The sequence below is a fragment of the Aythya fuligula genome, chromosome 12 (assembly GCF_009819795.1).
Source record: "Aythya fuligula isolate bAytFul2 chromosome 12, bAytFul2.pri, whole genome shotgun sequence".
NCBI classification, from domain to species: domain Eukaryota; kingdom Metazoa; phylum Chordata; class Aves; order Anseriformes; family Anatidae; genus Aythya; species Aythya fuligula.
The window spans coordinates 10,522,047-10,810,404 of record NC_045570.1 but is presented as its reverse complement, the minus strand read 5'-3'; the positions used below and the strand labels follow the sequence as shown (position 1 = coordinate 10,810,404).

Genomic DNA, 288,358 nt, shown 5'->3' with positions numbered 1-288,358 from the left:
TAGGAGTACGTTGTAGCAGGGTAAGATCAGCGTGTTATATAGCTACTTGAACACACACTCTGTGAGACATCCCGAAGAGGGATGTCAGAGTCACAGCAGCTCTGCTCCCAACTGCATCACACAGTTGCTGCATGGCAGATACCTGAGGCTCATATTTATGATTCTCCCCTACCTTAGGGGACACAGGGTAAGAGATACAAAGCCCTGTTTTCAGAGTTGGTAGGCAATGCCAGCCACGAGCAGAGCTTTGGAAAACAAGCTCAGCATGTTCCAGGAGTACTCACAGATGCTAAAAAGGAGTTGTCACTTTCTAAAATGCTACCCTGAACCATACCCAGTATGTACAAGTTCATGGGTATGTGAATGATACATTTAAGCCTCTAATATGTGATTTAAAGTGGACTTTAAGGGGCTTTGGGGATGAGCACACCGTCAACACAGAATTTACACTGAAAAAGAAAAAAATACATAAGGTTCAATAACGACCACTTCTGCTCACTGGAAAAGGATTGCAGCTGACTGCAAGAAGACTTGAGTGATGGAGACCAGCACAGTTCCTCAGTGAGATAATCCTCAGCACTCTGGGTGAGATGTGCCAAGGCCAGAGGCTAACAATAAGCAGAACTGACACAGGAATATTGAGAACTAACTTGCCATATTTGAGACCCATTGAACAAGCAATGCTGACCATCAGAGACCTCAAATATTACTGAAGAAATGTATTTGGAACCAGTTGTCGAAGGGGTCCCAGATATAGCAATATAACACAGCAGTATTTTAAGCCAACATGAAGCAATAGGCATCCAGGAGGATAGCTGCATCTGAAGAATACAACTGGCAAGACTGAAGATACAACCTTCCACCGAGCTTCCACTACAAGATACATAGTGCTGTCCATGATGGTTCAGCAAAACACTTTCTGACTCCTGAAGCCTTCGAGTCAGCAGTATTTATTGGAAAGGATGCAAAAACAGATGCCTTGGGTAGAAGCAAATCTACAAACCATCCTTTCAGTTCGTGAAAAAGGGCACTGATTAATGAGCTGGCATACACAGGCACACTTTTCATTCCATCAACTTTACAGGTTGGCTGAAAGCCCCCAGAATTTTGCAAATCATGATTGTTCCTAGGGGGATATCTCTGTCTGGTTAGTTTATTTGTTTGTGTGTACATTCGGTAACTAAGGTCAAAAGTTTTATAGCAGCAACTGTCTCTGAACTGTTACTTGGCTTTGATTTTTCAGCTATGGCACTGAGACTTTTATGCAATATTGTTAATAATAGAAATGCACTTTGTTTTAGTTTTAACTAATTATAGATTTGCCTGATGCAGTATTTCATGTGCATGGGTAAAAGGTAATTGTTATACCCTTAAAAAATCTAAAGATTAAATTCTGCGTTTAACTGCATACATTTCACTGGTGCCGCAGAGGGTTTAGTGAGGTCAGAATTCATCTACAGTGACGGGTTAGCCATGAGACTGGCAAAATACGTATTATTTGTGGATTCACAGTGGCACAAACGTGTTCTACAGCCTTTAGAAATGATTGCCTGCATCTGAGCTGGGTAAGTATGAGAGCACCTTGGCAGAGTTTGCACGAAGACAACCAAGTTGCAGAATTCACATCACTAACTTTGATCAGTGCAAGTACTGTGGAACCCAGCATCCACAGCTGTATTTACTAATTCAAAGTCATTCTTCTTCCATCCAGTTTCAAGACTCCTGCATGGAGTTTGACACAGCTTGCACAAGAGTTCTGTTCACCTGAGTTTTGGAGAACCACCTAACCATGACATTTTTGCCTCCCTTAGTTTTCTAAAGCAGGGTCTGCAGGCCAATAAAATTACTTGATGCTGCCATTCACTTTAGACTTAGTATGCACAGACAGGACAAATACTGTTTATCAAAACAGGGAACAGAAACGATGCCATCCACTTAGGTGACCCTTCCTTTACAAATACTTACCAGAAGAAGCGAAAGTCTGACAACTGTCCACTGGGTGTTTTGTGGCAAATGTTCACAAATAACCTAAACACGCAATATCTGCAGAAACAGAGAGTCATGAGCAGGAAAACAGCTAAACTTACTTTGCAAGTGATTTGCAGTTAACAACACTGCAGAAGTAACAATGTGTAGCTTTATTTAAAAGGGGGAAAGGAGTCTTAAACACTGAAGAAAAGAGAGGTTTTCACCTTAAATATAAACCGAGAAAAGAAGCAACAACACAAGCATCTACAACAAAGGGCCCCTCTGGGCACTATGCCATCATCACCCCTGCTTTCCATTATCAGTGTACATTAAGAAGAATTACGATGTTCAGGTTCCATTTTGAACTCCTGTTCATCAGAGTGTATAAACTTGTCCTTTTTCGTTTTCTTCAAACTGAAATTTGGCAGAGGAGTGCTAGTGGGTGGGGAGTTTTTGGAAAGACTATTATTTTTAAAATTTGGTCTTTTCAAACTGTTCTAAATACAGCAGTGGGGAATATGCCCTGAGGAGCAACTCTGTTGCATGTCTCTCAAGGGAGGGGTATTGACGATTAGATATTGTCAGTCTCTTATTCAGTGCAAGAGGAAAACAAGCATACGCACTTCAGGCTAACTCATAGAAGGCCTCTGGCCCAGCAGAAATGATGAGTTCAGGGTGACGCTGTGGGGCCAGGAGGCTGGGAAGCTGTCCATCAAGGGTTCCCAAGGGTGGTCTGTAGTCCTCTTGCAACACACAGAGCTTTTGTATGTGGCCTGAAAAGGATCTGGGAGTTGTGGCTGTTCTCCACAGAACCAGCTGATTGTCAAGGCTGTAGCAACCGTAGGGTCTCCTCCAGTGACTCTGGGATGGGGTGAAAGTCTGGGCACTCGGGATCTGTCAGCCATTGAAAGCCAGGACCAGACTGCCCCTCCAGAGTAGTCGGGCTTTTGGGCAAGTCTCACAGCTGTGTATTTCAGACCTTTGGCTGTTCATCCAACCCTTCCCATTACTGCACATGACAGCAAGAACCCTCTGTAAGAGCTAGCCCACAAGTGCAATGTTGCCAGGATCAAGACAAATTTCTGTTTACAAGAGCAGCAGAAGCAGTGTATAATCCAATGCACAGTTGAATGCAGATGGGGATAGCAAATTCCCCCTCCAGCCAGGAACCAAACTGATGGGCAGTCTCTGTCCCTAAGAGATGTGCTCCAGAGGGAATACCAGAAGCTAAATCTGGGAGAGGAAGAGGGAGATAAAGCAGGAGAATGAACAGAAGAGTTGAGGCAGCCCAAACACCAATTTGCAACAGTAATCGCTTGTTAGCATTTTTGTGTGAGAGCTATACTGCCTGCAGCTGCCTGTCCTCACACACTAGGACATCACCTGCCTCATTCACCACTGAATCCCATCAACCCCAAACACAGTCTGCTTAAAAGGAACTCAGGGATGTGGTTCAGAAACAACAGACCTTCATCCCACCTGTATAGATCCCAGCAAATCAAATTTCTTCTCTTTTTATCATTTTACTCCTGCCTCCTCTGTCGTTACCTAAAGCATCTAAAGGATGCTTTAGGTAATGACAAAAGCAATGGAAGTGTTCGCCAGGTGGCTAACACAGGGCAAAATGTGCTGCTGGGAACTGCTGCTTATGCTTAGTTGCACAGTGTAAGATCTCAGCATTGCCTGGACGTTGAAGGGTGGTACAATGTCCTTAATTAGTTTGGACTAATGAGCTAAAGCCCAGGCCAACTGGAGAAAATGGCCTTTGGATCAAGCCCTTATCCCTGAAGTTGCCACATTTGCCTGCTTGCAAAACTCCAAAATATTAATTCATCTCCAGACTGGAAAGATGCCAGAGACCTAGAGCCAACCATAAAGGAGTAGGGCATGGAATTCAGGACAGAAATTTTGACAAACTTCTTCATTTCCAATTATTGTAAAGAATGATGCATAAATGGACCTTACTGTATATCCGTGCTCATTTGGGATGGATTATGGGGGAATTCCTGATGCATACAAGTCACTAGACACTGTGAGGCACTTTCCATCCACCCTGTTCTGAAAAAAGATTCAAATCATGCACACACAGAAAAGCTGGCAGCTGATCCTTTCAGCCCTGAGAAAAAAGTGACTATCTTCACACCTGCAGTAGCTCACTGTATTCACTACGTTTGCTCATACATGTTTGCAGGACTTTGATTTATTTGTTTGCCATTTCACAGTCCACTTAATTTATCTCCTACACCGCAAATATGATACAACTACCTAACAAAACATGTAAAAAAGTAGGATATGACATGCAACTGCATCTACATTTCCTCCTGTGCTTCTGAGGAACTAATGCAATTACAAAGCCATTTTGATGGAGACACTTTTGCTGACTCCTTCAAACAAGAGAAGTTACTGGCAGGCTCTTATCTCCTCCATCAGAAGAGTGTTCCTGGAAACAGGACAGTCCGTGGCTAGAGATAACACATCGTGGAATCTTCTGCACCTGCTGGGCGGCAGCATCCGCCCTCTTGGTCACGTGTAAGTCATGGTGATAACAGATAGTCATTTCTGTCCCTGTGCAGATCAACACGCTCCATCCCACAGAGCAGAAGTGGTGGCAGTGGCGGTTTCCATCTGCTCAAACAATGTGAAAAGTCTCTAAAAGCCTGCTTTGGAGCTAGGTGCTTTTCAGTCCCTTGCCTTGGGACTGTGTTCTTATAAACCCCACAAGGCGGAGATAACCTGCCCGTTTCTGGAAGTGTACTTTCAACAGGAAAAAGTAAGTGCCCGCAGTGTAAGATATCATCCTGTGGAGACAGGTTCTGTGGTGGGGCCAGGAGCTAATTAGTGACAATCATTCCTATTTCAGATTAGTGACAACCATGCGCTGTACTACTTTCTAATTACAGCACGAGAAACGTGATTTATTTCATAGCACCCAAAGAGGAGCTCGTTTAGTCCTGGGAAAAATGTACCTTTTATGTCCCTCCCCACCGCCCATTTCTCCTTCCCCTACTTCCAGCACACGGCTGGCAGAAGTCTTTCATAGCAGCTGCTTGGACCACCTAACTCTAGCTGATGAGATCTGTGCTTTGAGGATGCAATTGTCCAGGATGGCATTTGTCACATAAAGCACGCCATCATACAGATAAAGACATGCCTCATCACCAGTTGCTCTTAACCACTCTGCTCCCCTTTAATCACAGTGAGCTTGGTACCCCTGCCCTGCGACAGATGATGCCCGGTGACACAGCACCCACTGGGAGCTCTGCCCACAGCCTGACCGACTTGAGCATGACCAGAGCAAAGTGGGGAAGGCTGGGGGTACACTGAGTTACACTGCAAAGTGGGTAAGATATGAGACTACTTTGTTCTTCTTCTTTTAATGTGTGAAACAAGTAGATGTGTAAACGAATACCCTTGAGAGCTTAATGCTAGGGCAGGGTATTTCAAAAGTCAGGTGGTAAACAAGACAGAGAAGCCAAGCAGATGTAGTTTTGTATAGCTGCTTCTTAGTCAGATGTCAGCATCCAAAACAATGTTCAGAGTGAGGCTGATTTTAAAAATAATTTAAAAAAACAGGTAGGGAAATTGTGTGCAGTTTTCATTAACTCTGAGCAAAAAGAAATAACTCTCTGGAACATAATTTTGTTCTGCTTCAAGGGCTGCCACCCTGCTGCCTTAGCTATGTGGAAAGTCAGGGTGCTCCTTCTGTTCTAACATTTATTTTCTGCATCCTTGTTTTATTTTTAACAGCTTACAACAGAAAGAAATGCGTTATCGCATGACTGTCTAGAGCAAATAGTACATTGTGGTTTTGGGCTTGGACACTTGAATGTGTAACTTCCCAGCAACAAGTCCTGTTCTCTCTGTAGGGCACTTCTGGTAACTCATCTCTCCTACTGAGAAGTAAGGAAAACTGTCACCTAGCAAGTGAGACAGCTATTTCTTACAGCCCTCGCACTGGACAAAAAGCAAAAAGATGACAACTGACTGCAATTACTATACAAGACATATTATGCATATTATGCTGTACACAAAGCAGCAGGCCTTACTGATTAACACCAGCACTGGGTCTTGGACAACTGGGATATGGTCCTGACCTGCTAGAGGCTACTGTGCTTCTATGAGCCAAGTCATTTCACTTTTCTGCACTTCGATTTCCCAGTCTGTGAAAATGAGTGTGCTGTGGTTTATTTTTAAGCATTTCAGCAACTGACATACTGTACCTCAAACTCCTTAAATGGTTACATCATTTTTGCTGCTACAAAAAGTTCACTAAAACAGCATTTCAAAATCCCTCTCTATGTATTGTACTTTCTGTTCTCTAGCCTGACTGTGGTTTGACTTCTGGTGTCTGAAGTTTGGGCTACGGTGGTTGTTTGGCTTCAGATGTCAATTGCTAGTGAGCACCAATCTTCTACAGATTTGAATGGGCTGCAATCAGTGGAAACACAGCCAATGCAGCGTTAAGCACTGCTCTACACCTCATTTGTGTAGGTCCTGTGGCTATTTCCTTGATAAGATTATTAATAGCATGTAAAAAGTTAGCAAGTGCCTTTTTCAGATGCATCACTCTTGTGGAACACTTAACAGAGAATTCTAGGCTGAGATCGATGAAGAAAATGTGTAAATTGTTTTGTTTTTTTTTTAAAGAAGAAGAAGAAAAAAGGAAAGGAAAGGAAAGGAAAGGAAAGGAAAGGAAAGGAAAGGAAAGGAAAGGAAAGGAAAGGAAAGGAAAGGAAAGGAAAGGAAAGGAAAGGAAAGGAAAGGAAAGGAAAGGAAAGGAAAGGAAAGGAAAGGAAAGGAAAGGAAAGGAAAGGAAAGGAAAGGAAAGGAAAGGAAAGGAAAGGAAAGGAAAGGAAAGGAAAGGAAAGGAAAGGAAAGGAAAGGAAAGGAAAGGAAAGGACCTGCCAATATGTTTAGTTACTAAAACATTTTTAAGAAAAACTGTACTTTCCATCCCTGTGAAAGACACAATATGTCCATCTTCAGCACGTGTGTCATTTATTGTCTATTGCCAGGTTAGTCAGCAGCTGATAGATACTGGTTTGTTGCCAAAAATAACCAGAACCTTGCAAAATAGTATGGTGACAATCATATCTTCTGCATGGACTGTCCTGCCAGTGGCTTGGGTTTTCTTAGATATATTAATGCTATTAAAAAAGAAACACAGCAAATAAACATGGTTCCTCTCTTCTGAGGTCTGCCTCATTTTTGCAGTCAGCTGCTGCACCCAAGCCATCAGTGAGCTGCGAAACTGTGCTAAATGGGCCGGAGAGCAGCTGAGGCCAGCGGTGTCAGACTGTGGGGAGACCCAAAGACAAAGGAAGGGATCATTACAATACAGAGAGGAAATATGGCCAGGATTCGATTTAGCTTAAATCTAGCAAAGCTACCCCAGAATTACCAGCAGCTGAGAAACAGCACAATTATGGTGCATATATTTTAACAGGCAGAAGTCAATGGGATGTTCAATAGGCACAATACTGAGACAGCCCCCATAGGCAGGTACTTTCACCGTGCATGGGAAGAACAATTTGTATCACTCTGAGAGCTGATAAAGGCAATATAAAATCGCTTTGCCATGCTAATAAGGAATCATTACACTGCTGGAGCAAAAAAAAAAAATGTAATCCTTCAGCATCTGTTCACATGATTAACATCACTGATTATTCATGCGATCACCTGAGGAAAGACCAGATGGTTTATTTCCTGGGTTTGAACCTCTGCTTTTTAGCTTAAGAAATCTGCCCCTCTGAAATTAGCTGAAGGAGTCATGCTGTTAGCAACACAGTAATGCTACTGGGAGGTAAGCAGTACATCTTGTCTTCTGCAACTGGATGCCACAGGAAAGTCCAACACGTTGCAAAGATGTCACATACTTTCCCTCAAAGGAAACGTGCTAATGCAGCTGAATTCAGTGAATTCAAGCCAAGCATCGGTCATTTTTTCATGACCTCACTTCCCCTTCTCCTGCCTGGGACCTTTGACTTTAAATGAAGGGTCACTGGCCTGCAGCCTAAAGGGAGGCTGCTCTTCAGTACCGGCAGTACAGGAGAAACACCCATCACAGGGATCAGTCACAGATCTGAACACACCCTATCCTGTGCAAAAGCCTTTCACATCTAGGAGTCCATCACATGAGTTCTAAAGTCACACATGAAGTGAGAGAGATTAAATTGCTGAATAAATCTTTTCTAACCATTATTTTCAACTGTTCTATAATAAGCAGTTTTCTTGCTGCCCCCGCTGCGGAGCAGCTTATCTTTCAGCACTATTTCCTACTCTACCCATCAGCACTGCTGCTAGAGTCAGGACTTTCTCTGCTTTAATTGATGCAATCCTACCATTGTCTAACACGCTTCTTTCAAATGTAATCGTATCCAACCTATAGCAACAAATCTGCAGTGAAATGTGAAAATTAAGGAACTGCAAAGAATTACTTGAAAGTAATATCAAAAAATGGATTCTGCTGTTAAGCAAAGTAAAACAGGAACATTTCCAATGTGTATGACTTCCATTATTTGCATACTTCTGTTACTGAAAACAGGAGAGTGTCTTCCAGTAAATCTGGTCAACTAAATGACTCATATGACTTCTGAAGTGACCATGGATTGCTTCTGGGCTGCATGCGCTCGCAGGAGTTCTCGTGTCCAGGGTGGATCAGACAAAAAGGAGAACTGAAAATGGCTGACTGTAAAGATGGCTGCACACTGCACTTCCTTGTTTGTATCAAAATTAAATAGAAAACATTATTAACCATTTTAAACTTTAAATGATGCGACCCCTGGTGCCAGGACACCAGCAGACATTCATACAAGTACATGCACTTCATTCATGCCCATCCTGCACGGTAGCCAGGCATTGCACAAACAGACTAAAGGACTTTTGCGTTCATGTCCTCAACCTGCACACGTCTCCCCCAGCAGGCACAGACAGGCTATGTGCCCTTTGCACAGGCAGTCTGAGGCTTCCCACCATCCTGTTTACATTCAATTACTCTTTCTGCAATATTTCCAGTTCCAAGTCTAGGAAAAATGGAAGCTAATAGAAAAACATATGTACACAGTGGAAAATCCAGGCCGGCACTTTAAGTTGATTACTGCAGTGCCGGTGCTCAGCCTATAACACCTGACCTAAGCCTGCTTTGGGGCCACGAGTGAGCCCAGCAACTGCAAGGTCTGGCAGGCAGAGCCATCAGAAAAGCAGTCAGCTCATCTGCTCTCTGTTTCTAAGGATCTTGGAGGTCACTGGCTCTTAGCAATGGTCACCACTTGGAGCCATCTTACAGGTCTAACACTCCAGCTCCAAAAATAGAAGAAAGTAAGAATAGCATTGATTGAGCAATGCATAAGTGAAACTATTTTTCAAGACAGAAATCAACTGTGAGAGAAATTCTGAGTTTAGAAATGGTGAAGGTTTCACAGAGGAAAATGTACAGAAATTGCAGTGGAAGAGGAAAGCTTAGAAGTACAGGTATACGCACCGGCCTCCAAGAGGAAGAAGGACATTTCTTCTAGGGCAAAAGCTATTTGAAGAGTGGTGTGAGTTCCTCCTGAATTTGACACAGAGAGAAATCACTGTGGTCCCTAATATTAAGCGTGAATGTTAAGCATGTTAAGCATTACCATAGTGTAGGTACTGAATGGAATTCTGCACAAGTCCCAAATCTCTGTGCACTATTTCCTGTGGGGTAAAATCTACCAATTTCACCAGAACTGCTGTGTTATGAATATGAGTAGATCTAAACCCAACAAAGAGAAATGTGGTGTTCAGATTTTTTGTCTCTGCCTTTTCAATACAGATTTAAATCCTCACTCTTTTGAATGCCAATGGACATAATAAGGAACAGCTTTAAAGAGCAGGAGTTTGCTTGTGTGTGGTACATAGCCAAAGTTCACTTCCTGCAGCGTCTGAGCAATGAATACCATCAGCACAGTTCTCTGTGGGAGCTGAGGGTCACCACGAAACCTGAAAAATCAGGTTACCATTGAGACCTGAAAATAATTTCCTGAAAAACAATGTTCTCCCTCTACAATTCTGGAAGAAAATTTCTGAAAAAAAATCTGGGCTGTGCCATGAATCCTGCAGAGGAAGAATGGCCCCCAGGACTAGTTTGCCTTTCTCCCAAGAGATAACCTGGAGTCTCAAGGATTTCTTAGACATGCACACCAGGGGATTCAGCTGTCAGAAGACAGTATCACCACAAATTGAGGTAGTAATGCAGATGTTACTTTCACTGCATCCCTCAGAGGCTTCCTGAAGCCTGTCCTACAGCTGGAGCTTTTTTCATGCCATTCTATGCTCACAAGAGAGAGCAACCAGCAGCTGAAAATAATGCACCTGGGCTGGTGTAGAAAAAAAATGGAGGTGTTCTGTGAATGGGAAGTCTTAAGCCATGGGGAAAGCAGTATTTACTTCCAAAGAAGCAGAATTTCTCTTCCAGAGAAGGAAAAAGGTATTTAAAATTCACCTGCTAAGCACACTTAGGGCCACATGGCTTTCTCTTCCTGACCTTACTTAACCTTGAAGTTTTCATCATCTTGCTCAACCCTGCAATCATCTATTGTAATAAGGGGCATAACAAACTCCTCTTCACAGCTAATGTCAAGCAGAGGGAAATTATAGCTTCATTTCTTTGGAAAAACACTAGCAGATTGTTATCTTGGCACTGATTATGAACAACACCGTGAGCATGAAGGATAGGACTGAACTGTTTCCGCTCCAACCTTCCCATAAGCCTCACAGCGTTACATGGGACGTGACATCCAGCCACATCTTTAGAGAAGGACAAACGAGCATGGCTAAAGCAAGGTCAGGGCCGAAGCACAGAACCACAGCACTGCTGGGACCAAAATACATCGACCCCTCACAACGATACACTGGTCTAATTAAAAGGAGTTTAAAGCTGATTCAGTGAGTGCTTTTTAGCCTAACTAAAATTCACCTAGCGTATTTCACTGTGGTACCCAACTAGATTAAGATTTACTGATACAGGCTGTTTTAAATTGCATGCAGAATATCTATTCTGGGAAAGGGAAAAGAGAAGGAAAAGAAAGGGAAAAGAGAAGGGTGTTGGATCCTTTCAACAAACAGGGCTTTCAAGTTTAGCTAGGAAAAAGCTGTACTGAATGAGGGACCCATGCAGTCGAAGAGCTCACCTTCCCCCTCTCAGCCAGCTTCCTCTGCCTCACCTGTTGTGCATCTCTGTGCACAATTCAGGATGGCCAAATGGGGACTGGGATTTGGGAGTACAGGGTGTTCTCCCACATAGCTGGGTGCAGATGCTGGCATACTTCTTTGGAGCGGGTGGGGGAAAGGAGATGTATGCAGTTCTCCCTGAGTTAGCCTCAGGTTATAAAATTACATTCAACTTCCTTAAGCTGTCTGGAAGGAACATTTGGGGCTGCAATGCATTTGGCAGAGTATGGGGGGGGGGAGGGGGGGGCTGGGGTTACTGACCCAGGTTTCAGAGCTCTGCAGAGCATGGGAAGGGACATCTTACCTGTGCATGCCTACATCCTGACAGTAGAGGAGGAGGGAGGCGGGCTCTGTGTAACCTGAGTGCCCGAGGGGTACTGGGATGTTCGGAGGGCACAAGGACATGAGGCACTGTTCTGCTGCTGAGTGGCCTGGGCAGCAGCATCTAGCCGAAGGCCAGAGGGCAAGAAAACATCACAGCTGAGAGACGTGAAATCCTGGATCAGTATCCAAGAGGGTGGTGCACTCTTGGGTGTTGGGAGGAAAGCAGCCCAAGGCTAGCTCACCACCAGCCTCTGGGCTCTGAGGTCTAATCTGATGCTTAAAGACAGAGCAGCGGCAGCCCTGCCACAGTCGGACACCCCAGGCTCAAGCTCAACTGTACTGCACAACACACAGCAGCCATATGCTTAGGGCAGCTGCGTGTGGGAGGAGAGCAGTGAGATCCAAACATTTTCTCTCTCTGTCCTCTCCTTCCCCTCTGCCCCCAGAAACTGTGCCACTTTTGGCATGCTAGATGTAGCAAGACAGCAGCTGGCAGTGCTGTCCCCAGACTTGGCCACTGCCATGGAGAATCTGCTTCTGAAAGCAGTCAGGACTGGAGCCCCTCAGGGGTGCTCAGAGCACGCACAGCCTCTGCGGCATCATCAGACCCTGTGCCACGGAGCAGCAGAGTCAGGCTCCTACCCTGCACCCCAAAAGCCGCAGACAGACCTGGCCACCACCGCTAGCAAAGCAGCAACATCACGCAGAACCAAACCTGCCTGTCAAAATAGATTAAGCCTATCTTTCCCTCAATGCAGAATGAAAGCAGCAGTAAGCCCTGCTTTGTCAAGAAATCAGCTGGGGTCAATGTAAGCAGCAAAAGAGCTTTTGTAGCTGGCTTGTATGGCCCTCCTCCAGGAGCTCTGGCCGCCTTTAAAAGGCATCTGTAGAGGGCTACCAGAAGAGTTGAGTGAATCACCTCTCTGCTGGCTCCCACCATAAGGGAACAGAGAGCCCAACCCTTCTTCTCTGCACCTCCCTATAAATCTCTTCTTAAGGATTAAACTCTTTCCCAACCATTGGAAAATCCAGCTCCAGATGCCTGACCTACACTCGTGGGCCCAGTCGATAGGGAGTGGAGGGAGATATCACATTTGTTTCTCAATTGATTGAAAGACCAAAAGAAGCTGAGTCAGACAAATCCCTTGGTTTCCTCACACTCCACTCCCTTTGCTTTGGGGAGCTCCAACGTGCTGGGAGGGGAGATAATGTTTGGCAAGAGCAAAAAGGAGCTTGCAGGAGAAGAAATAGGGAAGTCCACCTCCCAGAAATTACTGTAAAATCTGACTCTCAAAGATAGGCTGGTGAGACTGGGAGGAAGTGGAAAATCGTCAGGCCAGGAAGGCTCCATTTGCTACTCAGAGAGCAGAAAGGCTGGTCACTACCAGCGGATGTCTCCCGTTTTGTTATCACTTCCTGCTGGGCTGCCCAATGGGAGGGTGAAGATTTAGTCAGCCCATGGCTCCCCCACTTCCACATGCTGTGTCCTTTGAAAGATCTCCTTCGTTTTCAGCCCAGATATTTTATCATGCCAGAGAGTTGGTGCAACCAGTTCCCGCAGTCCCCTGCAAGTCCACAGCAAGGGCACAGAGGGGTGCAGCCATGCCCTGGTGGGCCATGATGGCCACCAGCAGCTGGTCCTGATTAGAGCAGCCCCAGGATGCTGCAATCTCTTCTCTGATATTGCTCTCGGCAGTGCTGGGGTCAGCTTGCAACCTGTCCTCAGATCAGGGAGTTATAATTGGCTATGGCTCCCTGTAGGATCTGGGCACAGCTCAGATCCCAGCCTTCCCATTTTAACTTGAGGCTAACACTTATCTCAGTCCTACATTGCTGTAATTAGTTTTTCCCCAGTACAAACCAGGACTGTTAGTGCGGCATGTGAAATGGAAAAGATAGAGGGACAAAAGTATGTGAATTTCTGTGAGTTTTGACTACCGTTCAGGCAAGTTTCTGCTGTTTACTTTGCTGTGGTATGAAGGCCCTACCTCAGTGAGGAACCTATAGAACCGAGGCCATACATAAATCAACCCTGAGCAATGCAGGAAAAGTACAGTATGCATTTCTCCCATAAAGGTAACAGTAAATAATCTACTAAGTTAATGGTTCACTGATGCAACTCAGTTTAAGAGGTAGAAAAAAAAAAAACAGGGATGTTTTATCTATGACCCTTGGCTTAGGTCTGAGATACAGCTTTAACTGAAGAGCAAAGGTTAACTGTAATAGAAGATGTTGGCATTACTATAGCTTAAAAGCAACATTCTGACTTTTTCTGTCAGAATGAAGACAACTTCTCTAATGATGGCAACAGAGCCATAAAAAGGCAATTGCAGAGAATTATTTGGCAATGTTTCTTCGAAGAAGACAACAGGAGTAGGTGGAAAGAAAAGACCTGGGGAAGAGAGGAGACTTCGTATTAACTTGAAAAGCACAGAGAGAAGCAATACAGTCAAGAGAGCTCTCTGATGGGAGAAACATCTTTTTAGACAGAGAAAATCTGAGTAAAATTCATGCCTTAAAAGCTGTGCCCAGGCAGAGCTTTCACTGTGCGCTCAGTATTATCCTACCAGACAGAGAATAAGCAAAGAAGCAAGATGAAAAAATAATTAGGCAAATAGTAGGAACTCTTTGAACAAATGTTGCCTTTGGGTAGTACATACATGTAAAGGAGAGCAGAACACACTGCCTCAGCCAGGGGCCAGCCTTCCAAAATGCAGCTGGGGGGAAATACATACATTTTTCTAGCTGAAAATCTAACAAGCAGCGTAAGACTGGAGGGTACTGCCATCGCTTTGTTTGGCTGACAACTGGTAATACCCTGGGGCATGATGAGGGGAGGGAAATTCACCCCTGGCAAATAGGAACAGCAAGTCCCTGTTCTTGACTGGTAGTACAGCGCATTGGTACTGAACCGGTTAGCTTGCACAGGAATAGCATGAAGCAAAATGACAGTGAGGGCAGCATGAGAAACTGACAAGCACCAAAAAAATAAAAAAATAAAAATTAATTGAAAGCAGTCAGTCTCCACTGAGGGGAATTTTCATGTGGCTTTTCTGGCACTGTCTTTTTGAAAACACTAGGGTTTTGCTACCCTTTTAACTTCTGGAGTTCTCACAAAACCTCTAAACCAGGTCTTTATTTATAATAGGAATTTTGAAACTATTTTTTGCATTCTTTTAGACTCGTTCAATTCTTGACCCCAATTACATTGAATAATGTGGTTGCGACTAACATAAATATAGTTCCGTTATAAATCAGGACATGTTTGCCTGGAGACAGCCCTTTTTCTTCCCCTTGCTCATGTTCTGCAGCTGTCCAAATACATCCTCACACTCCCTGGAACCTGCAGCACAGTCCTACTGCCACAGCTGGTGGGGGCAGAGGTAATGGACTGCAGGCTTCCCTCCCTTCATGCCCAGCCAGCAAGCCAAAGCATGTTCCAGTTTACACTGTGACACTGAAACGCTGAAAGAAAATCCTGTTCCTGTGAGGGGTGTTCGCTCTGCCTGCCAGGGATGAGTGCCGTCCGTGTCAGTTTGATCAAGATGCTGTAGCTGGCTGGTTGGCTCCCTCGGGCACTGTTCGGTCTTGGCTTATGTGGAGCAAACATCTCTAAGCAAAGACTAAATGATTCCAGGAGTGCAACCAAAACTGAGTATTCAAGGCTTTCCAGAGTGGGGATTATTAAAAAGACAGCAATTGTCATCAGATATTAGTGATATCACTTTTGATTGGAATAGGAAATAACATCTTTACTAGGGTTTTCTGCTGGTGAATGCTGATCTTTACTGTCATGCTGCTGTGATACGTCAGGTGCTGTATCAACACCAGGACAACTAGGGGAATCAGGAATCCAGAACAGCATTTTATTCATCCTGTCTTCCCCACCAAACAGAACATGTCAGGAATGTTTTGTATTAAATGATACAAGGGGCAGGACACTGATGAGAAAAACAGGACCACATATCTAACCAGAACTAAGTTTTCACCATGTTCCTTGCAATTCTCTTCTTCTTCACTTCCTTCTGTCAGCTTGCCAAAACAAAACCTGAATTGTCCCAAGACAGGAGAGTCAGCTGTGCTTCTAACAGTTTCAGACTCCACTGAAATCCAAAAGACCAAAAGAACTCCTGGGAACCTTTTGGGTTCCCACCCCATTTCCCAGTTCAGTAGGCCTGTACAAAGAGGTCACACTGGATAAGCCTTGACAGGTTTAATGAGAGAGCAGGGCTCAGCATCTTCCTGCAAATTCATCCCAGCTCAGAACCTGCTCCTTCAAAAGCCTATTCATGCATAAACTCCTGCTGAAGTCAGTGACATGGTAAAACACCCCTAAATGAGGGTCTCTGACATCTTGTGTGAGAGTTTTAACCGTAGAAATGTGTTTTCAAATGATACTTAAACAACACCAAGTCTCTGAACTGCCATTAGCAAACACCAAGCAGGTCAAAAAGAAGAGAACTTAATTTTCTGCCTACAAGAGGACCTAAAACTCAAATTCTATCATTCGTACTAATGTCTCAGGCTTACACCATGTTTTGTCACTGTCTGAGATGTTTGCTTGTGCAGTAAGTTGAAGGTATATCTGTTTAAGTGCTGAGTTTAATGCATTTTTACTCCCTTAAACCTCCAAAGCTCCAGCTGCTGCTCAGTAGCTTCTGGTCTGAATGTCCCATGCTAACACACCCGGCCGGGGCACAGGCATGTCAGCCCCAGCTCTGCCCAGCAAACTCGCTGGATGCAAGAACTGCCTGCATCTCCCTACACTACTCAGGCAAGTGAGCAAGCTGAGTGTTCCCCGTGGAACGTGGTCACCTTCCTCTTACAAGACTATTGCCTTCATCCCCCACCTTCACCAGCAGTTCAGTGGCTAGAGGTTTCCCATAAAATGGGAGCCTGGAAGGGAATCAGGTTTAATTCCTTTTTGTGAGTAGCACAGCTGCTACCCACAGGTATTGTAGGAAGGGAGGAAGGGCTTTCTCAGCCCTGGCAGGAGCCACTGTTCAACTTTGCATTGAGTCATTAAACAGTGACTGAGCCAGAAAGAGGGGCAGGAACAGTGAACGAGACTAATTCTCAGCCTAAAGCTAAAACTACTGAGGTGACCTACAGAATACGTGAACTCCTGCCCCTGCTGCATCCACCAGCTTAGGACTTTAGGTACAATTCAATAATTATGAAGTGCACCACCACAAAGTGTCCACTTGCCTTGACCTATGACTGTGTAGTATTTATGACTCTTTTCCATACAAACCATGGTCACAGATGTTGAACTTAGAGAATACTCACTCAAGGGCAGATTCTGATTCATTAACACAGAAGAGGAGCTATTCCACAAATAATCCCATTGAGACTAACTGGACTTTCAAGCCTTACTGCCCAACTCCGTACTCTCTTCCATCAAAAGGTTAATTGGAAGTAAAATACTACAGGATTATTTTTATCCACTGGGGTTTTATTTCAAAATACCTCCGTGCTTTCAGAACACTGAGTTTAGAAAGTTCACCCATTAGAGTGCAGTACTTCGGCATGAAGTGAAAGTTTGCAGCTACACGTGATCCCGGAAACTCTGCAATACATGCTGAAGTGCAGTATCATAGTTTTGCAATTAGATTCATATTCTAAAAAAGAACAGAGATAAACCAAGAAATAGTTCTCCTATAATATGGCAAAGAGCTACAAGAGTTTAAATGAAATTTGCAGACAGCTGCTTCCTTGCGTCTTTGCGTTACCCTGGGCTAAGCAATGGGGAAAAGTTAGTGTGGAGTAAGAAAGCCCTCATGCCCTCTTTGGACACACTGCAGCAAGTTACGCTGCTGAAGTTCTCATCATGAGAGGAGAGGCCACCTCTTGGTACCTCAGGAAGCCTGCTTGCAGCTGCGGTGCTAAAGCCCAGTTCCACGCTCTGTATCGGAGTGTTACCTGCACAGACACTGAGCCAGCATTGTGGTAGCTCCGAGCTGCTCTAAGTGAGGGCTGCTGCTGTGAGGGGCAGGGCTGATCATGTCATCTCTTTCCTTATGCAAGCACTGACCCTTGTGTGACTGCACAGGGAACCAGACCTGACCCACATGAGAAGCAACCCGACAAAAAAACTATTCACACATCAGCCAGGCCGTGTACTCCACATGCACTGGAACTCGGCCGGGGCAGTGCAGGCAGTGAGGCGCTTTCTGAGGAGCAGCCTGCACCTGGGCTAGCACAAGGCGGTCAGGATGCTGCAGGCTATGAGGCTCTGCTGTCACGCTAACCTCGTGAAGTCAGTGGGAAGGAGATGGCAGGACAGGTGCTGAGTGGATATCCGCACTGCAGATATCTGATGTACACGGGTTCAAATGGAAAATTAGGTTGCTTTTATAGGCTGTTGTGAAACTCTCTGGAGTGTTTCATAAACAAACATTTGCATCTTGGACACCTTTTAACATTTCTTCAGACACCGATGTTGAGCAAACGAGATACATATGTTTTCTTTGTAAAGTTTCCAAACACAGTTGCCTCAACTCTTATTTAAATGTCAGTGGGAATCTAAGCTAGGTAAAAGAGCTCAAGACAGGGCCTTTGGGTGAAAGAATATTGAAAATTATTTATCCAAAAGATTAGAGAAGATCTAGTATACTGCAATGTAATGTTTTGCAACGGCAGGCATTTCACACGCATCAATACTTCTATTTGATCATGCACATGCCAGGGAAGAACGCAGCCTGTGCAACCTGCTGCCGCCAGATGCGTGAAGGAGCTGCCATGCCCAACGCCTACCCTGTAATGCACAGCACAAGGGGTGATGGGAGGCAGCAGCACCCAAAGCTGCCCATCTAAGCACCCAGAGTTTCACTCACGCACTGCCTCCCCCAAACAGAAGCTTGCAAAGGGCCTCACTGATACCTGTCATGCAAGCATCGCAGGAACAACCAGGCTTTTTGGTTTGCAGAGTTAACTTCAGCTCAGTGCAGGACTGTATTCAATACATATGTTTTCTGCAGGGTTCTTTACTAGAAATAGGTGGGACCTCATATAGTTCATGCTGAAAGATTGTCTCCTTACAGACTTTTTAGTTGTTTTCACCCAAGGAGCATTTGAGTGGGGGACAGAGCATTTGTACGAAGCTAGGCCATTGCAATCCATACATGTTGTGTTTCAGGTTATCCAGAACAGTATGTGTCTCACAATGGCTGTTCAAGTCATGGCAAACTTGTGCATAAACCCACGCCGGAAAATAATGAGGAGGTTACTCAGGGTTTGGTGCTGGGAACAGAAGCGTTGGATCAGCTACAGAGGTGTAAATCTTGCCTCAGTGGGCTTAAAGAGAATCATAAAGGAAGATTTATTCCCAACACTCTCTCTTGCAGGACATGCCTTGCACAAGCAGATTAAACCTGCAAGCACAAACAGCACCTTGCTTCTCCCTGGAATAATACATCTCCAAAACCTCTTTTCATTGTACAGCAGTGTACTTCTGGGACTACTGATTTGAAATCAGCAGTTAGCTATGGCCTTACACCCACCTAACAGAGCAGAGTTTGCTCTGTTGTCTGTTTTGTTGAAATGTGACTACCCTTCCTTCGTACCCCTTCCCTCTCTCGTGCAGATGCTGACCACAAGGAAAACCACAATGATAAAGCTGTTTTCTCTTATTAGTCCATTTTTGTAAACAGTTTTGAATGCATGAGCATAGCTGCTTGGTGTAAGCTAAGGAATGGAAATCTCCACTGTGACCTGAAATGCTAATGAACAAACTTGTGTTTCTTTAGCTTGAAAGGAGAATGTTACCTGGGTAAAGCTGTATCCAAAAAATGTATATAAAAATAAAGGTGAATATAGGTGCAAAAATAATGCAGAATCAGCTCCTAATTGCTCCCATACTTACACTATTCTGATAATTTTTTTTCAGCTCTGCTGGAGCATTTTTTGTTTTCATCTCCCTTTTCTTTCTTTTATTGAGTTATTGACAGTCGGAGAAAATATTACAATATACTCAATGTATCTAAAAAAATGGGCCTGACTCATTAGGCTGAGTCAATCTAACATATTTTTCAAATTATACTCGTATAGTCTAATTTTAAACCATTTTAATGTAATTTAAAAATGTTTCAGATTTTGGCAGAAAAAAAAGGCAGCTAGCAGTGGTAGAATAAAGATCCAGCTGGCAGGGAGATAGAAAGGAGAAAACAATTTTGAGAAATACATTGTAAATGGTAAGGAACTAAATATCTACTATAATGAAAGCAAATGGATTTTAAATAACCCAGCTAAATTGTTTATGTATTTTTTAAATAAAAATAATTAACCATCTTACAAAAACAAAACCTTCTTAAATACAATGTACTTACAGAGGCTCTTGAGTGGAAAAAGCTTTCTACTGCTCTGGCTTATAGAAAAAGCACACGAAAAAAACTCTTGCCTCTAAAACCACGTACTAACAAATGCTGTGTTTTGTTCTCACATTGCTCTGCAAGAAAATATTATCTAGTAGCTTTCTGAAATACAGATAATTAATTATTAGCTGTCTCAAACATAGATATGCAAAAAAAAAAATCAAACCAAAGCTAGCTTTTTCACCTGCCATTCTCACAGGCAGTAGTCTGTACTGATTATCAGATGAGCTGTCTTTACTGAAAAGTGTGGATGCTTCTAGATAGACTTCTAACAGAACAAATCCTCAGAAAAATGGGCACTATTTTTTTCTCAAAAGAAAATGAAAATATTGAAAACAAGTATGATCTCTCTACTTGGCCTTTTCATAGTAATGTACAGTAATTGAGACAAAAAGAAGCAAGGTTGAAAAGCACCACATGTTCAACTGAAAATGAGATGTATTTAATTTTTTTTTTTTTTTTTTTTTTTTTTTTTTTTTTTTTGAAACTGCTTAAAGCAGGTCTCAAAAGTAGGCAAGATTGTCTGAGGTAAGGTACATCTCCTATCATTTACCTGTTTGTCCTCCCAGCATAGATGGGAAATTTTGTCACAGGAAAACCCTGCCACAGCGTGTTAGATGTATGGCCCAGCTGGGAACATCACCCAGCTGAGGCCACCGGGTAGCACAGCCCTTTCCTCAGGTCCTGCTCTTAAAACTCATAGGTTTGATTTGGGGCTTTAGGTGCTCGCTGCACCTTGTTCACTGGGGGGAGATCTCTCTGGTGTGAAGTGCGAATTGACCAGCAACAGGCAGCCGGGGTTGAACACTGAGCTGCGACTGCTCTGGTTAAAGCCACCAACAAAACTGGCAACAACTTTGAGGAGCGTTATCCCAAGAATAAAGAAAATCACCTAGCTGCATCACCTTGCAAAACCTCATTGTTGGAGGTTTCTGAAGTCTGTCTGCTGGCCATTCTCACCACCAGAGCCTCCCCCTCTGTTCATGACTTAGCATCCCATCAGGCAGGTACACTCATAGCCACCCTGCTCCCAACTGAGGGCTGAACAGCCACAGCTGTGCTCAGCGGCCTCCTGATCCTATGATGCTAGTTGGGTGGTGTGGAACCGGTCTAGGAGGTGCCTCTCACCAGATACTGCTTAGATTAGTTGCTAATGACAAGTGTCTCGCTCTCCTTTTCTTTCCTCAAGGCTGTTTGCTCCAGCCACCAGGAGGCTTAGGGTGGGTGCACTGAGCTGGGAAGGATCCTGCCAGACTCAGTCCTACATGCACAACCCCTGCCCAGCCCGCAGCGCAGCGGGGCTCCCCATGGTGCCTCCAGCATTGCAAACGGCAAACTGCTTCTGGGGTGAGCATAGGCACAGCTTCAGCGGCACAAAGGTGAAACAGTATCAGGAGATACTCTGATTAAAATATATCACTCATAAAATTACTGTGGTACACACAATAAAAATAAAACTATATAAAAAAAAAAAGAATCAAAGGGTTAAAGAGATACAGCACTACAATTAACTAGACATTCATATTCTTTGATTTTTTTTTCTTCGCGATTCTGCCAAAACCAACCTATAACCACAGCGTTCAATTTTTCAAGTATATTTGCCCGAGGCAAGGCAAATTTTTGCACCTACACACGTGGGCTTTTTCCAGGCATGTATGTGGCTGTTGTGAGTGCTATTATCCTTCATTAAAAGTGATAGATCTTCAAGATAAACAAGCACGGATTACCATTCCCCAGCTGAGTCGGGATCTATTACGTAAGTAGTCACTCAGTTTCTATAGTTCAGCTTTACAAACATGAAGTTATATATGCTTTCTCAGTGTCTCTCATCACATTATAATTTATTTTCTCTTTACCTGGAAACTTATAATTTTTCAGAAACCAAAACAGTTTCTGTTACTAAATATTAACCAAGTACTGCAAATACGTACATTACACTGGGGAGTGTTAGCTCAGCAAAAACTAGCTTAGTTCCAAAACAGAAAGTTTTTTATAAAATACTCATTAAAAATCTCCAGGTGAAATTACACGCTCATGCAAGTTTGTTTTCCAATAACTAGAATGTAGTAGATTTTTTTCATTCGTTGTGAAAAAATAAAATAAAATAAAAATCAGTAATCATATTCTGTGAGAAAGCTTGTCTGAAGTGATAAGAGGTTTCCTAGATCAGTACACAACGATACCTGGATACATCAGGATGAAACAAAATTTTAAAAGAAGAGAAAAGATAGAAGAGAAAGAAGAGAAAGAAAGGAACATATTATCTGACATTAAACTGACAGCCAAAGATCAAATTTTCATAGTAGTGTTAATTTTAGTAGGCTTTTTCAAGGAGGTTGCTTTTAGCCCCCATACACAGCTAACCTCTCAATCAACTCCTTACGTTAGTTGTTGGCTAGCCCGAAAGCTCCAAGCTAAGCTACTCAAATGGCCAGTAAGCATGCTTGTGTCTCAAAGCACTGCAAATAGTTTCCGTTTCCATGAATGAAATCAATGCACAGAAGGAGGATGGCAGGAGCTCGCAAGAAATTGTGCCTTCATATTATCTGTAGTGTAGGCAAACGGCCCTAGTTGTTCTTTATGTCCATACACTAAGTGCTCTGGGGGCAGCCTCTGGTCCACAAATGTCTGCATTTGGTAGGAGCAATGTCTATGTGCAATAGGCAAGAGGCTGATTGCTTTTGCTTTCACACCCATCCACGCAGTCCAAAATGGATCCTTCTAATGTACAATGGCTCAGACATGGCTCTGCCTCCAGGTGTTCATTTCCAAAGTGACGGCAAACGTCTGCTTCTCAGACGCTGGCCAAGTTCACCATGTAGGGAATTCGGGCTAGCTGGAAAAGAGCTATTCCATTTCATGCAAAATAATGTTGGTGTTTGAAATTTGTCTTCAACAGAGTACAAAATAAAACCAAAACCTCTCAAATATCCTGGGAGACAAAGCCTTTCACCCCCAACTCCATGGTCAGCAGTAAGAGCATTCATTGATCTGGGGAAGACTCAAGGTTCAAGTCCCTGCTCTGAACCAGGAAAACATTGACTTGAATCTGGATCTCCCACATCTCGGATGAGTGTCCTAACCACTAAGTTTGGGTGGAGCTCTTCCTCTTGCTTTACCCCACCCTGGATCTGATGACATTTTTACTGGAACAGATACATTTGTGAATAAGGGGGAGAAAAAAAAAAAAAAAAGAAAAAAGAAAAAAAAAAAGAAAGAAAGAAAGAAAGAAAGAAAGAAAGAAAGAAAGAAAGAAAGAAGAAAGAAAGAAAGAAGAAAGAAAGAAAGAAAGAAAGAAAGAAAGAAAGAAAGAAAGAAAGAAAGAAAGAAAGAAAGAAAGAAAGAAAGAAAGAAAGAAAGAAAGAAAGAAAGAAAGAAAAGGCCAAAAACTCAGGAACAAGTCTGATATGAAAAAATCACGTCTGGATGTTCAGAATCCGTCAGAATCTGGATTTATTCATCCATTTTGAAAATGGGTAAGAACGTGATGCTTTCACCATCTGAAGGACCCCATTAGCAAATACAAGGCAGGCCTGTTCGGCAGTAGGGGAATGGGACTTGTTGAGTGAAACAGAGGGAAATGCATCCACTGCACATTTCAGAGTGCTCCGCAGGACTTACTCAGCAGCAGCCAGAGCATGGGGACAAAGGAAGAGATGATGCCAAAGGTTTCAACAGAATATAGGTCGTCCCACCACTCTCCCAGTCATGGAAAACATACTGTAGGAGCAGGGAGAATGCATGTGGAGGCTCCCTTGAGCGTCCCTGAGGCACGGAGAGTGGGGTAAAGGGTGAATTTAATCTCCTCCCTCTCCTGCCAACTCCTTGAAATGCAAGACTGACTGGGCACTGTGAGGTAGGTCTGGGGCTTTTCAGAGGAAAATGCCAAGCACTTCAGCCGGTGAATTTGCCTGGAAGCCTCATGCCCCAGCTAGCTCCTGTTTTCAAATCAGGGCTCAGGCCTGCTGAGTATGCTCCCACTCCCATTTCTGTGCCATGAAAAGGTTGCTGTAAAAAAAATGGCATCAGTTCCAACAAGGCTGCCTGCTTTTCTGTTTAACAAGTGTGAAATGTAATAGAGTTATACTGTTTTTTTGAGGGAGCAAACTACAAAACTGCCCAACAAAGTCCCTGAATTTCATCAGGGGCTGCCTGGCCTTCTCTTGGTGGAACCCCCCTGAACTGTTCTGCTTAGGGCTCAGCCACACAGCATACTCTTACTCTGCTCATTATTTCCTTTTCCTGATGGGTCTCTTCACTGTTATAAAGATTGTCTACGTATGAAATCATAGGTTCATCGTTTCATGCACTCACAGGTCAAAGAAAAAGACACACTAATTTCCCCAGAAATTGTTTCTACTTCTTCTTTCTTTTTATTTAATAATGAAGCCTTTTGCTATGAAATATGGGAATCTCTTCAATTATTAACTGCTATCTGGTAACTTATTACACAAGATAAAATTAAATGACTGTTTAACCTTGGGCCATTCACCAGCAATAGTCATTTTGTGTGCCACAGATTCACACTGAGTTCTCTCAGTACCAGGGGAAATCTTTGGGGTTTAGATTTTTATTTTTAAAAAGTTTTGTTGTATTTACAGTTAGGAAAAAGATGCTCAAATGCAAGATGCATCTCTCTGGCTCAACTGGAGCTTGAATCAGATCCTAACACTACTGAAGTTCTCAAGCCCTATGCCAATTTTGTGAACGTCAAGAACATGGGAAACACAGCAGGTGTGCATTAATAATTGTTTGAGGGAACTATTTTCAGATGTTATAATCTCAAAGCAATAGATGTAATGAAAGATAAAATAACTAAAAATCTTGTCTGAGATTCTTGTCTTTTCAGAGTCCTGATTTTTATATATTTTTAAATGACATGGAAATTAACAATCTCATTGAAGAGAGAAATACGTAAAATGAAAAACAAAAACTAACAAACAAAAATCTGACATACAGGTATTTGGAGAAATTTGTAAAATTGATTATTCCATGAATAGTAAAGAATACAGGCAAGCAATCATTCAGTGCTCCCAAGCAGCATATCAACTTTTGCTGACCACATCATCCTCCTTTTTGGCTGCAATCTTTTTCTTTTTTTTTTTTTTTTTTTCAATATATCAAATTAACACCTGACATTTGCTCTTGAAAAATCCATCTCTAGTCAGCTCATCTCCACTATCAGCAGATAAACATTATTTGTTTTAAATATGATAGGAAAGACCGTAGTCTAACAGACAACAGCAAGGGTGTTTACTTGCTATAGGATTTATTTTTTTTAAGCAGTAACTGCTTCCACCTAGCTTCAATATCAATACAGGCTTATCAATGCTCCCTATCTGCACAGTACCGTTGGCTAGTTCAGCAGTGACATATGGGAAGTAGACCTGGAACCAGTCCTTCCATCAGAGACATAGGAACAACATCACTGGGTCAAACCAAAGGCCCATTCTGCCCTGCACGTGGGCTCTGGCAGTGGTCAGTGCCACACAGTGGTGTTTCCCCAGTACAAGTCTCTCAACCTACAGCAATCCCTCCAACTTCTAACCACAAGCAGTGTCCTTCTGCTTACTAGTCCTTGATGGATTTTCCCTCCATAGATTCCTCTCATCACCTTTTAAGCCTGTCAGCTTTTGGCACTCACCACAACTCATTCCAATGACTTTCAGACTGTGTTAAACCTCTTTCTGTTTCCCTTGAATGTGCCTGATGTCATATTCGGCATCACCTCCCCTGCCACTCAGGATGCCAACTCCTCTCACTCTGCCAGGCTGCTAAATCCTTCCCTCCTGGATGGAAATGGTTCCACCTGCAGCTCTTCTGCCCTTCCTGGGGTAAAAGTGAACACTGCACAATGTTCAAAACGCAGGTGCATCAAGGATTTACACAGTGACATAACAGTACATTCTGATATGTTCTCTATTCCTCTCCACTAAATTTGAATGGTTCATTTCATTTGTAACCGCTTCTGAACCCTGAGGATGACATTTTTACAGAACTAGCTAACAAAGCCTTCGAGTCGCTACCTGAGTAGTTGTAGCATGTTCAGAAGCAAAGAATTTGATGCGTTTTTCCAATGCATATTGCTACATGCTGAGGTCAAAAGGCTCTGCTAGCACAGTGTAGTACAGCATGCATCACTTGAAGATCTGGCATCAGATATTTTAAGTATTTCAAAGTCTCTGTGTGATCCAGTTTGGTTTGTTAATCTGAAACTTTAATTCAAGCCCTCTCTCAGCTTCTAGGGTTCCTCCCTGAGGGCTGTTCAACCCTCACACAAGATTGTCCTACATACTTTGTAAAAGGCTTGGGAATCTAGATTAATAGTCAAGCTGTTGCAGCAGGCAACAGGTCTCTTCTTCCTTAGTGCTTCCTTAGCTCTTTGGGAGTTGTGTGGGAAGCAGCCACCCACCTCCCAAAAGATGTTTAACTGCTAACACATCCGCATTTCCCAGTGGTCTTGAGAGAACCCAGCATATAGCAACTATGATACTCATTTGTATATCTAAAATTGAAGTAAGACCACTTCCAAATAGCTACCTTTACTTTCTGTAATAGCAACTTTTTTCTATACCTTTCAACTCAGTCACTTCACAGAAGAAAGGTATGACTATTATTTAAAAATGTGCAGCGTACAATAGCACCAGAAAAACTATTCAACAGGAACAAACATGGCAGAGATCTTACAATGTGCACCCTTTCGTTTTACCTACCTCTGACCCAACTATTTAACTGGGGGATTATAATCAGATTCACAGTGTCACAACCTTTTTGCTCAGCTGTATTCCCAATGCAAAGCATCGTCCTTTACCCTACATTTAATACAGGTGATGGAAAAGGATTCTAGGTAGTTCTATTCCCTAAACCACAGAAGCTGTCCTTCCACAATAATCTCTTTATCAAACCACCAGATTGTTTTCTTGCTAAATATGACAGGCATAATATAAAACACTGGGGGCTTCGAGTTTCTTTCCAAAGTTCACAAGGTATGTTGGCTTGTACATACACGCTGCAATGACGAGAGCTAAAAACACTGAAAAAATATGCAGCAGCATTGAAAGTGATCCAGGATGAGCAATATGATATGCAGCCTTACTAATTAGTGCAGAACATAGTTACTAAATTACCAATATCATTAACACATTGCATGCAACTTTGCATAATAGACTGTAAACTAACCACATTGTAATTCCTGAGAAGATAAGCACGTTTGGTAGATGAGGCTCCCAAAGAAAATTTCCTTAGTCATAAGAGGATCCAACTCTTATATTTCCCCTCCCCTACCCCATAATTTTTTGAAGCTGATAAACTACTGGACATAGATTTTAAAGGTTTTTTCTCCAAATGATTAAAGAATCTGCTATGACTCTGTGCAAAGATGAGTGAACTTTCTGGACAAAGCTTTAAAATCCAGGCCACGCTGGGTCACTAATCATCTCTGTACACATAAAACTCCAAATCACAGATAAGTGAAAATAAAAGCCTAACAGTCTCTCATTTACTTACCATTTGTATCATATTGCTTACATTAACCAAACTTGACAAGAAAGGGTATATGACCAAAAGAAAGACACTGTCACAAATAAGAGAAAGATTTATATATTTCTAAAATTCAAGAATACCAAGAGTTCTTTAGATGACAGGAAACCAAAGCTCTGCCTGGCTTAGCCTCCTAAGTGGTGGCCACACCACCAAAGTAGGCACAATAACTCTGAACGTGCAAGTAGCCAAAAATCTCCCAAGAGCTCCCATGCACCATCACTTCCACAGCAGACCTACCTCCGCGTTTAACCTACGTGAACAACACTGCCAAGCCTAGCTGCAAGTCCCTCCTCTCCAAAACCATATGCACTTTACACTTTTGGTTTCACAGCTACCTGTGTCCGAGCTCATGCCTTAGAGCACTCAGGACTCCTTCTCAGCCACCTGGCCCAGCTGCAGGAGAACTCACCGCCTGTTTTCCAAGAACACTGTGGCTAAGGCACTGCAGGACTAACAGCCCCTTGAATGATTTAGTAAGGTACACCAGTGCCAGCCCATGTTACAGGCAAATCCAGGCTAAAGTAGCCACACATTTCAGCAAAATTTGTGCTGGAACTACCTCCATATCTAAATAAAAAAAAATATATAGGGATTCTAAAGGGACTAAGCCACAAATCCAGCTAAGACCTGGGAAGGCAGTGAGGTCCTGATGTACTCTGACTAAACTGCACCGTGTGCGAAGTGCCCCTTCTTCTTACATTTGGCAAATATGGTGCATCAAGAAGACATTTCACATCAGTGCATACAACCTGAGGCAAAAGCCAGGAGTCATCCACTTTCTCAGTTCTAATCAGATGTCAGAAAGCACTGGCTGAAAGCATTTTTTGTCTCTTCCTACCTCCTTTCTCTCTCTCTCACGCGTGCCCTATCTCCCTCTCCCCCACCCACGCACTTTGTTTAGGACAGTTCTTTGTGATTTGCCTGCAGCAAGGTCTATTCCTAACCAACCTAAGATAATGGAGACTCTTTAGTGTGGTGCCCTTTTCCAAATCCTCTTGCACATAATTAGTTGATATTTAAATACAGTCAGTTGGAGCTGAGTATGTTGTCTGTAAACAATGTGAAGGGAGTGAAAGAGAGAGACAGTCAAGCCAAACAACTTGACATCCTGCCAGCCCAGCAGGCATCTGAAAGGAGTTTTCAATTTCACATCAACATTTTTGTTCCAAGAAAAAAAGAGAACTTGCACTCTATTTAAAAGCTGTTGCAATTCTATACACTGCCTGAAAATGAGTGTACTTTACCTAAACTCCTCACTTTTTATAAGAGAAGCAACCTATTGACACAAGTCAGGAGATATGATGCTCTTCCATCTTCACCCATCTCTTCTTTCTGCCAGAAGGTTTTGTATTATTAAGTGTACTGGAAGCGATTCAAACCCAGCCCTTTAACCTGGTGTATGATGTGCTTCTAAGTTATAGCCTACAGTCCAGCATTTAATATGATACCAAACTCTCCTCACTTTTTATCTTTGACCATGTACTCTCATCTCTGTAAGTGATGCCTGTAAAAGATTCATTTGTTAAATTCAATAACTAACCAAGGATGAATTTTGTCTATACTGATAGATTGAAAACACACATTTTGTTATTAAGTAACCATATCTCAATTTCATTTCCTCCACTGAAAATGTTCAGGTTTGTGTTAAGCTAGGTAAAATTACTGGGTTCCTGAGGACATCCATGCAAGACAGTTACATATGTCTCTTCAAAGTTTAAAATTCACAAACACCTGACAAATCTTTTGTTACTGTCTTCCACCTCCACATTTTCCTTTTTATCAGTTCTTGCAGCCAAGTTTAGCAAATACGCTAAAACATATTCTTATATTGTAAATAAAATAATTAGAACTTAAATAAAAAAGGCTCCCAAATATTGTCTAAATAACACTACTCCAAACTCTCAGTATGCTTTATCCACAGGAGATGTCTTCATAGATTAATAGGCACAAGAGTTTTCTGCCAGCTCTCCTGGCTGGCCAGCCATTATCTGAACATTAGATGTCACATAGGTTTCAGCACAGTGCTGAAGGTGAGTTGATAAGCCTTGCTAATGAGGCAGGTATATTAGTTTGGGCTTAGTACAGTGCTAATGTGTTTGTACTCACACCCAGGCAGCTCAGAGTACAAGCTGAAGAGTGTGTGAGCCTTTCTTCTCTGGTAGACATATCCATTGCATTCTACAATAACAGTACCTGTAACCTGCAGGCAACTATGCAATGAGATATAAGCAATACCTGTCAAAACACAGACTGAACATTCAGCATCCACAAATATTCCTACTGAAATAAGCTGGGCTATGAGCACATGAGATTGGCTCATCTTCAAGAGTACAGTTAATCCATGCACTATGTGCAACACTACTCCACAGTCCTTACAGAGTTCAGTTAAAGCATTTTCTTAGATGGCTTTTAGGGACTTTGAAAGTGCTCCAGGTACTCCACTCAACCTTGCAGTTTAGAAATGTTATGATCTGAGTGTGGCATAAAATGTATAGAAAGCAGCTGCTTTTTTCAAAAGGGATCTCCTTATCTTTCATTCTCCCTTTCAAAGCCTCCTTTCCCAGGAACTACCAAACACTTCTGCACGACAGAACTTCCCCCATCTCAGGCAGACACACGGCCCACCTGGAAAGAAACACACCTCACACAGTCTGTGGACTATGGTCACAGAACCACAGAATATCCTGAGCTGGAAGGGTCACACAAGGACCATCGAGTCCAACTCCTGGCTTCACACAGGGCTACCTAAAAACGAAACCATATGTCTGAGAGCATTGTCCAAATGCTTTCTGAACTACAACAGGCTGAGTGCCATGGCCACTTCCCTGGGGAGTCTGTGCCAGTGTCCGACCACCCTCTTGGTGAAGAAACTTTTCCTGATATCCAGCCTGAACCTCCCCTGACGTAGTTTCATGCCATTCATACCATTCCTTTGGGTCCTAAAGTCTTTGCATAGTCTATCCTAAGGTTTCCTTTAAACTGAAAATGCAATTTCTCAGGCACCATGAATTATGGTGAATTCCTTGCCATTCTCACATGTAATGTACTAAATTAAGATGCCAGAGAATCTAGAACCTACATACTTTATCCTTGTAAGGTTTCGCTCCAGAGTGAGCAAGTCACCAAAGCAGGCTGGAAGTCACTCCGAGATGATCTGCAAGCACTTGATGATTTTAATGTTTCTGCAAATACCATCCTAGCACAGATAGATTTTTTCATTTAAAAAAAGTGATCAGGAAAAACATTGCTGCTTTAAAATGATGCTAGCACAGGGAAAGTTTAGCAGCAGCAACATCATACTGCAGTTGGTTAGTATTAATAGGAAGAGTACCATCCTTCTAGCCACCAGGTCACAGCAAGTAGATGAACTGTGGCTGCAGGAGTTACAACAAAATGTGCACCAAGCTGTCATAATGGAGGGCAGGGAATACTCCAATGTTTTTCATAAAAGGCAACAGGTTGCACTGAGGGGCTGCAGAGTCTCCCTACTTGGAGATATTCAAAGGATGTCTGGACATGGTCCTAGGCAATCTGTTCGGGGTGACCCTGCCTGAGCAGAGGTGACCTCCACGAGCCCTGACCTCAAGCACTCAGTGATTCCGTAACGACATGGCTTCTTTCCAGGGACATGCAGATAACATCCACTGCTACCCACCGACACCACTTCAGAACATCAAGTGACGTATAATGAAGATGAACACACAGTGCTGATTGTATCACATTTCAGAAGTGAAATCAGGAAAATTACTGAAGAACAACCTCTGCACCTAAGTCATGGGCTACAACAGCATCAGTACAGCAACACATCCCCAGCTGTGGTTCATCCCCCCCAGACATCCCACATGGTGCAGGGTATCTGTCACTTTAATGCCAGAATACAGTTCCTGAAAATAAAGCCTGCTCCTTTTATTGACTCAGGTTATTTACTAAAAATAAAGACTCATCATCATGAGATTACAGACAGGTATTTATTTGAAATAGGATGAGGTCTAGAGCATTTTAAGATTTTGTCTCTTTGACTGAAGCTTGTCTCCACAGGAACACTTTCCCTGTTACATGGTACAATTACACTGCAGTACTTAAACCCTTGTAGTTATACCAGAATTACCTCTTCCTCCCTGTGGTCACTCTTATTCCAGAATAAGGATGGGGTTTCATTTTTTTTTTTATTTTAACTATTTCCAACTGCATGGGATAAATAAACAGACAAACAAACAGAGGCATTCAGGTAACAGTGCCCAGACACGGGGCAAAATCCACACCACTCCCTTGATTTCTTTGCACTCTAGCTTCCACCTGAACACTGCTCCTTTACAGACAATCCCTTTGCTGCTGTTGCGTTGCAGTTTTTCCCTAGCTGCTGGAGGAACCTGCTTTGGCAGGGGGGTTGGACCCGATGATCTTTCAAGGTCTCTTCCAACCCCTACAATTCTGTGATTCTGTGAAATCCTGCACAGGAGCTAAGGGCCTGCTGTGTGTACATAGCCAGGGCCCTGTGCTTGCTTCTGAGGGTGTTTTATCCCCTCAGCAGCCCTCCTCACATCACGAAGTGTCTTATTCCAGAAGCTGTCCACTCAGAGTCACAGTAAGGGGAGCATTTTCTATAAAGAGCAAGCATATACCCGTTCTCCAGATGGAGCTAATTCTTCACCCATCCAGACCACGGCTGGAGTTGATCTGCACTTGCCAAAGCTATGCAAGGTTTTAGTATATCCTGTATAGTATATTTAGGATATTTATGTACTAATATATATACTATATTAGTATAAGGGCATTCTGTTTGCTGCCTGCCACCCCTGCTGCACCGTGTTGGACAGCAGCAGCAATGTACAACTCGGAAGAGGTGACCATCTTCAGGACACCAGACTTAGGGAGCTTTGTCTCCCACCATAGCGGGGCAGTAACGCAAAGGCAGTTTTATGGCTACAGTATCTTATGAACCAAATCCACAAGTGTATTTCCATATCATCATGACTGTCCACATCCAGGGAGGACATAGCCCACTATTGGTCAAGTACTACAACAACAGCTCTGAGTCAGCTTCAGCCAGCTATCTCCAAACTCATTTTACAAACTGCCCTCTGAAGGCACTGTCATCACCTTCCCGCCACCACCACGGAAGGCACCGGGGTCACAGCCACTACATGAAAATAGGAGCAGCTGCAATCAAACCTGAGCTCAAGCAACTGAACCACAACTTCCCCTCACAGTATCATGGAGAAGATGAAGGTCCTAAAGGTAGCTCAGATGCCTTGCCATAACCTGGGAAGGGCTGGGATAGTTGCAGAGGTGGTGCGCTCAGCTCCCCGGAGGGAAGGTGCGCCTGGAATCACTCATCAAGAGGTTCCAAACCAATTAAGAAGAGACGCTCACAGGCTATGTTGTACTTTTTTTTTTTTTCCTCAAAGAAAATTGCTGGGACACAGTACCAATGAACTCGTACCTCTTTTCCAGAATTATACGTGGAAGATTTGTTGGCAAAAAAAAAAAATCCCTCATAGATCTTCTGTGAATTTTTATCACTGGCAAAAGCCCATCCTATGATTCTTGTTCATAAATGCCTCCAAAATTATCAGATCTGAGTAAAACTTGTCAAGCAAAACCATTTTCCCAGTAGAAAGCAGTGTTCCATTGTGAAGAGTAGTTTTCTCTACCAGCATATCCTATTTGTTAACGTTCAGAGGTGGAAACTCTCAAAGCAAATTTTTCTGCATAATTTTCCGATTTCACTTAAACAAAACTTCTTATGCATAAATTTCCTCGCATTTTTTTCCAGGAAGGACAACCCAAAAAACCCCAACTTTCTAATAGCTCTTAAAAGTATCAGTTACTTGTCTGAACTTGTTATAGGAAAAACACTAGGAAAAAGACAACACTGTGACTGTGCTTGGTTTATGTTACAAGTTAATATGCTATTAAAATGTTTAGGTCTTATTATGCACTTTAAAAATGTTAGCGCTTAATGTGCTCTGATTAGAGCTTAACAAGCCCTTTAAAATGTTACAATGTTAAACCACCAAATCACATTGTGTCTACGGAGTAAGAGGCTTAAAAAATCTTCTGTTCTTCACAACCTAACCCTTACATTAATAAAAACAAAATCCAGTCATAATGAGTTTATATCATATATCAGAATGTTTTGACATCCTTAATGACTGGGAGTTAAAAAGTTGGCTTAACTCTATGTGCTAGTGTGTGCTTGTTTGAGTGTAGGAGTTAAGGTTAGTGGTTTTCTGAAAGCCTTAAATAACAGAGATAATGGAGATGAACATCGTGCGTTTTTGCCATAACTGGTGTCTGGAATCCTATTGCCTAATTTAAAGGGCCAGTTATGTGACTGTGAATAATTGAGAAAATATCCATTTAGCCTCACAGATGCGATGCAGTGGGCAGGATAGCTATGTAGTGACACGGCCAGAGAAATCTGGTAAATTCTGGTTAGCGCCCACATCTAAGCGCTAAGGCCCAGATTTTCAAAACAGGTAGGGAAGCGTATGCATGGTACTGGGGTTGTCAACTGCAAAGACACACAGATCAGGGCCAGACCCTGACACCACTCAGACCAGTCAGTATGACATGCCACCAGCAGTCCCACGCTGACGCTGGTAGCCAAGCACTTCCAGCACTCCACAGTTCTTGCGGTCACTCTTGCACAGCACACAGTTCTTGTTATCCCTCGCTTGGAAAGAAGCTCTGAACAAAGGACACCTTCACAACCTCCAGCAGAGCTCGAGAAACATTAAATGGTGTAACAACAGCGGCTGTACAAAACAGACGCTTGAGAAAAAATCATTTCAACGTACAAATTTCTAGTGCCAGGAACAATTGCTATGGTATGTAAAACAATGGATACCTACAGTGGTGGCCAGCAGATGTCCTGTATCTGTAGCTATGCAAAAAAACACTAGGACAATAAAAACAATAGGCTTATTTCTGTGTTTTGCTCTTTTAGTTTAGGAGCATGTTACTCTCTTGAACTTGAACGATCACTTGGACAAAATGTATTCACTTCAGTATAAGCCTAGCTTTCTTGAAAACTGTAAATTTGGGAGACATCCAATCACAGCAAAACAAAACCACATGACTTATCTAGCTAATTACAGAGTGTGAACAGTGAATTCTAAAGTAATAGCCATGACAGATAGTTCTCGAGGTTGAAATATGCTTGCACGCCCTATTCATCAAATAATTCCAAATAAATAATTCAGCAAAATGCTCAATCTTCATGGATAATTAACAGAAAAAGTGGGCTAATTAGCCCAATAAACTGTTTGCTGCAATTAACTCTTCTAAGCTTTAAAGGGCCATTCTTCATGGATACAATTTTCAGGAGGACTATTAAAGTATTACTGAGTATTTTCCACTGGCGTGGGATGTGTTTTTGAGCTGACTGTCCCAAGTCAGACCATTTCAAGACATCAAGAGCATGTATGGCTCCCCGTGTTACTTTCTCATTGCAGACAGCTCGAGCCTATATTATCAACTCAACTTATACACACCTCTGTGCTAATACACAAGCCTACTATACTCGAACCCACATTGTTGATTTACTCCTTGTTAAATTGGATCTCAATTTCTTGCTAGATAACATGCTGTAGAGCATTTCTCTTGCCTTTGGTTTTACTTGTTTACTAACAGAGTATTGAGAAACAACATGACAAATGTTTAAAGGCTTAAAAATTTCTTTCCCTTTCTCTTGAACTTTCATGTTCTGTTCATTTTAAATATGTGGCAAATTGATTTTGTATTTTCCATATTAATTTTCCTATATTCCTGTGTATTAAAATAACTAACAAAGAAAAATGATTCCATCTGCTCTGCCCTTGGTTGTTTATGCCTTCAGAGATGCTGGGCTCTATGCAGAGAGCAAAGGAGTGCCTCAGAGCCACTCTTCACAGTAAAATTTTCTCCAACCTCAAGCACCCAAAATCACAAGGTTTGATTAAAACGAATTCAACATTAGATTAAAACTAATTATTATTAATCAAATTCATCAAGTAACCCAAACACACTCACACAGAAACAGAACTTTAATTTTCTTTCCATTTTCTTGCTGGTGTCTGCACTTCTCTGTTATACACGTGGCAGTTTTTCAAAGCCTTCTGCTTAACAATTACAGCTTAAAATTAGAGAGAGTTCAACAGGGGGGGAAGAGAGGGAGAGAAAAGAAAAAAAAGAGAGGGAAAGAGAGAAGACCGCCCTGGGATTGCTGACTCAGCAGGGATTCCTTGCCTGGGAGGGGACCGGGGTGCCAGGGTGGAGATGGGGTCAGTGCCAGTGACTGCCAGAGCACTCCAACAGGCCAAGGAAGCAAAGGTCAGCCTCATGCTTTCCAATCTTTTGGGGACATGTGGCTCTAGGAGGTGCATGAGCACACCACATGCACCCAGGGCCAACAATTCACCAGGACAGGCCACGGGCAGATGTTCTGCACAATTGCCTGCGCATTTCCCCTCTGTGGGCCCATAAAACACCCCAGCCCATCTCCCTTCTTTCTTTTGTGCTCCTCTCTAGCTCATTAACTTACTTCAGCAAATAGGGTTTGGTTATTTCTCTGTCCTGCATCTCCCCAGCCCAGGCGACAACAGAGGCGGAAGCTTTGTGGGGAGGGGTTTGTAAGGAGGCACTGGGCAGGAGGGCCCAGCAGCGTGGACACGCTCCTCTAGCTGGGCTCCACACACCGCTTCCTTGCTCCCTTCGCACGCAGGGTGCTGCCGTGGGCACACTTTGCTTCACACACGTTTCGCCCTGCGCCTAGTCACTAACTGAGGCTGGCAGCAAGCTGCAGGCACGGAGCTTGCTGACATGCACACTGCTGCGCTGTGTGGGGGGCGTTGCTGCCCATAATGCCACAGAGAGCAGGGGTTACTGCAGCGGGGAAACCTAAATTCAGAGCCTGTTAATATTCCTTAATAGGCGAAAGGCAGAAGAGTGAGGGAACAGAGCAAACAATACGTAACAGCATTTAAATTAAGTACATTAACAATAAATACTCCCCTGTCAAGAATATGTCATGTAATTATATTTACTGCACTGAACAGAGGTAACCAATGTTTTGAGAGGGTGGTTTTGCACTCCCAAGATGACTCTCCTTTGGGGACAGCATATGTGAATAATCAGTCAGACATGGGATATCAGCGGTGAAAAATCCTCCTCCAGCACAGTGTGCCAGTTGTGATGGCTAGAAAGTTAGCACCCTCTCCTGGATTAGACCAGAAACGTAATGTACATTGCATTGATCTAAACCACGGCTCGGGCATTCTTTGGCATTTTTATATTTTTTCTCCATAATCCTGAAGCCTCAGTCCAGGTAAATCTATGCTTCCTAAAGAACTGGAGTGGGTGTATGAAGGCACAGCATATCACCTAAGCAATGACAATAATCTCACCCCAAACACACGGAAACCTCTGCTAAATTGCCATATAACTTCAGGATGTGCAGGGGGTCCCCACAGAACTCACATCCGCAGAGCTGAGTGGTGTAAACTGCAGTCACAAAATGCCAGGATCCACAAAAAGTCACTGCAAAGCAGCCCTCTCTCATGGCCTTGACACTTTGTCCCTCAGGCTTTATGCAAGCAAAGGGCTGTTGCTGTGAGTAGGAATTTGGCCCAGCCAGGGTGCACGTAAGGACAGCAGGACTTACTGCCTGAGCCGAGAATTCGAGAACGAAGGCTGCAATGGAGACAGAGAGCAGATCATAACAAGAAATTTTACTAGGGTTTCTAGTGTGTTTACTAAGTGTCCTTTGCAAAAAGGTTAAGATATTGCACAGTTTTCACACAGTTTCCAGACCACAAGGGAACACAAAGCAGTTCCATTTAGAGAATTACAACTTCAGTTTGCTGTTCAGAGAAGCTCAAAAAGCTGAGATTAAACTAGGAAAAGAATGAAAATGTAAGTCTCCATAGCTCATACACCACTGGGGATTTGATCAAATTCAGGTAAAATCAGTGGCAAAAGAATTAAGATGTCCCTTTGTTTTAAAAGTAGAGCTTAAAATGGCTATGTAAGTATGCACATACAAAAGTTTAAATAAATTTGTTTTCCTGTCTAACTGTAGGCTTTAGTAACTCCCAAATATAATCCTTTAAGATTATATAAGACCTTTCACCTGAGAAACTGAAATTTCTTCAGGCTTTGAACAATAACCTTTGGAGATAAGCATGCACTACTTGTAAATGAGAAAACAAGGCAGAAAACCAAAAAGCAAAATGAAATGCACACAGGGCAAGTGAGTTGTCCAAACAGGAAACCATTAGGATTAAAGCCCAGATTTTTCAACTCCTATATCTCTGCTTTTGCTACAAAAAGAGCCATTCTAAAATGGAGATGTTTAAAAGCCAATGACAAGAAAGAGACATATCTACAGGACAATCCAACCTCCTTAAATTGGAATCAACCCGCACAAGAAGTTTGCTCTTTCTACGAGGAGTCAACTGCGCTCCAGATCAGACACTTCAATTAGGTAGTCAGAGCCATCTAAGAGCAGTATTGCCAAAGAGCTTTAAGAGCAAGCATGGGAATCCATGCCATAATAGGAGAGATTATCCACTACTGTATCTCACTAGCTGGTAAGAAAAACAATCTTGTTATCCAAACTCCAAAGCTTTGGACTTTATATTACTATTATAAGTAGATATTCATAGATACACACAGAGCTGTCTCCAGGGGTGTTGGTGCTGTATAAACAGAGAGCAAGCAAAGGTTACTCTAGTTCAATTGCTCAGATAGGACTGACTCCTTAACAAAGCTGTTAACATCTCCGAGCTTCGATCTGCCTGAGCACCTCTCTCACAAACCCACTGTCCAGTCACAGACTTTGAGGCCAGCTCAAATAAATTCCATTACTCTGAGGTTTCCAAGGGTGTGGGAGTCCCTCACTGACTGGCAGCCTTTCTCAGAATTGTGAGGTATGCATGGGATGGCAGCATTGTGGACGGTGCCTGCATTGCCCTGCTCTCCAGATCTGTCAGCCTATGGAGAATTTCACAAGAGCCAAGACATATACAAACAACTTTAATAAATGTAAATAACAATCCTATTTTACACAAAGGCATCTAACCAAAGAATTCCACTGCCAAAATTATGCCTTGCTATTTAGTTAAAAAATGCTTCTTTTACACTAAGCAAGGCAACACTAAATGCCCCTAACAATCAAACATAAAATACACTTCAGATATTATTTTCAGGACAGCAAATTGAAAGACTCTTATAAAACACTCTGCCCTAACGCCACTCAAATTAGTAGTTAGGTTAGTGCTAGTCAGCTAATGCTAGTGTTAGATGAGATGTTATAAAAATATGCTTTCTCTGAAACAGCAAAACATCACACACACAACAGCCATGTTGCCCAGGAAAAGGTGCCGAATCTTCTACCTCCTGAGAAAAGGGACGGGAAGGGCGAGCAGCAACCCTGATCCTTACATAGGAATTCAGTCAAGAAAGGAAGAATAATGCCTGAATTATGAAGTACAGAGATACAGAAAAGATATACACATACTGGAAATGTTCAAAGGGACCTGCAAACTAAACCACTATTCAGACTAAGAACAGAGGCAGTTCTTTGGCATTCTCTAGGGAACACATTTAACCCTTCTAGAGAGTTCATAATTGCTATGAGCAGTAACGATTTATTTCTCTTCTGGATTATGTCAATTTTATACTATCCATCGCAGTAACAATTGAGTGGCTCTCCAGAATCTTTCTCATAGACTTTTTGCATTAAGAATCTTGATTAACATCTGTGACATGTTTCTATGTCTCCAGACAGACATATATTTTGAGACAAAAGAAGGACTTGGGTTGTTTTAAACCATGTTTTCCTGACTCTGCTCAACTGGTATCTGTAAAGGAATCTCAGGGATAAGAGAGCACGGAGCACAGAACCTCTCCCAGGACTCAAGCTAATGACATCATTTCTATGTCAGGATGAATCAAAGTTGCCAGAAATTATTTTGGCTCCTTTGACTTCTACAGACCTCCATGAGAATTAATATTCCTAATTCTTAGTTTTGAAAAAGCTGTACCTTAAATTTGGCCCTATGTATGTCACAGCACTGTACAATCTGGCAGGATTTAAACCCAGCTAGTTTGTGCTGAGTGCACAGTAGTAACTAACGATACAACTGGCCTTTTATTCTGAGTATTGGGTATAAGAATTTACAAGCTTGTATAATGTTCCAGAGTTGTAATATTACACATCTTGGAGATTTACTGTAATTCCTATTGATATGAACAACAAAAAAATTCTTTCTGAATGAAATGTTGCAAGTTAGTGAAGACTTTTATTCTCTGCTGCATAATCTGATTCATGTTTACCCTCAACATTAATATTAGCTGTGACAGCTGTATTAAGAAATGCCTACAAAAAAGTAGCGGCTCTACAAACTCTCAAGTTCCTGCAGTGACTGCTGAGCTCTTTTTATTCAAATAACATAACTTAAAATAAATACAAACTGTTTCTTTTATTTTTCACGCATGGAATGCGATTTTTTATGTTTGGCTTTTGCAATTCTAAAAAAAAAAAAAAAAAAAAAAAAGAAAGAAAGAAAGAAAAAAAGAAAGGAAATCATCTCCCTTATATCAAGCATTTCCCATAAACTCCCCCGATAGGTTCATTGCCAATATTTTTGCTGCTAGTCTCCATGGATACCAATACAATGGCTTTCAAATCTGTTTCTTAGAAAGGACGATTCCAGTCCCATACTTCAGCCTCTGGAGATTGTTAGTAATTGCTGAGATGTTCTGATGGTCAATGAGGCTATCCAAATAAGTGTAAAATTTTATTACAGTGCTACATTAAAATACTTGTTCTAAAATACTATACCCACATTAGCAAGAACTTGTCAAAAAAAATGACCGAAAAATTATCTAGAAATTTTGGTAATTTAAATATAGTATTTTTCTTTAATTATATTAAAGTTACAATATAAATTATCTACAGTTAAACATGTTAAAGCCAACCAATCATTTTGGTATTCTCAAATTTTCCACTGCTTTATTTCTTAACCCTTTTATCCCTTTTGATGGTATAATAGTGGCATGATGGGGAAAAAAAAAAAAAAAAAAAAAAAAAAAAAAAAGATGAAAAAGATTTAGAAGATCATAACTTAAAATACTGGGTTTTGTATTAAGAAGTATTAATTTTTAATCTATTTCAACTAATTCACAAATATCCTTTTAGAAAAATGCAGGCTTACGCACGCATGCAAATGAAGGTCTTTGTTGCTGGGTCACAGTCTGTGTTTCTTCTCAGTAGCATCCATGCAGATGGCCAGCACATGCAACGAGATGTAAGTCAAGCACTCAGCAAGTGGGGCTAGTTAAATGCTAACCGCTACAGAAATAGTAAAGTAGTAAGCTATAGAACCTGATTTTTTTTTCAGAATAAGGGAGAGGTAGATGAACAGACTTTTGGCAAGACTTTAAGACTCTTTTCTAACTTACCAGAAAATTTGAATACAATAAGAAAAATTTTCAGTCATGTCTTTTAAGAACTTGTGTTCCAAATAAAGAATGGGAAGTTTAACAACTGGTTTTTAACTAATTATTACTGCCATGATCCATTTGTGAAAATAGCCCTGACTTTCCATGGAAAAAGTAGTGAATCGTTGAGCTGAAGCTCAAATATTAATGACAGCCAGTAATCATTTTGGTGCCACATTTGGCTTGATTGGATGTCAGCCCCGTTTTTCTGGTCTTTTTGGCTGGAAGCAGACTTCCCCAATGTCCTCCGGAGCACTTTGGTGAGAGCCCATCCTGCCACTCTTCCCTCACTCCCCCTGTGCTACAGAAAGTCCCATGCACCTGTCCTGCTGTGGAAATGTGTAAGAGACAGAAGACACATCAAGGGCCAGGATCGAGGTCTGTGGCCTTTCTCACCTCACAAAACCATTGTGGAAAAGCCAAAGGACTACCCAGTGACTCAGGAAACCACACTGTGCCATTAATCCTAGGCTCTATATATGGGATCTGTGCAAAATAACAGCTATTATTATGAGCTCATGCTCTGGCAGCTATGGAAGAGCAGCAAAGCACCTCCATGACTTAAATACTACTTAAATGAGCGTGTGAAACACAGAAGTTGATCAAGAGAGCCTCTACACAACAAGAGAAGGCTTACTCCCAGGAAATCTGACAGGTACTTTGTCCTGCTTGGAGACAACCAAGAGTTAACAGGATTTTTACGTTTAATTTCAACCAGGGCAAATCACAATGTATGTGACTGCATTTTCTTCCAAACTGTACACATTGAATAGTCAATTAATTTTACTTAAAAGCTCATATACCATCTTGGCTTCTTTAGGTAGGTCAGATATGTGTTTTTTTTTCCTAATTATCGTCAGTATTATGAAACTTGACAGTGAAAATATCTGAAGTTCCTCTTTTACAGTGAGTATATCTTGTACAGAAAGTATTGCCTTCCGTACATCCTGAAGTCTCCTTTTGTGACCCGTCTCCTTAGGCTAAAAGTTCAAAGGTTGGCTAGCCATTGTTTTTCTGAAGGACTCAAGAGCTAACTTATAAAGGCCATGCCATCCCTCTGCTCACAGTGGTGGTGTTCAATTTACCTAACTAATAGGTTATTTCAGTTAAACATTCACATCCTGCACAGAGTGATTTTCTGACCTACAAATGGTATTGGTGCTATTGTTGATACACCCTTTCAGAATCTGTGGTGCATCAGTAAATTTGTTTTTTCTGCACAAGCATCCTTGAATAACACAAGTCTATTTGTACAAAGAGTACGACAGGAAGGGAAGCTAAAAACTGAAACCTAAGATGAAATTTGAAGAGATAATTACAGTTAAAAGAATTTCTGTTTGATTACTGGGCTTTACAACTGGGAGTGTCCTATTGCACTCATATTAATATAATCTGGGCAATCTGAGAACAACTGTGCAAAAGAAAGAAAACTATCATTCTGCACAGATGTGAATCAGCAGAATTGTGTTTTCTCAACTGGGAAGTGGTTTAAACTTCCTCTTTCATCTCCTATTGTTTTTAGAAAATTGTCTTGTGATTGTTCTTCAGCTACACAAACTAAACCACTCCCTGGATAGGCCCAGGATATGCTTTGATTTCATTAACAATCTGAAACAAAAACCAAAGGACCTAGGAATAGGATTAGATACATACCAGAAGACATGACACCATCTCTATGGCACCAAGGTTTCTGGAGTTTGGTTTGGTGGTGCTTTTTGTTTTGTTGGTTTTGGTTTTGGTTTGGTTTGTGGGTTTTTTTGTTTTTGTTTTTTTTTCTCCCATTTCAAGCAATGCTGAACTTTCATTAAACATAGGTAGCCAGGTAACAATCTCTTGGTTTAAAAAGAGAGATGATACCCTCCATTCTTCCCTTAGCAGCACGTACTTAGTACAAGACTAACCCACCCTCTGCTACTTCCCTTGTAAATCCCATTGTAGTGAACAGAAGATTGTTTCTGAAAGCTACAAGTCTCTATGCATGTTCTGGGATTCACTGTGGCTCGTATCTATGTACACTGAAAACTACAGGAGCTCAAATCTGGGCATAACAAAGATGCTCTTACAAAGAGCTCCCTTCACTCTGAGGCACCCTTTGCCTAGACTGCAACTCCTGCTCTAAAGTATCACGCACAATATTGGCTGAGTGTCTTCCAGCTGCAGCAAGGCTGATGCTGCATCTATTGAAATGCCCAAACCCTCCACTTTCTTTCACTGACAGGTGGAACTAACACGGAGAAACAGGAAAAAAGGTTAGAGGAAGAAGACTCTAATATCATCTGCTGCCAGCACTGGTTTACAGACACAAGCTGCCTGAAATTTCTTTGCCTTCATTTGCTTGCAGGGAATTGTTACATTTTCACTTTCCTTCAGCGGTAGAATTGAGAGGGTGAGAAAGTTTTAACAGAAATGAGCACCTAGCTGGTATCATTGTCTTTTCCATGTCTGATGGCTCTGTCCATGCCTCACGCTCTCCTCTTAATAGTCATTGGGTTACACCAGGATACCAGAAACATCCCAGGAGTGAGTCCATGAATGCTAACCAGATAAAGCTCATTAAAATTACACTTTCCTTATTCTGAGTCACTAATATGTGAAAATTGCCCAACTATGAATTTCAGTTTATACATATCAGAACTTGTGGGTGCCTCAGATTTGATGGAAAGGGACAGAGCCTACATTCTGTGGCCTTAATTCTGTGGGAGTGTTCTCAAGGGGGAAATGATGGAAGCTGCTGAGCTGCAAACAGACGGAGGTGGGATGGGATCCATGGGGTACCACGTGTTTGCCTGCACTTTCTCTCTCCTCTCAGCATCTGCCTCTGACCATTGACAGAGACAAGCACAGGGAAGAGGAAGCTTTGGTCCCACTCCGAATGGCTCCTGTGACAGCCCTTTTCATGAGGGACGTCAACACAAGTGTGGTTACTGCTCTGCTCCTGTTCCACTTCAAGAAGGAAGTGAGATATGCTGAGGGTGTGAACAGGGAGACTTTCTTTCCCCGCTGATTTCCCATGAGCATTTGGCCCTCGGAGCACAATGCTACCAAAGCCCCTACACCAAAACCTTACCCCTGACAGGAGGTTCCTGTACTTGCACCAACAGATAGTGACCAAAAGAAGGGCTCCAGGGCTTTTGGAGACCTAGCATCTTAGATGTGAGGAAAGGGTCTGAGGCAGAATCTTCAGGGACTGTAGTAGTGACTAAAAATCACACAAATTCCTTCTGTATTTTTGTTCATATTGAATTAAAAACCATTAACTGGTCATAAATCTCATCAGAGAGATTTACAATTTTTAAACTGGAAAAAAAGCTGGAATTTTAAACTAGAAAAATTTCACTTAGTCAGTAAAACACTTGAACAGACTAAGGGAGAATTGATTTCACGGCTATTAACATCAGAGTAGTCAGCTGCATAGCATTCACATTTCATTGCAGAAGCAAGCGGATAAACAATCTCCTTCCATTGTTTGTAGTAATCGCAGGCTGCTAAATAATTTCATGTCGTTATTTCAGTTGTGCAACAAATAAGGGAAACAGCAAATAAAGTCTAAAACTCCTTCTTTGGTTTTGTTCTGGTATTTAAAATCTGACAATTTTTAAAACCTGTTAAAGTCAAAACTATGATTTGTGCATCATACACCTGAAAAATAAAAAAAGGATTGTCATGCTTCTGCCAGAACAAAAGTGCATCCCAAATCCGTTTTCCCCAGAAACTGTGTTTATTTATATATGGGTTTTAAGATTCCACTCCTCTCATCGCCATATAGGAGTGAGGCCACGTAAAACACATCAAATCTAATGGCATTCTGACAGCCAGTAAAATTTAAGTTTTTAAATCCATATGGCACAAAAAGATTGGAAACTTGTGAAGATAACACCAAGGGGAAAACGGAAAGCCGTATTATTCAGTAAAATTCTTGTCTCAAGCCTTGTAATCTCCTTTAAAATAGATTGGTTGTGGGGGTACCTAGAAAGCTAAGAAAGTCAATCAAGTTCTTAATTCCATTCATTCATGTTTGTATTCTGATAGCACATATTATGAAACAGACCCTATTGTTTCAGGCTCTGTTCAAATACAAAAGAAAAATAATCCCAACCTACAGGAGTTAAGTAATGAAATGGATAGAATAATTCCAGCAGACTGGAGCTCTGCTCATTTACCTTTAACATCTCCAACATGCGCTGCAGGTGGGAGGGTATCACTGCAAGATCAGTTTACACATCAGTTGCCTGATGCTTGTTGCGCTTTGCCTGGTACAACTCAGTATTGAACCCTTGCTGCTGGCACAGATTAAAGGAAAAAGCTTTCAAAGAGATTCTCTGGTTTTGTTTTGTTTTCCAAAAACACATAGTAGCTGTGAGCTTAAAACAGAGATGTTTTATCCCTGATCTCCAAAGTCCAAATCTAGACCCAATTTTAAAAAAACATTTTAAAGACAACTCAGAGAACAATTGGAAAGTCTCACATGGGTTTTATGCCAGCTTTGTTTTGCCAACTGGTGTTAAGTAACTCATTGTTCACAAGGCAACACCTGAGAACACTGAAATGCGGAGTGACTGTTGTGATCTGCACGTTTCTCTGAGTGTGCAGAGGAAAAAGAGGAATTATACCTTTTAGAACTATGTTGGGCTAACTAGCCTACTCAGAATGCTTCCTATCACTAAAGGAGCTTATTTGGAGATGTCAGGTATTTTGGCCCAACCCTGAAGAATTTGTGTTCTAGTGACTTGAGCCATGAAAGTGGGAACTTCAAAGAAAAGAGCAGAGTCACATTGAACAAGGTGGATGGACAACTCAGAAGGGCTCATAAATGGGGAAGAAGGTAACCAGGAAAAGGAAATATAAAAAGGAGGAAGAAAAAATTGAGAGACATGTTAAAGAAACAAGAATTCCAGTGAAGGAGCATGGTCAGCAGTAGAGTGGAGGAGGGTGAATTTACTGGCAAATGCTGCTTTAGTCATCCTGAAACTGTTAAGTGGTCAACTAGTTTCATCTGGAGAGAATTATCAGGGGCAGAGGGGGAGCAGACTCAGAAAACTGCCTGAGGAAGTGTTAGTGTTAACCCCCCATACCCAGAAGCTCAGCTGTCAGCACGCTCATTCAGGTTGTGTGGGATCAGTTGCATTTTCTGGCTGATGGCATCTGAACCAACATTTCTGGAAGTGCCTTGCCCTTGGGCATTCAGAAGGCTGCACTGTGCCGAGAAGGAGGGAAGGAGCAGTCCCTCACATTAACACTATTTCACTCTGTATGAAAGACTTTTACTCAGCATGTGTGAAGGATAAGGGAGCAAGGAGAAAATTACTCCATTACCTGACTGTGACAAGATGGGATGAAAAGGTTGAAGTTGCTGAAGAGTGGGTATTTAAGATTTTCTGCAAAGTGAAACAAGAAAAGGATAGACTGAGAGCAACTGAGGGAGCCCAGACCACACGCCAGTGATGGCAGCTGTGTGCTCTCTTAGACCATGCTGCCTCCAATCCTGGCAGTCAGAATAGGAACAAGACATCTGTAATCCAGAGCAACTGCCTTAACTGCTGGGCAACTGGATAAAAACAAACTTACCAAAAAATGTTTGAAATGTTTGGTACAAAAGGAGAATTTCACCTGACAAGCAGCAGCATTCACATGTTTTTAAATTTGGTGAAGAGAAACTAACTTGGTGATTTGCAGATTATTATTATTTTTTTTTTTATCTTGGAGATAAAGATAAAAATTGTTTTATTGTGCAGATCGCAGAAGAGACAGGAACAGAAACAGTGGTCTTTTGGCTGTCAGACACAGGAAGTTTCAGGAGAATTCAGGCATCAGCAGTGGGGAAGATGCAAAGAGAAGCCAAAATCAAAGGCAAGAAAGCTGAAATGGGAAAAATAAGATACAAAGAGGAAGAGCTAACCCCACCCTATTCTTTCTGGCACCACAGGCATCCAGAGTACATGACACATGATTTCTTCCACTGTATTACGGGAGTAGGAGGACTCGCTTGATTTCTACCACGCCTTCTTATCTACCATCTTCCACCTACATTTAAGATTTGCCAGAATTTAGATTTTCTCTCTTGGCAATATTCTCTTGTCCCTCCCTCATTTCAGTCTGAATGTGCTGGGGTTACCAAGGTTTGCTTTGATCCTCAACCAGATCTGAAGATACCTGCACAAGCCCCGCTCAAGCTGTGAGCACACCCTTAGGTTAAGCAGGTTCTTCAGCACCGCTCTTCTATTCCCTCACAACTGTGTATAAAAAATGTTGTTGTCTTAAAAAAATAAAAAAATCTAGTTAGGCTACAGAAAGCAATGATTTCATTCATTCACCTCATTCTTCATCCATAGACATGTTCAAAATCATTCAATATAAGTAAATGTAATAGTGAAGCTGTTCAGAGACTTTGCTGTGAAGTATCACTCAGAAAAGACTACAGTTGGCTAACTTCATGATCTTGCCTGCATTTGTGGCCCACTTTTTCAGTTCCTAATGTGGATTAAAAATAGCACAGCTAATATTCCTAACCATAGTTCAATCCTGAGCCACACTGGCTTACAGGAGGAGTTTTTTTGATTATTTTTTTGGATGCACTTTAGCTTATATGAACAGTACTCAAAGGTTACACAGAGCCAGTCATGGCTCTCAGTGTCAAAGTGCAGTTCTCTACCTAGTAATTAACAGCACTTCAACTGAGGGATGGAGGAACGTGCTGAGCCCCAACCCCATTCAGCCTGATGCACATGAGCAGCCTAGGTAGTTCAAGGGGACCGGCTGTGTGAGAGCGTGGATCTTTGTATCTTTAATAGTGAGGGGCTCCTGTATGTAAACAGAAGTCTTCAGGACTTCAAGTTACCCATGCTAGAGACTACAGAAGGTATAAAATACAGCTCACGTGTTGTTTTAAACCATCTCTTGGTTTCTTTTACACCACCAGTAGAAAAATGGGATTTTTCCAATTATTTATCCTTACTGTGTTTTAATGTCCTCTCTTGAAATATAGCACAGAGTGGTAATGGCACTTCAGGAGTGTGATCAGGAACAACCACACAACTGTGGAGTGGTTTGAGCCCTCTGTAGTACACCATATCCCTGTTACTTCTGTAGTGACCCGTGAAAAGGGCAACCTTATGAAACACAAGATTGCTGTTGAGTTTTCATGACTGGTTAAATAAGCCAAAAGTCCTTGTGATTCATGAAATCACTTTTATGCATATCAATAGGATTGCCTATCCTGTGATAATTGCATAGTTATGGTTATGAATCTCATAATTAACCTGTCTTTAAAAAAAAAAAAAAAAAAGGCAACAGACCAGTCAGCCCAAAAGAGGAATTCCTGTGGTGCACTACATTATGCACAATTACTGCAAATCAACACAATCTTAATTATTAATCTTTTGTATTTGCATAGTACTTTTCATCCAAAAACACTCTGAAAGCTGTGTACAAAGAATACCAAAGAAATGCTGCAAGCTCTGGAATCCTGGAGCAACACTCCCCTGTCCAAGGGAGCATTCAGTAAGTGGGAATAAAAGTCCTTGGCCCCTCACACCAAGACAAACCCTGCCACAATTCAGAAGTACCACAGGACTTCTGAAATTCTTACAAACGCAGAAAGGAGCTCTGCTTTGATGTAAAAGAGCTGAAACTTTTGCATTTTTCTTATTTGGAAAAAATCAATCTTGAGATATCTTACAAGCATTTCAGTACAAAACGCTAGACATCACAGTTCATGCATCAGTGCTGCTGAAGAACCCACAAACTTCTGAATCGACCAAATCAATCACACACGTTTCCCAGTCTTTACCTTGTCACTTCTATGCTGCCCATTTATGCTATGAACACTTTTATTTTCCCTCTTCTTGCTTATCTGTGCTGTTCAGCCATCTTCTGCTCATTCAAATCCTTCCTCACAGAGGCTTGAGCAACACAACTCAAGGAGGAAGTTAATTTTAAAAACAATAGTTAAAATATATATGGCTCACTATCTAATTATGCATGAGATCTCTCTCATACAGATAATAAACTCTGTAGAACAAGTATTGTTCCTTTTTTTTTTTCACTCTTATATGCCAAGTAGTTTGTCATCTTCTAATAAATTTATTGCTAGGCTTATGTAACAGCTAAAATACACCTCTCTACTTGGTATTCATAAAGCAACGCATGTTGGTCAATTAAATCACAACAACATTATGTGGCCTCTCCATTGTCACAGGTTCTTTAAAAGATTGTTGCAGATACCCCAAGAACAGAACAGTTCTGGTTTAAATACAGATAAATATCAGAGTCAGAAAACAGGTCCTGCTCACGCAGACGCTGGGATGTGCCACACCACATCCGTGCACCGAGGTGTCACTGAAGCAGTGTTACATGCTGCTGTTATTTACCTCCTTCCAGGGGGTCAGCAGAAAAACTTCTGCCAAAACCAACTCCAACTTTCACACCATAGCCATGACATTGCTGTATAATCAGACAATAGCAAAAATAAATAAACAAACATTGTCAGTGCTGTCTCCTCACTCCTGTTTACATTTTAATGAACTACTCTAGTAATAACTTCCAGTTTCCCCATTTCCAGAAAGCCAGCACTCCATAAATATTGAGTTGTACTATTATCTGCTGACGTACCAGTTTTCTATAAACAGAGAAAATCCAGACTTATCACTGGGCCTAGCTGTTGAAAAAGGTTAGTACAGCTAAATAACAAAACAGGAATGTTGTTTACTTGTTAATGTTCTACTAATGAAAAAAAGCTGTTATAGCTTTGATTAATCTAGACCATACTGGACAATTCTGGCATAACTTTCCTCGAGGAGTGACTATTGATTTCCTTTTCATTCTACACTTTGATACAACATATCTGGAATCTAGCCCAGGTTTCATAACTGCTACTATCTCCACATTAACAGCCTGTGCAAGATTAGAAATAGCTTTTGAAGACAGATGCAAGGGTGAGGCAATCCAAGAATTTTCTCCATTTCCACAGGTTGAGCTTTTACATCTGTCTGTGTAACAGCTTTTAAGGAATTAAAGGTGTTTGTAGGCATGATCAAATTCATCAATTGCAACTAATTAATTCTGCCATTGTTTAATCTTTTAGCACAGCATTGTTTTTTCTCTTCCTTTCTCTGTCTGTATTTATAATACCTGGTGTAGACACAGTAATTACCAGATACTATGGGATGGTGACTGCGTTATCAGCATGAGCTTGGGAGAGCCACACAGTCTCATAAAACGGTGAAGTCAAGGGAGTAATACCAACAGTCTCAAGTAAGTGCCAGTAAAATCTTTGTACTACTCCCCTCCATCTCATATCTCATATTCGGTCTAATGATACTCTGTATATAAGTCTCTATTCTGTACCAACTCGCTCCTTCTGTTGATTTATACACACACAAGGCATGGGCATTGCATGTCTGAAAAGCAGTAAGCAGTTTTCACCTACAAAGAGCACCGTAATCAAAAGTCCATGGTAATTTCCAGACACAAAAAAATGTAAAGAATATTTTTAAAATACTGAATGTAGTGTGTTAATTGCCTGGCACACGTGAAACATCATCAAAATGCATTCAAGTCATTTCTAGGAACACATAGCAGAATCAGTGACATAGTATTCATGTCTCATATAAGTCTTCTTTAAGCATTGGTATATTCTATTTTTCTGTTTTACTTCCTCAACAATCACATAATAGTTATGCTAAAAAATTTGCATCTGAAAGTCATAAAAGGCCCATCCATGTAGTGCTGGGTTAATGACAAAAACACTGCAATAAATTAGGAGTTTTGTCATTGAAATAACACAGATTAGGACCTGGCCTATGGAATGGTTATGAAGCAATGAGACAACACCGAAACCAAAGTCAACTGCAGTTTCAGAATGGATTGAAAAAGGCTTTTCCAGCAGTTAGGGAAACAGCAGTGCCATGTAAAAAATAATATAAATAAAATAAATAAATAAATCCAGTCACTCCTTTTTGATACATCCTTTGAAACTGGTATATCTGTGTAAAGAAGGTCACAGAATAAGAGTGGCAAAGAGAAAACCTCATGGAAAGGAAATCCAGAGAGCTCAAAGAGCAGGCTTGGTTAGCAAATGCCAAGAAGAGACGAGATCATTGTTTATGAGTACAGCTACAGGAATAAGCACTAAAGAAGGAAAACCAATTTAAACTCATAAACAGTATTTGCTCATTGACAAATTAATATAAGCTGGCCTGGAATAATGTCAGTTGATAATCGAAAGAACATTTCTAAGTATCAGAGCAATCAGACTTCGGAAAAGCCTTCAAATCAGAGAAGAAAAAAAAATGACTTTCGGTACATTTATAAAGAGAAGCATACCCTGTGAGGTCTGTATACAAAGGTCTCGGTGGTCTTAAAAGCTTGCCAGTCTTGGGTACACACATATGATGCAAAACAAGGGACATACTTACCAAAGGAAGAGGTCTATCTGACCCTAACTACATTTCTCAGTTAAATTAAGCTCTCTCCAGATCTCTTTTGCAGGCCAAAGAGTGGATAGGAATGGTTAAGGAAGGAATAGGCAATGGAAACCCACCCTCAGTGTAGCAGAGGTTTGAGAGATGCCGGACAAGGTAAGGTGTGCCACAGCTCCCATACTTCATGGCTGGCATGGATGAAGTGCCGACACAGGCACCTGGACTCCTCGGCCAGCTGCAATTCACCTTCAACAACTGGTAAGTGGCACTGCAGCCCAGTGGTTCAGAGAAGAGAAGAAAAAGAGAAAAAAAATAAAGCTGTCCAAACAACAGAAAAACAAATACTAGGTAAACAGTTTTCAGCTCTGTAAAAGGTTTCTTCTAGGACATGAGCTGTTATCAAGGGATGTTGCAACTCCCTGTTAGGAAGAGCTCTCCACCACTGAGAATGGCTGGGGAACAGAGCAACCTCTGGGCACTGAAGGTCTTTAAAGACCAGTTGCAGAAGTCTCTGGCTGAAAGTTCTAGGAAGAGTTGATTTTATCTTGGAGGAGGAATAGTGACAAAACGACCTTTGCACCCTATCTATTTATTTATCATCTTGAGCGGTGGGTGCAGGTTTTCTACTTTTTCATTCAAACCACAGAAATAAGAGACAAAGAGAAGCAAGTGCCCAAATTCAGCTTCACGTGACCCTGGACAAAACCAGTAGCAGGATTTGCTCCATAACCCTGAAAAGAGCAAGCCACGCTTTGGATTTGGTTTCTGCCAAAGCTCATTTCAGAAAAGCTATAGGCCTAATGGGAGCACAGAATGGGCTTTCCTATCCATAATCTAGTATCCTGAAAAGCCAAAAACCCATGCTGAACTGAGCTACTGAGAAGTTTTCTAGCATGGAGATCAAGGGTCATGGGAATGGGCCGTATTTCAATGACTATGCTCCCTCTTCCTAGCAGTGAGATCCAATCTCATGTGCACCAAGTAGATTATTACCCCCTTGGTGTCCAGTTGCATTCACATGCAGAGTCATTTGGAAAAGTGAAAAATCTGCTTCTTATATTTAAACTAGATATTACAGTTACAAAAGAAAAATTATTTCCCACTTTACTGTTTCATGCTGGTTTCATCACTTCTGTAGACTCTCTTAACCTCTTCTCCACAGTAGTTTAGTCCATGACTACTGCTCCAGCCTCTAATATCCAGGGCTTTTCCCATTTCAGCACTGGCACATACTCAGCAGGATACATAGACATACCACAGCACTGAAAAACACTGCATTTTCTCTAAAGGAATTATCACAACCACGAATTTGAGGCCTCAGCTCTCAAAGCCCAGCATGTTTTTCAGCTTCTCCCTCTATGTAGCACTAATTATTATAACATTGTTCTAATCACTATAAATATGATACAGAGTCTACTAGACAAGAAAATCCATGGCTCCATTTTTCGCATGCAGTTAACATGGAATGCTGCTGTAATGCAACAGTAAAGAAAGCATGAGTACTCCTTGCACATATGAATGGAAGAACGTCAGTAGAGCAAAAAGATGGCATTAGCACTGTGACAAAACATAGTGCCATGAGTTTTATACCCAAGCTTCAAAGGGATTTGACAGAGTTCCGAAGAAAACAAGAAAAATAATTTGAGCTCTGGAAAATCCACCTTTTAATCACTCTTGAGGAGCTCAATCTATTTACAGGAGAAAAGATTAGGAAGGGATCTGTCCATGGGGAATGTCTACACAGAAATCTGAAAAGTCACAACGGATAGCACAATAAAGTGATAGTTTTCAAGAACATGGTTTGTGTAGGGGAAATAGTCTAGCTGAATTAGCACACAGATTCACCAGGATAATTTCCCCCCCACACACACACCTCAAGCAGCAGTAGCTCATCTGGGCTCCACTGTTGCTGTAGCCAGGCTGCTGCCAGGACCCAGGAGGCCCAGGATGTCGGTACTACCAGCGCTCCACTTTGGCATGTCCACTGTAAAGACAGACAGTTGGCCTGCTCAGTGTCCCATGTTAGGGGAAAAAAATGATAGCCTTTGATTTACAGACAAATGCATAACAGGACACAAAGGAAGCAGAAGTTTTAGATGAGCAAAATACATGTCATGTATTTTTAATAGTGCAAGTTGTTAGGATTGTGGGATTGAAGCCTTTACATCAAGGTCAGATGTCTTGGTACCTTACTAGAAGATAATGGTTCCTGCAGGTATCACTTGATGAAAATCTGTGGCCTTTGCCACACAGGTCAAAGCATTCCCTTCCAGACCAAAGAACATAATTAATAAGGGCAGTAACACAGTAGGTAAGGGATGGAACAAAGAAGGCCACAGGCAAAAGCAACAATTAATAAATAATGGTCTGCAACACTCTCATACAGAACTTCACATGTTCAATGTGATAACTAATTAATCATAGCAACAACTTTGTACTCTACGCTGCCTTTCATCCAGCACCTCAAAGTGCTTTACAAATGTTAATTAATATGTAGGCTGTACTTTAAGGGAAGATATGGCATTGGCCTCAGTGAATGTTAATTTGTTCTTCAACAGCATGGCTTGTTGACTTACCCATTGAAACACAAAATGTGCAGATCTTCCTGGCAACAAATCTGAAAATGTGTTTCTCCATTCAAATATAAGCTATTCCATTGTATTGCTGACAATATGGCATGATCCATCCCTTCACATTGTACTCCAGTATAACCTCACATAACACAGCATGGTTGAAATGTAAGAGGAGATTAACTTTTCACAAGAAAATTGGATAACTGGTATTTTAGTCTGAACATCTGGCACATTTTTAGCTAAACTGTTTCCTTCAAAAGCTATTTTTTTGTTGGTGTTTTGCATTCACATACAAATGTTTCACTAACTTTAGTTCAACAGCCGAGACAGAAAGCTAATTTATTTGCTATGGTAACCAGACCAGGGATACCCAACATGACTGGATGTCTGCATGTTTTACAGTTATTCAAATTCCTCTATCTAGCACTGTAAATTTACACAATATTTTGTATACATTCAATCAGTGTCTGGTCATACAATCAATCTTTTGGCTTCAAAGGGAACGCGTGCATGAATGAGATGCAGGACTTACACACCATTCCCATTTAAAAAAATCATTATGGATTGTGCTTTAAGTTCTTTGAGTGGTCACATTGTGCTCACATCCCTGATTGCAGAGTTTCTGAAACAAAACTTTTGGGGGCCCAAATGATCAGAGCTTGGAAAGGTATTATCAGATATAATTCCCCTCTGTTACACAGGGTAAGTACAAGATGGCTAAGAGTTGGAAAGCTATTACAAACCCTCACAACTTCTCTTTTTCTGTCTTCTTGAATAAAATCAGAAAAGTACATCCAGACAACCTCAAATTTACACTGTTAGAAAGCCCTGTATATCCTCCATAATAATAACTGAAGAATGTCTTCTTATGTCATTCAAGTTTTGTATCAAAAATATCCTTGAAAACATACATTTTACAAATGTACACACACACACACACACACTTAAGATGTTGGAAGGAAATGCTAAAGAAAGGCAATACCAAGCTAATCTAATCACTAAAATCACAGAAGCTCTGTAATATTCTGCAATAAGCATTTATCATTTATTTTGGGAAACACTTCCCATCTTCATGCCCTTGAAAAATACCAGCAGTACAGGCTAGAAACAAAATTCCTAACTTTTGAAATGAAAAGAAACCACAGAGGACCCAAGCCTCACCTTAAATAAGGGTTGGAGAAAGAGAATCGAGAGAAGAAAAAAAAAAAAAAGAAAAAAAAAAGACTACAAGGACTACATTGAACAGGTGTCTGCATAATGACAACATGAGTAGAACTAATAAGCTTAATTTCAGCAAGCTTTGAAGTCAGGTGCAGGCTAATAAGAGAAACAGTGGGTTAGCATTCCTGGGAGCACATCTACTAATAGTATTACACAAATAAGAAGCCATTTCTTCATAAATAAGCACCTATTTCTTTGCTACTTGGATGGTCATAACAAGCTAGGAGTTGGAGCTTTCTTTTATCAATAACTCTCCTAACATAATGCAAAACATATTGGAATTGGACACACTTTACTGTGTTTGTTACATGGCTTTGTGTAGGTGTGTGCACACATGTAGAGCAACTGCTTCTAAATTATGCAAAACATCTACCCATGTTACCTTTCCCCTAACTTGCTTATAATTTAAAATACAGATAATGTAGCTGGAAAAAGATGAAAAACTTCTGCCTACTGGCCAGTATCACATTTCAATAAGTCTGAAATGTTCTATGTGTACACTTAGAAATTGTAGTAAAGAACTGGAAAGAGTCAGCCTGTTGCTTGGATCATGAAGCAAGTAGTCTTCTGCTGCTATGAAACCAAGACATATTTCAGCTTCTCATCCTTTCTCCCATTCAGGGACATGATGAGCACGGTGCCATGGAGAACCTTCTGACATTGTTGTCTTTTGGGGGCTTACATGTGCTTTTTAATAAGAACAATCTTTTTTAACGTTAGATAAAAAAGGAACATAAAAATGAATGTAACTCCCATTTAAACACAGCTTAAATGTGTTGATACAATATTTGTTTGAATTCTTAAGGGTGCACGAACAGCAGCCTTCTGACTTCAACAAAACACTGCTGTCACTTCATTGAATCTAACATCATCTTCCATTATTATATCATTTAAATTCTTTTAGACTAAACATAAAGACTGTGCTCTTCAAAACCTAGCATATATGGCATAGCTCAAGATAGTAGATATCTCTATTAAAACCACCTATTCTTCCATGCACCTTTCATTTCACTAGGAATGCTGAAACTTAAAGAACTATGATTACATCAGTTTGTGACCCACTGTTTTTCTGGTTAGAGTTTTTCTTTTAAACCCATAGTAGATACACATTGTCAAGGTCAGGGATATTAAAAGTGATTTGTTAGATGTAAAATACTGTTTATTATAGTCTAAAGAGCAAGCCAGCTTGAAATAATAAATTAGTGCCAGATGAAAAACTGCCAGAATTCTCTATTATACATGCCTTTCCCTGGAAAGGATCCCAGATTTTTTTTCTTGATAGGCTCTTTTACTGAAGACTGCCTGACTTATGGAGTGTGAGCAAAAGTTATAGCTTATAAAAGGGTCAGTGAGGAGCATTAAGGGGCTCTGAAAACAACAACAACAAACAAAACTTGTGTATAAACTGAGCTGTGTCTGCAGCCTAAATGCTACAAAGCTGATGAACTGCAACAAATGGTAAGAAAAACTTACTGAGTTCACCCATGTAATTGAACTGGGTTGGATACTTGTAGCATCATCAGAAATCTGAAAACTGCACAAAGGAAGAAAGCTCAGTTATTCCTCTCTTCCCCACTGCTCTGCTTTGCACTGTATAGTTTCACAGACAGCATGCATCTAAAAGAAATAACTTTTCTGAATTACATGTATGCATTTCATCATTAATGTGAACTGCTGATTTTGGAGGAGCATATATTGATACCATGAAAGACCAAAGCACTACTGATGCCAGTAGGAAGGATGGACTTTGCTGCAAGACTGCTTCTTGACCTAACATAAATGTTGCCAGGTATATTGCAAATTGTTATCTGTAGGTATTCTGAGATGGAAAATTACATCTTTGGAATCAATATCCTTTTTTTTTTAAACGTGAGACTAAGGAGAAATGGAAAAGTCAGCCTCTTTCTCTCATCTATGATTACTGATTTCACCACTACATGCTGAGAAAGCAGGGTGGGACCATCGGTCACTGCAAGTCAACATTAACAGTAGGGGCATAAGGAAGCGCTTAAACCCAAGCAGCTGGCTGTTGCTGGGAACCTGGAAAGAGAAAAGGATGACCAGAAATTTTAATTGTACATGTTGCAAATATCATGTAGTTCCAGGTCTGTTGGACTGCTGCTTCCTCACAGATAAGCCAAAAAGTGCCATCAAAAGCAGTCTGCCAGCAATAAAGCAACAAAGAGGCCCCCACCAGAATGGTCAATGCTGAAAATAAAAGTCATGTTATAAATGTTTACATGATGTAAGTTTGGAGTGTAGAGTCCAATAATTCTCACTGGCTCTTCTCTCTCACTTCCGTTCTTGGCAGCTAGATAACAAGTTCAGCCAAGCAACTTACTTAAAATGTACTGACATGAATCCCCATAGTGTAAATAACATATCTTACCTATGAAGGGTGATTATGTTCCCTTTATTCTTGAAAATAACATCTTCCTAGGCTTTTCACGAAAATCAACTGTTTGCATTCTTCATACAGTTTACAGTATAGTCTATAAACACAATACTGAGTATAGCTGTTAATAACTAGACGTTTGAAATGGGCCCAAAACTAAACCATGGAGCTGACACCCCAGAGCACAGAGGAAGTTTGAATCTGAACATTGCATCTCCAGTCTGTCTCTGTGGGAAATGAATTCACAAAGCAATAATAATATCATAAACAGCACTTAACGTGTTAGGGCTGATCCTGCCAACCCGTACTCCTCCAGCACAAAAACTCTTGGCAGTGCTGAAGTCTCACTGAAACTCTCTAAATGGGCCTTATGTGGGATTTAAGAACAATACCTTTGCCAAAGGGTGACATTAACCCTTCTTGCCTGTACCACTGAAATCAGTCATCATGCTGGTGTAAGCAATACATGATATACACAAGTAGGTCAGCCTATACATCACCTCTGAAAAAACACCAGCCATCTGATTTTTGTCATCCTGTCTTCTGGGATTTTATTGCTAGTGATTTGTAAATAAGGGCAGATAAATCTCCTGAGCATAGAAGTCATGAAGCACATTTGGGGCACCTTCTGCAACATTATAATTGCTGTCATCTGCTCCACAGAATCAGAACCTTTTTGTTGACACTTTCTGCAGCTGACAGTCCAGCTCAGTCCAGCTGTATGTTTGTCAGGGACTGGCCTGGAGGGTATCGTACAAGCTGAGAAGGAAGCCAGAGAAAGCAAGTGCTGTGTTACTGGAGGAGGTGCAGACAAGCTGAACATGTTGGAACAGTACATCTCTGCTAGCTGAGATTTGTCCCCTGTCCTCACACTACTGGCACTGGCTACAGTTTCATTCTCCAGCTGGCTAGATGTGTATCTTCCACCGGAGACCAGTGTTATCCTCCTGAATACCCATGCTTCTTGCCCAGAGACTCTCACAGTTGAGATTTTCTTTTCTCCCGTGACACATCCACAAACGTTCAAGTTTTGTCTGCATCTTAATGCATTTTCTGAATATGAATTCCTTGAGTAATTCTTTACCTTTCATTCTTCTACAGTTTCTAATGAAAGCATTACAAGTGAAAGTACAATTTAGGCAAAAATTCCAGACAGTGAAGAATGTCTTCTGTGCAAAAAAGAAATACGCATATGCAAATACTGCTTATTGATAAGGCTACTTGCATGGACAGGTACCATAGGGGTACTTGCATAGACAGGTACACAAAGGTATATGCACTACCCAGTTTGCGTGCTGTCACCTAATGTTTGCCTATGAAATTCAGAGGTATATCTGCACCAGTTTATTGCACGTTCTATTTAACTACTGAATTTTTAATGTGTTTCTTCGCTCTAATCTCAAACTGAACTTCCAGGGATTTACTGTGAAAGATGAAAGTGAGTATTTAAAACAAGGGAAATTGCCTTAGCAACACTTAAGTTATTATCACCTTTCAATCTAGACAAGTCTCAAAAGCTAAAAATAAAAAAATAAAAAAATAATAAAAAAACACTGACGTATACTCTTTTCAAGTTGGAGGCGTAGGATGCCAAGAAGTAATACTAAACTGCAGCTGCTCTAGGAAACCTAGTTCAAGACAAGCCAGACTAACAGTGTAGATTCTTTATGCTGGGGCAAAGGAAAAATCAGCAGTACAGTTTGGGATGAACAGAGATGCAGTGGTGTGATTCTCAGATGATGTCGTCTTACCTTGGCCCTCAGTTTCACTCTCAAAAGGTTTGTGTACTGTCGGAAGTGATGGGAAACCCTCACAGCAAAAGAAAAAGCAGTGCTCATACAGTATGTGATGTGCTAGAACCAGAGCTCAAGAACCTCCTTTTTGACACCAGCAATCACAGGAGTGCCTTGACACAGCAGCTCTGAACGCTGGCAGCAAGGAGCCTGAGAAGCTCTGCTGCCTTAGCAACATCATAATTCACCCCCACAGCAAGAGTGGGGCTCCATGAGTGGGACCATTAAACAGTGGGGCTTAAACTTGTCCTAGGATGTCATGTATTGTCATCATCAGTGATAGCTCTTCTGCTGTACAGCAGAATGAGCATGATTCAAGATTCCAACCTGCTTAGGAGTTTCTTGTTTGTTTCAACTATTCCCATGAGTTGAGTCCTGCAGAACCACCATCTTCTTAGCTTCCACAAAAACAAAGTTCCTGCTCTCTTTGTCATACCTAGCCCTTTATCTGCTGTAGTATACCAAGCACAAAACCTTTAACTGGAACACAATAAGGTCAACTGGAGAGACACATTTTATTTTTTTTGTTTGATTGCCCATATACATGTACTAATGACTGACCCCTTCCTTCTGATACGTTCCCATCTGGGATTTGGAGAACATGTCACAGAATTCATATCATTTGAGATTTATTTACTTGCTGTTTTGCAGCTTTCCTTACGGCAACTGGAGCGTAAAAGATTTCAAAGATAACTGAAAGTAAACAATGAAAAAAATACATCTCCAACTGAATTGCCCATGTCAGCAAACATGGCTAACACCTGACTGTCAAGTCAAAAAAAAAAAAAAATCTTTGTGGTTAAATAAAGAGAAGATGAGCTTACTAAAATGTAACTTCATGCTATATATATATATTTGAGCAGAGTTGGAACCCTCTCCTAGCAGAACTTTAGCAGATGTCTATTAAAACTGCTGCTGGAACACAGCAATACTGCAGGCTGGCTTGGAACTCATCCTCTGGCACACTGGGTGTTACACATGGATTTTGCTTCCACTACAAGACAAAATTCTCAGAAAAGCACCTTTTTAACTAGCTGCTGAGCCATTATACCTTCCCTTACCACCCCTCAGCAAAAAGAAAAAAAAAAAGACACAACTTGGGGTAAATACATAAATACTAGTTGTACAATCATATTGCCCATTATTTTTAATAACGTTACCTCTGCTAATTGTAATAATGTTTTCACTTGTTTCTGCTGTCTGGCAACCCCTGGCAATTTTCAAAATTAAGTCTTCGTTTCACATAGTGATTGAGGAACTGAAATGCTACAGCACTGTAATATTGTTATAGCTTCACTGCATCTGAAATTCTGCTACTCATTCCCAAACAATTTCTCCTGAAGATTTCTTTATGGATTTACAGAGCATATATTTGAAATGAGATGGTCCCACAATATAAAAAGCAATTTATAAGATTTGCTTAGCAGTTACATTTTCACTCACAATCCTCAGATACTCTAAAGCAGAAGCAAATTGTTTAGCTTTAGTTCACAGACAAGCAGCAAGACACAGCAAAGACACACCAGCTCTACAGAAGAGGTGGTGCTGGAACCCAGGTCCTCTCACATTTCCTGTTCCATGACTTATTCACCGGGACTACATTCCTCCCATTCTCTGGGCATCTTTCCACCTTTTAATTAACCTCCAGTAGCAACCATTAACTTGCCTGGAATTACTAAGGAAAGGGGAACTGAAGGTCATCTGAGTATTTGAGGAGATGGGATAGAAGCCCACCAGCAATCTAATAGCAGGCTCACTCCTGGCAGGGAACATTGCCACATGGTTCTTTCAAACCTTCTCTGGCAGCAGAAAGATACTGCAATATAAAATACAGCCAGGAGTCATGAAGTCTAATGAAGAGCCAGAATGAATTCCTAGGCTTTTTCCACCTCAGTTCCACTGATACAATGAAGTGATTCCCAACAAACAGCACAATCACTCTGAGTGCCAGAGCATGAATCAGCACATTGGTCCTCTCTGACCAAGGATTCTCCAGTGGTTATCACACTATTCTGCAAGGCCTTTGCTCTACTCAGATCTCCTCTTGCCAACAAAATGAAACCTCCCGTGTTTGATTTTTGAGATCTCTCATAGCACCTCATTCAGGGTAAAGCAGTCTCACACTAACTTATTTTGCACATTTCAGTTCTGTAGAGGCTCAAATCAGTTCAGACATTACAAGAAATATGTTAAAATTTATCCTTAAGCACCAGTAGAACAACATTTACATGCTGTCATGTACAGCAATTGAATATCTGCTTCTCTCAGGCATCTGACAGCCAACGTTCAGTGACTGCACTGTCATCTTCTTGCATTTTTTCCACACTCACTTTTTGACATGGGACAACCCTACCAATATCTTGCCACTCGAGGCTTAACAATAACCCATTTGAAAGTATATTTTGTGTCCTGTATATATTCTAATACAATTGAACTAAATCAAAGCAGTAGATACAACCATTTTGAATAACTGGCCACATTTATTTATAAAATGCATACGCATCCAAGGATTGACTCTACTGAAAGATGCAGGCATTCGGAAATATAACATAGGAGGAAGGTAGATGTCTTAGTAACAAACTGATGTAAAAACCTGACACCTAATCTGGATACGCCCTAACTTCCAAGGAACCCTTGAAGTTTGCCACATATTCTTACTCCTTGAGTTCTGCTCAGCACCTATGCAACAGCTAACCTGGATCAGGATGAAGGAATTCAACATCATCCATCCACCAAGGCCTCTTGCCTTGCCAGTCTCAGCTACGTCTGACATAGCTCACTCAGAAGGCCTCACTCTTTTAAAACACAGAGAGCAATGTACACTCTGTTGAAGCCATGCTCAAGTGCAGAAAGTAATTCAGGACTCACTGGAGCAGAAGATAAAAAGGAGAAGCCAACATAAATTTGTCTCCCTCACCAGGTGCTCAGAGAGTTCACCTGGGAACTGGGAACCCCAGTACTCCATTAGGATGTTAAGCCAACACTGCCCAAGAACTAAGTTCTTACCTGAATTTTTCCTCCAAGTCTGAAAATCTGGTCAAAGTACAAACAGCAGGAGTTTCCCTCATCTGAGTACCCCATGACCACTGCCTTGCGTTTTCCTCCCAGATTAATCCAGCTCAGTTCCCTTGCAAGCTGATCAATGCAAACTGTCTACTATGTTGAAAAAGGTAAGATAAAAGAAAATCCAATCAGAGGATGAGAGCACTGAAAGAGTAAGGGGGAAGCCCAAGCCTAGAATATGAAAGCATCTACACAGAGCACATCAAAAGTTGGCTGCGAGGTGACAGGATCAAATTCATCTGCCTTTATCATAAAAGGCAGCTACGTCACCCATCCATACAAACAGGGAACTCCATTACTCCCTGAGACTGGCAGCTCAAAATCTTGCAGAAGTGAACTGAGCCTTTCAGGGATGCTACACTAACTCAGCTGAACTGAAAAATACAGACACCTTCTCTGTACAACATGTAGCAGTCATGGTCTGCCATTAGGAAACTAAAGCCCTTGTGCAATCTCAAATGCCTCAACTCTGTACAAAACAACATAAAGCTATCTGAATCCAAATGTGACTTACCAGTATGAAAACCCTGAAAGTGCCAATCTGCCATTTTTCATACGGTGTGCTTTTGTAATGAAATGATTAAGTATATCTTTTAAAATAAGTATAAAAATTGTATTAATATTGTGTGAATTGGGAGAATAAACTTTGACAGACAAAAACAAAATTCTGCAAGAATATCTGACAGACGTTTTACTGCTTTACAGTGGTTCTAGCCAGCACTTCTGCAACAGAGGGGAGTTTCAATTACTCTGGGGCACCAGGCACAGATTGAAACTCATATTTCCTTATCTATTTAAAGTTGCTCAAATAAGCATAAAGTAATGGTGTAATCAGAGAAGCTGTTTCCATTAATCTTTATTTAGATTTTTTTTTTTTTTAAATCAGGCCATAAAGTTAGTTTATAGCGACGATCTTCCTTTGCATGCAATCTCACAAAGCACACAATACCTGCGGGTTTACCCAGGCAGAATTCCCACTGAATCTGTGGGGAATTTTTCTTGATTATGGAGCACAGAATCATTTCCAGTATTTTACATTAGTTATCTCTAAGATGAGTATTGCCAGTACTGGAGTAACTTTAAATAGAAAAGTAGGATTAACTCCATTGCAGCTTTTGCCTGAATTCTGCTAGCTATGACATTTTGTAAGTCCAGGACCAGCTGTGATTAAGGTCCCCGGGTGTATGCTAGGGCAGCCCAACATGTGACATTCTGCATTTAATTAGAACTTTAACTGAAATATATTGAGGCAAAAGTCAGGATAAAAGGTGCCCCTCCCCTTCATTCAAAGAAATTATACTCTCCAACACACACGTGAGAAAATTATACTGTTTCAAACCCTAATTAGGAAAAAATAGAAAAACAATCCAGTTACATCACATGTATTCTTTTAAGTTATTCATACAGCGCATGCAAATGTCATATCTTCATTACAAATAATAAAGGCATGCATTTATAGCTAATATGCTAGCAATTGCAGTAGATGATGTAACGCATATAAAGCAGAATGCTAAAGAGGACAGTCTCATTTGGTAGGTTTACCTGAAATAGGGGGAAAAAAATGCACAAAACCAAGATACTCCCATTAACTTCAGCAGGCTTTGGATCAGACTCTACTTGCCTGCCTAATTAGGGCTCTCCTAGCTTCCTGGCAGCAAAGTTTGAAGAGGCCACCCTGCCAAGACCTCTCCTACTTGCTGCTGACTCTACTACTCCCCCTCCCCAAGGAGGTGGAGGTTCTACAGCACAGAAACCAAATACATCCTTTCCAAAACTGCCAAGACATGTATGAATCCAAATGTGCAATCCAAAATTCGGTTCAGCTTTAACAATCTTTCCTTTGTCATATGGAAATTATTGCACGCTCCACTCCAAGGAAAATACAGATATCCCAAAGTCTTACTCAAAAGCCCAGCTTTTAACACTTTGAAGTAAGCTACATGAGTTTGAAAGCTTTTGGCTAGCTTCACCGACCAGTTTCATCTGATGTGTCTTAATTGCCATCTAGTGGTAATATTGCATAACTCCTCCTCTCGACGTTTCTCACGTTACAGCCCTTAATAGATAAATCGTGCCCACTCCATCACAAACAAACTTGAAAGTTTGGAGGACATAACTATCCAGAAGGTGTTTGTTTGTTTTGGCTCAGCTCAGCTGAATGCAGTGATTCATCTTCTCTGGGCCAGGGAATGTATATAAAAACAAACAATAGTGATTCTTTTTTATCCTCAAAAACAATGGTATACCTAATTGGAATAAGCCCCACACTTTAGTAAGGTCTGAGAAAGAAAATCTTTCTGTATGTTATTTCCAAAGTGAGGTTTTCAAAACTCTGGAAAGATTTGGAATAAAATGCCAACAGCCTAGACTACACCTACAACAACTCCTGGGTATTAGTAACAATAAAATACTGCAATTCTTAGGAATCATCATTCAAATCCCAAACATTTATAGGGAAGGAAAAAATAATTCTTCACTGATAGATTATTAAATCTTTAGAGCTCACTTGGCAAGTAGGCCAGCCCTAATTTTCAAATATATCATCAAAAATCTTTTATGTTTCCAAATGTAAATCACTGAGCCTACCAGCAAACTCATTAAGCAAAACCAATTTCCATTTATAAGAGCTTAGATTCAGATTTCCAAATACCTCATTTCTATCCCTCCAATTAGCATGCCACATATGGAAAATATACCAGATACCCTTCACCTTTTGTCCTCAAAGCTATGAAAGAACCAAGTGTTCCTTATTTCCTGATGAATCCTTAATTACCTGCAACGTGACATATTCCTCCTTCTTTCTTTTTGATCCTAAAATCTGAAAGGCAAAGCCAGAAAGGCATACTGTCTTTCCCTGACCTTTTCATTCTATATATTTCCCAGTCAGAGACTTTAAAAAATAAACACTTGCAAATGTGTAGCATCCATCTGCATTCCCTTGCTGTCTGTCAGTCTCTTCATGGACCTTGTAGTCTCTGTCGTTAGCTCAGCTAGATTCATAGCCATGACCAGTTATTTCTCAAAGGACAACAAAGATGTGCTGGACAGCAAACTGCTGTCTGCCCAGTATGGTGCCAGAACCATCAGACCCCGGGCATCTGAGTGGTCATCAGACATTACAGCACAATTGGCATTTAGTTTGTGACATTATTTCTCATCTCAAATCCTGTGCGTTAATGCAGGCATCACTGGCTGACACAGATGGCAAGGGAGAAACAAATGGGGTCATCAAATGTATCTGTGTCTATCCCTGCTCTGAGAACATTCCAGTACCATACCATTCTTTTAATACTAGTTAAGCACATAAAAGAACATTTTTGACTTAATGTGCCTCAAAAAACTCACACGTCTTTATTTGCCAGTTTCATCCTACAAGTTGACAGGTAAGCCAAAGACTCCTACCTGCAAAAGAACAGCCAACTAGTACGTGGCACTTTGCTATCAGCCTGGAGTACCCATGCTAATGAACCTCAGTCAGGGCTGCATTAGCATTTAAGAAGCACTTTTTTTGAAAGTTTGGAATCCTGAAGTTAGTATCTGCTCTATGCATGAGAAGAAGTCTATTGCATTAAACTGGCAGAGCTTACACTGGCCAGACATATACTTACAGTTTCAGGCCAGCCCTATCCTGTGTCTATCCAGATCATGAAATGGTACTTAATACATGTACTTAGGATGAAGACAGAGGAGACACAGCTATACTCGTAAGACTGCCACTGCTAAGGACATTGCTTAAGTGTAGTTGTACTAGATAGAGTCAGATAAAAACGCAGCTTTGGTGGATGAGCTGGGTCTACGTTTTGTCTGGGTAGCATTGTGGGACAGCTAAAGTCATCTGCATGTTGCTCTCATAACGTGTGAGAATGGTATAAATCTATTCATCTCCTTTTCATTTTTATACTCTAATCTACTTCGGAAAGGGAGCAGCAAAGCAGCTCAAGCAGTTTTCCAGGCAGCATGTCCAGCAAGGTAAATCTGCTTCATTGCATCTGTGGCCTTGCCTGGAGAAGATGGTCTCTCTGGACATGTTCATCTCATGGCAATTAACACAGGAGTCCTGTGTGTCAGAGTAACACTTCATAGTATGTGGCAAGTAAGGACAAAAAGAATGTGACCTGCCTATAAAACAATAACCTTATTGAAAGAAGTTCATTATCCTGAAGTGATCTGATCTCATTTGTTAATACTGCCTTTCTATTTAAGGCTCACGAACACTCAGCTACAAGAAAAGCCCAATCACATGCTCAAATCCATGTTAAAGTACAAGCACAGTTTATAACTCAACACTTTCTGAAATATTATGTCCTTGGGACACACAGTTTCTGCTACAATCAGTTATTTTTATTTCTCATGTAGCAGTGATTCCATCTGGAAACAACACAGTTATCTCCTATCCAACAAGACAGTGTGCTTCCATGTGCTACGTGTCACATCCCCTGGTATCTCGGCTTTCCCCGGACTTCAGGGTTTCAGTTGAACAAAAAAAAAAAAAAGGAGAAACAGGCGGTGGCTTGTTGCATAAGGTATACTCAGCTCCTGACAAGACTGGCAAACGGTTAAGGAGGCACCAGGCACCGATTACTAGGACAATTCTCTGGGTATTTGCTCTGCAAGGCCATCTGGGTCAAGTCTGACCAGCTACAAGGAAACTATCAGCAGAGACTTTGTAGGTTTTTATTGCTTGGCTGCTTCACTATATTTAAAAGCAATAAGGCCCATCTGACACTTAAGTGCATAATTCAAGGTGCTCAAAGTATCAAAACAGACAGGCATTTTGTGCCAATCTACTAATAGCCATTAACATTCTTAAATGAAAAAAACCCACATCTCAATGCCAACATTAGTTTAATTACTTACTGCGCTCATAGGGACTAACTTTAAACCATACAAACAAAACTGCACACCAGTAAGTACCGTGGGGTTTTTTTCAAAACACGGTTAATAAAAGAGTAGTAATAATGTATCAGAAAAACACAGACGCAACATAATAATTATCCTTCACACTTGCACAGCACGTTTCATCTGAGAAACACACAGTACTTGAAAGACTAAAATTAATTCTAATTAAACCTCTCAGCATCCTATGTTGTTATATGCCATTTACAGAGTGGTAAGTGAGACTCAGGGGTTAGGTAAGTTGCATAGGATGATACAGCTATGATACAGCTTGTCATTCATGGAGTCAGACTAAAAATCAAGATCCTGCATTCTAATTCTGTTTTCACTGCTGGGCTACCCTGCCTATTCTGCTCAGCACGAGATTTTCTGCTATAATAGAAAGACAGATGAGACAAAGGGAAGAGAAAGCTATTTATATTCAAAAATTGTGAGATTTAATGGCAAGCTAAATTGTTTTAATAACTGACTATTTTCTTCAGGCTCTACATATGCTTCTCCATTCCCCACTTTTTCATCTCATATAGAGTCTAAGCATGTTGAATCAAGCACCGTCAGGACAGAAATTACCTCTGGAAGGGAAAGGTTTTGTCTGTCCACACAAGATGAATTTTCCAAATCTAGAATGATTTCAAAATACATATAATAGCACAGCCATCACAAGTGGAGTTTTCCATTAGAAATAATTGTTAAAACATACATATTTAACTAACTGTATTTTAATGAGACTTTTTTTAATTATTCAGTGCTCAGAAAAGGAGGGAAACTGAAGAAGCCAGACTAGGGAAAAGATAGTGGGGGATGAGAAAGAAAAAAGGTGCCAATCAGATAATTGCTCAGACCAAAGATAAACACTTTCTAAAGCATTAGAATAACATTTCACATTAAAAGAGATGTAACATCTGCAAAAGAACGACATTTTTTTCCAGCCTTTTTCTTAGCTTATTAAATAATTATAGCATAAGACAAAGCTTTTTCCAACCAGTGAAACTCGTTAAAAGTGCCTCAGATTTATTATTTGAAAATAATTAGCAAACATAATGATCACAGCAATTATTTGCAGGTCATCAGGCAAAAGACATCATCTACAGGAACCAACCACTATGAATACAGATACCCTGGTTTCAATGTCATTCAAAACATAATTAATTTTCACAAAGAATTAGGCACATACATGTGGACATTTGGAGAGTGGGGATATAACTGTTATTATTCACAAGGTAAATTCAAATTTCATAGTGCTGTAGCACACATAAGTCCCACTGGCCAAATGACTGTGAAACTGATAGTGTTTAAATGCAGTTTGTTACTCTGTTGGTCCTTCCTGTATGAAGAGAAACAGGCCAGAAAACTATAAATCTAATTGTGACCTTCTATTAAAGGACAAGATCAAAGGATGAGGTAAAAGACAGACAGGACAAGTTATTTTGCTTAAAATAACTGAAATGCATAATAAACATACGATTAAGTCTATTTAAATGTATGCTGAATTCACCAATTTTTCGAAGAGAAATGATTAACCTCATGAGTTACATTTGTGCTACAGTATTGAAAAACCTGGCCTATAAACCATTTATAACACTAAGCTATACAGAACCACACAGATCACAGGATAGCTGAGGTTGGAAGAGATGTTTGGAGACCTCCAGTCCAGGTGCCAAGCTCAGCACAGGGCCAACTAAAGCACTTTGCTCATGGCTCAGCTTTTGAATATCTCCAAGAGTGGAGACTCACAGCCTCCTTGGGCAACCTGTTCCAGTGCTGGAATACCCACACAGTGACAGTTTTTCCTCCCACCCAGTTGAAATATCTCTTGTTACAGCTTGTGACCATTGAGCTTGTCCTTTTGTTGCATGCCTCTGAGAAGAATGAAAACATTAAATAATTCCTTGCTGAGCCTCCTTTTCCATAGAGAATGTCTTTTTCTTTTTTAACATTTGTTATCTGAATTCCTGGATCTAACCCATATAACCCACAAGCATAAAGACGTTTGTTTTTCTTTTTCTAACTAATATTTTTTGGGGTTGGAGACCAGCTATTTCATGTGGGTTTTGAACAAACTGTAATTAATTAAACTGGTTAACTGGAATCATCAACAGAAAAACCTTAGCATACATACCAGAATGAACAAGTAAACTAACACACAAAAAAAAAAAAAAACTGTAACAATATGCTGTAACCCTTAAGCTTTTTGATAAATACAGATGTCTTGATTTGGGGAAACATGCTTTAATAACTTGAAGTCACATTGTAAAGTGATAAAGAAACAGAATGGGAAATCATACAGTTTTAAATGTTGCTGTTTTCCCCCTAAAGCACTCCAGAAGAACTTTTGGAATGAACATTGATGTATTTATAGCTAATTATCTGCATAGAACTTATCCTGACCACAAAATGTGATACTGATTCCTGTATATTGCTCCTGGTCCACGTTGGTGCCAGGGGGAGGGAGGGAAGTGTGACACCAAAAAACACAGCTAAAAAGAGGTGATAATCATTAGCCATCACTAACACCAAATACATTCCTATTACAGAGTCTTTGTTCACTGCCCAAACCACCAGGTAGAGCCTCATTCTGTACTACCATCATTTGGGTACCAGGTACATGATGAACACAGACAAAATGTGATACTGGAAGAACTCAGGCTGAGAGAGAGCTGAAGGCTGCTATATTGCAATAGCAGATCACCTTGCCTCACATTTACCAATCTTTTCCTGAGGAAAACGTCTTTCATATGAACTTCCACTTCCTAATTTAGCAATACCAACTTCCTCTTTTTTTTTTTTTTTTTTTTTTTTTTAACTCTCCTAGCAGCTTTTCCTGTTTAAAATATTTTGCAATTCTGTTCATTCTCTGCACTATAGGGGGAAGGGTTGTGCTCTTTTGCTTGTTCTTAACACAGAACTTTTAACTGAAACCATAATGTTATGTCAGTACAGGACACCTTAAGGAAAAGGACGGGACACCATGCTCTAAAGGTGAGAAGATTCCTTGATTTCTGCTTGTGCTTGCTACACCTGAATACATGTATGACAGATAATCCTACTTAATAAGCAGACATTCATTTAATGCTTTTACAATCCTGTTTTTCTGAGAATCTATAATGCAGTTTTTATTCACTTCCATTTACAAAATACTTCAGATTTCCACAAACTGATACTTTTTAAAGAATGAAGAGATCAGTCTCAACATTTCAATTAAAAATTCACTCTTCTCCACTGCTGCTCTGCAAAGAGGAAAATGGAAAATGAATAAAAAGACTGGATTAACTCCAGTGAAAAAATCCTGGGTTCACTGACCAATGTCACTGACAGAAATCAGGATACAAAAAGCTTTTTTTTCCACTTCCAACCCCCATGCCACTTGTCAGAACTAGAGGAATCAGAAAGAAAAAAGTGTTACAGGGTTTCTGCTTTGCCACAAGGGCCTCCAATATTACTTTCAATGCAGCCATTCACCTCTAAAGTAGAGGACTGACATGTCAGCCATTTCATCAGAGTGACATGAGAAGAATGACTCTGTGGTTAACTCAGAGCATGGAAAGACAACAAGAAAGGGTCCTGTTCCTGCCTGATACATCAACAATCTGTAGGAATCAGGGCTAAATTTGATCACTGTGAGTCAAGGCTGAGATTCACAGAAGTGTTAGTTCACAGAATCCTGCCTGAGACACCTGACCTCCTTGCTCAGCTTTTCAGAAGCGCTGAGCACCAATGGTTCCTCTGAAGACAACTGCTTTTATGATTGTCTGGTATGGTAAAGTCATCAGCATCCAACGCTAGGCATCCAGATTTTGAAGCTTTACTTTGCAAAGGTAAAGGCCCAGTCTGTAGGATGCAAACATTGTGTTTGGTAACTGCAGTGTTTACGTGGCTCTCAAAATAGGTTAGTGTTTCTGTAATAGTAGGATCCAAAATTTGTGATGAGACCAGAGGCATTGGCAAAGTAATCCACTAATACAGGTAAACACGCTTCTTTTAAAGAGTTGCTCAGCTCTCAGATGTTCTTAGATTAATAGGACTGAAAAACAACATGTTAGTATTATGAAATAAAAATAACCAAAAGGCTCAATAGAATAGGCACTATAGAGATTCTATTTATTAAATGATACAGCTGTGAGGTTTCAGGAATACACAGAAGTGAACAATGTATATTTATATACCTCACACATGTATGCAGCTTATAGTATTTTGCAATAAAAGGATGTATGTGTTCTCAACCTTTTATTTTTCCCCATAACTTTTGTGTATAGCTTAACTACTACATTTGGTTTAATGCAAAAAACTGCACCACCAGAGATTATCTGTTACAAATTACTTCCGTATCATCTTTCATTTTCCTATGTGTAAAGGATTGTTTATTTGGTGTATTTCTTACAGAGATTCCGATCTTCTTTCTATAAGGTCTCAAATACTCTTGTGATGTCAAGCACTTAGTTGTCCGGTCTTCCACCCAGCTATGTGTCATGCTGCATGGCAGACTGTGTTACAGTTGTGTCTGGCATCTCCGTTTCTGCTGGAGTGCACAGTGGAGCAGGTAGGCTGTCAGGATTTATCTGTAGATCAACAGAGAAAGAGCTACTGGAAAAGCCTAATGGAGCATTTTCTTTCAAAGCTGCTGGGGTGTATAAAAATAAGAGTGCTTGCTTTGAGGACAAAGACCAAGAGAAGGCAGAAAACCAGGCAAAGGTAGGGCCCCACTAACAAATTGCTGAGGATTTGAGGTGTTATCACCCTGTCCAGGCTGCTTGGACAAGAGCTTGCTTTTCTCTTACATGCGTAGATTCTTACTGCTCATTTCTTAATTCAGTGACCATGCAAAGGGACTTGTTGTTTTTTGGTTTTGTTTGTTTAGGGGTTTTGGTTTTGTATGAAGACCAATAGTTGACTGTAATTTTATCCAACAGTTTACATATAACTCTCAGCTTTCTCTTAAAATCAGGTTTTACAACATAAAAGGATGTCTCAAACTAATACAAGAGGCCTCTAGTGCAGGAATAGAGCATGCAGACACTACACCTACAAAATAGCTCACCACTGAAAAGCCACTGTTAGTCTTCAAGAATTAGCTCTCTAATAACCATTTCATTTTCCATCAGTTTTCCACTCTTAGTCTCACAGATCTGCACCCACAGATCTCCTCAAGAGAGGGAGAGTTTTCTTCCAAAAACCTTAGAGCTACTTCAGTTTCTGACAATTTATTTCTTCCCTTACCACAAGTCTGTCCATCTCTCCAGTCTTCTCAGCCTTTCATCTGCTAAGGAAATTGCACCAGCTCATTACTGTGCTAGAACTACTTCAACTCTCGAGTTCAGAACACACAGAACTCCGGCATGTCACCTTTCTAGGCTTGAGCTCTATTACGTTCCACTGTGCAGTCACAATATAATGTTCATGGTACAAGAAACAGGTAATTAATCCTTAGCAAGCGTTTGTAGCACTCAGGGGGTGAAGGACAGCAATGTGTCCCTTCCAATGAGTGTAAGTGGCTCCATGCAAAACCTAACTTCAGTTCAAGAAACTGCCAATGAAATAAACTGTCCTTGACAAGCTGGCTGGGAGAGCCCTGCTGAGCACATTGCCCTTGCCAAATCATCCACTCCATTCACTGTGTGAAGGCCATGCTGCCTAACACAGGGGTATGGGTTTCGCAGCACAGGAAGGAGGACAGAACGAAGCTGAGTTAGCCTCTGGTTATGCACAGGACCACAAGAGCGCAGAGGACCTTTTTTTACCCACTGCGCATACAGGTCGCAGTGCTCTACAGGACACATTGCGTAGCAGGCTCATGGTACCAGCAGTGTGGCAGCCCTTCATGTCTGCAGGACATCAGAGCAGCTAACACAAAGCATTCTGAGCACATCCACACTGTATCATGTGCAGCTGTCCCTGATTACAGGTCAAAAGAGTCATTTTTATGGACTTAACTCTGAGATTCTGAATACAGTGAATAAGGTTCAATCCACCCAAGATAAACTGATTCCAGTATCTGGACTTTTATCCAGAATCATTCCAACTCTGCCAATTCTGCCTATGTAACACAAGCTCACCACTCATGTCACGGCACCCAAAAGACTTAAATATCCAAGGTACAAATCACCAGACTGGGCTTCTGTCCTCACAAAACATTGCTTCTTCCCTTCTGCTCTGCTAGCTGCTTTTCATCCCAGAAGAGAAACAAACAGAAAATGAGAAAACAGAATTCAAGAATTTTCAGAGAGAACCAACCTACATGCAGTATACCTGTATTTATGGGCACCAGAGTGACCTTCATTATCCTTGGAGGCACAGAAGAAACTGAGTTTTGATTCTCCTCAGGTGCCTGCCTCCCTGATTCATGTTACCTTTTCACCCCAGTTCACGTTCTTGCAAAGAGCATGCAAAAAGCAAAGAAACAACCACACACAACTAGGGGCAGTGCCCTGTTTTACAACACAAAGCAGAGGGCTGTAGGCATTCTTCAGAAATTGAAAAGCTAGCAAAAAAGGGTGTGTCAGGGTATATGAATTTTACCTTCATAATTACCCTGTTATTTAAAGCTAATGAATAATTACTACAGCAACCTCGCTGTCATACAGCATACACCTACTCACCCACAGCTCAAGATGAAACCAAAGAATCACATTTGGGGCCCAGTCCTCCAAAGATATCTTGAGTTTAATGCCAGCATCTATGGCATTAACCACTGCTTACTGAATCAGATCCTTAACTGGTGTTTGTTGGTTTCAAAACAGTTTCAAGTTAATCACATCCAGTTTTGTGTTATTTTTGTTTGTTTGTTTGTTTTTAAAAATACTTTGAAATTCTTTGTAATTACTGCTCCATTCAAGTCTACATTCACCAACAGATTCTTCACCTTCTAGCATTTAAAACTTTTTTACATTCTGAACTTTCCTTCACAGATGCTACTACTAACAAGCGAATAAAAAATAACTTAATTAGTACGTGATCCACAGTAACTGAGAAATTGAAGCAAACCAAGTGAGCTGAAGGTCTGTGTAACTTTTACAACACTAAAGGAATAATACTTCCAACAGGAAGCAGGTAGTCTCCGTTCAGCTGTATTATCAACAATTAAACCACTGCTTCACACTAAAATAAAACAGAAATATGCCTGCCTGAGGCAAATGTGTTTTTGTTTATTTGTTTTAAAAACATCCTTGGAAGGGCACATGAAAAGAATGCAGACTGTCTAACAGAGCAAAGCACTGACCTGAGCTCACTTCTGGGGGGGTTCCCCTTTGCCTCTCCTACTGATGTTACCCAGAGTCTGTGGAACAGGCAGCCAGAAGAGAGGAATGGGTCAGCTCTTCTCCCCCCATCCTCACAGCACAAAGTTTCATAATGGGCAGAACCCTGCATGCAGGCTCCTGCTCAGTTCATCTACAAACAGTCATTTATGGTCCCAGTTCCAGAGTTCTGGCAAAATGCTCATTTTTGCATTAGCACTCAAGATAATCAGGGTGTTTTGTTTTGTGTCATTTGTTATTTGCACTAAAGCTGAAACACAGTTGTTAAGTAGGACAACCTATACCGTAAAAAAATTAAAATTAAAATTAAAAAAAAAATCTAATGCTCATCACTTAAAATCTCTGTTCAGAACTCATTCCTCTTCTCCACATCAATGCAGTTTTGTATGGTCATACATTTCTCAGCCAGAGCTACAGTCTGCTGGTACGATGTAAGAGCATAATTATCAGCTGTGTTATACTACATATATTGTACTAACATAAAGCAGAGATAGTCAAAGAAAGTCAGGATGCTTTCTCAGGGAAGCACCATGGTGAAAGTTTATCACTCAAAGGCATTCCACCTTTCAGACAGCAAACACGGTAGAGTAAGTCAGTATTAGCCTGGGTGTTATTCAGCTCATGGCCCCCTTTCAGACTGCTTTTCTGTCTAGTCCAGGAATTGTGCAGATCAGCAGCATGTCCAAGTAAGAGCCTTCCATACCACAGGGTTTTTCCATTGGGGTCTGGAAACTGTTTCAAATAAATGTTTGTTGCTGTAAAAAGAAATAGGGGAGTAACACAAGAAAGGTCCCATTAGCTGTCCTACTGTGGCCATAGGGGAAAAGCCACAAGTCTTGACATTGGACCTAAGTTTATCATGACTTCAGTCCCCTTCAGGGTTTCTCCTCTTCCTTGTCTTCTCATCAGAAAGATAAACTGAAGATAGGGTAGAAAGCACAGGGAAGAGAGTAATGAACGTGTGTCATGAAGTCAACAAACAAGTCCCTTTCCACCTTAAGGGATGAAGAAGAAGGAAGGGGAAGACAGCTTGGGTGTGGAGGCAGCAGTTCACGAGTTTGTTTTGAGACTTTGTTCCCCTGAGTTTGCAGATGAACAAAGGCAAACTAAAGGGGAGAGTCAGAGCACAGACATTGCTGACTATTAAAACATCTCTTGGGATGCTGTCAGGAGTACAGCAGCACTGGCGCTTGTCACCTTACAACACATACCAGGCCACTTCTCTCCCATTTGCTTTGGGGACTGACACACTAGTTAGCTGAGTTGTACCAGCTCTCCTGAGTGACTCCATGGAGGCATGGTGAAAGAGAGGCAAAAAAAGGGTGAGCAACTACAGCTAGTGACCATGTATCTCCACCTCTGGTTCACAATTCACCAACAAGGAAAAAAAATTAGACAGTTGGATAGGACAAACACTGCTGAATCTTTGCTATTAAATGAAACCAACTCTCATTATTTCTGCACCTGCCTTGTAATTGTGACAAGCAGGGTAAATGAAAATGCACTGTGGTTAATTTTAGTTTTCTGAAACCACATAAAAATGAAGCAAAATGTGGATTTGGAATATTATCCATGTTGAAACAAAGCTTTATAACACCTTCTGAAACAGCCATAAAACTATTGCTGCATATCAAAACAATCAAAAGACAGCCCAGTGGATGTTAATGTGGCAGCTTTACAGTACATTACACCTCTTAGCTATTTTAATAGATTTATAAGAACTGAATTTCCCAGTTGTTCTGACTACCCACAGGCACCACTGCCATGGCTATGCACCACTGCCGTGGATGTAAGTCATTCACCCACTCATTGTGTACAAAATATTAGACACTGAGTGCCCAGGACCTAGACCGATTGCTCACAGAAACAGAAGGACCATGAACAGCTACTCTGTGAGGCAACACCCAGGTCCAAAAGCTGTCATTTTCTTCCCTTAAAACTACGCTTTTTTTCGGAAATGCAGAAGCTCTGACAAACCACAGAAACAGAAAGAGCACAGCAGACAGTATTTCAGTTTGATAATATATCCTAGTATAATAACTCTAAACCAAAAAGGTGGACATCAGAGACTGCATGAACACTTTCAGAACATCACAGTGAAAGGTGCCTGTAATGAGCTTTACATTGGTACTATGAGCAAATCCATTATCCAATATCCTCAACAGTACTTGTTAGATCTCATGGATTAGGAGCTTTTGTGAAGCCTTTGTAACATGTTTCTCCCCATCTCTATTTCTATCATTAGTTTTCGTTTCCAAGGGAGCTCCCTAGGCATTAGCCTTACAAAAGTCACCTGAATTACTGAGAAACAGGGAATAAAACACCTGCAGGAATTTCACAGCTGTGCCCAGAGGTTTCAACCATTGTATACATTATTTTCAGACGATGCCCAGTTTCCAGGCATTTTGGTCCACGTGGGGCTATGCTTTTGATCTATTGTATCTTTCAAGAGCCAGTTTCTTGGTCTATTGGGTTTTTGATTACCTGACAGGAACTTCTATTTATTTCCTAGCAGTGAAGCAGAAAATGTCTGATGATTTAATGAGTCTACAGGTTAAAATCATTTTAAAATACATGCCATCCTCAGAGATCAAGTGGGCTCGCCACATTTTTAGATCCTGTATGTTTTACTAAGCAGAGAATAATAAATGTCACAAAAGACATTCAATAAACCAGAAGAATACTATTTAAATGATTTGTGGATGGTCAGTCAGGGAACATTTATTGCATTTCTGATGTTGGAGGATTATTTAATACGTGTCCAGAAACAGACAGAACACAATTTATACAAAAAGACCACAGGGAAGTCATTCACCACCACAACTCAACACTAGACAGTTCTTGGGTGCCCTGTGAACTGCAAATTTGGTGGCATCACAGTTTTATATGACTAGAAGCCCACATCACAAAAATCACCTGTTTGACCAGTGCCTCTATGAGAAGCTTCAGAAGAAAGCTACAGCACATCTGTAATAAAGACTTCAGCACCTTCTCCACACAGAGTAAGTAGGAAGCCAGCTTCTGACTTAATCTGCTCAATCAGGGCTTCAGGCTGTTGTCTCAGAAGCACCTGCTCTTCCAAAAGCCAAAAGACATTCAGATGACCTATAGATGTGTGGCAAGGATGGGAGAAAGTAACCTGCACTGCAATAGAGGAAGGTCTTGAATATCAAACTACTCCTAGAGTTCAGGCTGGGCCACACCAGTATCTGAGACATTTTTTTATTTTTGTTTTTTAAAAAGGGGCCTTTGGAAACTGTAGCCAGAGATGCAGGGAGGGATTGCTTTATTCTGGTATGACACCAGACTCCAGTGTAGCATTGGTCAAGAACTAAGCATGTGTACATTCAGCTGCTTTTTAGGTAGAGAGTAAGTGGCACGGAGCATGTGATCTGTAAGCAAGGAGTAGTGTGGTCAACAAGTATGCCCTAAAAGTAAAGATGAAAAGGGATTTCTCAATCAAGATACAAACTTTTCACTATACTAAGTCCTAGGAAGAAAAGGTGCTCCAGCCATTTTCCAATCTACAGAGCTTAAATATTTATTAAAAACATGGTCTTGCAGATTTTTCCTTTTTCAGTAGGAACAATTTACTTTTCTAATTAGTAGCTATAAACAAGCCTTCCCATCCCTACTTTCTTTTTTCTTTGTTTGTTTGTTTTTTTTTCCTCCAATCTCGTCTTCTACCTCTTTGTGAGAAAGGCTTTTCATTTTTTTCTGGGGATAGAGCTGGCATTACAACTGCAGGGCTGAAAACTATTTCATAGTTGTTTGATAAAGGACAGTAGCTCATTTCAGGTGTACTTTAAACAACAGAGGCCATGGGCTAGAGCACTAGGTATGAGACTGTAGAGAACTGGATCTGACCCCCTTTCTGTGAGTTGTCTTCTGCAAACTTGCCTGGTCAACCTCCTCTGTAACACCACCTACCCCAGAGGGCTCCTGTAGGGCAGCTGTGGTAAAGACTGAGGCACACTGAGGACATGGGAATGGATGCCAGCAAGGAACTGCTCTTCTCCCCAAGCACTGCGCTCCTTTCCCTTTGACTTAACAGGGATTGGAGCAAAGCCTTTTGTAATGAACATAACAAAAGACGATGAGTTGGCCTCAAAGCAGTAATAAAAAAAAAATTTAAGAACTCGTATAATAAAAAACACATTCATATAAGTGGGTTTTATTATTTCCCACAGTTTTATTTTAATATGTGACTCAGGGTGTGGAGTCAAGGTGTGATTCAGAGCAGTAATGGAACTTTAAGTTTGTGCCACCAGGTGGGCCAGGCTCTCTGGTTGCCATTTCCAGGAAAGCTCCGGTCAAACAAAACTCCTACCCAGGTCCAGGTATGCTTGGTCAACACATGGTAAAATGGACACGATGTGTGACGGGTACACTGGGAGAAACAGACAGGAGAGGTGTATAGAATACCATGACTAGAGACCAGACAAAGTGAGAGAGCACCAGTCTGTAGCTAGTGTTACGTGTTGGTAATACTTAACATTAAGTACCCAAAAGTATACCTAGACGTTCCTAAGCCTTGCAGAGTATTTAACCATGCCCTTTAGACTTCAGGAGGCTGAGTGCCCTGAAATACATTCACCTAATGGCACCACCAGTAATCAGTGCTGGGTAAGCCAAGAGAAACAGGTACAACAGATGTATTCAGCCGTGGCAGCACACAGGTGTTCATCCAGCACACTTGGCTTTGACTTCCTGCACACATCTGCAATTTCTCTGTTGAGAATCACCAGCGTTTCATCCAATTAGCCTTGCTCTCTTCCTTCAAGAGCTCATCTTAGGAATTGTCAGTGAAGAGAAGCAGATGTTTTTTGTGAATCAGAGGAGTATGTATACCAAGTCTCACAAGGATGTACAGCATTCAGCCATGGCCAAGTTAAACAAGGTTCTCTGATTTGTCACTGGCTTCCCCAAAGCCCCAAAGATTTGCTATGAGCTCAGCTTGAACAGCCAACAACTCAGGTAGAAAAACACCAATTTGTCCAAGCTGTCAGCAGCTCCTTGAGCTATTCCTGAAACAATACAGGACTTGACTCTACAATTTGAGACTTTCCAATTGAAAATAGTCCATGTGCCACAGGCTGACTGTGGTTCCAGTTCAACAAAGCACTTAAGCACATGCTTCATTAAGAGCACTTGCACAACTGTCTGCTGTCCTATAGTTCACAGGTGATACAAGGTCTAGATTATCACTATTTTCGATGCTACAGTCCATGTAGTGCTGAACTTCTGCACCTCACTGCTTTGAAACTCGATGTCTTTAAAAATGTTGCTCTTTTCAGCAAGATTTCCCAAGAACACAAGGTTTTGCAGTCATTCCGTAAGTGTCTGTCCACATCTTTCAAGCTTGAAAGAAGGACGGAGATGTTCCTGAGGTACATAGGCACATACACAGACAGTCAAGAAAGTACACTGTGCACAGCTCTGAAGGGAGGCAGAAAGAAGCCACCAAAGTTAGGTTGAGCTGCAGGACATGCAGCAACGTTTATTGTGTGAACAGCCAGAACACTACTGGAAGGGAGGTCAGTGGGATTACAAGAGTGAGCTCTAAATGCTGGTCCTCCTCTCTGTTAGACACATGGCCGTTCACTAGCTTACAAATTCCCTTTCCATTTCCTTAATCCTAATGTGCAGACAGCAAGTGAATACCAACACCTGGCTTAAACTGAATCTTTCCAAGAGGTTTGATGTGTTCACATGAAGGATGATCGGCCAAATACACACAAAAGAGAAGAGCCCAGCTGTTTTCCAGCATAATCTCCTTCTTTATTGGCAAGTTGCTCCAGGAGGAAGAAATGCTGCCTTGGAGAATCTTCTGCCTCTAGTTGCATTTGTGCAGGCTGCTCCCTGTCTGCATTGAGGGCCCTTTGCACTCTGGGTAACCCTACAGAGAAGTGCAGCCAGAAAATCACACCGCACCCACCCACCTCCTGAATTTTGTCAGGCAACACCCAAAGAGTCTAGCCCCTTTCTAGGGAAAAGGGCAAGTAGGAGAAAAATCCGATGCTATCATCAGAAATGTTTGGGATGATGCACTGAACAGCAGATCCCCTACTCCTGTGATGATGATATCAAAGCCTAACAAAGAAAAGGCCTCCTGTCCCTCCTCCACTTGAAAAAGTCTACCAGTGATAATACCAAAATATAATACAACACATAAGACTAAGTCTCAAGGCAGATTGCAATGGGAAGAAAACATCTGTTTTAGAGATAGGCAGCCAAAGCTAGAGAGGTACAATTGTCCAAGATTACAGTAAGTTTGAGTATCACTCGCTGTTTCCCAGTCTAGGGCACAGAGCAGATGTGAGCAATGGGCTCACTAGCAATCCTGCCTGTGCGTAGCATCCCTGCTCTCAGGAACCTTTTCTCTACACACAAGTTATTTTGACTGGGAACCATCCAGGGCTGGCAGGTTATAAATGATGATCAAGTACTGAAATAAAACTACCAAAAGTGCTGCAGTGCTCATGTAGTCCATATTCTTCAAGCAGTGTAAGGAAAGAAAGGTTTGGTGTTGCTCAAGTGCACGAGACAGGTGGCACGAGACTCAAGTCCACGAGACAGTGGACACTATCCACACCTCCCTCTTGCTTTGCCTTGTGTGTGAGCAAAGCTCAAAATAACCCAGTCCTTCTGCTGGAGTGCACCTGTACCCTGCAGCAACAGAAAGGAGGGGTGGACGGATGACCCCATGTACTTGCGAGAGCCTGTCATCTCTGTCTCAGCAATTTCTGGGGCCAGAGTTTGTCATTAGTGGGGAAGCCAAGCCCAGAGTTTAACCTCCTTGCAGCTCTGTTTTCCCTGTTTACCAATGAAAATTATTTAATAAAAATTATTCCGGCAGGTTTACAGCGTAGTTTCTGTGAACTCTTTTAATAGGTAAATACTGGAGGGGATGTGTATGAACTTTAAGCACAATGCACTGATTACTGCCGAAACCAAATATACATTTCTGTCTGCAAGACAGCTCTCTATCTTGTGTATAATCTATTTTATTTGTAGTAAGTTTGCTGTGCAAACTTTCACCAGTGTGGTAAATGAAGAGCATGATGCATGTTCCAATTTGTTACTCTCCTCAGAATCAATATTGTACAGATGTTATGAGTTCCTTACTATCACATGATACAATAGAGATGCCAGCTTACTAATAAGGGGAAAAGTGGCTTTTTTGTGTGTTTTTGTTTTGTTGTTGTCATTTTGTTTTTCAGATCTTGAAGGCTGTTAGATAATCTGGTGCGCTGAACTGGCTTCCTCATTCTCTGAAGCAGACAATAAAACAAGGCTCTCTCTACAAACGACTCTGTCCCGAGGTGCTTGCAGCACACCCGCAGAGCAGTGGGTGGGCGCACTCAGGCACAGCAATCCCATCTACAGGCAGGGAACACACCTTTGGAGGATGAGATGCTAGCACTAGCCAGCATCAGAGACTGGCTGGCTTCTTAAATCACCTCTCCATTGACATGGGCCATAGGAGCTCACCTTGTCTCTTTCAGGAAAAGCCAATAGGCTCATGTAATGCCTCTCACCCTGAGTACACAGTTCACAGGCCATTTAAAAGCTGTTCCTTTCTGTTTCTCAGCTGCAGGTTAACACCTTCCAGCTGAGACCCAGTAACTGACTGCGTAAGCACTTCTAGTCAGTTCTAGGGCAAAGTCAAACAAGTTGGTTCAAACCACTGCCAGATGGTGATGGCTCAGCTAACTTGTTTGATTTTGTCCTGGAAGAGTCAAAAGTGCTCACGGGTCAGGGAGAGTTGAGAGAGCTCCAGACTCCTGGATTAATGGAGCTAACTGACACGGTAGGCATTAGCCCCTTACAAGGCAGAGCTAAGGTTAGGCTAGGCACCACTGACTCTGCCTTGAAACAATCAGTTATCAGGGAGAGTATCAAAAAGGTAAGAGGCTGCATCATGTCTCAGTGGGAAGTGTTTGGACTAGCAGCCCTGAGGTTTCCTCTGGCAGTTGACTTACACCCTGCAAGAAGGCAGCTGCCCTGCGTGCAAGCCCACAGCACACTGACACACATCCTCACAGACACAGCTCACTCCCTCAGTGGTGTACTATATCAAATTGTGCTTTGTAGATATACCCAGAAGGATTATTATCTTTTTTTAAGACTATGTTAACCCAAACCCATGTCAACAACACTTTTACTTCAATAGTTAGTTTAATTTTAATACTCCCACAGTAATTTTAATTTCAAGCTTAGAGGCCAGACTTTGAGAAACGACTACTTAAAATCATCAGCACGGGGACACTTGTGATCACTTTAAAATACTGAGTTACAGGACCAGAGTGCCATCTACTGGGCTTCACAGAGGATGACAGGCGTGCACAGCATTTCGAGTCACGGTTTTTGTGTCCTATGAGGATGGAATTAGTGTTAGCGAGTAAAGGGGAGAGTGGACACAAACTAATTACCTTTAGAAAGTAGAGCCTTCAACTCTGCCCTAAGTATTATATTCATAAGCAAGATAATAAGAAATAAAAGCCAAGTGAGAATTGTAAGTTACATGTGAAACTAGTTTGTGAAAAAAAAAAAAAAAAAAAAAAAAAAGCTCTCTCAATTGTTATTCACAATGTACTGACAAATGGGAAAGAAATTTCGAGGTAAGTCCCCTAGAATCTATCCAGGGACAAATATTATTTATTTTGAGTGACCAGAGACCAATAATTTTTGGGTGCACCAAGCAGAGAGCAACTGAACTGAAAGAAGAAACATGGAATGTAATTCTGGATAGTCTCAACTGATACGGAGATATCATAGGGCAATTATATTCAACTAATGGACTGGTCCAAGAAGAACCAAAGGATCTAGCACACAGATGCAGTATAGGGATGGACAGGGTAAGTAGCAATGTAGAGGGAAAAGAACATGGTGGGACTTTTCCTTCTGAAAAGGAAGCGAAACACGCCATGGTTAACCTCAAACCAAAAACCTGAGCCAACAGAACAACACTTGAAATGCCACTTGGAAGAAATGCAGGTGACTATTTCAACCTAGTTAGCAGTTGCAATGCATTAGCTTCAATGCTATGTCCAGCTTAAGCCACCATCTTCAGAAATTGAAGCCAGTCCAGACGAAAGCAGTAAGAACAGGGTTTCGAAACCTTTCTTGATAAATAAATAAATAAATAAATAAATGAACTAAAGCATGCTGTTACAGAAAATGAGTCAATTTCCTCCTGACCACCAAGGAAGAAAAAATAGAATTATGTTCATTACAAAGAAAAAATAAATTGATGATTGAGAAAAGCTTTTTAGTCATTACAGTTAAAATACTACTGTGCTGCTAGAGATCTTTTAAAAAAAATCAGAAAACAAATGTTTGATCCAAAATTGATCATCCTCTCAAGTCCCCTACATGACTGCATCCCCATGTACTCCAGCACATGCTAACTGTATGAGCGGTCAACTGAAAGGGGGTTCTTTCAATAACCCTGGCTCTGGAAACCTAATTCATCAAGAACCTACAAACAACTCTTTACATAATCTCCTTACACTCATCTACTTATGAGCCATCATGAAATGTCTTTCAAGCAGTGATATAATTTAACATGCAATGGCCTGTTTTATACAGCTGGAAATTTAGAAATACAAAGTCTTGCTAGGTGTCCAGCAGTTCACACTTGATGAATAATTTACCTAAAAGACAACAAATATTCTGGTTACCAGAATCTAAGGGTGAAAGCCTGCTACTCAAAGTGAGCTGATTTTTGGTACATTACTGTCTTTTGCAGGGTCTTTGGCAGGAGTTATTAATGCTAGGTGAGCCTTCACTGAGTACAGTCACATCCCTCCTACAGGAGCTCAAAACACAGTGATATGGCCTGAAGAATCTCCTGAACCTTCTAAATCACTGGATTCAAGTTCCCAGATCTTGCAAAGGACCATGAAAGAGTGAAACCAGTCAGTCCAGTCAGCCTTACCAACTAAGGTGTTCCCAACACTCAAATAATGCAACACGTTGCAGAATTCAGAAGAGAGCTTCACAGACGACCCAGTTCTCAGCTTACTTTTCTGATCATCTTATCCAGATCTCCATTCAGCAAGCCTGGAACACACTCTTAAAGCTCAACCCACTCAAAAGTCCCTGTTGTAAGCCTGAAGACCATGTACTTGCTAACTCCAGCTCTTGGTGACAATCCTGTCCCTTACTGAAGGGGATGTGACTAGTCTCAAAAACTTCAGATGAGAGGAGACAATCAAATGCTTGATTACATGCAGAGACCTCTCACCACCTGCATGCCACAAGATCTTTTTGGCTAACGATGGTTGCTGGATTCCCATGTATAGCTCTGTGTTCTCAGCACCCACACTAACCGTTATGGAGCAGAAAACTCCACTTCTTGGCACACCACATTTGAACTGTTCTGAAGCTCAAGTGTAGGGCAGTGTCTGGTGCGAAGGATCTTCATACTTCTTGGTAAAGAATGCTCCCCACATCCTGGTTACTCAGCCCTCACTTAATCATTTAGGAAGTTACAAAAGTAAAAGGATGTTTCTTTTTTATAAATAAAATTTGCAATGATATGAAATTTGTAACAATCAAGCAAACATGGCAAACCTTACGTTCAAGTTTATTAGCAATTAAGATTCACTTTACAATCCCATTGCTCCCCAAATTGCCTTTTGCTAAATCAGTCAGCCTACTGCTTTGTTTAAAGATTCACTACAAGATACTTTATCCTTCCATGTAACTATTTCCCAGCTGCTGTTTATGGTGACCCCATTAAATTGAAAGTTGAACAACTATTTTCAGCAACAGTCGTAGTATGTTTCAATTTTGAACAGCTGGATATCTTTTAAGAAAATAGAAATTTGTTTGGAAGGATACAAAAAAAAAAAAAAGTCAGATTGGAAAGAGTATAATCTCATAGACAATCTGTGCATTGCTTTAACCTAGCTCTCTTCTAATATGCTCCATGTACGTTAAAGACTATATTCATTTGAAAACTCAGAGCATCCCTTCTTAGCTGTCATATTAAATTCCATTATTATTTCTTCCCAAAATACAAACACCAAAATGGCAATGTTTGCCCCTGCTTTTTCTTTTTTCTTTCTTTTTTTTTCTTTTTTTTTTTTTTAAGAGTATAAGTAGCAATGAATGAAGTGACTAGTTCCAACAACTTTAATAATTTCTGTACATTTCAGAACATTGAGAAAAGGAGGACCAAAATAGCAACAAAAGAACACATGCAAGCTTCATTGCATCCTCTCTGTGCAGTTGCTATGCAGCAATTGCCTTCCTACAAAGAACTTTGGCTTTTTTGCTTACTAACATTTCGTCATTCAAGTAGATACAGTACGTTCAGATCCAAAACAATTTAAAAGAAGTCTTTGCACTGAAAGCTGTCTCAGATAACTACTAATTAGAACGTACATGCCCTCTGACTTGCTTATTTTGGAACATTACTAGCCATAGGACAGAATGCACAACTTAAATAAGCAGCCAATACTACCACAAAAAAAGTGATGAGCAAAATCCTCTCTTCACCCTCATGCAGAAAGCACAGTGAAACAGGCAGGCACTCAGCCTAAATAAATAAATAAATAACTCTTTTTTGGCAGCTAATGAGGGCAACCTTTGTCATTGCTGTCTTTTCCAACAGGTTTCTGGACCACTGCCGTTTTACACTCCTGTGTTTTGCTATGGATATTGGCTTATCGAATGCTCATGTCGTAAACTGCCACCTGCTTTCTCCTTCAGCAACAGTAAAACACTTAAACTTTAAAAAGGGAAGTCATTACTTATGCACACACTGGGAAAAGAAACAGTAAATCAAAGTTCTTTATATGGATTTAGGTAAAGAATTTATCTTCTTTCCAAAGACAGAGGAGAAAATGAAGTAGTATACAAGGATCCAAGGCTACACTCCTAAATTAAATTACCCAGATGGGTTTCCTGGCTGTATCCCCTTGCCTATAACCACTTTCCCACACACCATGTACTCAGCCTCAAACAGTGCAGAGAGACTGCGCCGCTACTGCCCAACAGCCATCCTCAGCCTCCATCACCGGCACAGTTGCATCCAACCTTGTTTGCCTACCATGTTTGTTACCCCCACAACCAGGTAATTAGGCTAAGCTTCTTACAAGCTTATTGTCTGCAGTAGGAAGTACATTCTGGCAGACATCACAAATAAGCACCTACCAAAAAATCCTGTGCATATTGAGAAAAGGACTATCATATACCTTTATCTGTGCAGGTCTCTTCAAATGGATGTTCATAAGATCCTTCTTTGGGTGGGCAGCTGAGGGTTTAGGTCTTTCCCATAGGAGGCTCAAAGAGAGCAGCTGCCCTGGGAACCCACACTGCCCAGCAGCCAAAGGCCTCCTGGTCCTTCTGGGAAGAGGCCCACACAAAGGCAGGGGAGTTTGATGCCCTCAAACATGGAACTCCCAAAACAGGATCTGGTGCTGAACCTGCAAGGTATAGTCCGTGACTTCCTTGCCTTGCTGAGCCACTATCAGATGTGCCCGTTCATTAGCGTTTCTGTTGCAAAGTCTTCCTGGCATGGAGATGAGATTCCACCCTGTGGTTCTCCTGTGCCAGCACTGTTCTTTTAGCCTTGTTCAAAATGCACCCAATATGAAATCGAATGGGAAGAAAGAATGTTCTGAAGGTTCCTCTGCTTTTTTGAGTTTTAATGTTTTTGTTGAGTTTTTGGTTTTTTTTTGTTTGAGTTTTAATGTTTTGTTGCGTGCCTCCCCCAGTGCTTTTCTGTTAGGTTTTTCCAAACTTAATACCAGTAAAATACTTAAAAACATATGAATCAAATCACAGAGATGTGCCTCGTGTCTTTCAGCAAGGAGGAACAGTCATGGAACAAGATATTTATATCAATAAGCAGAGCATACACGTGTATGATTGTTTAATATTTTTATTTTCCTTGGCGGAGTCCCCTAAATTGGTCAGAATGTTAAAGGGTAAGGGTGAGAGGATTCAAAAAAAAAAAAAAAAAAAGAAAAAAGAACTGCAGCTACTGCACAGTAGAGTTAGAGAAGATTATTAGAGTTAATTTAATTCTAGTATTTGTTTTCATCATCCCACAGCCAGCGCACACTGTTTCTTGCTAATCACCATAAGAGGGCTGACTGGGATTTTTATCTTCCGCACAAAACCACAAAGATTATGCACATATTTCAGAGCAAACCAACATTTCTACCACAGCAAAAGAAACTGTGTGTAGTGTTATCCTTCTAAGTGGTCATTCGCTTAACAGATTTTGTGGTTGATCTGTAAAGGTTAAATGGTCTTAAACTTCATCATCAGGCTCTTAGAACTCAGTAATGCAGTTAGTAACTGTTAACAACAGATTCATTCTTTATTTCTTGATTTTTGTACTTTGATGAAGTTCTATCCGATATTCTTTTTATCTTGAACAAAACAATAGACTGTCACAGATAAATTTGCACTGAGTTAATTATAATACCTATATAAGATTAGCATATAGAGACTTTCAGAGGTACTAGAAATAACTTCAGTTGCTGCCAGTGAAAAGCATAGCTCTGAAATGATCATTTAAACCACTTAGGAGAAATACGTAAAAGATCAGGTTGCTTTTGAGCATCTGAACTTTAATTTGTAGCCTTCACGTTTCCCTGTCTTTAAAATGAGAACAGTACTACCATTTATGTAGTTCAGAAAGAAAATCTTCCTGTAAAATGCTTCCTTACAAAAAGTACATAGTAATTCAATAAAAGAGCATTTTAGAAGTAGTTAGTGAGGCAATTCGTTTAGAAACAACAATTCTGTGGAGTGATAGATCAATTTACGAAACAAGTCTCAGTCTCCGAAAAATCAATAAATCTTTCTATAAGAGTGGCGGCATAAAGCAGCTTTATGAAGCAAAATCACTTACGATTATCAGCTTTGTGAGAACAGTCCACTGATTCCCTCAGATGACTCACCAGTTTCCAGGCCATACTTTTCATTCTAAAGTCAAACAAAATCAGACCGATGTCAGCATAGAAACTTGCCACTTTTCTTTGCCAAGGTCTTACAATCCCAGACCTTCCTCCTCCCATCGACACCAGTGCCCCATGACCAATTTCCATCTCTCTCTTGGCCACTCCACTGGCCCATGCCTACCTTCTTCCTACATCTCCTGGAGAGCACATTTTCTTGTGAGGAAATGTTTCTGCCTCTGCACTTTCAGAATAGGTCGCCCCCAGGGGGATACTCCCTTAGGTGCGGAGGGCCCACACGATGAACGCAGAACTGCTCTCAGGGTGGCATTTACCTTGGCTTATATGCAAGGAGCGGGAATTTCCCTCAGTAAACCCTGGGCAGTCACAGCTTGAACAGAAGAGCTCTCAACCTCGGGTTTAACTTTCTGACTTCATCTGAGAGCACAGAAAACGTGAGCCACTGTCACTCTGTGAAGCAGCTTGTTCAGGGAGTGATGTGAGTTACTAAGGGACATTATCTCACCTAAATTTACCTCAGCATTAATTGCTGTCCGAGGGCACGGCGGCCGCAGGTGAGCCCCCAGGACCGAGGCGGTATGGACACCGGCACACACGGAGCCGCTGTACGGGGCTTTTTGTGCGCTTTTTCCCCTCAGCCCGGAGACCGGGAAGGCAAACAAAGGCAGAAACACTTCGCACCTCCTGCCGCCGCCTCAGTGATGTTACCGATGATGAGGCAGACAGTGCACCGACACGGGTTGTGCCCACAGCGCACCGGCGCGGGTCGGGGCGGCTTTTTCCTTCAAATCACCGCACTGTGTGACTGAAGGAAGGCGGCGGGACAGCGGCTGAGCCGGGGCTGCCCCCTCCCTCCCGCTGCCTGCCGCTAACGCCTCGCCCCACACCAGCCCCAGCGCCCTGCCCTCAGCCCCCCTCAGCGTCCCCTCAGCGGGGGCGGCGCATGCGCGGCGCGGGGCCGAGCGGGGCAGCGCAGCGCGGCGCGGGGCAGCGATGGCGGGCGGGGAGCAGCGCGGGGAGCGGCCCGGCGGCCCGGCGCGGGTGGCGCTGCAGAAGGAGATCGGGCTGGGCAGCGCCTGTGCCATCATCATCGGTAAGGGCGGGACGGCTCGCCCCCCGGCTCGCCCCCCGGCACCGGTGGCTGCCGCCGAGCGGAGCGGGAGGGAAGGGGAGGCTGGGTTGGGGGTCTCGAGGCACGAGGCTGCCGGGCGGCTCGCAGGTTCCCTGCCCGCTAAAGGTAGCGCGGGGAGGGTGTGCAGAGGGCTCGGGCACGGCGGCAGCCCCGGGCTCCCGAGCCAGCCCCTGTCCCCGCGTCTGGGGCAAAACCCTTTTTCCCTTCTGGGGTTTAATTATCCAAGCCCGGCGCGTCCCATGGCAAAGGCGGATTGCTTGGAAACCCTGGGAAAATGCCGCCTTTGAGCTAAACCTCTTCTTGCTCTGCGTGGAGTTAGTGCTGTTTCTTTTTCGCTCAATGTTCTGTCAAGTTTTCTTAATGCCAATAGTGTGGAGAGGTGCTGCGGATACAAAAATGTAAGAGGATGGTTTGGCGCTGTGAGATAAAGTTAGTTTGATGCGGTGAACTGTAAGCTCTCCGCCAAGCGTCCCGTTGTAGCTGACGGCTGCAGTTCCTGCCAGCCACAGGTTGGATGTAGGGAATGAAAATCTTTGCTAATTAGTAAAAGGAAGGGAAAACATGAGGGGGTGTTTGGGAAATACTGTGAATATCAGAGTATAAACGTGATTAATAAGCTTGTGATTGCCAACTGTACACTAATTCTGCTAGTTTAAAATAAAGCATTCTATGACTTGCAATCGAAGGAACAAATCGGATTGATTTCTGAGCGCTCCCCAGCACAATGCTGCAAGGTGAAAGAGAAGGCACTGAGGTGTGAACATCGATACCACTGTGTTTGGGAGCACCCCAGTTACATCAGAGTCACCCAATACTTCGTAGCCCATTACAACCCCAGGAAGTTTCACAGTCGCACCCGTGGAAATAAGAAGCGTCTCAAGGTACAGGTGCACCGCTTCATCCAGCTCAGGCTTTGCAGGCTTCCAGCTGCTAGAGCCAGCAGCAGCGCCCCAACTGCCCTACGCCACGGGACGCATCCTGGCTCAGAGAGCAGGGGCAGACCCAGCCTGTGCTAACGCCCCGCAAAGAAACTGTTCCTCTTCCATCGTCCTTCTGTATGTTCAATTGTAGGACAATTTTCTTACTACTTTTACAAGTGAGGTATTTGTCAATGTCATGAAAACTGCTATGCCATCTTAGTAGATTTACAAAACAAAATGTTATCCTCTCTTTATAGAGTTCTGAAAAACTTTTTCCTAAAAATACTGGTCTCGTAACGGAAAATATTCCCCCAAAAAATGGCAGAACAAAGTATATCAAGTTAGGAATACAAATATGCCTATTCTATAGCCATCTCATGGCCCCTGACTTCTCCCAGCAGCCTAGCTTTCTCACATCACTTAGGACTTTGTTACTTTAACATCTTTAAGATTTGTGTGCAGACAAGCCTACTCAGAGAAGAAGGCTGTTTCAAATTAAGGCAAAAAACACCTCTTAGGGGTGTCCTTATATAAACACAGGTACTAAATATAAAAACTTGTTGTTTTAATGCTAAAAAGAAACTGATACTTAATGACTGTCAAACTGAGCACTGTGTTTAGTTTAGTAACAAATCCTTCTGGCAATTCATCTCTGCTACAGAATTTTGGAAAGTGCCTGAGACTTGCTGTAGGAGCACCCAAACTGCTTCATCTTAAGTATGGTTACAGACAGTGAAAACAAATCTCTCATGCTATTAATAACCTCCTAACGTACTCAATTACACTGCAAATTAACCTTGCCAATACTCCGATGAAGTGGTGCAGCTTAAAAAGTAGTAACGTGCTTTATTGTCTACTAAGTAATAACTTGTAGATACTATCTAATTGCATGAAAACCCAATTACTATTTATTTAGGAGACACACAAATCAATGTCATATTTAATTCAACGGTTATTTTATGCATGTTCTACGTAGCTGGTTATACATTATTTGTAGAGCTCTATGTGTGATTAAGATTATTGCATGCCTTTTCTATGAGCACAGGCACATGAGCTATACAGAGAAATTCTTATCCAGTGCCTTCAATAAGAGTTGTGCCAATGCAGATGAAAACAGGGTAAGAAGTTCCATGACTTGGCTCTGTGTGGCTCCTGCCACATTCCACTGTTCTTTAGAAAAGTACAAGAATTACAAACAGCAGCCTGATTAAGGTCTGATACCAGCCTGATACTTTCGGTCTGAGTTACAAAATTACCATTCTTACATTAGAAATGTACATGAAACTGTATGCACAAGTTGCATACATGAGATGTTTAACTGTTTAATAAGAGATGTCTGACTGCTTGTTTTATACAGATTAAGTGGTTTTATACATACATATATATATGTATACCAGTTAAACTTCTCAAAGCATTTGTTTATTGGGCTTGTAAAGCTGCATGCAATTCGGCATAGGGTCACACTCACATTTTGGTGAAGTCTGTTGTATAAATCCATACATCCATATAGCATAAACCAGGCTATATAAGACCCACTAGAAGACCTTCAAATTGAGCCACAATGCAATATGCTAGCTAAAACTAAATACATCTCCTTATATTGCTGAGCATAGGTGGAATTTATCTGCATCAGCCGACTTTCAGTTGGTTGCTTGAACACGTTTGAAGTACTTATTCTGTTCACACCTAAGCTTGGCATAAGATCTCCTATAAACAGCTTCCCAATTCAAGCCCATCCCACAGTGATATTATCAGAACTGTTATCAGATGGCCTGTGAGCAATACGTTCAGCTATTGCTGTTTCTGGAAATAGCTTTCTGGAATTGGTCTGTCAACATCACCCAAAAACCAACACTCACTTTGTCCCACAGGTGATGTTAGCCAGCCACCTTATTGATGGTCTCAGCAGAATATATATGAGCCGAAAAGCCTCCTTACATCGCAGGTGCTTCCTCCTGTCAGGACTGTCATAACACATAATGGAAAATATTATCTGCATGATGCTAATGCATCAAGAAAACCACCAAATAAATGTCCTTGATTGCCACTACACCTGCCTGGCATTGTTCTCATTAACTAACAACGACGCATCCATCTACAGGATCTACAGGAAGTTTACATTTGCATAAATACCACTTCCAAGGACAGCGCTCTGAGACACCAAGAGCTATAATTGCACTGGATGTGATTTTTCCTCCTTGCCCTTCACAGAAAACTCTACTTACCAGCCTTCCTGCGTGCTTCCTGTCATGTTAACATGCCCTAAGTCCCACAGGCTTTTATACAGAAATCTACTACAGGATCCAGCAGGCTGCTCGCTTAACACTAAGCAAGGAGAACATGAAGAGCTAGGAATAGTTTTTATACTTATGTTTTTTAAAAAATACAAGAACTTAAGTGGTAATGGATAGGTATTAATGCCAGCTACTTGGTAATGTTTCATGTGCCATTGTTGCTTGAGGAAACTGCTTGTTGGTCATTGAATCAACCAGCGCTGGTCAGATCCACCTCTTTATCAAGTAGCCTAAGGAATAATTAGGAGATCATTCCTAGACAGGCCAGGTGGACTCTCCTGGAGCAGTATCCAAGTCACAGGACTGTAGCAGAAAGAAACATTATGAGAGAAAGATGACAAACACCCACATCTCTAGGTGATTTCTTTCTACTTCTGTGATCCTACCTGGAATCACAGAAAACAATGGTGTTGCAGCAAGGAGCTTCTCCCTCTCTGAGCCTGTGTGTGAGCAGTGCACTTTCATAGCTAGCTGAAGTTTCAGGACACGCTTTTGTTTGCTGGCTTGTGAGAGCAATACAGATTACCTCAGTGGTTCTGTCTCTCTCTCTCCCTCTCACACACACACACACAAAGATGTTTCTAAAAAGAAAGAGTCTTCCTTATCTCCGTTACACTTGTTGCTAACTTATATTTTGAGCATTCAGTTCCACGTGGTGCTTGCTGGCATAGCAGACAATGTATTTAAACCTACATGACTACTTTTTTTCAGGACAATAGGACAGACCTAGACTGCATAGAAATGTAATTCAATATCTTGTCCTCTTATAAATGCAAATTATGGTTAAATAAATAGAGTCAGTTTTTGTTCAAGATAAATGGTACATCTTCCCTGGTAATAAGAAACCACAAAGGTACTTTTGAAGTACTTGAGAAGGAATTTTTCCACACAGTCCAGAGTCATAGGCTGAGCTTCCTAACTACTGAAAATTCAATGTCCAGGTTCCATATGTAAAGAAAAGCTGATAGGTGTCCTCAGTTGGGTGATACCCAGTATCAAAAAAGGTGTATGCTACTGAGAAAGATCATATATTACATTTTGAGAGAAAGAAACCTAGAAAGGTCCATCCAGAGTGCTTGTACAAGTTACATTTATAGGATGATATATTTTAAGGGACCATAGTGCGTTCTCATGTTTTTCGAGGTGGTGCCAACATAGTTCTCCATCAGGATCCTTTGGAGTAGGCCTTCATGTGCATTTAGGGAGCTGAAAACATGCTGTTGTTTTTACTTGCAAGTAAATCCATGGCAAAGTGCAAATTCAGCTTGGTAAAATTCCAGGGAGGTCCTGCAGCTTCTCAGAGCTAGCCGGCTACCTCGCAGGCTGATTTCACAGAGGGAGGCAAAAAAGAGCTCTAACTAGAAATTCCTGGCATAAACATAAGTTAATTAATTAATACAAACAACTTTATATTTTTCTTAACTGAGTCATGCCAGAAATGGGAAACTGTTTTGTTTGTCCACAGATGTGCCTTTCTGCCGCAGTCTGTATCCATGAGGACTCAGCACATGAAGTCCCCCATGTACAATACCGAGAGCAAGAACAGCAATAAAAAAAAAAAAAAGTTAATATCAGTATGAACAAATCCTTCCAAATCCTTCCATATGATCTTCAGAAACAGCATTAGTAGACAATGAAAACTTTTTCAAAGAATAAAAAATAAAACACACACAAGATTTGTACTTTAGGAAGTTGTCAGTACTTAAGCGAAACTTGCAACGTTTGTAACAGTTCTCCTTGGTAGTTAGTAATTGGCAGATGTTCATTGACTGGTGGTTTGGGTTTGAGTGGTTTTTTTTCCTTCTGTTTTTCTAAAAAATGGAAAATTCTGATTAGGCAGACCACAGCTGCTCTGATCAGAAGGCTGAATTGATGGACTTTGTTACGGACGTCAATACTGCAGATACCCTGCAACAGAAACTCTCCTTCCTTGACAGACAGAAAAACAAAGGTAGCATCTTTTAGTAGTGTCTTACTCCTGATCTGGCAGTACAGTGCCTGCTTTCAGTGGCGCCATAAATCTCCACTCGTGTTCCCTTTTCCTGTGCCTTGCAGCTCATTTCCTTCTAGTATAATGTAGCCTTTTCTGTTGAGAAAGTCTGTTCTGCTTTGGCAGGCTCACAACAAGCAGAAATGGTTTGGTGGAGGTTTAGCTTTTTTGTGTTTGGAGCTTTTTGTGTGCCAAACTTTTCCTTTCAAGACCCTGTTTTTTTGTTGGGCTGCAGGGGGAGTTTCTATTAGCTGCCACGCTTTTTTGTCATCTTGATTGCTGCATGACAAAATGAGAAGGCATTTGTCAGTACCAAAGTGCCCCAAATATAAAATATCCTAACAGTGTTGTTTTTTCTTCTGGTCCTGAAAAACCCAGAAGTCTTCCAAAGGCTTCTTTAGCAGATATTCTATGGTGAAGAACCAGCAATCCAGCATGGACTGAGCATCTCGGCATCCTAATTCCATTTTAAATGCCTGTATCCCTCTCTGTATAGTGAGAAAGCACAGAGAATACGAAAGCCCTGTTCTCCTGCAGAAGAAAGCCATATATAATGGTATATACATTTTCTTCGCATGCCAGCCTCAAAAAAAAAACTCCTTATGCAGTAGTAGTTTATTCTCCTGTCGTGTTCTTCTGGCACTGGCCTCTGGTCGTTGGGGCTGAAAAGCAAGATTAGAGGAATGGTTCTCTACAAATTGTTCCCATCTTCAGGAACTCATAGGTTCTATTTTTCTGATTTCGGGGTAATGAATGGCCCACTCTCATGTTACCATGAGCTGATTGAATTCTTGCTCCTGGACATGCTTCCTCATTCCTTTCAGACAACAGGGACAAATTCCACTGGATTTCAGAGAAAGAAAGGTGGAGAGGCATTTACTGGTGATGTTTAAGTCTGAGGAATGGCTGTATCATTGAGTAATGGAATAACCCCAACAGCTGAATTGCTCCAATTCATTTCCAGCTTTCTTTAGAATAGTACTAAACCTTATGAAGAAATAAACCATTTCGGCATTTGGCAAGTTGATTTTTTTTTACTTGATCCTTAAATACTGTTGTAACTGCACATCAGACATAGGGCTTCAAGATCAATAATGTAAAACATAGCATTAGAAATCAGGAAGACTTCAGAAAGGTTACTTCTGACTCCAAGAAATAGGTCAGTGACCTGGATGAGCGGCAGTTTTTCTTCTGTGAAGAACAATAGTTCTTTCATCAGTTTCATGAAGCCACATAATCTAGATCAGGCCAAACATCTTAATATAATAAACCACAAAAAATATATTTAAACAATAAAAAGACATTATTTAGAGTCACAAAAGCCAGGAAAAATCAACTTAAGAAAGAATCTCATTCTTTGATCGAATACACTAGGTCAGAGAACTAAAATCTGTAATGTTATATGATCTATGTCACTTCATGTCATGAGGCTGCCTGTTACATTCACCTGTGACACCAGACAAGTCACAGATGCATTAAAAATGCTACATTAAATCTGGACCAGATAATCACACAGGGATGGGCAATACAGCTAGAAAAAGCTGCTTTTCTTTTCTAGATCTCTTTAGTCCCTACAGAGAAGCATTCAGACAGTGGACAACAGAACTTGAGCTCACATATGGAAGTGCCTTCTCTACAAATTAAGCAGTTTTCCAGGAAACTCCTTGCAGTTGAATATTTGTGCATAACATAATAAGCTAATGGTTCGGCAAAGAAAAGCATCGATAGTTTTCTAGTCTTTTGTAGTTCCTGAGCATTTTCCATCTTTTTGCTGTTACATTGTGCAATTACTGTGAGACAGTGAGAACCAACTATTAGCACACATCATATAAGATGGGTATTTCGTAGTCCCATATACTGCTGTGAGATCATTCACTCCTGCTCACACCCTGTGAGGACGGTTTATGAATTCAGAGGAGCATTCCTTTCCTCCCTGCCAACCCGTGCCTTGGAAAGGATCAGTATGTGCATCTCCATAAAGTTAAAGATAAGATTTTCAAGGAATACAAGGACTTACAGCTTAAAACTGTATGCTTTCATACCACAAAAAAATCATCATTTAGTACAAAACACTCCTGGGATCAGTTTTTGTTAGGGAATAGCAAGGAATGGACTAGAAGGATGAAAACAAGAGGCTGAGTTCCTTCGCTGAATTACTTTCAGAATTCTTTAACAGTTCTCCCGAGAGCTTAATACAACGGGGCTTGCTTGCTTGTTTTCAGGGAGGTCATCTCAAACTATATTTCATTTTCATTTCCTTCTGACTTATTTCTTCTGCTCAGATTTTGTCCTGTTTTTATAGCAGACCTGTCTCCTGGGTAGCTGGAAACCTGGGGGTTCGAACCTTGTTTCATCACTAATTTTAAACAACATAGACAGTTCTGATGTCCTTGAATGGCAGACCAAACCATTTCAGAAACACCGTCCTAGGACTTCATAAATGCAAACTGACAAAATGAACGAGAAATCTTGGAAATAAACAGTGCTACTGATAGCAGATTAACTCTTCTAAATGGTGAGGGGGTGCAGAGTGGTTTGGTTTGGCTTTCCAAAGAAGTAGTGCTGAGCTTGAACTCTTGTAAACGCTTATAAGTTTCATTGTTTCCGATTTTCTTAATTTCAGTCTGAAAACTTGAAAAGCCATGCACTTTGGAAACATAAATAATCAGCTCATTTTATTAAGCATCTTGAAAATAGTAATAGCATGAGTTAGCATAAACCAGCAAAGTACCCAAGCTTGTTACTTCCAAACACTGTGCTTAGACTCAGCTAAATTAAAAAATAGCTGAATTGATATTTTGAGAAAAGGGAAAGAAAAATTTGTTTCTGGGTGGTGTCTTCACATGCCTAGCCTTCAGCTTTGAAGAGATTTCTATATTTATCACAGAATTAAAATACTTGGAATTAAAAATAAGCCGACAAACTTTTTTTGTACTACTGCTGGTAGATCTTGTTGCATTAAAGCAATTTCTTACAGTAAACTCTGCCAGAGACCAGTAGGATATGTCTGTGTGTTTGTTCACTGTGGACACAGCTAGTTACCAAGCAACACAGTAAGATTTAAGCAGACTATTACAAAAGGTACCGAAATCCTGTACATATTTTGAGTACATACAGAAGGAATGCCTCCCCTTAGCGCTCGGGCTCCCAACAGAAGATTAAAGACCTTTTTCTTAACTGGTCCCAAGCCATTGTGCAGTAGTTGTGCCCACCCCGGGAAACATACTTGAATACCATTTTTTGCTTTTAAATTCCACGTGAGTTTGTTGACTTTAATGAAACTTAAGGATATCTTTGTATTTGCTAGAACAGAGACAAAGCCATTTAGAGATGTAATGACACTGTGCTAATACAGGTAACATTAACTACAGCAGAATTTTGCTAGCACAGATTTACAACCAGAATGTAAATTTGAGTGCCTGACTGATTTCTGATTACAGAGCTGTGAAACCTACAAGAGCAGCAAACTTTGTGCATGTCCCGTTTATATCTGCATCCAAAATACGGTTTGTATAAGAGCACAGGCAATGGCAGTAGAGCTTAAAGGAGATTTCTGTTCAACCTCTTCCTCTAACCTGACATATACCACAACAGTTTTTGGGTAGCTTGTTGCTATTCCTTTCATATTTTCTTGTTTTAAAAATGCACTGCCAGGTGTCACCCCGAGTCCCTTTGCTGCCACAGAGTCCTGGGGTAAGCACGGCTCACTTGCAGGTTCTGGCAGCCACAGCTGAGAGTTGAAAGGGCCTCAATGCACGTAAAGACGTTTTGAATTCACAATATTCACTTTGCTGAATGTACGTGCATTAAAAGAGGAATGTTTTTTGCAGCAAAAAGCTGCAGAATGATCCCAGGCGAGGTGAGCAGGGAGGTGCCACAGCGAGGTGGGGGTCAGGGAGCCAGTGCCAGCTTCCAGGCTGGTCTCTTCCGCTGGCACCATCTCACAAAGAAGTTCCTTCTGTGCCCTTGGATGAGTGTACTGTGCAACTCCTGAAATTGCATACCATTGCATCTTTCTAATTAGGCAACTGGGCAAATGATGATACCTCCATGAAGACTGACAACTTTCAGGAACAGACAGGAAGAGGCGTTCCTGCTGGGCAGCAATTGCTGATAAATTTTCCAGACTGTTCAATAAATCTGTTCACCATGCTCATACACAATGAGCCAGACAAATAGAGATTTAAAAATATATACATTTTTTCCATGACACAAGTTATGCTCGGTGCAAGGGTCCCTGCCACTGGACTGAGCAGGACTGAAGAGCCTGGGCTGGCAAAAAGCTGTATTCGTCATATTGTCCTCGTCTGACCCACAGCATTCCCCAACACAGCTGAACTCTTTGGCTGGTATTAAAGCTAGGCTGGTGAGCTGCAGAGCAGCGTTTTGTAATTGCTTTTCTTCTTGATAAATACTGAAGATTATTGCAGGTGCAGAGGGCACGAGAGAGCTGTCCCAGAGGCACAACTGTCTCTAGTAAGATTTCTCAGCCAAGGAACAAACATTAAACCAGTTGCATGGTCTGGCATCTGCCTCTTAAGCCACAACTGGGATGTCTTGTTCTACTATCAGTTGCTTTTCAGAAAATCAGGAGTTTTCTGCTGGTGATCAGGCAAATGGTGTGCTAGAGAAGACCCCCACCCTACCCCCAGCATGCCTGCAGGGCAGGGCGTTAGGACCTACATCAGATTTAACAACACCTCTGTGCTGCTTTCAGGTAAACTTCCAGGTCTGGATACTGAGGCCCAAAGAGCACAGAAAACAGACATAAGACAGTCAGATAACAAGGGCTAATACAGCACAAAGCTGCACTATTTATAGTGTGCAGTGCTGCACTTTCTTTCCAGGGCAACCCAGGCATTTTAGAAACAAGAGGGGTTTCCTTTCCATCCCTCTCAGAGCACCACAGTAGGTTTGGGGTTCAGTTTCTCTTTGGAAATTAGCAGACGGTGCAAAGCCTTCTCTTAACACCACATTAGTGTTCTGCTTCAAGCGTCCTTTATATACTAAATGCCCACAGGCAAGGGGCCCCCTTGTCTCATCTGGCAGCACTGCCCTACTGTGAATGCTGCTCTAGGTGCCCAGGACAAGAGCAGAAAGGGAAGGTGGGATATGAAGCTCCGAGGTGGCTGGTTGTAATCCCTGCATGGCCCCAGCCCTGCCACCACACACGCTGCATGGCAGTGTGCTGGAGCTCACACTGTGTTACTCCTGTGACAAACTCCCCAGGAAAATGTCTCCTACTCCATAGCAGAAGGCTTTTCCCAGTATTTCTGCCTTATCTGCGGTATTCATTGCAGCACATAGAGGGGGCAAGGCAGGCTGAGGTTTGCTCACCAAGGTAATGAAATGCAGCCCACATATCCCCACACTGGCAAGAGAAGAGGAGAACAAGTCAGAAGTTAAGGAAGTAGAGGAATCAGACCAAGTACAAGAGTCAGAACAGAGGAGCAGGAAATAAAGCAGTGGACTGTGAGCTTGAAAAGAGCAGACAGAGCCTGCAGCTGGTGAAAGGATTAGCAGAATAAAAGGAGTTCTCAATTCAAAACAACAAAAATCCTATCATACAGGCTTTAACTTCTCCTTTGATATAAACACATTGCAGCAGCACTACTCAAATAAAATGGAACAGAACCAAGCACTAGCAGCACGCCCGTCTTCTTTGTTACTTACATAAGGCCGCCTCCCGGCCTCCCCTCACCACGTAAGGACCAAGGACCATAAGGACCGTAGTGCAGGTCTGCCCTCCGTACAGGTCAGTGCAGGAAGGCGCCGTGTGGGTGGGCACAACCAGCTCTCCTTCCCAGTGCTAAACAAGGCTCTGCAGTTTTGAACAATTTGTAATTTTGAGCAATTTGTAAATTAATTGGTCATATCCAGTGTGTGCCCATGTACATACTCAGGACAGTTCCCAAATGATGCTTGTCAGTTACAGAACGGGATCAGGGTGTTTGCAGGGCTGTTTTTGGTTGAGGTAGCATTTGCATTTGCCTGTAAGTACTATACTGATCATAGCCCACATCACAACTTTTGCAGCGAGGTCATTTACAGTCCTGGTTCGCCCTTCCTGCAAGTACAGTCAGTACCTGTCAGTGTCGCCTCCTTTGAATGTTATTCAAGTGACAGATTATTTTGTGAAGACTGTTAGCAAAATGGCTTTAAAAGCTTGAAGTTTTTCTGGTTTAACCCTCTTCTGTATAAGAAAAGAAATTGTCACATTATGACTAATTTTACAAGAAGATAAAAGTGCATCCTTTTTCAGAAAGGGATAATTTTAAACTGCCACATTTTCTGTTTTTAAACTATTGGGCAGAGGTTGGACTATTAATGGTTTGAGCGTGGTCAGCCTTGTACAGCAAGCAGCAGCATGCAGGTAAACAGCAAAATCTGCAGCCCCAAAAATGCACCTTGCAGGTTTCACAAACACTCCTTGTCTTTGAGGCTACTAGTGGAGAGTAATTCCAAACTAATCATCTTTATTAAACAATCTGCACAATTTAAGCTAGAGCCGAATGTGCAGCTTGTATCTTTTGAAGAACTTTTCCAGTGGCCCCAGAGCAGCAAGAGGCCTGGGATGCTCCACACTGTGGGTTGTGCCTCCTCCACAAGGCTGAGGGGTTGAGAGCTCCCCGCACCACCAGGCTGCAAAAGCACTCAGCTCAGCGAGAGCTTTTAAAGGCTGAGGATAGAGGTTTTCACAAGTTTGCTCTGACTGCTCCCCTCTAGACCGTGAATTGCAACGCGGCTGCCTACCGCCCACCAAAATCAGCCCCGCGCAGCGCAGGCAGCACCCGAGAAGAGCTCCTTGTGCTCCTCGCTTCCCTCTCGACCCAAGCAGGCGGCCTCGCATCCACCTAAACCCGCGGCGAGCGGAGGGGGGATGCTCTCGGGGAAGGCTCCGCGCCGCCGCCTTGCGGACGGGGCGAACCCCGGGTAAGCCCGCGGGCAGCCGCAGCGCCTGGCCCGAGATCGCCCGGCCCGGGGCTGCCGGGGCACGGCCGGGCCGCTCCGGCCGCCAGGGGGCACGGGAGGGCCGGCAGCGGGGCTGGGAGCGAGCCCGGGCGGCGGCGCCCTCAGGGCCCGGCTGCTGCTCCAGGAGAGCCTCGAGTCCCGCAGAGCGGAGCCGTATTTTGGTTACTCGGGAGGCGAACAGCTCCCTTACCAGCCCGCGATAGGCTGAGGGGAACGCTTTTGCCGGTGTTTTTGAGCAGCCTGGTTTTAAGGAGCTTTAAAGTTGGGCGTAGGGTAAGCAGATTACGAGTTGGTAACCCAGCCAAATCCACCTGGAATGCTGGAATCAGCTTGTGATCGCTGGTCCTGTTCTTACTTGCTAGGAATTTGAACCAGTCAGGTTTTAAGATCATTTAATTTTGTTAAATACCACTCCCCGTAGACATTAAATTACCACTGTTATTTTATAGCCATTTTTCATTTTTTTCCAAGTGTATTAGCAGAGGAGCCATAACTCATTTTCCACTGGTACAACAGTTATATCTTTTTCCTCACATATGAAACTAAACAGTTATTAGTTTCATGCCAAGCTCTATAGATTCTTTTATTCTTCAACCATTCTTCATTAAGAGTTTTCCGAATGCTATTTAAAAGCAAAGAAGTTCAAGGCTGTTCCATGAAATCTGTAAAACACTGCCACATCGCCTAACTTCATGCTTGACAAGAGGTCAAGAAAAGGCATGCTGTGCTGTGTTTAATTCAGCAGCATCCCTATACTTAGTAAATTCTTGAGCCTGGATGCTCTGTTGATTCAGAACTTCACCCACCCTTTGTATTTCAGAAGCGGGGGCATTTATGTATTAAAGGCTGCACTGCTGCCAACATGCTGGAGAGGAGCAGGGCAGAAGCCAAGCAGCCCCCTGTGCACATCCGTAGCACATCCATACCATTACATGGCCTGAGGCCAGCCTCAGGGACCCATCCACCTTGTGCCCAGGGCAGAGTGGCACGGGTATTCCCTGGAACCACAGGAGCCCACAGGACTGCCCGTACCGTGACAACATTTCTGGTTAGCACCACAACTGTGAGCTACGCGTGTCACTTCTTGGCTGGTTGTGTAGGTGTGTCATGTCCTGAGCTCACAGACGGCAATGATGATCCAAACCAGTCACTAATGTCCTCAATTATGAGTGCTTAACTCCTCAGAGCCAATTAGTAGCTAACAATTATCTGGACTGGAGGCTGCTTAGTGTAGTGGTTTTCTGCGAAATAAATAAATAACCCACAGTGAGTTACACCATCACCATTACTGATGCAATCCACGTCATATTTAGATTCAATGTAAATTTGTAAAGCACAATTCCTCTCATCTAAGCCTTTTTTTTCTTTTAAACAGTAATCTCAAATCTTTACAATATTCCTTATTCAGGTAAAACAGGTTTATTAACTCAAAGGAGAAGGCAAAGCTTCAGCACTTGTTCCTAAGAGCTCTCTCAAGCAATGGCAGACGGTCGTCCTGTTGGACTGAGCAATGTCTGCTTCGACCCAGGAGTCCTGAAAGGATGGGCAGCGTTTCAATTATTCTTCTATTCACAGCTGTCAATGAACACTGTCTTAGTCTACTATCAAGGATATAGTATATCAATATATCTAAAGAAAGCTGTAACTGAAACCAGATTGGTTTCAAACATTTTATTTAAAGTCTTTAAAATGTCATTTTCCATGACTCCATATAAAAAAAAGAAGAAACTGATAATTAATGGCTTACATTCCCTACCTCAGCACTGGGAAAGGATGCTGGGTTTGCCCTTCATAGGCGAGACATCCAGACCATCTGTTACAACTATGGCCATGGAGCACCCAATCTACAGTTGGGGAATATAATCCTTAATGATGTTGACTGCAGCGTTTGAGAAGAAATTGCCTCTTCCTAATTCCTGCTCTGATTCAATACCCGTGGGACATGCCTGCACAACAACACCGAGGGAAGCAGGATGCCCAGCTGATGCCAGTTTCCGTCTGTCAGTGCTACCTGCTAGAGGCTGCGTTCGAACGCTGCATCCTCGCCACTTCTTCACCTGCACCACGCTGCTGAGCGCTGCACTACCCGCGCTGAGCTTGGATTATGCTCTCCTGACAACAATAAGCAGCACTCAGTGAAAGCCAGAGTCTGGCACGATTTATGCTTGTGAACCATACACGATTTTTCAGAAATGCTGCCTGCTGCAATCTTTCACTGAAAAACTAGTCACATAGTGATTTACCTGACTGCAGCAAAAAAGCGCAGATTTTTTTCCCCCTTTTTTTTGGATAATATTTCACTTTTTAGAGGAAAGAACTGCTTATACAAATTTCTAGTTGACTTTACAGACCCATTCAGAATTTCAGATATATAATATAGATCCATAATGAAAAGCACAAGCAGTAAAAATGCACGAGTGATATTTTCTTTGGTAACCACACAGGAAATTGCTTAGTTTTATCAGGAATATGGTCTCTAAATACAATCAGTAAGCTCTTTCCTAAAGAACTGCTGAATACTTTCAACAGGCTGCAAGATCCATTATTTTTACAGCCTGCATGGATTGTGTGCTGCAGATAAATAAAAGATGCCCTAAGGACTTTGCACTCTAAGTGACTGCACAAAGTATCCCAGATCCCTTTATTTCTCACAAGGGCTGTCACATTTAGGGTTTTATTTCAACATGAAGTTCCTGAAGTGTTTTAATGAGAATTCAGCTTTTGTCTAAAAGTTGAGTTTCAGCCCCCATAGTTACATGGGAAAACATCAAAACCCGATCACAAATTGACTCTCGTAGTTCAAAAGCCAGAGGCACAAAAAAAAAAAGAAAAAACTTGGATTTTCCAGTAGAGTCCCTTGCCTTAATGTCTAACCAGCACCATGGTTCTGGAGCAGTGCACATCTGGCACTTTCATTCCTTGTGTGGCACTGCAGCAGCAGTACATAACACATTGCCCAGAAATCAGCGTTAAACACAGGAAAGATCCCTTCCATGCACTTGGACTAATACTACCTAAAATCACAGACCACCCCTGAAACCATTAACACACCAGTTCAAAACCCAGTTTTAAAGGCAAAGGGGATTGCCTTTCCTAGACTACTAGCAATATCTACCAAGGAGTGATTCCCTTTAGCTGTTTGAAGACCCACAGCATTATCCCATCCCAATGAGCCCCCAAAATGCCAAGCCACAACGTGCACAGCTCACGGCCATGCTACAACAGTTGTTTTGTTTTCAGCAGTACTCCACTGGGCTCGGTGTCACCAGCAGGCCCCCTCGGTCACCGTGGCTCTGCCCGCCTGGGCTGTGAATGCCCCTCACAAAGGACAGTCAGATTTCTGCCATCTCAGACAGAACTCCCCAGCAGCCGCTTACAGCACTGCATTCAAAGTGCAGCTGGGAAAAGACTTTCTCAATATTAAAAAGAAAAAAAAAATCCTATATTATAGGGCTTATTTTTCCCCTCTATCTGCATCCTATTACATCACTATAGCCAGCTGCAGCAGTATGCATTCTTTCCCATATACAGCATGTCATTTTGTCATCTCTCATATCTAGGTTGTTGCCTTTTTTTTTTCCTTTCACAATAATTCTTGAAGTGATGTTATTCCATAAGAACCGCAGCTTTTGTTTAAGAAGTATGACCCTAACCCTCATGGGTGTTTTAGAAAATTTCCTTAATCTGAACCATGAAACCTTAAAAAAAAAAATACAAAACCCAGAAGGCAAGTAAAATAGCCTGAAATAAAACTTCTTTAAGATCTTATGATTCAATCCAGTATCACGATGTTTTGTGTTGTGTTGTTTTTTTTTTTAAACAATACTGAGAGTGGTTTCCATATCCTAGAAAAATAGGAAAGAAAAAAAAAGAAAAGTGGGAAGAAATGGCTGTGTTTCTTTACCTCTCCAGTCAAGTTAACGCATCTCAGCAGTGCTGCGCGGGCGAGTGAAAACAGCCCCAGGGCTGAGGGGATGCATGCGATCAGCAGCACTGCAGCAGATCACCCAAGGTCTCACTGACTTTGGCAGTGCTGCAGGGGTCATTTTTTCACACAAGTGAGCAGCTCCCGGCCAATTTTATGGGCCAATTTCTCTAAGTTAAGAACAGAAAGGCTTTTCTTTAATGTCAAACAGGCGTAGCTGTGAGGTCTACCTTTCTTCTCTCCCCTATCACAGAACATTGTCGTTATGAATAAACAAAAAGTAAATTAATGGAATTTGTCAAGTTCAGAGCTCACAAAATCTCCTTTACAAATTCACAACTGACTCCAGAAAGAGGATTTTGTTCCAAGGGTTGGTATTTTTGCAGGATGTCCTTTCACGACTCAGTGGTACTACAGAACACAGCACTGGGCTGATGTCAGTTTCTGTCCTGCAAAAAACTGATGCTTGTTTAAGGTTAGGAATTTGAGAGAGCTGAGCAGGTAACTATCCCTTCTTTTTTTTTTTCCTTTATTAGTAGTAGAAATATTTTCACAAATTAGTGTTCTTTTTCTCATTTTTGTTCTTCGTGCCACTTACTCTTTACTTGAGGCTGTAATCATTTTTGGTACACCACCTTCTGTCATGCTTGAGAAGTGGATAATTTCAGTCAAGACTAAAGAACAAGATCTTATGGAACTTCAGCAAATATTTTTTTTCCCTTGTAAAATAATACAGCAGGAGGAAGCATTTTATTATATGGAAGAGGGCAGAATTGTTCCACTCAGTCCCAGCAAGGCAAGAGGAAGAACAGGCAAGTGCTCAGCCCAGCTGACCCAGATTCACCTCCATCATCCAGTACAAGAGTGGACGTCAAGATAAAAACCCTGGGAAAGCCAAAGCAATTGCCAAACACAGTAACGGGTCTGAGAAGAGACTTCACTTGGTCTGCTGGTTCATACATGAATTATGAACTCTGTTAGCCTCAGTCAGGATTTTAACTTGAGCGAGTTTCAGAGCATGCTTTTGATTTTTGGCCAAGACCAAAAACTTCTATACTCTCTGCCTTAAGCCACTAGTGCCACTCACAGGGACAGCGGAAGGTCAGAGGCCGAGAACATTAACAAAGGCACCCAGGTGTGGTGGCAGGTACCCAAGGCAGAAATGCTGGATGTTATTTATATACGTCTCTGAAGGAGTTTCTACACTTAATGTAAGAACTACAGAAGCAATACAGAATCAGAGCGTTTAGTGCCAGGCAGTCTTTCAGTGGTTTGGGTGACAGCAGAAGTATTCCTGTTGCACATGTTGGAAGCGTCCTGTATATGCAATATCACACTGCATAATATGAAAAAAGGCTAAAAATATTTCTTCTGCTATTGCCACTGCAGTAACATACATGCCTTACCCTGAACAAAGCAATTAAACAGAAGTGCTACATTGTGATTGTCTTCTGGTATGTTCTTTATCATCATTTGTCCCTTCTCAATAGGCTGCCCCTGCTTCTTCTCACAGCATAGCTCAGCAAGTGCAAAAAAGCCATCGTCTCTTGCACTTTTTACTCAAATTTCAGCTCCTGGCAAATCATACCTGCTCAGTCACATCCTACACTCCTGGACACATTCAGGGGTAAAGCCTTCCTTTCAGACGTGTTTGCTTTAAGTCCCAGCCCTTAATTTCCATCACACTTCACCTACCCCACTTCAAATGGATCAGCCTCTCTCTATCCTCTACTTTTGTAGCTGGTGGAATGCACTGAACACCTGTAGCAAGCGAGGGGTGCACAGCAACACAAGTGTGCATTCACAGGCTTTGTCCAAGGAGTTGTGCTGCGTGAATGCATCAGCCCCTCTGTTGCCTTGATCTGAAGGTGGGGGGCACATTGCCCACATGGGAAGCTCATGATTCAGCCTTGGTAGTTGAGGTGGTGTTTGTTGTGGTTGCTTAGTGCTGGTTTGTGGGAATTGGTCACGCAGCTTCCCAGTACCTGGCTGATATCTCCCATTCAGGACTAAGGCTGTATTACTTCCAACAAGAGTTTATATATATAAACATATCTATATATAGATTCATGGATCTAAATATCTTATTCTGTATTATAAGATATAGCCAAGACATGAATACATGTGATTTAAGCATTAGTTTCCTTTAGGTTTCAATAGGTAGTTTTGCTGCAAGAAGTTCTAGCAGAGGCCACAAAGGAGTGGAAAGAGTGACTGTTTTACAAGAAGGAATTCCTTTTTTTCACATATTCACTTCTTAGAAGAAAAATAAATAAATAAATAAATACATGTAGTGAGTATCAGGAATACCAGCAGTAGTAAAGCTGGAACAAATTATCCCTGACACAGTGAGCTCAGTAATGCCTCTCTCCCGGCACCACACAGCCAGTTTTGTTCTCACCGTGGAATTGCTCTCCAAATTCCCTTCAGTTCTTGCTGACCAGGGTTTGCTTAGAAATACCTATTTGTGGGTAAAGTGTTTGCCTTACTGCTAAATCTACTGGCGTAAGAACAAGGTACCTCCTTAAAATTCTGCTTCTCATCAGGCAGTTTCTGGCATCTCATCTTCTTGAAGCATTTCAGCATCTCCACCATATCTATTTTTAAACACATCTACACTGAGTGAAGTGAAGGTACTTCCCAGGCACATTGCCACAGCCATGGCACGTTTCCATAAGAACATTTTGTTGTCAGAAGGGGTGTAGCACTTCCACTCCGGCTGATACAACTTTCGCACATGTTGCGTGAGCAAAATAATAGGAAATCCTAATGAGTTTGGAGCAGAGTTTTGCCTTATAACATACTCATTGATGAAGGACATTAGATTTTTAAATATAACTACTTAATTTAACCAAAAAATTCAGTGAATGTTTGCATGAAATGAGCCTCCAGAAGGCTGCCAGTTCCTCCTGTCCTGCTCCTACAGATGGCTATACCTCAAATTAACCTTGACTAAATGACATACTGGCTATTCCTGGTGTAGCACAGCCTTGTGCACAAGGAGGGCTGTGTTGGAGGTCTTGCCGTAGCAGGAGGGTGTTACTCCAAGATGTGCTGTGTCACAGATCTCTCCTCTCCTCAGCTCTTTGGGTCCAAACCACAGTTTTTTTCTGTCAGCAAGCCCTCTGCCACCCAGTGCTCAGGCTCACGGTGCTGAGCAATGCCCTCTCCTTGGGATGGAAACCCAAAGCACAGAGCGAGTCAGGGCTTTGTCAAGGCCAAGTGCGCACATCTAAAAGCACACCGAGCTGCCAACTTTCTGTCTGTGCATTTAGACTGCACTTTATCACTGCTGCCACCTTGTCGCTATGGTTGCACCTCACCAGCACTCAACTCTCCCTCCCTTGGGTTCAGTGTCATGGCCTGATGACACTGCTTCCAGCCACTGATCTCTCCATTTCCCCACTCTTTCCAGCCCACCACAGATCTTCCCATTACAGCCAAAGTACCTGAGCAGGTAGAGAAAACTCAGGCATGAAAACAGCCTGAAAGTGCTCAGGGACCTCCAGAGATGGATACTGCACTACACGTGAGCTTGAAGATTTTCTCAATTTCTTGTCCGTTACCAGTTGGAATACCATGCTGTGGTGGGATTTTCTCCTTTCTACACGTAATGACACAATTATAAGGTGACAAAAATCATACGGAGGTGGAAACACTTGCACACAGTTTACTGAAGGATGGGCATTTGCATTCACTGCTTGCTACCAAAAGGCGCAGGAGCTACCTGAACACGGGAGTGCTGGGCAGGGGCAGGCACAGGGTGGGTCAGGGGCTCAGCTGTGGGGTGTTCAGGCAGTTCAGCACTGGGGTTGCCAGAGCAGGAATGCTGTCCCATCCCAAGCAGGAAGTTAAAACCCACAGGTCTATTGGGGCGAGCAGCAGAATGTCCCCAATTCAATATATTCCCCAAAATACCACTGGCTCCCTCCAAAACTGCATTGTTTCCAGGTGCATTTTGAAAAGTAGAGAAACACTGGCGTTGTGCTGGCAGGTAGGGGATCACTTTTAAGTGTCCTTGTAACTTAAGGTCTTCCTTCATACATATAAGTAGTGTGCAGTGCTACAAGGGATTTCATCAGGACAGTTTTTAAGCTCCTAGGCAGTTATTTCTTTTTCAGCTTCAATTCAGGGGTTACTGCAGCTCTTGAACAGGGCACAACTAGTCTTCCAGAAATGCTTATTTGTTTTTAGAGAGTTGTGACACTTCAGTCACCACTAGAAACTATGACCAAAAAAAACCACATAAAATTTATCAGGTATTATGTATGCTTTAGCAATACATTAACTCTTCATCTGTCTTCTTGAAAGGTTTGCCCACTCCATTCCAGCCATGTAGGTTCCCAGTATGGAAGGCCCAGAACAAATCTGTTAACTCTGAAAATCATGGGGCAACTCAATCGCATCAGGACATTCCTTCAGCACAAGCTGCTGTGATTCCTCATCTGATTTTTTTTAATATATTTTTTTTAATGCATAGAAAGCACTTCTGGTCCCAAAAGCAAACCCAAGCACCCACCAAGGGAGGCTGTTTCCTCATACAGAATCAGGGAGGAGCAGAATTATACAAACCAAGAAAGATGTCCGTTCTAAAACTCGTAGGTCTCAGAGGGAAAGGAAAGGGAAGGGCAGGGCAGATGTGCCCGTACCAGTCCTGGCACTGCTCCTGCCTGCATCCCATCTGAGTGACCTCCAGTTTGTGATTACTCCCTTCCCCCTGTTATTTACACAAGAGTTAAATTTGGACATCCTCCTGCTCAGCCACCGGAGCAGCTCGCTGCAGGAGGAAGCAGCCGGCCTGGCCCCCCACCTTTCTTTCCGCTCCATTACTGGCCGGGCACGTCCTCCTGCCGAAGCCCTCGCTCTCTGGAGGGTAAGGAAGGAAGGAAGAGCATAGACAGGAAGAGGTGGGTGTTGTATTTCCCTCACATAGCTCCCTGCATCTTCCCAGGTTGTCTTATTTGTTCCCATCTGTCCATACACAATCCGTGGTGCCAGAGGAGGGTCCCTGCACCCCTCCCTGGGGCGGGCTGAGGGGGTTCACACGGCTGCACTTAGTTACCCAGTATCAAAAGGACAGTGGTACCCAACAAGTGACACCAGGAGGGAAGGTGCTGGCCAACGGATTGAGCATCATTAGCAGGCAGGTGAGCCAGCTACAGACATGGCTTGCTAAGCCCTTTAACAGTACATCAGCAAATCTTTTCTTCTTTTAACGTGGCTTTCAGGTACCACGTAAGATTTAATGACATCACTTCAAAGGTGTTATCAACATTTTGGTGATATTTAGTGTTTTTCTTCAAAAGACGGCTGTGACTCTCAACTTTCATCTAAAGAGAAAGTGATTGTGGCCTTCCTCTGGCAGCAGAAGGACTCTTTAAAAGGTGAACAGGGGTATCCTTAAAGCTTACTGATTAAAATGAAAACTTGAAAAGAAGTCTGGTCAATGTCATGACTTTTTAAACTGATTTTACAACTTGTGGGGTGTCTGCATCAGTTTATTTAATCTGCACCAGTACTTCCTTTCTACTGAGCAGGGACAACGCTACTTTCAGCTGCTGCACCACAGATGAAGCAGCCTGGGGGCACTTTGTAGCTGGGTTCAGTTGTAATGTTGAAAAGACTGCTTTTATTCCTGACATAGCACCAGTAAGGAGCTGTGCCCTTCCACAAACTGACACATCAGTGAATAGAAAAGGCACAGCAAGCGTCCAGCCACATCATCCCAAGACTGTATCTTTGTTGAATTATATATTATTGCATTTAGTTCGATTCTCTGGTTTGTCATTACAATGCTACACTAACACTTTATTACCCAGGGAATAGTTTCACCCATGGTGAAACCCTCAGGCAACAAGCAGCCTATTGCTTCATGAAGCCTGAAACCCTCTGGGTCCTCCAGCAGGGATCTGCAAGCTGCAGAGCTCCCCCGTGGCCACTCACCCTCCCTCTTTTTCCAGGAAGCAGCCACCTGCTTATCAGTTGCAGGAGATGTCTATTTTCTACCCTAATTTCATTTTAAACCACAGATAGATTATCTGCCTCAACACACGTGCTGCAAACCCATAGCTACATACAAGCACAACCAGCTGGGTTCTCTGCACTCACAGAAGCTGTTTTCAGAAATGCAAGAACAGAATTGAAGCAAAACGCAGCAAAATTTGGAAAGCCTGGATGCGTTTATGGAACGTGCTATCCGCTGCGAGCTCAGAAGAACTTATAAAGCAGAGGGGAGGAAGCAAACTTAGATTTGCTGACACACAGGTTCAAAGACTGCAGAGAAACTCATTTAGATGTCAATAACTCATTAACAACTGGTATCCAGTTCTTGGTTTGGATTGACTTTTTTTTTTTTGTAACTGTACTGATAAGAAATGCAGTTCAACAGCATAGGCTGAAAGTCAGTTTTGCAAGTGAGGCTTTTAACACCAACTCATAAAGGAAGAAAAGTCTCAGCTGAGTTCTATGACATAAGGTCTTCACGCCCTTTTGGGAAAGAGTGTTATTTAGATATTGCTCAAAAAATCCCCAGTCTGTCCAAAACCAAGAAGTCCCCCTCCATAATCTGAGCAGTTATGAGACCTCGCTTCATGCAGGGCAGCTCCCGCTGCTCCTGGAGGATGACCATGCCCTGACCCCACACACACAAAGAGTGTCTGCGACACCCAGCACCCCCTCGGCTCATGTGCTGACCGAACAAAATCAGAAGGACAAAGTCCACATTGTCCCACATTGCAGTCACACCACAATATCCCCCTAAGATCTAGGGGCAATGACTAAGCAGCATATGTATTGAAAACATTAAATGTTAATAGATTTCTAATATTTCCAGACTTTGAAGTGACTTTTCCAAGCACAACCTTTAATTTGCCCTTGTGACGAGAGCCCCTCTTAGCCCTACATTATAAATAATCCTACTTACAGAAAAAAAAAATGAACTCCCATCCTCAGAAGGAGATGAAAAATCTTTATCAAAAAGACATTTTTAACTCCCTTCAATAAAATATTTGGGCATAGCAGGTGGCAGCAGGCAGTTTTTCAAGCTGCCTGAATTCATGCCACAAAACCTCTAAACACAGATGTTCACCATATCTCTGAAGTGCTTCAGCAGATCTGAGTACGCTCTTACCCTGCCTCATTTCTGATAAACGGCAGCATTTTCCCCAGAGTTTAATCAGATAAAATAAGCAAGTGAAACCTGGTAAAGAGGTGTTGGGGTGGGAGATGGGGTGCGATGCTTGTTTGCCTTTACAGAATATAAAACAAGTTTCTCACTCACTTATCTCACTGCAAACCCTTGTTCCTTCCAGGTAACATCATTGGTTCTGGGATCTTTATTTCACCCAAAGGGGTTTTGGAGCACACCGGCTCGGTGGGACTCGCTCTCGTTATTTGGGTGCTCGGCGGTGGGGTCGCTGCCCTTGGATCACTGTGTTACGCTGAGCTAGGAGTTACAATCCCCAAGTCAGGAGGGGACTATTCCTACGTCACTGAGATTTTTGGTGGGTTAGCTGGGTAAGTACCATATCTCTTCAGTCATTTAAAAACACATTTGCATTAAGTATTTAGTGAGGAAAAGACATCTGATGTGGAAGAAACAGAACATTTGTCAATAACATGCTTTTGTAACGTCATCCTTTCTGTTCTCACTTGAAACACCCCATCGCCCCTATGCAGGGCTCCTGATTCTGTCTTCAGACTGAACGCAACGGATGCTTCCACTTTCCTCTCCGACTTAATCAAACCAATGACAGTGAACAACGCTATAAGCAAAGCTGTGTCCACATGACATTCCTGTGTGCAAGCACGTTGTGTTTGAGGAGCTTCGCACACCAGGGTTACCAGGCTGGAGCTGCTTCCCATAAATCAAAGCCCTCCATTAGCTGGTGGTGAGAAGGCAGCAAATAATGCTATGGCACTACACTGCAAGACCTTCCTGCAGCAGAACACAGAGAGTTCCTCAAGGAGGAATTTGGCCCACAGAAGTGGCCTGGGCACAGATGCCAGCTTGTAGCTCCGCTTCCTCAGCTGCAGCTGCACAAAGCACAAAGCCTTGTAAATGCAAATGGGGGGATGCTAACTCAGGGAATGGCTTCTCTTTGAAAATAGAAAAAGCTAAATGGCTAAAGGAGGAAGGGACAAGTGAAAAGAGGTCATCTTGTATATTTTACTGTACATTTCATTGTGTGTTTAACAAGGAAACTTAAATTGTCTCCCTGTACTGGCAGCTCAGTAAAGGAACACCAAAATGTTGTGGCCAGTTCATTAATTCTTAAGTAATGAGGCCATGCAATGTGTTGGTGTTTCATTTACAAAAAATAAAATAAAATAAAATAAACACAGTAACTGCAAACTAGAGAAAGCAAACCATTAGAAAACAAGCTCACCGCAGTTTGGCTAGCTGCTGAAGATTGGGCCAGGCATAATGCAAGCAGGCAGTCACCCTGTCCCACAAGCTGTATCCTTGTTCATGCCTGCCATGGCGCAGCACCACCTGCACACCCTGCAAAGCCAGCACCTGAAGACCTGCTGGATGACAAGGCATTTTCCTGATGCTTGTCAGACTTGAGCCACTGCCTTATACTGGTTCAGCAGCACTATCACAAGCACTCTGTTTTCTACTCCAGAATCGCACGGGCCCCCAGCACTCATCAGCAGGTCTGAGCTGAAAGCAGGGCTTTGGGAACCTGCACATCACCCCCCAGAAAAAGAAATGCTCCGTTCTCCAAAGTTCATTTTTGTCTTCTGATCCAATCCTCCTATAGCAGAGTAACCAATTTAGCACACACAAGTTTAGTCCATCTGTGGAAGGAATTTCTGAGACTCTCCCCCCCCAGTGACAAGTCTGTCTGGTTTGGTCTATTCAGGCAGAAGACATTTACCACAGGAGCATGAGATGTACCCACCCAGACCCCAACATCTCCTCTCACTTTTCTTGCTTATCCCTAACCTTCCTGCACACAAAATCCACAGCACCACCCCAATCCTGTTTTCCCTCATTAGGTATAAAGAACAAGGAAGAACTGTTTGATCATAGCAGCCTTCAGAGTACTTGGTGCTGCATGTTCTGTGCCTGGCAGTACTGGCGTTTGGTTGTGCAGGGGGCAGGAGGTGGGGATGGAAATTGTAATGCTGCTAAGTGGGATGTAAGAAGATGAAGAGAATTAAAGAGACACAGGCGGGAGAGAGGCACTCCCAAAGTGCAGAAGCTCTGGCTGCATGGCTGGGCTCCACGTCAAAGCACAGTGCATGAAATGCTGTGCAGTGGCAGGGAAACGCATGCGCAGGTTGTTCTGCGGTAGGGACACAGCACCTACCCCAAACGCAGAAGAAAAGGCAATGAGAAAGTCTGGGAGCACATTTGGAAGACCAGATTAAAGACCCAGAGGTCTTTAAAAAGGGTTGGAACACGCACCAGGGCTGCACCCATGAGTTACTGCTAGTACCCCAGCAGCACATGGGAGCCGGGGGCCTTTGGCTGCTCTCACCTCTGCACAAGCTCAGCCTTCCCAGCAGCATGTCCAGGGAGAAGGATGAGACAAGCTCCTCTTGCTCCAGGCTCTGGGCTGGTACCAGAGAACAGACTTTCCACTTTTAGCTTTGTTTGGAAGCATGTTGGGTTTAAATAGCATTTGTACACGGGCAAACTAAGCGCAGGGAACTTGTCACATCCCATGCTGCGGAGCAGTGTAACAGCACAGTTCATTTGCTTGCATAGGTACTTGCACGGTTATGCAGGTCAGAAAACTAACTTTACCCAAAATAGTAAGTAAGTTTAATAGGTGTACTTCCAGAAGAAAACAACAAAGTTCAGCTTTATGAAAAACCCACTAGTGTATTTCTGATAAATACAACTTCCTTTTGGATGCTCAGCAATAGCATTGCAACTAATGTAGCTTTCACCAGCACTGATTGATGACTGAACATACACCCTTACTATAAAATCATTAAGTGTTGAAGTCAGCAGAGAGCTCTAACCCAAAGCTTTGATAAATGTTACTTCAAACCACAAGTAAAACACACTTCAAATGTATTTCTGTATTTTCTTTTTGTTGTTGTTGCACAATCTAAAGTTTCCAAAGACAATAATTCTTTCAGCAACATGGGATAATATGAATAATGTTCAAACTAGCTCAAACTGCCTTGAACTTATTCAGCTTCTCCTACAATAGGCTGATCTGAGCAGCAGTTTCTAACACAAATTGTATTCTTTTGTTAATAACACCCAAGTACCATACACTCTGCCTTTCTGGTTTTATAGGCTGCTCTGACTCTATGATACATCTAATGTGACATCATTTTGGGAGCACAGGCACATCCCAAATATGTATTTGAGAACTGGTTTCACTAACTCCACTGGACTCTATTAGAGATGCAGATCAATCCGTGCTGTTCATTGCTTTCCACGGGTGAGCAAATTAGCATATAGGGGTGTCTGTGTAAAACACACGTCTGGTCCAGGAAGGATTGGCACTTCCAGAGGAATACCACTGCTTCCTAAAAGCAGGAAGCCCCACAACAGATTGTCACTTATTGCAGAGCGTTTCTAAAATGAGGGGGGGTAAAAAACATCTAATTAGAGACATTGTCTAGTACACATCCAAATTGATGGGAGGATAGCCATTAACTTCAATGGACTTTGGACCAGATTCAACACCAAAGAGCACGGCGGAGGCCGTCCAGCTAGCATTTATGCTCATTACGTGAGCAGGGCTTGCTCAGAAGCACGCAGGCAGGAGGCTGCTTTAGCAGCCCTTTGGCCATCAGCACACGCAGCAGCTCAGATTTCCCACGCAAACTGCAACACTCAGACTTCCCGAGCAGGAGAATCACAAGAACAGCTACATCTTCCTTGTTCTGTACATTCAGCTGTCTTGAGCCTTTTTCTAAAGGTCTGGCATCCTCTTAGTCAGAGATGAGGGAAAACAACTTCTCAGGTTCTGGTAGTACTGTAAATTACTGAGTAATTGGGAAAGCTTATCAGAAAGGGCTTAGCCCCAATGCCCTCAGCCACAACTCAGGGGACCACCCTTTCTGTTTGAACAGCCAGGCTGAGCTACCCTGCAGGTGCCAGGACATTTCCCTGCTTCAAACTGGGCTTTGGGCTTCCAGCACCAGGCACGCTACCTTTGCACACCCATCCAGGACTGCCATGGACAGAAAGCACACCCTGAACCATGGGGCTTGCAGCTCAATTTGTCAGCTTGTGCACACTCTGATAGCGAGAACATCTGAAACTTAGGGCTGAGATTTCTTGCAGACATAACTGCGTTACCTTATTTAATTACAGCAGATCTGAAACAGTTGTTCTTCACTAGGGAAATCCTGTTCTCAAGTCTTCCAACACAAGGTAGGAATAAAAGATGGTACTTTAAAAGCAACCATTTCCTAGCAGGCTCCAAGGGTTGGGTATTCACATCCATACTGATTCCTACCCACCAGCCATAGCATGCCCTGGGTCATGCCACCAGCGTAACACCAGGACATACAGCCCCAGAGAGACGGGCCAGCCATGGCAGCCTGCACCTGGGGCAAACCACAGGAACAAGGCGAGGGCACAGCAGAGTTGCCCAGCTCCAGTATCACCTGAGAGACCAGCATTGATAGCTTTTTTTATCAGAACTAGGCTTTGCTTAAGACTTACCTGACAAAATAAGATAGCATTGGGCTTACATCTTAGACAAGCTTGCTTCTTATTTTAATGCCATCTCTCATCCGAGCTTCCTGTTTGACAGTGCAACTTTGTGACCCTCTGCTAAAATTCTGCATTTACTTTAATTGCTGTTATCAGTCCTGCATGTATTTCAATTCAGCATGAAACAAATTGACTGTCAGAAATCTACTGAATTATTCACATTCTCATTAAACTGTATTCCACCAGATACCAACTTTAATGCACTTTATATTACAACATAGAAGTAAGTGCCAATTTTGGCTGAAATACTGTTTTCAGAATAATTCTTCACACTGAACATTTTTAACTGAATTCAGCTCTCTGTTCTACATAGACTGTACGGGAAGAAGACAAAAGCCATAGGGAGGAACGAGGGGGTTCTACCCCAAAAAGCCACCACCTGTGTGGCTCTGACAGATCCCAACCAGCTGCAGGTGATGCCTCTGGGGCACGCACAGCTGGGGCTCATTCAAGGGCAATAAGGTCTGAGCTTAAATTCACCCAGCACCACCAGAACACTATCACAAATGATCATTGCAGTCTTTAAGACAACATAGGTAGTCCTCAGTGATGTAACCAAGCAGGTTCCTGTGCTGTCCCCAGCACCCAGGCTCCTGCTGGGTGAGCAGAGTCTGCAGAGCTGCCCCAGCCTGACTTTGTCACCCTTCTCACTACAAGACCAAACTAGTTACCAGAGGAAGCCACTCTGAACCACAATAAGAAGCATTAAGAATTGAAAAAAGGAGTCTCACTTACACGCACTGGGTTTTAAAAACCAGCAGCACCATTTGGGAAGTACTTGCATCATGGCAATTTACCAAATTAACTCTCTGAAGTTAATAAGAAAAGGGAAGTGCCAGCTTGCCCCATACTTCTCAGAAACAACAAGGCAAGGCAAAGGAGAAGTTTGAGAAACACTCACCACCTTAGCCACGAGCACCAGGCACAGCCCTCCCACCAGGTCAGCTGCACCAGCAGTGACCTCCCCAGCTGCACTAGATTGAGGGGGCAGGCAGCAGGCAGGCATGCTGGGAGTGAGCAGCCCTTAAAAGAGCAACACAGCATCATCTAGACATTATGCTATTTTACCTGGAAATGTCATTTCTGATCCTCATTTGTGCCAGACACCCCTGCACACTGTACTGGTGCATGAATAGAATGAATTAATGTGTGTATACATCTGTAGTTACAATTATCTATGTGTATATGGCAAGAAAGAGTTCACTTTCTTGCAATGACCATTTTTCTCTACAGAAATTGTAACACTTCAAATATTTTAAAACACAAACTGGGTCCGCTGCTGCTCCCGGAGTGAGAACAATTTTGTATCTGCCAGGATTCCTCCTAGTTTGGTGCAATCGCCTTCAGCCACAGCTGAGGCCGGGCACCAGGCTGGGTGAACGCAGAGCACTTCTGCATCGAACTGCCCTCACGGTGCGGAGCTGACCTGCCAAGAAAGCAGCCAGTACCTGGCAGGGAGGCGGCAGCAGCCCAAGCCCCTTGGAGATGCCTGAAACGTGGTAACACATCAACCCAGGAGCAACAGAGCCACCTTCACTTCAACATGCAAAGCTAAATCTAAGGGTGCCCAATGATCTTAGTGCTCACTCTTAACACATTTCTAAACTGTGCTTTGCTTAGAAATGCTTCACTTAAAATCTAGATTGTTCTGAGAGCATGGGAAAAGCGATGAGAACCACAAGCAGGTGACTCCAGCTCCTCCAGCACACCCTAGCCCTTTTTTCTTGTGCTTTTTCTTGTTTTCAGGTTTCTGCTGCTCTGGAGCGCTGTGCTTATCATGTACCCTACCAGTCTGGCTGTCATTGCACTGACCTTCTCAAACTATGTCCTGCAGCCTGTGTTCCCTAACTGTATTCCCCCCTATAATGCCTCCAGGATCCTCTCCATGGTGTGTTTACGTGAGTATTTCCTTCTCGCGTACACAAAGCTTGCCTCAGTTTTGCACAAGACCACTCAAGGGACTGCTCCAGCAGGGCTGGGCATACAGCCCCGCTGTATGGGGGCACAGCTGCAACCCAAAAAGCAGGCGGAAAGGTCCCAGAACAGACACTGTGCCCCATGTGGGACGTTCAGTCCCTCCTCACCTACCTGCAAGGAGCAGGTCCTGGGGAGCTCACCAAATGCAGGTTTCCCACCACCTTTTTTACATTCACAAATACAAGTATGTAAGAAGTGCAGACCGCCACTGGCACTGCATTAATTACTTACAGTGCTGGCAGGAGTGAGGTGGAGCTTCAGGGAAAGAAGACGTTCACTGGTTCCCATGAGGAGGCAGAAATCCTGGCGCAGTCGGCACGTTGGGCTCTGACCAGGCACAGTTCATCGAGCTGGGGGAGCCCCAGCAGCAGAGCCCCACAGGGGAAAGCTGCAACAGGTGCTGTCTGCAGCTGGGTGCCCCTTAGGGCAAGACCATTCCCCTCCTCACAGCCAAGCCAAGCTCCCTGGGGGAACACATGCAGCAGTCGGTGTTTTGCAGTGCTTTGACTGTGTTCTTAAATAAACGTAATTTCGTTTCACTGAATTCAGTCTTTTGCTCTCCAGTACTCCTGACCTGGGTGAACAGCTCCAGCGTTCGATGGGCAACACGCATTCAGGATATATTTACAGCAGGAAAACTCTTAGCCTTGGCCCTTATCATTACTGTGGGCTTCATACAGATCTTTAAAGGTACTCTGTGAGACAGCTCTAACATGGGTATGGTACTGTTGCTAGACTTGATTTTTTCTACCCTCCTTACAGAGCAACCCAAAGGGGTGACAGGTTTTAGCTGAGCAGCAGGGCCTGGTTGCACCCCTCGGAGCAGCCCCTGTGCTGCAAAGGGCTGTGGTGGCTGCGGGTGCTCTCTGGGCTCAATGGAGCTGTTTTCAGGTCAGGGCACCTGAACAAAGACACCCCCATACAGCAGATGTATGTGACCCAGTGGAAAATCATTCATCTCAGGTGCTGCTGAGGGATTTCTTCCAAGCACAGGCACACTGGAGGTATATCCTCTGTATGACAATAGTGTACGGAGTCATGAAAAGATGGCGCAACAGAGAAATCAGCTGTGTCCTTAACCACATTTCTTTCTGCCCTGCGTTGTTGATTTTGACAGAATAAAGGAGTGCATCTGAAGATGTTTTACAGTAGTTACAGAAAATTTATGATCTATTGTATGCTCCTCAAATTTTAGGTTCATAGACTGAATAAGCAATGCTGGGCCCAGCTCAGGAAGACACCTGATTCACTTGGGGCATAAGTCTGATTTCCTACAAAAAGTCTCTTGTAAGATTAAAAACTGGCAAAAATGTCTTGCTGAATTGCCACCTTAATTGAAAACAGAGAACACAAAAGGCTCATGATGTTTTCATCATGTGTATGATGAGTCACATAAGGAAAGATGAAACAGGGCACTTACAGAGCAGAAATTGTGTTTTCTCAGTGATAACAGTCCGACAGTCTTGACAAATCTTCCAGCCCCATAGACATTTTATTTTTCCAGTATTTCTACTAAACAACATCAAACTCTTGCAAAAGAAAATTGCATTAAGAATGGACAGGATTCTACCCTGTCAAGGAAGCATCCTCGAACAGTGCAAGTTGACAAAGGGTGCTGTATGTTGCAGAAGCTGGTGCTGTTGCAGAGAGCTGCAGAGCGATGCCTGTGTGTACAGCCCGAGCTGCCTCCCCAAGATGCCGACCCCTAAAAGCACTGCGAGTGCAGTGTCAGCCCGTGGTGACTTGTAGAACATGATGAGCATGAAGTCTCAAATCCACTCGAGCAATAAAAAAAGAATAAAAGATCACCCAGTTCCTGGTGGCTCTGGGGGGTAGCACTTCTCTCAGGGGAAGGCTTAACCTCTTGCTTGTGCTTCCTGTGCAGGAAACTATGAAGAGCTGACACCCAGCAAAGCATTCAATTTTTGGATGACTCCATCCGTGGGGCATTTAGCATTAGCTTTCCTTCAAGGGTCATTTGCATTCAGTGGCTGGAACTTCTTGAACTATGTAACAGAAGAGTTGGTTGATCCCCGCAGGCAAGTATCCATTTCCGTGTCATCCAATTTTTTTTGAAGTGCTGAGACTTTGGGGCCATCTGATAATATCATTCATTTAATAAGCTGCAGCAATGTCGTTATATGTCCACAGGACTGGCGTTTCTAGAGGAGAGATTTGTTGTTTAGAAAGGATAACAGGCAAGTTAAAGAAACACAATGCTGAAAATTAGAAACAGATTGCACAAAGCATCAACTCAATCAAAACAGCTGATGGACAAAGTATTATCATTGTGGTACTGTCAAATCGTACGGTGAATCTGTAACAGAAAATTAACCACTGATGAGATGTCACACATACCTACAGGGAGAGGTATGCTTTTAGAGAAGCTGTCTGCTTTTAGAGAAGCGTTGAATTATTCTGCAAGTTGCTTTGCTTGTTCACCCAAAGGGATCTTGCACAAACACCTGAAAGAGAAGATTGGAAAGTTATTTAGCAGTGCAGGTAGCACTCTCAGCCGTGCACCTGTAGCTGCAGCGCAGCTGCGGGCACCCACCCTCCAGGGTGCCACATGTCATGTCCCTGGGGATCGTGCGTGTGGGAAGGGGCTTTGAAATGATTTATCACCAGCAGGCTGGGAAAGCCAAAGGGAAAGAAATTTTTAGTTTAGTAAAGCAAAGCTCCAAAGTTTCAAAATTTCTGAGATGATAAAGTGGAATGATGAATGCCAAAAGCAGCTCTCGGAGCATCAGTTATTTCTGGGCATTCAATGCACACAGCAATTAAACTAGGAGAAGTTTAAGCTCTCACACAGCCTGGATGAAAATGAATTAAAGCTGCAATCTCACAAGCAGCCCTGCACATGTCTTCACACAACTGAGTGTTAAAGTGCACACCCAGAGATCTTGGCAGGAATAAAGAAAGATCAGTAATGTGTTCCCTCATTAAAATACCAGCATTTTAATGGGCCACCACAATTTCAAAGCTGAACAATGAAAAGTTATGTTTTAAATAAGGCAAATATGGTCTCAGTTGAGAAATAAAAAGGGAGTGGATGGAGGTTTTTTATTATTATTATTATTTTTGCAGCCTCTGGGGGGAAAATAAAATATAAAAGGTTGTTCAGTAACCAAAAATATCTTCCAATTTTTACTAAATCCAATCAAAATCACAAAGGTTAAAGCATTGAAAAACGCCTTTTTTTTCCAAATCTGATGGACAGAAGAAAAAATGTATTATTGCATTAGATGCAGAACTATTTAGCTGTACACCTCTAAAGAGGTCTGTGGATTAGCAATTTAGCAAATCTTCACTCTGGTAGGTTACCATGGCATTGTATGACCAAATAAGCTTTATGGGATGGGATGGGCCAAGGTAGCTACCTGAATGACAGGATCCAATTCAGTTCCAGAGTAGATGAAGCTAAAGCAAACCAAGGCATTTTATTTTGTAACATGCTGCCTTAATCCAAATAGCCCTATGGAAGTATGGGGCATTTTTTAGCACATGAAGCATGACAAAGCTTCATAGAGTTTCAACCTTCTTAAAATCACGATGGGTAGAACAGGAAATAGAGGCGGTGCTCTTTCAGTCACAGCCTGAGAAACAGCAGAAAAAAAAACATGCGGCTGGACGAACACCCCAGGCTGTACAAGGCTGTTGTGGTCTCACTGTGTATGACTCAATTCTTATCTACCTTCCTAATTCTTTTATTAGGAACCTACCTCGTGCCATATTCATATCCATCCCATTGGTGACATTTGTGTACACGTTCACCAACATTGCATATTTCACTGCCATGTCACCCCAAGAGCTCTTGTCTTCCAACGCTGTGGCGGTAGTAAGTAAACCATTCCCTGGATGTCTAAAATACACTTTGATTTCAGTTCTGTGCTTTGCAGTGTATTTCAGTTTCTCTGCCTTCTGTTGCTTTAGACATTTGGTGAAAAGTTACTGGGCTATTTTTCCTGGGTTATGCCAGTCTCAGTGGCCCTATCTACATTTGGAGGAATAAATGGATACCTTTTTACCTCATCAAGGTTAGATGGAGTACAATTTTATGAACATTATCTGATTTGGGGAGGGGCTGTTTTAATTTAATTTGCTAAAGAAATGCTAGCTAGACATTTTGGATGTTATAGCACATGAGATCATTGTTGGGCATGTTGGATACATTCAGTTATGAATTGCTCTGTTTCAATCAGCAAATGTAATATTGAATCACAGAATCTCTTGCAAAATAATCCTTATGAGCTACTAAAAGTGTCTGCAGATGTGGAACAACTCACAGTAAGTGCCAAACACAGCTTCAGTACGGAAACAAAGTAATTTTACATCAATAAAGCTCTAGTAGCTACAAGCTAAATTATGCTTAGCTGAAAAAGGAGTTTTCAGGCCTGGTTCTGTTCCCAGTTACAGACATGTCATTCTCGTGATGAAGAAACTCCTTCCAGGCAAGATGCTTTGCATGTACACTGCTGATAGCAGGACCAGAATCTGTAAAGTCTATTTGTATTAATTGACCTGTCTGAACTCAATTTTAAAGTTATAGACAAAATTTGAGGAAACAATCCAACTCTTAAGTACCTCAGGAAAGTTATTTATCTTAGCACTTACACAAGCATAATAAGGTACAAATCTGAGTACATATGTAACAGGTTAAGCATTTAAAAGTGAAATCTTAAGGCACATGAAACCGTATCCAAAACTCTTCTGACACTAGAAACACTATCTGAGAGATTTTTTGTGCCTTAGAGACATATGGCTGCTCACCTCACAATTTGCACTGTATTCACCCTACCCTGGATAAAGAGGCAATGCCACTGGCAGACAGGGACTGAACAGATTTCAGTCGTCATCCTCAGAGGTAATTAGGCATCTCAGACCAATTGGTTTCACAGATGACATTTAGCCACTAAAGGTCTCATATAACAAATGGTCTAGTTTAAACAACTTACGCCAGGTTATGCATGAGTCTCCTGTGAAAGTAAGAAACAAGCTGTGGTCTCCCCAGCCTCAAACCAGCATCAAATGAGAGCAGGTTCCTTCCACTCCAAGACCCATGAGGGCAGTTGAGATTAGAGACCCTGTACAGCTAGATACTGAAAAAGCTGTTGTACATGCAGTGGATTAGTGTTCCTATTCTCATTTTCAGGTTATGTTTCTCTGGTGCCCGAGAAGGCCATTTACCAAGTTTGCTTGCCATGATCCACGTGAAGCACTGCACGCCCATCCCCGCCCTGCTCGTCTGTGTAAGTTTTGCCGCCCCTGCCCTGTCGTCCTGTAACCTGCTTGGACCGGGGCAAGCTCTTAGAAATATTGAATCATGGAAAGGAGAGCTAGAAAAATCCTGGAGAGGTCATTTATATTCCTGAGGAAAAACAAGCTGTCCAGGAGGACTTCTGGTGGGTGCTGCCTGAGGAGCTCTGACAGCTCCAGGGGGAAGCAGCCTTCAGCCTCCTAAATAATGTCACTCACAACTACCCTTGCAGTTTGGAGTGATTCCATAACATCTAACTTGAGCTGCAATTTAAGCCCATTATCACTTCTCCTACCCACAAGGGTGACAGACTGTGTCTTTGTCTGGAAATGGAGATACCTCATTTAAGAAAATATTAGCTTTCCCCCCCCCCTCCAAATTCCAATTTTGCCTGCTTTTTGCAAACATTTAACACAGAGGAAATCCCCGTGCTCACTGCTAACTCCACTCTGGCAGGACTGGTTTAGATCCTGTTGCCAAAGCCATAGACATGGCAGGTCCCAGGGAGAGGACAAAGTGCTCCAAATGTTACACACAATGAGCAAAATGTATTGAGAGCGATGAGACCGCAGTGCTCTGAGGACCTGGAATATTTATTTTCTGTAAAAACAAGCAAGTACAGTCAGGCATTACAGCAGCACTGAATAAAGTATCTGCTGAATGAATACATCAGGCATGCAAGAGGGCAATCCACAAAGAGTAGAAAACACCAGTCAGAATGTTGGGAAGCTTTGGGCTTGTTGGGTTGCTGTTTCCCTGAAGGAAGATCTCTCTATTTTGCTTAGACATTGAAAATTTCCATGATGCTAATGACTTATGGAAGTTGTTACTTGAAACAAAGATCTTTATACACTTTTACAAAGAGCTAAGTTAGAATATGTGGTGTTTTTTACTGTGGCAAAGACGACACTAAAGAGGAAGAATAACCCCTGATACTGCACTCCCTGACTTCATAGCCCAAGCAAGGGTATTCTCCCAAGGGCATCTGCTTGAAATCTCAGTGGCATCAAAGTCAACTGCAGATTTGCCACTGATTTCAAAACAATGAGGATTTGACGCAAGATGCACTAAGAAGGCACACATTCACGTGACTCTCCTGGCTCTAACAGCAATTCTGGCACAATACACTGACATAATTTTATCAGATAAGCCTTCTGCACATATACCACTTTTATGACAAAATACCTGTGTAGTTGAGGCTTTATGGCATTCCTGGGGCTTAGTGCTTGACAACAAACATCTCGTGCATTGCCTGTACAGGGTTTTGGGGTAAACCATATAGCCCATCTGTCCTGTCTCAAGCAAACAGAAAGCACTGGCTCCATCCTGGACTCATGCCAGGCAGCTGAACTTGGCTGATGCCGATGAAGCAAAACTTCTTTGCCCTTAGAAATACATCAGCTCAAATAACGTGCTGAGTTTCAGAGGCTGTTTCACTGGGAAATAGCCACAACACGAGCAGGCTGCCTGCACAGAGCAGGGCTGATAAATCAGGCGTATGCCAGCCTCCCAGTCTGCTCCAAACATTTCCCTTAAATTACAGTGCAAATTACAGAACTAACACTGCATATCAATTCATCATTGGAGGGTACTTTAATGCAGCACAGGGTATATCAAATGCTGCTATGAAATATTAATTTCTTAACAAATAAATATAAAAATAATATAGTGTAGGCAGCTACAATAGCAAATTAGGTCAGACTTCAGGCAAATCTAATTAATACATTAGGTTCTCTTTTCTTTTGCAGTGCATAACATCTAGCAGCTTTTTGCACGGAGAAAGGTTTCTTTGTACATAAAGGCCTTTTTAGCATCACCAGTGAGACCTGTATTATTACTAATTCTTTCAAAAATGAACAGTCCAAGCTAAATGCAAAATAAACTGACTTTTTTTTTTTTTTTTTTTTTTTTTTTGCAAGACAGCAGAGAGTGACAGGCTCTCACGCCTGCTGCGCGAGGCTGTCGTCAGGCATGGTAATCAGGGGAGGAAACAGCACACTCCTCTGCAGCCCAGTACCTCTCAGGAATTACGCCCACGCAGCAAGCAGCTCTGACACATTCATGTCACCTACGCAAGAAACCTCATCGCCCTAAGTGTCTTCAATGCAAAATCTGCTAGGGGCAGGAAAGGGTCAGATGTATGTCTGACACTGTCCACCTTTCAGAGGGAAGCAGGAAGCATGTCATGTGACACCAGTGTACAACACTGCCCTATTTTAAATGAATTTTGTGGTGAGACTGCTCAGGATGTTGAAATCCCCTCCACCCCTGCATAGCCTGCAAGGCTTTTAACAGGGGAATGGAGAGACCAACGGGTCATTTGATTATGGTGGTGCGTAATTACTGGTGCCAGTGGTACACAAATCGTCCTTCCCTAGAGGCCTTTGCTATTAAAACAGCCAATTAAGAAAAAAGGACATAAGCAAAAAGAGAGCCTGCAGTGACACAGAACCAAGTCCTGAAAGCTCTCTGGAGGGATTTGGACACTCAGTTTCCCTTAGGTTTTGGCCACCAGCAGACAACATTTACAGGATGGGTCCATGGCATGAGGGGTCTTCATACCATGTGGTACGACTGGGCCGGGGGGACAGGATCTGAGGAGCAACCCTGTGAACCCTGAGTCAGCTCTCCTAACTTTACAGAGTTATTCAGAAATAAAGTACAAACAAGCAAGAGTCTGCATGGAAATTTCCATCATCCATCTGCCAGTTTCCTAACACGAGTAATGTGCAGGAGATTAATGATGGTGGTCATCTGCAGCATGAGCCACGGGACAGCAGGGAGAAAGGGCAAAGCTTTTATTCTTTATAACATACAGGGCACTTGCAACAAAGTCGTGTACTGACAACAAAATATTAGTCTACCAGAAATCCTTTTTTTCCTCATAATAGACAACCTGACCTTTGCCAGAAGTCCCTATTTTAGGGTCCAATAGCTTTTAAAATGAAAATTGGTGGAGTGCAGTCATTGAAAGCAGGTACAGAAATGTCCTGTTCTGGCAACACAGCAGGACTGTAAACACAGGAGTTTAACTGCTTTTTTTTTTTTTTTTTTTTTTTTTTTTTTTTGCTTGCCTTTGTTGCTCTTAAGCTACCTTATTAGTTATGAGTCATATAAGACTATCTTTCTCTCTACAGTGTTTGGCCACTCTTATCATCATGCTTGTTGGAGACACATACACACTAATCAACTATGTGTCATTTATTAACTACCTCTGCTATGGAGTGACAATTATAGGCCTGATTGTGTTACGCTGGAAGAAACCCAAAATCTTCAGACCTATCAAGGTAAAAATGTTAAAGCTAAATCCCTTGGCTGCAGTAGCAATGCAAAGGGCAGGACAGGCAAATCAAACCCTCTGTCCCCCAGCTTTGAAGATCAGTTCTTTTGGTGATGTAATGGTAACATTTCAGGGTCCCAAATCATGCCACACAGTGCCATTAGTATAAAAATAGGATACAAAGGCTTCCAGAACTAAACTTGATGGGATGGGCAGAGAGGATGGCAGTGGCAGAAGGAAGGGGGATGAAACCCAGGGGACTCCAGATGCCTTGGCCCCCACTGCCAGCCAGCCACCACTGTCACTCTGCACAGTCATGCTCTGCTCTATTCTCTCCCCACAGGTGAACCTCCTCATCCCTGTCACTTACCTGGCATTTTGGGCATTTCTACTGATCTTCAGCATATACTCTGAGCCAGTTGTCTGTGGAGTCGGACTCATTATCATTTTAACTGGAGTGCCAGTGTTTTTTCTTGGAGTCTACTGGAGAAACAAACCAAAGTGTGTAAATAGGTTAACAGGTAAGCAACACCGCAATGACTTGGTGCACTCCTTGTGGCCAACACTCACAGTGGGGTCTGCAGTGCTCTTCACAGCCTCCACGCAGCCAGTGCCAAGTGCTCCAGCAAGCCCAACCACCACTGCCAGTCATGCACAGCCCTTAGACTCCTCTACAAAGCAGGCCATGTGCTGCTTGCAGATGGAAATTGGTTTTAAATCAGAAGTAATGACAAGCTGTCGGGCAGTCAGACATGGTGTGGGTGACTCCCCGGACATGAGGAAGCGGTTGTATTTTTGTGGCTGTGCAGCACGCTCACGTGGGCAACTGCTTTCCTCACTCCTCAGCATATGTGCCTCCTTTTGTGTCCCTGGGCATCCCCCCATCCACCCAGCTTGTTCACTGCGGCCTCAGCCACAAAGCAGATTCACAAGAATATCACTTTAAGCATGTAAAGCCCAACTGAACTATCACAAAAAGAATGATAAAAAGCCCTGTCTGTCCCTCAATCTGCTTTCCTCCCACCAGCACTACACAGTGCCTGTACAGCATGATGAATTATTTCATGCTCAAAAGATAGGAAGGCCTTACTTTATCACTCGCATAAAACTGCACAAGTCATTTGGGATTTAGCTGTGCTTGGCTTGAAACTGCTTTGCTCTGAGAAAAAAACTTCCCATGAGGAGAGAAGGGAAAAGGAGCCCTCACCTCAGGTGAGATGCTCCCTGCAGCCGGGCTCTCCTCAGGCTCCTCAGGGACAGCGCAGCGCCAGGCCCGGCCCAGCTCCCCTGCCTCACGCGCTGGCTCCACAAGCCTCTGGGCAGAGTGAAGGACCCCTCACATCAAAGAGTCGTTTCTAAAACAGCCCAATTTTAACCCACCTGTGCTTTGCGAACACTTCTTTGTCACTTCGCTAGAGATAAAAGCTGTTGGAGGGCTGGGGGGCAGTGCAGCAGGGTCAAAGGCCTCAGCCAGGAAAATGGCCGCCACGTCAGGCATTACACCCCTCAGGCGCCACAGCAAGGTTGAGGAGCGCTCGAGCTGCCGCGCTAACCGCTGCACACTTGCTCTCTGCAGAGTCGGTGACATGCTGGGGACAGAAGCTGTGTTTTGTGGTCTACCCCCAGGATGGGGTGCCCGAAGAGGATGAGGTGCCCGCTGCCCGCTCCCAGGTGCCGGCCAGTGAGACCTCCCTGAGGAAATAATGGAGCGGCCTCTGGGGCTGAAGGGGCTTCTTGTTTACATGCCGATTTTTGCAAAAAGTTTTTTCTGGAATTAAAAAAAAAAAAATGTTTTTAGAGATCCAATAGTGAGCTACACCCTTTATGGCATCTGTATCTTTTAGTTTTTCCCTGAGGAAAAAAAATGAAAAAAAGGAAAAAAATAAAATAAAATATAAAATAAGACACCAGTTGTTTTTATTTCTGGTAGCACGCTTGCTCAGCAGGGGAATGCAGCACAGCTACAGCTCTGAAATACTTATTTTAGCAGACATAAGGGTCTATCACAGACAGATTTGGGCATTTCAGAAGCAGGTCAGTTTCCTGTTGCAAAATCAAAATGGAAAAATCAAGAGGAAGAGACGCTGGGACAATATGCCAACATAAAAATCCTGTTGCTGCCCCTGAGTCAGGTGAATCTCCACAGAGCATGACGTCTGAGGTCTTGAAGTTACAGTCTAAAGATCACACTTGCATATATATACCTGAAAGAGCAAAAGAACAGGTCATTGGAGCATCCATGTGACCAGGGCTGGAAGGGGCAAGGAAATCACGTTGGACAGGAGCTAGCCTGAGTGGACATTGGGAGTAAATTGTACAAAATCAACAGTCAGATTGAGTCCAGACTACATTTGGTGACACAGAGGGAAAAAAAAAAAAAATGCAGTAGTGATAAAATCTCAAATATCTACATTTTTGAAGCATTTTGCAAAGAGGTGTCTTGTATCCCAGGCCTGAGGAAGAACTCAGTGTCCAGCCCCAGGGGGAAGGAGACGTGCAGGGGTTTGCACAGCAGTGGGAGCTTGAGGGAGACCCAGGAACAAAGCCTGGCGTTCTTTGTTACGAACCAGGCGGGTGATGCTCCACATTGATTTGGAGACAAACTCTCCATTTTAACTGTGCTCAGTGAAAGAATGAGCCTAAATCATTCTCACATCAGATGCTCTTTAGAAGGTGTTTTGCATATTTTATTTGTGCCAAACACTTTTTAAAAAAATGTAGTTCATGTATTTAATTAATTTATAGAGATTTGCTGCTGTAGCAATATGGCCCCTTTCACACCAAAGAATCTTTTGAAAATGAATAATGCAAGAATAGCTCTAAGCAACATTCTGAATAGCTACTGTTCTTTTGCAACTTTTGAAAATAAATAGTATCGTATTCAGTAGCCTTGGTAACAGCCATAAGAATTTAATTTTAAAAGTATTAATTTTAAAACTATCTTTCTGTGTGTCACAAGCCTTTTTTCTATGGAAAAATTAGGGGTTCATTAATCCCCCAGTTTGCCAAATACCATATGCTATACAAAGATATAAGAATAGACTCAAAATATTGGGCGAGTTCAAGGAAAGTGTCTTTCCACTATAATTCATTATTTAGTATTTTTGTTTTTAAATATCTATCCATCTCTCTCCAAACTTTTGGATGGTAGACACTAGAAAGAAACTCAGTTTATACTCCTCTTCTGTATAAGGCAATTAATTATAAGAGATTAAAATACGTATTGAGCTAAAGAGAAGTGTGGTTTTGTGTGTACATTTACACACACACAAAGTGATATCACATCTTAAATAACAGTAAGAGTATATGAAGTCTGCTAATAAAAATCATATTTTTAGCTTTTTTTTCTTTACCATTCAGTGTATACCTACCACATTTACACTGGCTAAATAGCATGCAAACAGCCTGTTGTCTGAGGCCCTTGTGACTAAGTCTTATTTTCCGTAGTTCAAAATCCACTGTGACAATTTCTAACGGATTAATATCTGCTTTAACTTTATTATCTAGTGGGCAAATTAAACATAGTACAGCACCTTTAACAGTAATTGTTTTCAGAATTGCCAAATTTTGGTGTGGTTTTATTTTTGTTTGTTTAAACAATTAAGCCATGGAAGTCAGCCATCACAGAAACTTTGCAGTTCTTGAGACAAGTCTGTACAGTAAATGAGAAAGGTAATAACAATAATATTCTGTAACCGCTACCCAGGCATTCTTTGAGTTTTGTTTAAGGAAATCAACGAAAATTAAAGGACCAATTGCCTCATAGGTGTTAACTAGTTCTGGCTCAAGTTTTCCCTGATTGTATTTTAATGCTTTAAAACAATCAACATTTGGCCTGAAAATGGAAGGCTGAATTTAGAACAGGATGGTTTAGTAGAACTCATCTTTGAATTACATACCCATCCCCAAATGCTGTTCCAAGATGTCTTATTTCATTTTTAGAAACAGCTTCATCTGTGCTCCCAACATCATGCATATTTTTTAAAGGCTTTGCAAAAGCCACTTCATAGAGCATACAATTTCTAACCACAGAAATCAATGTAGAGAACTAGTAAGACAAATTCATATGCTGAATGAAATTTAGAGGCGTGCGCAACTGTGTGAGTATGATTTTTCCAAAAGATGAAGCAAAAGGCCTGAAGGAGACATAACTGCTATTATTTTAAAGCCCGCTGAACAAAAGAAAAATCCCAAGACAGCTGACACTACAAGCACGTCAAGAATATCGTGCTACTTGATGCAGAAAAGCAAGTCCCTTCCAAAAGGAAGATTCTGTTTTTTGAGATACTTGTAATTTTAATATATTTGCTGTAGCAATTACAACTCTTGCTGATTTTTGTTTTCTGCAGCATTTCAACCTTACTTTTACTGACAGGTAAATCACGATAACCTGTGCATTAGCTTTTCTGCTCTGAAGGAGAAACTCCTAAAGCAAACAGAACAATGCATAACTCTACCTCAGCTGCAATATGTGCACTTTCTCTCAGTCCAGGTCATTCTCTGAAACGAAGTCATACAATTTTACAGCTATCTTCATACAAAACAGACCACTGCTACTTTAACTGAATTAAACTGGTATGAACAGTGGTGTTAAAATGAGTTTAAACAAAGCTTTAAAATCAATGTATTGCTATACAAAACTATATTATAAACTATTATATTTATGTATCTGTATATATACATATAAAATAGTAGAGGCTATAATGCAGAAAAATACTCGGAGCTGTTTATTCTTCTAGTGCTGGCAATAATACATCATTCAGAGAACCTCAAAGGGGAAACAGACATAAGGCAAATACTTTAAGAAGCACTACCTGAAATTAGCTTTGGACTGAAGTCAGTAGAAGTTGTATTGGCTTGTTCTTATCCACATTATCACCGTATGATTATCACAGACCATGTCATCATTGTGCTACACACTACTAAACAACAGGAAGACAGTCCCTCTCCCAGATAAGACTGCATTCAATAGGCAATAGGAGCTGTGTGGGCACAGATGAGAAAACACAAGGGTAATGAGCCAAGGCTGCCCAGCACAACCTCTGCTGACCTAGCCACTCTGAAGTCTTTTCTTAAACTTGGTGCAAGAATTGGTTGTTTTCAATCCGTATTAGTACATAAAGCAGACCACCTTGACCTCAGCAGGGTCAAGGTAAGAGACTTATCAGTTCAAAGCTTTCACCCAACTCAGAAAGGATTAATGAGTCATTGTGTATTTAACATTATATGTGCAAGCATATTAGTTGGAAGTATCTTTACTAAAATGCATCAAAAGATAGGCAAACAAGATTTTACCAGCCAAGCTCAATCACATGCTGTCCCAAGCAATTTTCAGATGTCTTCAACAAGGTAATTCTCATTTTTGTCTCCCTTATTTGTGAATTCTTGAAACTTTGAAAATAAAACACATTTGGTTTCTGACTCATTTGCACCAACCACTACATGACAAGAAGCTGGCAATTATTGAGCTGCTGAGGAGTTTTAGAAATACTGAACTATACGTCATAAATGAAAACTTCATTACAAAAAAAAAATCAGGGTAAACCTTGCTTGGAGTTTTTTTCCTTAATCTTCAGAATCCTGACTGGGGTCACCTTGCTTGGGAGCAGTTACCAGCATGGAGCAGTCTCCTGCTAATAAAAGCAAAGCCTTGTTGTTAGTTTGTTTTTTACACTTTTCATTCCTCAGTGTTTCACACCAGTACTCTAGCTTCAACCATATGAGAACCTTCTGCTCTTGGACAAATGAAAAAGGAGAATACAAGGAAAAGGATCAGAAAGTAGCCAAGGGATGTTGTTTGTATTAGAGACCAAAAAGAAAAGTCTTAAAGTCCTGTGGTAAGAGATAGTAATAGAAGGGAGGGAAACTTGGAAGGCATAACAAGGCAGGAAACATAGAATAAAGGGGGGGGGGGGGGGGTGGAAGTAAACTTCCACCACTCACACCAGCCCTCATGACCATTTAATCACTGGAGCCAAGAACACAAGAGACAGCATCTGAAAAGAGAAGGACGGCTTATTTAACAATTTGCTATGTTAACAGGCTAACAAGAGACATAAGATTATGCTTGCTACCTGCAAGGTTCAGGTCACAGATGGAGAGTTTGCTTCTAAATCCTACCTCCTGCTTGGGAGGATTAAAGCTGCTTCCTGTGAAGACCAAAAATCTTAAATAAGCAAAAGCAGTGCACTCTCTCAAAAGTCAGATTAAAAAAATACATAAATCCCTTAAGGCTTTTCAAGTTAACTCCTTGGTTTGTCAGAAGACACATCTGTTGTGCTACACAGGCTGTCAACAAACACTGCTGCAAGTGCATGGGTGTCATTTATTACTTTATTTCCATTTTATGGGCTATATTCATTTCAGCCTTGCTTACCTCAGTTATTAGGTTTGTATTAGTGCTTGTGCCGCTATCATTGCGGCTGAATCAGCACTTCGTGATGAAGCGAAGCAAACACTTCCTACCAGGTGAGGTGGTACTGTCCCTCCAAATCAAGCTGTGTCCTCCCATGCCTTTTGATTATGGATATATCTGAAGGACCATGAAGTCTGTCCAATTCCCTCCCACACAGGTAAAGATTTCTAAGCCTGTAAATTTCTAACAACACAAAAGAACTCAGTCCCAAACCTTCTACCAAAAAAAGCAGCAGGATATAACCAGTGGTTCCCTCCAAAGATGTAAGCAAAAGCTGGTGAGGAGGAAGCATCAGCAAAACAAGCACAGCCCCCAGCTGTAGGAAATGAAGTGCTACATTTTAGGAGTGGTTTGGGGTTTTTTGTTATTTTAACCCCTGTAATAACACCTAACCAGTTGTATGCTTCAGGGCTATGTTTTGTTACTTGGGGCATGTGTATATGTGTCTTTTAAAGACAGTTGTATACAACAGGGAATTGCTAGTGGTAAGGTTTCACACGTACTAGCTAGAAAAAGCAATGCAGGTCCACAGCTTCAACTACCAGCAAAAAGTACACAGCCAAGAAAAGAAAAAAAAAAAAAAAAAAAAAAAGATCTTTAGATCTCACACTGAAGGTTCATAACCTACTCAACATACAAGTCTTTGGTAGTGTTTACAGTTTAAGCACCCTCAAGTGACAGTCAGAAACCCACAGTATCTGGACGCATGGAGTTTTATTAAAAATTAAGAGATCAAAAGCAAGAGCAAAGTATGATGATGCCCAGCATCTTACTCAGATAGTATCATTGTCCAGGAGCCAGCAAACACTGGTAACCATGATGCCATACCTGAACCATACACCTGTACATACATTACAGTAAAATGTCATATTTCAGTGAATGTATACAACAACAAAACAAAAAAGCAGAGAACAGAAAAAAACAAGTACATTTAGGGGATGTCACAGAGTCATACACAAGCTGGTGCCAAAATTTCAGACAGAAATACACCCTGGGTTTTAATGTCAGAGAGCATATTTTCCTTTGATGCTGCCTGTGAGCTTTTGTTCTTCTTAGATCAAGGAAAGGCTTAGGTATTCCTGTCTAAATAGAATGTTTTTTTTTAGGAAGTTTTCTTGAGGGAATTTGGATAGGGGAGTTTTGTAGGTTTTTTGTTTTAAAATAAAATCTTAAATATTTTGTTTCCCTTCAATGAAAATCTTTAAAAAACGCAGAAAAGCATTCTTAACATTTAGAAAAGAAAAATAAATGTATTAGTTGATTAGGTTGTATAGTCATTAAAGTGTGATGATATTTTCCACTGAGCAAAGAAATGGAACAATGAGATTTTCCTGTTTACATTTCTGGCATAGTAGCAGTTTTCCACATTTTTTTTTTTCTTTTAAGTAAATTCTGAACATAAGGAGGCAGCTTACATGAAACAGAAACTGGATGATCTTTGATGATGGTCAGTTCTCTGCTTAATGCTTACAAGCGCTGGAGAAAAGGCAGACTTTGTGGTTTCCTTCATTTCAGGACACTGTGATGCACTTGTTTGTGCTCACAGCACACGTGTGCAGGTTTCTTCTGCAAAATTAACAGCAAATCTGTGGCTCTTGACTCCAAGGAATGAGCTGGGGAAGCCAGGAGAGAATACTGTATTGCAGAATACAAAAGTTAGGTGCTCACAAAAGCACCAGGCTTGTACGTCTCATTTAAGCAAGGCTGTAAGTTTCAATAGTGACGGCTGTGAACATTTCTATACACTTCAAGCATAAAATTATCATTAACCTGGATTTTTGTAAGTTTCTAAAAATAAAACCTTCTCACTGAAATTTCCACTGAGTTACCAAATGGATCAGTATGCAAAATATCCACAATATAGTTAAGAAATTATGTTAAGTTACACATCTTAAAATAAAATACAGTTGTAGCTGTTCAGGGTTGTTCCCAGAATATAGCAGTATTTTGAAGCATATATTTCAGCTCTAAGATTTCAATGTATTTCAATTTTAAGAGCCTTACAGTGGTGATAATTTAAGGCATAGTATGATCAAAATGATTTTATTATAGAAATACATTTCTGTAACACAATTAAATATATACTTATTTTGAAGGTCCTTCATATCATCACAACCTTGAAATATAATCTTCCTCCCCGTTAAAATTAAGCTTCCTACTTTACAAATACAGCTCTATATATTTTAAATTAAAAAAAAAAAAAAAAAGATACTAAAATCTCTAGCCTTTGATGCAAACAATCCTGGCAGTGTGATGGCTACAGTATACAGTACATGGCCTTGCAAAGGTGGAACGCACCTGAAATGTTTACAAATGCTATGTTGTTAAAATATCTTTCAAAGCTTCATTTCCCTTGATGAAATGAATTCTGATCACAAAAGCACTTGGAAAAAAATGAGTTAGCAGTACTTATTTAATGTAACTACAACTCTTACTCATTATGCATTTTGCCACAATCCCTTCTATGCTCTTAAAGACTTTGAATCTTCTGCCTCTGGACACACAGACCAGAAACCAATTTGCAACTGAAGAAAAAAAAATCACTCCAATTTAATTCTCCCACATTACTTTTTGATGAAGCCGAAGTCCTATTCCTTGTTTTAAGGCACTCCCAAGGGGAGTTCTTAGCAAAAGATTCAGGGCAAAATATAGCCCATTTAAAAGAAAAACATCTTTGACATTTCAATGTAAACTGAACTGTTCACAGCAAAAGACTGTGTGTTGCTGCAGCCAGGAGGATCTGTGGACAGCAGAGCCCACTTATTCAGATGCCAAAGTCTACCTCAGCTTTACAAGTTCAGTTATTAATTTTGGGCAACTTGAATTCCTACAGCAATAAACAGGCATCAGAGCACTCATATTTACAGGGGAGCAGCAGCAATAACTTGCTTGTTAATTGCTATATATAGCATTTTAGTTTGTCACTACCTCACCAGGGATTGAAGCAGAGCTCCTGTAAGGGTATGGGGAAGCGTGGCCAACACCAATTCATGGCTGCATCCTATCCATCGCAGAGAGGCCAAACTATCACACCATAACCAGCTGTCATCCTGTACCAGGTCACTCCTGATTAATCAATGTCACCCTTCTTCCAAGTAAATAATTTGTTTGCTCCTAATTGCACTCTAAAAAAGAAAAAGGCACCAGTTTAAAGAAGCATACAATCCACACAGTGTCAGCTTTGAAACTGGCACTGACCTATTTCAGTTCTTAAAAGAAAAAAAAAAAAGCAAACTTCTAAAATCCTCTTAAAAATATACAGTTGCACCTAGGTAACAGATTTATAAGCAAACTTGTGAAGCAGAATTTATCACAAAATAAAGAGTCTGATGTTGACAGTTACCAAGTGTTCAGTGCTTCCTATTGTGGCCAACAGGAGCTGTGAAGCCTCAGTAACCTTCAGGGTATAACCAAAGTGATATAAATCATAAAAGTCCCTGAAAACAGGACAGAAGAGAGGAGGGGAAAAAGAGGGCAAGGAGAAAGCAAACAATTCTTCAACCTTCACAACATTGCTATGAATGTATGACTACATAAATAAATATTGCTGCAAATGGGGTTCAAAGAACTCCACTTGTACTGAACACTGCTGATTTCTTACTACAGTCATAGCAGATAGGAAACCTGATATTCTGCATACTCTATATAGAAACTTTGGTTTTAGTGGATACTTTAAGGTACATATGGCCATCAAAAAACATTTTGGAAGGGGGCAAAGGAAACAAACTTCTATGAAGAGGGAGTTACAAAGCATTTTATTACCTTCTAAATATTTTTAATTAAAACTATTAAACTTTAGTTAAATTATGATGTCTAAAAAGACGACGTTATTTCTTGTATAGTACTCAGTCACATCTGGTGCCTGCCCCAGGTTCCAACAGAGCGCTGATTTCAGTAAGACCACTTGAAAAGCAAAGAAACACAAATTCCCTGAATGCAAAGTGAATAAAAACACAGAAGAAATAAGAGGATGGAGATGCCTCCAACCTGCAATGGCACATTCTAGCTCTCCTAGCCCCTGACATCACATACTGGCCTACTTCTGCCCCACTGGAGTTTCAGGAATAGCAACAAAGACAGAAACCTGTCCCATTTAGTCCTGCATTGTACTCCCTGGGGATTAAAGCACACTGGTTTTGACAGGCAAAGTTGAGAGCACTGACCACCTAAAATCAAAGTGCACTGTCATATAAACAATGAAGTTACAAAGTTTACAGGGCCAAAACAAAAGACTTTATTAGCAAACAAGTAAAGATTCATCATCACTTGTATTGACTTCAGAGAGGGGGGTAGAGGACTCTAACATTGGCACTTCCACAGAATGGCAACAAGCCGCATGAATACCCAAAGGCTCCTCCCGATGAGAATTAGGGCAACACCGGTTTTGTCCTTCCACTTGGATATGAACATTCACAGGGCTGTCTGAATAAGCAGACTCCCACTTTTTTAAGGGTAACCTACATGGCTCTTCACTCAATGGTTGACTTCTACTTAAATTACTGCCCTCAGGGACAGTCCTCCTGGATGCTGACCCGCCATGGATCGTTTCTGTAACATTTTCAGACAAAGGATCTCTGAAAGCCTTTCCTGAATCCACTTTACTGGGCTGCTTAAGCTCACTGCCAGAGGTCTCAGCACCTAAAGATTTATCAGCGTGTCCAGTCTCAGGCTCTGTGTGTACAGCTGTGCAAGTATTAGGTAAGACATTTGAAGGTGATGGCTCTGTGATTTCAGTCTCTGGCTGCAAGCTGCTACATCCAGCTTCTTGTAGGCCCCTGGCATGGCCATGGGCATCTGCCTGTAAATTAGGTCCCTCGGGTGAAGGTGGAGGACTCCTGGTAGTCCCTTCAGCATGGTTAATGATTCCATCACCCAGTGTAGTCTGTGAAGTGCGGGCAGGTGTCAGGAGTGGGATCTGTCCTCTCACCCGAGGTCTGTGGAAGAGTCTGTTCCAGAGTCGGCCAAGGCGCCGCCGAGATGAGCTTCGTCTTGATGAGTGACGTCTCATCTGTCTCCTCATGGCTGTTCGGATGTTCTGCAGCACAGAGGCCTGTAACAAACAGAAACTGATTTCACACACACTCAGAAGACTTCTCCTAAAGCTTGTTCACTAATATCTTACCAGAATTCTCAGGCTTGATCCACATGCATCCTGGTTAAATTTATATTTTAAATGAACCATTAACAGTGCTCTGCCTCTACCAAAACACTCTTCCTCAAAGAGTGTCCGTAATGAGTTTAATCTTTACTTGTTTGCCTCAGCAAAATGCTCCACACCTGCTATCAGATCACCACCAAAGAACCAGACTACAGCCACCAAGTCCTCTGTCATCAGCAATAAGCAGAGGATTCTCAAAACCTGATGACAACAACAGAGAAGACAGACTAACTCAAATACTTCTACAACTTATTAACAAACTACAGGTGCACTAGGAACTGTACTATCTAGGAACTGAATCACAGTGGGTTACTTTTGACAAGGCAAAGAAGATTCTTGAGAAATCAGCAGTGAAATATAATGTAATGGTTTCCCAGTTTAATGTATTTCTAAGTGAAAAATAAGTGCAGAATTTCCCCAAAATACTGCTAGAGACCTACTTTCTTAACACTTCAGACAGTTTTACATTTTCAGCATGGAAAGCCTTTTCTTCTGTTGACTTTCTGACCTCCATCTCTGGTTCATTCTCGATATACAGCAAAACATCATGTCCTTATCTCACTGCTGTTCCCTAGCAAACACATTTAATGTGTTCAAAACTACCCACAGCACCAAGATATGCAACCGTGATTCTTCACCTCAAAGTAAAACATGCATTTTTGTAAGAGCACTTCCATATAATGAGCATAGCTTCATTCCTATTCAAAGAAAACACTTGCAGGTCAATTCTGTCTAATTTATAGTAGTTTGGCTACTGCTAAATTCTTTGGTACTCATGTCTCCGTACTTGTGATGCATTGTACACAGGGAAGTCTTCAACTGGGGGGATGAGCCCTTGTGCAATCAACTGCCCATAGGAAGGTGGAGCTTCTCGCCGCACAAACTCTGCTTCGAGTCGTGTCATCTGTGTCTCAAATGCTCTGGCAATGAAAACACAATGGGGAAAAAGAAAGAAGAGCAGTCAGTTTGTCCTGCCTCCCCTCACGTTAATGCACAGAAACAGCGCAGAGTGCTTCAAAATAGCAGCTAAAAGGCAAACCTTTATCTGGGTTCTGTGACAATCTTATCAGGATGATAAAATAAACAAAAGGAATAGTGTTAACACTTCAGTACAGTCCCGGTTTGAAGTCTGTGGTAACTGTAGGTTTTCCATATAGGAAAACATACACCAGTAAAAGAGTTAACTTGTTCAGCTAGGACCCAAAGGTTATTTTTGGAAAATACAACATTTAGCACTGGAACAAGCACACAGAATGGGCAGGCCTGCAGCTGCAGACCTGTGGCTGTCATGCCAGAACTGAGGTCCAGAGGTTCCCAACATAGCATGGTGGCTTTTTCCAGCTCCTTCATCAGGCACATTTGATCAGGAAAGAACAAAAAGCACACTGTGCTGAAAACACTGATGTTGTCAGCAGCATGGCACAAAGCTGGTGCATGTGATGAGAGACAGGCATCAGAAAGCCCCTTACGACTTTCTCCCAAAGGGCAAAACCACTGTTGCACAAACATACAAAACACGGGCACAGGCAGGGGAAGGAAATTTCTCAGAACAGTTTTGATTTGTTTTAGATTCAGGTTCTGCCAGGCTGCACTATGAACACATATTTCCCATAGATGACAAAAGAGCTGATATTCCCCTACTTCTGAAAATCTTGACTACTCTTCCCTAAGCCTAATGTGGTGACTACTACTTAATTGTCATCAGTTTCTCAGATTGATTTCACAGAATTTTCCTGGTTAACAATTGACTTTCTTTTCTTTGAAAGTAAAAAAAAAAAAAAAAAAAAACAAACTCAGCTACTAAAGCATCATAAAAACAAGATGCTTACCTGTATTCCCTGGTCCTCAGAGAGTACAATTTAAATGCACAACCCAGTGCTATCACCAGCAGCAGGCCACAAACCAGACTGCCAATCAGAGCAGCTGTGATGACCTTCCTGGGAACGATCACCAGGCAGTTATGTTCATCACTTCCATCCTGGCAGTCTTCTTGGCCATCACAGCGCCAAGTCTCAAAGATGCACAGATTTGTACCACAATGGAAGTTTCCTGGCTGGCAAGAAAAGCAGTTTTTTTCATCTGAGCCATCTGGGCAGTTCTTTTGGTTATTACAGCGGTCAAGTATTGAGTAGCAAAGCCCACTGTTTCCTTCACATGGGTACTCATTCTTCTGGCAAGCTGGACAGTTCTCCTCATCTTTGCCATTTGGACAGTGCCACCAGCCATCACAATGCTGCTTGTCCGTGAAACACTCCTCATCACTTCCACAGGGGTGTTCCCAAGGGAGGCAATAGCCTTTCACCTGATAGGTTGCATTGAACCCGTGACCAGTGCTCTTGGAGCGGGCATGATACGAGACAGTGAGCTGGCCCTTTGATGACTCCACGCTCACCGAATGCCTGTTGTTGTGATACGAAAATGTTTGCAATAATTTATCACCTCTCTCTCCAATGCCATCATACACCTTTACGTAGTCATTGTAGCCTAACTGTAAGTCAAACTGCAACAAAACATGCCGATTATCTTGTGTGTCCACGTACCATGTGCAACGAAGGTCTGACCTGCTGTGATCAGCACGGAATAAGTCTGGGGAAGCAAAAGATCCATAAAAATTACCCAGCCTTTTGCCACAGGAAAGATCAGGACAATTGTCTTCATCTGAACCGTCACTGCAGTCCTTAACGGAATTACACCTCAGCTCATTCATCAAGCACTTGGTGGAGTGGGCTACGCTGCACTGGAATGTTCCTGAGGGACAGATGCTGGATGGAGGCTCTGTCGGAGGGACAGTGCAGTTCCTCTCATCTGAGTTATCCCCGCACTCATCCATGGAATTACACTTCCAAGTACTGGGAATACACTTTCCGTTTGTGCAGTGGAATTCATCTGACTGGCACACAGCCTGACCGATCTTTCCTGTGAAAGAAGACAAGGAAAAAAAAAGTCAGTATCGAAACTTTTGGTACCATCTGATGTCACTTTTTAAAATCTACACCCATGTGTCACAAATCAGTCGGTCAGGCCAGCAGCTTTTAACAGCGTTCCTGAAGTCTAAGTGGAAAAATTAATGTTTCCTTGCTAACAGTCATCAAGATTGGCATGCAAATCTTGTTAACAAAAAACACTACTGTCTTCAAATTTTACCAGAGGGAGCGTAAGTGAAGCCAACAAAACTGTAAGGTTTTACCTCTAATATAAGAAAGGCGAAATCCCTGAGCCTGTCCTGAGCTTGATGCATCTGAGTGAAAAAATATCCAAACATGATCCCTTGCAGAGATGAAAGATGGAGGGATGGAAGATCCACACACTTTGTACTCCTCTCTCTTGGAAGATGGGCCAATCATCAGCCAGTCTACTGCACATTTCTGAGAGTCTTCCAAATCAAAATTCTTAAAACTGTTGGGAACAAAAGAAAACAAGTAACAAAATTTGGAACAACCTAAACAGAGGAAAAAAAAACAGACAGTACCAATTGAGTTTCTGCACCAAGCTGACATAAAGAAATCACATTCAAACATAATGAAACACCTACAACATCTTGAGTACATATAAACATAGCACTCAAATTCCCCCAGTTTGGAAAAGCACACATCTCAATGGCATAAACTGCATGCCACGTGGCTCCAAAAGCTGAAAGGATTAATCCTCTTCCACTCAGAGCCCTTAAACAAAACTGCTTCCTAAAACACCAATCCAAGTAAAAGCAGAAGTCCAAAATACATTGTATGGAAGGCAGACTAAATCATTTCAGTTTTTTTCTGACCTTAAAATCTATTAAACAATGGAATGAAATGGGAAACTACTGTCTTGGAAAAAGAGCAATAGGGAGCAGTACAAAAAACCCTAAAGGGACAAAGAAGTGAGTCAGAAATCAATTTTCCAAGCTGTGGTTAAGCAGGGAGAAGACAAGAAGAGATGAGGACAGCAAGCAGCACAGATGGAACAAAGTCTCTCTAACACTACCATTATTTACAATTATTTCAGACAAAAATATTCCCTTTCTGGGAATGCAAACGCAGAGGGATTGAGCCTATAACCTCTCAGAGTCAAGCATCCACCTCTTCTGCTGACCCAAGCCCAATGGCTAATCAATAGCAGCTTACCTAGGGCAACGAGGTGCCCAACTGTTTGCAGAACACCGAACACAAACAAATAATGCTCCCTAACCTGTAGCTCAGGAACCACACGGGGTATTTGTTCAGTCTGATGGAACAGATTACATTTGCATTCAGTAATCTGCAGTGGCAATAGCTTTGCACAGAGAAGCACAGCTCATTATGAAAGGGCACACTGTTCAGGACACTTAGAAATGTATTTTGTTCCTTTCACCAAACTCAGCTACACACAATTAACTTAGTAGAAGCCTGTGCATACTTGGTACAAACACCTGGACAGAAAATCAGAAAAACTGAAAAGCTACTATGAAATAGGGATCTTCTTCCACAAAGGATTTCTCACAAACATAGAAGAGGAATTATTTGAAAAAGATAAACAGATGATAATTTTCTGTTATCACGGGGTATGTACAAAAGGCTGTATATGCCTCCCAGATCTTGCTCTTTGATGGTGAAAGGGAAAGAACAGCAACTGTGTGATCTAGGCAGTTCATTAATTCATTTAAGCAGGAGTTCCAGCCTACACACACCTGAAGGTTCTGCCAAAACATACCAACTTGAAAACTGCACAAAGAAAAGTTATCAGGATTAGAATGCCAAGTAAGAGAGCCCTGAAAGTGTTAAATTAAAAGATGTCCCAACAGCTTGTCAGACACAGATCTGTCCTTCCTCTTTGCTAACTCTTTTTCTTCCATCGTGCTCTATGTACATTCCCAACTTGGAAGAAATATTGCTTATAGCAAAGTATTAAGTACTGTGGGAATCTCATCAAGCTTTTGAAATCAGCAGATTTTGCAAGGAAGTTTTAGATGACAACAGTCAGAATAAAAAGATTGAATTATTCAACCACGTAAAGGTAAACTAAAGAACACCTCTGTCCCAGGCGTTCTGCAAAAGCTTCTTAATGATCAAGTGTACAAACTGGCACCATAGCATGAAAAGGAGTTACACAAAGCAGCTGTGAAACTACTGCTTTGCACTTCAAGTCTTTTGCAAGAGATTTGAGACAGTATTAATGAGCTACCACACTGGTTTCACTTTCTTTAACTTATTTCGTTATCAAGAAGGGTTTCTATCATTCACTTGGAGAATTATTTGTAGGGTTTTCTTCTCATAAAGACTTCTTTGGCGAGTATTAGAAATATCTATCTTCCCAACAAAATTTGTAAGTAAAGGGAACAGTCAGTCACTCATCAAATCAAGTAATGGAAACTCACAACTGGGTGGGTGGGGGAATAACCAGAAAAACTCATGCTTGTGCAAGACAAATAAGATCATTTACTACATCTTTTGATCTTCTATAGAGATTTCAAATGTACCAGGAACAACCTTACAGAGCTAAACAATTTGTTCTCCTACCCTGCCCAGCTCCCAGCACTCCTGCCAGGTCTCACAGCTCACTCATTTTCACCACTCTGCTGAAAAGAGCTACTTTTACTTTTTGCAGTTAAGTATCCATCAAACCCAGAGGAGAATTTGCCTATATAAGAAGTTGTTTGCATCTTAAAATGTGGGCCTTTTTCCTAGAACAAAAAGAAAAGGATTAGCACTTCTAAGATTCACGATAAGGAAGAAAAAAAAGTCAGCTACACTGGCATGCCTTGTTCACAGTCTCTTTTGCAAATGAGCAATATATCTGAAGAGCTTGTATTTGTAAATAATTAACAATACATCTGTTTGCACCTTGAGAACATCGTATTGTACACTGCTAATAAAGGAGAAGGACAGTTTATTACGAAGGGTAAGGAAGAGGTGAGGACGAAGAATAAACTTTCTAAAGTAAAAGCACAAGCATATAGAGGATAACTGATTTTCCTGAGCATCAGCTGTGGATCTGAGATTCAGAACAGAATCCCAAACTTCTCCACTCAGAAATCCAAGCTTTAGCCACAAAACCACCTGAGTACATGGGTGATGAGGCAGAATATACATGCAAGAAGGTAACACCTTTAACAGCCGCTCTGAAAACACCAACACAGAGCAATGCATGAGTTACTGAAACAAATGTCTTGGTATTCAAAAAAACGGTGATACAAATTATTCACAAGAATGACCTTTTCCTAAAAGTTTCTAAAAGCACTTTTCTAAGGTTCTTACCTTAAGAACCTTTTTTAAGGTTCTTACCTTAAACACAACGGTGCCTAGAAGTTAGAAACACCATTGAATAAATGCAATTTCTCTGAAATATGTTCTAGTTTCGATGTAAAGTTTTATATACAATAGATGCCATAGCAGTTACAAAATTTCTGAGGGCAAAAGCAAAGTCAAAACAATTGTTCTACTTCACACAGACTATAATCAAGAGACTTATTTGAACAACTTGTTCTTTGATTAAGGCATTGTGACTCTATAACAATTTTGCACCAGCATCCTTTTAAGTTATATTGTTGTCAATGGAAGCCAATTTTGCCCCGTCTAAATTGACGGTGATTTCATGCAAGTCTAAAAACATAATATATTTGAATGAGCCATCAACCAACCTCCCAAGAAAAAACACTCCTTTATGACAAAATATGAAACAACATGTATACAAATGAGTGCATGTAGAAATATAGCAAATTGGTTTTCACTTTATAACCCATTTGCAACAAGGTTTTGTGTCAGAAGTTTCTCCCATATTAATCTGACATTAAATAGCTCACTGATTTATTTTACCTAAGAGTTCTGAATCATGCATTCAACCTCTGCTACTCCACTTCTTTCATCATCTGTAATTAGATCTAGTGCTGCTGTTACAGTCTCCTGAAGAATAATTTAATCCTGCTACCCACAAAATAGAGCACGGGAACATTTACTTATTCAGTTGAACTCTCTCAAACTGTAATGCAAATTTTTCTGCCAAAAGGATCAGCCCAGCAGTTGAATGATTGATGGTGTAGAGTAGAAGTAAGGGAGAAAATCTCTTCTGTACCTAATTCCTTTAAAAAAAAAAAAATTGTATACAGAAGTACAAGAATAGTCCATTAAACATTGGGATTATTCAAACCCTGAGTATCAGAACAACTCAATGTGAACTGACAAATAGCACAATCTGCTTTTACAGAGTGGCAGAAATAGGTAAAATCACCTCATTTCTCTTTCAGTAGTATGTTACTGAAAAAAGGTTACCTCCCACACTGAGCAGGACTCAGGAACTTACAGTGAATTACAGGACTGGTTGCTTATCAGATCCGGCCTACAAATATACTCAAATGCAGCAACAGTAGCCTACAATTATATTTTCCTATTAACTGTCAAGTATTTGTACATTTCTGAAAAGAATTTCACTAAACCAACTTATCATAAATAGTCATTTATGCTCTGTAAGAAAGAAAAAAAACACGTCACCTGCAAAACTAATGCTAAACAAAGCTAAGCTTTTTTTGCCATCTACACTAAAAGGAGCAATAGCAGCTAGAAAAAGGAAAGTACTTCTATAAATAATGCAAGGAATTTCCTACAACTCTTAGTAATTTAAGCATGAGCAACTACAGATTAAAGCTGGGAAAAAAAGTACTCTTAACTGTAAAAAGACACGCATGGGATGACCATAAATATGAACAAAAAACTGTAAACTGCTGAAGGCTCAGCAGCTGTAAAATCTGAATGAAAGTAGAAACAAGAAAGAAGTCCGATTTGGCCCTCTGAACTCATTAAAAAATTGGAGAATAAATATTATGGGTAGATCAGTAGAGCTCAGTCCCAAAATAAAACAGACTGGCCAATTAAGCAAGAAAAGTTACTTCTATTTGCCAACCTCTCACAGCAAGTGCAGACTGTGAACAACTGATGACTTAATTGGCTCATTAAAAACTTCTGCTTAACCACTGAAGCACAAGGCCCTGGAAGTCAGGAAAGCTCTATTCTGCTCCCCACTCCCAAGCACCAATCGTGTAACCTCGGGCAGGAGACACAGGCTGTTTTTCTTCAAAAAGCTGAGCCCATGCAACTTAATTAAATACATGGCTGTCATGAGTTTTTCCCACTAATGTCAAACTCTGAAACACTGTGGGTTCAGTAAGTAAAACACAAAGCAGTCCCTTGAATTCATCGCATAAATACAGACCATCAAGCCTTTACAAGTACAGGCCCTGGTTTTACTCAGAATCTGAAGCTCAGATGGTATTTTTTCCAAAGCCAATGATGCAAATCACTGAATTGAAAGCAGCAAAGGTGATCTCCCCCCTCAATTACTAAGAAACAGCTTGAGTGGGTCACTAAGTAGATCACTTCTCATTACTCTTACCCTGAATTCTGAACACGGAGCACATTTTACTCTCAGTCCCATAAATTTCTATAATAAAAAGCAATTCACTTATACTGTGCCCACATCTGTGCTAATTGCAAGAATCAAATGCTAAACAAAAACAATCCTTTTCTCAGATGTGAGGAAACATACACATATAAAGCCTGTAAAGGACGGTCCGAAAAGGTAGTTACTGCATATGGTATCTTTGTCTCATCTTACATGATTTTATGTAGTCCCCTGTGAAAATAAGACCTAAAACTAGAGAAAATTAGATAAAAATTGAGTAGTTTCCAAAACAGTAACTAGTAGACTGTTTACCTGAATATAAAGTGACACAATATAATGCTAAAAATAGTAGCTACACGCTAATTCTCTGATCTCTACAGCATGATTCCATCAAACACACACACTTGGAAGAAAGTAGGGAAATGTGCAGAATTAACAGAGATAAAAACAAGAGAAAACATATTTCCTGTTCCTGTGAAGACTCTCACAAGGATTCAAAAAAAGTAAACTATAAAGCAAAACAGTAAGCATGGAAATGTGAGGATATGAAGAAAATCAATACAAACATGAAAGGCAGATATTAACTAAGCTTCTAAAGGACACATGTCTGCAGATGACAGCATCTTACATCCACATCTAGATCTGGGTACTGTTCTATTAAAAGCTGCTGAATAACAGGTTTATAAAAAATGACCACTGACTGCAAATGTTTTAGAAATCACAACTACTTTCAGCTGCAATTTTATCTCTTAGTGACTCCTGCTGTATCCCAAATATGCTGCTTATATAACATTGCTGTCTTACCGTCAATGAGAATTCAAGATCAAGGGAAATGCATTCAGTATAACACAACACAAAAGGCGGTAGCTTGCTTTTTTTGCTTTTTTATTATTTTTAAACAACCTGTCAAAATGCAGATCTTATCACATAAAATGTGTTTGATTTTCCTAGGAAAATTAGAAAAGCTACTCTTTTATGCTCCTATCAGCACACTGCTGTGACAAGAAGCATAGCATTCCCCAAGAGGAAAAAAATGTTTGCATTTGAACCCTGCTTCCCAGTTTGCCTGTATCATGCTAGCTTAGGGAAGTCAGCTCCTGCTTTTACGTCCTTGGCGTTATGAGGGCTATATCCTTCTAAAGAAATCCTCAGATGCTCTAACGTTTTGCATTTCATATACTGGAGTGAGTCATTCCAAGTACATTTATAGTCAGAAACGTAGCACTACAACACGTCTGCTACCCACAAGGCAAACTACTCCCTAGGATGTAAACACATAGCTCCCATTGTTTGCGTGTGCATATGAGGGCAGGATATGGCTGTGTATCCACTGACAGAAAACAAACCCATTAAAAAGAAATCTTTCAAAACCTTATTGCTGCTGCACACATTCAAACTGTGTATGCTTTATTACCAGTTTCCTCATCTTGCTTTCCTTCAATTTTTTAGCTTCTACCACATCCACACTTGCAGAAGAGAATCCTAATTCTAACTGGGAGCTATGAGACGTTTTCATAGCATAAAATGCAGTACTATTCTCCAGAGCCAAGTCCTGTGTCTCATTTGTATGCTTCCTCAGAGCTTCCAACAATCTCTGCTTTGAAACAAATTCCCCAAGTCCAATACAATTTAATGGGGTTTAAAAGCGTGTTTCTATTTATGGATCTCAAATGCTGGCAGGTATCTACTTCCTTACTTTTGATGAGTAGTTCCTATTTTGAACTACGGATGGTGGAGCCCTCCTATTATTCCATCTGTGGCAGATTTGTTTTTAATTGCTGAGCATCTGCAGTTGAAGAGGTTTGCAGTCCTTTTAAGCAGCTGAGCAAAGAATGAGCAGATGGTGTCAAATACAACAGTACTAAAAAAAATCAAACAAAAAACCTTTCCTAGTTTTTTTTTTTTTTTTAATAAGCCATTCTTGGTTTGAGAAGGATACTACAATTAGCCCAATGAAACTAAACAAATTCACACTATGCTTATATTATAGCCTAAAAATTCTTAACAAACCATTTGTAATACATTCTAATCTTTTCTGAACAGCATTTTTATAGAAAGGGCTAAAATTGTGCCACCAATGTTAACTATTAGTTAATTCTGTTGGAAATAAATATTAAGCAAAAAAGCATGTGTCTTCTGGTTAACAAGTAACAATACGTAATGATCATCTTCATCTGACAATTAAATACAGTGGCATTTCAAGACATTACAGAAAAGGCCATTTTTTGCTCTAAGAATCTTAAATAACCCACTGAACTAAGATTCTTAATACCACACCCCGCTGAGGCTGCTCCAGATTTCATATCCTTCACCTATTCCTATTTATAGGCAATGAAGAGAAAGGTGACTACTTAATGTGAGTAAATATATCACGTTTCCCATCTCCTCATCTATCAGAGGTGGATGAAATCTCACACAGGTATTGTGCAGATAAATAAATTAGAAGACTACGAATGATTTGCATATATAATAATGGATGTCAGGAGTAACCTACAGAAACAAGATAGTGGAGCATTTCTGAAATGGAGGTGCTCAATGTGCAACCATGCTCCAGTGTGATCAAGTACAGATTCCATCCTTCAAGCATTCAGTAGCTCTGACAAACACTCTGATATTGGTGTATCAGATAAGAACTCACGCTCTTTCATTTCAGCAAAGCAATCTGTTATCCATACAGAATATCACAAAACATACCTGATTGTTATCATGTCTCCTCGATCTCCTTGAATGTACCAGCTGCAGTTTACACCTGGAGGATAGTTTAGTGGCCAGGAAGGACTATAAATGACTCCCCGTCTCTCTGTGTGCTGTTCAAGTTCTCCACTGCAAGCAGCTGTTAATAAGGAGGAAAAAATATTATTAATGCTTCACCTAATCAACAACTCCCATTACTACAAGAGCTTTCATCAATTTCTGGGGATTGCAGACAAATGAGAGTCAATAGTTTCATCCTTTTACTACTTTCTTCCCTGCCCCAATTTTTAATTAAGACACCCACTTGAAGCACAGGTAAGCATAACCTGTATTTCAATGCAAGATCAATCAATAACCTTGTGTGAATCTACCAAAGGCTAAAATCAATATTACTGCATGGATCTGCCAAGAGGATGTAACACAGAAATCCTTCTAACCAGCTCCCAAAAGCCTGGGTATGACACTCACCGACTGGAGAAGATCCACAGTCGGTGTAAATACCTAGAAGCTCCTTTTCCTATACCCTGTTCCTGGCAGCATCATTCATTCTCCTAGCAGACAGACCCAAAGACTTTGTAATGGTTAAAAAAATCCCCAGCAAAAGAAGAAAAAGTGTAAACTCGACTCTGACGTCAAATGTTTTCATTGAGAATTCCTCAGTACTCTAAATTCTTTCTGAACTCCCACAGATAGCAGAAGTTTTCCAGACAGGGAAAGTAGCAAAAAGGGCTAAATAAAGCTCTATATTTTCAAAGTCCTTTCAGATCCTCCTATGGAAAAGAGCAGACCAATTAAAGCTACATCAAATACTAATAATTTGTAATTAAGCGATTCAAAAATGAAAGTGAAATGTTCCAAGGACAAGAGGGAAAGCTCTTCTGCTGGGAAGATGTACTCTCAGTAGACTACAAGCAGGGAAATTCTGTGTAATGCAATAGCTATTCTGAACCTTCTCCAAATATATTTTTAAAACTATTTTTAAATCAAATGACTATCTAGAGCATGACTTGTGGATTGCAGCATAATATTCCAATTTTTGACAAGTTCCATTTCTCACAGATGTAAAAGGTGCCAACAAAGAAAAGGATGCCTACACCTGAAGTTCCCTCAGGCACACACACATCGTGTTTGAGGACACACAACACAGAGAACACACCACGCCACAAATCAGAGACTCACAGCATTGCTAAAAATTCAGCCACAAACACATCATTTTTGATCCACAGCCAGGACCAGGATCAGCTGCCCTGAAGGGATGGGGTGAAGCTGTGCTGGCAGAGCCGCTCGGCTGCAGTGGAGGCAGGTGCAGGGCTGCCTGCAGAGCGCCCAGCTGGGGATGGGGCCAGGGCCCGGCTGCAGCATGCCCCCTGGTAAAGCCGTGCTTGGCACTATTCTGTTTGTTCACAGTAAGCACTTTTGAAGTGAGAGCCACAGGAATATAAAAAGCATGAGGTGAGTAATCTACCTGAGGCAAAAGATATGAAAAGCCATTATTTTCACCCTCCAAGCAGGGCATTCCACTGAAACGTATGTACATAATTCCTCCTAGTTTCAAAGACCACAGAAACTTACAGAATACATAGACACAAGTAAACAGCTATTTTCCAAACAAATATTTTGCAGTAAAACACTTACAAAAAATACAAGAAAATCTTTGTTAGCACATATCTAAAACCAGAGAGGCTCCACACTAGACACTGACAAAACACCAAGATGCAATTACAGAATTATAAAAGCAAATCTAAGATCCACGGGATTTTTCAACTACCATTCTTGATCTGTTTCATTACACACACCACATCAGCCTACTCAGGCCTTTAAATGTGCTCCTCCACACACTTGTCACTGCATAAACATATCGTAGCAGCATGCGAGGACCTAGAGCTAGCAACCACATAAAGGAGCTGGAAGACTGCATTTCATAACTGCCAGCTTACCAGAACTTCTCAATGGGAAGGAGACGGTATGCACAAAGCCAAGAGAACAAACACACCACGCAGCACTATATCCAAAGGCTTCCAGCACAGCTTTGCAAATATTTCTGTTCCCCTTGTACCAACCACTGCTCTGGATTAATAGCCTGTGCTGACAGTGTATGCATCAGAGCAGAGAACAAAAACCAAGAGCTACACAAAGCTCATTTTAGCTTCTATCTGAGGAGGTGCCATCGACACACTGGTGACTCCACACAAGCACCTTCACTCACATTCATCACTGCAGTTTAGCAGAGCCTTTATTTCCTAAATACTTGCTCCTCGGCTCTAGAAGGCATTTACAAAGACCAACAGTTATTTGACACATCCCAGATTTTCTTAAGGAATGTCATGAGCAGCTTTTTCTTTTGCAGCAATGTACAGTTCCCTAATTCCTAAGCGGTGGATCTGATGCAACATGACAGTTTCTCAGTGAGAAACACTTTTTCTTACTAACTCTGCACATCTGCTACAAACATGGGACATGAAAAGAAGAACAGATAAAGCAAAAAGATTTTCCATTTTAACAGCAGCGTTGTAGCTGTGAAAATCTACAGCCATGAGCATGGTGAGGGCTGCACTCACACCACTTTGGGCGGTTCATCCGGCAGTGGTTGTTGTTGCTCAGTATCTTCTCATGGTTTTACCCTTCCGACACACAAGCATTTCAGACTCACCCTGCACAAAATTAAAAGGACAACTGTTTTGCTCCCATGAAAACTCCTCATTTGAATGGACCACTAACCTTAATTCACACTGCCAAAGCATACTCACACTACTTTAAGGATGTGTGCATAGTCCCCTGAACCTACTGGGACAAACCGGGGAGGGCAAACACACAGAGAACTACTATTCTGTCTACGCAAACCTCACTTCATTTGCCATATGCCTTCGATGCCTCTCATTTCCCATCAATGCTCATCACTATGGCATTTGCAATAGATCAATAGATCTCCTTCCTAACGATTTGTCTCTGCCTCTTTCCTCCTTGTGTGCAGACTGCTGTGTGGTAGACAAGGTGAAGCATTCGCACGCTGCTTTAGAGCAGCTGTTCTTTCACCTACGTAAGTGACAAGTTTATTTTGAAAGAAAAACCTGCACTAAACAAAGCCTTCAGTGCCGGCACGAAAACAGAAAAACCACAAGGGCACGTTTTCATACTGTTGGGGTTTCAGTGTCAATGCAGGAGCCTCAATTCCCTTCTCAGTTCCTGGTCACGAAGCACAGAGAACCACATACCTGCGTGAACTATTGTGTTAGTACGCTGGGCTTCAGCATGACAGTGGGATACCTTAAGGGAACTGAACAAAAGTCTTTTCAAACTGCCAAAACATCTAAAGGAAAAGGGAAGTCTCTAAATAGAAAGGCACTCTCCTGGATTCGGAAGGTCTTATCAGTGGCAATGCACAACAAGAACAGTGACAACTTTTTTGCAACAAATGTTTGTGTCTTTATGCACAAACCTAGAAACAAACTGAAAACCCAGATTACAGAAAGCCCAAAACAGCTCATGTTTTCCACGTTCTGGAGTATTGAAAAAGCGTAATGCAAGAAAATACCAATCCCTGGACACACAAACCAACTCACCAAAATCCTACTGAGGTGGTTTTTAAAAATATATGTATTCTGAAGACAAACAATAATGAATCTTTTATAGATTTAAAAAAAAAAAAAAAAACAAATAAACAAACACAACCTTTCAATGCCAGAAGAGGTTTGAGTTCAGAGTTTCCGTCAGGCAGACATAAATCTTAATGAGGCTCTTTCTGTAATGATTAAATGGATTTCTTATACTGTAAACAGCAGTAAATTCCCCCTGCTAGTTAAATATGCCACTAATTCTTGCTACTAAAAACTTCCAAGAAAGTTTCCATAACATTACATGAATAACATCGCTCTTATTTTTTGCAAAAGCAACTATAACAGAACAGACGTTGAACTGCACCAGAGGACAGCACAGTTTGTGCTGGGGTTACTAAGCTGAGCAGGAATAAATTTTCAGATGACCCCAGCAGAAAATAAATCCTGCCGTTCTGCACCCTTCTGTGATGGCCCAGGGTCTGCCCCAGTCACAGATGACACAGCCCAACCATCTGCTCCAGGATAAGGGATGGTTTGCACCTGCCACAAGGAACCTTCTCTGGAAAATTAACATTTGGCAACAAACGCCTCCTTGGTAGCTGCCTCAAGGCTGGCAGAAAACACTCCCCAAGTTCTCTGAGTCCTCCCTCAAGGAGTGTTTGCACACGATGCTTAACACAGCCCCCTTTCACCTGTGGACAGAAAGGCCTGAAGGAAGACTCCCCTTCGTTCATCCAGTCTCACAGCCGGCTGCTGCTGGCCCCAGGCCCAGAACCAGCGAAGGCAAAGCCCGAGGGTTCAACTCGCTGGTCTGACAAAACCCGAGCAGGCGCTCCGCTGGTCCTACAGGCTCAGCTGGCTCACCTTGAGCTTGGGGAGGGGGACGCAGTGGGAGGGCTGCTCCCTTCCAGCAGCAGCAGCGGCTTTAATGGCTTGAAGTCATTGTACAATGCAGCTGAGATGGTGGCTCGGCCCGTGCTCTGCAGAACTCATTACTGCTGCTATTACTAGCTTTCTGAAGAGAAACATTGCTATGCCTTACTCTAGAGATCAAATCTGTAATAGCTGCTTCGTCAGGGCACGTTTAGGACAGCAAATATCCCTCCCCACTTTTATCAGGGCTCCTGAGGAACACCCCCTGCAAGAGGATTCCCAACAGGGTTATCTGCCTTACAGCTGTACCATTCTAACCCGTTATCCTCCACTGCACAGGTAAGAGAAGCTGGACATGAATCATCACATCACACTGTTGCAATGACCTCTTATGATCATTTTTCACCCTGCTCCAGTTACACTGCCAAGAGACAGAGTAACTCAAAGCTGTATCAGGACAAGAAAACATGAAGGCTACAGTACTCTAAGGTTTTCCTATACTTAAAAGAATAAAAGGGAAACGTTACAACTCTGTTTCTAGCAAAAGAACAGCATTAGAAAGCATTAGTGCCCACTGAGTGAAGTGTTACAGATTTCAGGTTGAGGTAGGATCACCAGCCTAGGTCAGACACTGTGTAATTACTCAAGTTACACTTCATAAACCCATATACCATGCAGCCAAGGGATGCCAAACTCCATGCAAAGCAAAGAACAACTCAGGCAGAATGGACTGGGACACAGGTTACATTCTGGACTCCTTCCAATGAAGGAATGGAAATACAGTGTTGTAAACAATAAATGTCCTATGTGGTGCATCAAGGTCCCCCCAAGCTAAGCCAAAGGAAGTCACCTACTCACAAAATTACTACTCTTTCCCAATTTAAATCTTCTCTCAAACCCCCATGTTGACTGGCATGCTCCAATTCCCACATCAATCAAACCACTGCCTTACAATTATTTTTGTTTTCCCATTTCCTTTCCTCCTATTTCCCATATTTGGTTATTCTGTTTTAATTTAAGTCACAACCTCTTTGGGTATAAAGTACATCTAACAACGTGACTGTGGATTGACAGGCACAAGAGGGCCCTTACCACTAAGAGGATCCTGACTGTAATGCAGCAGTTATGTCAGCAAGCCCCAGTACTGCTATGGAGAAGAAAATTACACTCAGTGCCATGATTCTGGCTGAATTTCCACTCTGAGATGAGACATTTTTAACATTCTGGTTTTAGCTCCTCAGGGAATGGGCCACTGTCCCCAGCTTGATATTCCCAGGCATGTTTCCTAAACACAGATTTTTCCCTAAACAAATCAGCACGTACTGTGACCTTTGCCTCAAGCTTAAGAGTTTTTTCTAGCATGGTGACACCGATGGAGTCCAATAACCAGTCCAGCAAGACTTCAAAGTTCTGAGCTTCCTAAAATGTCACTGTTACTCTCTCTCAAACAAAGGTCATACTGTTTTGTTTAAAGGCCTCTTAACATGGCAAAGAAACAGTTACAACTTCAAAAGAACAATAAACACAAATAAGAAAAGTATGTCTTACCTAATGAGGTAACAGCACTCTCTATTTTCCCAGTCAAGAAGAGATTCACTGTGTAAAGACAGAAAAATAATGTTTATACAGGTTCCAGTGGCACAGGGTGGCAGTTAGTAGTCAACCATTTCTAAGTGTTTGCTGCAGCGCTAATACAAATATATTGCAGTCTTCCAAAAAGAACGTAGCTTATCTACACGGAGAATTCACATAAATCAACTCCTATCCTTCACTGTGGCTATAAAAAGGCAACACACAATGTTAGTTTAGTACCCATCAAATATGTTACCAACAGAAACAACTGCCAATCTTCTCTCTTGTCTTCTGTGGAATTGTTTTGTTTTTTATGAATTGGGGAAGACAGAAGAACAATTACACTAAAACATTCATAATCACAGCTAGTTGCTTTACCTGCTTAAATGCTGGAAAATAATTAACGAGCTTGTTACTTTTAAATACATCCCCTCTGAATAAAGCAAAGTTTGTTCCTCTTAGGTAAATGTCACCTTGAAAATAAGCTGAAAAAGCTAATATGAATAACTTGTCTAATCAACAGCAATGAAGTTTTCCAAAAGGTCCACTGGCAAAATCAAAATAGGATAAGGTGGTGCTTACAGTGCACATCTGACTTACAAATTAGTCTCTAAATACTCTTTCCTCTGATGTCTCCTCTCACAATATATATATATCATCAGAGTGATCTGATAAGAGGGGCTATTGCCAAATTTTTTTTTCAATATTAAGATGTACTTCCATAGAGTTTCCCCATATATTCTTCAAGGCACTTCTCTAATGATTACAGTGCACTTCACTAACTGCTCTCATCGCAGCAGCGTTCCGTAATCTACACAGACAGCTTATTAATAACACGACAAACGTTAAAGCAAATTAGAAAGGTTTAAAAGGTTACCAAAACTTAATTCACAACATCTCAGCCAGGCACACCCTTTGGCTTTATTTTGCATGTGTTAAGTCCTAAATCCTTCTATAGCTGATCTGTCAGCAAGCATTTAGGAAAAAAAAAATCATTAAAAAATGAACAATAGGAGAAACTAGGAACAGAAACTGGCCCTGTTTCCAACAGTCAATGGGAAGCTACTGGCAATTAATACTATTTATGTACCAGAGCAGCATGCCTGAATACAGGCCCCATTGTCTTAGACACTGCCCAAACATCACAAGACAATGAGCCTTGCTCCGACCACCTTCTGGTAGGACTTAAACCAGCACGGGAGAAAGGCAGTACCTAGTGCTCAAGGGCTGGAAGTGGAAAAGCTAAAACCAACCCTCAGCTTGCCACTGCGAGTTGTCCTGATGCAGCTTTCACTCACTTGTGGACTTGATCTGTTAGCAAATTCCAGCAGCTGAGATGCCTACAGCACTTGTGCCATGCCTTACACCTGGATGTCCACAATTTTTCCTTTCCAAAGCCAGAGCTCCAAGAGCCCCATGCAGGCAGGGACTTCCCAGGCATGCAGACTGCTGCACACCTCAGCCGAGGCCAGGCCCTACAGAGCAGAGAACAACTGCTCCCAGCACCGCCCTTCACACAGGAACAACGTTACTGACAAGGGGGCATCACCACATATGCAAGGGGAGCTCCTTCTAAACAGCTGCAGGATGGAGGAGCTTTTTAGCAGCACACAAGGGAAGGACAGCAGCTGAACAACAGCATGTGTATGCTGTGGCTTGAGAAGAACCAGGCTCAAGCTGCAGATTTGTGCTAATAAGCATTAACACTATGTTCAAAGGACCTTAATAGCACTGATTTTATTGCATAATTAATGCACAGCAACATTTGTTACACGATCATGACAACGTGCTATGTAATTATTTCCTTTGTTTCGCAGCGCCAGCTCGCTCCGGCAGGTCAGCGAGCGCACCCAGGAGCGATCCCCAGCCCTGTCCCGGGTTCCTGCTCCGTGACAAAGCTGCAAGTCCACACGTGACAGACCTGGGATCGCAGCAGTAAAAGCAACACACGGCTTCCTCACGCGGTATTAAAGCGCCGCTACTCCTGTAACCATAGTAATTTAGTCATAAAGGCTGAGAATAAATTAACCAGTGGTTAAGTCGCTAATTTGATTTTATGAAAATTAAAATATTTTGCTCCAAAGAAGGTAAAGGAATACACTCGGCAGAACTGTTAACAGCCAGGACTGAAGGGACTGTGTGAGAGGCATGGGAATGCCAGGGGCTGTTAGTGGCACTCTGCAGCCTTTCCACGTTTCCTACCCGAACCTCCCCAAGGTAACAGAACACGAGCTCCCAAGCAGAGACTCCCTCACAAGCCTGACCAAGGCCGCCACTGCCCTTTAAATGGAAATAAGCAGCATGAAGACAAGGGCCTGACAGAGCGGAACCAGATGACTCAGAGCCATGGTACTTTCTTCTGAGCACCGTTAAACAAGCAGCTCTGGTTTACCACCAGCAAGACAGAGTTACAGACAGCACTGCACACCAGGCCCGGCACACAACTAAAAAAAGACACCCCCCAGAAACGCTCTTTCACCTATGCAAATACAAAACATCTACTGGCTGTCACTGCAAGTTTCCTTCCATTTTCAAGTTCCTTTACACTAAGGAGCCAGCAGTCAAGAACAGTTCTTCAGAATAAAGGTCTTTCACATCAGGCACTTTCCCCAACATCTGCTTTCCTCGCTCTCGGTCTCACTCAAGACCATCTATGCAAATTGCACAAGCACTGTAACCAGCATCTTCTGAAGCTCTCAGAGGCCCAAAAGAAAGAACAGCCATTCCCTGCTGGTTTTCTCACCTCTTGTCAAATCAAAATCCCATCAATACAAAGCCAGTGAGAGACCAGGGGAATGCCAGAAAGTTTTCTAGGTGCTCTTTTTCGTAACAGTTTAGTAGAATTACGGGAAAGCCAGAAAAGAACAAAAGCACTTCAGCTGGCTTGAGCTCCACATAGGAAACTAACTGTGCTGTTCATTTGGATTGCTAAGTAATTGTCAGGGCGAAGTTTTCAGCTGGGAAAGCAGTTAATTTGTACCAGAAGAGAAATTTGCATCTTGGCGCCTCTGAACAAAATGTCAGCTACCTGTCTTTTCCCACAAGCAGAAGGAGAGACATTGACATTGGTGTTTTGATCATTTCCCTGTTAGGTAACTTTCTATGCCCTCCAGAATTTCTCAAGAATGAGAAATGAAATGGCCTTACGGAAGAACAGTTGCAACAAACCCAGTTCCCCTGTCTGGAGCAGCGGTGAACAGCTGAGGTCACACATAGCAATGGTCAGTGGCAGCGCATTTATGCAGACACCAAACAGCACATAAAGCCTCCGGGAGAACAAAAAGTAAAGTAAAGTGGGGCTGAAGAAGCAAGAAGGCAGGAACTGAAAGTAAAGTAAAAAAAAAAAAAAAAAAAGTAAAAAAGTAAAGATGACTAGAAGGGACAGACAAGCAGGAAGTAAAACACAACATAGTTAAAGCGGCAGCATTATATTCTAAGGTTTGGCTGAAGAATACCTGACAAGCTTCCCACCTCTCATGTTTCTCAACTTCCACTACTGTCAGTTGTGCAAGGAATAGGAATAAAGCATTCCAGCTGAAAAGAAGAGCCAGACAGTGAAATTCTAGAAGTCATAGAAAGCAGAAATCTAGCAAACTTTCAACTGCACATTACCCACTGCTAAGTACAAGAAGCGCTCTCTCACTCGAACTCTAGAATTCACATGATCTTCAATAATCATATCTTACTCATTTTTAGAACAATTGTGCTATTCCTGTTAAATAACAAAAGCTTTAACAAAGGTCTGACCGAGCCACAAGAAAGAAAAGCCACCCAAGACATTCAGAGAACTGGCTGAAACTTTTATCTTTCCTTTAACTTTGCATAAACAGTACAGCAGGCGTTACCCTCATGCTGCACACATTTCTGACATCCCTTTAAGCCTCTGCAGAAAAGTAACAGCAGCTACAGCCCCTGTTCAAACTTAGTAGTTCAGATAGCTTTTTAGGTTGTACTTCCGTTAGTCAAAATAGACATATTTGAAGTAACCAGAGCAGCTTTTAACTTTCTGCCTTTCCCGAGGCAAGCACTGATGTCAAAGAGAACTTGTACAAGACCAGAGTGAGCAGCCCAGCCACGGACACCCATTTCTGATAGTTTACATAAGGGACACCACCACCTATCCTGGGGATTATCACAAAGGAACTTTATCCGCTTTCTTAGCAAACAGCAGCGGGTTTCGCACATCTTTCTCCACGAGCCGTGGCAGTTTGTCGGAGCCAGCAGCCGGCAGAGCCGCGGGCAGCCCCGGCCCCGCTGCGCTTCAGCAGAACCTGGGGCAGGAGCGGAGCGCTCCAGCAGCTCCCGCTTCGTGCCCGGCCCTGGTGCCTCCGGGCGGCCTCTCGGCTGCTTCCAGCCGCAGGCTTCAACGCTTCCAGCCTAGGACCGACCCCCCCGGGTGCCGGCAGGGGCTGCCAGCCCGGGAGCCGTCTGCCCGCGCCGCCGCTCGCCACCTGCTCGGCGGGGAGCGCTGCGAGCGGCCGGGAGGGCAGGAGGGGAGCGGAGCGCGGCAGGGGGCGAGGGCAACACCGCCTTGCTGCGGTTCCAGCCTGCGGGAGGCACCGGCGCAGCCTAAACTTTTTGGGTATTTTTTTCTGAAGCGCCGCGCGGGGCTCCGCGGCCGAGGGCACGGCGGGAGGGACCCGAGTCCCTGCGGGGAGCGGGGACGGGGACACGGGGAGGGGGACACACGCTGACGCGACCCCCTGTGCTCCCCGCACCCCGCAGGTGCCGCCTGCCCCCAGCGCCCCGCTGCCGGCCCTGCCCCGCCGCTGACTCGCTCCCTCCCTCCCTCACTCACCCAGGCAGATGGCGGTGAGCGGCACCAGCGCGCCCTGCCGGAGCTCCGCGGCCGCTGCCTTCTCCATGGCGGGTCGCCGCCTGCCTGCCTGCCCTTCAGCGCGGCGGGGAGCGGGGAGAGGGAGGGGGGGGGGAACCGCGGCAGCTCCGCTCCCTCCTCTCCTCTCCTCTACGCCGAGCCGCCGGCGGGGCCGGCCCGCCGCGCCGCCCGGGGAGCCGGCAGTGGGGCGGGCGCCTCCCGCCGCAGCCCCATGGCCGCGGCCGGCGCTGCGGGGCAGGTGGAGGAGGACGGACCGCAGCGGCAGCGCCGCCGCCCCACGTGACGGGCCCGCCGGGAGGCGGCGGCGGTAACGGCGGCCGGGCCGGAGGGCTCGGGGAGCGCCGCGCTGAGCTGCACCGCCCCGCCCCGCTCCGCTCTGCCCCGCGCCGCGCCGCGCACACCTGAGGGGCCGCCGGCAGGCGGAGCGCGGCCCGCGGCGGAAGGGAAGGCGAGGGCCGAGCCCGCCCGCGCAGCGCCGGGTTTCCTGTCAGCCACCCGCGGCCCCCGCCTCAGCCCGCTCCGCGCCGCCGAGGCGCCCGGGGGCATGGCGAGCCCCCCCCCGGCTCACGGGGGGCTGTGAGGCAGCGCCCCGCCGGGCCCCCCTGCCGGGGGAGCGGCCCCGAGCCGCGCTGAGGCGGCGCGGCCCGGCCTTGCCTCGCCGAGCTGCCCCCGGGGCGGCAGTGCCCCCCTCGGAGAGGGCTGGTCCCGGCCTGCCGGGGGCGAAACTGAGGGGAGCTGGGCGTACAGCGAGCCGAGCGAGGCTCCGCAGCACGCCGGGGTAGCGCTGTAAGGCCACGGGGCTCCCCTGAGAACGGACAAAGGCACGGGGAAAGTCTCACAAGTTCACGAGGAGCAGCAGGACCACAAAGTTAACGGGGAGATTCATGAGCTGAGTAGGAAAATAATAATAGATGAAGGAATCTTGTCCAGGCGAATTACAGAAATGAACCACCTCTGCCTCAGACATTCCCTCAACTTCACAGTTTTCCAAGTGGCAGGTGCTCACCGCCCTCCCCAGAGCCCTGGCAACAGCTCACATCTTCCCACAGAGCTGCTCCCTTGGCAGGAGCAAAGCCCCACCAGCCCTGCCCTGCCACGAGCTGTGTGTGCAGCCTGCTGAGCAGCGCCTTACCTCAGCCCACAGCTACCAACAACGCAGGACTCCGTGACAGCACCATTCCTTAACCTGCACAAACGAGGGCTCTGCCATATATCACAGTGTACTACTCCTCCAGGGCAAAGGTGAGGTCTTGCAGTATTTCACTACAAACACAGGAAGTTTTCCCTATGCTTGAAAAAAATTGCATCTTTGCATCCTGCGGCTGTACCACACTAGAGACAGCAGGCATACAGTCTATGGGGATACTATTTACAACAGAAACTCTCCCATTGTATTAAAAATTGATCAATATAATCAGCAACACAAAACAATAACATCTATTTTTTACCCAGCTTCCCCCTAAAATGATGCAATAAGTAAAATTCACATTTAAGGGTTGTCTGCTTGACATTAGGCTCTGATGGCACTAATGATAGACGTGTGAAGTCACAAGCACCGGCTGGAGCTCCCTACCATTCAAGCAGCGTCAGGCACTGTGCAGTCACAGAAACACACTCAGTTATTCGGCTGTCTTGGGGCCTGGGTTCAGCTCTTCATCCTGGTGAGACGTGGCAGAGTGAGCCTATCAAAAGCACCACAGTCTGAGGAAGGACATGAAAAGCAACAAACATTTGTAAGAGGAAACAGGATGGTGAGATAAAGCCCAGGCATTTGCTATCAGCTAGCATCGATGTGTAGCAGCACCCACACCACGAACAAGATTCTCACAAAAAAGATGCAACAAAATAAGTTACAGGTGCTACCCCACACTGAAAGCTTTGTGCCATTTCAATTGTCATCTGAGTCAGGTTTCAATCAGGTACTGCCCAAGTCAGCTTAAAGATAAGGCAATGTGAAAGAGTGCTAATGATCCTGCATAATAACGGAACTGAGCACAGCGAGGGAAGCAAGTGGCTGTGTAGAGGGCTGGGTTTCCCAAGCCCTGCCCCAGGTATTCCCTGAGGCGTGTAAAAGATGACGCTTCTCACACACAACGCCTGTCTGATGCACGCCCAGGTACCCACTCAGATATTTCAGTTATTTGTTAATTATGCACGCCTCACCTAGGAAAACAGCTGTACAACTCTAAATGTTTATACGATTAAAAGAGGAGAGAAAAGCATATTTAAGTTGCCTGGGGTGCTGTACAGTTTAAAAATATTAATTAGAACTATGATCTTCATTTGCCCATAAGCTCTTGAGTGCAATTTTAAACACACATCTCAGTTATACAAATTCTTTTAAACGTGTCTACAATAAAACCACTCCACAGAGCTACTCTCATGGCACTGTATCTTGTTTAAAATTAATCCACTCAGCAGAAAGCTTTGGCCAGGGAAAGAAAGAAAGAGATCAAATTAAAAATCGGGAAAGGAAACACCAGATAAGAAAGAAAAGGCAGCAATGGATGAGAAAACAGCAGGCCTGGCTGAAACTATTTCAGGGCTGGTGGTGACAGCTACTTTCTGGAGAGTCTACGGGAAGCAGATCGTGTTGGCTGCAGAAAGCACATTAAAGTCAAAGCACAGGCTCCAGTTTCCTTTCGCTGATTCTTATTTGATAGTGGAAAAACTCTGGCAGAGTGGTGAAATGGAGGGCTAAGGGCTTTAATGCCTGAAAGCACCAGGGTTCACCAAAGGACATCTCTCAGCACACTGAGATATTGCTTTAGACCTTTTTATTTCAACAATATAAAGTGTGGCTACAGTAATATCTCAGGGGTTCAGGTGATCCTTATCCTCAGTGAGCTGTAGACTTGGGCCTTATCTCAGCAACCCTTTGATGGAATTATAATAATTGTAATTCACATTTGTCTATCACTCTGGATCTTAATGGATGCCTAATGGATGACTGGCCTGAGGATCAATAATATCACGTCTTGTCTACTTGGGATGAGAGAACTGAATGTTAAAATAAATACGTCCACTATGCTAAAGATGCAGAAATAATAAGCGGATCGATGCAAACAAAGTTTATCGGGAGGTGAGAAGGCCCCGCACGCAGCACAGAGAGGACCTGGCTGTTCTGCCCATTCAGGCTGGTTTACAAGCACATGTGTTGTGCACTTTTTAAGTAGCATAATAAATCACACAGTGTTTTCTACAACTAAATTCTTCCTAATCTAACCAGACAATTCTTAAACCTTTAATGGGCCTATGATTGTAAAATCATTTCTGTCTGGGTTTTTGAGCAGTAATCTTCAAATTACGGGTTTGAAACAGCAATAATGGAATGTGTCATAAAAGAGTTTTTCCTCAGTAAGTCTATTATTGTAATAAAATAATGTATCTAGTCACCTCTACATTCCACATTAACCCTTTTTATGATAATTATGAGTAAAGTGCATCTCTCATTTCCATTAAATAGTATCTTTGCATATCACTTAAACAGAAGACTTATATAGGGCTGAAAGCAAAGCAATGTGCATGTTCTTTTTTTAACCATGCCAATAACTTGTTAAGATAAAATCCAGTCAGTTTAAGATTTATCCTTATACTTGGCCTTCACATAAGACTAACTTAAAATTTAAGTCCTAGTTTTCAGTCATAACATTTTGTCTTCACAGAAATATATTAGAAAAGTATATATGAAATTACATATCCATATGCTCCTGTATCTATTGGTTACAGTGGGATTCATGATCTCACTACAACATCCACACACCTTTAAAATATAATCAGTAGAACCCATTCTAGGTGTTCCACTGCAGGATGATTCGCAGATTATTTTAAAATCATTTTAAAAGTGTTGTAAGTTAAACCATAGCTGGAGCTGTTTCAAGACTTCATATCCAGTGTCAGAACATGTGGCTGTAGGAAACTCATTAGAAGAAGTTACACATTACACATGCTACTGCATTTGACAGAATTGGATCACACAAAGTCTTGATTATAACACCAACAAAATAGTTCTGATAAAATTTTACTGAGTGCATTCAACAGATATTACAAATTATTTGTAAAACATATGCAGTGAAGATGAAGACATCATAAAATAATTAGCAATGTTGACTAAGATTATGGATTTCATTGATATTAGTACTAAAAATGTTAAAATAATCTGGAACCTTAACTTGTCCATGAGTAATCTCTGTCTCAGTCTGCCAACATCCAGTTTTATTACATTTTCCATGTCAGTTCCCTCTGCATCTGATTTTTGTAGCTCATGTTTGTGCTTGTTTCTTTGCATTAATTTGGTTGAGATTTCTTTAAAGTAAAACCTCAATTTTACCTGTTCCAAAAGTTCTTTCTAAGCGTTTCTCTCTCTTCCTCCATAAATCAGTTTAAAATAAAAGGTAGCATGTATAGAGATGTGTAGATAAACAAGCCTGAAATCCCATCTATTTTCATCACCTCTGTTCTTTTTTGAAATCTGGCATTGAAGAAAAATTGGTTAGAAAACATTAGGTGTAGTAACATATGCTATTTGTCTCAAGCTCGCTTAGTTTACAGTTAGCTTTATTTTTTACAAGAGTTCATACTGCACCACCACAAAACACTATCGGGCTGGATTTAACAGGGTTTACATTTAGTGACAAATGCACTTTCCCTGAAAGGGAAGAAAATCCTCAAGGGTACTTTGCTGCACTGACCTTAACACTACTCCTGTCTTGATCTATCATAGATGGTTACTAAACTTCAGAGTGAGCTATTTTCCTTACTCTTCCTTAGAAATTTGTTATGCATATATTCTATGAAGAGCTGAAGAAATCCATTGTAATTCACATTCATTTTATTAAATGTGACAGGAACAAATATAGGCAACTTGGTATTACAGTAAAGCGAATCCAGGTATTTTTTTGATGGAGAACTACTATAGCATGATCACCAATGTGTAGGCATTTTTCCAAAGAAAGTGCAAAGCTGTGATATTCCTCCACGATACTCTGAACGTTTAATAAAAGTTCGTATTTGTATCAAGCAGACCAGATTATGAGTAGCAATTACATTAGGGTAATTGCTTGAAAAATAAAATCATTCTCTCTTGAAAGGTTCGTCTTTGTAACTATTATCAAGGCAGCATTAATTGCCTTTTTTTTTTTTTTTTTTTTAATAGTTATAACTTAACTCTCTTAACAAAACTGAGCGGTCTACATAACCTGCTCCATTAAGTAAATTAGGTCTCGTTTTTATTTAACGGTGTTATTGACAGAGTTTTTAATCTTGCAGGACAATTACAGAAGAGAATCAGAATATCCTCATTTTTTAATCCTTACAGAAATAATTTGAGGAAGTTAATCAGGATTTCTTATCAAATTTATAAAGTGCAGTTTAACAATTAAGTTCCTTTGGACAACAAGTCATTCTGAACAATTAAAACAGGAAAAAACAAACAGGCCAAGAGCAGAAGATCTGTTTAATTTCTCTCTCCTTCTTGCCTTTAAATATTTTCAGCATGATTCAGTTTTAAAAGTGTAATCTCGTAGCACTGTTTTATGCCAGCAATTCTATCAATTGTTCCGCGAGGTTCTCGACTGTCACCTGCCAACAGACGTGGCTGTGCCTGCAGCGCGCTCCTGAGTCCTAGCTCCTGGTGTCCTTCGAGCTGCTTCCCAGTCCCATGATGCTGCCCAGCCGCTCTGCAGCTTACACAGGCAGGATCAGTTCCTCCAATTTTATTTCACTCGTGACTCCACAGTTAAAGGCTATTTTGACACCACACCACACCTCCTACCTCTCCCGGCAGCTTTATCATTTACTATGTATGGACTGATTTAAGCTGTAGTGATGCTAGTTTTCAGTATCCATGTAGTGGAAAAACACTGCATGCCACTGATCCACTAAGATGGCTAAACTGATTCCTTTTTTTGCCTGTTACTTCATATCTACTGATGAGCAGAGTTTGGACAATTTAATTTAGGTTATGATAAATCCTTTTATGCTTTGCTTGTGTTAGAGACTTACTCTCTCTACCAGAGCTGGAGTCATTAAAGGATTTACTATTCTTCTTGACATTAAATATCTATAGATATGTGGTAAATCAAGGCTGAAATAACTCAGAAGTGTTTCTTCTGTTTGTAAATGATAAAAGAGCAATGCCAAATTATGTCTGAATCACATTTCAGATGTATGAATGTTTTCAGATTCCTCTTCACATACAGAAATTCAGGGAAATGATGGTCTCAGTAGGACCTGAAGTTGTGTTTATTTACTTATTTCCTACCAAAGAAAATGTCACCGTCACAAACTATCAGTACATTCCTAGCCAAACATGCAGTAGCTGCATCAGTTACTACAAACTTATTTTAGCATTTAAGTGGGAGATCAAACAACTTGGAATTAGAAACACGAAAACCCCTCTAAGTCACAGGATGAACAAAGTGAATGTGCACTAAAATCAACTCCTTGTGAAAGAACAAATATTTTCTTTGCTCTGTACACATATTGTTATCAGAGCAAATGAAAGTAGCCACATGAAGTGGCTCAGCAGTGCTTCCAGCCCCCAATATCATTTAATTTTTAAAAAATAACAACAGAAATTTTGAAAAGGTGTTGCATGCAGTGAGGCATCTATAAAATCTTTAATTAGGACTGAACAGACACCTTTCAAATAAGTTCAGTGACTGACACTTGTACTGGGTGGGGAAGTGCTGAACACAACTACAACATGGATGGAGAGGCTGCAGAGTAGCTTCCCCGTACTGTTCCCACTGCTGGCCTTGAAACTGATCTGTGGTGTAACATTACCCATAGGCTGGGAATACCAATAATTTTTAGAGCTGTCTTCCATCCCCTCTTATGACTAAGAAACTTATGCAAAGATTCTAGACTGATATAAGTCAACCGGACTGTGTGCTTCAGCAAGCTGACAGCTGAGGAGCGGTGCAGCAAGGAGCTCGGAGCCGGTGCTCTGCCAGCGCCACCCGCAAGTGCCAGGATAAATCACAGCAACACCCACGAGTGCGACTCTGGCTTGGACTCTGAGCACTGCATCAACTTCACTGTAAAGTGAATAAAATGGTCATCTATACTATCCAGTATGCTTACTACAGACTGCCATTTTACTTACATCCATCTCCTGGTTCAGCAGGAAAAGTACAACAGAGGCTGAGGATAATCACGCTCCTCATGCCTTACTGACAACTAAGTAAGTTTGCAGATTTTTTACTACTCCTCATTGTGTTACTGACGCCTTAAAATTAACTGTTGTGGCTACTCGTTTTCATTAAAATTTGGCCCAAACCCTTCCTTTAGATGCTAAACTCAGTCCTAGAGAACATAGCTTATGTCCCAGTTTACCTGGGGATTGTCCCTAACACTGGTTTATGGTTTCTTTGCCTTGATTTGTCAACTACAGTTACATTTTCTGAAATTCCAGTGGCATGTTTCTAAGTGTCAAGTTCTATTAGGCCCATGCTGCACGAAGTGTTGTATTTCTCATTCATTGCAATACTCTACTGTTTTAAGAGTCTTACTGATTTTACACTACAAGCATGTCCTTGGAATCATCTAAGATCATTACTAACAAATTTCTTCTGCATTTTTTGTATAAGTTCTCAATACATATTCATAACACAGTGATTTGGGGTTCATAAAAGAGCAAATTACATCTTATTTCCCAAATGATTGCAAAGCTCTTCTTAACATGCACAGATAAATAACACAGCGAAAATTTGGAACCATGCATGAGTGAGGCTGTTCCACAGAAAGAATGAAAAAGGATGTAAAGGAATGCATGAACTTGCCTAGAAAATTCTCTCTATTTTTTGCAGGGATAATACAGCCAGATTCATAGTACATATAATGTATTAACAAGGACATAAGGATCACAATGTACTGGCTCATCAAAACAATAGTCTGTTAGCTAATTTCACTAAAAGTAAAAGCCATTTTAAAGCACCAAGAGAGAAATACCAACACATGCTTAGATGTGAATGTTCAATCATTATGCAGACTGTGTGCCAATACTTGTAACGGAAGGGATGCAGGACATGTTGAGTCCATAGCTACTAAGTCATGAGGTATGTTTCCATGATAGAAAAAGCTCTGGCATCTTTGCTGTGTCACACTGAATGAACGAACACTTCTCTCTGGCACATTAGTGATTCAACCAACTGTTAACAGCAGCAGTGGTAAGTATTTATAGTGTAAGCACTCAGTGTCCCAAACAAAAACTGGAAGCACATTGTCAGGTATGGTGGGCTGGTAGCTACAGATAGGAAATCATGTCTGCCCTGAAGGTGCAATGATTTCATCTCTGTTCCTTGTTGCATAGGCTGGTTTTTAATATTAGTGTACAAAATCTCAAAAATATAAAAGCTGAAGTGTGCAAGCGAACTCTACAATGATTAATATAAAAATGGGTAACATTATGACAAATCAACATGCTAATTCAGACCACAGTCCTGAAAGAACTGAAGAAAACAAAAAACAAAGGATAAGGATAAACCATGGAACAAAACTAAATGTCAGAGATTTGCAGAAGAATCAAAGCTGCTTCACCCTTCAGAGAAGCTTATAACCATGAAAAGTCAGATTTTCTTTTGCATAAAGGGAACCAAGTAATCCAATATAGCCTTTAACTATGACTCATTACACACAGCAGAGCTACAGATGCCAGTTGTACATTCTGACCAAAGCATGTAAATAAAGAGACTGTGGTAAATGAGCTGAAGAATGTGAAGGAAAAATCATTGCAACAATTGTGTAATAACCACACCATAAGAAAGCAGCTGAATGAACAAGATAGCAGCCCTGCAAATTCATATGCACAGTCTATAAATGTGCTTGTAGGAAAAAAAAAAAAAAAAAAAAAGAAAGAGTACCTAGTGATACAGAGATCAAAACTCTTTTAAGAGAGCACAGGTACTTGTTTTCACAAAACTTTTAAGCGTTCATATGACTCAAATCCTTCATATGACTCGAGACTTGGACTATATATCTGTATATATTGCCATAACACAACATCATACGTAAATATGATGCCAAAAAGAGGAGGTAAAATATTTGTCAAAACATGAAAAACAAAGTCAAGAGAAATGCAAGAAAAATTCTTGCCCTCATACTTTCCTTTTTCTGAAGGTAGAGTCAACCCAGATCCTCTTTCATATGCATCAACTCCATACACAGGATCAATGGTACGCCTCTGAGCTGACATTTGTTTATTTATCCTTGAGGGCAACAGTAGCATGGCTGCGCACTGCTGCCCAGAGATGTCATCCCTTCCCAGAATATTTATGAGGCTGTCAAAACATTCCAGTTATTCCCTTAATTGAGTGGGAGATGAAGGTGCCAGATAGAGAAGCCAACCAAATGAAGGAAAAGTAGAACAACAAAAAAAGGAAAAAAAAAAAAAGAAAAAAAAGAAAAATTTACAGTAGATCAATTTACAAAAATATCCACCAGTACCTAGAATAGTGAGCAGATGAATGAGAATCTTACAAAATGTTGCCTACTTAGAATTATGCACAGGTAATTTTGCCTTTCCTAAATATATAATTCCTGTACAGAGTTATCAGTCTGGGAAATCTCAAAAGTAAACAGATGTTCCAAAGGAAAAGAGAAGGAAAAAAATAAAAGGAAATGCAAAAAGCAACAATAACACTGAAACAATTTATATATAAGGTTTCTCTATATTTATACTTTACATGCTTATGAATTCTCTTAAACAGAAAGCAGTCAAGCTGGTAGATGGAACCAGAAGAGTCACAAATGCTAAATTAAAAGTAGCTAACAGAAACATACTTTGATCTTAGTACAGATTTCAGAGTTCAGGGTAATGTAATATACATACCACAGAAATTCCCATGATACCCAGCTTGGCATATGCATTTATAGCTATCAGTGTTCAAACATCCTTTGTTATAGCCCTTTTTTCCCATGGCAACACATTCTTTGGTTTGCCAGTGTCTGGGGTGGTACTGTGAAGATTAAACCAGTTTTAAAACTTATTTGACTAAAAGAATAAATACTTATTTATACTTACATTTGTATTTATTTTGTTGGAATCATTTGTAGACAGGTTGCAGTGATTTTTCAGTTACTAACTCAACCAACCAGTTGCTTTGGGTGTTCACTGTATACTAGCTTTTATGAATTTATCATCATCCAGAGATCATCTTGGAACAAATGAACAACAGTATTTTATGCTTCCATGCCTATGTTGTTGAGTTCTTAAAATATAGAAGCTTATATGTAATTTTCATGCAAGTTAGGAAAACCTATGCATTTTAAACTATTATTGTTACAGTAACTTGACAATTTTCAATAGTGAAAGCAATTACAATAATCGTTAATTTATCTTACTTATTCAATACTCTTCTGCTCTAGATATTAAAAAAACAGTACTAGTTATGTCCATAAAAATGGCATTGTACTAGGCTTAAAGAAACAGTTATCCAAAGAGATAATATTTAATGCCATTGTTTCATTAGGCAATATGACCTGGATCCACTTCCACAGCCAAAGGTGTAACAATCGCAAATTCAATTCTTCTCGTTCCACTTACTGCAGAGAACTTTGATACTGTGTGATTAGCTCATTTGTTCTCAATCCTGCTGTCACTGGACATTGTGGCAGAGCAGTGCCCATTGATTGTACCGATACGGAGGTATGAATCACAGAGGTTTCCTATTTCTCAAAAGTGAGGCACACTAGCAAAAATATTTAACTGTCAAGCAATTTTAAATATTTCATCCCATGTCTATAGATTTGCTGAAAGTACAGTAATCCCAGCTGGACATGATTACAATTACTCACTGCAGCCACATTTAGCTCAGCACAATTCTAGCTGTATTTGTGGGCAATTTACTTGATGCATTCCAGTACAGAAGGGCTCCTTAGGTTTTCTGCAAAGCTCTGTAATGTCCAGAGCTCAGGTGACAAAAAGGTAATGCAAAAAACATTAGCAAGACACAAATCCTGATGTGCAAGCATTCACAATTTTAATGCTGCTGCAAAGTAATTTAATTTCAGAAATATTTGTATTTACTGAATAAAGTATACTCTTTTCCTACAGAGGATTTTCACTCCAGAGATCATTAATGAACGTTCTTGCTGAAGTTCTTCACAGGGAAGAACAGATACAGAGCAAAGACCCGGATGAATTTCAGATTGTACAGTACCAGCTGGGGGCTCTGCAGCCAAATTAGCTCTGATCAGTGTCAGGCAGGCCTAAAGCCAGTGGTGCCAAGACAGCCCTAAATCTATTTTTAAGCTCTCCTGAGGGTCCCATGTTCAGAGTTGCTCAAATACAGAAACCAGCAGCAGCTGCATAATCAATTTATGTGAAATCATTTGGAAATTAGAGTCAGAGATTCACCAAGCTGGTATCAAAAGAAATTTCTAAGTCCTTCTCTTATTTGCCATCATATTAAACTGAATTTGGACCACTGCATCTAGCTATATTGTGAGTCTCACTAGCACCTTTACAAGAGATGTGCCAACTCAGAGCAGTTCTTGGCTCTAATCATTCCAAATTTGTCTTTACAGTCACTAATTCATTAATTCTCCTCTAATCTACCAGGTTATATTTCCACAGACCACAGTCAGACAGACTGCCAGAAGAAATGGCAATTGACCTCATGGATAACAGTATTAAAGGAGCACATCTATCCTTGCCATCTTAAAAAAAAAAAAAATTAAAAAAAAAAAAAAAAAACAGATTTTGGCCATGGCAACCAAGGGAATATACTCCTTTTGAGCTAGTGTTCTGAGTTGACTATTCCCCAAATGGTTTTCCTGTGTAGTCAAAAAATTGCATGACAGAGACCTGTGTACCTTTTCAGCTGCTTAGAGCCTTTGACTTCCTGAATTTCTATCAGTTTACACCTCAAGTTTTTTTCTTCTTGAGTATCTTTGAAGTATTATCAAGAAGTACTTACTTCTTGAGTATTCTTCTTCCATTCGATATGCAAACATTGCACACTGTAGTTTCACCTAATGCATTTGCTAGAAATATCTTGGCTAAATTTTCTCAGCCTAAAGAAAAGGATGTCATGTGATAATGGTAGCTGTACAGTCTGCACAATCCCAGCCTTCATCACACGTGTGCAGTTATTGTGATTAAGGACACACGATTCTTACACTTTAAAGGACATTCTATTAAGAAAGTAAAAAGAAAACTTCAGATAACAGTATACAAAAACCGAGTCTCGGTAGCTTTAAAGTTAAGGAAATAATAGTATGCTGCTCGACTAAGATAACGTGTATCTGTTATGTAAAGATAACCCAAATGACCATGAGAAGCACCACATAAAAGAGCATAACCCATATCAGAGGAGAAAAAATGATCATTTGTGTGATTAATTCTGTTCTGCATAAAAATGACATGCAAATTTAAATGTTAATTAAGGAAAAAAAGCACAACAAAAAGCGTAGTACTGAAAACAACAGCCACTTAGGGCTGGCCAAACAGAACTGACTTACCATGTTATTTGACAATTTCTATGTTACTGACAATAAATATTTATTCTAACAGAAAAGCACTATATAGAGTCATATAATTTGTCAAAAATAAGCACCAAAAGTTAACTGAACAGCTTCTATGAGACTTTATTTCCCAAATATTAATCAATAATTAGAGAAACTATTATTATGTCTGGACAATGGTATTTTAGTATATTCATTCAGAGAGAAACACCACATGAAATTATAGGTACAAACGGTCATATTTGCTATTGGCACAATTTCAACCATTACATTTTGCTACTACAGGAGAAAAATAGAGAACAATATTTTTACGAATATCGTATAGATATTAAAAGGAACATTTGTTTAAAAAATCATCCAGAAATGATACCTAATCGACATTTATGTCATTAAAAAAAAATGTATTCCAGTTAAGGATCTTAAAAACACTTCTGTTCAAATATTATCAAGAGATTTTTAGAAAGCTCTGTACTCAATAGTTTCCATTGACTACAATGAGAGCTCAGCACACACTTTGGCAGGAATCCTGTGAGGGCTAATTGTGTTTAGTCATATGTAAGTAAAGAATAATCACAAATACTACAGCAAATAAAGACAGACCTCGTTGTTTTGATGCCACTGCACAGTTAATAACAGGAAAAACTCTACCCACACAGCCTGGGTTGATTCATCTTTTCCTCCCTTCATTATGAATCAGATTCTTTATTATTTTTTTATTGAATGAAAACCTGACTACAGCACAGTCAGTGGGAGTTTTGCCATTGACGTCAGTGAGGTCAATTCTTGATTACCTCACCAACTAATATTAAAAATATCCTTTTATATTTAAACCTTAATCACAGCTCAAGTACAGTTGCTTGAAGGAAAGAAAAGACCTGTTGCAACAAGGAATCAAAGATGCTTCCCTGTTTCATATGCCTCAGGCATTACCTTTCAAATGACTTAAACCAGGGGTAAGATGTTGGCTCTTCTGTTGTTGCTGAATGCATTATGACTTCCACACTAGCCTTTCCAATGCTGTGAAACAGAAGTTCCCACAACCCCATTAGTAATACGTGTGAGCCCATGAAATGTTATGTCTCCAGGATAAGAAAGGCCATGTCTTAGAACAGGACTCACACAGATAAACCACAGCAAAGCCAGAGCAAAGCACTCACCTGCAGTGATTGCATTGCAGGTTTCACTGGTCTGTCCACAACATTTGCAACCTCATCTTCTTAATCATAATGATGCACAGAGACTGAGAAAGAACACAGGCATTAGCAAATACCCTATAATAAATTTCAACTTATTTGACTGAAAGACTCTGTGCCCTAAAAGGAGCGTTACATACAGGAGGTGTTAGCACTGTGGATTTTAGTTCATAGTTGTTAACAACACTTGCCCTTTGCTCCAGGTAATTCTTTTTAAGCTACTCCTCAAAGTGAACAACAAGGCTACATACATGTAATAGATTTAGACACTTTTTTACAGGCATGCAAAAAGCGTCCATCTTCAAAGCCCATATTCTTAATCACACTTTGGACATGGGTATCCAGTGAGGTGAGTACTGGTTTGAAACCTATGCAACCTATTCCTATGCAAAACGAGATATAAAAACTACCTTTTTTAATCCATGTTAGGTTATATCCCTTTGGAACAGAAATAGAAGGTTAAGCTGAAAATAAACTGAATTGCAATGGTTTCACAATCTAATAAAACAAATGTAAATTGCCAAAATAGCAATGTGCATTTAAAACATGAGAAGGAAGAGGCCAGGTTCCATGACAAATAAACCTTTCAATCATGGGCCAATTATAACTGATGAAATACCATTTTTCAGAACAGCCACATATGGCCAAAACTGCTTTATTCATCTCCTTGGTCCTACAGATCCCCAAGTTTTGTTGCTATAGATTGCAGCCTTTTGAATGAAAAAATTCCACTTTGCAGCAGTTGAGCACACCATTTAGATTTTTCTAGCTAACCCATCTCCCTGCTTGGAGAATCTTGATTTTCACTCTGAAGCACAATCAAGCTTTCAAAAATTTAAATATATTTTCTATTCATGTGTACATAATTACAAGCTGAATTACTGGAGAATGGAGCAACAGCACAGGTCCTCACTGGCAAGAATATAAATTGCTCAGTGCCTGCCTCTTACTTCTCTGCTACTGCCCTCTGTTGTGTTTTCTGACATTTAAGCAATACTCTGTGGAATATCTACCTGTAAAGTTCCAGGCCAGTTTTACCTCCACAAAGGTCTAAACTGTGAATATCACTGGCAGAACGAATACATGTGAGGAGCTGATCTGCAAAGTGGTGGGGGCAAGACACTCTCTTCTCAGTAAGACACTTCAATGTAATTACTTACTTTGTAAGAATAGGCAAAGGAAATCTTAGAGCAATCCTACAAGTAGCACATATCGTTTCTGCAAATTACTTACAAACTAAGAAAACATCCATCCCAACATTTCTACACAGAAGCAAAGCAGTATTAGCAGAGAATGTCTTTGTTTTCTAATACACAGACTACAGTATCCCGAACGGTTTCCCCCGACCCCAAAGTTCAGAGATGATGTATTACACTCTGGCAAATCCTTTCATGACAGAAGCATCACATCACATTATAGAGGCATGACACAGCAACAGGACATGCCTGTCAAAGCACGACACATTACAAAACAGTATGTCAGGGAATAGGAGAGGGCAGTCTTGCAAACTGAGGTTAACAGGCGATGTGGCTTCACTCAGTGTTTTCATCAAACATTTTCATCCAAATCTTTGTGAATAATGTGCAGGCAGCAATGCCAGCCCTTGCCAACGAATTGGAAAATATCTTCCCCTAAGCCTATAGTCACTGCTACAATAAACAGCCACTAAACATTTGACTGCCTCTAATATTTCCCTTCTTTAGGCAACTGTCCCTGTGATGAAGATGTCTCCAATATGCACATCTGCCTGCAGGAGTCCCTTCACTTCTTCCTTCCCACAAATACGGAGAAATGAAAAATTAAATTTGATCACATCTGTATGTGAGAGTTCAAGACCCCGAGCTGGAAATCACCAAAGGCTGGTAGAGTATTCTGGCAAAATATCACTGTATGTTTGCCCTGTGCATATGTCCTGCCTTAGACATGTGCTGCTGGCTGCAGCTATGGAGAGACACTAGGCTAGATGCACCTTTGGTCCGATTCAGTAAGAGTACATTTATTTTCTTGTGCTAAGTGATACTTAATATACTTAACTTCATTGAGTCAGTAGCACAGAATCACCATGACTGTGATAAACTCTGTGTACAATTTCACAGAAATTGTTATAAAAGTCTTGGGAAAATTATTGTTCACAACAGCACGGGAGCTAAAGATTTTCTGGAGCAATTCCTGCCACTTTGAGAATTCTTAAAAATATCAGACACTGACTTTATTTCATTATTTCACTTTCTTTTTTAAAATACAAGGGATAAGCTGTTGAGAAGTTCCTGTGTTCAGGTGTGTATTCTTTTATAGTAAGTACCTTGTCAAAATTTCACTATTTTTTTCTGAGCTACTACTAGAAAACAAGAAGAAACACTTTATTTTAGAATACACAAGCAATCGAATTCCTCATTTCTCTCTTCTTCATCTCAGTGAATTATCCACAACAGGTGTAAAACATCATTTTTTTTTTGACATAACATTCTCTCCCAAAGACATAGATAAAAAGACACTACATTTATTCATGCACAGTTATTTTTTAAGGCCTTTATAAAAAAGCTCTGCATTATGGTCATTTCTACTCCAGATGGAAAGTATTTTATTAGACTAGATGAAGGTAAGGCTTTACTTTCACCTCAGAACACATGAGAATGTCACATGAAAACTAGTAACAGGTTCAGGCCAGAGCAGCCAGAGCTCTAGTGTAGTTTGTGCTGGAGTCACCTGGCCACGTTCTTTTGGTACGTATTTTGCACGCTTTGCATTTAAACTGTACAAGAGTAAGGTGTCCCATAAACACCCATAGAATATATAAAAGCAACATATTTCATTGAGAATATCTGCCTTATTAGAGTCAGAATCTTTTTGCCAAGATTTAGACTGTGCTGTGCTACTTCCATAGGCCTGTTTACAGGCTGTGTGTCAACATCCAGAGTCTTGTGACTGTCCCTGTATTCACGGCTCAATAGATTTTGTCCTTAGTTACCAAGCTAGAAGATCAAGGTGAATCTGAGCAGCAAGTAAAGACACACAGTTCTTTTTAGGAACTGTTAGAGAAAATCATGGTTAAACCACTTAAGTGCAATGTCCACAGAGAGAACACAGTTACTGCTCTAAAACTTATATCATTTACCCCATCCCAAATTTTCTAAGACAGGTGGCATTGCTCCTCCAGCTTAAAAAAAAAAAAAAAAACAACAAAAAAAAACAATATAATTGGTATTGGTAATTAAATTATTCTTTGGTTTCACCTTAATATGATTAGAGATTCATTATAGCTCTAAAAATACACACTGTGTGCTCTGTAATAGATGTCTTGCCCAGACACAATCTCTTTTCTGATTTTTATTTGGCCTTTTTCTTACCCTAATGTACACTTAAAAAGACCATAGCACAAGACACAAATTGCTAGCGTTGTTAATATCACATGAATTGTTCAGAGTCATATATGAGCTTCTATAATAACCTTTTACAGAGTTTATAATTTATCACACCTAATTTGCAAAGATCCCCTGTCTTTACCAAATGTTAATTTGCATCCTGTGACTTTAAACACATTTGTTTTGGGATTGCCATCAAAAAACAGTAATTTTTACAAATGATAAAAATTAAAAAAAAAATCTTCCAAATTTTAGTAAGTACTTATTATAAACTACCTATTACACTAAACTCTTCTCAGGCAATATCAGTCATATACTGATATAATTACATACCTGCAAGTCAAATGCAGCTTTGAACCCTGCCAGCACTGTTGAAAAGTCTCACCATCAGCATGACCAAACTGAGAGCTCACTGAGAAGAAAAACAAAAACATAGATTGAATAATATTGATTTTATCCAAAAGCTCAAAGTGTTTCATACAACATTAATTAACTCTCACAGCATCTTTGTGAGGTCAGTAATACCGTTATAATTTTGCAGATAGCAAAAGAGGTCAAAAGTTAAAATCACCGTGTCCAGAGCCAAGCAGCAGCTGAGGAGCCAAGAAGAGGTCTTTGATTTACAAGGCCAGGCTGACTGTGCTCTCTCTTGCTGGTTGGAAATTATGCAGATCATACTTGAGTATGCATGTATTTTCAAACATAAAATTGCAAATACCAGTAGAGTAAGGGTGAGGGGGGTCTATGAGCACCACTTGCTGTAATTTAGAGCAGTTGATGATGATTATATAGAGCTGCTTTACTTCACTGGTTATTGACAGGATGGTGTGACATTTGGGTGGGGAGAAGGAAGCTTATTCAGATCACACCATGAATAAAAATGCAAATACTTATGTGAAAACAGCTGCTACTACCTGCTACCTGGCAGAGCATGTAGAAACTTCAATGCAGTGTTAACACTGCTGAAGAATCTGTAATTACAGTTTTGTTTTAGATTTAAGTGGCCTTTATCTGGCCTATTCCACCACATGTACGTAAAAAAATAAAAAGACACTAAACATGCAAATTTAGCTTAAATGTTAGTGATTTCAAACTACCTCAGAAACCTATCGTGTGGAACTTTACATGATAAATAATATAGAACCTTTTAACACGACTAGTATTCTGACATTTTAATACATTTTTTTTAATCACATGCATTAAAACACTTTTCACAATCACAGTGATGAGTATTCTTGGGTTTCATGCTCCAACTCTCAAGATTTTATCTACATATAACCCATAACAGAACAACTAAGGCTCTTAATCCCACAGAAATGTTTGTATGGGAATAGTTTCACCGAGGTCAGTGGGCCTAACAGAATAGTCCAGCTGGCTATTCCTGCTAGGAAAACAAGTGAGATTGTTTACTGATCAGCCAAAATTGAAGCCAGTTTCAACAGGCCAAATACCACTTCTGTTTATGAACCAGAATGTCTCTGTGCGTCCTCTTTGAGAACGATCAAAAATGTAGCCTTTCTGGAGACAGGGAACTTTTGCATGCTCTACAGACAGCACTCACACTTCTTCCCTGCAAGCTTACATGACATACAAAAGGTAGCACACAGAATGGGAAGAAGTAAAGGCAGAAAGCAGATGGACTTGGACCTTTCCAGGCTGGGGTATTAGACTGAAGGTGTTCAAGGCCCTTGTGCAATGAAAAAGGCTGGTGGCAAATCTTGGGAGCAAACCGAACCCTGAGATACTGCTACTGTAACCAAAGCAAGCACATCCAAATCATTTTCACATTGTTTCTTGATTTTTTTTATGAATGTTATAACATAAATAAGAAATGTAACAAGCTGTCCAGCACAGCAGGCCATTCACAGATACCCTCTGGGCAGCCAGTGAAAGCCCAGTGCTCAGATGAAGGGATTTACTGAATACATATTTAAAATGTGAGTAAGAACCAAAACAAGCAACCTGTATGATGTATTTATATATCATTACATATGCGTAAAAAATATGCCATAATTCAATCAATTTGCTTAAATATTGGTTCCCTGTAAGTATGCAAATCATCCTCATAATACAAAAATGCAGAGTCCCTCTTACATCAGCCAGAAGAAACAGTTACATGCTTGGAGGAACAAAAATATCCACATGAGATTTTTATTTTCAAAATTGTTTCCTGCAGAATCCAAACAGACCCTGCTTGAGGAGCAGCAGATGACCTGGCTGACACTCAACATGGCTTGCTCTTCCCCAGTCTTCTTTGTAACACAAATCAATGAGTTACTGAAGAATGTGATGAAAACAGCCTTAATCTGCATACTCCTAATTGTTAAGAAACATTTTGAAATTTGCACTTATTATTTGCTTATACTTATCATGTATTGAATACCTATGTTGCATTTTTACGGAAAACACTGCTCAAAGAAAGATTCCTGCAGACAGATGCTATAACTAGATGCTGATCCTGGACATTAGGCTTGGGTATTGCATTAGGGGCTAGGGAAAGCTCTTTTCCAGCCCCTGTGATTTGGCTGTAGATCTGCACCCTGACAACTTGACCCTCCAAACATGCCAGACTCCACTGACTCCCATCAGCTGCCGTGTGGGCCAAAAAATGCCTAAACACACAGCTGCAAGGCCGAGACTTGCTGTATTAATGGGTTTTAAGGCTTTTGACTTCAGATCTGAGGATGAATTCCCATTTGTTTACAGTCACATTTGGCATAAGTTCAGTAAACCTAATTCACAAGCCTAATGGGGGAGGATTTAGCCTTTGACTTCTAAAGATGTCCTGGAAAGCTCCGTCCCCCTCCTGCGTCACTAACGGCAGGGAAATGGTCACAGTGCTCGTCATGACTGTCACTTGGAGAAGCCAGACTACGCAAACAAGGGTAGTGACAAAAGGGGTGACAAATGCCTCAGTGTTGGACATCTAGCCAACGTTCACACAAACTAGAGGAAAAAGAGAAAAAAAGGAAGAGAACCTGAGAGACTTCTGAAGATCTACAGACAGGAAGCAAAGACGTTTGAGAGAGAGGAATTTTCTTGGCTCTGCACGGTTAAAAAACTTGGGGAAAAAACAAATCCTCTGCTTTAAAACTGGAACTTTTTGTTCCTTGTTCCCTTTCCCCAGGCATGTCGGCAGCCGACCAACACACACACAGGCAGCTTCTGCTGGGCCTGCCGGGAGCGCGGCCACCACAGGCACTGAGGCCGGACAGCAGGAGCACGGCTGTGGTACAGCCATCGCCCTCCATCTAGGTACACCACACACACCGGACTCCACACGCACACAGCGCTTGCCGCCCACCAGCCGCCCGTCCCCGCCGCGCCCCGGGCGGCGCTAAAACAGCGGCCGCAGGCAAAAGGCGGGAACCGAGCCGCGCAGGCACCGCTGGGATTCGAACCCAGGATCTCCTGTTTACTAGACAGGCGCTTTAACCAACTAAGCCACGGCGCCGGGCGATAGGCTCCTGCTCCGCGCGGCCCCAATACAGCGGCCGGCGGCTCCTGGGCAGTGCCTCAGAAGCTGCTGAGGGGATCCCGCCGGGCCCCCGCCGCCCCCGGTCCGGCGAGGCGGCCAGCGCGGCCCCCGAGCTGCCCTCACAGGCCGGCAGGCTCGGGCAGGGGCTCGCCCCGCTGTCAGCCCCCGCAGAGGTCCGGCCTCACAGCGCGGCTCAAGGGGGCCGGGCAGTTCTGGTGTGGCAGCCGTGATCAGCGCAGAGACTGCCAGGCTTGGCTCTGTCACGCGGTTGTTTTTGGCACAAGGCACGTAGCGACTGTGAAGAAAGATACTTCGGCAAGGTTTAGGCTCGCGTTTAGGCTCCAGTCCTCATCCCAAACCCACTGTCTCAAGCACCCAGGGTTCACAACCGAGGATAGGAGGGAATAGTAGCCCTCACACTGCCATCACCTCTGTAACAACACAGAAATTAAACCACGATGTGCATGGGCACACACTGCTTAACTGCTGTAGGATTTGTGCCCGTAACAATAGTTCCTGACTGAACGCATGCGCGCACACACCTTTATGCAAGCTAAATAATTAGAGAAGAAAGTGATTTAGGCTGCAGTTTTCTATATAACAAATCTGAGTTCTTCACACAGAATTGACGCTGCCACCAGTAAAACGTCCTGCAGAGCCTCAGCCCTTGGCCTGTTACCTCTGCAGGGCAGCGAGGATGTGCCACAGCAGGAAGACTGATGGTATAAGCACGTCGCAATGAGGCACAAATGAACACGCAGCCTGGCCCACAACCAAAGGTTATCAGAGAAAGAAACCTCATGAATAGATCTGATTACAGGCCTGGAGTATAATCAGAATCTGCAAAATGCAGAGATTGCCTCAGCAATTTAACAGTCACCTAAGGCATATTTAGAGCCAAATTATAGATGCTATTTTTCAAGTAATCACTACAGAATGACAGCCACACTTAGTTGGTCTAAAACAGCCTTCTCTCTTAACTTTGTCAACAGGTAAAAATCAGCCTGAATGAATTAGTCAAACTGCAGGGTACAAAACCCACAATAAATGCAGACAAAAAGTCACCCTGTGAATTATCGATAGCTATCACATTCTCCACAAAACCTACTCTGCATACAAACACAATCCTACTGCTGCAGGTGAGATCAGCTCAGGGCTGAAGCTGACTCACATGGCACCCAAGCAGGACACAAGTGATGGCAGTGGACAGGTAACAGCAACAAATAATAAAACTTACATTCTGGTTTAATTTAATTCAGTAAGAATTCTTTTTTCCTTGTTTTTCTAGCGTTGGGAAATAAAAAGAGGAATCATTTAAATTGCAACCTATTCATATTACTAATGCAAAATAAACCAAACCTCTATAGAGCAATTGTTTGTTTTTTTTCCTGTTTCAGTGGGGAAAAAAAAATAAGCATTGATTTTTTCCAGCTGAAAAGGGTAAAAAAAAAAAAAAAAAAAAGAACACTTTCAATGTTAATATAACAACATTAATGACTAATCTTTTCTAACATACAGAAATTAGTTCAGTATTACTAACTACATTCAAGCCAAATTACTTCAGCTATAATACATGCATACTTCCTGTAATCTGTTAAAAAAAAAAATAACATCAGGGGCATGGACACAGCATTTTCTTTTAGCTGCTCTATCAACAAAAAGTATTATTTATTTTAGAAGTACAGTACAGAAAAGAATGTTAGAAATTAATGCATTTTTATCACCTCATGTTTATTCAAAGCCATAAAGCTATACAAAATGTATCCCAGAAGTATTTTCTTTTAACCTTGGATTCTGTGATTGTTGCTACACATTTCATATAATTTAAAAGAAGAAAAAATAATCTACCTACTCAAACGTGTTTTTATTCCACAGTTTAACTGTGTTCCAGGCTGCCACATGCCCAGTTCTATTCTCATTTCTGTTCCTTTAGGAAAGAAATGCTGAAAAGCTTGAAAATGCTATTCACGGGAACAAGGCTTCCAAACATTCTGAAACACTAAAATTTTTAGTAATTGACATTCTCACGCTCCTAAGAGTAGTAAAAATACTATGCTCCTTGGCGGATGGCACAAAACTAGCTTGTGCTGCATAAAGTCTGCCATGATGCAACCTACAACTTACTCTCATGGCTGAAAGTTCATTTGCAAAATTTTTTCTAAGAAGTATGGCAACAGGTTAAAAAAACATTGATGGTCTTCTTCATGGTTTTACTCACAAAACTTTCTGATATCCACTGAAAGCAACTGTGTGTGCCATAGTAAAGAAGAACAGTTTAACTAAAGAAAGGAAGGAAACATGTCATGATTTATACATTCACATGTATTCTTTACTAAGCTGAGACTGGAGTTATAGTATTAATTTACAATTGTTTAAAATTTACCAAAGGACAAGTAAGTAATTTTGTTTTCTACTACCACGCAACATAGATTTCAACTCCTGGGCAGTTGCATTCTTTACATGACAAGTCACAGCTTTCAATGGATTTGTACAGCAGTTTATTATTCTCCATACAAAATACCACAGTAGCGCAAGGTTAGAGGAAGCCCTTACCTTTGTATGTGCAGTACATAAAGATGTACAGACACTCCATTTATACTTAGATATGTTAACACCCAAAGACTGCTAGATGAATTTAAACATCAGGAGAGACAGAAGGTGGCAATGGCAAAATACGTGTCACTGGAGAAGACAGACGACAGAATACACACTTGGATATCATTTCAAAGTCACTACACTGCAGGCTTAAGAAAGGTTTTTCGCATTCTTCACACTGGTATAAATATGAAAACAATGGTATTTTAGTAAATTTTGCAATAGATGTGCATTATTTCAGTCATAAAAATACGTCTCCATATAGACACATATCTAGGCCTGATTTTTGAGATGCACTAGGTGCGCATAGCTGTCATAACTTTACACAAATAGTGCTGCTGAAAAAAACTTTGCTGACCACACATAGGAACAGAGTAAACTTCATGAGTATTAGAGCACATACAGCATTAATTCAAAATCTAATGCTTATGAAAATATTTATTTAAAAAGTTAATATTAATTTTTTCTAATTGTTTGATATACTTTAAATATTGCTAAAAATGAACCAAAAGTCCTGTTTAGTACCAATTTTAACTGTATTCTCAAAATTCCATCAATGGATATTTTTTAGGAGTGCACACATTTTCACTGCTGGTGCATTTATAAAACTTATGTAAAAGCTTAAAAAGCTGTACATTGCTTTTGAACCAATGATGTTCAACAGGAAAGCCTGGTTAAATATATATATATATATATATATATATAAAAAAATAATAAGTTTCTTTTTTCCATGCAATTTCACTTCATAATTATTGATAAGAAGAAAAATATACAAGAGAATTTGCAAATACACCATCAAAACCAGTTGTGGAACTATATAGAAAAACACATCTCAACAGCATTAAGCTTGTTAATGTTCCACTTTCCTAACATTTATCTGCTTATAATTCATGTTTCAGAGGTCAGAACACATATAGTCTCTGTTTTAAAAAGCATCTAATTAGAATGCCTATAAGCTGATATATGTTTGGAACATTTTTATTACCTGCCCTGTCTTTTTAAGTTTGCAACTCTTATATAAGCAGGTAGTTACTCTGCAGAAGCATCAAGCATAGAAAAACAAAATATATTTATTTTTAGAGTTACACATAAATGTCTGTTTTCTAAAAATGAAAATGCACCTGTACATGCAAATTGGTGTCCTTACCACAATCAATTAAAAGAAAGAACTACTACATTCCACTCCCCAAAAATGATTTGAAAATCTTCACACAGAGAAAAGAAGCACAATTTGTGTTTTCAGTCAGCAATTCTTACAGCTTTCCTCTAAAATTCAAATTATTTTTTTGAATAAATTATGAGGCGGCGTTAGAAAAGAAAATGATAGAACCTGAGCGATTTTTGAGCCTTTTTCTTTTCTGCTTTCTATCACTGAAGGTATATGATCCATCTTCTCAATATTCCACAATCTCAAAGTAGAATCCTGAGAAACAGAAGCAATTGTTTTGATGTGTTTGTATATTGCCAAAGCAGTGACCTTCATCATTTTCAGGAAGATGAATTCTCATTTTATCAGATGAGCTCTCACCCTGAGAGTGCTGAACTATTTCACATTTAAGTATCACATCTTTGGAAACCTTAGCAATCTTAAAACTGCATGCACATTTTAAAATAATAACACATATCAATGTGTTATAAAAAATAAAAACATGTATCAAATTCTTAAGATTTTTTCTAATTACTTGAGGAAAATACTGCTTAGAACTTATAATTTTTATAAGCAACTTTACCAGTGTTAATTTTCATCAAACCAAAGCTGAAAACAAGGGATGAAATCTTCACATCCATTTATAAGTTGGCTCCTTAAACCACATCAGGAAATTAGCGATTACCTTTGAGGCTGAAAGAATCCATTTCTTGTTTTCACTAATTGCAACATCTGTCACCCAGTCACAATGACCCTACAGTAGAGCAAAAGTTAACTTTAAGACAAGTAAAAAAATACTTTTCTAATAATAAAAACAACAATCTGTACCATGTATTTATTTTGAAATGCAGAGAGAAAGTTTTCGTCTACACTTCTCACGTCAAGTCAGGAAAAAACGTTGCTATGAAGCTCATGTTTTCCTACCTATACCTGAAAACAATGGCTGTTATAATCTCTGGAAAGCAGACCACCGGTTGTAGCAATCAGAAGCACTGCATCTACACAGTTAGCATGGGCTTAAGCTCTATTTAAGGACTTTTTTTTCCTACTTTTTTAAACAGATTACTAAAGAACTGTAAAGAGAGAGAGTTGATTCCTCATACTCATTACCTTAAAAAAGGGGAAGGGAGGAGGACTTGAGGCTGTTTTGCATGTGAAAGAGGAGGGAAGAGGTCTGGGAACAGGCAGCAGCTCTCCCCATTTCAAGGGAAGGAAACCGGTGCTGGAAGCAGGCCAAGTCAAGCAGCTGTATCGGATATCCTCGTTTTGACAACAGCAGCACTGCTGATTTGAGGTTAACAGCATTGAGTTGGCATAAGAATAGAGACAGGTTAAAATCTAAAATGATGTGTTTACTCCAGTGAAGGACGTTATTCAGACATGAATGGAATTAACAGATAAAATTCCTAGAGTTTAGGAAGGCATTGTGTCATTTTGATAGACTAATGCCACACCTAAGAGTTAACTTACAATAGAGGAACAAGTGTATATTTTTCAAGCACAAAGTAAAACATCCATCCATACATGTAAAATGTAAGTGCTATTTTACTGCAGAATCTTTAAAACATGTTTTTAAATTTAGTTATGAGCACAGAATATATTTATACCAAGGCACAGATACTAAACTGCAATTCTCCATAGTTACAAAGACATTAGCATTTAAACAGATGCCTTCTCATTTTATGGGAAACTGAGTTACTTACAGAGATTGCTGTGAACTGGGAATTTGCAGTAGTTGTACTAGGTAAAGCACCTATGCTGTGGCGAATGTGTGCTGTTACTGTTCAAAAGGTTTAATCACTACAGTTCTAACTCAGGAGGGTATGTAAGCTTACATTTAAGGTATCAGGTGAGGCACAAGCTTTTAAGATCTCCCATACAAAGATGTTATCTTGGATGCAAAGAGCAGTTGAAATTTATTTTTAAACTCAAAAGACTTTGAAGGAAAGCTGTCTTTTCTGAGATATGCCAGGTGGGTTTGTTCATGAGTGTTAACTCATTTAACTCATGTTAACATGAGACTTAACTAAGCCTCGAACAGTGTATGTAGTAAGTTAAAAAAAAAAAAAAAAGTCTGTTGAAATCAGATTTTCACAAGACAGGAAAGAGGCAAGGTTGCAAATCTGAACTCTGATGTTATTGCCTGACTTCTATGAAATTAACATTTGCAAAATGCGTACATAAGGTTAGGAACACTGTTAATCCTTTTCTTTGACTCATATGTGATAATTAATTGGAGTCTTGTGGATTGTTTCCACTAAAATAAGAAATGAATGAAAGGTAATATAATACAATATGATGTTTGCAAAAAATAAACTCATGATGGCACAAAAAAAGAAATGAAGGTAGGGTGCTCTTTTTTCATGCAGGTATTACTTATATCCTCAAATTTTGGGTAGTATTACCATAGATCTGGAAGAAAAGAGCAGTCCTAGCTCTAAGCAGGGATAGCTAAATACTGAATAGCTACCTCATTTACAGAATTGATCATCCTATAAAGGACCGTAACATGGCAGACCACGTCCAAGTCAATACAGGTAGTAATATAAAGTGCGTAACCTAGGGACTGAACTAAGCCTGACAACCTCAACATTAGTATTTACAGTTTTTGGAATGCTTCCCTTCTAATGTACTATTTTCTGTGAACATATGCAAGCATGTAAACATAAAGCCATAGACAGTATGGCATTTTACAATTAATATATGCACTATCCAGACTCCTGTTACTTGCTGGAAGAATCTCCTAAAACATAAGCACAACTCCATTCATATAATGATTAAATAAATTTGTTCTTAAAAATAAATAAATAAAGTAATAGCGTATTAATAACTGACTTGACAAAGGTAGTGTCTTTGTAGGTAATTGCGTAAAAATATATCGTTCTGGCAAATTAAATCACAGAAATCCACAATATATTCCTGCCTATATCTGGAAAGGATGGGCAAGGGTATCTGGTATCAAAATATACAATGCTTTTAAAAGAGCGACACATTTTAAACCTTCTCATTAAACTACTGATCAAGTAAGACCTCAGTACCTTTAAGCTTAGCTTTTTATAGCCTGCATCTGTTTCCCATATAGCTATAGTTTTGTCATATCCGCCAGACACAACAAGCGATGCTGAAATATAAAATCAGAATACTATATTATATCTTTGCTTTGTCACTACAGACTAATAGAAGAGACTCCGTCTAGCAGTGAGTCAGACTTTCTTAATAAAATTTAAATAATGAGCTATTAGTCATGCTTAAACAAGATATTAAAAGTTCCTTTTGGCTATTTGTTGCTAATGTTCTTGGTTTTGTAAATAGTAAAACAAATTTAGTAAACACACAAATGAGTGGAAATAGCACATGAAATTTTTATTGTCTTAGAAAATCAAGCAGATACTTTGTTTAACAGTTTAAATATAGAGAATATTTTCAAAATTGTTTGGTCAACTCTGAGTAAAAACAAAATACTAAGGAGTTCAGCATGGAAAGCACGTTTTTAAATTCCACAATTCATAGGCCTATTTGCATTTGCATGTCTTCAAAACACAGGTATTTTTTCCCAATACACGGTTGCTATTTATTTATATGAGAAGTCTAGCTGAGAAGCCACTGTTTGGTTATGCCTGCAGATTGATCAGACGTCAGCAGTTCAGGAGTTATCTTTACCAAGTACTCAGACATGAAGTTGCAAAAGGAAACAGCCAATTAGATCACAATGTACAGAAACTGGTATTAGTCCACTGCAGTGAAAAGAAGAAAATCTGGAAATAGCAGTTTGCAATAACACAAATTTAATGTTTGTGGAGGTACTAACAATGGACTGTGATCTAGTGAAAGGAAGGGAACAAGTGCAGTAGGAAATTGCTCTCCACTACCTCCACTCAGATACAGGCATATGTTGTTTGCACTATGAAGTAACTTTAGGAGGTACTTCATTACACATCAGTACAGTATTCACTCAACATGGTGTTTACTAGCTAATATTAGGAGAATATCAGCAAGTGCTAAGTTAATCTTGTAGTGGTATTGTGCTTTTACTCCTTTACGGCCTTTTATTATACCTCTCGATGGGTACATCAATTAAGCAGTGTTCCAGTGCCTAAAGTCTATTTTCTGTCTTAACCACTACTTTCAACTTCAATTTACTCATTTACATAGACATTGTTTTCTCATAATTAAACATGTTATCTTGGAAATCGCAAACGACTTACATGATTAGAGTGGTCACTCGTGGTTCATCTGTTATGTGACATACATAGATACTGAGATACACCACGTACTGGTATGAAGACAACTCACCATCCTGGCTAAAAACGCAGGAACTAACAGAACCCTCATGTCCTTGGTTCAGGGAAAGAGGTTCACGACATCGGAATTCTCCTGTCTTTATATCCCATATTTTTAAGCTCTTGTCCCAGGATGCTGTGCACAAGTAACGACCATCAGAGGTAAAGCAGCAATCTGAGATAGCATTGCTGTGTCCCCTGAAATACAGATAAAAATATCAGAACAGTGAGGTTTTGTAACCATTACAAACCATTATAAAGTGAATTTTAATTATATGAATAGTTTTGTAAAGTTTCCAGAGCTGCTTACAATCCCACAGCCAGCATGCATTTAAATCCCTTATTTGATTAAGTCATTTCACAGGCTCGAACCCTGTTTGTTCAGCACCAAATGATCAGTTTTGTTGTTGTTGCTGAACACAGATTAACAGAAAACTGTTTAGCAATTACAACACAAATACACTTTATTAAAAGCAAGTTACCAAAAAAGCCACTCATTACTCATTAAAAAAATACAGCATGCAACAAACTCTGCATGTAAATTTACACTCAAATACTCATAGGAAAAGGATGAATCAATTCTATATTGAAATCTAATTTTGGAAGCAGTGATACCCATAGGAAAAGAAGTCTGGAAGTTCCAGAACTGGATGAGAATTCTAGGGCTTTCTGAAATCTACAGTGGGGACAGGATTATGAGCATCTTTTACAGGAAACAGTGCTGTTGTCATTTTGATTTAAAATAAATATTATTACAAAGTTCCATATTGAATTTCCCATCCAAAGTAATTCCTAATCTCTCAAAAGACGATTTTATTACTGTTTAATGGCACTTTGTTTATTGTTTTTATAATTCAAAGCTAAATTAGTTGAGTTTATTTAAAGACTGATAATTTTAACAGCTGATTTGATATCTGTTGTTGCATGCTTTCTTCATAAAACGATAATACCTTATATTGACATCATTTTTTGATATAATACTAATTTCAGTGAGAGATATAAGGGTTTAGCATGGGAAGGCTCAGGAGCTCATATTAAGCATAATTGCTGGTACTGGGCATGACATTCTCCAAAAGTAAATAGGGACAAATAATCTGGAAAAGCAGTATCAAAACTCAGAGAATGGCTATAATTCATTCACTGTGAAAATGTAAGTATATATTGATAGGGTCCACAGCATCTGTTTTGAATTCAGTCCTATTTCATACTTCCATTAACAATGTAGATAATGAGATAAAGAGATATGGAAGGAAGCCAAGGGCCTGCAATTAGAGGAGAAAATACTAAAATTCAAAGTGACCTTCACAAATGGAAGAAATGATGGGGAAAATAAAGGGTTATAATGGTCTGTATAGGAAACAATGCTGTAGTCACTGCAATTTGTGAGAGTGTTACAGTGTTTTAATCCATTATCTAGTCTAAGGACTTGTCTGACCATGTCAGTTTGGTCAAGTCTGGCATTTAGAGTAACATACAAATAATGAACTGCACAGATAAAGGGTGGGAACAATAGCCTCTATATTACAGTTCTGCAAAAATGATGTGGCAAATATTGACTCGTCTTCATCATCATGTTTTCAAAAAGCAACAGTAAATCACATCCAATATGTATGAGGAACAGAGGTATACTCTCTGAACAGTAATACTTTTTCTCTTCTAGTTAGAAGGAATACTGTTCGCATTATTCAAAAAAATGTGGGCCCACTGGAAAGATATCTGAGATGAACAGCAAAAACAATTAGAAAACTAGGAAAGAAAAATATTAAATGAACAAGGATGGTTCTGTCGTCTGAAAACATGAGTCGGTAGATATAACAAAAGTTCTTGTACATGTATTCAGAAAACAAGGGAATAATCTGTTCTCCATGTCTGAAGTGGTTCTAAAAAGAAGCATGGGAGTTTAAGCTGCAGCCAAAATAATCCAATTTAGGAAAATTCTCTGTATTAGTTTTGCTTCACTCCGTTTTTTAAAGACTTCATTAGTCAACAATTATATATATTTCCTAATTAGTAGAAATCACAACCAGAAGTTTATACTTTGCATTGTATTGCATATGCTTATTCCACTATATGTACTTGAGAACATAGAAGCACTAAAATATAGCACTAGAAATGCTTGTAGACATCAGAATACAATTATTTTTGTTCAATTATTTACATCAGGAAGCTGGAATGGTACGTTTTATTCATGATTTCCATGTCAAATGATATTTTCTATGTCATTTGCTTATTTGCTTTAGTTCAAGAATTACTGTTCATTTTCTCTATACTTAATATTTTTACTTAAATTTACTTAAAAAAAATATTGTTAAAATAAATCTCACTGATAATTGTCAAAGATGCAAATAATACCATACATAATTAATAACAGTATTGTTTCTTACTCATTAATGGTAATTGAGGTGGATCGAGTTGTCATATCCCATAGCTTTATGGTCTTATCGTATGATACTGAAGTCACCCGTTGATTATCAGGATCAAAACAGCATCTTGTGATCGTACTTCTGTGATGACCTATGCAAAGACACCCAGTGGGACGATTACTTCTAAGGACTGCATGTAGCATTAGGAGCTGATTCTGGAGTGGTACAGTCCCTGTGACCAGCAGTCCTGAATGGAAGCCTCATGGGACTGAGCTCTTACTAGTTAAATTACCTCCAAAGGGAAATTATGCTTCAAAAAAAAATAATCACTGTTAGTCTAATTTTGGCCCTATTATCTCATATTATAAATCTACTGTGAAAAATAGTGGGCATATTATCTTGCAGATAAGTTTATTTTGCCCTTCTCACGCAAGGGTATTTGAACTGAGCTAATTATTTTTTCTTGTAAGAAATAGAAAAAAGTCATGCATAAACAAGATATAAAAGCATTAAGTCTTACCTTGGACATGTGCTACCAGTGTTGCACTTACTGCGTCAAAAACAAATATGGCATTACCTTTGTCTGAGCCAGATACCACATATTTACCATCACAAGAAATATTGCATGAAGTTACAATGCCTTCATGTTCCATTGTCCACTGAAGAGAAAATAAAAGGTTTTAGAATTATGCTGGAAGGTTAGAGATAAAACTGTTTAACGGCAGATAATCAGTAAGTAGGCTTGGAAAGAAGGGCTTTGATATTACTTTATTTTGGTGAAAAGTGATCGAAGCATTTATATCCAATTTTTACATTAGTAATTAACTTAAAATTAGATATGTATACCCTGTTCAAATCCTAAAAGTTGATTTAATCAATCTTAAACATATCTTCTGAGACAGGTTATTATCATTATACCCATTTTTATCTGCAATAACTGAGACATGTTCAATGAATTAATCAGTGTCAAAACTAGGACTAAAAATCAAGCCTATCTACCCTACCCTAACCATACTGTATTGTGCTAACAAATGTTTATTTTTTATTTACCAAAAAAAAAAAAAAAAAAAAAAAAAAAAAAAAAAAAAAACTATAGCCAAATTATACAGTTATCTCTTCTGCAGGATGTATTCAAAAGGATACCTACAAGCATTTTCCCCGTTTCCATATCCCAAGCCTTAACAGTGTTATCATAGGATGATGTCACCACTCTAAAAATGACAATGAAAACAGCACTCAATGTTTTCATTTAAAGGAAGTTATTTAGAAATAAATGACAACATTTAATTCTGATAATGATTTAACATACATTCACTAGCTTAAAATAAGTTTTTAACACAGCAGCAAAAATTATTGCATACATTAGTGTTCACTTTTTAAAAGAATTATTTATACTTCAGATAGAAACTGATAATAATACTATCTATGCAATTTTCAGTGCAAGCAGTCAACTCAATTTCATTTAATGCATTACAAGATATTTAATTATTTCTAACTTTAGAAAAAAAAATAAAGCCATTATGATGTCTTTCTTTAATGAATGTGAGGTGCTCTTGTCCCTAGATAGTTGGGGCTTTTTTTGGATTTTCAGTAGTTATGTTGCTGGGTAACCCTCTACCAAAGACACTGCTTTGCACAAACACAAAGCCACATTATACAACAAAGCTATTCAATGAAGTTTACTGAAAGAGACAGATTTCCATGAAATGGGAGGTCAAGAATTTTTCCCTCACACAGTTTTATTAGAAAGATGTCCAAATACCTGAAATAACCTTTATAATTAATTTCATTAGATAGGACAAATTTTTTGAGTACCATTGTGGCATTTTAAGTCAATGTCACTTCTATATATTTCACCCAAGAAACTTTACATTCTCACAACTAAAAACACAATTACGTTAGTAAGCCTATTTTTTTCAATATGTGCATTTTTCCTGCAATCTGCACAAACTCTGCTCCTAAATGGAAATGCTTAACACAAAAGACCACATGAAGGTTACGAATGGGTAGCATTTTCAACTGGAAGGTGGTTTCCGAGACAATGGTATTTCACTTGCTGTTTAGCAGTATTCAAGGATGTAGACAATGGCAACAGGCAGTGTAGCACTTACACTGTTCAGTGATCAAAAAGATGATTAGTCAACGCTCTAACCTGATAAAAATTGATATAAAGTACAACTTAATGATAAAATATGCCAGAAATAGTACCCCTGGAGGCAATGCATAACCTATTTAACCAAGTATTAATATATGTTGCAGTTGTCTTAATTATTATGCCCGTAGATTGACACTGGATATGATGCATTTCTTCTGGAATTAACTTGACAGGCTTAATGGAAAGCTCATAGATTATTAATAAACAATACACATAGAAAATACCTTTTATGACCATATAATACTCACCGACAGATGAACCCCTGATCCTTGGCTAGTTCAATGCTGTTCTTTTATACAAATAATACATGTTTACATACCCCTTTCAGAACATATGGCATAGACTTCCAGCCCCATATAACTCAAAACCAGTATTAGATAAGTTTTTTGCCCTAAAAGAAGTCACGATCTATCGGACTTTTCCACCATACATTTAAGACACTGAAAGATTCCCATTTACTCCAGTGGACACCAAAGGAAAACAAAAGATTTCAGAGCTCCTGTACAAATTGTAGGTGAGATCAAGGTGAGATTTACAGCAGTTTGAGTGGATGAAGGAGTCTGGCAGTAAACTGACTGCTACTAGAGTCCGGGCAGCATAAGGCAAAGTGCAAGGATAGAGAACTAGGAGGAATATATGAAGGAAGAGAGATGTAAGACAAAGTGGTAATGGAGCAGAAAATTAAGCAAAAAAAGTTTGACTTGGATGTAATAAAAATTATGAAAACATAGGAAGGATTGAAAAAATAACTGATTTGTTTTACATCTTGTATAAAGTGTTTCCACGTGCAGTGAAATCTAACCTTGAAAACCACACAAATTGTCACGCTATATTTGTATAAATTGTGATAGCAAATAGTCACCTTCTGTCATCAGGACTCAAGTTGCACTCAGAAATTGGGGCTGTGTGCTCTTCTTCAAAAACTTGAATAGGAAAACCTTTGACAACATCCTTGAATAAATACGAAGTAGTTTGATTAGAAAGTGCTTGCTAAGATTAAGATTATGAAAAAATACAAAGCACCACAAAAAAAAAAAAAAAAAAGCTTATGAAATAAGCAAGGATAGTCTTACTTGTATCGTCTAATCTGAAAATACAAATGATAATTTATTCTTGCAATATGTTTCCCAAAAGTCAGTCATGAGTATCATTGTGTTCAGCCACTGACAGTCATTCTCATCAGTACTGGCACACCAAGCATTGTCTTGCATTTCACCACTCTGCCTGTATCTATTTGTTTCTTCATCAGCCTTGTCAAGGTGTTGGTGTCAAGACTGTCTTTTTGTTCTGTTTGTACTGAACCAACCAGAAATCCCTTGCTGAACTACCACAATACAAAGAAAGGATTAGACTGCAAAGATTACAGAAACAATGAAAAGTTAGCTGAAGTAATGATGAATATTGTCTCAAACCCTAACAGCAGTTTCGTCTGCTCCTACTGATAACTCCAGCTCTGGTTAAAATCCTATGATCGGCCTGGCTTCCTCCACCTCAAATCATTCCCCTCCCTTCACATATGGCATCTTCCTAGGTCAACTATATTTCTCTAAAGAAATCTGTCTCTCTCACACCAACAGTAAGAATTACCTACTTATCAACTTTATTCTTTGCTTTTTTTTTTTTTTTTTTTTTTTACCTTCCTTGTTCACAAGAAAGTTGATGTGTGATTTATTTACTTATTTATTTGTAATGAAGGCCCACTTCATTGTCCTCCATCTTAAAAACAAATAAAAAACCTTGTGTTCAGTCTTCCAGTTGAATGTACTGGGAAAATATTCAAAAATCGTTCATTTTGAACACTTCCTTATGCAGTGGTGGTGATGTTCAAACACATAAAAACTGGTTTTATTTCCTGTAACTCTCTTAACTCTTTTCCTACTTGCCTAACTGCCACTTTAGAACGTCCTTAAGGCATTCACTAAATTTCTCTACCATAGCCATGGTGACAGCTCAGAGATCTACCTTTCTACTTACAGCCCTGTTCCTTCTGTCCATGTAAAAATCTCAGACTCAGACCACAGGCAAATAATAAACTCCCTTCATTGCATATGTGTTGTTACATTCATCTTCAATATGTGAATTAAATTTGGCAATTCTGACTACCCCTCTCTTTCTTAAATATGAACTGTCAAGTCTAAGAGCTAGAGCTGCTTCCTTACAGGGACTTTCACTTGAAGGAGCTATTTCACCTATCAGTAGTAATACCATTTTTCAGAATTACCAAAACTGAACATGTGTTCTGTTTTTTAATTTGTCATTTTTGCATTCATAACATACCCAGAGCTTCACTGTTCTGTCATAAGAGCATGAAAGTATTTTTGTGTCTTCAGAGCAAAAATGGCAGGAGCTCACAGTATCGCTGTGTCCTCTTAGAATTTTGAATTGTATCTGTAAACGAATAGAGCAAAGTTTAGGAATACTTTTCTTTGAAATCATTTTTGACAGCTTCCTCCACAAGAGGGCGCATGAAAACAACGACAGGAGCAGAATTTTTAGGCTCTACTTGAGTGAGGAGTTCGCATCCTTGTCCTGGCACTGGGCAGCAGCTGTTTTCACAATCACCTGGTTGAAAAGAAAGGTTGCTGGATTTGATTGTTCTGGAGGGAAAGAAGCTGGTTTTGGTGGTGCTGGTTTATTTTCCCCAATTCCTCTCTCATGCAAAGTGAGATTTATTTTTAAAACTTGTTAAGTCTCTCTCAAGTCTTTCAAAACCCCTGAAGTGTTTCGTTGATCTTGGCCCACCAAGCGGCAGGACTAAATGTCTCAGGCTGCGCTGTTTAGCCAAAATCACTAAAAATGTCATGTAAGACATATTTTGAAAAGGCTTTTCTTCAGTCGCTTGAGACTACAATTGTCTGGCACGTGTCTGCATGCGCTAAACCATCCCCAAACCACCTGCCCTAAGGGTTAACCACTCGCGAAGCAGCGCGGAGCTCCCCAGCCCTCAGTTTATAGGATCCCCGGCTATCCGGGGTCGCGGAATCTGCCTGCCCCGACCCACCTGCGCCGCAGACTCCTGGTCGCCCCAGCGCCCCTCGGCCGGGGTCGGCTCCGGCTCCGGCTCGGGCTCGGGCCCCAGGGCCAAGGGGTCCCCGCGGCTGCCCCCCGCCGCCATGAGGCCCCGCGCGCCGCCTCAGCGGCCCCGTGAGGGGAGCCTGCGCCCAGGCCCGGCCCCGCGGCCGCCTCCGCGCGTCAGTCACCGAGCCTTTTCTCGCGTGTTTCCTTCCTTCCTGAGGTGTTCTTTTCGACTTTACTTTTAAAACTACACGGGCTGAGCCAACGCAAGACTACTAACCACCTTGCTTTCATGAAGAGCTACCAGAAAGCTGTGGATAATAAATAATTCTTATTAAGTCAGTCACCAAAGAACTAGTATCTCCAACTGTGAATTTCAGTTTTTGTTCATACTTTCGGGCAGGAATGTTGGTTTGGTTTCCTGTACACCTGGAAGGAGAGGTTCTGTGTGTCTGCTTTTTCATAGGTTGTATTAAAATAACTCTGAGATAACAAGCATTTTTTAAATGTACTGTATTAAACAAAAAAAGTGATGTTTTAATTGTAATTACATAACGTTGCCAAATAATGCAGATTATAATTAAGAGTACTAATCTAGTACCAAGGTATTAAGGCTAATGGAACCTTAATTTTTGTCAATGTGACAACTTATTAGTTTAGACCTGCTATAGCAAATACAATACATAATTAGGAGACATAAAAATAACTTCAAGTACAGCCAGATACTGGAAAACTGCAATCTGAATTTCTACATTAGACTCAAAAAACAGAAAAAAGAAAAACAAAAGGCATACCCAATGCAAATTTTACATTTAATTAAGTTAGGACATTAACAACTAAGGCAGACAAAAATTACCCTCCAGCATTAGAATAAAATAGAACAGTTCAGTTGGAAGGGACATTCAAAGATCAAATCCAGCTGCCTGCCCACGTCAGGACTACCCAAAAGTTAAAACATATTACTGAGCACATTGTACAAATCTCTCTTGAACACTGACAGGCATAGGGCATCAACTGCTTCTCTAGGAAACCTGTTCCAGTGTTTGACCATCCTCACAGTAAAGAAATTTTTCCTCATGCCCCCTCTGAACCTCCCCTGGCACAGCTTCATGCCATTCCCACACATCCTGAAAGATCTAATTTAGAGGTCTTAGGCAATGACTTACTGTACAAAAATGATTTGTAATAATTAGTTTATTAAAATATCATGTTTTATGTTAATTAAAACAGAGCCTGCAATATTTCAGACTATGCTTTACAGAAGGAGTCTTTTTCAACATTCCACAATCCTTGCATTTCAGTCCTATGAAGCATCACAAAATAAACATATACACGTTTACTCTCAGACAAATTCAATATGAATACAGTATTTACAATGCTTCAAAGTATACAATACGTAACTGATCTACCATCATGGAGGAGATCAAAAATTTGAGATTAAAAGTCATGCAGCACTGAAGAAAACAAGCTACTTCTTCAATACTGAAGTTGTTTCAATCTAAGAGAGAAAGATAAAGAAAACAGTTAGACTGAATAGTAACATGCAACATTCAGAGTATTTAATTACCTGAGCCATTTCTTAAACCTTAAGAAATATATGAGAAAAACATTTTGCCTCAGTGTTGAAACAAAAAAGCAAAGGCTAAGAAGTATCAGCTTGTACAACAAAGTCAAACCGTTCTGTGCAAAACGCACACAAACATATTTTGGCTATTTAGAAATAAAAAAGAAAAGTACCTTGGCTTTTTAATACAAAAATACAAATACACAACTGAATCTCAATTCCAAAGAAATGGAAGGCAGAGACCTTTGCAATGCTGCCTTTTGCCCTTTGTACATGCCCATTCCACTTAACAGCTAGACCACAATAATTTTGCCAGGATATCCAGATGCGATACTTCAAAAAATGTGTAGAGACCTGTCTTTCAGCTAATAGGAGAAGTTCAAGAGAATCCAATGTGGTGACTGTTCCACATGGGATGCTTTTTAATTTGACTATGATCTGAACCAGACGCAGTTACTTTTGTTTGTAGTTTACTTCAGCACTGAGCAAAATTAAGTTACAAACTGTTATTTTCCTATTTTCACATCTCTGCTTGCACTATGTTCAAGTCTCTAGTTTATAAAAATCTAACAGCAGAGTTTCGATTTACAAGACATACACAAGTCAAACATTCTGCTTGCTTCACTGTTCCTTGCTGAAGCACAGAATTATTAACTATCAATGCCACACAGCAGATCTATTTGAATTGGTTCTTTTGCTGATTATCAACAAACTAAAGCAGACTCAAAACATTCTGAAGCAGATATTGGTTCTAATGTTTCCAAGTAAAGATAGTAGACAAAGTAATGGAATATGACTCACCATCTGTACTAGTTCGATTTTTAACTCATTCAAAATTAATTCCACAATATCAGTTATATGTAACTGTAAATTCCATTAACTCGCACAGAACTGTTTATTTAGTGCCCTTTATCTCAAGAGGCTTCCATCCTAAAATTGATTATCCTCTAGCTTAAGATACCTAATACTTGTTTAATAAAGAAAGCAAACATTACAAACTAGCAGGCTTTAAAACATAGAGAGACTGGCTAATCCATATTTGCTACAAACAGCTTTACTAAAATGACACCTCATAAATTGAGGTTTTAGTTATCCACTGGAAAGCTTGTAAATGTTTCAGTCAGTTTTCTGTTTACCTTTTTAGAAGTTCTTTGGGTGACAAGCCTGTGGTATCTATATCGCTAAGGCTATCACTGCTGTCTGTAGTATCTGAACTGCTGTCTTTTTCTGATTTTTTATTTTTGTGTTTTCCTTTGGTTTTGTGTTTCCTATGTTTCTTCTTCTGTAAAAAGGAAAAACAAACCCGTATTACGCTACAGTTTCATTTGGAAACAGTTGGTTCTGTTGCCTTCTGAAAGGCAACAAAAACAAAAAAGCAAACATCTCTAAAAGTTGATTTCAGCATAGGCTCCAAGCTTAATTGAAACAGGACGCTTACACAACATTAAACTACCCATAGTATTATCTGCAGTCACATTGTATATATGGAAAAAGCATCACCCTAGTAAGACAATTTACTATTCTAAAGTTCCAGTCTCAAAACACCTGAGAAAACACTTAAGTTGCTTCAGTCCCAGCATGTTTTCCTAGAATCTAGAAGAAATCATGAGAAAATTCAAGAGGCAGATCAAAGAATCAGTGAACTGTTTAGTTAAATTAAATACCTTTTCCTTTTTATGTTTGCGTTCCCTCTTAGACTTCTGTTTCTCTCTGTTCTTTTTATGTTTTTCTTTCCTACTAGGCCCCGGAAAACTTGCTGGCACAGCTGTTTCTTGTTGCCAAGTAGAACCTAAAGCACAAAGCACATGCAGAAACAAAAAGCATGAACAAAAAAGGTTAATTTCATTATTACTTTCTATATTAATCTAATAAGCTGCTTTAAAATAAAAAAATTAAGCTTTCAAATGGATGTGAAATGTATAAAAAATTTAACTGTAAACTTCTTATTGTAATTAAAGGACTTTGAAATCTATCAATAAATGAATTACAATTCTCACCCTGTATCTTCATTACATTTTTTTTTAACACTGCCTCTATGGAATTACAACAAAGTTGGTACAGGCAGAAAAGTTCCTGTTAGTCCGTCACAGCACGACTACAAAGTGTTTGTCGATGACAGTTTGACATAGTTCAGGCATTTAAGAGGTAAAGTAGCTATTCACAAACATTTATTAAAGAGAAATATCATACATCAAATACCTTACATCTTCAACATGCAGAATTCATATACAAGAAATATATAGAACCTACCAAAAGGAAAAGCTGGGGGCAACTTTGGCCCAAATTCCTCTGCTGCATCCAGTTCCTGCTTTGAAGCAGGCAACAAAGAAACACCAGGCTCCGCTTTAGCAGACACATTGTCTATGAAAATAAAACAAAACAAAGACTTCTTTATTCAAAAGCAAGAAACATTTTTGTCAAGATATGCTGAAAAAAAGTTAAAGCAGACTTTCTAAAAAACTCTAAGAAAGCAAACTGATTGGCATCTTATATCTCTGTGGATTTTCTTGGCTAACTGCATAGTTGACATCCTGAAAGATTGCAACATATAAATACATATTTCTAACTCAAAATTAACCTATTATACAATTATAATTTACTTACTATCAGTACGTTTGCTTTTATTTAACAAGGTAGTATGACTTTTATACTACTTGGCACAAAAAACAGACTCTACATGATCTACAAAGTTCATAAAAACTGGAAGTTAGATGTTAACAGAACCAACTGTGAAAGAATGTGAAAGTTTTCTCACTGAAAGCTAAGTATATTGTGCATTTTGTTAATTTAATGATATTCTGAAAATATAGAAACATTTTACAACCCACTTATTGAATTTTAGTAACGTAAAAGATTGGTCTTCTCCCTCTCTTGTAGAATTATAGTGACAACTTTTATAACTAGAATATAAATAAAATGCAACCTTCTGATGTCCTAGTAAAATTATTTTTAACATTACATTTTACAGGAATGTCAGTATTTAGAAAGTGACTTTATTAAATAAATGCATACTATTTATTTCTGAACTTGTAAAATATCCACCATAAGATAGGAATAACTTATTAGCTTATCTTATGACTTATAAAGTTTCCCTTTATGTCCGCCCTTACCTTAGATGTTTTTTCTGCCCTCACTGTTTAACAAAAACGTTTTATAGGTCAGTTTGCTTGTAAAATCTATGCAAGACACATGGCAACATGAATAACACTAACATACAAGGTCTTATTCAGAACTGTACTATTCACATTTTCTTCATGCCTAGATAGACCAATACCAGATGAGCTGCACAAGAGTATAGCACTGTCCTAGCAGTCCCAGAGTACTTGATTCATACAGGAATTTTTTTATAAGATGTTTTTAAAAATAAAGATACCTTGTGAATTAGATGAGGAACTATCTGGTAGATTAACTTGCTTAGTGGTTTCTGAATCTGTTACTGAAGTAGTTGGTTGCTGCTCTTCTTCACTCTCTTCATCAGAGGAAGAAGATTTTTCATCAGAGGAACTCACAAAAATGGCCTTAAATAAGTCCATGGATGGTCTGCTTTCTTCTTCTTGATCTTTATCTTCATCAGCTACCTGCAAAACAGCATAACAAACCATATATAAACACTAAAGAAACTAAAAATCAGCTAAGTTGAGCAATACAGCAAGTTCAAACATTCTGAGATGCATTTACAAAATAATCACATATCACAATAGGTAGGCCAAAACCTTGAAGCACTGCTAAACTCATGTCCTCTTAAGGGTACTGCAATTTGTGCTCTACACAGTTGAAAATAGATCCCAAGATATTAGAAATTCTTATTCATTAGTTCAAACTTCTCTTATATGCTACTCAAAGTAAATTTATTCAAAGGAAAAACATCACCTTTCTCCACAATGTATGCACCCTCCTCTGCTCAAAGCAGAAAAAAAAATACATATACCCTGTGTCTGTGAGCAAAGTGGGTATAAGTGACTGAATTTAACCCCCTAGTTGGGAGCTAAATTTTATCTTTTCTTAAGCTGCTACTTCAAGTACAGATAGTCATACTTGCTGTCCTTGTATGTTGTGGAAGTTTCACCTCTGAGTTATAAACTCAAAATTTTTCCAAAGGTAATCTCACTTCCTCTTTGCTTATCCTGAGTGGGCCCTTCAGCAAACTGATCTGTGTTAAACCAATTCATATACTACACAAAATTATTTCAGGGTTGCCTTTATGTTCCTAAACACCATTGTGAACCCACCTCACTGGGAAGAGTTTCACTTGCCCTAGTTCCACATTCTTCTGTTGTTGGCTCTGGTGGCTTCTGCTGAAGATCAGCTTTTGATTTAGATTCTTCTGTTGTTGGCACTGGTGGCTTCTGCTGAAGATCAGCTTTTGATCTAGCAAGACTAATGAATTCACTGATAGAATCTTTTTTCTCCTTTTCTTTATCTGATACATCCCATCTAGAAGGTTTCTTTGGTTCTAAAAAAGTCCCAAACATTCAAATCAGTTGCATGCTAAATTATATTACATTTTATGACCTACTTGATTTTAAAATAACCTGTTTCTTCAGTATGGTTTGGTACTTTTAAAATCTTTTTAATGAATATGACCTACAAAGGTCTTCTAGGTGCAAAAAAAACATCATAATCATACTGACGTTTGTTTTTATGTCTGAACCGAATTTATTGCATTTATTTTCAAATTTCATGTCTTTCTCTTGAATTCAAAAATACTGAATTTATAGATAAATTCATTCTCCATAACAAAGATAGGCATTTCTATACCATTACCTCATAACTAAATGAATAAAACAACAACCAACTTACTGCTAAGACTGCTATTCTGTTGGTTTTTTTCATTTGTTTCTTGAGTTACAGATGTGGTAGGCTCAGGCAGAGTTAAAAAGTTAAATACAGAATACTTGTCTCTCTTCACTTTTGGTAAACCAACGATGGAAGAACTATAGGGAAATTAAAAAAAAATAAATTGATTATTGTTTTCGACATAGAAAAATAAGGCCTCAAATTATCTACAACAGGCTACAGTAGTCCTTAAAATGCATACTATTTTCTCAGAAGTGATTTCACCATGTTTAATGAGGCCAATTAAAACACTGTAAGGTTTTAAAACATCAAGCCACATTTTTCAAAATCATATGACAAAATGTCAGAATTTTTTAAAGTGTTAAAAATAAGTATATTTTATCAATCATCTCACTTAGGATATGGATCAGGAACATTAAATCTTTTGCACAACAACTTTTCAGGGTGCCATTCAAACTTGTCTCTGGTGAGTTTGCCAAACATCTTCATCTTCACAGCAGTTTCCTTATCATCAGTATCATTCTGAAAAAGTCAAAACATTATCTCATACATAACTAACAACTTACTAAATTAACTTTTTAATTAACTTACTGAATTAACTGAATTAACAAGACAACTGTCCTGTTGTCACACTAACAAATAAATATTTCAATGTAGATTAACAAATCACTGCTTTGTTTGCAGCAAACATTCTCAAAGGTTTACCTAACAGAAGAGCAAAAAACCATTATTGACGTGGTATCTACAAAAGTTTTAGAGAAAAATAATTTTGAAAGTCGGGACAAAGGCAACAAACATAACTTCTATATACTAGAAAGACAGTAACAGCATATACCTCCTGGTCCCGAGGAACTTCGACTTTGTCAACATCATCTTCATATTTGGCCCGCGTAAACCTGGATGACAGGGTTGAGTTTGAGGACTTATAGAACATTGCTGCACGGAAGAATTCCTCTTGTTCTCTTCCTCGTTCCCATTCTGTCATAGTTGGGTCTAAATGACGTTCTAACGTATCTAGTATAAGTTAAGGAGAGAAGTAATTAGCAAAAATTAGAGCTTACTTAAATTTGCTGCTTTTCAAGAAAAAAAAAAAAAAGATAAGCAAGCATCCCTGCAAGTATGTAATATGCATTTGGTTTAAAGACAGTATTAATCTCAACTGTATTATTAAAAATTACTGTATGCTATCATTTTACAGCCACAGATTCTTCTAGGAAGAGTAATTCCAAATGTAATTGACAGTAGTGTCTGTCAGAATATCCAAAGAACATGCAGAACAAGCTCTGACAAGTGTAAACTACTTCACTCACTTTACAATTCCTATCTCCTCCAGAAGGGTATGGTTTGGCTTTTCTTTTGATTTTTCCTCTCTTATTTGAGAAAAAGGTGAAAGGAGTCAAAAATTGCAATTCTGCTGTGACAACTGCTTTCTTTCTGCCTTTATAGGATCTGTCAGTTTTACTCCTCACAAAGAAGCAAACTAAATGAAACTCCTTATTCCATGCATAATAGTTTACAGCACTGGCAAGAGCTGAAGTCTACTTTGCCAAATGAAAAAAAAATAAATATGCTGTTTCCTAACCAAAACATCCTTTACAATTTCACTTGTGCCACAGCAAAGTATGAAATGCAACGCCTAAAATCAAGTCTTGCTAACACTTAAACTCCTGAGCAGTTTCACTGAAGTCAATACAATTAAATGTCATAAAAAATTTCTTAAGAATTGCAATAGTTGTTGGGCTTATTTTGGCCGTAGAAAACTAAAAATTTCAGGATTTCTTTCCTTGGTTACCTTTTTCTCCTTGTTTAAGACTTCTCACAAAACTTTCATATCTTTTTTGCTTTTCTGGATCTTTTGCAAATGGCTTGAAGTCACTAGAACCAGCGTTTGCAATCTGCCCCCCCAACAACATTTGCCATTTTTGAAAAGCATCATCTGCAGAGGCTGGCTGGAATCTGCTATTCCGTGATGGCTGAGGTAACGTTTTGGCTTTCATTTGTTGTTCAGATGCTTGCTTCACTTCTTTGAGTCTCTCTCTATCTTTCTCAGACAGATATTCCATAACAGAACGAGCTGGACCTAAAATCAAAAGAAGAAGTTAAAATAAAAATTAATACAATTATTTCTGACCCTTCAGTGGAGAAAAAAGCCTACACATACACACATTCAGAGAAAATACTCTAACGCTAGAACACAATATAACGGCAGAAATGGCATATGAGAACTGTTGGTCACTATTGCATCTTTTATGCTATTTGCCACATGTGTACATATTACCTTGTAAAATTTACTATTGTAGATATAAATGCCATATTTACAAGATAATTTTTAGTGGATTTACATGTATTTCAGTGATGCCTCATTTTTACAGAGAAAAATGTCAAAACTCACAACTTACTACATAATGAATTCATAAGGCCACTACAAAGAAACATCTAATCCTATGCATGCTTTTCTTCTTTAAGACTTAAGTGCATGAAAATGCAGACAGACATCAATAGCTCATCTGTAGAAATGGAAATGGATAATGACAAGGTATTTTGGCTAATCAACTTGATTTACTATTTTTACATTAGAAAATAGTGTTCAAGACTAAATCAAATTTTTATTGTTATATAAACAATTTGGGGACCTGAAAAACAAGCAAAGGTGTGATATCCATCAATACCTTTCAGAACAGCCTCTCCTAGTTGTTCCCTCCTCTGAGACGCGTTCAGTGCATGCCTGCTTTGCTGTGTCATGTTGCTGCCAAGTTTTCCAGTTGATTCCTCTAATGCCTTCTGTAAATGGTAGTTTTCATTCCCAGCAGCTATTACAGGTCGAAAGTAATGAACTGGTCTGTAATTTCGTGGCAGATCAGGTGGTAGATAAATCTTTACAGAGAAGTGGGAAAAAAAAACACAACACAACAACCAAAAGCAAGATACAACTTTGTATTTAACCCTTAGAAATGTTTCAGAAAGGTCACTTCAATCTAAAAATTCCTCAATTTACAACTAGCAGCAGAAAGAGACATCACAAGCTACTGATTATTTTAGACTGAGTCAGTAAGTGGCACTGTAATACAAACTTTTGGAACAAATTGTTCTATTGTTAATAGATAACAGTTACACAATATAGGAAAACACATCAAGAAGCAGCAAATATAAACCAGTCTTAATACACATTGCTCTCATTTGAGAAAATGCTCTTGATAATGCTCATAAATTACTCTTTTAAAAACAGAATTCACTTATGATTTAGTCAGTTAATTGAATAATTGAGTACTTCTGTGTTTTCTATTTTTCATGTCTTTCAAATTCCTTTTCCCCTACATTCTGCATGCAAGCTTCAAAAGGTTAACTCTCTGCCTCTTATACAATTCAATTTTATATACCATGCAAACTTTCTTCATTCACAAAAGTACCTTATCACAAAACTCCATTCATCACTCCAATTTATGCAATCATACATGGAATAAAAGATACAAAGCTAAGAATAAAGCTAACAAACTAACTTGTCACCAAAACAGTGAAGTGGACGAAGTCTGGGGACTAATTTTTTACATGATAAACATCCATTTACATGATAAATGGATGTTAGTTATATTTGAAGGATATAAAAGCAGATGTGCATTATTTATTGCAAAGTTAAATCAAATCACTCCTCCAACTTTATTCAAAATAACAGTAAGTAGTGTACAATGTATTTGCTCAAGGGTTGTACATGGGCAAAGTTTAAATTAATCCATTAGTTTGGCAGCTTCCACATACCCAGCAGTCTATGCTACTTACCAGAACTTTCATTTCTAAGAAAATAAAAAAACATTGAGCAACAGTAAAATCCATATAGCACAGGTCAATTTTGCTTTGGATGTTATTCTTATGGCAAAAATGTCAGTATCTGCTTACCTTGTTTGGAGCTGATGATTTTGATGCCAAGGAAAAGCCATCCAAGATTTTTCCTATATATTTAACTTCTGTGTCAGACCCTACAAATTACCATAGAGTTGGTCAATATTTAAAATGTGTATGTTTGACAAAAAGCATTTTTTCCTGAAAATTTTATATTTTGCAGTACATTTGATAGAATATGATTGGAGTTGTTTGTTCTCTTTGCCTTTCATTTAAATTCAATGACTATGAGTCTGGCTATAGCATTACACAGCTAAAATACTAGAAATACAGGAAGAATCCTATAAAATGAACCTGGCTACTGGTACAGCATCAGTACCACTAGATGCACATCTAACATCATAAGTGCATTAATTGCATACAACTTAATATCAAGAAGTTGTCTAGAAAATGCTGAGTATTCCATGCACTTAGAAGTTGCACTAAAAATACAGCAGTATCAAGACAAAACTTGCAAATGTTATCATTTGCAAATAAGCAAATCTAAAAAAAAAATCTTTGAAAGTATTAGGTCATATTTTGCAGCTATAGTTCATAATCATCTTTACTTCAGTGGAATTGAATGCTATATTTCACAGAGCAGCGCATACTGTCCTTTTAAAATGCGATTTGGGTTTTTAGTCTAAACTAGGATTCGTGTAGGACTTCAAAATTATTTCCAGAACTGAAACACATGAATCTTGCAGTAAGACTAGACAAAGCTTCAGATATCATAGCTAGGAGATACCAATCCCTTTAAAATATTTGGAAAAGAGAGACTACACTTACGTGATGCTTTGAATACAAATCACACTAACTCTTTAGTTAGAACTATAGTTCTTACTTTTTTTGGATTTATACTGCTTAGGTGCTGTCCAGCCATACAAGCCATCTCCAGGTTCTTCATCTTTTAGAACTGTATCGTATTTTGACAATGTTTCAGTTGCATAAATATCATCATCTTCTTCCTCTAAAGCTCCTACACCAAAAGCCTGTAACATATTTTAAATAAAAGTAATAGGAATTTAAAAATGTGAAAATTGTATTTTTGGTTTAAGTCACATGATAGAACACATCTACATCTGTATCTATCCATCTACAGTATGTAAGGTGCCCTATAAACAACAATATACATAGATGCATACTGGGAAAAAAAATGTACTACGATATAAGAAAAACAAGAGGTAAAAACTGGAGGGGTGACAGGAGACAGGGGAGAACCAAACATATTCCGCTTATTCCACTCCCTTAGCAGTAAGGGACATTAAGTTTGGTCAGCACAGGGTGAGGACAGCATAGACTTACAGTCTATGTGCAGGTTAAGCACTCAAAGCAAAATAAACAAAAACAACAACAAAAACATTAAACAGCACAAAAAAAAAATTCTAAAAGTATATAAATCGACAGCACTCCTACATAAGAACTACAAATAAAATGGAAGGAAGCAAAACCCCTCTAACTCTAAAAAGTTTAAACTAAAACTCTAAAACTCTAAAACTCTAAAACTCTAAAACTCTAAAACTCTAAAACTCTAAAACTCTAAAACTCTAAAACTCTAAAACTCTAAAACTCTAAAACTCTAAAACTCTAAAACTCTAAAACTCTAAAACTCTAAAACTCAACTTTAGTTTAAACTAAAAACATACTGAACATCAACTTTCTCTAATCAAGTAACAAGCATTTTCTCAATCCAATCATTCATTGAGTTCTTTTTATATTTCTCTTTAACACTATCAATAAATGAAAGCAGTTAAGAGTTACAAGGATTTGCTCACATGTTCACATTAAAGAGGTTAACAAACAGAAACGAGGTATTCCTAATGCTGTTTTCAAACCATACTTCAGGTTTCTTACAATACAGTGTCTACAGTGACTATGTTAGTGTCTACAGTGACTATGTGCCTTCCACAAAGGAAAAAAAAAATCAAAATTCATTTAGATTTTATTACATTACTAATAAAATGCATTAAGCAACATCTTACTTGGCCTGTGATACCTAGTTTTCTTCCTCTATTGTGTCGCAGATCACCAAGTGAATTACTTGGGTCTTCAGAACCCGCAAAAAGATTAACATGTTCTCTTCCAGATACACCAAACAAAGCTTGTGTGGGGTCCAAACCCTTATAACCAAGTCCATGGACATTCTCCTTTGGAGTCAAATCTACAGGCATTACATCTTTCGGTGCAAACGTCACATTCTCTGGCTGGTATTCATCTTCTTCGTCCTTGTACAATAAAAGTATACAAGAACAACTATGAATAAAAGAGTTTGGTACATTTAGCTTTTACAATATTTAGTTAATGTAAAACTAGGCAAGCTTGATTTTCCTTAACTATATATGAAACTATTTTTGAACTACACCTGCTTAGCTAGCAAAAGAATAAATTTTGTTACGTTCAATCTTTTTCATAGTAAGCATAATAAATATTTACAAACAACAAAATCTGAAATTGCACACTGAAGTGCTGGTTAAAAAGCATCTTTTTTTTTAATGCGTGTTAACACACAAGTTATTTTTATGTAAGTCAACGAAAAGCTTTTGCCTGCACAGTACCTCAGAACCTTCTGACAGTCCAGGTGGTAATGCACAACCATATATTTTCACTTCAGGGTCTGTAAGAGACGTAACAGCATCCTTATTAAATTTCTCTAAGATTAAAGAAACATATTAAATAAAATGATATCTTAAAATGAGCTTCTTAATGGTCTAACTATCTAGTTAGATTAATATTGGTCTAACTTGAAGGCTAACTTTCTATTACTGAGTTCAGGAACTTCACTGAACTTACCAGGTTTCTGCCTACGTGGCTTTCTTTTGACTCGCGGTCCTATGCCTTGTCCATCTTTCCAACCCATTTTTCGCAACAGTTCAACACCAATTGTTATTCTAAGAAGAAAACCAAAGAAAACAAAAATAAATAAAAAAAATCAGACCACAATTTTAGTATTCCTTGAAAAATAATATATAACAACACCATTTGAAAATGTTTTTGCACCATACTTTCAAACCAAATCTGAACACATCAACATTTGAGTATATGCTGTATCCATCTCTAAATTCTCACCTAGCACAAGACTGCACATGCAAAACAAAAATCCAGATGGAGGCCACTTTGAAAATGCAAAACTGAAGAGCTTTCATTCTCCTTCATGAGTTACTTTAATCAAACATTACTTGCCTTAGCAATAAAACACTTGTAAGTGAATAAAATTGCTTGATTAACTTTTATTTAAATTTACTTACTTTGATGGTCCTATTAAATCATCAAATGCAGTAGTTCCTGGAATGGCAGCAACTACTCCTGCAATCTGTCTAGCTTTTTCTTTGATTCTGTCTTTAGCTTTGGATGCAAAATCATCTGTGGTTGTAATATCTTTTGGTGCTATCCCAAATTCACTAAGATCCTAGAAAATATAGACAAAAAATAAAAAAATATATTAAAAAATATTTTTCCTGTTTTTTTCTTAAAGGTTAACTTAGTATAATAGTAAAGGAAACAAAACAGGATGTGACCCTTATATTGGCAACATTTTTCAAGCCATTTTTTCATATCTTTGATTTTTGAGTAACCTGAATGGTCGCATTTCAGTTTCAAAAGCATTTATATCTTCTCAAAGTGAAAGGTTTGAAGTTTTGTTTTGTTTTTAATATTGAGATTACAGGAGTTTTCCTAGGTGTATCAGCGAAACATCCTAAAAATCTAGAAGTATAACACCGTATACATGAAGTAATTTTGAAGTTAGTTTTGCTATTTAAGTTCTTTTTTCACGGCCTGAAAAAACTTACAGTCACGGCAACTACTTCCAAAAGAGATGTATGTATTTCTAAATGTACCTCTTCATCCATGAAGTCTTCTGGTCCAAGAACGGTTCTGTCTGCTCTTTTCTGACGTGATGATATAAAAGCTGAAGGAGTCCATCCTTAAAAGTAAACCATTTAAAGTAAGGTATTGTAAACTACAATCTAGTATTTAAAAATAAATCAAACATTTCAACCTTACATTTTAAGGATACATCACGAGAACATCTATAAAACTGCAGTGTAAGAACTGAAGGGGAAATACCTTAAAAAATATTGTTCCAACTACTTACAGAATAACGAACAGTAGGAAAAAAAATGCTTCATGACAGTTAATTTATTTTCACTAATGTTATATTACAATAACCATATAACCCTTCCCAGAGGACAGAAAGATATCTGACCTTCCTTTGTGCCAACAGTGTTAAAGTAACCAGCAGAGAAACCACCAGTAAATGCTCCATGAAAACGTTGATATCGTCCCTTTGCATCTTTAACAGTCTGTTCTTGAAGAGGAACTGGCTTTTTGAGTCGTTCACCTACAATCAGATAAACCACAAAACTAAATCACAACACTGCATAAAGAATGGAATCTCTGCTTAGTCCAGAAACCATTTCTTCCCTTGCAATTAAGAACAAGACTGAACGGCAGCCACCCTAAAGTAAAAAGCATCAGCAGTTTACACTTATTCCAACCTATTTAAAATATTTGTATACATTGTTAATATACACTGCCAGAACAAAAGCATGAAGTGTTCAAATAGAAATTCTTACTAGTTCTGAAAACACTTATTTTCCTGCAGTCAGATTAATAAATTACCTGTCCACTTAATAACCCCTCTAGTCTGTAAATATTTCCCCTATACATCACAGGCACTTAGAACTATTCACAAAGCACTAGAAAGGTTTGAAATGCTAAATACTTACCACTCGGATTCTCCTTAATATTGGTTGATATGGTTAATATATGCAACTTTTTTATATAACATTTTACATACTGAGAGTAAAAAAAATCCTACCACTATAAACTTTCAACAGAATCTTTTATTTGACTCACAAAAGACAACACGCAAAATAAATAACATCCATAAAGAGAAACTAATGATGCTTCTTACATACACGTTAGTCCACACTAGAAGCTTCTGAAGGAACAAAAGGATTTAAATGTATTTTATGGTGATAAGAAACTCACAGGTTCACAAGGCCTAGCCAATTTCCCTTTTGTACAAATTCATTCATGCACATAATACCATTATTACTATTTACTGAGAACAGAAGAGTTCCAGGCTTGGCAGAAAATAATATGCAATATTACAGTTTCTCTAAGGATTAACCCACTGAAACTATTAGACCACTATTTGTCAGAGATTTCTTAAAGAAGCACTTTTGTTGACTTAAACCAAGCTACCCCCAATATTAGAAATCAATATTAAAGATGGGTGATTTGGGCCTGATCTCTTCAGGCACAACTCCTGGCTAAATATTCTACAGAAGCTACATAAAAATACACACCTGTGATCACCACTGAACCCTGTAAAGCTTCAGTTATTTATTTGCAGCTACCTGTTGTGACAGTTATAGGAAAAAATGTTTTTTCACTTTAACAGGAAATAAATTATTAAAAACTGCTAATGTCATGTTTAACCCTTCAATCTTCAAAGACAGGGAGGAGTATTATGAAGCGCGTCTTTAACGTCAATAGAATGGCTATGCTACTTCAAGTCTAATCTGATTTGGAAATCACAAGGGTATGTCACTGTTTTCATTTTTTTGCTGTCATTGATGATAACAAGAAAAACAAAGGATGGTGGTTCCAGAGAAACAACAGCGATCTTCTACCTTGACAGGGCATCCTGGTGCTTTCAAACCTCGGCCAGGCAACAAAACTTCCATCTTTATTATCAGGCGGCCAGCCCCGAGAATAACAACCACTGCCCGCTGACTTGAAAATTTTACAACTAACACCAGCCGGGACGTTACAGAAATACCAGAACCACGAAACTCAGCTAAAGGGTTTTAAAAACACACGGAAGGCCAGTCCTGCTCGGTAAGTGTGTTACAACACCGGGGCCGGCAGCCTCCGGGGGCCGTGTGGGGCGCCCCCAGGGCGGCGGGCAGGGGGAGGCGGCTCTGCCCTGTGCCCACAGACCCCAGCGCCCCCGGCTCTGAGGGGACGGGAGCCGGGGCCGAACCAAACCGGGCCGGGCCGCTCCTCCCGGGCCGCTCGGCCGCAAGGGCCGCGGTACGTGCCCCTGGGCCGCCTCCAGGCCCGCGGCCCCCACAGCGCGGGGAGAGGCGCGGGGCGCCCCGCCGGGTCCCTTACCCTCCTGCAGGGGCTGCAGCGCGGTGCCGTAGCTCACCAGATCCTCCTCCTCGCTGTCGCTCGAATCCGCCGCCGCCATCTTGGCAGCACGGCGGCCCGCGAGGGCCAAGGCGGCGCCACGGGAGGCGGCGGGGCCGGGGCCGGGCCCGCCTCACCTCGCCCCGCGCCTCCCCACAGGCGGGGCCCGGGCGTCGGAGCCGGCCCCGGCCGCTCGAGGTCCCCCCAGAGCCACCCGGGTGTTTCAGCGAGGCTGTTTTCAGCTGAGGCTGCCGACCCGGGGAAGGCTGTGGGGAAAGGGAGAAAAGGCTGCAGTGTCGTCTGTCCAGATCGACGGGCTGAAATGCCGCTTGGTGTCTTTGGCAACTAATCAAGCTAAAAAAGAGTCAAACGCTTAACATAATAGCCACTCAGCTACATCCTGCAAACATCCTATGCACCAGATAAGACCTGTTATCAAAATACCTTTGGTCTAAGGGCTAGGAAAAGGATAGCAAAAGCTCCATGACACGGAACTGCCTAAAATGAAGGTGCAAAGCAAGCTCCCTGAATCCAGATGAACAAAGGAGATGGGGATTTTATCAAATTGCAGTTTGGAGCTGATAAACAGCCAAATCTGTTTGACCACGTTGCTTTTAAGAGCACTGGAATACATGTAGGCTCCCCAGGGACGTAGTCATGGCACCAAGCCTGTCGGAGTTTAAGAAGCATTTGGACTATGCTCTCAGTCATACGGTCTGAATTTTAGGGTACACCTGTGTGGAGCCAGGAGCTGGACTCGATGATCCTCGTGGATCCCTTCCAGTACAGGATATTCTATGATTCTATTAAAAAGAACATGCAACAGGAATCAGTGCAGTAGTTTTTGGGTTCAAAGTCCCAGAGCAAAGAACTATCCCTTTTACAGATACCCATTTACAGGTATCTGCATCTCTTTGGGGAGGTTTGTATAAAGAGGAAAGCTTTTACTAAACATATTTTATATAAAGACCACATAAGAACAAGTAAGTATCCATCGATGACAATCTCAGTGCTGAAACTATAAATTTTAAGTTTGTCTTTTCCCAGTGTTACCCATCAGAAACCCAAATGTCAGTTTTGATTCATTTGATTTCTCAACCTTGCAGTTTTTCTTAATACTGAGATTTGCTAGAACCTCAACATACTATAAAAAAAAAAAAGTGTTGCATTCCATTTATCTGGAACTTTTGCAAACAAGGATCACCAGTTTCTTGAAATCCTTGAAAATAAATCACAATGCAGGCTTGGGAGACTCCTGCACTTAACAGATAAGACATCTGCAAGTTTAGTGGTGTACTCTCTAATCCAGCCTTTGTGTTTGTATACACAGAACTGGTTTCTTTCAAAGTCAAACTACCTGAGTTTCATGTGGTTTCAGGTTTCCACAGGAAATATTTACACAATTCTATGCAAATAGGGATTATTCGGTTTTATTTGGGTCTCTAATTCACTTAAAAACAGTACAATAGAAGTCACAGACATTTATCTGCATGCGTTATCTTTTCTCATCATTAGTAATTAGTAAGCAGTTATGTAGAACATATAGTAGAAAAATAAGTTGTTAGCGCAGCTGTTGTTTCTCTTTGTTTAGGAAATAATTGTCCATGAATAATCAAGTCTCTGTGACTTTGATTCAACACACATGCTTAAATAAACCCTTTTTGAACAATGTTAACAGAAAATCTTTTGCTTGTCTTGTCTCTTATGTTCAAAGTGATGGGGTAATCAAATCTTGAAGTGCTTTTTTCCCCGTTAAGTCTCTTATCAGATTAGAATTACTTTTGTATCACAGTGGTATTGCCTTGTCCGTAGTAAACTCTATCTCCTATTTACAATTGTTACACCTAGTGAAAATTGCTTTCTGTAGCTGTTAAACCAGACAATGATTCCAACGTCTTTTGATAATGGTAATAAAACTAAAACACTTGGAAGTCCAGATAGTTTGTGTTTGAATACATTTTTCACAATGTGAAATAAAGAAAAAAACAACACAGCATTTTAAAATGAAAGCTCAAATACTTGTCAGTACATATGAAACTGAAACAGGGCCCCAAAACCATACATGGACTTCAGGCATTAGTTTTCAATACATTTTCAACATCTGGTTTTGAATTAGTGCATCAAGGTGGTAAAAAAAGCAGCATAATCTATATACAAAAGAAGGAAACAAAAATTTGATTCATTCACAAGTTTTAAAAGCATTTTAAAGAAAAAAAAATATATAAGAACAAAAAGTATAACATACAATAATACACTAACATTTTATTATCAAAAACACAACGAAGGAGACAAACATGACTTAACCCCTTACTTATCTTGGGTTCAATGGGAATTTTCATCTTAATATTCTTCCTAACAACACGTGGTTACAGTATCAGTTGAGGAAACACAAGTGGAGTACAGACCCTGAGGCACTGTTTAAGCCAAAGTGCTCATTTTCATTTTCTAAACAATGAACAAAGAAAGAGATAATGCCTATGGTCCTTAAGTACACAGATTTTTATCTATGGGTTTCAGTTAAAGGCAAAGCATTACTGAAACAAGTGATGATTTTGCCCATGTCTGGCTTTACATTCTTAAATCTCACTGAAACTGCATCACCCTGAAACTGCAATGTCTTGTTTCAAATATAGTCTTGTAGTAGAATAGGCAAAGCATACTAGTTATTCAATACTAAATTGGAGATTTTTTTCAGTGATCATAAAGCTCCAGTTAACTGTGCAACACAGTTAACTTGAAGAAACGCTGAAATGCTGCATCTGTAGCCAAACATATTATTACTATAGTCATCCAAAGGCTTTCTACTGAGTTTGTGTAGCACTTTTTATACCATTTGGTATTACTCAGTAAATTTCTTGTTTAGGAAACCTTCTGGCACTACTTGCTTGCAATTCCTGTCTGGTCACTTTTCAATTCATCTGTCATAAAATGCAGAAGGACTTCTTTTGTTTACGAGAAGACCTCCCATTCTTTAGTCTCAATGCTTTCTGATTAAAAAAAAAACTCCTACATCTTGTAAACTTTTAACAGCCTTAAAGGAGACTCACAACACTATTGATATTGTGCCCCCACGACCCATTTTGGCCATTCTTTTTTTTTTTTTAATTTATTTTTTTTCTCCAATATATATTTGTAGACCATTAGGAAAGAAAAGGAGAGAAAAAAATAAACTATGAACCCTTTTTCTCTCTCCTCACCTAAAACTTCTCTATGGTAACCAGACATTTCCTCATTAAAGAACTGCAATCTTCAGAAATAAAAGATGACAACTAGCTGGCAGCTGAACTCACTAACTATAAAGTTACAGCTTGTCAGGGATGCTGACAAAATCTTCTCTTTTCTCTCAGAATCAAAGTTTAATAATCAAAGCCAACAACAACTGGAGGAGAAATAAGTAACTATGTGTCTTGTCAAGAATTCAAGTATGTACCTTGAAAAACAGCATTCATTTGATGCATACTTCTCTCTTCATACAGTTCTGATGTGCTTTTGCTGATAAGCCTCTGTGCCTGTCTGGAATAAAACATGTCTTTGAAGCACCTGTTACCATCCCATAGCCACAATGTCTATAGTCAAAAAAATAAACATTGGCTTCTCACAGAGGAGCACCTGTCCTAACTAAGTAAAACCAGATTTGAATCTTCCAAGTCCCAACAGGAAATTAATTTCCCAAAGCAAGACCATTTTATACTGGCCAAAGAGAAGAATGAAGACTGGAATTTCCTATGCCCACGTATTTTTTCAGGATGGGGGAGGGCAAGAAGGACAGGACTGACTGAGAAAGCAGTTATGCATACAAAACAGAAACATGCCATATAATGTGTATGAGTACACATGTATCATACATACTCTCATGTGTCTGTGGTAAGGCCACCCAAATTCTAGTCCCTCTTACCTTGACTTTTGTGGGACAATTTTTGGGACAACTCAAGCTCTGCTATTCTGTGCCTATTTTCAGTGCGGTCATTGTATGCATCACCTGGCAGGTTTATCTGTGAAAATGCACAAGTCTGATAACACAGAGTTCTGTAAAACAAAGAAGAGAGATTTGATGCAGAGATAAGATTCCTTGCTTTGAATTTCAGTATTTTAGGCACAACATTCTGATTTTCATTGGATGCAAATCCTTAAACGTCTGATAAGAGATGTTTTCTCAGGTATAGTGCAATGTCCTGTGCACCTGGTCACGGAATTTACTGTCTCCTGAAGTTAAAGATATCAACCAAACATCTGCATCTGTACATGCCTTTTTCTGAGCGCATGAGCTCCCAGTTCCTAGCCTGTTATTACTTGATCTTTACAATGCAGGAAACCAAACCCTGATTAATACAATTGTGAGAAACTGAGAAAGTCTGTGGTATGAACCCACCTCAATATAGGAATTCTAACAGCAACCAAAAAGCTACTGGAGACAAGATGTTTAACCAACTGGTTAGAAGAACAAGAGCATGTTTTCTAAGGGTAAATCAGTTTTTGGAATGTTCTAAGCTGCAATTTACATTCCAGGGTCATGGAGCACTCCTACCCCGTCATTACATAGCTCAGTCCTAGCTACCGAGACCATGCAATCAACATGTCTTCTCCAAAAAAGCATATTCACTAAGAAGGAGCACTCTGTAGGCAGACAAAACCTATTGGAACTTACTTAAAAAACAGGAGATCAACCCTAACACAGTTGTGATGAAGTAACTAACCTTTATCAAAGCAAGGGAAAGGCACAGTCTAATCTGGCAGTTCTGAGAGTGTTGGAAGATATTCTCAGGACACTCAGTATGGGGGAGGAAGCCTGTTAGAGCTATCTCAGACTCTTGAATTTGCTGGAGAGGTTTGCTGTGTGTACCACAGCTGACTTTGCTTCAATCAAAGTAGCCACCAGCCACTGAGAAAAGCTGCAGTTTATATGCAAGATATGCTAAAAGTAAATTATATTTGGTATCGTTCTCTGCAGAAACTTAAGCAAATTTGTGCTCTGCACACACCATAATAATAGCCACTTGTCCTGTTGTTAACCGCCTGACCCTTTTGCCAGGCTAACAAGCCCTTATGACTTTTTTTTTTGGAGTAATAGCCGTACCCTTTCAATTAGGTCCAGTTTCAATAAATGCAGTGAAAGCGGTGCAAACTTCTGAGATGGTTGCATTACTACTGCTTTGACTACCAGATTGTACCAGCATAGCCTATGCTGACAAATTGCTTATTTATCTCTCATTGATACTAACTTAAACTACGTATTGTATGGGAGATTTACAGTGATTTTGCAAAGTTCAATTTTTCAAATACTTTTTGAAGGTCAATATATTTTCTAATAGAAAAAATAACTTAAAACACTTTATAACCTCCAAAGAGAAACTGAAGGAAGTTGAACTACTCCATTTTTACCTATTTCTACTTGTTTTTAATTATTACTTATTATTTTTATTATTTCTTCTTGCATCATTTCTCCTTACATCCTTTGATGTGTTCATCCAGTACCTTTATCACTACTGAAAAAAAGGAAAAGGTACTGGGGTGAGAGCGAACATAATCTGGAAGAACAAAATTTAACTGACTTCAAGAGAGGCGACATCAGATCCTTGGGTCCCAGTTTCTGAGTTGCTGACTCCAGCGTTCTTCCTTAAAACCATGCAGGAGACACAGCTTAACCAAACCGCTCTGCATAACTCTCTGGAGACACCCTGGTTTTCAAAGAAAGTTTCAGTTAAGGATGTAATTCCAAAGACATTTTTCGTTGATAAAGTTATCTTTGCAGATTTTTTCCTGACTCCTGAAGATTACCACAACACTGTGCTGATCAGAAAGATGAAAAACTGAGAAGGAAGGGGGATAAGATATGTTCAGTAATAAGCTTTAAGTATTTTGCCTTTAAGTGCTAAAAGCCCACTTAACTCGGAAGGTTAGGCCTGGGTAGTGTCAGCAACCAATATTGGCCATTTCCTTACTTGAGCATCCAGTACAAACATTTGCAGAGCCGGTTGCTCAACGGAAGATTTCGGAGACACGCTCTTTTCCCTGCGAACACCACACATTTTTGCAGTTCTGAGGTTGATTCCCCAGCGGTTTCCCAGCTTCGAGGCCGGCCCTGCCTCTCCCCCAGGTCACCGCTGCCCTTACCGGGGCCGGGACCCAGGGCCCTGCCACCTCCCCCTGGGGTTTGGGGTTCCTCCCGACCAAGGAGAGCTCCGGCCTCCCGGGGCCAGCTCCGCTGCTGTGGGGCCGAGCCCGCGCTGAGGGGCCAGCTCGCTGAGGCGACCCCCGCGCCCGGGAAGGCTCCGTGTGTGTGTGGACACGGCACATGGCGGACCCTCCGGGGGCTGCCGCCTGGCCCGGCGGTGAGGGGAGACCGGGGGGAAGCGGCGTGAGGCGAGCGGTGCCTTCGAGGCTCCCGGCCAGGCTCCGCCACGCTCCAGAGGAGCGCGGAGAACAGCCGGAGGGGCCGGGGAGGAGCGCGGCGGAGGCGGTGCAGAGGGGCGCGGAGCACCCGCTCCCCCTCAGTCACTGTCCGGCCACGGATGAGGGACGCCTACACCCTACCCCTGCCGGGACGGGGGCTGCCGGGCCCCGTGGGCTGTGAGGGGGAAACGTGAAGAGAACGACCGTGCCACACCGGGGTTCTCCGTGCCGCGGCCGCCCGCCCAGAGAGCGGTGAGGGGCACCGCCGTGAGGCGGGGCAGCTCCTCCCCGCTGCCGGAGGTGGAGCCGGGCGGTGCCGTGGGGCAGCGCCGACATTTCCCGAAGGGTCGAGGCTCCCCCACAGCAGCGATCGCCTCCTCAGCAGCAGGAGTAGCAGCAACAGAGAGACTCGCCTGGAGATGACGGACGCCCTGCCGCCCCGCGGCTGCCAGGCGGCGGAGCCAGCGGAGGACAGCTACTTTCGGAAGGTGAGAGGCAGGCTGTGCCCTAGGGGGCTGGGGTGGCCGCCCCCCTGCGCACCCTTTAACACCCTCAGCACCCTCATCTCCTCAGGGCGCGGGCGGGCCGGGGTCACGGAGGGCGCCCGTGGGGTCCCTGCTGCCCGCCCCAGGATCTGAGGCGGCTTCACCGCCTCGGTGCCCGGCGCTCTCCCGCCTCCACAAAACGAGCCAAATTCCACCTGACTTTTTTTTTTTTTTTTTTTTCTCCTCTCTCTCCCTTTCCTACGTGTTTTTCTGTTTGTTTCTCGCTACGTGTCCTCGCTAGCTCTCTTGTGTACCTGTAGGAAAGCTCACTGGAGTGAAGCAGTCAAGTTAACAGGCTCGTTAGGAAGTTTTTAATCAACATTTGCCCTAATTACTCTTCAGACTGACTGGGTTCTTTCGGCCCAGCAGCAGCCCCAGTACGCGAGGCCCCGGGGCAGGGGGGATGTGGGGGCGTTTTTGGTGGCACTTGTGTATTGGAGACCATAAACTGCTTATTCTGTGGGGAAAACAAAACGTGAACGGCTTATTGCCGTTCTCTTCTCACAGACATCAAACCCTGTGCTACGCTGCAGCTGCCGTCTGGATTACACCCTAGGGAGGCACATTTGCTTTGTTCTGCTGCCTCCTTCACAAAACGTTTGGCTTTTGCTCCCAGTAGTCCCTGTATTCATAAGCCTGCAAAGCTTAAGCAAACAGTATTGCCCTTTAGCAGAGGAACTGCTTGCAGCTGAAAAGGGCGAAGTTTTACTTGTGCCTGCCGTGCTGTGAGGAATCGGCACTGCCACATAAACAGCTAGGCAGACTGAAGCGAAACTTTGACCAAATCTTGTCTGGTTTCTTCACTTGAGTAATCCTACTATAATATATGGTGAGTAATCACTTAGTAGTCCACAGCACAAAATCATGAAGTGTGGCAAAGTTGTAATTATTTAGAGTTTTCACAGCTATACTTTCTAGAGTACTGGATGCCTGCGGGCTGCCTTGGTAGTAGGCATGTCAGTAGAACTTGACAGGTTTTTGTTAAGTTAGATACAAATTGTCTTTCCCACTTGTTCTTCCTGGTGGGGACAGGCTGCAGTTTAACAGTCACGTTGTGCTTTGTAAGTCGTAAGAGGAATATACCTGCTGTACTCAGACTGGCTGGAGGGCTGGGTCTTTCTTGATGATGTTATTGTACACTGGCGATAAGTTCAATGAAACAACATTAGGTCTGTGTAAACTTCATACGCTGAAAAGGTAAAAGGCTTTTCTAATATAAAAATACTGTATCCAAGATCAATTTTATATCTGTTTATGAACATCTTTCCCGCTTCTAGATCACTTGTCTTAAACCACTATAAAATGGGTATGAAACTGATGTTAAACCAATCTGGCTGAGCCAGAGTTGCAGTAGCACACTTTGTTTACTCTGTTAACTCAGGAGATCTTTGAAAGGCTCATCTAGCTCCTACATATCTTTAATACAGTTGCAAACTTCAGATCAAGCTAGATGCTCAAAGCCTTCTATCCCTAAAAGTTAAATGTAAACGGAAAACCAGTATTCCTTGTTATACATTAGTTGAATGGTCTCAAAGATCAGAGCTTCCATCCAGAAGAAAACAAACTAACTTTTAAAGAGGAAAAAAGCCTTCTGGAATGTTGTACAGATTTAAGCCGTGATCCAAGAAGTTACTTTGATAGAATTGCTCTTTAGACCTTACGTGTTCATTTGAATGGCATGCTAGATGACTTAATGTAACAAACTGATCGAACTGGTCATGTGTGTCCACAGGTTTCTCCCCCACCTCTCAAGAGCTCCTTCAGTGTTTTCCCTTCCCTTTTTAAAATCACACTACTTAGTTTCCCTGAAAGAACACCAGAATCATTGGTGAAGAATCACACTGGTTTCCAAGGCTGTTGCTTGTGTTTTGAGATTGAAAGATGCTTATTTAATTGATCTTTGTTCTATAAACTGTGGAGCAAGGTGAAACCACTTGCTTTGTATCAGTACTGCTCACAGAAGGGCTTCCAAATATTCTTTATGAAGTGTGGTTGTCTTCTGTACTCTGCCAGATTATATGCAATGCAATTTTAACACTGAGAAATCTGAGTGAGTAGTTCGTATAATATATCAATTTGTTCTAGACTCTGATATTTTCTTGTGATGAATGAATTGATGTGGGAAGTATACTCAAAGTTTATATAGTACCCTTTTGTAGTCTTGAATACAACATACCAGAAAGTGACACTGAATATACCCAAGATGCAATATGTAAAAAAATTATTTCCTTAATTCTTGTTTAGCTTTTTTTCTGTAGGGAGGAGGTCCTGTAAAACTATGACTGGCTCTGTGTAAAGGGCAATGAGCAGAAATGTGGAAACAGAAATACAATCCTCCTTCCTGCTTTCGGACCTGTTGCCACACTAGAAAGTTAGTCTTGCTGTGACTCTGCCAGGTTTGTCTCAGATATGACGGTGGCAGCTTCTCCTGGCCACTCCCTGCACCATCCCTCAGGCTTCCTTTTACCGTTCTCCTGCAGTGACCTTTCTCCTCCTCTTACCCCATATTTGTGTTCTTTCTCTCTTTCCTCCCCATGGCAAAGGCCCCTCATCTTTCTATATGCAAATTGCAGTTTCCTCTTCTTCCTGAGGACTTCCCCACTTTTTTTTTAAATAGATCCCCTGTACGATTGCACACCTTGTTCTGTTAAAACTACGTATAACAGAACTCTGTCAATATTGCCCTTACTCCATTCCCCTTATAACACTCCTCAGAAAAAGAAGTTTCTTCAACTGTTTCATTAGTTGATTAGTGAGGGATTTTATTTTTTATTTATATATTTTTTTAAATCCTTGCTGATGTCTTGGAGAGAATATGGCAAGGTGGTAGAGGTACCCTACTAGGGCTTTCCATTGGTTTTGGCTGTGACCCTGTGAATCGAGCATGCTTATGCCAGCCCTCCATTCACGTCCACTCCCTGTATTTCCTCCCATGCAAGAATCTCCGTGACCAGTAGAAAAGAGTGACAAAACTAATGATAAGAACAAAGAACAGCTTGTTTTAAAAGTAGAGCAAGGCATTCACATGGGAAGGATTTTTCAACAGACCAATAGTAATTAAAGCAGGTCTATCCTTGTGTGCTGTTTTGCTTACCTGAGATGCTGCTTGTACTTCTGGGAAGTCAGTCTTTAAGCTTTCCATAGTTCTGTGAATTGGTTGGCTGCTCAGACCTCTTCCTATTTTTTTTTTAGTTACTCTTGAGTTCTCATGGGAAAGACAATTCTGTTTTCCAAGCTGATGTCTGCTCCCCTCCCATGATTACAGCACCCCACTAAACCAGTATGGTACCACAAAGTAACCCAAAGAACAGGTCAATATACAAAACACAGGATGGTTCTAAAGCTGTGTTCACCTAGCCAGAGGATCCAACACTTGCATGGTGATCTTAGTAGGGTTTTACCAGTCCTGGGACTTTTCCTGTTGGCTTGGAGCAGAGGAAGGAAGAGATTTCTAGCAAGTTCTTTTTAATACATCTTTGCCACCTTGGTTTATTGCTTTATAACTCCTTATGCAGGTTGTAACTTTTCAAATTTCCTGATCGGGAAGCTGCAATAGATAAGATAAAGCCTTAGTTCATTTTTCAGGCTTATGCTTTCTGTAGGTCTCCAGATACCTGCTGGTGGTACAGCACCGAGTGTCCCTTCTTCAGTGTGGTTGTTTTGGATAGCAGTAAATTGTGTTGCACGCAGGCAGAGCAGCTGGACAGCTAGCTTAATAAATCTTTAGATGCTGGTCAGGTGAGCGGAGATGCTTGTTTTCTTCAACCTTTCTAAAGGTTTTGGCTTGGTCTGTGAGACTAGAAAATTGCCATCTAGACCAAACTAGTGATTCAGAAAGAAAGACAGTACATATTAGTCCTGCCTGCCAGGGGAAAGGGCTAAAAACAGAACACAGGCAGTTCTGTAAATAAAGCACCAGGCTGAAAAAGATGATAGGTATGGTAACCTGCTCGTGAGTCAGCACTTCCCTGATTAATCCTCTCTCCTTCCACTCCTTAGCTTTTGGGCTTTCTTCTGTAGGGTTTCCCCCTGCCCCGCTGTGCTTAATGGCTCAGTTTACCAACCTGCTGCACCTGTGCTTCCACTGGGCTGGAAGTCTGTAGTCATTAGTAGCCAGGCAACCATTAACATTAGCATTGACACAGGAATATTTATTTGTCTGTTTGTTCTCTTTCTACGTGTCTAGCAGGGACAGAAACAATGTTGTGATGATTCACGCGCCACTTCATGCCATGCCCTGACCGCTCATTGTATACAAATTCAAAAAACCTAAAACTGAAAGCAGACCTGCATGTGAGATAAGGAATCCTCTGAAATGTGGTTCATCAGGGGACAGACTTCTCTGACTGAATACTGACTTTTTTCCTGTCGATTAGTGAGTGGTGCAACAAGATACTATTGTACAGAAAATACGGATTTGGAACTTAATACAAAGATTAATTCTGAAAGTTTACATTAATAATTTGGCCAGGTACTTAGATCTGTAAAACAATTGCTTATGGTATGGGCTCCAGAAGACAAGATCTTCTTCACCCCTCTCCCCCTTATTTTAACCACAGATAAAAAAACACCTACTACTGAAAGATTTGCAGTATATGGCTAAAACTTCAACAATGAACCAACAGAAATATGCAAAGAGCAACTTTAATTGTAGAAGATAGGATCACTTCTAAATTATTACGTATATTTCCTGAAGTCCTACTAGAAATACTAGTGTGAATTTATTTACCATGAACTCTATTGCAGCCAAGGAATTTACCTCCGTAAGTTAAGTCACATACACATTTAAATATCTGGAGGCTATGGCCATTTGCATACTCCACAGGGCTTTACAAGCAGCACAGGTTGCACTGGCTGGAAAGGAATGTTTTATTTTAAGGAAGAAGGCACACCCAGTTTCAACTCTGTGTCACCTTCAGACAGTACGCGGCTCATCTTAAAAGTTCAAACCACTGCTTCCACAAGTCATACTTATGCTAACTAAAGATGCTTCCTGTGATTGCTCATTGTTAGGCAAACACTCATGATTTTTGTTTGCATCACAACTGGGTATCTGACCTTATGCTTCTATTTTAGAAGTAACTCCTAGGCGTTCAAGTTTAATACAGGTATTTCTTTATTTGGGACCTGTGTTTTTGACAGCTGTTTTCCTTCCATGATAGTTTCCTTCCATCACCCCTAACCTCAGATAACCACAAAGATACTGCTTGTGCCCCGCAGACTGGGGGTCTGAAGGCTCTGTCAGGTGGGAGGTGAGCACTGGTTTCTTGCATAGAGGCAAGATGTTGTCCATTGACAGCTAACCGGGAGTACTTGACTGCAGGTTTGCCAGGCTACCCTTTCTGCTTCTGTGTAATCTGAAGAATAAAATCTTCCCCAAATCCCATGTGAGCCCTGAACAGTCCATCAGCTGCTTTCCAGCTCTGCATGACCTCCTGCTGTTAAGCAGGCTGTGCCTGGTCTGAGAGACAGCAAGTCGCACCGAGATCCCACAGGCATTCATAATGCAGCTGTTTGCCAAATAAGCACGTGTAGGACAATGTTTACAGGATTAAAAATAAAAACCAGTGGGATATCCAACCACCTAAGCTCAGGCATTAATTCTAACAACAGATGAGCAGGAATCCTATTAGAATCTGTCAGCACACTCCATTAATTAGTCAGAGGATTGCTATGAAACGTTGGCCCTGAATAGGCCAGCCTTCATCAGGAGATGCACGTTTGTTTGTTTAATATCAGTTTCTGTTTCTTCTGAGAATTTATCTAACTAGGTACATAAATAACAAATGTTAACGATCTGTAACTGTTGGTGTATGGGTCTTGCTTCTGAAAAAGAGGTATTAAAAACATACCAGATTCCTGATTCTGCAGCTCAACCAAGCAGGAAAAAGTAAAAGTAGCTAGCAAATTGAACTTCAGGTTTTTAAGAGCTTCTAGTTTTTCAGGAGCTAAGAACATTATTTAGACACTTCAAATACTTTGTGAAGTGTAGCTATACTTCAAGGGTGGGAGAAGGCTTTAAAACCGATAGCTTAGTTCATGATTTGAAATGTCTTTACAGGAAAGCTATTTTTCCAAAAACACATGCAATGAAAGCTTAAATCATACCCTATTATTGGTAACTTTCGCATCTTCATTAGCAATGAAAATTCTTTGTTGTTATTGAATGAATAATTTACAGATGGCGGATAATAAGGGTAAGATCCAGTTCACTCTCCAAGTTGTCTCGACTCTGCAAAGAAATAAACAGTAATTAAATGACCCATCTAGCATCCTGTTGACAAGAAGTGAAACAGTAGGTGTGGAAAATGCAGGGAAGGTTGGCTGCCAGCTGTTCTAATGTACATCATCATTCTTGGGGTTATGCAAACGTGAGCCAGCTGCAAACACTGGCTGAGAAAGGGACCTTCTACATGGAGGAAAACAAAAATCTGTCTCCGAAACAACACCTAAGTGCATGGAGTTGTGCTTCACACAAGGGGAAATCTTCAGATTGTCTTACTTGCCATAATGTTTCTTGCAGGTGTTGGTTATTTTCACTGTTCTGATGACTAGCAGCCTGCATTGAGTTTTTTGGCAGCCTGATAACAATAGAGTTTAAGCCTGCACATGAACACAAACTAGCAGTGTCCCCATACTGTGTGCAGGAGAACTAAAAAGCACAATTTTCCAAAAGGTAAAATATGAGTTCCTTATTGGCCTTGAAGTGGATGGAGGTATATGCTTGCAGCAGGTGAGTCTATCCTGAAAATAGACTCCTCTGTCCCTGTGAAGCCTTTCATCAGGGAGACAAAAGTGCAGCACTTACAACCCACTGGGGTTGATATGGATACCTCAGTTTGTTAGCTCCTTCTCCTTTTAGTCCCCAGGGGATGTTTTTTGCATTAAAGCTTCACATGGAGATTAGTAGCTGGCCCCAAAACGAAGGGGAACATCTCTGCCCCTTTTGTTCTTAGCACAGAGTTTCAGGTCACTGCAGTTTTGCGCTCATTGTTCAGCTGGAGTCTGTTTAACTTCTGGGCTGGACCTTGATCAAATGTCCATGGAAATAAACAAAACACTTCTGTTGAGCTTTGTGGGCTTGCGAATCAGGCAGTTAATCTCTCTGAAAAAGTTTCCAGAAATAGTTGTAAAGGAGTATTTGAATGATGTCAGGAAACCTGTTTGGCATACAGAAAGGTAGGGGAGGTGTGGATAGAAGCTGTGGCTCCATAGAGAAAATGAAGACAAGGGTAGCATGATGATACATTTAGGAAGGATGCTTGGACTAAGCAGTTTGGGCAAGAAGCTGAAAGAAAACATCACAGACCTACACAGGTGTTTAAAGGTGAGAGGCCCAAGAATCAAGTATTCAAGCTGAATACAGGAAGCAAGATGAAATCATTGGCAAGGTTGAAATGAAAAATGGCATGGATAAAATGGAAGGGGAGAAGGCTTTGAACACCAGTACTGGAGAAATATCATACAATACAGAGTGAAGAAAAAGCAAAGCAGGAAGAACAGCAGCAGCCCAGAAGAAGTTACAGGCTAAGAGCAGAAAGCAATTTGTAGATACAAGACCATGTTGTACTTTTAAGTATGCCTAAGTATTACTCCTCCTAATCTGAGATAAATGAACAAGTTTGCTACACCTGCATGTACTCTCCAGTAAAAAGTTCATCTTCTCTGTGTTCTGTTTGCCACCAATGCATTCTCCACAAAGAGAGTATAGAGAGCACATCCAAGTTTCGGGCTTCTGCTGTAATTGGTCCTTCAGTGTAGAAACATTTCTGCGATGAGAGTAATCTAATGTGACATGTTTTTTCAAGTTATCTGGCAAACGATGCTTTGGAAGACGTTTACACGAGCTTCCTGTCATTTTACCTATTTATTAACAAACTTGTAAAACTAGGGATTTAAAATTAACAATATTAGGCTATAGGCTTTCTCAGATAAACTTGTGTAATCTGGATTGATCAGATCATTGCTCAACTGCCAGGTCAATTTGCCTTCACTTGCCAACCCAAATAAAGACTTGTTGATTAGAACTTCATGTTCTATTTAAATACTTGCTTTTGATGTACTGGTATGTCATTGCCCGACCACTCATAATTAGAGCTTGTTGAGAAACTTTTAAATGCTGTTAGGTCACAACCACATTCTTCTAGTCAAAATCCAAGAGGGAGGTCCAAAACTGCCTAATCTATTGGCTGGGGTACTTGTGGGAAAGCTTGAGTTGGACAGAGCTGAGCCTATTCTGTGTGTAGTGCGTGATCCAGCAGGACCCAGCTAAACTTGACACCCAGCAAGGCCACACAAAAGGGCATACTTCATTTAAGGGTAAACCTTAATAAAGAGTGATCTTACTTCAGAATCAGTAGTTAAGGCTGTAGGCATGTGCTGGTTGGCTGTGATGAGTATTAATGTTCAAAGACAGAAGCCTTTTTAAAAGAAGGGGGGAGCAGAGGCAAAGAGGAAAAACAAAAAAAAATGACAACAGTGGAACTGAAACTTCTGTTTAAAAAAAAAAGAAAAAAAGTGTTAAGAATGTGTTCCTCTCAAACAAAGTCAGACAAACATGCAATCCTATTCATCTGTAATAGTTTTATCTTATCACTGCTCACTGGAATACAAAGGTTTGAGCACCAGAAGGAACAAGAACAGAGATTCTTAGAAAAATTCTTAAATGTGTGAGCTGTGGTGCTACATATCCTGCTTTCTGATAAATTTGTATTTCAAGGCTTTATCTCTTGATATGAAACTCAGATATTTCACAAAGGTTAAGAGGAGCATTACTAAGATTTATTGCCTTGTCAGATTTTTTTTTTGTTTTAATGAACTGTAGGAATTTAATAGCACTTTGTCAAATTCAGTTGTAATTGGACAATAGCTTCAGAAGATTTTTAGGGGAGAACAGACTGGCTCAAAGATGTGCATAAGCCTTAAACCAGATATTTTCAGCCTGTAATTTAGTGTCACATGCTTTGATCATGGCGTCTCTTTTGTTTTTTAATAAGATTAAGAAAAGAAATACTGTCAAAACAATCATTTGTTACTGATGTTAGTGTAGGTAACTGGTATTCATACAGAACCCATGCCATTAAAGTTCTTTCAAATACAGCATTACTCACTTGTCAGAATCCTGTAACGACAACAAAACTTGTTTCCTTTATTTCAGGGATGTAATCCTCTTGCTGAGACTGGTCGAAGCAAACTACAAAACCAAAGAGCTGTCTTAAACCAACAGATCTTGAGAGCAGTAAGAATGAGAGCTGGTGCTGAAAATCTTTTACGGTATGTGCCATCGCTTCCTAGTTCTCTGGCCTAAACAGCAAAATGATTTCTTTAATTATTATTAATTTTTTTCTTGGTGAGGAGAGAGGGGAGATGAATGAATGACTGCTGGATGCTTTGTGAATATTCCTGCACTAACTCTGTTGAGTTACTGCCTGCTATAAAGTGTGCTTTCAAAGCTGCTGTGTTGCAGCATACAGGCTGAATGTTAGACTTACTGTAACTATCTTTCTTGCTTTGTTTGGTCAACTTTATTGCTAGTAATAATGGCAAGTGAACCTTGTCAAGAGCAATATAGCCATATTAGAGATGTTTACCTGGACAGAATATTGGGGTTTCTGGGAAAGATACTAGAATCCCTGCTGTGGATGGTGGTAAGCTAGCCCAAACATTGAGCCTCAATAACATCATAATTAAATTGCAGCTATCATCAAAGCTTGGCCATCTATTTATGTGGTGCTCAAGATTCACTCAATTCTGTATTTACATCCAGTGTGGGTTATGCAGGCAGCAAATTTTAACACTGCTTAATCTAAGCAATCTCAGGAATCCAGTGAAGTTCAATATGGAAAACATACAGATAATGTATATTTAAAATATGAAGTACAAGCTTAGAATTGTAGCCTTGGGATATGCAGTTCTTCACCCAGATGCTCAGCAAAACTGAAGGATGTGCCCAGTAGAGCCAGATGTATGAGAAGATTATTCATAAATATTTATGGAGGTTAATTTTAACTTAAAGGTAAAGACAAAATGCTGCAAATTAGACAACAAAAAACTTGCTTTTTATCTCAAACTCACATCTGTGTTTATTGGCAATAGTTTAAGTTTCTTGTAAACAGTAATACTGTATGGAGAATCGGGTTAGAAATAGGCGTATAATGTCCTGAAACATGCAAATAGCAAATCACGCAGAAATGCTCTGGGGCTTGTATTAATACCTGCAGTGCTAGCAGTTCAAGAAGTTATAATGTAAATATATAGATGGCAAAGGAAACAAATTAAAAAATCCTATTTGCTTCAGAAAAAAAAAAAAAGAATTATAGAGAAAATCATATTGTGTTACAAAGAAACTTTTCTACCTATATACTTGGCTGTAAAACATTCTGTAATAACTGTTTTATGTAAACCTTGTTTTCTTTATTGTTAAGATCAGAAGTCTCAGCAGATCATTACTTAGTTAAACAAAGTGGGAAAGTCTCTTTTGAAAAAATATTTCCGGATTCTCCTCCCCACCCTAATATCTTATAGGAAGAGACTGCATAATCCTAAAACGGGATAGTGATTCTGTTTAAAATGCTTTATTGTTACTGATTAATGTATCTGAAAAAGAAATTGAGCCTTAATCTCACAAAAAAATAGCACATGAAAAATCTTCTAGGTGTCTGCATGCTATTAGCTGGAAACTATCTTCCTCTGTTGACAGTAACACTAATAAATTTTGAAACATGAGGTCTTGTATCATCTCTTAAGGGGATAAAAAAAAATCTTAAAATGTTGAGAATGCTAGCAAGGGGGTCAGCAAAGCTTTCGTACAAAACCTGTTTCTCAGCAATAAAAAAAAATCACTTCTTTCTGCAGGGCTACCACCAACAACAAAGTACGAGAACAGGTACTACTGGAACTAAGTTTTGTAAACTCGGACCTGCAGATCTTAAAGGAGGAATTAGAAGGACTCAACATCTCAGTAGAAGTTTATCAAAATACAGAGTAAGTTTAAAACTAAGTTACTCAATTATTAACAGATCTTCTATTTGCCAGTGGAAATAAAACTGTTTCTAGATTATTGTGAATGCTGGACAATAATTACCTGAAAGAACAGAGAACTTGATAGGAAGAGAACATACTTGATAGTAGATTTGTTGACTAAGGGCTAGTCTGCATATTTGTCTTTCACTTGAGAAAGGTATGTGCCACTAATCCTTAGATACGGAGTTCCTTCATGGAGGGGAATATTGTAAGAATTGAAAGGCCTTGGGGCATTATGGAGAAACACACAACGCCTAGTAGAATTTGAAGTACTAGGATGGCCAACTGGTTCACAGCGTTCTGGAGTGAGCAAACCTAGTTGCACCTATCTGTTCTCAAAGGCATACAACAGCCCTCTCTTTAGCTAGAGGATAAAGGAACAACACTGCTTTGGAGCTCAAAGTAGACTTGAGATAATCCTTAAGGTGCGCGTTACAGTGATTGAAAGATATAAATTAGAGGACTAAAACACAAATGTGTAATAGATGAAGTTGGAATTGCTCCAAGATGTTATTTCAACTTGAAAAAGCACACAAAACTTCAAATTGCATTGGACTTCCCAAATATGAAACTTTAACTTCAAAGTTTATTCACTGTCTGAATACTGCAAAGATTTCTCTATAGGGTACATGTTTTGCTGCTTCTAAAACTGAATTTCTGATATTTGATTAACATTAGCAGCTCAAGATGTAAACTAAAGTGCTTCGTGGGAGGGGGGTATAATTTTAGATCCTTCTTAGCACTGTTTTTGGTAAGGTTTTAACTTGTGGGTAGACTACAAGGAAGCCTGAATGCACAGGGACTAAGCATGTTTCCAGTGGGGTACGTTTCCAATATATGCTGTCCCACTGCAAAATATCTTATGTTTTATTTTTTTTCTCGGAAGAAACTTGTGCCAAAGTTCCTACCATGACAATTCTCTATACGATGAGATAATTATCTTTTTGTTGTTGTTCAAAATCTTACTGGTCTTCATAGGTGGATGTGAGCATAGGGAGCAGCAATGAAAGATATGGCTATGCTAATAAGAGTGAGACTCCAGCAATGCCAGTCCTTCTAGTTAAATATTTGAAGTATCTGGATTCTCAGTGAAGGACGAGCAGTAGGTCAGGCCCCAAGGCATGCAGAAGCCTTGTAGCTGGGCAGCAGTATGCTTTTTCTTCTCTCCCGATCCCTTCCCATTCTGAGTTTTGCGTTTTTGCCACTGTGATGCTGTACATTTGAAGCTCTAGATGCTTTTTATATGTCATCCACTAAAATAACCCACTCACTCTGTACCCGCTCACCAGCCTTTAATAGCAAATAGCCATTAATAGCTACCACCTGAATCCATTGTGTACAGTCCTCAACATGAGGTCACACCCACATCACTAGGTTACAGTTTATTGTATTGCACTGGTCTGAAGGGCTGGTCTTCCCGCTTATTGCGCACGTCTCGGCTGCATTGAGCAGCATGACACCACTTCTGCTCCGACTTGGAAATGCAGGACCGCCTCCCTAACTGTCCAATGCCTCCATGATGTAATCCGTGCTGACTCCATGGGTGTGGGGCCCCTAGGAAACTTGAAAAATAGAAATGCCTCTGCGTAACAAATGCCAGCGTCTACAGGAACTGTGGGCAGCATTAGAATTCATTAAATCAGTAAGGCAGGATTTTGCTTACATGTGTCTCACTTCCTTCCGAGGGAAAAAATCTGGATACAAAGTCATGTAAAAGGGTTGTGGTTTCTTCCAAAAGCCTCATCAGGAATAAAATAATTTTCACTGCCTGCGGTGGTGTTTTTGCTCTGTACCCTGGAAGCCCCTTCCAAGCTAGCAGAGCCACTTTCTGGATCATGCAAACCAGTTTTAGCACTCTTCCACTGCTAAGGAAGCTGCGTTGTTACTCCTACCTTCCCCAGATAGAATTTTCTCCACTGAGAAAGTGATTTTGCTGGTTCTGCTGATAAGACCATAGATGAATCACACCCGTGCCATTTTGTAGCTGGTAGTGATATACTCCGAATAATGACTATGCAGTGAATCAGCTTGCAGGAAAATGGAAAATATCAGATAAAACTCATAATTGCCAGATACTAATCCATTAAACCTACTAAGCAAACTACGCACCTGGAAGCAATCCTGATCTAACTCTGATCTCTCTTTTTTATAATAGGGTAATATAGAGGAAGAGCAATATAAGTAGCTTTCATACTGAAGGATAAATGGTAGTTTTTTTCACTTTTTAATTAAATGATAAGAGTCCCATTAGCTAGTGTTGTTTACTAGTGTGATATGGGTTTAAGTCCATAATATAGACGCATATTCTCTTGAGGATTAGATTATTATTTTTTATATCACAGTTCTCATCATTATCACCCTTTGATGTTTTATGGTTTGAGTTGTACACAAGGTTAACACCTTGTTTTGTCTCAGTAGTTCTCAAACTTCCTAGTCTTAGACCTTTCCCTGTTAAAGTTGGTACACTTTGGCCCCACTTTTCCCTGTTAGACACATCACTTCTACATAGAAAAACATTGTTAACATGTAAAATACTGATGATAATTATTGATAATTACAGTAACTCTTACTGTGGCAGATGTCCTAGCAGTTGTGGAGCTGTTTCTTGCACGTATAACTTGTGCAGGTGTTTAAAGGTAGAGCTAAGTTTCAGTAAGCCAGCTTTTGAAAGTCTTGTTTTCTTTTCTTAGGGAAAAAATAGTCTCAAATGAAAAAGGCACAGACAAATAACTTTCCTCACTCTCATCTCTAGTACTCCCAGGCTACTAAGCAGACTTTCTTGGAAAGGAAGGACCTGTTCTAAACTATATAAGTTTTACCTGAGCACCCATCAGCATACTAGTTTTCTGTCATCAAATGAAACAGAAATAATAATTGACAGACAAATATAAAACTAAGATTTCTGAATCTTTTAATCTTTTCCACAGAGAGACTTTCAGCATTCCCTTGGTACCTCTTGGCCTGAAGGAAACCAAAGAAGTAGACTTTACACTCCCCCTCAAGGTAAATTTCAGAGATACATTTCAGAATACTTAACAGAATTTGCATTTTAAATTTGTTTGAAGAAGTAGGAGTAACTTATGTACAAAATATTTTTTGCTGTATTTGTCCTAGAACTGTGATCACAGTGTGTTTAAAAATTACCCAGTAATTACTTGGGTTGTTGCCCTGCTCTGTGCCTTAATTTACATTCCAGTGTAAAGAGAACTGGGCCTGCTTTCTCCTGGTGTGCTTAGCAGAGATGAAGATTTTAGTGTTTGTGCCATGCTTCACATTTACTAAGCACTACATACTTGAAGTGAAGCAGATCTTCCTTGTTAAGAAGCTGTTACAGTTTAAACAGCATGACAAATAATTTAGTATAATTTTATTCTCGGCCTGCGGTGGAACTATAGGATGGTTTGGTCCCTTTATGAATATTTGGCTTATTTGTCCTCAGTTTTAGATTTGTTTTTGATTCTTCAAGGGACAAGCAATAGTTAAAGTATGCTGTACAGGAGCACTAGGTGTTTTATCTTGGGTGGAGTTGAAGGGGGTTTAAATTGAGAATAATCTTTGGGCTTTCAGGGGAAGCTACAAGTAACATTTGGAATTAGTTAGTTTTCCTTCTGGACTTGGCAAGTTCAGAGATTGAATGTGATACCATTCCATGCAATATTTATTACTGAAATCAGTATTCAATATTTATTTATGGCTGTTCCATTCAATATTTATTTCTAACCCCCATGTTACAGCTTCCTTGGCCTTCATGTCCATATTTTCCTCTTTATGATAGCACCTGAAATAATGTATCTAAATAGGACAAGGAGTCAGAAGATGTTGTAAGAAATCCCACTTTAGAGACAGTATAGTTACATGAATTAAAATGAGCATAAATAATCAAAATTCCTTCTACAGTTTTTGGTTCCAATAAGATTACAACTGATTACTACTCTAAGTGTAAAGGAAATAGTAATAAAGATTTTACTGAGCACAACGGAATGATACTCCAGTTTGTGCTAGCCAAGCTAGCTCAGTTGAAAAGCAGAGTTGCAGCGTTATTACCACTTGTTTGTGGGCCAATATGCCTTGCCACCTTCTCTACTTTGGGCCTTTCTGTGTATTGTGCGATGTGTTATTGAACCTCATGGCAAACTGTCTTTTATTATCATCATAGAAGTTGTCTTTGCTTTTACATCTGTAGGTTAATCTTGATGGCCAGATTATACTACCACTTATGCTATTGTAACTGTGCTAATTTCAGTGGAATTGTACTACTATAGCTGACAAGAATTTGGCAGCCTCTTTCTGTTAACAAGTTTTTATGGTCACTTTATTCCCTTGTTATTTTATATAACAGGGTTCATTTATCCCTTTCAAAATCATTAAGTGTTGTTGTTTTAAAACTCAATGGAGTTGATATAATAGGTGTTTGGTACCTTTACACCAGACTTAAATTTGGGTTTTTCTCTCAATTAAATTATTAGTTCTGCTGTCTTTTTGAAGTCTCATCACTCACTATATGTTGCCATACTATTGACTGGAGGAGACTAGAAAATGTGCAGTTCAGGACTGAACCAATTTTGTACTGTTGGGAACTGCAGGGAAAAATAATGAATAGCTTAGCTGAATTTTATCTGTTCAAATATTTTATTTTTTAGGATTTTATTCTGGAACATTATAGTGAAGACAGTTCCGAGTATGAAGACGAAATAGCAGATCTCATGGATCTCAGACAAGTAAGTTGGAGTATGGCATAATGAGATTTTTTTTCATGAGATCTTTTAATCTAAAGTTACAAATATTAACATTTGTGTAGAATCGGCATATGTCACTGTTACTTATGACTTATTATATTCTTACTGACTTAATTTCTGAGATACAGAACATGAATCTCCATTTTCTAAGAGTTTCACAATCTGAGTAAAGAACAAGTGAGAAAAGAATGAATTTATGCAAAGTGGTTGAGCTATTGACACAGCTTTGTAAATCCCAGCTTATCTATTCTTTTCACTTGAAGTATTGTAAATTTAGTAGGAAGAGTGTTCAAATGAGTGCATCTCACAAAGAACTGCAGTCAAATGGTGATTATTTCTAACTACTGTTTCCAGTATTATATTAGAAACAAAATTTCTTTGTAGCTTTCATAAAATGCTTGCAACCTTTGTTTAATTAAGTCTGAGACTCACAAACCAGGACCCTTTTTCTTCCATAAAAGTTATGTGCTACTTCTGTGTAGCTGAAAAACTCTTTTTTTTGGAGTACATCCATATGGTCTTAAGCTTAGTGTTCTCGCATTCCACACGTTTCTATGAAATGCAGAAGTCCAGAGGAAGTAGAGCTTTATCCTGGGTGTTGCAGTATTCATCCTGTAACTCAACAGAATAGACTTAATTTTAACCTGTTGTATTTTAAGGCTTGCCGCACTCCTAGCCGAGATGAAGCTGGCATTGAGATGTTGATAAGCTATTTCCTTCAACTTGGTTATGTAGAAAACAGATTCTTCCCACCTACCAGGCACATGGGAATTTTATTTACGTGGTAAGTGTGGAATTTTTTTTTTTTTTTAAAGAACACGGTTAATCTTTAACTTGTCTCCTGTTTAATTTGAAACATGTCTGTGCTTCTCTCCCCCCCATCCCAGTGTGCATTGTCAATAGTGGTTGGTGGTTTTGTGGTGTGTTTGTTTTGTTTTGTTTGTTTTTTGGTATTAAGTGTAAACCTGAATACAACACGTTAGCCCTTTTCATACTTAGGATGAAGCTATTGTCTGAGTTATGTTTTGGGCTACAGGTCTGCACAAGGGAAAAAGGGGGCAAAAAATCATTTTGGACAACTGTAGATGTTTCCTGGACTCTGAACTTTGTTGCTTGAAGCAGATGGGGAATGGGTCAGACACTCCTTCGGTTTCTTGAGTATCTGGCCCTGGAAAGAAGAATGATGTAATTTATTATAGTGTAGTGTTTACTACACTTATGAGCAAGGATGATGGACTCTGAATTCAGAATTTTGATTTTTGTGATTGAAAAAAATGAGAACTATGATACAAGCAAGAAGATTGTTAATAGTCATAACTGCAAAAAGGAACTTTAAAACACAAGTTATATAGGGTCAGGATATAAGGGCCAATAGTTAATCTGTGGCAACATCTAATAGTGCGTGCCTGATTAAAAAGTACAGGAACATAGCAAGCACGTAGGAATACTTCCCCAGGATGCTCTCAGCCTCAGTAATGTTTTATAGGCACTTACTAATATGCTTCTGGAGGCATTGCTTTAAAACCTGAAAACTAAGTCTTAAAACCATTCTGTAGTTTGCAGCACCTAAATTGTCATTGCAATACATAATGGTGTTTCTAATCACCTTTATTTTTACTGTAGCAGAACAATTAAGAATGACACTGTTCTTTTGGAAAAACTGAATGAAAATATCTGTAGTTTCAATGGGTTCTGCACATCTTAACACTTAGTCTAATGTTTGTTTCCAAAGGTATGATTCTTTCACAGGTGTTCCTGTATGTCAGCAAAATCTGTTGCTTGAAAAGGCTAGCATTTTGTTTAATATTGGAGCCCTCTATACCCAGATTGGAACAAGATGCAATCGTCAGACCCAAAATGGGCTTGAAAATGCTGTTGATGCTTTTCAGAGAGCTGCAGGTACAAATATAAAATACAAAATATAAAAACACATTTATGTGAACGTTCCTTATCTCAGCCTGACATCCTGCAAATTTGTGCATTTTTTTTTTACCAAATTCCTTAAGCAAAAAAGGTGCAATAGGGAAATTCAAAAAGTCTAGAGAAGATCTGAGATGAAACTTTAATTCAAAACCTGGAACTGCAGTTTGAATGTGCTGATAAAGACAGTTAATGCTGTGGTTAATGATTAATGAATTGTAGTTCAAAGGTCTTAGTGATAGTCCTAATGCTAACTGTTTCATTTTGTTCATTCTTTGTTTCATGGGCATAGCTGCTTTGGCCTCTGTGATATTACATTGGTGTAAAATCTGTACAATAAACAATTTGAAGAGTTAATAAGGAGCTTAGAACCCATTTTTGTATGGTCTTTTCAGAATTAATCTTACTATGTTCTATGGTGAAATTTACAATTCATTTGAAGTTAGCTACCTAGGTTGTCTAGATTCCAAAGGCAAACATTCAAAATACTAAATTTCCATCCCAAGCAAAGAAAAATGCAAATTCTAATAAAGGGAATTGGATCCCTTAAAATAACATTTTGTAGAAGCTGTTGTTATTTCTTCAAGTAGTTTTTCTAATTTTTTGTAAATATCATCTGTGCTACAAATAGTGCTTAAAGACACTACCTATGTAATTCATATAATTCATGTGTACTCTAAGATTTGTTTTTGCAGTAACAATCTGTGGCTGTGGGTTTGCTCTGTATGCTGCAAACTGTGAACCACATAATAGGATTGTCATAAAGCCCCTTTTCTGAGCACACAGAACAGCTATCCAGAAAATCCGATGGCATTTCTTCATGCATTTATTAAGTAGATTTTGGTTTTCAACCTTTGTATCTTACAGATCCTAAATTTCAGGTAGAAAATTTGTATTTGAGAGATTTCTCCGTTTTGCAGCTGCTCCTTCCATTTTGCAAATGAAGTCACTACTTTTCAATATATTTGCAGAACAGAATTAATTCACAAATTTAAATGTATCATCTACTACCACAATACCTTTCCAGGGCCCCAAAGCAACATGCTCAAGAGGCATTTCATTGTACCTGTGCATGGCTCCGTAACACTGTTCATTATGTTGCTGGAGACATGATATACAGCATGTATTAACCATTTCTCAGTGCTGAATGGAAAATGTTGGACAGAGTTTATTCTCAACAAAGCTCTCACTGTGCGTATGCTTACTGTGTAAGCAGAACTATGTTGAGAACCAAAAAGATTTTTTTTCTGTACTTTCAGTTCCTTTTTGTAGGGCGCTCTGTCAGTACTTGGATGTGTCTGGCAAATGGCTTTCGGTGGTGGTGGGAAAAATGCAGAGATGGCCATAATTCAAATATGTGTAAGGATATGTTAAGTTAAAAGATACGAATATAACATAGAAAATGAAAGATAGCAGAAACTGGCGGTAGGAAAACATAGCACAGCATGGCAGAAATAAAAGAAGTGACAAGAAGTAAGATTACAGAAGGTGGGACACTCAGAAAGCAGAGGTCTTATCTTTGCACTTGTTTAGTATTATCAGTAATTAGCAGGCCAGCAGAGCTCACTAAACCAGTTGGATGACATGCATGCTGAAGGTTACGCTTTCATATGTGAAACTGTTCCTTAATATTTGCACTACAGCTAGTGTTTGCTTTTAATGTGATAAATGATAGGAATGATTAGTATGTTGGTGAAACCAAATGTCTAGAGCAGAATGTAATTTTATCCAATTAAATATACTGTCCTAGTTTACTTATATGAAACTGAGCTTCCATTTAGCAACATCTACGAAGGAGACTCATAATTAATAAGTTTATACATTTTTCTCACTCCATTGAAGGGTTCTGCAATTTACAGTTGCATAGATTACTTTTTTTTTTCTTTCTTTTTCTATATAAAAGCCCTAGCCTACGACTCCCATATAAAAGTCACATTCAGTTCAGCGTAGCTTTATGGTCAGTCACCAGAACTGTTATAAACAAATATGAAGGTATTGCCCTTAAAACCTGTATCTTCTGCTGCTCCTCTGAATTGTGATTTTGAGATCTGTACGTTTTATGGGAATGCAAAGCAAAACCAGTAGGTCAGTTTAATTTTTATGCATACCAGGAATCCCTTCAGATTGCTGTAATTCAGTACTAGAAACCTTTTAATCTTATTATCATACATGCTAAAATTAAATTCACCCATTTCTCTCTCTTTCTGTAATGCTGACCAAAAAAAATAAATTGTTCTTTCAGGAGTCCTAAACTACTTAAAGGAGACCTTTACTCACACACCAAGTTATGACATGAGCCCAGCAATGCTGAACGTACTTGTAAAAATGATGCTTGCTCAAGCTCAAGAGTGTGCTTTTGAGCAGATGAGCCTTCCTGGAATACGCAATGAGTTTTTCACACTAGTGAAGATGACACAGGAAACTGCCAAGGTAAAATAAGAGACTTAATACTTAGTCTTTAAAATAACGGTTTCCAGTGAGGTGTTACTAGATAAACCTCTAGTAATATTAAGAGTTTATTAAGCCTAAATTCTGACAATTGTTAATGAAAACCCAAAGTAGCAAGGAACAGCTCAAACTATATTTAAAGTTGCAATCTTGGGCACTTGCCAAAGCTTGTTTTTTGTTTTTTCTTTTAACAAGCAATTTGCTGTATTGCTCTACCAAACAGTACAGACCTTGTCCACAGTTCAGCATACAAAAGAGCAGAGTCTTTTGTGTGGTTCTCTGTTACATGCTGAACACTCAATCTGTAACTTCCTAGTGGCTTGAGGTTGAGCAAACCTAAGAAGTCCAAAAGAGTAACTGAATTGTAACTGGGGGAAGGGCACAGAATCAGATTGGTAGCTGCAGAGCTGCTTTGGGACTTGCATGAAAAATGGAGAGGCAGGCTGTGCCCCAGAAGGTAGCATTTGTACTTGAGGTTGTTGACATTAAAAATTGGGTATGAAAACAGATCTGGATATGCTTTCTGAGCCATTTTGGAATAGAAGAGATATTACTGTCTCCTTATTAGCCAAGTGGTCTATCTTGTGATGGGTTGCACATAAAATTATCTCAAGGCTGACTATAATATCCCTTATTTGAGTAACTGAGCTCCTAATAACTAATGTAAAGCTGTCACATTTCAATTCTGTGCTTTATTTTAGGTGGGAGAGGTTTACATGATGGTTAACACTGCAATGACTCAGGAACCAGTCAAAGAGAATATCCCTTATTCTTGGTCTAAACTGGTACAAATAAAATCGGACCACTACAAAGCTCTGGCACATTACTTCATTGCCACCATTTTGTGTGACCATGAATGTAAGAATCATGTTTGATATATGTACATGTAAACAACACTAACAAACATGTATTCACAGACTAAATTATAATTATTTACAACAAAGAGCCTGGAACATTGGGGGGTTTCAATGTATGTTATTTTGTGGCCACTTTCCTGTCCAGATACGAGGCCAGGCTTCTTTGTCCTTCACAGATGACTGGAAAAGTTCAACAAGCTACCTCTTGCAGAAACAGAAGAAATGTTATATCTATTAATCTATTATATGCTACTAAGTTGTTTAATTCTTGTGATTATGTTCTGGCTTTAAGCATTTCTTGCATACTGATAAAAGTCCTAGAAATGTGAAATTTATGTCAGTGTATATATGTAAAAATATCTGTGTTTGGAGAGAAAGTAGTAACTGTTGCACAGTACTCTGAAAGAACAAGGTGCCAAGAGATGTGCGATGGCTAATGTTCTATATCCATTCCTATAGTGCAGTCCAGTGATGATGAAGATCAGCAGGAAAAAGCCCTGTCCCAGTTGTATGACTACATGCCGGAAGGACTGATGGCTCTCACTGTTTTAAAGGACAAAGTTCAGAGAAAACAATTAGGTAACTGACAGTTTCCTGCTTGGCAGGGGGTGGGTGGACCAAATGATCTCCAGAGGTCCCTTCCAACCTCAACCATTCTGTGAAAAAATGAAAACAATCCTTTATTTATTCTGTGGAAGACAACCAACAGTTTAAATTTTTTTTTTTCAGGGAAAGCACACTTACGCAAAGCTGTTGTTTACCATGAAGAAGCTCTAAGAGTCTGTGGTTTGTGCAAAAAGCTTCGGAACATTGATGTTCTTCAGGAGGTTCTGACAGCCGCACATAAGCGCTCACTTCTCAAATATGCTCAGCAGGAGAAGGAAGATGACTTTCTCAGTCTAATCCAGACTCCAGATATCCTTCGTAAGTATCCACAGCTAGCAAAAAGGGTATCTAAACAATAATCTAGTGCCCAAATTAAGTCAATTAAGAGTCCTATTTTCAGGTATTGCTGGGCTACCCTTTTTCCTCTTCCCATCTGAAAAATGCAGCCTTTTAACTGTGCTTTCAATTAGGCAACCCAGCCTTCCTGATTGATTAAAGATGACTTTTCTGTCTTTTTAAATATGATCCTAATTTTTTCTCCATTAATCAGTATTAATATTTTTCTGAAGTAATGTATATATAACTTGAAAGTGTCTTATGATGACTCCTTTTAAGGGACTAATAGAATAATCTTTGGATCATGCTAATGAGTCAACTTAATGAGAGGTACACAGATCTATTGAAGACTTTAAAGAGAACAGGAGGGTAGGTAATGGATATGCCTGAAGGAGATGAAAAAAGGTGGTGTTAGAAGATCAGTTAAGAGCTACCAGCAACAGTAGCAATAGCGTGCTTTTATTATCTGTTGTGTTGTAAAATATTTGCATGTAGGATCACGGAAGTACTTACAGAATGACATCTGCATACATGTGTATGCTTTCATTCAGATATGACTATTAAACAATTTCTCTAACTTATTTCAATATAAATCAGACGTTTGTAAGTACTTTGCTAATCTTACACAGATATATGTATATGTATACATAGGAAGAGGGGAATGTCATAGTGTTGTTTGGATGGATTAAGCTTTCTGCACTGATACCATGATTTCTGAAGACACTTTTAATGTGATTCAGAAACATGTCTTTCTATAGAGATGTGAATCTCCAAACAAATGAGTTTTTCTATAGCCTTATAAGAATTCAGGATAAATTTGTATCTAACTTAGAATGCAAGAAAAATACAGTGTAGTATGTATTTTAACTAATACTCAAGAGAAAATTAATTTGTTTTTCTTTTTGTTTTAGCTAAAACAGAGCATAAAGTAGAAACAATCACTCCTCAATTTTCCAAGGTGAAAGTGAAAGACTTCTTTCACAGATTGGTATGTAACATGCCTAACGACCTCTGTCATTTCTAAATTCATTCTAAAATGAGGGAAGTGACACAAGTATTTTAGCTTTTTTTTGGGGGGAGGAGGGGAGAGAGATGCCGTATTCTGTAGTAACTATTTTTTCAGAAGTTATTAGAGAGATCAATCCTAGCTTTAGAGGCTTGAAACCAGCAAAGAATAAGAGTGCTGTTTTTTATATGGCATTGCACAACATTCATTCTTGATAAGCTTCATAAAAGTCTCACGAAGTTTCAATAGATAGTTTCATACAACTCAAAGGTGAGGAGAAACAAGTGGTATCAGGAAATGGGCAGGCAGAATACATAACATTGCATGCTACCAAACCAGTCTTTCAGGTGTCTGTGTCTGTCAGTGGGCAAAGGGAATGGGGAGTTCTGGTTAGGATCAGAGTACGTGGTGTTTCATGAATCAGTTTATCTCCTCCAAAATGGAGTAACATAGGACCTTGGAGTCTGCAGACTAATCTCAGAACAGCTTGGCAGTTGCTCTCATCCTGCTCTGTTTGAAGTGTCACCTGAACAGCCCTGAAGCAGAGCTGAGCACTTCTGGGATAAATCTCAGTTCCGTTTCCATGGAATTAGCTGGAAGTTAACCTGAGTTAAAATGAATGAATAAATAAATAAATAGAAATGCCTACTTACAAATGACAGTAAACCATAATACGCTGTGTTACTTCCAGGGCCCACTGTCAGTGTTCTCAGCCAAGCAGAGATGGACAGCTCCACGTACCATTCGTTTCCACTGTGAAGCAGGAGAGCTGGGATTCAGCCTTAAAGGAGGCTCACCTGTACAGATTTATTGTCTTGATCCGGCTTGCTCTGCAGCAGTAAGTAGATTGGTGCAATATTAATGATTTATCTTCATACCCTACCAGTACAGTCTTTTAAATGCAATTCTAGCTTGTTGATATTGGTGTATGGAATATTTATTGAGTTCTAGTGTATGTCATTGTAGTTAATTCATACAATCTGAATAAGTTTTTATTGCTACATACACACCTTAGATGTTAGAGTATTCGTATCCCTGACATCATATTAAAGTACGGTAGATTTCTTCCTCTGTTGACACTTAATAGGTAGAAAATCCAAAACATAAAATAAGTGTGTTATCCCCCATCTCATTCAGGAAGTTAGAAGGAACATAGAATCTAGAAAGTAGCTACAATAAGGATGAGTATCAGGAAGGGAGGTTAGCATGTGCCAAAGAAAAATGAGGGGAAAGTATGTTTTAATGGCTTCTAATATACTGCCCTTGTTTTGGGAAGAAGGGGATAAAACAACATACAGAGATGAGCATAGCTTAGCTATAGCAAAGGCAGAAGCAAGCACATAAGTACAGTTGAAAATATTAAAGAAATAGAAGTGAAAACTGGAGAAAATACCTCATGGAACATAACAGGGCAGCAAAACCAGGTTTCACTTCAGAGAAAAGTGAAAAGGACATAAAACAAGCTATGAGCATACTAGAATCATATTTATCAACGGTAATTCCACAAAGGAGGTAACTTGTATAATTGAGATATTTGCATGTTTTTATCCTAGTTATACACTTTTGTTCCACATGTCTGGCTAGACAGTGGTTTCATGGCTTCTAAGAAGGAAATGCCTTTGGGGTAGATACTGCATGATGACAAAAACACTTTATACAGCTTTATAATTCCAGATTGTAACCTGTATGAAATCTTTTGACAGTCGGTGGGCCTAAAAGAAGGCGATTACATTGTTTCAGTTGGTGGTGTGGATTGCAAATGGCTTGGAGTAAATGAGGTGCTGGAAAAATTCAAAAGCGTGGGAGAGCAGCCCATTGAGTTTGAGGTTATCAGTTGCCAAGATACAACAGCATCTATGGTAGGTAACGAGGCAAATACATTTACAGATTTGATATGATTGTTTTTTTTCTTATATTTTCCTGGCTTCAATCCTTGATTATGTTTACTTTCACACAGTTAGATATCCCACCTTCACCACTGAATATATGAAGTGTTTAGCCATGCGTTCTGTTTTAAGCAGTGCGTTTAAAATGAGTTGAATTTGCATCATGGCTTACCATGCTATAGTGCAGTCTGTGTGCATAAGAATGGCTTGGGGTTGTGTTTTTTGTTGTTGGCAGGTTGTTGTTAGTCGAACATCTTAATTTATTTGCAGTAAAAATTCCATGGCATATTTAACTTTCCCCTAACTTGTCGCAGAGAATAAAGAAGGTTATCATCCTGTTCAGCAGAAGAAAAGCCCCAATGAAACATTAATAGAATACAGTAGGGCATCCAAGACATGCTCGTTTTCTATTCACTGTTAACGCAAATGATCTGTAAGTGTAGAAGAATTCACAGATTAATGTAATGTATGTGTTTGGTTTTATTTTGATGAACTTTAACTATATAGTTAGTTACTAAACTGCTGTGGAAGCTTTAGACTAGGGAAAATTGATCACAAGATTCAAAAATGTTAAGCTGTAAAAAAAAAAAAAAAATTATTTGTAGCGTGAAAGAACATGTAGTTCAGCTAAATCCACTGCTTCATGCTTCTAGCATTCCCTGGCAAGCTTAGGCACTGAATTATTGCTGCCTTAGAAGTGATCAAGGTGCCCTTACTGCCACTGGGTTTTCTTGTTTTAAGTTCATTTTCCTTACTCAATATAAGGAATTGCAAACTTGCCATTCCAAGCTGCTGCAGGAAATGAAAGGCTAGAATATAATCAGACACAGCTAAGATAAGGTGGAGAGGGCTGTGCCTTCCAGATAACCCAAAAGAACATTCTACAGTAGCTTTTGTTGTAATAGCTGCAATCAACACTGAGCTTGTTCATGGGTGTTTAACAAAACAAACTCTTAAGACTTTCTGGACTCCAAGGACACCAAAAACTCACCTTGAGAGATTTGTGCAAGAACAACATACTCAAACTGTGTGGAAAGGTTACCATATACGTCATACAGCACTTACTGGCTTCCAATTTAACTTACACAGGCTGTGTTGTTACAGATTCACAAGTCCCTTTACACTTGCATAGTATACCTCTGAAGTCTACTTGAGCAAAATACCAGAATCCTGCACACTGAAGGACTTTGTGTTCGATTATTACATAATTAGCACAGAAATCTTGCCATTGTCTGCCTTGAAAACTATTTGCACCATAATCTTATCTTCAAACTTTTGACCTATTTATTGACTGATTCTTACGATTCTTTTCTTCCTGTAGCATAGTAAGAGTGCAACATATTCTGTGGGAATGCAGAAGACATACTCCCTAATCTGTTTAGCCATGGAAGAAGATAAGATTGATCAGACCAAGAAGGCCCCGCTGAAACTGCCTTTTCTAAGTTGGGGAACTAAAAATAGACAGAAAGCTGCAAGCACCCTCTGCCTTCCTTCTGCTGTGGCTGGAAGTTCTCAAACTAAGAAAAAGCTTTCTCCTTTTGCACTTCTGAATACAGAAAGTTCATTGTACTGAAGTTTTCAGAAGGATCCGTTAACATGAAGGTTTTTCCTTTGAAAATGTATATAAAATATGTTGATCGATGTTATCCTTATATATACACTTGTATAAACTTAGACAAATGCCCTTGACTTTACTTGCTGTGTATTGAGCCACTATGAAGATCAGAGGCTAGCAAAAACTGTAAAACTTGAGTAAGATTTGAATGTTAGAACAAAATGGTTTGGGAGGTGTAGAATAACACTTTGTAGATGAAAGAATTTCTTATACGGAGACTGGATTCCTTTGGAATTCCAAAATACATTATAACTAATTTTTTGTAACTATTATAGACTTATTTATTACAAACAATGCTGCATGCAAAACAATAGGTGGCACACTGATGATTTTGCTGTAAAAGTTTAGAGTTGATATAAATTGCTTCACACTACTTTATGGAATTATCTTAAACAGCAAAGGAGAGAGAATAATGTTATTCAGAAAAAAAACTAACCTTTGCCAAAAGGTAGTGTAACAGACTTGTGGTTTTTATATATAGACATTCTCTTTGAGAGTACTAGGTGTATTCTGTGGAATAGTTAACTCGGGAAAAGAATTAGAGGGCTTAGAAGTCAAATGATCTTTTAGACTACAAAAGAGTTTGACTCTGTTCTTTTCCTGATTTAGCTTTCATTTTAAGAGCTACTTTATGGGATTATTGAAAAAAAGGCTTTATTCCAAACTTGAAGTTATTTAACCTAGTTACATTAAGATTGGTATTTTATTAGTCCTGATAAAATTGATACCTGTGGAACAAATCTTAAAAATTACATTCTCCAGTATATTGATCAAGAGTATGTAAATTGTGGTGATACCTTCAAAATAAAAAAGTGCTTATAAAATCTTAAGAGGAAGAACTAACACTAGTGTTAGTTAATGTTGCTGTCTACAGAGTAGATATGTGCTGTTTGATACTCAAAACTTAAAATAATGGGAAAGTTTGTGTCTGCGTATAAGCTTCAAAGTTGTCATTTTTAGTTTCTTACATAATAGGTGTAAATATGTTAATGATTTATTTAAAAATAAAAATCAAATGCTGCAATTTAGTAGTGGCTTTTTGATTCTGCTACAGCTTGGACAGTAAAATGTAACTTAAAAGTTTTGAGTATTTACATCTCTTTGCATACTTCTGTAATGCTCCTTAAAAAGGCATAGAAATTTATCTTACTTGCAAGTGTATATTGTAAAGTAGAGAAACTTACAAACTAGTATTACGCTTGCTTCCTTACAAGGAATACTAACACATTTCTAGAGTTTTCCTATAAGAGTTGCATAAACAATTATGTGACTTGTGACTAATCTGTCCTTAGTAGTTAATACTCCTCGTGTGTATTTGTAGTAGCACTTTTTTTCTTAAACACCAGCAGCAGTCATATACTGATACAATGCAAGAGCCTGATACCTAGTATTCCACAGAGAAGATAGTTACTTTGCAAAGCTGGGGAAAGTTATAATCCAGCTAGTGAAATCCCTAGCAAAGAAACACAAACTTCCTTCTAGTTCATTGTTCCTCTCCTCTCAGCTCCCTGTGATAGTCTTTCTGCAAGTATCTTTCCCTCTCATGTTTCTCAGCTGCATGGTTAACTGCCTTTCCCTTCCCATCATCACATGAAGTACTGTACAAATATATATTTACTATTTTCTAACAGCTAATTCAAGATTCATTCTACAGTGAGTGGTAGCCAATAGCTAACATAAGACAAATGCTAATTTCAAAGCAAGTTACTCTGTTAAAGATTCTTATTTTGATTTAAGCATATTTGTAATACATTTCCAAACAGATGTAATATATAGGGGTACTATAAAAGCCTAAAAAAGTAAAGGTTTGCAATGGTTCAGTATTTCAGCCTATAACTCTTTCAGTACTACTACTTACTAGTTTTAATTAAAAGTATTTAATGTAGTGAACAAGTGGGCATTTGAAATTGTACAAAGGCATTTTTGTGTTTACCTTGCAATATTGATAGCAACATACCTTGATTTGTAATGAAAATTAAGTATTCCCTAATTGTAAGAAAACAGCATCTTGTTTTATAGTTCTAGATATTCTGATGTTTACCATTCAGTAAATATTTAATGGCCAAATTGCAAGTATATTTAGGTCCCAAGTAAGGAATCAGTATAAGAAGCAGATCTGTCTGCTGTTCACTGGTGGATTAGCTTGATTACAGAGGTGCCAAGGCTCTATTATTTGCTGCTTTTTAGTTTACAAATGAGAATTGAAAGTCCTGCTCCACTGCCTTCCTGCTGTGATCTGAAACCCAAGTAGTGAGAACTTTTAACACCACCTTAATGAGTGCATAAAGCAAAAATTTTTATCCTTACTGAATTGGCTATCATTTAAAATAAAAAGTATGTCAGGAAAACCCATCCACTACACAATTCTTGAAAAAGATTAATAGTGGAAGTATTACGCAATGAAGTAAGTTTGTTAACAACTTGTGGACTGAAGAAGGACCCAGAGAAACAAGTTAGTTAGTGTAGTCAAAGATGTTTTCCGGTAGCACTTTCCAAAGAAACTCCCAAGTTATAAATGGTAAGTTTTACCATGAAGCACCACAGGGGGAGGTTACATCAAGTGAAGTTTGAAAAGTTCCCTCTTACAAAGACATTTAGAAACGAACAGCTTAAGCAAGCTGCAATAACTTTGATAGCAAGAGCTGCGTTCTCTCTCTGGTTGTGACATGAAGTAATCATTATACTCTATTGTGCTTGTCTGAAGTTGTACAGTACAATAAATCTAAATTTTAAAAAGTCTTAAAAAATTTACTGTCATTAATTGCATAAACTTATCTAATAACCAATGTAACTGCATCACCATCACACTAGCGCTGTCATCTGGATTTACAATTCATCTCTATCTCAAACTTCTACAAAATAAGGCACAGTTCTAGGGAGGATGCATGTGATGACTTTTGCTGTAAGCTGTAACTGTTTTTATACACGCACTAATACATAAACTCACGCTCCCATTAAAGAATGAGGGGTATACAAAGAGTAATCAACTTCATGTATGTTTATTACATACAACTGACTATAAATAAGTGCTATATTTGGATGAAAAAAGGTAATCTGAAACTGTAGTTAGTAAGCATTTCTTTTGAGTATTCCATGTTTTCTGGATTGTAGAAACAATTTCACCTTAGAATTCAACTATAAAACAATTGAAGTCTTACCTAAACTGCAGTGTTAAGTGTTAGGATGATGTAATTTAAGGAAAAAAATAATCAATACAAAGTTAGCATATTACTAGCTACTGTAAAAAATGTTTTAATAACTAGAGTGATGTCATGATAGACTAATATCTGTCCCCCAGCTCGTTATAAATACTCCCTGGAGAGAGAAAAAAAAGGTGGTGAAAGACGTACTTTTTTTTTACAAGCATTTTAACTCTCATATTTCTAGCTACTGAGAAGACAATCTATTCTACTGAAAGATAGGCGAATGCTAGATTGTAGCATGTACTCTAAATAAATAAACACTGTTAACACCTGGGTGGTATTTCTGGAAGATGTATGTGGACAGATTACCTTGTTTTCAGCATTCACAGGAGGAAAAAACGTATTTTTCTCTCTTTTTTTTTTTTTTTTTTTTTTTAAAGATGGATGTAAGACACGTCCCAGTCCCTTTTCCAAGGTAGTTTTCACAGCTCAGTCTACACAACCAGAGCAGTGGTAAAGAGGAAGTAAACTCTAGAGAATTACTCAACACCCTCTGGTTGTTACCAGGATTATGGAAGTTACCATTGTATGTGATCATTAAAAACAATCTTAGACTTCACAATAACAGAAGCAGTCTTGTCTTCCAAAACAATGCTACACAGGTCAGGAACATAAGAATGTGTGGATTTGTTGTGCTACCGTTTGTCCAACTACTACCTCAAGCTCTTCAACAGATGCATTACAAAGCCGGTGGATGCTTCCAAATTGCTGCAGTAGAAGCAGAGCTTTTGTTTTCCCAACTCCTGGAATTTGTTGCACAGTCCGAAATACGGATGGCTCTAGCAGCTGAGAGCATTGTTTACGAAGAAAGGGGTTACTGTTGTGATCCTTACTTTGTTCACGGACCTGAAACAAAACCAAACCATCGGCGATACCGAGCGCCCTCTGCTGGAGTTCTGCTTTTGGTTTTTAAAGTAGGTTTTACAATTTCAATGCAATCACGAGGAAGTTCGAGAAACAAACATCCTTGCCCCTCACCTTTGTGCCCTCAAGGGTTTAGATGCAAATCCACAAAGCCTCACTAGGAAATCTAAGAGTTTCTTAAAAAATCCCATGAACTAAAACAGTTATTTTGTTACCTATTTGACGTAATCACTGTAAGAAGTTTCCTCAGCCTGAGACTAAACAACAATCACAAGTTGGTTTTGACAGATGACTTAAAGAATTGCTTAGTGCTGTCCAGTGGCATCTCAGTGCTTCATCAAATACAAAAGATATATATAATCCAGTACTTAGTTCTTTTTTTTTTCCCCTCTGTTTCCTCCTCCCACTGAACTGTTCTACCTTACTATTGTCACAGGATATTTTTTTCCTTACAATCCCCAACAAAACTATGTGTTCCTTTAAGATCACACCCATTCTTTCTGAACACAGGTGATGATTGTAGGGAAAAATAGGCAATTCTCCTCCCATAGCTTAGTAAGTGCTTCTCCACTAATATAGGAACTTACCAGCTGAGTAATAAGTTGAGAAGCTTCTGCTTGATTTGCCACAGGAAGCAGCACCATTCCGAGTTCTAGCACAACAAGCTTTTGCACTGCTATGAAGTACTGGTCGCTTATTTGAGTCCTCTCGACAATTACAATTCCACCAAGACTGTTGGCCTGTATTGGAAAGGGAAGGCAGGGGAAAAAAGAAAGTCCTTGTTAACGGCAAGCTGATGCAATGCAGCACAGAGCAAACTCCTGTCGTGTATGAGTTAATTTACCTAAAAGCAAATCAGAGGAAGAACAGAAGTTGCAGCAACAGTACTGGAGTTCAGTAAAGTACTATTACATAGATTTGTAATTTTTCAGTTTTCACTGAAAAAAAGTTGTGTCAAATTATGACACAACTTTAGCTCCTGTAGAATTTGAAGAGCACATGAAGAATGTTTTCAGAAGCACAGAATAGGTGAGTTCCACTTGGAAACTTTTTTTCTTTATGTGTTACTTACATTCCTAAACCGAACCAATCTTCGTTTGAAGTCATCTCCTGCAACCAAGTCTGCTTCAGAAATGTATAAAATGCAAATTTTGTTTGAAAGATGAAAGTCCACGAGTCCCAAGCCATCTTCAAAAATGAGCTTAATTTTCCCTTAACATGAGAACATTAAAAGAAAAAAATGCAATTATATTTTTTTAACTACTGTACTTTAACAGCACAACCTTCCTAATGTGTCAAAGTTCCTGTTGGCTTCTAAAGAAAGTGAAATTGATTGTCAAGTTTTTCTTTTTTTAAGCAAGGCCAGCACAAGCAACCTAAAGTACTGCATGATGCCTTTGAAAATGCCAACTAACAGCACTTCGACAGTGCAGATTCCAGATAGCTTCTTGATAAACTCTGGACTTGAATAAAACCTCCCACACTTTTCTGACAGCATCACCTTCAGTTTGCCAGCCAGTGAAAGCACTACCCCAGTATCTGTACAAATTCGAGGGATTTCAGTGGCGGTGCACATTCACAGTGGTGAATTCGCACTCACTGCTTGTGGCTCCCAAGCAGCAGTCAGTTCTTCCCCTCTACACTGCTCGGCAGCTATGACAGGATTAATCACAGGTACAGAATTTTCAGCTTGCTACCATGGATTATTGCACAAATACGGCCCCAGTCTGAGAGTAAAGCGTGTCCCAGCCAATCCAACAGCACTGGGCAGCAGAGGGACTGCTTCGCCTTAGGTTTTTGCTTTTTTCCCCCTGAGTTGTTCGTGCTTACCTTGCAGCCGCTGGGCTATCTCTGACCCTCTCCACTTCTCGTTCCCAACCACGTGCCCATAGGGGACCACCACGGATCCCGCTGCCGCAGGAAAGTTCGCTTTTGTTGTCATTACACCGCCTGGAGCTCTTCAGCAGCAGTTACACCCTGTTTAAAAAAATAAAAATAACAAAAAGGAAGGCTGTAAGCCTGTTCCAAGCTTTTTTAAAGCTACAGGTCACGAGAAGACGCGGCGCTCTGCCACAGGCCGCACTGCGGGGCAGGGGGCGGCAGGGGGCGGCAGGCCCGCCGCCGCTCGGTCGCTACGGCCGAGCAAGGAGCGCGGCGATTGGGGAGCGCCCAGCGGCGGCGAATCCGCGGGGCTGTTGGTAGCAGGCCCGCAGCGACCGGAGGAGCGCCCGGGGCCGTCCCGGTGCCGGTGCCCCGATGCCGCTGCGCCTCGGGAGGGGGCGGCGGGGCCCCTTCGTGAGTGCCCGGGGCGGGGGGCGCGGGGCGAGGCCGGGGGGAGCCGAGGGCGGCCCGGTACCGGGTGCGGGGCCTGCGGGCAGCGCCCCGCTGAGGCGGAGCCGCTCCGGGCCGGCCGGGGCCGTCCTGCGGCGGGAGGCGCCCGGGGGGCTCTGAGGAGAAACGGCGGGAACCCGGCGCCCGCCTCGCCCCTCACAGCGGTTACGGCTGGCGCCTAGCGTGTGCTGGTGCCTGCAGCGGGCATCAGAGGCGGTGGGCGCGGATTCAAATATAAAATTTACCTCATTTGTAAAAATTGTGAGGTGGTCCAGCGCTGGAACTGCCTGGGGAGGTCGCGGAGCCCCCATCTCCAGAGCTCGTCCCAGCCTGCGCTGCTCTGTGGCCCTTCTCAGAGCACTCGCTGTGGGGAGTGCTGGCACCTTTTTTTCTCTGCTGGCACTCACCAACATCCTTTTTTTTTTTAAAAAAAAAAAAAAAAAAAAGTATTGGGTTTGCTGATTAAAAACTCCCCAAGATTTTTTTTAACCCCGTTTCAGGCTAAATGAACTGTTAAGACCCTTAAAACTTGTTAGTGATAGTTGTTTTTTGTTTGTTTGTTTGTTTTCATCTCATATTGGTGCAACAGAGGATTACCTCTGACTTACAAACCCTTTGTACAAGAGAGGGAATAATATTATTATGAAACTAGATTCAAATCTTCTGAAAAAAGTTGATTTATAGTATGTTTTTTCTTGTGTGTGTACACAAAAACAGACCAGTCCTTAAGAAACTGAATTTTGTGGATAGTGACGTAATGGGTAGAGAACCTACAGTCATGGGTCTTACATAAATTACATTTCTAACCTTCACTAGCAACTATTCATACACGTTCTGAAGTTATACTTAAAATCATTCTGTCTTCTGTTTACATTAATTGCATGTAAATGTTCTTCCCTTTTATATTATTTTGTATAGTTAGTTTTTGTGCATGTTTGGTTCTGTACTTCATTGTGATCCTTAAAGTCATTATCAACTAATTTTATTTTAAATTGTTTAGAAACATATAGCTCATGGCCTGGTCCCTGCTGCTACCATAGCTCCTAAACCTGCAGTTCCCCGCACCCCTCCCCCTCGTAGTCCAAACCCTTCTCCAGAAAGGCCCAGGTAGGTTTTGAGTTGTTTTTTGTTTCATCGATTGCAATAGCATACTAGAAAAATATGACGAGAAGAATTGCATGTCCTTGCTGTAGCATTTGCATAAGCTGTTTCATAAACAGAATGTATTTTTAAATTAGAGCAGTTCCCTTCTTTGAACTGTAAAGATGCCTATTTTCCTCCCATACGTAAGCAAGCCAAGTAATTAGAACAGTTACTTTTATGAATATGTAACTTATTAGAAAGATGACAAATTGATTTTTTAATGCTAGGGCTGTTTTTAATTTGGGTGCTAGAGTGTAGCAGAGCTAGTGAGTTTAGAAATTTTTGCTTGTTAGAAGAGCAGAAGTTTAATGTTACTATTCTGCCATTTTATTGCATATAAAAAAAAAAAGAAGACTTAAAAACTTGTATAGAAAACCATGTTGGATTAGATTTGAATTAGCTATACAGCCAAGTTACACAAAGTGAAAATACAAATATATTTTCCTTTTCATTTGTAGTTTCATGGAGTTTTTCTTTTCTCTATATGTTTTCTCTATATTTAGTTAAATTCTGGTTATTTTCTATGGTCTTTCTAGTATATAACATTCTTAGTTAATTCTAGTTAATTTCTTCTTCCTTTTTTTGACCTCCACTTGTTGTCATTCCTGTTACAGTCCCTACCATTTCTCTTCTTTAATCTTTGTTCCCATTTGTCTTTCCCTCTTCATCTTGCGCTTCTCTCTGCTCTGCATCATCCCACTAATAGGCGCTTCTGTCTACTTACGTTTGTCCTAGTTTGCAGTGCTCTAGGATCTATGAACAGCTTCAGTCATCAGTAAAAGGTTCGGAGTAGGGGATAACAGGAACTAGAAAACAAAATAGCAGAATATTAAACGCTTTTTCAGTGTGCCACATAACTATTGTTATGACTGAAGTGAATGCTAAATACTATAAATTACTGGTGTTAATTTTGGAAATATAACTCAGTATATTCATTGTTATTTTCATGCATTTGATTTAGGTACTTGTACTCTTTGATATCTGCCTTGAGAACACACCTGATTTTGTGCTTTACTTTGGGAGTTGATAGTTAAAAACTAGTCCCTTAGCACTTTGTGTTGCTTATGCATGTTAACTTTGAACTTTTTGCTTTGCTTAAATAGTGAAGACATTCTGCAGTGGAAGAGGATATGAAATGTGAAGACAACATCAGTAGTTTCATTGCTTTTTTCTTTTTTCTTCCAGATCTGCTTTAGCAGCAGCTATCCTTGCAACAACACTAACAGGGCGCACTGTTGCTATTCCTCAGCCTCGGCAGCGATCACTTTCGGAAAGTGATTCCACCTATGTGGAACAAGAGTGCTTTGAGCCATATGCAACAGTCACAGAGCTCAGAATGGGGTAACATATACTTTCTGTTTGGATATCTTAAATTAGAGATAAAATGTGCCAATTAGATATTTTTACCCAAGAATTACTGAAAACTAATTAAACTCTGAGTGTTATAACCATTTTTCTTACCACATCATAAATAGAGTCTAAAATGTCTACAGTTCTTATTCCATTTCTCATAAAGTGATGTCATGCACACAGTCCTCAGAGCGAGACTTGGTTTGCACAGCAAGTAAAAACATGCATTATTTCTGCTAAATGCCTATCAGTTATACAAGAAGTTAAATGCTGGAGAATCATCTGAATTGTTTGTCAGGTAATTCCTTTGTGCAAAATTTAGTCTACTTTTACTGTAGAATTGGCAACCTTTGATCTCTGGTGTGGCGCTTTCTGTAAGCGAAAGAAGTAAATGTAGTGCTAATTGTCTATTTTGAAGTGTATTGCGTAGGTTAGGTACTTTGTTTGCAGCCAAAGAAGCTTACATGTCTGTTTGCTTCTGCTGTTGGACCTGTGTATATTCTCAGATTGATGGTTCTACTTTACAAACATTTATTTTTCAGAAGAGTAAGCAACACTGAAGCAAGCTTTATACTGCTTTCTACTTGCAGGCCCAACTGGAAACTTGATGGTAGTGACAGATCTCCTCTGCAGTCCTTAGAAATATCAGGCAATTGCTGTGAGGATGAGGACATGGATACCTATCCTTCAGATCCTGATAAAGAGGAAGAGTCCAGCTCTCAGAGTAATGAGAAAAGGGAAGAAAGCTTTAGCAACAATGCTATTTATGCTGTTCCTTGCAAAAATAAAAAGGTAGGATTTTCAAATCAGTTAATTCTTTTATTGCGTTTTAATATATTAAATATTTCTAAATATTCTTAATGTTTATGCATTTATTCAATTTTTATATGTTTTTATGATTCAGTTACCTTTATACTAAGATAGGTTTGTTTGTTGATCCTTACAGATTCTCTATCTCTGATTATTAGGAACTTAATAGGAAATCACTGGTAGTGTGGCTCTTACTATAAACTTAATGAGAGTATGTGTTTTAATCTTATGAAACATCTGATACTTTCATCTTGAGCATGACACTTACATATTTTGTTAAATGCACTTGGAACTTCTATGTATGGTGAAAGCTTAGTTCTTGATTCAGTATTGTGCTAAGGAGCAGTGACCCTCATAGGGATGGGAACATTCAGAATCAAAAGAAATGACTTTGTGGCTTGAAGACCAGTGGATTTTTCCATGTTACAGCGTGGAAGCAGCTTAAGACAGTTAAGGCACATCTAAAGTTCAGTTTGCATGCCTGTCCAATGTGTTCCAACAAACAGGAATAAGTAACTGAGTAGCTGAGAAGCAATAAAATGCCGTGTATGTGAAAGGAATTGGAAAACACACCTAGGTGAAGGGACAGTAATCAGTTAGAGGAGAGGAGGGGGGGAAAAAGGGAGGGATGCTGCTATGCAATCAACAGGGAAAAACAGCTAAGACAAGGCTAAAAATTATTCATGAATTCCTCATGTACTGTGATGTGGTAGATAAATGACCCATTTTTCTTAAAAAGTAGGTTTAGATATGACACAACAAGCAAAAAGATAACTTCATCAATTCTTTGACTAAATAAGATGACAAGGAATATTGCCCTGGGATAGATTAGACGATTATCATAGTTCTTTACCTCCTGCTGATCACAGTAAGGGTTAGATTTTAATTATGTATAGTCCTAAAGCCAAAAAAGTGTATATTTTATTATCTTAAAATTTTGAAGTACAATTCTGAATGTGACCAAGACATTATCTGTATGAAAACTTCAATATCAAGACATTTGGGCATAGGCTATTTCGACAGTGTTATGATTTAGATAGACTTGTTTGTCTTTTATACAGGAAGAGACTCCACTACCTCCTAGTAATAATGCTGAGAAGAAAGAAACATCGTCTCATGAAACTGAGTTTCACATGCAGGTGGATGAGTCAAATGTGCAAACAGAAGGTAAATAAGCTTACTTAAGACAAGGGAAAAACAATTTTTGAACAAACTAGATTTATTAGTACCATATGACAAATGATAAATTCCTTTTAAAAAGGGCAGACAAAGAAATGCCATTAAAGTGCCACTTTTAGTAGTTAGAGAAAATTGAAAATCTGCAATCAAACTGAAATTCCTAAACATCCACTAACAATCAGGTGCATTTAAAAGACAACAAAAAATAATGAGCTCAGTTTTGTCCAGTATAGCTACTATGTTTCTGTTGATCTATGTACCAGGATCAATCCAGTTTATACTCTGGAAGCTATTGGAGTGTAACTATGCTCAAAAAATGGAAGAAAGTACCCAAGAAGTACCAGAAGCTATTACTGTTAAGGAGATTAAAAAAAAAATTCATATTAATTTTTCTTGAAGACATGTTTATGTCTGAAAATCAGCTAGAAGAACTTTTTTTTTTTTGATAATACAACTTAATTTCTTCCTTAATTGTATCTATACAGTGTGAGAGGTAAAGTAAGGTATCACATCAATATTCTAATATACCATGAATGGGGCTGGAGCCTCAAGGACTTTCTCACATTTATTTACAGTATGTAATATGTGTACTAAAATATCTGTATGTACCCTTGTAATTTACAGACTTATTAATGCTTTCATTCTTAATTGACTGAAAGATCTGTTTTTCTTTAACAGAAAACAAACATCTTGGCTTGAATTTAAAGGTAAGACTTTTGAAGGTTCATTTGTGATGCATTCTGGTGCTGTTAGCTGACAATTTACAATCCACGTAAAAGAAAACTAACTTATTGTCACTAGGGAATGTTTCCTTTAGGCATTCTTGTATGTCAGTCATTCCTTTTGAAAAATCCCCATCATATAGGTGTGTAGACCACACAAAAGTTGGGTGTGGGTTTTATTAAAAATAACAAAAAATGCTCTTGTTCCTCATGTGAAAGAATGAAACTAAGTGAGAGTGGGAGACATCCTCTATAGAAAGAGAGAGCTGTCAGTGATAATTCTCCTGAGCTTGCCTTCACCAGATTTTTATGTAGTTTATGAGTTGGGCCCATCTGACTGCTTTTCTGAGCTTGAAAAAGAATACCCAAAAGTTTGGTTTCTCACATCAATGTCATGGAATACTACTTAGAAAAATGGTCAGGCCTTCCACTGCTAACATTGTTGGTTTCTTCCTTTTTCAAATTCTTGACAACATATATTTTCTTTTGAAATTGTTCTTGAATTTCTATTTATTTGGGCATCAGTGTTTCAGCATGTTAAATCACATGACATTGTATTCTTACAGAACTTCTCTGTGGTTTCATAAAAATATATGTCAGTCATGTTCAACCTGAGTAAATGTATTAGCATAAATACAGGCTGTTTTTACAAATTATTTACTGTTGAAAGAACTTTCTGAAACTGTAAAAATATGTGCTTTAACTAATACAGGAAGAACAAAACTATTGTATAGGGTTTTACACTTCAACATACTTGAGTCCCAATTATGGACTGACAGTTCATGTAAGAGTGTTCTATTCTAGAATATTCTATGCAAACTAACAAGGGAGCCATATCAGTTCTGTTAGGTCAAGAAAATTTGTTTTATTTATTTTTTCTGTTATGAGATTTTGTGAGAACTGTATGTCTTTGACAACTAATGAAAATACCGTTTCAAGCATCCAAAAGTGACTGACTTTGGTACGTGACAAAAAGATGTTAAGATAGCCAAATGACAAGTGATTTATATTGTCAGTAGCAAATCAAACCTTAAAAAAAAATAAACTGTTTCAAAAGTTCTGTTTCTTAAGTTCTCCAGCGAAGATGCTGTTCAGTGTACTTCAGAAAAGATAAATGCTAGAGCAAACTGTTTCATTTTTTATAATTTCTCTGCTAGGAAGAAAAAGCATTAGCTGAAAATCTTATATGGGAGAAACCTCCACTATCCCCAGGTATTTCTGATTTTTCTGTGCCATTACTACAAATCTTCATTTTAAAGAATACATGTGTAATAAAAAAAAAATACGTTTTCTTGCTTGTACTCACTAAGCCTAATTCATGGGGGAGGAAGAAAAGTATTCATCTTGCACAGGAGATAAAAGAATGCTGAGTTCTCTGTGATACATGTTGAAAACAGTGGTTCCAGGCTTTTTATGCTAGATGTTTGAGTTGTTTTTACTTTCTAATCTGAGTGACTTTTGAAGTGTTAAGTAAGTGATTGTCAAACAATGTACCAATTAAAATATTGAAAATATTGACATGTGGCATCTATAGATATATCCATTCGGGCAAGGCAAGCACGGGAAAACATGGCTAAAGAGAAGTTCAGAGAGCTAAAACAAGAAAACTGGTCTTTGAATAAGGTATACCAGGCTATGGCCCAGCAATTTGAGGAGACAAAACAGCAAATGGAAGAACAGCAAGTAAAACTGAAGAGATTAGAAGAAGAAAACAGAAAACTTAAAGAAGCTGCAAAGAAGATACACAAAGAAGGTGGGAGAAACATTCTTTCAATACAAACTATTCTTAGTTATCATGCTTGATTTTTCTAGTTTTTTTTTTTTGTTTGTTTTTTTTACAACTTTTCCACTGGTAGGAGGTTTCTGCTTCACTGATATGAGGAAGTATCTATGCAGAAGTAGTTTCTGAACAGTATTTTCTACATTTGTAGAAATTTTGTCAAGGAATACTTACAGGATCATGGGAAAAATACTCGGTTGTTTCATAATGTTTTTTTTGTGCTAATAACTTCTCATGGCTTTATTCTGTAAGAGTATTTTGGGAAGTTCTCTTATGATAATAATTTATTGAGATTTTTTCCCTTATAATTAACAATTATTGTTAATGTTTCTTGAATTTTGACTAAAATGAGTTGAATATTTGTTTTAATAGAGGAAGCTACAGAATTACTTTCTCTGAAACGACAAGCACAAGAACTTGTAGACGAAAATGATGCTTTGAAAATGACAGTCCATCGTTTGAACGTAGAATTAAGTCGCTATCAAACTAAATTCAGGCCACTGTTGCAAGAAGAGGTGAGAATGTTGGTTATAAAGGCAATTTGCATAGGTATGTCCCATTGCCCTTTCAGTCACCTGTAAGTTTTGGGAGGCAAATCCAGATAAAATAATCTTAAAGTCCACAAATGGCATAGGCTTCCTCTGAAATTGAAAATAAGCATTTATCATTAAATCTAACTTTACAGGAGAATAGCTAACTTCTTATTGTAAGATGTTTAAATTTCAGTTTTATTGACCGTCTGTGTTACGTATGCAATGTGTAATTAGAGGCGTAAGCTTGTTCAGGGTAATAGTTATGACTTGTCCACTTTTGCAGTGGTCAATGGTTGCTGCTTCAAAAAGAAGGAAATAATTTAATTTTTTTCTCACATATCTTCTTTAGCATCTAAAAATAAAAAGTTTACCCATGAAAGGACCACCACCCCCATGGCTGGTAAGTAGCATCATATTTTCACTGATCTGTTCATTCCTTCCTTTAGAGGAACCAAAATATTCAGATTTGCAGGCCTTTATTTAGTTATGTTGTTGAAATATCACATACGGGTAGAACAAGATAAACATAAAAAGGAATAGGGCTGAATTTTGCAATGAATATGTAAAACTGGCTAAATTTATGGTAAGCTACAGACTGCTTACAGTTACCAAATTCGCATTATTGAATGTAAATTAAGTACTGTTGCCCTGAGAATCATAAATTACATCTTCCTTTAGTACTGTCCAGCATACACAATGCATCAAGGTCTATTGCTTCATTATTAATCTTAATTGTTAATCTTCTGCTGTGATTGCTTAAGGTAAAACTAAAAGGAAATAGCATATATCAGTGAGTCTTATGGTAGGAATGTTTGTGGATCCACTAGTAGCCTACGAACTTCTGGCAAGTAGAAGGCAAGTAATCTGTGAAATGGAACCTATAACATGTGAAACGATTTCTTCATATGTTAACTGAATCTTCAATTTTCCTTTCCCATTGTTATTCAGAGCTATACAGAAACCGGAAGGTCCTCCCTCTTCACTTATATGTAAAACTAATAGCAACTGAAAGCCCTTAATAGCTTTTAAAACTGACAATGTGTATCAGGAGAAGAAATAATAAATATTGATGAGATTGTGGTTTGCAATTTATTTATACTGACTTGTTTTTTAAAGCTGGATATGAAATATTTGTCACCTCTTCTGCTGGCATACGAAGATAGAATAAGAGAAAAGGAAGATTTAAGTCTTGCATATGAGGTAAGTTGCCATTTAAAGAAAATGTACTTCTAAAATAAGGCAGAAAAAACTACTGATTTTTTAGAAGGGATTTGTCAAAGCTGGGTTCTACCTAAAATTAAAAGTGACTTTGTTTTACTTTGGTATACGTTGTTATTGTGCTGTTTTAAAAGCACTTGGTTTGGTTTTGTCAGGCTGTTCAGCTGTAGAAGCAGACACAACACTGAATGTATGGGAATAGAGTAAACCATAAACAGTCAGTCCATGTTGAAACAATTTACTGTTGCCATTCATAACTGGGAATCCAGTGCCCTGTATCTACCAGTTGCAGGCCTATGGATTTTGTGGCTGAAGAATATTTATTTCAAGTTATTTAAGGCATGGGTACTGACTCTTTTTGCTCTTTAGAAATATCTTCTGTTACTGAATCTTCAAAAATGGTTATTAGTTTCTTGAGAATCTTTGTTTACAGTATGAAAAAGATTACCAAGACACTCATCTGGTCTCATTTACAACCATGTATGACCAAATCTGAGGAACTACATGAGCTTCAGAGCAGAACTATTACAGTTTTTGAGAATATTTCCTTCAAAAATTATGCCATAAAATAAGCAGTATTTCATTCTGAAAATGTATGCTATCATCTGGTTATTTCCAGAATTAATCTGCTTGAATACATATGTTAAGGATCTATGAGTTGCTTAATTCAAAACACACTTGGAAAAAAAATCAAGTGTGCACATCTGAGTTAAAGATGAATGACTCGTGAGATAAAATGCTGTTAACATGAGAATTAGAAAGGTACCCAGGTATGTGTATTTTGATGTCAAAGTTAAAATATTTCCCTCCAGCTATTATGATTTGGATTCCTTTATCTTCCAGGAGGATATGAAGAACTTTAAAGTGCAAGTTGAAGAGTTGGTGAAGGAGAATGAAGACCTGCATAAGCAATTAAATAAAAATAACTTTATTACCACTACAGAATGGCAAGTTATATTACCAGAAATTAGTGTTTTGCTTGTACTGTGCAAATGTTTAAGATTATAAATCTTGAGGAAAAACTATGTCTGGCTCTTGCGCAGGGGGGTTGGACCAGATGATCTCCAGAGGTCCCTTCCAGCCTCAAACACACTGATTCTGTGATTTTAATTCACACATGCATATCTTTCCTTCTTTCCACAGTGAATTTTGCTTAATTAGTCAAAATTTTAAATATTTTTTAAAAACAACTTATGTATTGAGGGTTGAGAGCTCATGTCTGTAGTAAGCTTACTTTGGATTCTGAGATAGCTTTCAATTAAGGTTTTTCATTCCTTTTTGAAAGGGATTCAAATATGATAAAGTTTAAACTGTTAGAAGTCAATGTTGTTTGTTTGTTTGTTTGTTTTTTTGTTGTTTTTTTTTCTTTGGACATAAATTAAAATTAGAAATACTTCATTTATAAACTGTTATTGTGCAGGCATCAGCTACAAACTCAGGCCACACTGGTCTTGGAAGAAAACAGGTTGTTGATGGAGCAACTTGAAATTCAACATGCTAAAGCAAAAGATAGTCACAGACAACATGTTCAGGAAGGTAAGTGCCTGAATTGCTAGACATGGCAACTACACATTTTACACCGTACGTAGTTCTGCAGGTTTTCTGTGGTGGAGGTGTTTTGCTTTTTTACAACTTGATACATGCATACAATGCATAGCTGAATGCAGGTAAGATCACAATGAAGTCAAGCTCTGATTGTCAGCTGATCATGAAAAGTAACGTCAACGTCACTTGTAACTGTATAACTTGTGAACTGTTAAACAGAAGTACTTTTGGATCTTTTCCTAATTTGAGAGCACCTTAACTTTTTACAGGTTGATATTTGTGAGGTAGTATTTGTTTATTTAAATGTTCAATTTAGGGTGTTTCTTGCTATGTAACCCATATTTATTGCTAATAAAATGTAGTTGATTATATCATAAGTAGCATGATACTGCTTAAATTTACATCCATGTGTTAAGTAACGGATCAGTTTTGTTATCTATTGCTGTTTATTAGATGTTGAATTGAATTCAGAACACTGAATGCTTACAAGCAAGACAAGGAATATAATTTCTTAAAAAATTTTCTACTAATGGTTATGTTTTGTATGAGCAAATTCTTCTGGGTAATTCTTGTTAATAGACTTCTGACTGTGTATCAGAAAGAGGACAGACATGTTACATTTTAAAATCCTAACAATGAAAGTAAGATTTTTTAGTAAAGGTTAACTGTTTAAAAAGCAAGATTGAAGGTACGAATTCTGTGAATCTTAATTCACAGTTTAGGATATCCTTGAAAAACATTTAATTATGTATCATTAATATAAAGATTTTGGAGAGAAGATAATACCCCCAATCAAGTGTTCTGCTTTCCATGTCTCAAAATAGCTTGATCTGGTGCGAGTTGGAAGGAAATTCCTACTAGACTGACAGATTTTGTTATTTATTGCTGTAGTTCTCACAAGGAAATAAGAGCCTGACCTTAACTGTTTTGGAGTGCATTAAGTGATGGAAATACGTGCTATAGGAAGAACCTGTGGATTGGTGAACAGAAACTAGACAGTCTGTAGATGTGTCCTGTCTGCTAGGCTATAAAACTCATGTTTGATTTCAGGTTCTTTTCCTGAATTAATCAAAATGAATTAAAAGATTTTTCAGCACAAAATGATGCTTCAATGAGCAAACAGCTCGTAGGCCTGAAAAGAGGTAGTCTTGAGTTTGAAGCCTCTTGAATAGAAAACTGCCTTTAATCTGATCTCTCACTTTCCAAGCACTTCCAAAGAATAAAAAGATTATTCTGTCTGAAAAAAAAAAAAATCATTACCAGTATTAGAAATACACTGAGCTGTGTTCTTTCTTCTTTAAGAAAGAATGTGAGTGTTAAGAAAGAAAGGAAAATGTTCTGAAACAGACATGTGGCCTTGTTTGAGTTACCTGAAGTCAAAAGAGATATTAGCTGTAGGTAGCTCTGCATCTATGACTTTTGGTTGGCTCTTTGCTCAACATAGTTTTGTGGGTAGCAGTGTCCTCTACTGGATTTCTTGGTCAATGTTCTATAGTTATGTTGATAACACCACTAGAATGCGCTAGAGATCAGAAGAGATTCTTTGAATATCCTCTAAGAATCTCTTCTAACCTACCATAAGCTATTCAGAAAAGAATTCTGTCTAGATACTATCTGAAATGTCAGGTTTACTGATTTTAAATGGGGAAAGGCAGATTTCAGTGAAAATCAGACTTATAATAGAACTCTTTGCTTAACTGTGGAAAAATGTGGTACTTCTCCAAAACAAATTGAGACAAAATCCAAACTGTTTGGATTCCAAATCCTAACTGATTAGGATTTAAAAAAACCAAGAAAAATCCAGTCACATAATGCTTTGAATAACTATGAATTAATGTATTATTGGTTTAGTTGGAGTTCTACTAGGTGATTGAATTATTGTTATTACTGTGCTGTAACCATTTTTTTCTTCCCCTCCCAAAAGCTTCAAAATTGACCAAGCAGATAATAATTTTAGAAGATAAAAAACGGAGTCAAGAAGAACAGATAGCAGAGTACCAGAAGCAGCTGGAAGCTTTACGTACTACTTGTGAAGAGCTGAAAGCAAAACTGGATAGCAAAATAGCAGCAGAGGAGCACTTTGCTTTGGTGAATGAGTTAAAAAGGTATGAATTTGTATATGGTGCATAGAGAAACAATTCTGCAAAATATTCACATAAGCAGATCATTACATGCATACATCACTTTGTATGTAGGAATATGCCGGTAATTTTTAATCTATAAAAGGTAACTACCAAAGCAGAAAGAAAAGTTACTATTTCAAAAACATTGTAATTCTAGAAATAAATCCCAACACTAGAGGCATGAAAATGACATGAAACAGAAGTGCTGCCATGCAGCATACTTTGTATATTTTTTCTAAAGGCTTCCTGTAAATTTGTTTGCTTCCAGGCCTAGGATAGTTGAAGTTACTGTTTCTTGGTACGACACCTTCCTGAAAAGTACTCATAAGTGCTAGTAATTTCTTTGAGGGGAAATATACAAAAGGACTACATTTTAACTAGAAGATGTATTTTATAGTTAAAAATTATTTCAAATGCAGATAGGATGATGAATTACTTTTTCTACGTTATGTTTCATTCATGATTTGATACATCATCAGATTGTAATACCACTTTTTGACATCACTAAACATTATCAGTGTACCTTTTTCATATCTTTAACGTGAGTGTCTTACCATAATTTTGGCTTTAAAGTACAGCAGGTGTATATGTGACATGTGTACTAAATGGTTGGTTTTGCAGCCATTTACAACAGGAGCAGGAGAAAAAGCGCTCTGAGGTGGAAGACCTAATGGGAAAGATAGCATCAATGCAAGCTCAAAACAAGAAACTGCTTTTAGAGAAAAATAACTTCATGGCTGACAAGAAGATCCTGGAAGCTGATATGGAAATGACACAAAAGACAAACAGGTTTATCTTCCTTTGTCACTTCATATTATGTTATCATTTTCTCAATACTTAAATTTCTAAAATATACCATAGCAATAATATCTGTAAAAACATTTTTTTCACATCCCGGTAACATTTTTACCTACTGTAGAGCAGCCGTGTTTCCTCAAATACATCTTTCTCACACCTATTTGGCCTACTTGTTGAATAATTTTGCTAAATTTTTTGTTTTCGTAGACATATCTGCCTTTACATGCAAATTAAGAATATATCTTCAATGCTAGTAGTTAGCTATGATGATTAATCATTTGTGTATTCACCTGAAGAACAGGATGTTTCAGTATTTGCAGACTTTCTCATATATGTGAATGGTTCAGAGGTAGAACAAACCTTTCAAAAGTAAAAATAATATCATTATTTTTCTTAAGAAATATGAACTTGTAGCTATTGCAGAAATTGCTCTTTTGAGTATCTGCTATAATTACTCTTAATGCAGCATACTATTAAAAAAAAAGTTATAGGCAATGATACTTTCAGCCCTTGAAATACTTTGAGCCAGTACATCTTTAACACTATACTTGATTGTTTTTGAGACTTGTGCAAGCTGATTTGTATCTACAATGGAAGTTCCCTTAATGCCATTATTAGTTTCCAATCTTAAAGGGTCTCATGTTAATTTTATAGGCAATTAAAGAAGAAAATAGGTCTTTTGAAACAGCAGTTGGAGGAAGCAACAGAAAAAGAAGTTGCAGCCCATCACTATCTAACAAACCTTATTGGTTTGGTGGAGAAGATAGCTCAGGAACGTGATCACCTTATTTTTTTGGTAATTACCTTTAATTAATATGGCTTAACTGATGTTTCAGTTCTCCTCCTACTAGAAAAAACTCTTAATAATTCAAATTAATAGTAAAAGAAAGCTATGATTCCAGTTGATTGAGCTATTTAAATGTTTGCAAATAGAATAGAAGCAACAAAAGATTATTTTATGTAGAGCAGTTAAAAATATGTACTCGTTTCTGAAGCTTTTCACTTATTTTTATTTAAATTAATTCTGAGTTAATAGCAGAAATGCTCTGAGAGCCTATTTTATTGAAATAGTCTCATGCTAGTAAAACTTTAAAATATCCAGTTTCCTTTGCTATCTGCTAGAATTGGATCTGAACAACCCGTGCCTAATTTCAGTCACTGAACTTGAAACATACCTTGGCAGAAAGTTAGATTGCAGGTATCCTGTACTCAGATAAGCTGGTAGGGTTTCGAATGAGGAGACCTAGAAAATATTGGGGGGGGGTGCAGAGGGCTGAATTTAGAACTGGACACTCATTATTACTAAGAGACAACACTGAGCAGGATGTCTAAGTAAAAGTCTATTATCATTCTCCCTACTTCAACATTCACTACTTACAAAGTGATGGAGGCAGGGATGAGCCAAAACCATTTTGTAAGCCACATGCCAAATTCCTGCCATGAATTGTTGCTAGTTTCAAGGTTTTTTCTGAGAGAAGACTGATTCTGACCTGGAGGGTCAGCTGTACAAATAGAATCCCTAAGCATACGTATATACACCTGTCGATGAATGTGCAGAATTGGTTTGGTTTGCAATATTAATATATCTATGATCCTTTCAAAATAGAAGTGTTTCAAAGTATTATTTTGTTAGTGATCATATTCACAGCCAGTTAATAAATTATTAATTAGACATTATTAGCATAATTTTGAAGATTCTTTCTCCATTTTGGTTCTTAAGACTCAGAATAGATTTGCCTTCAATGTATGTAATTTGATATATATGTTTGCAGGCCAGGTGTTTGGAAAATGAAAATCATGGTGTTCTCAACAAAATAGTAGAAGGCAGTCTACGCTTAGGAAGGCTGCAAGAAAAAGTTAAGGTAAGCAGTATTTCTAACCTATGTATTTTGTAAAACTTTTATCTTTTTAAATGAGAGAAGTAAGTAGTTTTTTAAAAATGAAATGGATCATCAGTTTTTGTAAATGACATTTTCCATTTTGTTTTCTTATTGTGTATCTGCTAGGTTGCTGCATTAACACCATTACCCAGAAAATTATGACAAGTTGTAAAAATGATAAAATACAAATAAAATAGCACTTCTGATTTTTGCTCAGTAATGTAGTCCAATTATTCTACTTTTTTTTGTCCACTCTCTGCTAATGCTTCAACTTGAAATCCTTTGCAATTAGATTTAGAAGTGAAAAACTATCTTGAGTATACAGTACTTTTATGTGACCAAAGGGTAGGCAATTTAGAAACTCAGAGTATGTTCAATCATCTAGCCTAATCATCTAGCCTAATACATCACAGGTTATCTTTAGGATTATCTAAGCAAATACAAAGCATAGCATGTAATTGCATTATAACAATGTTTAGTCTGAAATACATTTGAAACTCTTATGTTTTAATATCTTTAGTGCTACAGTAATTCAAGGTAAACACTTAAGCAATAGCGTTTGAGGTATAACCTCACAGTTTCTAAGCATATGTGTATTCTCAATATTGTGTATCACATAAAGCAAGAGGTGTAGTACTTCAAAGAAATCTCATAAAGAGATCAGATAGATCACAAAGAAATCAGATAAACAAAAATCCTTTTTTTTAAAAAAAAACCACTATCAACTGTTAATGGAAACTATAAATAATGTTTTTAAATATTGCTGTTTCTAGTCTATTTAGAAAAAAGTGACAAACTACTGGCAAAACTTTCTTGTTCTTAATTTGTGTCAGTATAGCTTAGGACTTAAACAGTCAAATATAGAAACTTAAAATATCATGTACTTCTTGACTATCATACTAACTGTAACTTTTAGCAAAGTTCAATCACCTTTTTGCTGAGAACACCTTAATTTCTTGAACACCTCCAGTCAAGTAATCCACTTTTCTAAATAGAAGCTTTATTACTTTGTTGTCTCTAGTGATTTATGAGAAGTTCTGGGTATTCCTTAGTTTTACTTTTTTATTTAAAATCCTAAGTTTAAATACAAACATTGTCAAGTTTTTAAGTTTGGTTCTTTTTAATCAAGGCTTTTCTAATCCTAATATGTAATGCATATCACCCCTCCGCTTTAAGCGCTGTCAATAAAAATTCAGGGGAATGTGGAAAGGCAATAAATTCTTTACGTGGAAGATTTGTTTACTTCCACAGTTAATGCACAATTCTAGCAACCAGGAAACTTGAACAACAGCATTCTTCAAGGTTACACACTTCCTACTTAATTGAATAAAATAGGTTAAAGATCTCATTAGTTTGATTAGTCTGCCAGAGGAATACCACTATCAGCTGCTTCAGGGAACTGCAGCTGGAATAACTGCCCCTTGTACCAAGTTGCAGGGTGAACCTGTTACAAGGTATTAAGACAAGATCTGTCTTCATTGGTAATAGTACTTAAAATGTACACATTTTTGCGAGAAGGTGATATAACTTCCTAGTTTGTGTTACATTAATTGTTATCTTAGAAAGGAGTGTTCTGCATTGACTTTTAGCTATTATAATGAGATACAAGATAATAAATATAAAATTTATCATATGAACTAGAGCATACAGTCCTCAGATTAGAATGAGAGAAAAGCTTCTAGCCTACATACAGGTTTGAGTTCCTTAAAAGTGCCTAAAAGATAAGGCATCGTAGGTTACCTTTTGGTGAATTCATTGCCTCCTATCTCAGTGTCCACAAACTACTCCAAAACCATGGTGCAGGTTAGATGCATGGCAGAAAGAGTACATGTCAACAGATTTTGTGGGGCTTCTTTCACATCACTGCAATTGTTACTGGAGGAAAGGAAAAAAGGATGACTAGGTGGAACAGCCATTCTTCACTGCAAATGTATGGCACATACCCCTGTAGACAGACAGTTGTCATTCAAAAATCTGGCAATTCTATTCCCTTTAGATCACTTTCCTCTGAAGTCACGTGTGCTTTGCAGACGAAGTGGATCTGATTTTTCTGGTCTAGAGTTGTTACTGTTTTGCAAATTCTTTTGGGTAAAGTAAATGAACAAAAATCCCATTTTCACTGAGAAAATCCCAGTTTTTCACTGAGAACCTTCAAGATCAAGCAGACCTGTTTTTGAACACAATAAGTGTGAAATCCTTTTAGCAATAACCCTTTGAGCTTTAAATGAAACCTAAAACAATGTAGATGTTTAATATACACAGCTCTATTATCAATTTTAAACTGTGTATGCTTGAGCTAGGTAGCAAATTAAGTGATTCTCTTTATAGGTACCCATTTTTAGTTTGGGACTTAGCAATTACTGAAAACCTTTTAAGTCATTCACTGTACAACATGTTTTGTAGGTTATCAGTACAACCATATAGGACAGTGGAACAAGTCTCAAATAGATTGTATACAAATATTCAGAAAAATAATTTTTGCTCAGGAATTGTGTTAAGGAAACAAAACATCTTTTGGTATTCTTTTGTTAGACAATTTTTCAGGCTTACTAAATCATGAAAATATTAAAGCTTACTTGAAGAAATTGTTCTTTAGTTGGCCTTATAAGATTCAACTACATGATTCTTTGTCATATTTGTTATAACTCAGAACTCACCTGAAAAAAAACTACTGATTATGGAGCAGAATATTTAATGTAACTTTATTTCCCTTCATCATCAGAAAAGTTTCAACTCAAATGTTTAAGTTTTTCCACTGGTATTCTTTCTGTCTATCTCATTAATCATATATAACATGAACTATCTTGCAATGGGACATTTTTAAGCATATTATATGCAGCACTTCTGATCTTTTTTTGTTTTTTAAACAGTGAGCATGCATTTGATAAAAATGGTTTTGTTTAACAACTGTTTTAAATAGCCTTCAAATATCTCTTCACAGTTGGTTTTCATTCACATGCTGGTGGTCTAAAACTGTTACTTTGGGAACAGGCAATAGTAGCCACTATCTTTTTAGTAAAAAAAAAAAAAAAAAAAAAAAAACCACACCATGTTGTGACTACCAGAGAAATAACACAAATTATTGTGCTTTCACAAAAATACATTTATGCTAAAAGAAAGCTCAAAGAGATCATCAGAAAGCTTTCTGAAGTTAGACTATTAAAAATGCTTAGAGCATAAAGGTTAAAGTCTGATTAAATTATTTTATGGTTCAGTTAAATACTTACTGATTAAAAAAATCTGCGTATCAACTTTTTGAAAAGCAGTCACAAATTTCCTGGCAGAAGCACTGGCAGAAGCCATACATGAGACATACAGTAAGACTTGAGGGAACAAAACACAACCACAATACCTAGGGTCACTTTTTCAATCACTAGTAAATAGATTCCAACAGGGAGGGAACCAAAGTAAAAAAAAATAATAAAAAAAATATATATATATCCAATCAGCCATACCAGTATTGTAGGTACACATGATTGCGTAGCTTGGAAAAGAGATCTTGATCCAGCTGACTCTGCAAACTTGCAGATGCTGACTCAATGCTACGGTCAGCATAGTAATCTAAGGCAGCAGTTTGACTGGAAGTCCTTGGGGAGTCTCTTTGTACTTCCATAATCATAATTACTAAGCAGTTGGGTGATTCATGGGAAGAGCTTGGGGAAGCCAAGTTTTTTGCTGTTAAAACTACTTCACCACAGTTAGAATTCCATGCTGCTCTTTTAATAGGAATTTGGACATAATGTTTTTATCGTTAGGGAGTGCTTTAACTTCATCTTTGTGCAACTCAATCTCATGGCAACAAGAGAGACAGATAATGCAGAGATCCACCTCCTCTAAGTAGTATGTTATTCAAACATCTAGCACAAATTCTGCGAAGACAGTTCAAAACTTTGGGTTTACAACTGTGAAGATTGTAATTCTGATAACAGATTTTGCACTCCAGTTCATCATTTGGGCACACTGTCAAAAAGAAGTCGTATCAAGTTGTTTCATGGATTCTGAATTTCTATTGGTAATATTTTTTTATCAATGATAAAGTTTTATAAATATAGGTAGAAGCAACCTTTATACTGAAGATATCTGGCCTCTCCCATTGGGATTACATTTTCAGGTAACAGAAGGTAATCTAGTTGCGCACACCAAGGCATATGAATGAAACAAGGGTGCTTCTTCATATCATTCCTATTAACAGTAATCTGCACTGAGGGATAGATGCTTTGGATCTAACGTTATCAGACCATAGATTAAGTCTCTGTACACAGGGCTCCTTTATCTAGAGTGTATTCCTGCTTTTTTCCTTCTTCTTTTTTTGAAAATACAAGGAACATTTCTGACTCATAGCAACTCGGGAAACACTAAACGGTAAAGGAAAAAGAAAGTCTTTATATAACCAAAAAATTAGTTCACACCTAATTATTTAGTTTTACTTTAGATGAAAATCATTTAGCTTACCAGCTCTGTTTAAAGCAAGAGTTATACTGGAAAAATGTGCATAATAAAAATGAACAACATAAATAGCTGCCAAGTAATTCAGTACACACAGTATAAAAGAAACACAGTGCTCAAAACATACCTTTTTGAAATTATAAGACTGTAGATTATGTCCTGTTCAGTCCCAGCTGCTATATCCATCATCACTGCTCTTCTCAGGTGCTTTCTATATTCCTAGTGTGCCATGACGATGGGCAGACGACCCATTTCAGCTACAGAGGAAAAATAGTACCACTTCCAGCTGTGTTATCCCCTTCTTCCTGCAAATGGTAATCGCCATCAGTCTACTCACTGTTGCCTGCTTCACTTCAGAAAAAAAAATAATACAAGACCATGTTGAACAACTCAAACATAGCAGCTGCTGCAAAGGTCCTGTCAGTGCCTGTAGCTGCGTGCCCAGAACCACCCCAGCCTGGCTCAGCTCCCCAAAATGAGCAGGGAGCAGTCTAGCGTCAGCCATCCTGCTGAAGTTTTGCTGCTTATGCATTTTACATCAACTTAGTTATAAACATTCCTAGGAACAAGATAAGAACTCTGTATCACTCACATCTAGTCTCAAGTTTTAATCTGTAGGCCAGGAAATGGTGCACTATTGCCCTTTGTGCCCCACTGATCTTGAAACCATTCTGCACACATAGCTCAGCTTCAGTTGGCAGAGGAAGAACAGGCATGTCAAGCCAACAGTATTACTATTACGTTCAGAAAATACAATTCCAAAGTGACACATTTTACAAGCACTAAACTGAAAACAGCTTGTGAAAAGGATCACAAAATATTTTGCAGCTCTATTGAGTGCTTCAATCCCAAAAATCTCTTATAGCCTATGTCAGACATGACATTCTGCACGTATATCAACAGTTTAAGCACTATGTTTGTAATCACAGGAAAAAAGCTGTTATTGGATAATGTCTGTTTCTGCCAAGAGAAAAGCAGCATGTAGAAATGTGTAACAACACCTGACAAGCCGTATTTTTTCAGTTCCTCATATGGTTATGTAATTGAACGGAGAAGTTATTTCAGAGAGCACTAGACCTGTACATTAGACCTGGTTATTACTGCCAATAAGCATAAAATGACTTGTGCCATCAGTAAACAGAATGAACTATTACGTGAAACAGTAATATGTTTTAAAACATGAAGCTACTCTGTTCTACCTCTTAGTATTAAGATTAAAGAGCAGAACATGCTTTCTTATAGCATACATGGATAAATATGACTTGGACAACTGGTAAGTACCATGTGGCTTTCAGCAAACTGATATAGTAGAAGGTGTCCCTGCCCAAGGTGGCAAAATACCAGTGTAATGCCTTCACGTAACAAATAGGTTAAAAAAAAACACCCACACATACACATAAGCAACCTACCTGATGTATCAATGCAAGGCATCATTGATCAAACTGCTAACTCGCAAAGCTTCTTTTATTGGTAGTAAGTTGTTCTTATTTCTGCTGTCATCACATTTTTCCTATTAATTTTTACAGCTCTATAAAAAGAAAGCAGCTGAGAAGCTTGGAGATATCAGTCTCAAAATGACTGAGCAGGAGAAAGAATTTGCCGGGAAGACTGCTCAGTACCAGCAAGAACTGAAGTACCTGCAGCATTTACTAGAAGACAAACAGGAAACCCTTAATGAAGTGCTGCAGCAAAAAAGGTATGTCAGTCATAGGCAGAAGTAATCCAATTAGATATAACAGGGAAAAAAGGGGTCGGGGCAGTCAACTCTGCACAGCAGAAAGCTCTTGTTTTCCATCAGAGTCTCAAACAGTATATTATTTTCTCATTCCTGTTATAGCTATACTGAAAATGCTGAAATACTCTTAATTCCATCCATATTAACTCCAAAAAAATGCCCTTTGAAGGAGAAATTTATTCTTACAAGTTTTTTAATATCAAGAAAATCAATATGTATGAAAAATACCGATCTGAGCCTAGTCTCTGATGATTTAGGAGTCTAAAAATAACCAAGACATATGTTAGTTATTTAATAGCATCTTCTACTGAAGGCTGAACACCTTTCCTGTCCTCCTGCCTCAACAGAGTAGCAGTAAATTAAATGAATCTAATAAATACGCATTTGATGGATTTCCTTTTGAATCTACCTTACCGTTTTGTTAACAAGGGACAGATTTGCCACTTTCAGAATTAAAAAAAAATATATATATTTAACTGATTTTTATGACTATGAACAGCAGTCAAGCTGTACTATAAACTAGTTCAGTCCAGGCATGCCATTTGTACTATAGAGCTCAAAACCCTGTTGATTTGTATTGGCATTCCTAATGTTGAACAACAGTATCTCAATTACATTTATGACCTAATATATTAAAAATTGCATTATGATTGTTCTCTAACTGTTGGTATTTCCTATATGTGCCCATATGGCTTGCAAGTGAAACATGAACACATTTTAAATTATATTCAAGAAAAAATGTATTTAAGGTTATTCTTTAAACCTTTAGATTTTTCTCAAAGTGTAAGAAAGGTAATCTAAGACAGTGACAGATCCACTGCTATTGCAATCCACTGAATAACAAAGTAGGATTGCTTTTGTGAACTCTACAAGGTTTGTAAGTAGAATGATGCTGAAACACTGCAAAACTTCGGAAAAAAATTGTATGTAGTACTGGAAGTCTTCTAAACAACATACAATACAGGTTATATGAAAATGTACATTTAGCAGACAGAGAAAATTAAGTATATAGTTTCAGAAATACTAAAAACATACAAAAACTCATTTTTGTGTGAAGGACAAAAAGACTACCCCCCCAACATAAGCAGAATGTATTTTTAGCTTTTGATTGTTGTTAAAAAAAATTGATGTTAAAAAAAAACAAAAAACCTGCAGAGACAAAACCCCACACTATCCTAACTACAATTAGACTGTAACTGCTGCTGCTTAGATGCTCACCAGAAAAAACAGAGCTATAAAAGCTATTATGCCACACTGAAGACTTACTTCTGACTGTAGTATATTGCATGCAAAGCCAGGATTATCTGCAATATGCTTCCTTGACAACAACACGATTTGACTGCTCATTCCAAAGCAAAGTCAGCAAACACTTTCAGATTCTGCATCTGTCAGCTTTGTTTAAAAATTAATCCTCCAAGAAGAGTTCAGATACACAATTCCCTCTACATGCATGCTTTCTCAATATTGATGTCATTCTAACCATGTTGGTGCTTTTAAAACCTCTCTTTGAACTACTTTTTTCAAAAATTGACATGGTTGCTATTAAACTGTGTGTGTAGAGTGACAATGAGCATAGCTTGGATGGTCTGATACCTGTCCCATTTGTCAGCCTTGCTGACAACATTGAACTACAACTCAGAATTCAGTCATCTTCGGTTTTATCTTCTTACTTCTGACTTTCCCTCAGGATCATGAGCATTAACAATTCAACAGTTTAAAAAAAAGAGTGTTGGCCTTAGAAAGTAGATAAGCAAACTCAGGGTAAATATCAGGATGGCTTCCAGGGGAAGTTCAATCATACAATTTTTACTCTTTGTAACTTACATCCCCCAAAATTTAAGCAGAGAATAGCTGCCTTTGTAAAGTATTTTGAAGCATATACTGAGTAATTGGTAGCATTATCAGATACCCTTATTATTGTGTCAACAGGAAATACAATTCTTGAGAACAAAACTACAGTTTTGGTGTTTCAAAAATGAGAGATTGCTTCTCAATTAGCTTTTTAGAGACCTGGCAGGAATGGAAAGCTCCAAATCATTTATGTGGCTTCTAATGTTCCTGGGCAGAGTCCTGGGGATACTCTTAGCAATTCTACTGCCTCCACCTACCTTATTTTGCTTTAATTCAATTCTTAAGACTACTACTGCCACCAGAAGTTTATTCCAAGCAATATGAAGATAATCCTAATGCCTTTTCAGTAAGGTATTTTTCTGACTTCTGTCTCTATATCCACTCGTAAGGTGACACAGAATGAGCTACTACTATTTCGAGGCCACTTTTTACCACTTCTTTCTCAATGGGAGGTGTAATTGATCATGAAGGATCCTATAAGAAGTGCTGATTATACAGTTGCTGGTACACATATTTTGCCAAAAATATAATTTGACGGCACTGAATCTTACATTTATGTTTAACAGGGGTTTCTTTCTCATTTTTAGAAAGTGGTATTCACTTTCCCTATTCAGGAGAATTTGTATAAAGGGCTAGCAGAATTCTACAATGTTAAGATGCGTGCTCATTTTCCATGCAATGGTTTTGTTTTCCACTTCAAGTAATCTCAATTTACTGATTAAGTTGTATTTTGACATATATTAGAAGTGAGTCAGAGGAAACCCAAGTGCTTAACTATGACCAGGTATAATTCACTAAAAAGTCAGTGGCTAGAATATAGTGCATTATTAAACAGCATTAGCTGCCATTCTCACAAGTAACCTTTTTCTTGAGAAGAACAATAAATAATTCATTCATGCAGTCAGAGAAATTAGCATACAAAGAATGACATAATGCCTTCAGAACTGTTCTTCATATCCCCACTCACCACCACCAACTAAACCAACCCAAAAGTCGACATCGCTCCTGTTTGGCCTCCACGAAGAGGCATTTAGCTGAGCACAATCTGAACCAACCATCTGAGCAGACTGTTTTTTTTTAGCTTCTGAGTGGACAATATACAGAACTCCTGGCATCTGGCAGAAGAAAAAGGGCACTCATTACAGAAACATACCTATTAAAGGAAGCAGAACTGCAGTCACAGCAGAGCCTGATTCGAAGATGGTCATAATATTTGAATCTCACAAGCACCACTCTTTTGTGTGGACTTAATCCAACTCACTATGTGGGTCAGAAATCTTCCTGATCACGTCCTCTCCTAACATTATATTTACCGGCCTTTAAAAACAATAAAAATTCTATCAGAACATTTCAAGCATCTAAATACACATGTTGTATAATTTAGTTATGCATATATTGTAATTACATAGTGCTTAAAAGTGGTTTTAAAATTAAGATTGCTGTTAATTTTTTTTTTCTAGAAAAGTGGAAGGTGAACTTGAAGTCATTTGGGAATCCACATCCAAAGAAAACAGGAGAATGAGAGAACTCTTACATAAATCTCTGGGAAAAAACGACATTTGGAATACTGTCACAGTTCATGAGTCATACTTGGATGAAGTCTCTCATAAGGACCTGGTTTATGGACATGATTTTAGCTATTGTGATGTGAAACCATCACCTACTAAGAAGGAAATTCACCAAGAATCTTAGTGATAAGAATAAAGGTGCCTTAAGCATATCACCAAAGATAGGATTATCACAGAAAAACAGAACTATCTGCCTGAATTTGACTTTTTCAACAACGCAATGCAGTAGGACATTTACCCTCTTCATTTTTGTTTTTTTTAAAGAGTCCTCAAAATGACAACAAATTTTCCACCTACAGCAATATTAGTGGTATTAGTGTAATTCTAGGCTAAAATGTAACTTTTTTTTTTTTAAAAAAAAAGGCTGTTCCACATTCAGGCAAAATGTGGTACAGCTCTAAATTAACAGAAGTCCACAATTACATAATTAACAAAATAAAAATAATAAGCTTGGAGTGCTAACACAGAAACAGCACATACAGAGTGCTATAAATCAACTGAACAGGGAGAGAGAAAACCTCCGTGTGCTAATGTCTATTACGTATCTTATATATTTTAATTAAAAGGCCAAATTTCAGGCGTTTCCCCACAAACTGTCAAATAAAATATAGATCATGACCAAAGTTGAAAAAAAAAAAACAAAATGGTGTTGTCCGTTCTCTTTGCTGGTGATGAAGCATCCTGACATTCTGTGTTTCAAGGATGTTCTTAGATTTAATTGCCAGCCATAAATCTTGTTTTCTCACAGACAGAAATATTTGTGAAGCAAAGAGGACAGAAACATCTTCATGACAACTTGTGGTGCCTGAACGCAGAGTTGTCCACAAAGCAGATTTAAAAGAGCCCAGGCCTCAACAAGTTTCCTAACATAGTTTTGCCAAAGGGATAAGACCCTGGCAGAGGATGCAGTCCTCCCTCCAGATTGAGTGGTCTTTCCCACTTCCAATTCAGCAACTTTGCAGGAAGCCAGAAGTATTTTTTCCAGAGCATTCTCTGCAGCAATACCAGTCCTTAGATTAGTATGACACACATTTGTCTTTATTTTTATAATAAATGTGTTTCAACAGTACTGCACATCAATATTGAAGCAATACGGAGTATGACTTTCATTTTGGAATTCACATGCAAGTTTGTGGACCAGCTTTTTGTTTGTTGCTTCATTTCTGTAACAAAAACCTAAATGGAACCAGAAAATTTTAACAATACTATACAATATGACCAGCAGTTCTGTAATATTAGAAATATCCTGAAAAATTAGACACATTTTTAAGTTGGAAAACATGGTCCCCCAAACATACGTTGACAGCATTGAAGTGAACTGCCTGTAAAAGTCACCCAAGGTAAATGCTAAACTCTGGATGTGAACAACAAACACGGTTAAGAAGCTTTAATCACTTTTACAACTTGCCATTAAAAATCAAATGAGATACAATTACATGCTATTTGAAAATTAGTGTTATAAAAGTGAAAGGTTATCTAGTAGAAAAAATTGATTGACACTGGATTGTCAGGCTTTCCAAATACAGTACAAAATGCAGCATCTCCTCCCTGTCACTGCTTAATCTATTTATCATGCAATATAATAGATATCACGAAGGCACTAACCGCTATCCATGGAGGTAGCACTTAGGCAGACTTATGTCTAACTGGTCTGACAGAAGTTTTGGTAGTACTTCGGAATGATGATTGAAGTTGCACAAAATTGTGACAACTAACCAGAAAACATCTAATTTTTCTAGTTACCAGAACTGCGTACACTTTTATTCAATGTGAGGTCAATAAAACTTTTTATTTTTTTCTATTACTGGGAAAAGAGTTCCTTCACTCTGTCCTTGGGTTAATATACCTATAAACACAGTTGCTAAGTTACGTTTTATTACAACTTGGATTAGGTAAATAAATTCAGCCTGAACCAAAGGAAAATGCAATGTAACCAACACAGACACTGAATGAAAGATAGATAGGCTGAACTTAACTTCCAATACAAGGACCTTTTATTTCACATACTTAATGTAAGCGAAGCACACTTTTTTCATATATTGCCTTAGAACACAGGCATTTATCCAGCAGAAGCCTTCATTTAAGCCAACTCACTAAAACAACTTACAGAATACTTTGTTTCCATTTGAAATCAGAAAAAAAAAAGGGTTTTAAATGGGCTAGGTTAGAATTAAATTACCATGTGGAAGACTGAGAACTTGTTTATTGCTACCAAATATATGCTGTCATAGAAACACAAGATCCGTCTTTTTGTAATTAATAGACAACATTCCTATCTTCTTAATTTTGCATTACAAATTAATTCCATAAAGATGATAAATGAAACAATGTTTTTACACCATGATAAAAAATTATTGAATCAGATGCTAGTGCTGGGAAGTGTACACGGTAACATATATTATATTCCTGTCAAGGAAATGATTGATACCACCAGTGCTTCTGAAACTTAATTTTGTAAAGGAGCAGGCAAAACAGACAGATTGTAAGTGAAGGGATAATAGACAGACAAGCAGAGAAATAAATGTTTCTCACAAGGGTGTGGAGTATCAGCTTAAGAATGCAGGATCAGCAGATCTCAGGGATGACAACCAGGAACTTCACGTGAAGTGACCGTGCAAGGCAGTATTACACCATTTTATTTTAACTGTCAAGTATGACTAGCATCTGTTCCCTTTTTCTCTTAAAGTCATATTAAAACAAAATAAAAACATCATGTGGTGGAAGATTAATGTTTGGGAGGTCTAAGAAGTTCATGCTAACAAAAGGGACCTTTGGCCAAAAACTAGCAGTCTCTAGTTTCTATCTCCCACTTCTGAGCTAAGATAATACTGGGTGTGCCACTCCTACAGGCCCCACCAGAATGTCAACTGCAACAGTTTACAAGATATTTAAGAAGTCCATCCCTCCCAGGAATGCTACTTGGCCTTATTAACATAGAAATGATTATCTGGAGTCCATTCTTCCTAAAGAATGCACACCTGACTTTGTTAAGGTTAGAATGATTTTCCTTACCTCCTCCTTTTCTCTGAAACAGTATGGAAGTTGAGTCTCTGCAGCCACTGGGAAGAAGGGTAGATATTGTACTTGCATTATTACCCACTTGGAGTACTGATATTCCCTGACACTGGCTACCTCATGCTTCAAATGACTGATTCTTCTCCGTGGTCATTAGCTTCATGCTGCAGTAGTCAAAAAGAAGATAGGAAAGCGAGGAGCTATACAAGTCAGAAGCAAACAGGTCAAGTTAGGGTAAGACTTGAACATCAACCAATGAGAAATAACTGCTGGTATCTGTTCTTCCCTTTAAAACAGTATCAGATTCTTTTAATAGAGGATTAATTGTGGTCTGAAAAAATCAAAGGTAAAAGGAAGCGTACCATTTTCACAAGTGCGGGTCTATCTAAATTTTGTGATCTTCACTGTTGTAATCACTTTTGCATACATATATGCACAAGTATTCTGAACACTTTAATGGTTACTGATTCTCCTCCCCATCAGTCATATGATTTTGATCATCTTGTAATTCCTACCAGAAGCACACATTGAACTGCTTTGATAAAATATCTTGCCACATAAACCCAATACAGGAGAAAGTATCCTTAAGGGCTTTGATGTAGTTGTTGTTTTATGCACTGTACAGGACTCTGTGCCTACTTAGGGGTTGCTGCCATGCTGCTACTATACACATGGATTGGAGCCACAGAAGTTTTTAGTAGTAGGAATTCAGTTGTTCGTTTTCAGACTTTGCATATAAAATTGTAGTTTTCAGAGTTGCTCCTACTAAGCCTGTGATCCTTATGAACGGAGATAATGACAACAGCCATAGATCATTTAATATTTAAATGGTCTTCAAATTCAAAGTTGTCACATTCCACTACACTGAGCTCTTTACAACAGGGTAAGCTAAGAAAAAATTAACATCTACTAAACTGAGTACTGGTATAAAAACAAGAGCATGAAAAAGTATGCACAATGGGCAAGGGTTATAATATAAAAGCAGTACTTGATCTCAATATGGTATCAATGCCTACCAATTTGTGTTTTGGTAGCAAGAGATGTTATGCTTTTACATACAGAAAAAGTACTCACCGTGTAACAAAGTACTTTACACCTGCTGGCTGCTTCTTTTGCATTTATGTTCATCACATACCACCTGACAATTGGTAAAAATTCTTTGGCTAGCACCTGTAAAAGAACACACAACTAACCTGTACCAACAAAGCAGGAAGGCCACGTTCACCCTGATTCAGTTGAGTAGGTAGTTAAATGAAAAAAAAAAAAAAAAAAAAAAAAAAAGGCAAAAACCACAAAAGAAAAACTCAACACCTTAATAATCTGTGCAAAATGTAAAGATACTACTTCTTACACTGTTAGACATGACTGCAGTTCGACCTCCAATTAGCTACTAGGATCTCGTTATTTTACCTTTTCTCCACAGAGTAAAAGAGAACTCCTACTCCAATGCGTTTTTAATTCCCTAATAGTATGTCGTACTAGCCATTGACCAGTATGTTTCCACTCCTGCTACTATGCACAAAAACGTAATGGTGCTAAACCAAAAGAAAACTAAAAATCTGACATTTATTGTTCGTCCTCTTTGGAGGGAGCTTCATGGAAATACAAAGTTACAGATTTCTTCTCTAACTAACGTGAAAACTACGGAAGAAACAAAACTTGTAATCATTCTTCACTTTTCTGTTAACATCCAAGGATGAAAATACATTACTTCAGTAACCTTTGAGCCATGGCAAACTAAGTAATGGGATGAAGTTCATGACAGAAAACAACATTGGGAAAAAGTATTGAAGACAAAAATCCCAAAGATGACAGAAGCCTTCTATCACACATTTATGTTGTACTTGTTTTCTAAATTTCAACTACTATCATGTACTTCATAAACATTATATGGATATCGTAAACCTTTGAAAACTGTACCTCCCACAGCAATCAAATAGACAAAGGTCTACTTTTACCTCTCCAGCTTGCATGATTTGCATAGAAATCACTTTGTACATACCAAAGCATATGCTGTGAATCCTGCTCAATGTTCACGGACATGAATTAACAAACAAAACAGAAAAGCACACCATTCAAGATGTTTTCTATCAGCAACAACGAAGCAACCATGAAAGGTCTTCATGATTCGAACTGTTACGTCTTATAAAGCTTTTTCAGTAGACTACATTTGTTCCGAATTCCCTCCTTTGCTAGGTATTGTTTTCAACACAACAGAAAATCTAGAATCACTGAAAAATTCCCTTAGAAAGAAAATTTAAGATAAATCTTTCTTGCTTCAGTTTAAGTGCGAGACCTCTAGTCCTATTCACCATGGACATGGAGAAAGGATTATTCCCTTCCTCTCTCTGAGATTAACCATCCATTCAAAGCAAAATTTCATGTGCTTTGCAGCTTGCATTCCTGTTCTGATTACACGTACCACACAGCTGTCTTCGTCACAACAACACAATGACGACCATTTCTGGTGAAATATGGAAGTTCTTTTCTCCAGTCACTGCACTGAATCCCCTCAAGAACTGCTGTTAACCTGCTGTTGCCATCCCTGACCTGTGCAGTTGACTACTCTTGCCTACACGCTGCACCTTGTCACAGTCCTCCTTGTCTTATTTACTTTTTAAGATCATTTTCCAAGCTTTCAAGATGATTTTGAATTCTCACTTTGCATTACAACATCCTCCCTATTTTGTACTGTTCACTAATCTGTATATTCATAGTATCTTCTGTCAGCTGCAACATAAACATGACCAGTGAACAGAACAGACCCAGGAAAAACTCCTGCAGGACAAAACTTTTCCAAGCCTGACAGCAAGTCACTAATTCTTTCTTCCTCACTTTTTTCAATTAATTTTCATCTACTCTATTACAGACTATTTTTTGGTCCTTGCCACCCCAGTTTGTTGGTGAAAATACAACGGCAGTCTCACCAATAAAAGCACTTCTAAAATCAATATTCTTCCCTATCCATTTGGCTTATTATTTTGAGAAATAAAACCAGATTTAGTCTGACTGGTAAATTCATACTCACTGCAACAAATTCCTTCATAGTCCAGTGCCGTAGCTGTTACTACTCAATACTACAGTAATACAAAGAAATAAACAGAATAATCTTTCCTATTTGCATAAGCACCACAGCTTTACGCATCCTCAAAGTGCTGAAATGAAGAATTAGCTATCCTGATCTAAGTAAATCATCACCTTGTAATCAGAAACAAGTTCCAAACACGCTCAAGTGTGAATGTGTTGGAACTTTGCATAATCGAGTAAATGAGTTTGGTTAGTACATGAGTATTAAAGAAAACCGTGCCTAAGAATAAAACAACAACAACAACAAAACCAGGACTTTGCTATGTTTTAAAATCATGTTTCTTGGCCTTGTTTCGTAATTACTCAAATAAACACAGATACTCTTCTAAATAAATTATTTGACCGTTTATTCCCATGCCAATTTATCTTTTTTTGCTACTTAGCTGACATTAGCAACTCACTATCTTAACTCAGCCAGTGCTGAGTCTATTGATTTCAAGCACACTGCTTCCTTTTACAGTAGTCTCTTCTTTGTAAACTGAACAATGAAGTTTCTGCTACTGCTACAACTTCCTTTCACAAAACGAATTATAAAAAGGGAAAGCGCTTCAATTCTTATCAAGAAACTGAGAAAATCTGGAATTTGTAGAAAATGTCATCACATTAAAGTTTAATTTCTCCATTTATAGACCATATTCTGTTTGTAACAAGGCATTATTTTCCCTCGGAAGTATTTGGATCAAATAATCTGATTATAAATTGAAATGCAAACACTACCACTGCCTTTCCAAAGACAAACAAACAAGAACACTGGAGAGGCTGACGTAAACCAAAGCAATTCAGATGCATTTTCTGAATACTGTTAAAACATACTGGCATTACTACTTTGTTTTCAGAGCACAGTATCATGTACTCAGAGCTTCAGTTACTGTACAGATACCAGAGAGATTCTGCTGCTCATACACATTAAGATAAGTATGCCCTATAGTGTCCTGGGGACCACAGGTCATTCATTTTCTAATTTATAGCTTATGAGGAAGCTTCAGGTAAGAAAAGTATTATCTATAGATGTTGATATCCGGTACTCTGAAATGCTTATCATTAGCTCAAGGTAAAACAGAAGACATGCAGATATTTCAGTGTGTTTTTTTGTAATGATTACCAGAAAGCGTGCTATAAATTGTGTACAATATCAAGTAATTCCTTCCTGGAATAACTGGACATACGCTGATTTGGAAGTCACCTAAAACCCAGCTGCTTATCTTTTCCCTTCCTATGTTCTTAAGCCATGAAGATGTTGCATCTTTCTAGCTAGAACACTGCTCTTCAATAGCTCAGAAGAGAGAAGCTCCTAAAATTCTTCACCATGAAAAATTCATGCCACTATATGGATAATCTGAATCAAGTGTTCTATGAGTTTTTCCTCTGGAATTACAAATCCCTGGCTGGACAGGCAGTGATCTGCCATTTAATACCTCAGCACTCATCCCACTCTGCAAACCTAATGGAAACAAATGTGATAAAAAATTCTACAGTATCCATCAGCTTGAGTACAAAAGAGCAGATGCACTTTGAGGACTTCTTTACCTTAAAAGATGTGGTTTCTCAGTAAGTGACATCTCCCTATTTTTTTTAGCTCAGATTTTTTTCCTGTGCTAAATTAATTTCAACATGTTCATATACTATCTGAAGATTTCATATCATAGTACTTAAAAGTTTCTTTACATATTAAATATTTGGTTTTGATAAGTTTAATTTTAAACTCAGATTTATATATTAGAAATGTCAGAAATCAAACCTGTCTCCTAAACACAACCTACAGCATTACTTATTTATTGGTAGTGGTTGTTGGATATGTCCTGAATTTCACCACAAAGACGTGAAATTATTATTAGTTGAAAGAACTTTAAACACTTGTTTTGAAATTAATAATTATGCCAGGAAAAAATATCTACATACTGAGATTATTAAAACCCTCCAAATTTATCTAAATAGCTATACTTGTTATGTAAGCTTACTGAATCAGCAAAACTTCAGTTATGTCTTTACTTCACTGTAGTATCTTTTGAGTAGCCTGTCTGCTCTAGAAGATGTTGTTAACATCCTAACATGATCTGTATTTGTATTTCACAACAGAGCTGAAAATCTTTAACAAACGTATTGCCTAATTCTCTAGTATATTAGAAAAGTTAAGTCTTCTAGTCCCATAATTCACTGTGATATAAAATACCATGAGAAAAATGTAAGTAAACAGAATAGGATCTTGGAAACAAAATAATGTGTCCTTTGCATGGTTTTAAGGTGTAGCTTTGAGAGCCTTGTATTTGTTCTGTGTCAAGCATCTCACACCAACCATCACAACGACAGCAGAAAAATGGTGTTTACCTACCAAGGACAAAGTATCAGAAAGAGCCTTCACTACAGCAGTAGAAACACATGGCTGAGCATACTCAGAGTAATATCTATTAAAAATCATGGTTTATAGGTACTTTGACCTATAGGGTGAAATTCAAGAACATGAGCAATAAATACACTGCCTGACAAAATACACCATCTCTTAATGTGTATTTATCTCTCAGTGCAGATCGGCACAACAGGAACACACAAGCAGACTGAAGAACTCAAACAGCTCTAAAAACGCTATGTCACATGGAAACAGTCTAAAATTAATCCATAATCCAACTAAACAATAATTTAGAAGACAAACATTGGAAAGGCTTAGAGTATCTAAAAAGCATCATTTCACATATAAAAGTTGATGTGGGTAACTACCTCTAGAAGGAAGTGCCTCCTTACCAAATGCTTATTGCGGATAAACTATTACTCTTCATTTTCATTCTTAATTATTCCTTAACAGTCAACAAGAAATTGAATGAACATTTTTTTCTCTATGGTACTATTGGCTGACATCTGATCAGCATTTAAATACTGACATGTTAAAGTTTACTTGCACCTCCATTATTTAAAATTACTCAAAAGTTTGGAAACGCTCCAGAATTGAGTTAGCTCACTTGCCTCCATATACTTTTCAGGCTCAAAACTTGTACGGCACTCCATATAATCATACGCAACAGTATGCATCACACAATAATTAGTGCTCATACAACTAAATTGAGCAAACTCTGTCCTTGTTTCAGCCAGGGAAACACGTAGCAATTTCTTGGGAAGACAGATGCTTTCCTAACAAGCTAATGGTGAGTTCACCCCCCACCCCCAGTCCTCCACTGCTTTTATTGCTCAGCAGAACCTCATACACTACGGAATATTCCTTTGGTCAGTTTAGATTGGCTGTCTCAACTGTGTTCTCTCCCCATCTCTTGCCCATGCCCAGCCTAATGGCCTTCGCAGAGGCAGGAATTGGAGGGATAGCCTTGATGCTGTGCCAGCACTGATCAGCAGCAGCAGCCAGAACACTGGTGTGATATCAGAGGTGTTCTAGCAACTGACTGCTACAAGATGCACAGATCTTGCCAATGTTAGCACAACCCAGTTGACACAGCTATTCAGAAAGACTGTTTTCTTATATTCCACTTGCAGCATGCTTGCAGGATGGCAGAATTGAAATACCTTCTTAAAGCACATCTGTTAATGGTAGGATTCAAAGAAGAGCAAGTGCAAGTAAACACACCATTCCTCTGATAAAAATGAAGTAACCTGTTAAGTAGCAAGGTTAGAATGGAAAGTACCCATTTTGAGATACTGCTAAGCTCCAAGTAAAACCTGCAAGTCAGAACAGTCATTACCATTTGCATAAGTATTGTCAGTCCAAAGCAGAATACGTGCATTACTGCAAGCAATAAATACCAACCCTAACAAACATTAACCTTTATTATTAGTGACAGATGATAATAAAAGCTATATATATACACCATGTTCTTGTTATTTCCTGAATTAAAGTTGAAAATTACTTTTTATGATATAATTGGTAAACACTATTTGAAAAGGTTCAAACTACACTGTTTAGACAGGACAGGCCTACAGAGTATTTGCTTCTGCAGCCCCTTGGAATTTGAACTCCTTGATCTCTTCATCTACATATGTATTTGAGAAGGAAGGAATCTTCTCCCATGGCTGTAAAACATAATTTCTCTTGTCCACGAA

General features: G+C 39.9%; 8 protein-coding genes and 1 non-coding gene across 14 annotated transcripts; 3 read left to right on the top strand and 6 right to left on the bottom strand.

Moving 5' to 3' along the window:
* The first annotated feature begins 86,905 nt into the window (after window positions 1-86,905).
* On the top strand, window positions 86,906-129,732 carry SLC7A10 (solute carrier family 7 member 10). Its single transcript, XM_032195787.1, has 12 exons — window positions 86,906-86,945; window positions 89,376-89,537; window positions 112,988-113,192; window positions 119,119-119,270; window positions 119,914-120,039; window positions 121,235-121,388; window positions 123,064-123,187; window positions 123,283-123,386; window positions 124,502-124,598; window positions 127,744-127,893; window positions 128,230-128,407; window positions 129,463-129,732. The coding sequence occupies exons 1-12, from the start codon at window positions 86,906-86,908 to the stop codon at window positions 129,588-129,590; spliced, it is 1,620 nt and encodes a 539-aa protein (XP_032051678.1). The 3' UTR covers window positions 129,591-129,732.
* Window positions 129,733-138,039: 8,307 nt separating this feature from the next.
* On the bottom strand, window positions 138,040-161,387 carry LRP3 (LDL receptor related protein 3). 3 transcript variants are annotated; one of them, XM_032195478.1, is made up of 7 exons: window positions 161,300-161,387; window positions 156,478-156,525; window positions 150,503-150,641; window positions 142,647-142,855; window positions 141,289-142,375; window positions 140,247-140,379; window positions 138,040-139,351 (listed from the first exon to the last, which is right to left on the bottom strand). In XM_032195478.1, exons 1-7 carry the CDS (start codon window positions 161,364-161,366, stop codon window positions 138,539-138,541), a joined length of 2,496 nt encoding a protein of 831 aa, XP_032051369.1. In that variant the 5' UTR covers window positions 161,367-161,387; the 3' UTR covers window positions 138,040-138,538. The 3 variants fall into 3 exon arrangements, with proteins under 3 accessions (XP_032051369.1, XP_032051370.1, XP_032051371.1); XM_032195479.1 differs by lacking the exon at window positions 161,300-161,387 and adding an exon at window positions 159,973-160,020; XM_032195480.1 differs by lacking the exon at window positions 161,300-161,387 and adding an exon at window positions 157,800-157,818.
* WDR88 (WD repeat domain 88) lies at window positions 156,491-197,494 on the bottom strand. The gene is made up of 18 exons (XM_032195786.1): window positions 197,381-197,494; window positions 196,657-196,767; window positions 195,242-195,330; window positions 193,372-193,435; window positions 192,745-192,883; window positions 192,246-192,375; window positions 189,875-190,059; window positions 188,620-188,702; window positions 186,267-186,335; window positions 185,765-185,857; window positions 184,393-184,612; window positions 178,695-178,773; window positions 174,964-175,046; window positions 171,363-171,495; window positions 170,443-170,643; window positions 165,669-165,809; window positions 162,912-163,039; window positions 156,491-156,525 (listed from the first exon to the last, which is right to left on the bottom strand). Exons 1-11 carry the CDS (start codon window positions 197,492-197,494, stop codon window positions 184,475-184,477), a joined length of 1,215 nt encoding a protein of 404 aa, XP_032051677.1. The 3' UTR covers window positions 156,491-156,525; window positions 162,912-163,039; window positions 165,669-165,809; window positions 170,443-170,643; window positions 171,363-171,495; window positions 174,964-175,046; window positions 178,695-178,773; window positions 184,393-184,474.
* Window positions 181,742-181,815, bottom strand: TRNAT-AGU. Its single transcript has one exon. It is a non-coding gene; the product is annotated as a tRNA-Thr (tRNA).
* Window positions 197,495-198,470: 976 nt separating the features above from the next.
* Window positions 198,471-213,846, bottom strand: GPATCH1 (G-patch domain containing 1). Its single transcript, XM_032195696.1, has 20 exons — window positions 213,752-213,846; window positions 211,833-211,967; window positions 211,465-211,550; window positions 210,874-211,034; window positions 210,419-210,516; window positions 210,184-210,242; window positions 209,611-209,853; window positions 208,473-208,620; window positions 207,647-207,726; window positions 206,425-206,629; window positions 205,548-205,835; window positions 204,591-204,769; window positions 204,150-204,277; window positions 203,759-203,892; window positions 203,188-203,411; window positions 202,332-202,536; window positions 201,209-201,319; window positions 200,623-200,747; window positions 200,095-200,240; window positions 198,471-198,892 (listed from the first exon to the last, which is right to left on the bottom strand). Exons 1-20 carry the CDS (start codon window positions 213,828-213,830, stop codon window positions 198,871-198,873), a joined length of 2,856 nt encoding a protein of 951 aa, XP_032051587.1. The 5' UTR covers window positions 213,831-213,846; the 3' UTR covers window positions 198,471-198,870.
* Window positions 213,847-220,492: 6,646 nt separating this feature from the next.
* RHPN2 (rhophilin Rho GTPase binding protein 2) lies at window positions 220,493-249,883 on the top strand. Its single transcript, XM_032195354.1, has 15 exons — window positions 220,493-220,647; window positions 229,862-229,977; window positions 231,559-231,687; window positions 234,654-234,729; window positions 236,367-236,444; window positions 237,122-237,246; window positions 238,195-238,361; window positions 240,625-240,812; window positions 241,532-241,688; window positions 242,147-242,266; window positions 242,417-242,611; window positions 243,541-243,617; window positions 244,327-244,473; window positions 245,339-245,494; window positions 246,843-249,883. Exons 1-15 carry the CDS (start codon window positions 220,579-220,581, stop codon window positions 247,092-247,094), a joined length of 2,052 nt encoding a protein of 683 aa, XP_032051245.1. The 5' UTR covers window positions 220,493-220,578; the 3' UTR covers window positions 247,095-249,883.
* FAAP24 (FA core complex associated protein 24) lies at window positions 244,397-253,916 on the bottom strand. 4 transcript variants are annotated; one of them, XM_032195357.1, is made up of 6 exons: window positions 253,780-253,916; window positions 253,034-253,180; window positions 252,276-252,415; window positions 251,791-251,943; window positions 250,997-251,185; window positions 245,490-245,856 (listed from the first exon to the last, which is right to left on the bottom strand). In XM_032195357.1, the coding sequence occupies exons 2-6, from the start codon at window positions 253,143-253,145 to the stop codon at window positions 245,782-245,784; spliced, it is 669 nt and encodes a 222-aa protein (XP_032051248.1). In that variant the 5' UTR covers window positions 253,146-253,180; window positions 253,780-253,916; the 3' UTR covers window positions 245,490-245,781. The 4 variants fall into 4 exon arrangements, with proteins under 4 accessions (XP_032051250.1, XP_032051248.1, XP_032051246.1 ...); XM_032195359.1 differs by lacking the exons at window positions 245,490-245,856; window positions 253,780-253,916 and adding an exon at window positions 244,397-244,465 and having other exon boundaries at window positions 253,034-253,271; XM_032195355.1 differs by lacking the exon at window positions 253,780-253,916 and having other exon boundaries at window positions 253,034-253,271.
* Window positions 253,383-280,016, top strand: CEP89 (centrosomal protein 89). The gene is made up of 19 exons (XM_032195353.1): window positions 253,383-253,498; window positions 254,535-254,641; window positions 255,863-256,018; window positions 256,618-256,819; window positions 257,899-258,004; window positions 258,695-258,723; window positions 259,896-259,950; window positions 260,273-260,491; window positions 260,891-261,033; window positions 261,401-261,451; window positions 262,168-262,251; window positions 263,113-263,216; window positions 263,690-263,805; window positions 265,739-265,919; window positions 266,559-266,726; window positions 267,390-267,531; window positions 268,508-268,597; window positions 274,588-274,757; window positions 278,108-280,016. The coding sequence occupies exons 1-19, from the start codon at window positions 253,460-253,462 to the stop codon at window positions 278,337-278,339; spliced, it is 2,394 nt and encodes a 797-aa protein (XP_032051244.1). The 5' UTR covers window positions 253,383-253,459; the 3' UTR covers window positions 278,340-280,016.
* On the bottom strand, window positions 271,863-273,777 carry LOC116493851 (E3 ubiquitin-protein ligase RNF182-like). The gene is given in 6 exon segments (XM_032195455.1): window positions 271,863-271,953; window positions 271,955-272,099; window positions 272,138-272,335; window positions 272,338-272,435; window positions 272,437-272,575; window positions 273,654-273,777. Coding segments are annotated over 6 exon segments (795 nt in total).
* Window positions 280,017-288,358: the final 8,342 nt, after the last annotated feature.

Coding starts and splice junctions, on each gene's coding strand:
- SLC7A10 (XM_032195787.1), top strand. CDS start 86,906: ATGGAACTCCCAAAACAGGATCTGGTGCTGAACCTGCAAG. Junction 124,599..127,743: donor TCCCCGCCCTGCTCGTCTGT/GTAAGTTTTGCC, acceptor TTCTCTCTACAG/TGTTTGGCCACTCTTATCAT. Junction 128,408..129,462: donor GTGTGTAAATAGGTTAACAG/GTAAGCAACACC, acceptor TGCTCTCTGCAG/AGTCGGTGACATGCTGGGGA.
- LRP3 (XM_032195478.1), bottom strand. CDS start 161,366: ATGGAGAAGGCAGCGGCCGCGGAGCTCCGGCAGGGCGCGCTGGTGCCG. Junction 150,642..156,477: donor GAGTGCTGTTACCTCATTAG/GTAAGACATACT, acceptor CCTTATTAACAG/CTGCTTGCAGTGGAGAACTT. Junction 140,380..141,288: donor CTGAGGACCAGGGAATACAG/GTAAGCATCTTG, acceptor TTTCATTGCCAG/AGCATTTGAGACACAGATGA.
- WDR88 (XM_032195786.1), bottom strand. CDS start 197,494: ATGGCGGCGGGGGGCAGCCGCGGGGACCCCTTGGCCCTGGGGCCCGAG. Junction 196,768..197,380: donor ACCAGGAGTCTGCGGCGCAG/GTGGGTCGGGGC, acceptor ATTCGTTTACAG/ATACAATTCAAAATTCTAAG. Junction 188,703..189,874: donor CTGCGTTTTTAGCCAGGATG/GTGAGTTGTCTT, acceptor TTTATATTTCAG/CATCGCTTGTTGTGTCTGGC.
- GPATCH1 (XM_032195696.1), bottom strand. CDS start 213,830: ATGGCGGCGGCGGATTCGAGCGACAGCGAGGAGGAGGATCTGGTGAGC. Junction 209,854..210,183: donor GACTGTCAGAAGGTTCTGAG/GTACTGTGCAGG, acceptor TTATTGTACAAG/GACGAAGAAGATGAATACCA. Junction 204,278..204,590: donor AAGTTCCTCGGGACCAGGAG/GTATATGCTGTT, acceptor TGACTTTTTCAG/AATGATACTGATGATAAGGA.
- RHPN2 (XM_032195354.1), top strand. CDS start 220,579: ATGACGGACGCCCTGCCGCCCCGCGGCTGCCAGGCGGCGGAGCCAGCG. Junction 238,362..240,624: donor TGCTTTTCAGAGAGCTGCAG/GTACAAATATAA, acceptor TTGTTCTTTCAG/GAGTCCTAAACTACTTAAAG. Junction 242,267..242,416: donor AGTTCAGAGAAAACAATTAG/GTAACTGACAGT, acceptor TTTTTTTTTCAG/GGAAAGCACACTTACGCAAA.
- FAAP24 (XM_032195357.1), bottom strand. CDS start 253,145: ATGACAACAAAAGCGAACTTTCCTGCGGCAGCGGGATCCGTGGTGGTC. Junction 252,416..253,033: donor GATAGCCCAGCGGCTGCAAG/GTAAGCACGAAC, acceptor TCTCATGTTAAG/GGAAAATTAAGCTCATTTTT. Junction 251,944..252,275: donor GATTGGTTCGGTTTAGGAAT/GTAAGTAACACA, acceptor TTTCCAATACAG/GCCAACAGTCTTGGTGGAAT.
- CEP89 (XM_032195353.1), top strand. CDS start 253,460: ATGCCGCTGCGCCTCGGGAGGGGGCGGCGGGGCCCCTTC. Junction 263,806..265,738: donor CAGACAACATGTTCAGGAAG/GTAAGTGCCTGA, acceptor CCCTCCCAAAAG/CTTCAAAATTGACCAAGCAG. Junction 268,598..274,587: donor GGCTGCAAGAAAAAGTTAAG/GTAAGCAGTATT, acceptor TAATTTTTACAG/CTCTATAAAAAGAAAGCAGC.